General features: G+C 38.9%; 1 protein-coding gene, 1 long non-coding RNA gene and 3 pseudogenes across 4 annotated transcripts; 2 read left to right on the forward strand and 3 right to left on the reverse strand.

Annotated features, from left to right (window-relative positions):
* The first annotated feature begins 6,765 nt into the window (after positions 1-6,765).
* DOCK11 (dedicator of cytokinesis 11) lies at positions 6,766-196,581 on the forward strand. 3 transcript variants are annotated; one of them, XM_036016646.1, is made up of 55 exons: positions 6,766-6,987; positions 51,174-51,290; positions 51,376-51,465; positions 51,882-51,964; positions 53,257-53,326; positions 53,925-54,020; positions 68,908-69,042; positions 72,279-72,456; positions 72,846-72,925; positions 74,799-74,882; positions 78,359-78,499; positions 79,693-79,890; positions 87,938-88,060; positions 89,526-89,608; positions 92,375-92,497; positions 92,806-92,882; positions 95,474-95,658; positions 95,750-95,815; positions 97,723-97,815; positions 99,818-99,941; positions 103,740-103,861; positions 104,367-104,453; positions 108,733-108,822; positions 113,745-113,863; positions 115,617-115,686; positions 115,767-115,892; positions 116,831-116,902; positions 118,697-118,843; positions 122,329-122,412; positions 123,264-123,375; positions 123,879-123,917; positions 125,564-125,742; positions 130,664-130,780; positions 132,403-132,478; positions 132,923-133,032; positions 134,825-134,936; positions 140,680-140,746; positions 142,438-142,485; positions 143,953-144,095; positions 145,119-145,234; positions 147,458-147,595; positions 151,575-151,757; positions 154,427-154,540; positions 157,299-157,514; positions 157,604-157,661; positions 168,588-168,694; positions 180,636-180,758; positions 185,343-185,456; positions 186,199-186,345; positions 189,598-189,808; positions 190,178-190,368; positions 190,821-190,921; positions 192,433-192,571; positions 195,947-195,964; positions 196,112-196,199. In XM_036016646.1, the coding sequence occupies exons 1-54, from the start codon at positions 6,886-6,888 to the stop codon at positions 195,950-195,952; spliced, it is 6,132 nt and encodes a 2,043-aa protein (XP_035872539.1). In that variant the 5' UTR covers positions 6,766-6,885; the 3' UTR covers positions 195,953-195,964; positions 196,112-196,199. The 3 variants fall into 3 exon arrangements, with proteins under 3 accessions (XP_035872539.1, XP_035872538.1, XP_028378016.1); XM_036016645.1 differs by lacking the exon at positions 195,947-195,964 and having other exon boundaries at positions 196,112-196,581; XM_028522215.2 differs by lacking the exons at positions 123,879-123,917; positions 195,947-195,964 and having other exon boundaries at positions 6,770-6,987; positions 196,112-196,581.
* On the forward strand, positions 31,027-32,904 carry LOC118498520 (annotated as a pseudogene).
* LOC118498519 lies at positions 155,871-156,262 on the reverse strand (annotated as a pseudogene).
* On the reverse strand, positions 190,344-196,883 carry LOC118498521. Its single transcript, XR_004901001.1, has 3 exons — positions 196,804-196,883; positions 193,796-193,895; positions 190,344-190,422 (listed from the first exon to the last, which is right to left on the reverse strand). It is a non-coding gene; the product is annotated as an uncharacterized LOC118498521 (long non-coding RNA).
* Positions 196,884-203,278: 6,395 nt separating this feature from the next.
* On the reverse strand, positions 203,279-204,045 carry LOC114505525 (annotated as a pseudogene).
* Between the last annotated feature and the right edge of the window lie 29,290 nt (positions 204,046-233,335).

Consider the following 233,335-nt stretch of genomic DNA (forward strand, 5'->3'; position numbering starts at 1 on the left):
ATATACATATCCCTGTGTTTTCTTCCAATAATTTTATAGTTTTGTTTTATAGTTTTATAGTTTTGTATAGCTTTTATTTTTATTTTTTTTGCTTTTATAACTAGATCCTAGGTCCATTTTGGGTTAATTTTCATATGGAGTGTGAAGTAGGGGGTTCAAATTCATTCTTCTGAATGTGCAAATCTGGTTCCTCCAGTACTGTTTAGTGAAGAGACTATTTTCTCCCAATTGAATGGTCTTGGAACTTTCTGTAGTATTTTCAAGCAAACACTTGACATCATGTCATTTCATTTGTAAATAATTCAGTTTGCATGTCAACTCTAAACTTTTTAAACATAACTTTCATGCTACGATCAGATCTAGTAAAATTAGCAATTATTCATTCTTTAATATTTAATACCATTTATATTCAAATATTTCTTTTTATGACTTTATTTATTTTAAAGATACAAGATTATCAACATTTATTTTTTAAAATATTTTATTTATTTATTTTTAGACAGAGGGGAAGGGAGGGAGAAAGAGGGAGAAAATCATCCATGTGCAGTTGCTTCTCACATGCCCCATACCAGGAAACCTGGCCCACAACCCAGGCATGTGCCCCAACTGGGAATTGAACCAGCAACGCTTTGGTTCACAAGTCAGCACTCAATCCACTGAGCTTCACCAGCTGGGGCTTTATTAATTTTTAAAAAGATTTTATTTATTTACTTTTGGAGCGAGGGGAAGGGAGAGGGAAAGGGAGGGAGAGAAACATGAATGTGTGGCAGATACATCCATCAGTTGCCTCTCACATACCCCCAGTGTGGGACCTGGCCTGCAACCCAGGCACGTGCCCTGACTGGGAATCAAACGAACCTTTCGATTCATAGGCTGACACTTAATCCGCTGAGCCACACCAACCAGGACATATTTTATTTATTTATTTTTAGACAGAGGGGAAGGGTAGGACAAAGACAGAGAAACATCAATGTGTGGTTGCCTACTGGGGACCTGGCCCACAATACATGCATGTGCCCTGACTGGGAATTGAACCGTGACCACTTGGTTCACAGACTAGCACACAATCCACTGAGACACACCAGCCAGGGCTATATTAAAATATTTCTTATTGTTTCAAAATTTCTCATGTTAATTGTAACTTTCTCATAGGCCCTGACCATGTGGGTTGTTACGCTCCTGTTAGTTCTCCAGGCTGATCAGATAACAAGTTATCATAGTGTCTGGCACACAGTAGCTCAAAAAAAAAATTTGCTCCACTCTTTTCCCCTTAGTATACCCTCCAATCTTCATTGCATTTATTACCATTAGGCACTATTTTGGGCATCAGTAGAAGTAAGGTCCTCTTTATCCAGTAAAGATTGATTGAACACCTACTAGGTATCAGGCTAGGTGCTTCCTCTGACCTGTGACATACCACATGTCTTAAGTCACTTGCTTTCCTGTGTCTGAATTAAACCCAGTCTTCCCTATTGTACAATGAAGCAGTATGAACTAGAATCCAGTCACTAGGTGATTTGTTAAGCCTGCTCCAGCTCTAAGTGTCTGTCCTCCTTGTCTTTGTTCCTACTCTGATCCTAGTCCCTGAAATTTCCTGGACACAACCTATCTGCCCTTCAAGGCTCCTGAATGTCTGCCTTTGCTCTTTTCAACTCTGCTGCAGACATAGCTTCCACTCAACTTGCTTAGCACCAAGTCCTCACTTTCTTTCCCCAGCCTAGACCATTCAGTTTTTATGAGTTAACCATTCAGGAATATACAGTTAACAGTACAAATAACACCTAGTGCCTACATTTGAAATACTGAAGACCCTCCACATTTGCATTTTCAGAGACACATCACTAGCCTCCTGTAGAGGGAAGGGTCATCCTTAAATCCACAAACACTTTATGGGTACAACATTTTTATTACACTCCTGGAAGATGAATTTAGAAAAAGAGGGTGAATTTTTTTAAAAGTGTGGAGTTTGTGGCTTTCTCTGGAAAATAAAATTCTCAACCTTCCAAATGGTGTAATAGGCTGTTAACACATGGTCAGTAAGGTTTATATTTAAAATGTCTTACAGTTGCAATAGGTCATTTAACTTTTTGAAATACTTATATATTGTATCCAGTCTGACCCCATTACTATAAGTTTACGGATGATGGACCCATAATGAGATAAAGTGAGATGGAGTTTTTCTAAGGGCCATTTGTGTTATCTGACACTATGTGGTGTATTGGAAAGAGAAGTATTGCCAAGTATGGTGTGACTTATCTTTCTCAGTTTCTTCAACTGTAAAATGGGAAAAATAGTCTTGGCGCTCCCTATTTCTCAAGATTGTTTTGAAGATTGAAAGAGATCATGAATATCAATGTGTTTGGAGAATATACAGCTATCCACAGCTACAGTTTGCTTGTTGTAAGCTTATCTTATCCAAGTAACCACAAATATATTCTATTTGGAAAAGCCTCACACAATAAATTTGTATATTGTAACTAATCACTGAGTGGCCCTTAGGTGCTGGGTCTTATATTTTGGGCCCACCCTGTCCAATAGCCACTAGCCACAAATGGCTATTGAACATGTGAAATGTGGCTTAAGCAGCTGAAATTATAATTTTAGTTAATTTATATTTAAATATAAAAACTGATGTGATACAAGTAAACTTAAGTTGGATATGTAAATAATCTAATCTTTCAAACAATATAATGAAATCTAAATACAGATCATGGATTTCTGATGAAAATTTGGTATCTGAATAATTTTGAACACTTACTATAGAAAAGTTTTAAAATCTTCATTAATAATTTTTATATTGATTTTGTGTTGAAATGATAGTATTTTTGGTCTATTGGGTGAAACAAAATATACTATTAAAATTAATTTCACTGACTTCTTTTTTTTAAATGAAGATTTTATTTATTTATTTCTAGACAGAGGAGAAGGGAGAAAGAGAGGGAGAGAAACATCAATGTGTGGTTGCCTCTTGCACACCCCCCACCAGGGACCTGGCCCACAACCCAGGCACATGTCCTAGACTGGGCATAGAACCAGCGACCCTTTGTTTCATGGGCCAGTGCTCAATCCACTGAGCCACACCAGCCAGGGCCATGTATGAGAGTTTTTATTTGGCATTGATTCACAGAGGTGGAACTTCTAGGTGAAAGAGCTTGACAGAATTTCTAATACTTGAATCTCTGTTTCAATTAGGATAGTGTTAACATGACAGGTAAATCTCTGATAAGATCAGATATTTAACAAATATGGATAAGAAATCATCCAACAAAATGCCCTATTGGAAGCTGTACTATTGTGTGCTCCTACAATTTTCCTTTACTATATGTACATAGTCATGTCCAAATCCTATTCATCCTTAATGTCCAGCTCAAACACTCCCTCCCTTCAGGGAGCTTTCCATAGACACTAATTGGATATGATCTCACCTGCCTCTCTACCTTAAGTACAGTCCTTATTACAGACTATCTTGAATCAGAAATATATCCTTTAGTAGACATTCATTTTTCTTCCTGAAGGGGCTGGACAGTACCATTAATTCATCCTGCATCCTCCCTCAGTGCATAGCTCAATGTCTATATAATTAAACAGAAGCCCTAAAGTGAAAAAGTGAAACCTACAGTCTCAGGAATAAGCATGGAGCCTGCACAGTGATCAGATAGTGTTTGCACACCATCACTGTGACATATGCTTCCAATGGTTCGCAAGGCTCTGCAGAAATTGCCAACTTCTTCAACTCTATGAGCTCTTCATATTACTCCTTTTCCTTCAATACTCCATCCACACTGGCCTTTTTTTCTGGCATTGAACACATTAAGTCTGCTCCCATTCCCAGGCCTTTATTGTCTATCATTCCTTTTGCCTGGAGTGCTCCACTTCCTGATTTCTGCTGGCTTCTCCTTTCCTTTCAAGACAGCTCAATTTTCACCTCCCCGAAGAGGCCTTCCTTGACCCTCTATTTTAAATTAGGTCCCCAACTCCAGTTACTTGTTCTACCATATCACCTTAACTTAATTCTTTACATACCATTTATTTGTCTTAAACATGTTAATTTGGTTGCACTAGAATGTAAGATCCACCAGAAAAGGGACCTTGTTGGCCTTGCTCAACTCTGCATATTTTCAATGGCTGCAATAAAGTCTGTACAAGTAAGGATGATTTTGGCTGAAAGTAACAGAATATGCAACTAAAAGTTGCATATACCGAAAGGGTTTACTTGTACCCCATAAAAAGGAAGTGAGGTCCTGGCTGGTTTGGCTCAGGAGGTTGAGCACTGGTCTGCAAACCAAAAGGACTCTGGTTCAATTCCTGGTCAGGGCCCATGCCTAGGTTGTAAGCCAGGTTGGAAGTTTCTCTCCCTTTCTTTTTTCCTCCCTTCCCCTCTCTGTAAAAAAAAAAAAAAAAAAAAAAAAAAAAAAAAAAAAAAAAACATAAAACCTTTAAAAAATAAAAATAAAAAGGAACTCATCTGCAGGCAGGACTAGGGTAGGTTCAACAGTTCAATGCTGTAAAGATTATAGATTGGCTTCTTATCAATGATTTTGGCCTTCCCTTGTGTTTGCAAAATGGCTGCCAAGAGTAGATGCATTACAAGAAAATACCCCTTAGGACGAAAGGGGGAGCAGATGTTTCCCTGCCCATCCATTTTCATAAATGTGGAAAAACTTTGTCAAGAGCCCTCCTCCCACACTTCATCTTTCCATTTCATTGGCCCAAACTGAGTGGGAGTCAAGACCATCTCACAAGTAAACAGAGAAAGATTATCATGATTTAACCAGTCATAATTTATCACCTGGACCTGGGCCTACCTTCTTTAAGCCCTGTGGCTCTGTCCTATACCTGAAGCATATCTGGGCTCTGATAGCAAGGGAAAAGTGTGGCTGTTGTGGAACTAACCAACAGTATGACACATACAGACATTCAAGGTATAGAGGGCATGAATTCATGCTGATCCACCTTCATTCAACAATGAACAAATTAGCCCCAGTCAAGAATCTTGGTTGGTTAGAGCACTGTCTGGAAATGCAAAGGTTGTGGGATTTGATCCCCTGGCAGGGCACATACAAGAAGCACCCAATGGTCCTGGATGGGTACTCGATTGGTTGGAGCATTATCCCAATGTGCCAGGGTTGTGGGTTTGATCCCTAGTGGGGCAACCAGTGAATGTGTAGATAAATGGAACAACAAATCAATGTTTTTTTCTCTCTCTCTAAAATCAATAAAGAATCAACCAATGAATGCATAAATAAGTGGAAAAACAAATTGATGTTTCTGTCTCTCCCTCCCTCCAACATAAAAAAAAATCTCTCTCACACACACACACACACACACACACACACACAGTGTGCAAAGCAAAGACTGGTGATACAAGGCCTCTCTGCTTTTAGAGGACTTCCAGTTCCCAGGCCCTCCAGTATCCTCCATCTGTGTTTCATCCAGACTAATATGATGGCTGCTCAAATAGACTTGCTGCTAAGAGACTTGGCCTTTGCTGTGTTCCCAGAAACCATCAACCGTGCCCTTTTTTCCACAACGAAGTTCCTTATGTAGGTGTGAATGCTTGGTCTTTGAAGTTGGGAGAAGTACCCTCTGGCAGTGGTAAGAATTCTCAGAAGGGCTACATGGTTCCCCAGAAATTATGGGCCACTTTCAAACTCTGGACAAATGAAGTAACCAGACAGAAATTGCTACGACCAGTGGAGCCTCTCTACTTTGCACTTGGGGAGGTTTTGCAGGGGCACTAGTACTTCAAGATTCTTATTTCTGCCATAAGCATGTTTTGTTTTACATCTAGTTGGAAAACGTTGTTGGATTCTTGGAAAACAATGTTTGGAAGGTGAAGAGGATAATGAAAGTAGTAGGAAATGGAGAGGTGATGGCAGGGCACGTGGAAAAGCTTCTAGAAGGCTGATAAGTCCTCTGGAGATCAGGCCTTCCCAATGCCACCCCCACCACACCCCTGGTGCACAGTCACTGCGGAGCTAGACAACCTGCCACAGGCTCAGGCTCCACCACCAGGTCTCCCGGTCCGGTGGTGATGTTGGTGGGGTACGGCCATGGCAAGTTTCCACTTCTCACAGCCTGCTCCCTCCAGGGGTGGCCTCCGTGAAGGAGGACCTACTGGGTAAGAAAATAGCTGTGGGCAGGGAGAGGACCCAGGCTAGCTGCTAGCTCGTGCCAGAAAACCGCTCTCCCTCCTTCCAAAGGGGCGCGACCCCTCCCTGGCGGAGCAGACAATAGGCGGCCGCTCCACGCTGTTTCACATTTCCTAACAGCCTGCGACCCGGGCGCTCTCGGGGTGTGGGGGGGACACACAGGTCCCCAGCCCTTCGGTGGGCATAGCAGCCTCTAAGGCAGCAAAGAAGCACTGGGGTAGCGCACGCCCCACACTTGGAGACACTTGGTTACACCCCTCAACCTCCGTCTCCCTCCCCCGCACCATTACCACTACCACACGGGCGAAAAAAAGCAGCAGTCAGACGTCTCCTCCCGGGTACGCAGCACCAGCAACATCAGGAGCGGGCGGAGCCGGAGTGTTTGCCGCTCCCTCGCTCTTACCTCGTGACCTCGCCCCCCCCATCTACCCCCACCTCGCCTCCACACACCCTTTCTCCCAGACACGCCCTCCTCCTTGGCCGGTAGCGCGCGCAGGGCTTGATTTTTCTCGGGGAGGGAGCGGCTGCAGTCGCCGTGGGGCAAGACAGCGAGCTAGCAGGCGCGGGAGGGGGAGGAGGAGAAGAGGGAGGAGCCACGGGTGGGAGGGAGGGGCGGCGGGCGCCCGCTGCGATGTGGCCGGCCGGCAGGCGGGTAAACAGAGGGAGCAGCAGCGGCTGCGGCCGGCCGGGCCCCGGGCACTGAGCACGTCCGCCGAAACCTGCACCCGCGGCCATGGCCGAAGTGCGCAAATTCACCAAGCGGCTCAGCAAGCCCGGCACAGCCGCTGAGCTCCGGCAGAGCGTGTCGGAGGCCGTCCGGGGCTCGGTAGTGTTGGTGAGTGGCCGGGGTACGGGGCGTCTCGGGGGACGCGCTCCGGGTGAGAGCAATGGGGTAGCTTCCCGCGCGCCGAGGCCAAAACCGAGACGGCGCTCCGGGAGGCTCCCTGGTGCGCCCGCGCTCTCCGTCTCTGGTTCAGTAAGTTTGCGCACCATCCACCGCTGGCTGCGGTCCGAGTCCTGGGCTCCCACTGACAGCGCTGCGGCTGCCGAGCGCGGCGAGGGCATGAGCCTGGCTGGACGTTGCAGGGCCATTGGGGGCTCGGAACCCGGGCCCGGGCCCGGGCCCGGGCCCGAGGTGTGAGCTGCGGAGTGGACCCCTCGTGGTCCTAGACTCGCCACAAAGAACCAGGGACCAGGCGCGAATAGATCCCGATTCCCTCCTGCCCGCACCTGAGGCAGCCTAGGCGGAAGGATGCGTTGAGCGTTTTGCACTTACACCCTCGGGCGCGCACAGACACAGTGTATACAAGAAAGAACCCCACCCAAAAAGCACTGGTCGCCCAAGCTTCGGCGGGCGGTGAGAACAGAGGAAGCAGAGCGACTTCCTCCTGCTACTGAGGAGAAAGAGGGTGGTGATGGGTGTTGAAGGGGTGCTGCTGCCGCTGCCGCGGAGTGAGGGGATGGGAAACAACGGGGTTCCCGGCCGAGTGGGCGCGGGTTTGACCGACTCCGGGCGAGGGTATCTGCTGGGACGCCGGAGGGCTCCAGAGGCAAGAGGATAGGGGGCCGAGGGGATTTGGGAGAAGATGGGGTGTGCCAGTCCAAGGATGGAGAACCTGGGGTGAGAGCCCCATCGCTTAGGGGTGGGGGATGGGGATTTGAAAGCGTGCTGACCCCTTGGGAACCCTCCCATCACACCCTCCGCCTCATCCAGCTTATCTGACTCTGGAGAAAGGGGATGGATGCTAACGGACATTCGTCCCTTTTCCTGTTTGCTAGAAACTCGTTACTAATTTTCTGGACTAGCGAGCAAACCCTAAATAAGCAGCCAGTCTGGTTAACTAGTTTGTTTTGTTACTTTGGCTTTTTGTTTTGTTTTTGGTTGTTCGTTTTTTGTCTCTCCACTCAACCTTACAGCCCATCGTCTGCTGTGTTTAAATTTAATCATTTAAGAGTGTGCTCTTTTTGTTAAAACAACGTATCGGAAGGGAACTTCACAGATTTTCCTTTCAATTTTTCTGTTGATCTTGTAGAATCTGCGATAAAACTAACACTAAAGGGAGGCCAAGGGCCTGATCCCAACAGTGGAGAAAGTTGACATTAGTGGGAGTTCTGGAGGAGGATCAAAGGTAAAATATATATCTTTGAGATGAAGATCAGATCCCTAATAGCTGCAACTGTGCAAAGCCAAGTGACTTGAAAGAAGTCTCTCTCGTGGCTGAACCCTTGGAAGCTTAATCCTGCTGTTTAGCAGAGCAAAACCCAGACCTTTAATGTTTTAGATGGACTTGGCTTATTGTGCGTCTCACCAATTTTAGAATGAGGTCCTGTTGGATCAGATTAGAACCTTCATTGTCATCAGCCAGTTAAGAAAGGAAGGCAAGCTGTGTGCAGGGCATTTATTACCAGGGCTCTCTCTTCTGTAATTGTTAACAAGTGATTCAATCTGCCTAGCCCAGAAAATGCTTTCCTAAATTCAGGAAGAAAGAAAACCTTGCTCGAGCACGGGTGGCTGGCTTACCACATCGTGTGAAGGGAGCCTGTGAATTGGACAGATGGTCTCAAGAGAATAGATGTGACTCTGCAGATGGTCAGTGGGATTTGACCTGCCACCCTCAGTAGCAAAAAGTTAACCTTAGCATTTTTGCCCAGGTTTTGAAAAGAATTTTGTGTAGCACAGGTGCAGCTCTCCCTTCCTAACCATTGACTCTATGGCAAAGCTGGAAAAACTGTTAGTGGGAAGAAAATCTTTTAGGAGATGGTGCCAGCCTAGCTTACTTGAAACTGAGGGCACAGCTTTTTACCGTGCAAGGCACACTGGTATGTGATCCACATTGAGATTTGGGGGGTGGGGGAGAACAAATTCTAGGTATCTCAATCAACCAATATGTATTGAACCTCAATTGTACAAGATACAATGCTAGATGACCTATAGTTATAGGTGGATGTGGATGACTTTTTCTCCAATTTGTTTTTATGAGTTCCATCCTGAGTTGGGTCTGTCTGTGTGCATGTCAATAGAACACCCAGAATATATACACAAGTCAATTTTAGGTTATTCACAGCACCTAGTGAATTCTATTTTAAAGCAGTTCAGCCGGTTAAGAAATAAGCAAACAGTCTTAAATGTAGTGTGCTCTCCTAAATGGCTGTGTTTCTTGGCCCCTGCTTTTCTGACACAAAGAGCTGGTATGACCAAAGTTAGCAAAGCCACAGTGGCTAGAGAACCAGTGGACCTCATTGCAGCTGCTGCCATAACTTCTGATTTTTCTGATTTAAGCCCTAAAATGTTTGTTAGGGCTCTCTGAAGTTGGACTTACACACACTTGCTGCTGTAAACCCATGGCACTCACGTAATTAGGGCTTCAATAAGAAGCCACATATTCATTGGATTTAAGTGTGGAGTCATTCCCACAACAGTTCAAACTTTCCACTGGTGGTACCTCTCACTACACCTTTGAAAACCCACCAAGCTGAACAAATATACAGTACTTCCTGTTTGGGTGTTTTCTTTTTACAATTATATCCTTGTTGGTATGTCGTTAACATCATTCTGTTCTGCTCCGTTTGAAAAATTCAGAAGGTGCAGGCTATATATAGCATGTAGTTGTATATTCAAGACCTTTATTCAGTTATTAGTACTTTCACAAATCTGAATCTGTTAACTATATAATGAAGCACACAGAGACTGTTTGATTGTTGCATTTTCCTGTAAGTTTGGCATTTTTATGAAGGTCACTACTAACCCAGGGAAATGGGTAATTACAGAATTGAACTTTGGCAGAGATTTCTAAAAAGAGGCTTGGGGAGGAATATTATAACCTGAGAGTGTATGAGATTAACTGAGAAGTGTTTATATATACATATTTTAAATGCAGAGTTTTAACGCTGTTTTTGTTATAATTCAGGATATAGCTATTTGTGTCTGGGGGAACAAGGGCAGTTGGTAAACCTATTGTATTCTGGCTCTCCTTAAGAGGAGTCATTGTGCCTGGAAAAGTCACCTACTAGGTGTTCAAATACTGTTTGCTTGCTGCTGCTGAATTTACCCTCAATTCCTTGTGCACCAGAGGATCAGGAAAGAGTTGCTAGATATTACGGATTGTAGCCCCGTGAGGCAGTGTAATGTGTGCAGTGTCTCCTGGCTGGCACCCGCCATATTTCATACAACTCCAGTGGAGAAAAACCCTCCGAAGCTGAGAGGGGCTGTAAGGGATTCTGCAGTTGCTGACTCCCCCCACCTGACACACACTATCTTTGCATGAAATGTTTGTAAGGTTGGAATTTAGAGAAGGCCTGAAAAGGAATCAGGGAGCTCCCCTGCTCCCTCTTCCCCTGGGGAATTTGTGGAAAGTACTTAATATAGGACAAAACAACTGACACTGGAATAAAGCCAGTTTCAATGGGCTTGTTGACCAAATGTTTCCAATTCAGAGACTTAGCTTGCATCTGAATGAAAGGAGAGTCAGGAGGGTTACCCTGAGTGTTGGCTCCTAAAGATGCAATTGTCTCACTACCCTGTGGGCTTTTCCAGGGTACTAGGACCGGGGGCAAGCAGCTCCTGGAGGATCTTTCCAAAAAGCCCAGTGTAGAGTTGGCTGTGAAACCAGAGAGGCCTCCCCACTGAACCTTCTTTGAAGCACCAAATAGTAGAATTTGTTTTCCAAGACGAGCACGTTAAATTCTCTGGATTGATTCTTTTCCTAATCATCAGTAAACCATCTTTTTGGAATGTTTATTATTTTTTATTTTTATGTATTGATTTGAAAAGGAGGGAGGGGAGAGAGAGAGAGAGAGAGAAAGAAAGAAACACCAATTTGTTGCACTTATTTATGCATTCATTGGTTGATTCTTATACGTGCCCTGAGCACCTGGTGAACCTGCAACCTTGGTGAATCTGGATGATGCTCTTTAACCAACAGAGTTGCCTGGGCGAGATAATTGTTTTATTACATGATAAATTACATGTGTGTTGTAGAAGAGTTAAAAAATAAAAGAATCACCAGCATCTCATCACTCAGAGGGAACTCAGTATTCTGATGTATATATGTCAAAACTCTTTTCTCTGTCTCCTTTGTGTATTATATGTGTGTATATATGAAAACATGGATTGAGTAAATATACAACCTTTAAAATAGTTCTTTAACTTAGCAATATCTTCTAGATATTTCTTTCTTTTTTTAAGATTTTATTTATTTATTCTTAGAGAGGGAAGGGAGGGAGGGGGGAGAGAGAGATAGAGAGAGAGAGAAACATCAATGTGCGGTTGCTGGGGGTTATGGCCTGCAACCCAGGAATGTACCCTGGCTGGGAACCTGGGACACTTTGGTTCCCAGCCCGAGCTCAATCCACTGAGCTACGCCAGCAGGGCTAGATATTTCTTCACAGCAATCAATAATAAATCTACAAGGCCTGGCTGGCGCAGCTTAATGGATTGAGCATGGGCTGCGAACCAAAGCTTCGCAGGTTCGATTCCCAGTCAGGGCACATGCCTGGGTTGTGGGCCACTTCCCCAGTGGGGGCCACATTGATGTTTCTCTCTCTCTCTTTCTACCTCCCTATCCCTCTGTAAAAATAAATAAATAAATAAACAAGTAAACAAGTAAATAAATAAATAAAATCTTTTAAAAAAGTAAATCTACATAATCATGTTTAATGACTGCCAAAATTTCACTATAGGTGTACCATAGGTAATCATCCTTTATTGTTTGATATTTTTACTTTATTGATTTTAGAGAGGAAGGGAGGGAGAGAGGCATAGATTTTGTTGGTCCACTTACTGATGCATTCATTGGTTGTTTCTTGTGTGCGCCCTGACCAGGGATGGAACCTGAAACCTTGGTGTCGGGACAATCAAGGGCCTGGGTATTAATATTTTTTTAATTTGCACAATCTGATAGGAGATAAATGGTACATCAAGGTTCTAATTTGCATTTTTGAAACCTCTAGAAGTTAGTTTTTTTATATGTTGATCAGCCATTTATATTTCTTTTTAAAAAAGATTTTATTTTTAGAGAGGGGAAGGGAGGGAGAGGAACATGGATATGCGAGAGGCACACCTATCAGTTGCCTCTTACACGCCCCCAACTGGGGACCTGGCCCATATCCCAGGCATGTGCTGTGACGGGGAAGTAACCCAGGGTTGTGCCCTGGCTGGGAATCAAACCAGCAACCTTTCGCTTCGTAGGCCAGTGCTCAATCCAGAGCCACAGGAGCCAGTGTTGCCATTTGTATTTCTTATTTTTGAGGATTTGAGTGAACCTTCTTACAGACTATTTCCCTGTTTGTAATTCTCGCAACAACGGTCTCTACCCCCAAGATTCTGTTTCGATAAGTCTGGGGTGGGGCCAGGCATCTGTATTTTTAAAAACTGGTGAGCCGGATGCCCACTGAATCTAGATCACTTGCCCACTCGGGGCAGGAATGTCCCTTATACATACCCCTGAAGAAAATGATTGTCTTTAAACACTCCCTGCTTTTTATTTTATTTTTATTTATTGATTTTAGAAAGAGAAACATCAATTTTATGTTCCATTTATTGACACATTCATTAGTTGATTCTTCTAGTACCCTGACTGGGGAATTGAACCCACAACCTTGGCTTAGCAGATCAATGCTCTAACCAGCTCAGCTATTTGGCCAGGGAAACATTCTCTGCCTTTTAGAGGGCTATGTTAGAAAACGTTCTTCAGCTAAAATTTAGTCTGATGTTCCACCATGGGTTAGGCTCCTAGCTCTGCTGTTTGCAGCTACACGGAATATGTTTGCTTCCTCTTTTACATGACAACCCTTCAAATATTTGGAGTCAGCCACCATGTCATTTTAAAATTTACTCTTTACAAAGCCAAAAGAGCCCTTTCCTTTATTTTTCACATTACTTGGTTTCAAAATTCTTCACCATCATGGTCATCTTGTTTCCACTCTTTTTCCAAAGTCTCAATGTCCTACTTAAACTGTGGGACACAGAGCACAGGCTCAAGAGTCAGACATGGGGTTGAATCTGACCTGTTACCTGCTTGCATTGTGAAATGGGGATAAATAGTTGTAACCTACCTGTGGAGTTCTTAATGAGGATTAAAGAAGGTAGTGTATGGAAAGTGCCTAATGTATAAGTGAAGCATGAAGGTTAAAAAAAGCGGTCTGGTGGGGAAAAAGTTTTCTGGAAGGGTCTGTCAGAATATAATGGGGAGGGGGCAATATTTTTTACTCATTCTAGATATGAGTGAAAAAGTCAAGCTGTGTAACCATCTCTATTCCCAGTGTTTCACCAAGCACCTGGAATGGAATAAGTACTCAGGGGGAAATGCAGTGGCAACAATATGTGGGATGGAGCCAATGTTGGGTGACTGGAGACTGGGTAACTAGTTAAAGTACATAGTTCCAGAGAGAGAGATAACTGTAAGCTTTAACTTGAGGCACTGAGAATGGAGATAAGGGGGAAAGTGTGAGAGATATTTCAGTGATAAAATCAACAGGATTTGGTAAGTCTTGAAGGGGGAGGAAAAGGGGGGAAGGAAGAAGTGGGAGGAAGAGTGAGAAGAACAGAGGAGGTGGAGTCAAGATGACTTTGAGGTTTCTCGGCATTGGTGAACTGGAGGAAAAGCATGTTTGGTGCTAGGGGAAGGGAAAAGAAAGAGAGCCAACTCAACTTGAGAGGGCTGTCAGGGCAAAGCCAGGTTTCATTTAAGCAAGGTGGTGGAGAGAACATTCTAGGAAACGGCTCAGCAATGTAGCACTGTGTTTTGGCAAAAGACACAATGTTCTTGAAGGCAGAGAAGTTCCAAGTGGGATCAGGAGGGGGAGGAAGGGCTGGGGCTGAGAAGACAGAGAGATTATGAGATTAGCTGATTGAAGACGTTTTCACCATTGAGGGTGATTAGGGAAGTGGGAGGCAGGGTGTGGAGGAATGGTCTGGAGGCCTACCCCAAACTTCTAGTTCCGAACGGTGATGATAAATTAGGTCACCCCTGAGCAGCTCTACTGCCAGGGTTTGAGCAGTGGGAGAAAGGGGGCTAACTAGCCTCCTCCACCAGGTACCTGAAGAAGCTGAATAGGATGTTTCCTGTGTTTAAGGGACTCACAAGCTAAGGAGGGAGATTAGATACACATAAGCAGAGAACAGAAGATAAGAAGCACAGCAGGGGCTAGCAGTTCTGCCTTCTACTTTCAGTTAGTCACCACATCTCTGCCCCCCCAGCTCTTATTGTGAATTTTTCTGTGTTCAACAATGTTCACTGGGCAATTGCTAATGAACTGTGGTAAGCCAGTGCATTTCTCACATTTATTTGATTATAGTGGCCTTTTATAAAATAGGAATAGGGGAAGTAAATTGTAGGTCTAACCCTCTGAGAAATTCACATGTAGTGTACATGTGTAAGTTATCTTTACTTGACCTATGTGAACCGTTCAAAGTGCTTACTCCCTTGCTACGTCCCCAGGACCCCCTGTTGCTTGTTTGAATTCAGAGGAATCCACCTGCCTGGTTCAACTACCTGGTTTTGCTTTTTTCTGAGATAACAGAATTGTCAGTAAGGCATGTTGAAAAACTATTAGTTTTTTTAAAAAAAAAAACACAGAAAGGAAGGCCAGAAACCACAGGAGGGAAAAGTAGCTAGAGCTGTTTCCCTTTTTTCTGTAAATGGTAACGGTAATTTTATGATACATATCTTTTTGGGATTTAGATCTTGTTTTCCTTTAGCTTTCCTTTGTCAGGAGTGCAGAGGGGTTCATGGGTAACATTGGCCTTCAGCTTATGTCAACTTAGAGCCAGATGCCTTGTTGATTCTTGCAGGGCCCCACCCTGGAGACTCCCAGAGCAGTAAGCAGGGCAAAGAGACATTCTCATTTTGCTGGAATTTGCCTGGAAGTTTGTCCTTTTTAGAGTGGAGTGTGGAGTGCTTTGGGGTGGGCTTTGGGATCACAACAGCCCAAAGTTCAGCTTATCTACTTATTAGCTGGGTGACCTTGGGCCGGTTATATTTCTGTGCCTTGATAACCCTCTTGTGAGCTAAAGGAGTTGTTGCATGTGAAACTCTTAGAGGAGGGCTTGGCACATCGAAAGTACTGGATGGCCAATGGCTCTCATTATTGTTCCCAGGCTTTACGGTGGGCAAGAAACCCTTTCAGTTGTTACAAATCAACAGACAAAAGTAAATTGGCAGAAGGGAAGCAGGTACTGTTGCTTTTAAATTTTATTTCCTTGCTCCAATTCATGCCCCAAATGGTGAGCTACATGGCTGAGCCAGGAATCATACCCTTCCTGGAAAAAGGAAGCTAGCAGACCCCTCTCCACCTCCATCACGTTCTTGGTAATATGATTTCCATTCCGACTTGGTCATAATGAAGAACCCATGGGGATGTGAGTTGAGCTAGGGCCCTATGTCTTTGGCAATTCTCACCTTTAGGCTAGTCTGATGAGGGTAAGCTACTCCTTTAGTAGGGAGGACTACCCAGTCCCAAGCCCAGAGCGAAGGTTCTCCAATCTGGGGAGCTTGTGTGTGTGGCCTCTGGGAGAAGCAGTCACGTTTCTGGCAGTCTATACAGTGTGGTTTGTGCAAAGGGTGGATAAAGGAGAGTTGGGGTCTGTATGGAGAAGCAGAACTTTAACACTCTTTCCTTTCCCTCTCAAAACTTCGTCATCTCTTTCATTAATCCTCACTTTCAAAAGTCACATGAATATTAAAATTCAGTGCTCTTTTGTTTTTTTTAAAGACTTTATGTATTTAGCCCTGCCTGGCATAGCTCAGTGGATTGATCGCGAGCTGCGAACCAAAGCATCACAGGTTCGATTCCCAGTCAGGGCACATGCCTGGGTTGCAGGCCACGGCCCCCAGCAACTGCACATCAATGTTTTTCTCTTTCTCCCTCCCTCCCCTCTCTAAAAATAAATAAATAAATAAATAAATAAATAAATAAAATCTTTAAAAAATTACAGCATGCGCTTTTAAAAAAAGACTTTATGTATTTATTTTTAGAGAGGGGAAGGGAAGGAGAAAGAGAGGGAGAGAAGCATCAATGTGTGGTTGCCTCTTGCGCGCACCCCTACTGGGGACCTGGCCCACAACCCAGGCATGTGCCCTGACTGGGAATTGAACCAGTGACCCTTTGGTTCGCAGACCAGCACTCAATCCACTGAGCCACACCAGCCAGGGCCAAATGCCTTTTTACAGGTTTCTTTTGAAAATATGTATTTTAAAAAATTCTCACCTGAGGACATTTTTTCATTGCCTTTTAGAGAGGGGAAGGCAGGGGGTGGGGAGAAGAGCATGAGAAAAACATTGATGTGAGAGAGAAATGCTGATGGGTTGCCTCCCATATGTGCCCAGACTGGGGATTGAACCCAAAACCCAGATATGTGCCCCAACCAGGATCGAACCCACAACTTTTCAGTGTACAGGGTGACACTTCAACCAAGTGAGCCAAACAACTGAAAAACCAACTGAGCCTACCAACTGGAAAAATTTTAAAGCTTAAAGGTCTCCTAAGAAATTAATGTACTTTTATATTTTATATTTGGCTCTTCTGGTTTTGTGGCAGCAGGAAAAGTTCTATTAGGAATAGTGTATATGGGTTTCCAGCATAGTGAATACTGCAGAAATTATGCCAATTGTTCCAGTGACATGTGGTTTACCTATTGTTGTCTGTGCACAACCTTACAACGATTAGGCCTAAATTTGCTATTAGTGATTTTCTGCAGTTCTTCTGCACCTCATTTTTTATTGCCCATTGAGTTTATCATTCACAGGAAGCTGTATTTTTGCCTTTCCTGACAACTTATGTCGACTTGTGTATGTTTCAAGCTGCTGAGAACTGCTTGAAGATATTCTTGTACTGCAGCTTTCCTATCATGTTGCTTTTCCCTAATGACTGAAACATTTTACTGGGTGAGATTTAACTAAGAAGTCAAGTGTTCTTCCCAGCCTCTGGGACAGAACATCTTTATTTGAAGTGTTTCAGTGAAATGTGTCAGGAGGCCAGGGAATGCCTTTGTGGGAAATGTTTTTTAGACAATGACAGGAGCTTGTATTTTTATAGCCCCACACTTATGAAAAGTTAAAAATGCTGTTACACCTGTGGCCCTGCATGTTCTTACAGGTCATGATTAAACACAGACCACATTGTTGTCACCTCTGTTCTCTTAAGTGGGGAAACAGCCATGGTTTCAAGTGAGGTAGACTGTAGGTCATCCATATTTACTAAATGACAGAACAGGTAATGAACTGCAGGTGTCTCAGTTCCTTTGGAGTAATTAGGTAAAGAAGTAATAGCTCCTGGACCAGATTCCACAGTAAAGCAGGTGGAGGAAGCTCTTTTTGTATGTTTTTGGTGATGATCTCTTTCTATTGGGAAATAGTGTTTATTTCAGAACAAACTTAGGTCTTGTAGTGGGAAAGTAGGAGGTGGGGGCAAACAAATTTTTTTAAGGAGGGGTGGGGTTGTTAACTGAGAAATGTGGGCATGATCAGTATAGATTTTTCCTTGCCAAAGTAAGCCTAGGGATTTTGAGAACTGTTTGCAATTGGCCGTTCTTCCTTTCTTTGCTGTTTGAATAACTGTATGGAAAAAAAAAAAAAGCCCTGCAGAGGTCCCTGGGATCACGTTCATGGAATTGTTTTTATGACTTTTTTTAGTGGGTTCATGCTTTCCAAAAATAACAACATATACATTTCTCTCCATGCCTTTTATGTTAGTTGAGTTTCCCCACTTGAGAAACTGCCAGCTTTATGCCTTGCAGGACCCACAGTCAGTGTTCAGAGTGTGAGGGGATGAGTGTTGTTGGCATAACCAGTTTATTCTCATAGGTTAACAAGTTCCTAATGCTTCGCTGCATTAAATGGTTTCCCAGAGACCCGAAGGAGGGAATGCCACCTTCTAAGGTGACTGATTTACCACTGAGAAATAAGTTTACCAGTGCTCTGAATCAGCTCTTGCAAAAAAATGAACTAAATTGTTATTTAAAAGCTCACAGGGGCCAATAGTGCTCCTTCTGTCCAGCACAGTGTTTACATCATGCTCTATTGCTTATGGGGCATATAGAAGGCTCTCTTTGCTAACCTGTTCCCCAGGTGGCAGGGGAGAACTGCTCCCCCACTACTGGTGACCAACATGACTGCTTGCAGAGGAGCTTGGCCTCTGTTTGCCCCTTCCAGACGAAATGGTCTGGCAGAATTGTCCAGTTCTGTAACTGAAACCTGGCTCCCTGTCCCTGTCTCCTTCTCTCCTGTCTCTGAATGCAGTTGGGGCTACTCTGACGTCCAGAGCTAGCTCAGCATCGCATCAGGTCCAGAGATGAGCCTGGGTCTATACAGGGGACATCAAAAGACTGTCATTCATTCAGAGCTCAGGTTCTGGGCCTCAAGTCCTATAGAACATTGGTTCTGCTCTGTCTTTAAAATCCATTTCCAGTCACTGGGTTTTATCTTTTTCCTTGTCCCCTCGTGTCAGTATCCCAGTCCCTGTGTTCTTGTTTTGATCCCATCCTGTCTTAATCCCCTACCTTGTATCTAACCTTACGCCTTGGTTTTTTTGGCCAGCAGCCCAGTTCTTCCAGGAGTGAGGTCTCATCTTGTTGCTGGTCTTGAAGAGAGCTATTCTGTTCTAACCATGACCTTATATAATACCTTGAGCTCAGCATGGTGATATTGTGGACTGAAGAGGTATTGGCTTAGACAACTCAGAGGAAGCAAAGTGGCTAGGATGACGAGGTTTAGCCAGTAGCCCTGCTGAGAGTTGGACTAGATGCATAGCCTATTAGTATCCCATGGCTTTTGTAACAAATTGCCACAACCTTATTGCTTCAAAACAACACAAATGTATTACTGTATTTTTCAGACTATAAGATGCACCCCCCCAATTTGAGAGGAATAATGGTGGTTAATGCTGCTGTTGAGTTCTGTTTACATTTACATTGGTGAAATATTATGTTATTTATGTTATTAAGTACTTTACCACGTATTTTGCTTCAAAATATTTTTCCTATTTTCCTCTGAAACCTGGGTGCATCTTATGGTCCGAAAAATAAGGTATCTCATAGCTCTGGAGGTCAAAAGTCTGAAATGGGTTTCACTGGGTTAATGCCAAGGTGTCCACAAAGATTCAGTCCCTCCAGAAACTCTAGGGGAGAATGTGTTCCCTTGCCTTTTCCAGTTTCCAAAGGCCACCTACATTCCTTGGCTTATGGTCCATTCCATCTTGAAGTCACCAAAGGCTGGTCCAGGCTTTCTCACATTGCACATACCAACACTGCTGCTGCCATCACATCTCCTTCTCTAATATTGTTTCTTCTGCCTCTCTCCCTTACTTCATAGATTGACCCTTATAATTACATTGGGCCCACCTGGATTATTGCCCCATCTCAATTTTTTTTACCTCAGTCACATCTGCAAAGTCCCCCTTGCCATGTTATGTAACATAGTCACACGTTCCAGGAATTAAGCTGTGGACATCCTTGGTAAGCCATTTTTCTTCTCAGGCATTGTTGCAGGTTGAGGAATGGTGGAATCCTGGGGTCAGATGGGTTCCCAACATGGACATTGACATGGTGGAGGAAGGATAAGCAGCATCTGATAGACTGGCAAACTTAGCCAGGTGCAGAAGTCTTCACAGAATAATAAGAACATTGAGAATTTTGGCTGAAAGAAAGCAATAGAGGCTTACAATCTGCAGTTTCAATTTGGATGTTTTCTTAAACTCTTCATAATTAAAAATTTTTATCCCATACAAAACCCCCTCAGTCTGGAGTTCTTATAAGTGGGCACTGTTTTCAGACTTGAGGTGTTTCAGGATACAAGCTGGCCAGACACTTAGCAGGCACTTAGCCAGCTCAGGCCTATGGAATTTTCCCTTCATTAAAGAAAAGAGTAAAGAGGTAGCTATGTATATGTGCTTAAAAGAGAAAGGGATGGTTTCACATCACAGAGAATAACTCTTTGGCTGACAAGCCCCAAGACACCACTGATGTGTCCTGTGTGAGAGGCACTTCACCTATCCTGAAGGTCAAGTTAGACCTGGCATAGCTTTTCTGCATTTCCAAGGCAATTTCAAGACCCCTTTCCCAGAAATGGGTTTTTAAAACACATGATTGGAGAAGCAGAGGGAAGGACTGGAAAATCTATCAGATTCCTCCTGGCTTCACAATGATTTCAAATGAGAGATAAATTGAAACTTCCTCTCTGCACGAAATCCAGTCAGTGCCATTTTAGAGACATGCACCACAAAAGCTTCCTGGCTGATCACATTTGCACCAGTCCTCCTTACACTGGCCAGAAAAATATCTATGATGAGCTGATAGGCTGATGGCAGAAAGCTTTACTGCCTGGAAAAAGTACTCTATCATTGATGTGAACTGCATTTTCTGTTTTCACATCAGTTCTAATTGGCCATGACTATATTTCTCCAAGGCCTAGCCTATCTTTTTTTTTTTTTTAAGATAACTGACTTGGCTGTGGTGTACTGAAAATCATTATGTAAAAAGAAACCCCCAGATTTTGTTTCAAGATATGTACAGACAAAATATACATTAACTGCCTTCACTATCTCCTGTTCCATTTTTCCCTTTTTTTCCACCTGACTAGGAAATCAATTTGAATTTTCCTTATAAGCCATACAAAATTTAAAAATCTAGATGTTTTCAGCAATTATCTTAAAAATTTTTGTAATGTATTTATATACGACTAATCTCTAAAACATGAAAGAATATTTATTAACTGTAGTTCTATTTAAATCTTTAGAAGCTGGTGTTCATTTTCTTCAAATTATAGGTTCTTTCCCTTCAACCTGGCTTATTTTACTGGTTTACTACTTTTCTGTTGGGGATTTTTGCTTTTTAATTTTTTTTTATTGATGAGAGAGAGAGGGAGGGAGGGAAGGAGAGAGATTTGTTGGTCTGCTTACTGATGCATTCATTGGTTGGTTCTTATATATATCCTTACTGGGAATTGAACCCACAACCTTGGTATATGGAGATTATGCTCTGAGTTACCTGGCCAAAGCCAGGGCATTTTTTATTTTTTACTGGCCATCATCTGAACTTCATGGCTTATGGAGAGCTATATATGCATTTGACCAATGAGTTTTGTGACAGAGTTGATCCCATAGAGCGTGAACATCTGGGGCTGTGGTATATACCAGAAGGAACTAGAAAGCAAGTTAGTTCAAGAATGAGCTAAGGAGAGAAAGGCATGCTAAGCTATGGAAGAGAGCTGCCAAGCTGAAGGAAAAGATAGATACTTTCCTTAGTTCATGCTCAAATCCCAAGGGAAATGCTTTTAGAACTGTTGCTTGAATTGAAAAGAAACAACCTATTTCCACTGATTTCTTTTTAATGGATTAAATCCATTTAGGGCAAGGTTGCAGAGGGGGTTGGGGAAGGGAAAGCAAGACTTAATCTGAGGAAACAAATGGATAAAAGCAAAGTTAAGAGGGCCCTGGCTGGGTGGTTCAGTTGGTTGGAGTGTCATTTTGTACACTAATAAGGTTGTGGCTTCAATCCCTGGCATGTATGGGAGGCAACTGCCAGGCAACCGACTGATGTTTCTCTCTCATATGGATACATTTCTCTCCCTTTCCCCTCTCTTTAAAATCGATAAACATATCTTCAGGTGAGGATTTAAAAACAAGTTTATAAAAAAAAGTTAAGGCAGAAGGAAGGCTGTTTTGTGTTTCATTGTAATAGATCAAGAGACCAGAGATTAAAATATTAGCAATATTTAATGAGAGTAGCAGTGCATTTTTAGTTTCAGACAAGAAGAAATCAAACCCTTTAGAAATTGTACTAGGTAAATGGAACTGTTGGATAGGACAATGGTCTCAAGGTCTGGGCAGTTCTAAATGTTATTTCTTGCTAAATGTTAGAATGAAGTGTAGTATTTTGTAGATGCAGCTGGAAACAGGATGAGATGACAGAACTCAAAGGAATGAAAGCAGCCAAATGTGAACAGAAATCAACATCGAATCAACCAAATAGTGTATATAAACAATGGCTACACCTCCCTTTAGGGAGGCAGAACTTTTAGGTACGAACCTGGGCTTCTTGCTGCACCAAGCAGCACAGCCCTTGAACTCAGTAACAGAACAGTTTGGTTTGGGACCAAAAGGGTGACTACACACTTACTCGTGGGAAGGAGGCAGGGCCCACTGTCAACTTGCACAATTTAAGACTCCAAATCAATGAGTTAAGGAGCCTAGAGAGTACTTGTATGCAGTTTCCCACTGTATATGATAGTTGGAACCCAATTCTGCAATTTAGATGGAGGCCAGAGACTTGTGAGCACCAGAAACCAACGAAAGTCAGATTTCTTTTGAAGAGTCTAGGTAGAGGGACTCATGTGCCAGGTTGACCTACCCTCACTTCCTCTACCCTCAGATAGAAGCGGGCAACAGCTCGCACCTATTTCAGATCCTTATTTCTCAACGTAGCAAACCCTGCTGGATAGGAATGGGAACAAGGGAGGCTGCCCCTCTGAGCCCTTGAGACTTCCTCTGAGAGTGGCTCCCATTGGTCCTGGTTTCCTCTTACTATGTCCTCTCCCTACCAAGTTGCTTTCTTCCCTTTCTACTTTCTACTATCCCCTACAGCTATCCTGTCATTCTGATTTCCCTCAACTGTTGCTCCTGGTGTTTACTTCTCTACACTGTCTTCTTCCAGGATAATCTGTATAACTGGCTCTTGGTCCAACCCCACAGCCACAGTGCTCCCATAGCCAGCACGTTTGCTGTCCCTTCCACCATACTCATTCCACTGTGGGCACGTTCCCACTCTCCCCTTTTTCTCACCTTTTCCTTTCCTCTCTCCTCAGTGTTTGCTCAGAAAGTGTTTCTCCATGGGACAGGGCTATTACTGTGTTTATTTCTTTTAACCTTTTCTTTAGCCAAGGATGGAAAATTCCAAAGGCCTGAGCTAGTGATGGCTGGGTGCCTTTTCTGGAAATCCAATGGCCTGGATGCTAACGGAATGTCATGGAGCTACACATCTGGCAAGGTTGTTCCCTCAAATGTCCTGGCTTTGGATTTAGTTCCAACTAAAAGAAGTGGAGGTTCTGTTCTGTGGAACTGTGGCATAGGAATGAAGAGTTTGAGAAATGATATAATTACAACTACAAAGCCCAGTTTATGTCACTTTGTTCTCTTCTGCTTGGTTTAATTGGGAAAGAGTGGCTTTTGGCTTAGTAGACCTTTCAAAAGTAAAATCTTATGCATGAGAGACAAATGAAGTTCCCATGGCCCAATCGAATGTAGAATTTTGCTTTGTTGTAATTATTTGTCAGAGCAACCAGGATATTTCAAAGTTGGTCTTCTGGGCTGGGACAGGAGCATCCTTCCAGCTGACACCAGGTGGAATTGAGCAGGTGTATTCCAGTACCATATTTCTTGCCCCTTCCCTGGAGAAATAATTTAGGAAGGATTTTAAAAAAAGATTTTATTTACTTATTTTTAGAGAGAGGAGGATGGAGGGAGAGAAGCATTGATGTGAGAAACAGCCATCAGTTGCCTTTTGTATATGCCCTGACTGGGGACAGAACCTACACATCCCAGGCATGTGTCCTGACCAGGAATCAAACTGGTGACCTTTGGCCCTGCCGGGATGACTCCCAACCAACTGAGTCACACAACTCAGGGCTAGACAGGGTTTTGTTCACATATATCTGGGCTTTTGTGTTTGCTTTTTTTTTTTTTTTTTTTAAAGAAATCAGAGTGGACCATTTTGGCCATTTTTTTTTTTTTGGTCAAAATTTTGACCAATTCAGCAAAAATTTGATTGTCATTATAGCTAGAAGCTGACCATCATTCTGTTGTCTCTCAGGAAAGGATAAGAGAAAATGTCCAAACCCCCAAACCCATAAAGATACCAATTTATCAGCATTGGTTCTACATTACCTTGAATGAGCACCCAGATTTTATAGTAGCCCTTCCTGTCCACCAGGAAGGCCCATCCCACCTTTGAATGTTCTTCGAAGCCTGCCACATTCCTTCCTGTGGCCTGTACTCTACTCATGCCAACCCATTGATGCCTCCAAACACTGTACACTTTCTCACCTTCATGCTTTTGCACATGCTGACCCTTCTTCCGGAATGCCCTTCCAAACCCTTCCCTGCTAAAGGTAACTGGTCTGTCCCACGGGGTTTAGGTCATACCTCCATGCCCACCCCCTACCAATTTAGAGCACATTGCTTCTTCTACAGTACTACAGCTTTCTTCCATGGTCAGATTGGTTTTCTGTGGCTCCTGTAACAAATGACCACAAATTGGGTGGCTTAAAACAACAAATTTATTCTCTCGAGTTCTGGAGGCCGGAAATCTGAAATTGGTACCACTGGGTCACACTTCTCTTGAGAATTTAGGGAAGGATCCCTTCCTTGCCTCTCGCAGCTCCTCTAGCTGCCAGCATCCCTTGGCTGTGGCTGTATCACTCCAGCCTGCCTGTGTGTGCTCACGTTGTCTTCTCCTCAGTTGTGTGAAATCTCTCTGTGCCTCTTTCTTACAGAGACATGTGTGATTGCATTTAGGATTCACCCTGATCCTCTAGGATGTTCTTATCTGAAGACCCAGACACCTGTGTAAAAACTCTTTTGCCATAAGGGAGCAAGTTTGCAGGTTTCAGGGATTAGAATGGGGTGTGTCTTTGGTGGGGTGAGGACATTTTGCAGCCTGCATGTCTTTTGTGTGGACACTTTCCAGCCTAAAATGCTAGTTCTTCAAGTTTTAGATAGGATTGATTTAATTCTGCCTCATAACTATAGTTGTTGACAACTTCTCTAAGCCATTAGCTTGTGAATGCCTTAAGGAGCTGGCAGGAGAGTGGAAGTTGCTAATGCTTAGTCACAGTGCCAGAGGGGTCCAGCAGTTCTGACAATCTTTGTTACCTTGGGCAGGCTATTTAACTTAGTGGAACCTCCTTGTGCTCCTTTGTGAAATGGAAATATCGATAGTATCTACCTCAATGAGCCTTGCAGAGTTGTTTATAATAGTAAAACAAACACCATGCAATCATTTATTATTGAAATGGAAAAAAGTTTAGGTTATGAAACAGCATGCAAAGTATGATTGTATTTTGTTAAAATAATGCGTATGTGATATGTGAATTTTGTTACTTAATCACTGTGACTCACTTTCCTCTTCTGTAAAATGGAGATAATGATATGACCTCACAGGGTTGTTGTAAGGATTGAGTAAAATAGTAAAATAAGGCACATAGAATAATGCCTGGAACATAAGAAGCACTGAATAAATATTAGTTATTTTTACTGTCACAGTCAAAGAACACTCAAAAAGTGTGTGCATATGTGTCTACATTGTATATGTATGCATATAATATTAACTGTGTATCTCTGGATGGTGGGATTATGAGTACATTTTATTCTTTACATTTTTTGTTTTTAAAACGTTCATTTGTTTTACATCGAGCTTGCATTTTTATAATCAGAAAAGGTAGCAATTGAGTTTCATGCTTTTTAAGTTTGCTATGTTTGTGACATGTGACATATAGTATCTATGGGGTAAGCTATTATTATTAAGATAATTTTTCTATAGTCCTACAGCTCATTGCCCATTGCTTTGCACACCTCACATTATCTGTCTGCTGAACCAGTAAAATTAGAATTGTTTAGAAATTAGAGAGTTCAGTTTCCATTTGCTTTTCATTCCTATCTGGTTAAGTATTCCCCAAATTTTCATCAGGTGTGTTCTTTATAAACTGAAGTTTCAGAGATGTCAACATAAGAAATGTCCAAACCTGTAAGAATTTTTATGAATTCATTTGAGCCAAACTGATGACAATTGCTGGGAAGCCAGATCTCAGTGGATTGAGAAAATGCTCCAGGGAATGACAGTTATGCACCTGATAATAAGAACGATGGCAGGATTTGTGGTCTCTGTTCTGGTGGGTGGTTGTGCTTTGGGGGAGAGAAGATTACTTTGATATTCCAAAGGTATGTTATTGTAGATGGAAAAAAAAAAAGACAACAGGCTCAATTAAGGTAGATTGACCTTTGTTAGGGAAAAATACTGCCCTAGGATGTGAATTGACCTTTGTTAGGGAAAAATACGGCCCTAGGATGTGACTACCTGCCATGAACTGCTTTTAGTTAGGAAGATTTGATTTCAGACCATTCTGTGTGGTTACTTTAGGTCTCTTGACTTTATAAAGCTGTATGCCTCCCCTGATTTTCAGGTTTAGTATGGGACCACTTTTTTGGTCCACAGAGAGTGCATGTGTGTATATATATATTCACACTGTATTTGCCTGTATGTGTTTTGAGAAGCAGAAATGCCTACCCTGAATTTTCTGAAATGTACATTAAAATTGCTCTGGTCTTTCTTGTATGTGAAATGTGTCTCACTTTGTTGTTACTATAGTCATGCTCTGCTGCTGTTAATAATATTAATCACTAGAGGACCTTAAATTTCAAGTATAAAGCTAATAGATGCTATGCATTGATCTTGTAAGGTTTTCTGGTGTCAATTTTCCTAATTTTGAACATGCACTATCTTTCTTTCATTTAAAAATCATCTTAACACTTTTTGTGGATTCACCGTATCTTGCTGTGTATAACGTGCACTTTTTTACTCAAATTTTTGAGGGAAGAAGAAGATGCACATGGGCAGAACTAATTTCCATGGATAATTTGCATTATCCATGGGTGAGCATTATACACGGCAAAATATGGTAAAAACAAATGCGTGGGAGAATTAATAATGAATTAGGAGTTTTGAAATGGAAAGTCTTGCCTCTGATATTTAAGATAACTAGATTCTGGTGCACTTCTTGGTAAGCTGGTCTCTTCCCCTATCTACCATTTGCCTCCTCCCACCCCCATCAGCATTTCAAATCCCTGAGTTTGTGTTTTTATTGTTTCTAGTCTTCTGTATGTCTTCTCTCCAGCACATTTCTCACTCTTTTTCTATCCAACCCCACTCTGATCATAAAACTGATATATAAAGATGAATTTGTTGTATTTAAGGTTTGAGTTTTTCCTTTTGATCACTTAAAAAGTAGGGGAGGGAGGCATGAATAGGCAGAGCACAAGGGGATTTTTAAGGCAGTGAAACTACTCTGTATGACACTCTAATGGTAGATACAGGTTCTTATACATATTTCCAAATCCATTGAATGTATAACACCAAGAATGAACCCTAATTTGAAATACGGACTTAGGCGATTATGATGTGTCAATATAGGTTCATCGATTGTTACAAATGGACCGGTCTGATAATGTGACTGGCAGTGCTTCTGTGTGGGCTGGGGGTACATGGGAACTGAACTCTGTATTTTCTGCTCAGTTTTGCTGTGAACTGCTCGACAAAAATAAAGCCTATTTTTTAAAAAGTAAGATGCATGAAATCTTTTGTTTTCCTTTTTGTAAAAAAAAAAAGCTTAAATGTAGTTCTTTTGTACTTACGAGGACCTGTAATTTTTTTGCCTGTCCACGGTCCTAATTTTCCCGTCCATTCTGGATAGTTTGGAAGGTCGTATTCCCAGTTCTCTTGCCAACTTGTTTGGCATAGTTATGAAGACTAGCAAATGTGTATTGAATACTTGGAAGGCTTTAATGAAAAGTACTCGGTAAAAGCAAAGCAGTTTTATTGTTAGACTGGGGGAGTGAGTCAGAAATTTTCAGATGGGTTCCTCACTGATAAAATGGGTGAGAACCATTGAAAGCACAGTGAAGAGGTACCTGCTAATCAAATTCAGGCTTTGGTACAGCTGTGCTTGCTCAATGACACTCATGTGCAAATTTACCATACAATAAAAGAGTCTGGTTTTTGAATACACTTGATTGGGACCTTTAGCAAAGCAAAGAATCCTCTGTAATGCAAATGACCATCCTTTAATTGGTATCTTTTGTAAGGTAGATTTAATGCTTTAGGTTTTTCAACTCCTGTGTCATTTAAAATACATTTGGGATGGGGAGAGAAGAATCTCTGGGGAAGTGGCATTAAGTCTTTTAACCCTCAGGAAGCCATTTAGTCAATTATTGTTTCTGAGAACTAAACAATACCCTTTTCACCTGAAAGATTTAAAATAGCCTTTGCATTGATATGTGGCTCCTCAGTCTCTGAAAGAACATGACTTCATTCCTTCTTTGTAATCAGAAAGAAATACATGTGTCAGAAGACACTGGAAAATGGCCTTTAGTTATACATCTAAACACAAATACTATAGGTTTGAAGTATTAGGAAACCAGTATGATTTGGGCTGAAGTTGATGGGTGGAGTCTCACTATGTTAGTATGTGGCTGAAAGGGCAACGGGGGATCGATTGGCAATCCTTTCTAAAGTATTCCTTGGAGAAATTCTTGCTGGAAGATTTAAGGGTCTTGAACTCTGGCTGTAGTCTATTCCCCAGGTTGTCTTATTCTTTTGTTCAAGAGTCCTCCCCGTGCATGTATTTCTTTTCCACCCTGCACTTCTTACTGCCCCATGTTTACACATGGCCCCATAGTGTTTCTTCTGTCAGCTCTACTTAGGGTTGCTGACCCCCTCAAGCAGCTTTTAGATCCATCTTTTCTGCTCCTGACTAGTGAAAGGAAGTTAAGTGTATTAGAACATCTTGCATTAGTGCTGGGAGATAGACTACACTCCTGCACCTCTCAAAACTCATGTTCTTGACTATACAAAATGGGACTGGAGGGTGAAGTTGTCCAAGTCTGGGGCAGCTTTTGCCTTTCACTGACCTCAGTGGATGCCACTTAATGGAAAAATATGATCAGGGTTCACCCTATGGAATCATTGCTTAATATTGTAGATGACTCATTGGAGCCAGTGTGTTAGAAAATCACTTCCAGATGTGTAGCAGTAACTTTTCCAAAAGGAAGAAATAAACTCTGGAAAACTGGGTTAGTTTTTTGTTTCTGTGATCTTAGATCCAGGATCAAGTCTTCCTATATATTGTTAACTCAACATATATTTGGAGTTCTCAGTGTTGTGATCCCCCTTGTTCACTTCTGGACTGGTACCCACATAAGTTTGGGAGCTGCCTTCAGCCTGCCTCCTCCTTATCTCATACAAACTTTTTCCTTCTCTATGCTTCCAGTCTTCTCACAGTGATGTATGGTCTGGAAACTTGACCTACTATGCTTGGGCCCAGGTCTCATTCTTTATCATTATCAGCCAACATTTCTTGAGCATGCCTATGTAAAGGCACATTGCTAGGTACTGTGGAGGATGGCAGAGCTACCTCGTTGGAGAGCAGCAGAAGTAGGGTAATACAGCAAAGAGAGTGAGAATGGCAGCATCTGAGTTGAATGCCAACTTCTGGATGTGGAATACTGGGAAAGTTACTTAACCTTTTTAAGTCCCAGTGTCTTTGCCTATAAAATGGGTGTGATGGTGATAGTAATACCTAGGTAATAATAAGTAACAATAAGTAATTATTATTTAATAATAAGTAAGTGTGAGGCGTCGGTGAGATAATCTGTAGTAAACACATGGCATCAGCTCAGTCAACATTAGCTGTTATTATTCATCAAATTTGCTACCATGTGTAGTTTGTGTGTGTGATTGTGTTTGTGTGTGAAAGAAGACCATGAAACAGGAGTTTGTTGACAGATGCCCTCCAAGAAGCAACTGTGGGGTTTGATTTTGTGTGTGTGGGGGTTCTCTTTAAATTGATTTCACTCCAGCTGAGAATTCACTGGCTTCTCCCATTCACTGAATTGGGCCCTGTTAAAGAGGTAATGTGTTGTCATCTCCTTGGAGGCATCAGATGACAGATCTTGCAGATGACGCAATAGTCAAATATTGGAAACTAGCACAGCTTGAGCCCAGAGCCCTTATCAAAGCCACACCTTCTTTAACAAGGTGTTTTTGGTAAATAAAATCTTATGTTTTCCACTATACTGATTTTTTCTCCCAACTTCTTATCACATTGTAATGTGAAGTTGCAGTTTCTATCGACTCAATAAATGTTTCTGTACTAGATGTGATGAACACATTTCTAAAACTTAAAACTATGTCAGAAAGGGAAAAGATCAGAACCACTACTGTTCAATAGAAAATTTATGTCTTGTTCTTTTTGAATAGTTAAAAATGGTTAGGAATTTGTGAAACTGATACAGAAACTACTGAAGTGGTTGAGACCATGCACACCAGAGTTAAACAGGCCTAGTCTGAATCCTGACAGTATTAGTTTCCTGTTGCTGTGTAGCAAATTACCACAAACTTGGCAGCTTAAAATAACTTCTCATTTGACAGTTTCTCTGGGTCAAAAGTACAGGCAGGGCTCAGCTGTAGTCTACTCAGGGTTTCTTAGGTGTTGGCAGTACAGTGTTCACATGTGGAAGCTCACGGGCCTTTCCAAGGTCCTTCAGGTTGGCACAATTCAGATCCTTGTGGTTGTACGACTGAATGGTTTGTTTTCCTGCTGCCTCTCAACTGGGGATGGTTGTCAACTCCTAGAGGACACCCTTAGGTACTAGCCATGTAGGCCTCATAAAATGCCAGTCTGCTTCTTCAAAGCCAGCAGGAGAATCTCTCCAAGAAGCGCCCAGTTCCCCTTCTTAGGCATACCTGATGAGTCTAGGTCCATTTAGGATAATCTCTGTTTTGATGATCTCAGAGGCAGTTTGTTCACAGGTTCAAACTTACACTGAAGGGGAAGGGATTTTACAGGGCTAGTAGAGGTGGGGAGGGGCAGCCATCTTACAATACTGCATACCACACTGAGTATATCTCTTACTTGGGCAAGCTGTCAACCTCTTTGATAAAATCTGAGTAGTGATAGTATTTTCTACCATGTAAGATTATTGTGAGAATTAAATGAGATAACGTACTGCATTTAATGCTGCACCTGGTGCTTAGCAATAAATGTTTTCAATAAATGTTAGCTTTCAGTTAATGTTCTACTCATGGTAGAGAATAGCTACTTTCTCTTTTTTTCTTCCTCTCCTCTTACCTTTTCTTTTACCGGCCCCCATCCTGAAAATGAAATGGCTTTGAAAGTGGAGCATGTGAGTGTATGGTAAAGGACTTGAGGTCTTCCCCCAATTCAAGTGCAAAAAAAGTTTTCCTAAGAATAAAGCTTATTTAACATTGACATTTTTAAGCCAGTTGCTTTGTAATGTCTAGGTGAAGGCCTTCCTACAGATAACCTTCTAATTTGATTCTTTGCTAAATGTATACCTGTGCGGGAGTCAGTTCATGCTCCCCCCAAACCCGGGGTTTGAGGTATGCTTCCTAGGTAAGGGAAAAGTTTCAGGTATTAGTATACTTACAGAAAAACAGTTTGGTAGATCAGTGATACATAATTGAGAGTATCTCTGATAACAAATGCTTACTGTGTAAGCAGGAAATATCAATTTACAGAACCTGCATTGGGTTTCTTATCTTTAGTCTAAGGGCATTCAACAGTTCAGCCTCACAGTAGTCCTGAAATTTAGACTTATTTTATTCACATAAGCTCCTGGGACAGTCATTTCAGGGGATTTGACTATACCATGATAGTTCCAGGGACATACCTAGAATAAAATGAGTATGTATTTTCTTCCCGTTGCCTGTAGAAGTTGATTATACTTCAAAAGTACTTGGAAAGTAAATTCCCACATGACAAATAGTTGTTTAGAAGGCCCCATCTTGGTGGTGAGAGTAGGAGGGGAGGGGGGAAGGAGAGCAAAGTAACAAAGGGCAGAGAAACAAAAAAGGCAATGCCTCCAATTTACAAACGCAGGGAATCACTTTTGGAGAGTTTGATTCTTCAGCATGGAACTGAACTTGGGTGTCACCTTCTCACAATAATGACATAAATGTTCCATTCAGTGAAAACAAGTCTGCGTGTTTATCTTCCTTGTTAGTAGTTTGGAAGTTTGAATGTGTGTACTCAAGAAGCCAGAGAAAGGGTAGTTTATGAAACCTCTGCCTGGCCTCTCTCGCTCCCTGGCCATCTCGGAGACTGCTCCTGGTTGGGGGCCATCCCACATATAAAGCAGGAAGATGATGGCCGCAAAGAAGACAAAAAAGTCACTGGACTCGAACAACTCCAGGCTGGTTATAAAAAGTGGAAGGTGCATGCTGGGTACAAGCAGACTGTGAAGGTAATGAGACAAGGCAAAGCGAAACTACTCACCCTAACTAACAACTGTACAGTCTTTTTTTTTAAAAGATTTTATTTATTTTTAGAGAAGGGGAAGGAAGGGGGAAGTAGAGAGGAGAGAAACATTGATGTGTGAGAAAAACATTGATCCGTATAGATTGCCTCTTGCATACACCCCAATTGGGATGTGCGCCACAACCCAGGCACCTGCCCTGACCAGGATCGAACAGGCCACCCTTTGCTTTGTTGGATGACGCTCAACCATCTGAGCCATGCCGGGCGGGGTATCAACTGCCAGTCTTGTGAAAATAGATTACTACACTATATTGGCCAAGACCGGTGTCCATCACTACAGTGGCAATGATACTGAAGTGGCACAGAGTGCGGAAGGTACTACAGAGTGTGCACTCTGGCAGTCATTGATCCAGGTGATTTCTGATATCATTAGAAGCCTGCCAGAACAGACTGGAGAAAAATAAATCATACAAAACCTTTCTTTAGTAAAACTGGCCAATGCTTGTTTGAGGAAAAAAAAAAGAAACATTTGCTGGTGGAAGTGAGGAACCTTAAAATTGTCTGCAGGATCCCTGCCCCCACTGGGCTCACCTACCACACCCAACATGAGTTCCCTTTCTGTGATTCTCTGTAGCACATGAGTGTCTTACAGCATTGGATGCCTAGGGAGAAACCAAGTTGGGGGAGGAGTTATGAATTATTACCTCATTGAGAAGACCTCAGTTCTTCTTTCTTTTTTTTTTTTTAGATTTTATTTACTTATTTTTAGAGAGAGGGTAAGAGAGGGAGAGAAACATCAATGTGTGGTTGCTTCTCATGTGGCCCCCACTGGGGACCTGGCCGGCAACCTAGGCACCTGCCCTGACTGGGAATCAAACCGGCAACCCTTTGCTTCGCAGCCTGCTCTCAATCCACTGAGCTACACCAGCCAGTGCTCAGTTCTTCTTTCTTTACTCATCGAAGGGAAGTCTAAAAAGAGGTATCCTTATACCTCTTTTTCCCTTCCTCATCTATACTTTGGGCTGTCTGCCTGGTCCCTAAACATTTTACCTGTATCTTCTTTTAAAAAAAAGAATTGATTAAAACTTTTGTGTGTCAGAAGTCTCTATCAAGCCCTGGTTGGTATGTCTCAGTTGGTTGGGTGTTTTCCCACCTAGTGAAAGTTCACGGGTTGGATTCCCAGTCAGGATACATGCCTGAGTTGTGGATTCAGTCCTCGGTTGGGGCATGTGCAAGAGGCAACCAATCGATGTTTCTTGATTGATGTTTCTCTCTCTCTTCTTCCCTCCCTCCCCCCTCTCTGAAAATAAATGAATAAAATGTTTTTTAAAAAGTAGTCACTATCAAGAGAAAGAAAAGGCAAAATGGGAGAAAATATTTGCAAAATACCTGTTACAGGATTAATAATTCAGAATATATGAACTACAACTCAATTAAACAACTTCACTGAAAAATGGGCAAAGAACTTGAAGAGCTATTTCTCCAAAGAGGATATGCAAATGACCAATAAAACACTCAAAATTGCTAATCATTAGGTAAATGCAAATCAAAACCACAGTGAGATGCATCTTCACACCAGTTAGATTGCCTTTATTTTAAAAAATGGGAAAAATAGCCCTGGCTGGTGTAGCTCAGTGGATTGAGTGCTAGCCTGTGAACCAGAGGGTTACCAGTTTGATTCCTAGTCAAGGCACATGTCTGGATTGCTGGCCAGATCTCTAGTAGGAGGTGCTTGAGAGGCAACTACACATTGATGTTTCCCTCTCTTCCTCCCTTCCCCTTTCTCTAAAAACAAATAAATACAATTAAAAAAAAAAAAACAAAGCCGATCATGGTTTTTTGGATTATAACAGCAGTACTTCTGCTAGAAAAACTTAGGGAAAAACAGAAAAGAAAAAATCACCCATAATTGTATCACTTCAGATACATGTTTTAATTTGACCACATTTATTTTCAATTACTGTCACCTTGTCGGTAAAAATGATGGTCATTTTCTACTACTTCCTGAATAGCTGGTACAATAGCACCTACTCATTTCTCATTGAAATGTTGGTGCTCACAAACAAATGAAATAAAATTCACCAAGTAGTGAAAACTATTCCTACCTGGTAGGCCTCCTGTTGCAAAGCTTTTCCTCAGCAGCACAATACTTCTCAGGCGATGACCACATTGTGGGAGCAGCTGCTGGCAAGAGCACATGGAACCAGGTCAGCAGGCCTGGCTTTTAGCTAGAGTTTGATGGAAAGTATATAAAAAGGCTTTCAGGTCTGGTCATTCTCATGCTACACGCTGAGCCCTGGAGTACCCTCCCATTTAGCCACTGTTTAATCCCTCTTTATACTTGGTATAACTCATCTCTTGCCCCCACTTTCAGTCAATTCGGTCCACTGACTACCTCAGGGCCTTGCAAAAGGAGCTTTGGCCACAGGTCCTTGAGGGAGACAAAGATGCCCCCACAGCATCACTAGGAGTTGCCTCTGCATGTTTGCCTGAAGACCCACCTTGCTTACAGCCTGAAGGCAGCTGCCCTAAGTTTGTGGTGTTTACAAGAAAGTAGGGCAAGCCTTTGAAGTGGCCACAGGCTGCAGCTTCTAGAGAAGATGCTAGTACATTCCTGAATTCCAGGAAACTTGCTGGGCTAGGCCTGGATTGCCCCCTCAGAGAAACCTTCAATGATCATAGGGAAAGAAGAAAAGTCTCAATGGTTTGGCAAGGAATGGGGCAACCTGATAGAGAAAGCTCATAAGCATTTCATTGTGCTCTGCCGTGAATTCTGGAAAGAGATTTATTTGCTTTCCTGCTTGAAAATGGGATGTTATTTAAATGTGGCATGAAAATTGCATTGCAGAGAGTGGCTTTAGATGGCATGAGATCCTTCAGTTGACCCATCTTTTGCCTATATATATTTAAAGCTCAGAACCAGTAATCCTGTTTTGCCAGAATTATCTTGATTGTGAAATATGTAAGTGGTGAAGTAATTACACTGATCTTTCTCCTTAAACACAGTGGAATTTCACATGCAAACAAGTGCTGTCCTTTGAATGGTTACCACTATAGGAGGCCACAGTTCCTCCCTAATGTCATTGATCAAAACACAGGGAATTTCCCACAGAATGTGGTAATGGGTTGTGTAGATTACCACAGCCTTTACTATACAGTCCTGTCTCGTATGTGTGTATGTATGTACGTATGTATTTGTTTTCAATTTTATTTATTTGTAGAGAGGGGAAGGGAGGAAGAAAAAGAGGGAGAGAAACATCAATGTGTGGTTGCCTCTCGTGCGCCCCCAACTGGGGACCTGGCCAGCAACCCAAGCATGTGCCCTGAGTAGGAATCGAACCAGCAACCCTTTGGTTTACAGGCCAGCCCTCAATCTGCTCAGCCAAACCAGCCAGGGCTATGTTTATTTTTGTCATTAGATGAGTATCTGCATTCTGATAGTAAAGGAAAACTATCATTGTTTTTAAAATCCTGACTTCTAATGGTTTAACTGCATTTCTCTTTGGTCTACAATGACATCTTTGTTGCTATCTGCCTTTCCCCCAGTTCACTTGATAGAAAGGTCCAGTCATTTTAAGTTAAAAGCCTGTCTTTCTTAGGCTGGGGCTTCACATAGTCTATTGAAATCCTTGGAATTTTTAAACATCTTATGTAAAAACTTGGGAAAGGATTTCTCTTTTATTTTGGAGTAGTATGTCATGAACACAGGAGGTGCTCCATAAATATTTCTTGGTGAATGTGTCTTGGATTTTTGAACAGTAGTCCCAAGTTCTTTGTACTGTGAAGTTTATCTTATATTACTTGGAACACTGTTACTATCAGAAATCTACAGTATGAATCCCATGTGGAAGGAGAAAAAAATAGAAAAGAGATGGAGGAACATTAAAATCATAACAGTAGTCATCTTTGGATGATGGGATTCGAAGTGACTTTTATTTTCCTTTCTAAATTTCTAGATTAAAAGTCCTTTTTTTCCACATCTGAGTAGAAGTTTCAGTTTTCCAGTTCTTCCAGTTTTTTTTAATTTAGTAAGTTTGACCTGTAACATTTTGTATGTTTAAGGTGTATAAGGAGCTACTTTGATGCAATTACATATTGTAATATGATAGCCAATGTAGTAATATTTATCACATTACATAAGTATAGTACAGTGTTATTTTCTGTATTCATCATAGCGTGCATTAGATCTCTAAAGCTTATTTACTACTCATTACAAATTTGTACCCTTAAACACCATGACTGTTATCCCCATTCCCAGCCCTGAATTAAAATTTTTTCAGCGAACATGTGATGCTTTTATAATAACACAAAAACCATTATATCTTACATAAAAATAACGGAACTTGTTTATATGAAGTAAATAAGGCAGTAGGTCTTAAACTTTCTTGGGTCACACACTCCTTTGAAATTTTGGAATGCTCTGGCACCTTTTCCTACAAAGGCAAAATAATTAAATTTACATATAATTTCAGAATTTCACATGCCAGATACCTCATCCAAGGATCAGCTAAGACCCCAGATTAGGAGTCATTTTAAGAATGTAGAGAGTGGCACCCAAAAAGGGGTTGGCTGCCAAATGCAGACGGAAGTAGAGTTATGTGTGTGCTGTTAACATCAGTGTGGGGCATCTGTTTCCGTAGCACAGGCCTCATATCAGTCTATGCCAATCAATCAGGGCGCCTTTGTAAGAGACTGGATTTTCCATTTGTAAAAGCACTAGCTAGTGTCCCTTTCTTCTGCAGGTCACAGGGAGCTAACCAGGTACAAGTAACAGCCTTGGGGGTGGGTCTGAGAGCCCAGCTCAGCCTAGGATTAGTGTCTGTGTAAATGAAGGCCCTGACAGGATTTTCTCCAGCAGCTGCAAAGAAAAACAAGTGGAGTTGGGGTGGGATTTGATTCAGGGCTAGGGGGTGGCTGTAGATGTGGTTCAGAATGATAAGGGGTTAGAAAGAGAGGGCTAGTGGCCATGGTGTCCAGGTTGATTGAGAATGAAAGCATGACAGAAATGCACTGTCACACTGAAGGAATGGATTTATTTTAGTCTAGCTGGAGAATGTACCAGGGAAAAGGTGTAGAGATTGTTTTCTAGGAAAAGAATAGTTTTGTTCAGCCACATGTTCTAGGTAGAGGCCTGTGGAGGCTGGGTTCTAAGTATGTCTCACGGGGGCATTTGCAGTGGATAAGAGTTTGTTACCATTGCAAAATGCTTAGATCAGGGTTTGAGAGAGTACTTCTTGCTAGAGTATTTGCAAGGGATTAGGATCAGCATTGCAAAATACTTAGACACCGGTTGGGGGAGTGCTTCATGCTAGTGTTTTTAGGTGTATGTAACGGGAATACATTTTGGATTACTTTTAGGGGAAGAAGCAAGGAAATGTACTTTTGGGTATATTCAGTGCACAGAGTAAGTGTGAGCTGGAGGGAGGGAAGGATGGGGAGAGAGGGTGTTTAGGAGAAAGTTTAGCAATTGGGAGGGAAATGGTTACCAGCACAGACAGAGTTTTGCTTGAGTTACCGACTTTCTTCGTTGTTTAATTTCAGTGCCCAACGAACATGATTTTCTACTTACAGACACTTTACATTTTTTTCTTGTAGGTGTGCCTGGTTCTATGAAAGTTTCATATATGACATTGTAAATTTACCAAAAGAGAAACTAATGGGTGATGATATGTGTTTTGAGAGTGTTTAATAGCAGGGCTCCTTTGGACTGCTACCCAGATGTTTATATTTTAGTGAGTATTTTGTCGATTGTGGTCATGTTGAACAATTGGGAGAGGCAGAAAATCTTAATGCTGAAGGTTAGAAAGATACTGAGAGTGGACTTGTAGTTTGCTCATTCAGTCATTCAAAATAGAGTTTGGGAGAGGTGGAGACAGAGCAGTGAATAAGATAAAGGCTGCAATTATCGAACTTTCATTCTAGCTGTAGGGGTGGGGAGAGGTAGAAAAGGAAATGGACAGGTAGTACACCTCAGCATTTTGTGGTAGAGCTGGGTGTGGGGAAGGAAGTACAGGTACTAGCTCTGGGTTTGAGGATGCAAGTAGCAATGGGTAGGCAGGAGTGGCCATTTATACCTAGATAGATTAGCAGCTTATGGAGTCTTATAGTGGGGGTGGGGGGAGAACTAGGCAGAAGTGTCAAGATCAGCAAAGATGACATAACAGGGCCCATCAGGAGATCTCTCCACTGTGGTTGGGCTGGAGATGGAGGCCAGATCTTAGAAGCCTTGAACAGTGAGCTTTTTTTCTGCAGGCAATGGGAGCCATTAAAGGGGTTTAAAACAAAGGAATACTGTGGTCCAACTTATGTTTCATCAAAAATGTAACCGTGTTACAATGGAATACTATACAGCAGAAAGAAAGAAGGAACTTCCTATCCTTCATGACAGCATGGATGGAACTAGAGAGCATTATGCTAAGTGAAATAAGTAAGTCAGGTGGTGAAAGACAAATACCATATGATCTCACCTATAAGTGGAAACTAATAAACAAAACAAACAAGCAAGCAAAATAGAACCAGAGACATGGAAATTAGGAACTAACTGACAGTAACCAGAGGGGAGGGGGGAGGGGGAAGAGGATAACAGGAAAGAAGGGGAAGAGTGAAGTCAAGGAACATGTGTAAAGGACCCATGGGCAAAGGCAACAGGATGGGGGGGTGAGGATTGGATGTGGGAGGTAAGGGCCTGTAGGGCAGGGAGAGTAAGGGGGGGGGGAATGGGGACAACTAATTGAACAATAAAAATTTTTTTAAAAAAGTTTAACAGTGTTGGATCAAATTAACTATTGAAAAGGTGTTGGGAATAAATTTAGTGCAGAATGGGCAGCTAATCTTTTCACAATGAAATGTTCAAGCTAATTTAATCTCTGTCACACAAGGAAAATGCAAGTATTTCTTTCAAAGAAAGGCTCTTCATACACACATCTCTCACTTTATTTTCCTCAATAGTTTTGTATGCAGCTCTAATGTGTAGTTTTCCACAATTCAGAGTATTGCTCCTGGAAAATGTAGACAATGGGGCAAATTTTCAGCCTGTGCTGTCATTTTATGGAGCAATTTCCATTAGTGCTGACCTTTCTGGCTTTCTGTGCATAATAGATATGAATAAAACATCTGCTCATGTCAGTCCCATGCTTAAAAACCTCTGCCGGCCCCCCATTGCTTACACTAGGAAACAGTCCAAACTCATGGCCTCGGCATACTGGGGTCCTCCATAAACGTGCCTTTTCAGCATCTTGGTCATTTCTCCTTATTCTGTTCATCTTCAGAGTCCCTGAGCACATGCTGTTACTCTTCCATGCTGTTATGCTCTCCTCTTTGCCTGGAATGCCTTTATTCACTTTGCCTGCCATGAGCAATTTTTATTCAGTTCTTCAAGGCTCAGTGCACCTGCTGCTTACTCTTTGAGCCTCCTTCACCAGTGGGATTAATCTCTCCCTTACCTGCATCCCCACAGCACTCTCTGTCTTCTGTGCTAACCCTTATACCATCATATTTTTTAAAGATTTTATTTATTTGTTTTTAGAGAGAGGGGAAATCGAACCACCGACCTTTTGATTCTCAATCCACTGAGCCACACCAGCCCAGGCCACAGATTATTCTTTTAAATGGTAGCTCTGGTGATAGGACATTCGTCAATCAGGAGTGAATTGGCTTTGAAAAGGAAACAAAGGTTATAGACAGGACAGCCATTTTTGTTAAAGGGAGAAGACGTATAAAAAAGTTGAATAGCCAAGGGATGGTTACTCAAGAGATGTTAGTCTGATTTAATGCCCTTTCCTCTGAGGTGGAAGAGGCCAAGCTACATGAGCTATAATGCAGTGTGATCCTATAAAGCTGGATAATGTGGATAGGAAAGTGAGAGATGATTTCTGGATAAACAAGAGCTGGGGAAATAATTGAAATTTATTAAATAGGAGAGTAGATCTGAACTTGATTACATATGGCTAAAACATTTTCGTTTTTTTGCTGAAACATCTTGAGAGTGATTGTAGATCTGACACTGAGAGCAGGGGGCCGAGGGTACTTTAGGGCCAATAGGACAGTAAATATGTGCAGCATGGTCAGAACAGACTTTGACAGCCACCTGCTGTCTCACCTCACCAAAAGACAGCCTAGGAGAAGAAGGTGTGCCTGCTTAATCGTGAGTGGGTAGATAGGATAAACATGGATCAGGTCACCATATACGATACCAAGAACTGGGGCATCTCCTGTCGTTTTAAAGAGGTTTTTCAGAAAATCAAAGGAGCTATCCCTTGATTTTACTTTCAATAGCTTTTAGAATATATTATCTCATGAAGTAGTATAGGCTGAAAGTACTACCAGTTCAAAAAAGGCACAGAGAATTTCAATTAATGGCTAGATCCAATATGTCCAATCATGGAAAATGAGAATATTTATAGAAAGATACATTTTTGATCCTTTCAAGGTTGATTTCAAAACAGGGCCAATTAGTTTTCTTCACTCTATTATCAACAGCAAATTAAAGGGATGGGTAGACCAGTGGTTGGATCCAATGTAGAAAATGATATGTGGCTGCTTTATAGATTACTGAGATTTTGTAGCTGAGGAGGTGTGTATTGTTGTGTGTCTTCAAATGGACACAAATAGGACTTTCAGTTTTTATGTTTTCATTGGGTGCAAGGAATCTAGCTAGCTAAATCCACATACCTGTAGGGCGTCAGTGCACTTTACATTTTGTTTTGCTTAAGAATGCAAAGTATGTTATGGTTCTGTTTATAATATTCAGGAAAATGTCAATGAGATTTTTTTTTGTTGTTGTTTGTTTATAGTGGGCACCAAGATCTAAGGCAGTTATAAATTTGTTGACACGCATACAACAAGTACATTCTAATTTCTACTTGCATGAATGAATTATCTGCAGTAATTTTGTATGTCTCTGCGAACTTCTGAAATTCTTCGATTTGCTACAAAGAAAGTCATTATGTATAGCCAAGGCGCATTTTTTTCTATTTGCCAATAATGGTTTGCACGAGAATAGAAGCAGTGTGCTTTTGTTTCCCCTGTTGGCTTTTTAAAAATATTTTGTTTATTTATTTTTAGAGAGAGGGGAAGGATGGGAGAAAGAGAGGGAGGGAAACATCAGTGTGTGTTGCCTCTCACACACCCCCAACTGGGGACCTGGCCTGCAACCCAGGCATGTGCCCTGACTGGGAATCGAACTGGCAACCTCTCAGTTCACAGGCTGACATTCAATCCACTGAGCCACACCACCCAGGGCAGTGTTCTTCTATTCTTAAAAAGGTGCTTTGTCATTTTCTGAATATGTTCAAGACTTTCTTTTCCTTTTTGTGTTATCTTTGAGTCATTTAAATGCTTATTAGCCCAGAGTGAACACAAAAGGTATGGAAAGATTGAATTCAAATCAATTTTCCTACCTGTCAGCCAGCATTTGAGTAAAGTTACAAGTATTGCTTAAAATGAAGTTTTGGGGTATAGAGTTCATCACAATTTTATATTGTTTAGTAGATAATCTAGGTTATTTGCATAATATTTGAGTTCTCTGTGAAAAGTACTTGTTAACTGAGTTGGAACTAATATAGTATGTATCACAGACTTGTTTATTTCATAGCTTTTAAAAATTGAGTCCGTTGTAGGTTTTGAAAAATATTCTTTCAGTTTATAAAAATAGCTAAGTAGACTAGGAAAAGGTAAGTAATTTGGCATTTAAAAAGATTTGCTCCCTATGCAAAAACTCTGAAGAGGAAAAAAAAGGTTTCATTTTTTTCTCAGTGTTTCCATGTTAGATTTAAATCTCATTTTGGTGATTCTTACAACAGTAAGTTGTTCCTAAATTAAACCTGGGATCTGAAAATTAATTATGAAAGCCTTAACAATGACTTTTCCTTCTCCTTATGTGTTGCCATTGTTTGTATTACCCGACTGCTTATCCTCATGAGCCACAAAAACTTCTGGTTTTGTAGTTCTCACATCTCCCCTTCCAGGTTCTGTGGAGAGTACCGAGATGGATTAGACATAGTCGGCTGACAATATTTTACTGTTTTTTTTTTGTAATTAGATTCTTACCCACTAGAAGTTGAATCTGCCAGCTCCTTCCCCCCAAAGTAAAAGACCTAAAGTGCTAATCCCTAGTCATTGATAGCAAATGCTAAACTCTAAGTAACAGCTTAGAAATGCAAAACTCCTTATCCAGTGACATTAGAAGCTCTGTAAGCCAGCTTCACATCTTCCAGGCGATGAGAAAGCAAGATCTCAGTTAGGTTAAAATGATAGGCTAGTTTGAGGAAGCTTTAGCAGATCCTAAAATGCAAAGTCCATTCAAAGAAATGAAACACAGTAGGAGCAAAGGTGGGGAAATGTTTTATTTTTAAGTTCAGTGTACACAGGTTTATGTGTATCATGGTTAAGGGCACTGACTCTGGAGTCCATCAGATGGAGGTTTGAATCCCACCTCCACTAATGTGTAACATTAGATCTGCCTGAGCCTCAATTTCCTCATCTGCAAAATGGGCATAATAATCTCCCTTGCAGGGTTTTTGAAAGAATTAAGCGAGATAGTAAATAAGATAATAAATACAAAATGCTTAACTTGGTATAATGTAAAGGGCAGAGAAAGCACAAGGCACACTATTTCTCCCTCCACATGATGACAGTGCCCCTAAGGAGACTAATGAGCAAACTACCCACAAAGCAGTTCTGTGCTATATATGAGTAAGTGCCACAATAGTCAGTAAAGAAAATAAAGACTGTATGGGAGAGAGATTGGTGGTAGCTGGGCTGCCAGAGGAAGAATATAAACCAGAGTGTGCATTAGGAATAAGCATAACCCAATGGTCTTAAGAAGTATGAGTTTTCTCCTTAGTTAACTTTAAGAAAGGTCATCATCTTGAATGAAATTTTTATGTGGGTTTTCGTGCCAAGATTTGCCCTGATAAACAATCTTCATTAAAACCGATTCATGTTATTTTTGCTAAGTTGTGTTGTTCTAATTAAAAAGATGGCTTTTCCTCCACTAGCAGCATCATCAGGTTATATTAATTCAAGGCTTCTTCGGTACTTGGGGTTCCTACTGGGAAAGGGGAAAGAAACGAGCTGGTGAAGGTAATCGTATAATTTAGAAAAGAAAGGGTCATAACAAAGTCAAATACTGTTTGTTTGAACATTATGAAAAAAGTTCCATATAGTTACGGTTTATTGCCAAGCTGTGTGGGGTCCTTCTCAAGAAATGTCTAGTCTGCAGTTGTGACATTTCTCATTTATCTTAGAGCACAACTTCTGCTGCGCCTCACCCTCCTGCACCACTCTCCACAGCTATCTAGTCTCTGATCTCATGGAGTTTTTCAATAAAGGTAGAAGACAAAATGAAATGATCAGGGACCACATATACTCATACTGGGAAGTTCTTCTGATTGATATGGATGTGCATAGATGGGCCCGCACACTTTGGCATGCTAAAGCACTTGTGCATTCACTTTGTTGGAACAAGATGTCGCTGTGAGAGAGTATGACAGATCACGGAAGCAAAGTGAGGCTTTAAGTTATCATACCTTCAGTGAGCAACTTGACTGTCTTGAGTTTATTTTCCTCTTCACTAGACTGTGAACTTTTCAAGGATAGAGTCTGATTCTTTTTCATCTCTGCATTAACAGGCACCAACACAGGGCTTGGAGCTTAGTAGGAACTTGATAAATTTGCCTTACACCAAAGTTACTTTCTTTTGTGCTTTGCCGGAAATTACATGCCTCCGGTGGCCATTTTGAGTGTGAAGTGTTATTTTAAGATAACTCTGGTGGAGGAAGTGCTCCAAATTGTGCTACGCATGTCTGAAACAAAACAGGAGCTGAATCCCCAGAGGGTCTGGGGAAATCCCCAAGGAAGGGAGGTGGAAGAGTGATGGGAAGAAGAGACTCCCTGAGTAACCCCCTCTTTTTGAGCGTGTTACTTCTCTCCTAAGATTGTTATTTTCAGCAATGATAGGTTCAGGTGCCACTGAAACTGTAGTCTGACAGCAATACTGTGAAAATGAGCCCCTAACTTTTGGGCTAAATAATTCTCTTTCTTAAACCAGCTGTTGCTGTCCTCCTTCTTGCACTAGAATTTAATTTGGTAAATTGGGCAGTGATGGCGGTGGTCATGCAGAGAGATTTTTGAGTTGGCTTCTGCACCACCGCTAAATGTTCTGTGTGCTTGGTCTCCCTCCCAGTGTGCTACAGGAGGGGTTCTGTGAAGCCAGTGTTCACTTTAGACTTGCAGAAGATACATTGTAAGAATTCTTAACGAGAACTTGTTCCTAAAATAAAAGATCTACCAATAAACTAATGACCTTTGGTGAAATATCTAAGCAAAAGTAACCCAGACTTATTTTGCATTCTTGATAGAGAAATATCACACAATTATTGCTTTTTAAACGAAATTAAAAATATATGGCTAATTTTTTGATGATCCCATAAATAGGCTTGCTAGTCATGTGTATTTTTAAATAGATGGGTGGATAGCTACTTGGCACATACATACTTACCTATTTATTTTAAGACTACCGACTTGGTTTCATAGTTGTTCAGGATGCACAAGAACCACCACAAAATCATTAAATCTAAGTACTTGATGCTGCTAGTAACTCCTAGTTTTTAGATCCTTGTTTCCTCTCCTGGGGACCAAGGAACAGACTATAACGGAATCTGGACTGATAAGTTTCCTTTTTCAGTGTCTGCCCTTTCACTCTATGTTAGAAATCAGAAAGTTACTTCAATTTGTGGAATCGTGTTTTAGGGTTTACACATGGAGGAAGTCCACTGAGATTTGGCCTGAGCAAGCCTGGAAGAGTGCAGAGTGCACTATATTCCAAACTGTAGTACAGAGATGACGTTTTAAATTTCATTTTATTAGAGATTAGGAAAACTGAAGTATTTTCTTTTATGGGAATGATATAAGCTTACTGTTTTGATAAATGTATTTCAATGAGGAAGAGAGTTGCTTTGAAGAAAATATGAAATAGCATGACACTGCAGAAGATGTGCCAACACTTTTGAAGATTGTACATGAATAAGTTGGGTTTGGGAAATACTGCTAAGAAAAGAAAGAAAATCAGAAGTCGGAAGACCTGAATTTGAATCCTGGTTCTGCTACTAAATGTAGACATAGCTGATCTTAAACCTCTCAGCTAGTTTGTTCATGGATAGGTTGAAATGATAGTATTTTCCTTGTCTACTGGAATGTTTTTTTGTGTGAACAAGAAAGAAGAGCGTATATTGAAAGTTTTTTTGGTGATTCACTTTTTAAATTTCATTTTTCAATTACAGTTGACCTTTAGTATTATTTTATATTAGTTTCAGGTATACAGCATAGTGGTTAGACAGTTACATGAAAGTGTTTTAAACAATATTTTATTTATTTATTTTTAGAGAGAGGGGAAGGGAAGGAGAGAGGGAGAGAAACATCAATGTGTGGTGCCTCTTGCGTGCCCCCAACTGGGGACCTGGCCCTCAACCCAAGCAAGTGCCCTGACTGGGAATTGAACCAGTGACCTTTTGGTTCACAGGCCAGCACTGAGTCCACTGAGCTACATCAGTCATGGCCAAAAGGATTTTTTTAAGACTTGAAAGTGATCTTCTAGTTAACAACAACAATAAACCTGAATTTTAGAGATTAGGATATCAGTGAATGCAAACTTTCAAAGGCAAATTGTTCCCCCCACCCATGGTGCAAACTGAGTAGGTTCCAAATTTTGGTTGATGGCTTTCTTGTCACTATATAGGAAGAGAGAATTCTGAAATATGTACTTGCTTCTGCCCAGATTGCATAAATGCTTTTGCATTTTACTTAATGTTGCTACAGAACTGTATAGCAGTGCACACACAGGATGGACTTGCTATTATTTGAGGGTTTATAAAGTACCATTTATTACAAGATCATTTTCTTGAGTTGTGAAAAAGCACCTTTTAGGCTAGTCTGTGCACAGAGTGGCAGGAAGGGAAAACCTGAGAGAATGACCCTTTTTGTGTGTGGTAGAAGTTTTATTTACAGTAACCCTAATAATAAGTCTAACAATAAAATGATAAATAAGAAAGTGAGATAAGGGATATGTTCTAGACCGAAGGGCAGGTTCACCATTAAATCGTAATTCGAAAAGTCAGAGATTTTCCTTGCTTGGATACCAATAGAGTTATAAGAATCCTACTGCAAGGAAAATGTAGGGTTCAGTTCTTTGAGACTGACTCTTACTGTAGCCTCTCCCAATGCTAGTTTGAATTCTGCTTTTAATGCCTAGGAAAGGGGTGGAGTTAAAAATGGGGATTGGATGCAGGGGTAGGGTGAGGATGTTGGTGGCTCAGCCCCTCCTGTTTTTCATCTTTAAAGATGAAGTCGGATTCATAGGCCTACATCTTCTATTAGGGAAGTTTTGTTGGACCCAGAATAGCCACCTCAACCTTTTCGGCAGTTGAGCCCTGACAAAGGAAGTACAGATGAAGACCCAGAATGCTCAGTTTAATCAGTTTTAAATGAAACATGAAACCTTGTATTCTATAACATGAATATGTGGCTTTCAAAACATGGGGGAACTGTGAGTTTCATTTTTAGAAGGCATGTACTGTGCATTTAAAGAAGTGATTTCATTTTGACATAATGCTTTTCCATGTTGTTAGCTACATTACAAGTGGAAGGACTATTTTTTTTTTCTTTTTCAAAATTTCTTGGAGAAGGTACCTGTGAAATTATTGTATGGAGAGATTAACAGATGATGATTCAACAGATTAAACATTGAAATTTGAGGACTGTTTTTGCAATAGGTATTAGGAGGATGGTTGGCACCAAAGGCAAGACTTTGAAATTATTTCCAGTGCCTAAGGCTTGCTTTCTTAGATGGGGCTTTATTCATTTCACTTCTCTGAGAAATTGATCACAGACTTTGAGTGTTAGAGCTGGAAGCTGTAGTCGCAGTTTACTTTCACTTGGGTCCATGAAAATATGGTACATGTAGGACAATGTGGTCTAATTTTTCTATTAGAAAATCTCTGAGGTCCCCAAACAGGATTTTTTTTTCTATTTTGACTAATTTTTCATGAGTACTCACAAATATGATAGGGGTGATGTGCTTGATTTGACTCATGGTTCTACAAATCCAAATTTAGGACATGAAATAAAGTATATATTTGTTAGGATATTTTCCCCAGCTTTTTCAAGTATAACTGAAAAATAAAAAGTGTACATATTTAAAGTATACAGTGTGATTCAATATACATACACATTGTAAAATGATTACCACAATCAACACATACATCACGGCACATAGTTACCTTTGTTATGTGTATGGTGAAAACTTTTAAGATGTACTCTCTTGGCAACGTAAAAGTATACTGTTAGTCACTGTGCTGTACATTCGATCCTCAGAACTTATTCATCTTATAAGTGAAAGTATTTGACGAGCATCTCTTCATTTTCCATCGCTCTGCCCCTGTCAACTGCCATTCTACTTTTTTTAGATTCCATATATAAGTGATGTTACTAGACAGGGATCTGGCCCTGAGTGGGTCTGTCCATGGCCAGCAGGTGTAGTGTGTGGGTTCTTGACTTTGTGCAGGAAAGATTGCAAAACACCAGGCCAGGTGACTATAAGGGTATGTTTATTAGAGCTGGAGACAGTGAAACAAGGAAGGGCTCAGCATAGAAGCAACAGGAGAGCCCAGGTGTGGCTGGCTGCCTTAGCTCACTGGGAAGTCAGAGAAAAGGGGCCTTGGGGAGAGGTTCAGGGGATCAGCCTGGGATGAGCTTGTGCGGGGTTCCTTATAGTTAAGGAGATGCATGCTTGTTGGGGAAGAAGAAGGGGAAGGGAATGGTACTGGCTGCTCCCCAGAAGGAGAGCACTGGATCCTGTGTTTTGAACTTTTCTCTCTCTCTTGCAGGCAGGAACCTTAGGGGAGCTCTCAGGAGGGTCTCAGAAGAATATCCAGTAGCTCTACAGGTGTGCCCTTTCAGGGTCATGGTCTCCACTGATTGGTCAGTGCCAGGGCATGGGGTTATTAGTCAGTGCAGCTGGTTCTGGCATCACCCATCTGGTTTTGATGCTTTTCTGGGCCTGGAGCTGAAATACAACTGAGGCCTAGATGTTATCTCTAGGAGGTGACCTTCTGTATCTGCCTGTATATTGCTCTGTCAGTTTGTTCAGCCATCTGACTCAGTTTCCCTATTCCACTTGTTCTGGCTTACTGGCCTGTCTCAGTGGTAGCATATAGCATTTGTCTTTCTCTGTCTAGCTTATTTCCTTTAGCATAAAGCCTTCTGGATTTACCAGTGTTGTCACAAATGGCAGGACTTCTTCACTTCTTCATTCTCATGGCTGAATAATATTCCATTGTGTGTGTGTGTGAGACATTTTGTTTATTCATTCATCTGTAGATGGACACTTAAGTTGTTTCCATGTCTTGGCTATTGTGAATAGGGCTGTAATGATCATGGGAGTGCAGATAATATTTTTGAGATAGTGATTTTGTTTTCTTTGGATATAGGCCCACAAGTGGGATTGCTGGATCATACGGTAGTTCTATTTTTAGTTTCTGGAAGAACTTCCATATTGTTTTTGTTAGAGTCTTTTAGACTTGTTGAACACTGATTATCACTGGCTAGAGTGGTACACTCCAATCTTTCTATGTCAACTTAGAGAGAAAGTTCTGAGATGCCCTTCAGATATGCGATATAGCTATGACTTAACTGGGAATCAAGTTATAAAAACTGTTATGAAAGGATTATGTGGGTACATTGTACTGCAGACTGCCTCAGATACTGTGTACACAAATGTAAATATAACCCCTAATCCATAATGATAACTTTTATTTTTTGAATATATCTTTTTGAGTTTTATTTTTATTGTGTTTTTTCTATTACCATTTATTCCCCTTATTCTCCTTTTGCTCCCAGTATTAAATTTTAATATATGTTAAATTCACTCAGTATGATGTCTTAATATATCTTAAATTTAAGTTTTCTTTATATAGTTTGTATTATAAATGCTTTAAAAAAGATTTTATTTATTTTTACAGAGAGGGGAAGGGAGGGAGAGAGATATCAATGTGTGATTTCCTCTCATGTGCCCCCTACTGGGGGGACCTGGCCTGCAACCCAGACATGTGCCCTGGCTGGGAATTGAACTGGTGACCCTTTGGTTTGCAGGCCCGTGCTCAATCCACCGAGCTACACCAGTCAGGGCAGTATTATAAAATTTTTAAGGAAAGTAATTTCATTCAAGTACAATGTTACTGAAAATCACTAATATATCCACCTTGGTTTAGCTTACTGTATTTTTTTTATTTTATTTATTTATTTTTAGAGATGGAAGGGAGGGAGAAAGAGAGAGAGAGAGAAACATCAATGTGTGGTCACTGGGGGCCGTGGCCTGCAACCCAGGCATGTGCCCTGACTGGGAATCAAACCTGCAATGGTTTGGTTTGCAGCCTGCACTCAATCCACTGAGCTATGCCAGCCAGGGCTAGCTTACTTTATTGAGACATGGCTCTGATTGAATCTGAATATCTCAAAGTTCATTGAAAAATTAGTGAATGTTTGAGGTGCTGGGATTATGACAGTGAGCTAATAAAGGAGAATCCCTGTTCTTAGATAGGCAGAGAGATAAAATAGATGGTATATCACATCATGGTGTGTTCAGAGAAGGAAAAGATGATAGGAAAGGGAGGAAAAGTTGCCAGAAGTAGAAAGAACAGCACATCTACAAAGGTTTGAATTCTAGCTCTGAAGGTGGACAAGGTACTTTACTGGAATTGCTTTCAGGATTTCCTCATCTGTAAAATGAGGACAAAGATTAAACCTCTTTCATAGTGTTATTATGAGTATAACATGAGACAATATAGAGAAAGCACTTGGCATGGTGCCTGGCATATACAAAGGGCTCAGTAAATGCTGTTAGCAGTCTTACTAATAAATCAGATTCTAGATTTTTCAGAGTCACTGACCTGGCTCTTTGTAACATTACATTTAGGCTAGGGCCCCACTATCAGTGGTCAGGTTACTGGGAAGTTCAACAGGGATCCACCAACTTTGCCACCTGGAACTCACCCTTTTCTACCCGGACCACTGGATCAAGCATCTGTAGTACCTGTGCTTGCCCCAGCTATGCTGGAACTTTGATACACCCTTTTAGACAGTGTGCCTGTTACAGAGTAGGCACATGGATGCTGAAACTTCCTCCCCTTCAGTTACCCAATGAATAATGAATATTCAGTAAATATCAACTGCTAGGCTTCCAAATATACCACTTAAAAATTTATTTTATTTTATTTTATTTTATTTATTTATTTCTAGAGAGGGAAGAGAGGGAGGGAGAGAGAGAGAGAGAGAGAGAGAGAGAGAGAGAGAGAGAGAGAAACATCAATGTGTGGTTGCTGGGGGTTATGGTCTGCAACCCAGGAATGTACCCTGGCTGGGAATCGAACCTGGGACACTTTGGTTCCCAGCCCGCGCTCAATCTACTGAGCTACACCAGCCAGGGCTTTAAAATTTTTTTTAAAGATTTTATTTACTTATTTTCAGAGAGAGAGTAAGGGAGGGAGAAAGAGAGGGAGAGAAACATCAATGTATGGTTGCCTCTTGCACACCCCCTACTGGGGACCCGGCCCACAACCCAGGCATGTGCCCTGACTGGGAGTCCAGGTGACCTTTTGGGAGGCTGGTACTCAGTCCACTGAGCCACACCATCCAGGACGAAATATACCATTTTTTGTTTTACTTCAAATTTAGTAAATCTGTAGAAGACACATGGATAAGCAGAGTACAGTGCCATCTCTCCAGAATTCTTGTCTTTAGCAGAGAGGTCTGTGTGTGTGTGCTTGGTGTGTATTTAGTTATGGAGAATATTTCTCTTGAGAAGTGTCTCTTTAAGTGTTTACTACCATCTGTTATCCTTTCGTTTGTGAAACAGTGTGTCTTTAGCACATGGGGAGAAACTTACCTTTTATGAGTTTGATCGTATTAACTGTTTTTGTCTCTTATTAAGGAGAAGACTAAAGTTGTTGAGCCTTTGGACTATGAGAATGTTATCACCCAAAGAAAAACCCAGATTTACAGCGACCCTCTGAGAGACCTGCTTATGTTTCCAATGGAAGATATATCTGTGAGTTCATAAGCCTCTTTTTAAAGAAAAAACCCCTGCATTTGCCAAGCCAGTTCTTAAAGCAAGAATGTTCCTTGTCTTCTAGATCTCGGTGATAAGTCGTCAGCACAGAACAATGCAGTCCACTGTACCAGAAGATGCTGAAAAAAGGGCTCAGAGTTTGTTTGTCAAAGAAGTAAGATTCTCAAAGGCCACAGAAGAACATTCATCATATATTTAAAATATTCTTCCTTTAGTGTAAATGGAAAATAAAATTGGGGTCACTTTAACTGACCTACGGAAGAAGTGTGCATGGTGTGATACAGGGATTACAGCTTAAACACCGTCACAAGCAGCATGTGTTCTTAGTCTTTTTCTTTTGGATTTGAATATCGTCTACACTTGGATTCAGTGTTCAAGAGAGCATAAGAAATGGCATTTATTGCTGCCAATTCATTTAGGGAGACACAGTTAATCCCCAAAGGAAGATCCGAGTACCAACATTTCCCAAGTGATTTTTAGAAGTCCGTCAGCTTATTGCCAGACTTTTAAAAAGTGGCTATATGTCTACTTTCCTATATACAAAATTACAGATTTCCTCTTTTCTTTCAGTGTATTAAAACCTACAGCATGGATTGGCACATAGTAAACTACAAATATGAAGAATTCTCTGGGGACTTTCGAATGTTACCATGGTAAGTCCAGAATTCAAGGGAAGCCTTGAAAAGGAGAATTATTAAACATTTTATCTTTTTTTAACCACTTCTGAAACTTCTTAGTTATAATTTATGATACAGAAAAACCTCAAACAGTCAGCATATTTCATAAATGCAGTACTTTTGGTAACTGAATATGTTCTAACTTTGCTCACTGAAATTCTTTCCAAAATGTACAAGTTCACTTTTTGGCTTTGATGTATTTGTATTGACCATAAAGTCATCTTTATTTGACTCTGCATACTGTAGTTACTATTGTCCAATGGTGTCAATGAAAAAGCTCAAAGATACTTTGGCTCAATTTGATACCTTTTGACAAAAGTGCATCTCTTTCCGTTGACTTGAGAGACCGCTGTGAGCACACTGGTCCAGGAGCCAGACTGTCAGGGTTCCATCTTATTTCTACCACATACTAGCTAGAGATGACTTTGGGCCAGTCACTCACTCTGTTTGAGGTCTCACTTTTCTTCCTTTTCTTATCCATAGCACTACCAACCTCACAGGATAGCTTCAGATAAAGTTTAGGAGAAATATGACTTTGTGTGTGTAGCCTTTTTTACAAAACACATTTTTAAAAAGTCCTCATCTGAGGATACATTATATGGATTTTTAGAGAGAGAGGAAGTGGGGGAGGGAGGGGAAAGAAACAATGATACATGAATATGTGAGAAAAAATCATTTGGTTGCCTCCTGTATGTGCCTTGACCAGGAATTGAACCTGCAACCTATGTATCTACTCTGAACAAGGAGCAAACCTGCAACCTTTTGGTGTATGGGACAACACTCCAACCAACTGAGCAACCTGGCCAGGGCTGTGTAGCCTTTTATAGTTTTCAAAGCCCTTTCCCAGAAGAGAAAAATGAGTCCTAAAGATGCCCTGTAAAACTTGAGTCCTAAGATGACCAATCCAAGGTCATACATCAAACAGATGGAAGAGCTTGAATTACACTATGTTGCTTTTCCACCTAGAAAAAGATATGGTTCTGCCACCAGAAACAGCTCTGGCACACATTCCTTGGCAATGCCCTTCTGACAAAGTGTCTGGGCTTAGTTATATCTTTGCTGCTGGCTGCACACGTGGGAGTCCTTTATATAAAACAAGTATAAGTTTTAGTCAGAGGGCAGAGTCTGAGTTTGGAAGGGAGGGAAGAATCCCTCCTCCTCATGTCTTGGCATATTCCTGGTTGTGAAAGAAACAAGTTTGCTGGTCTTGTTTTGTTTTATTTTGTCTGTTTTGTTCAGTGCCTAAGACAATTCTCTTGCATTTTCAGCAAATCTCTGAGACCAGAAAAGATTCCCAATCATGTATTTGAAATTGATGAGGACTGTGAGAAAGATGAGGTAAAGATTGGGGCCACTGCATTGGTTTCTTCAAGGTCACTTCTACTGAGAGGGATTTCCTTAAGATGAGGAAAACAATTGTTTTTGAATGATCTGTGGCCAATTTTCAAACTAATAAGTGTTTGTTTTTTTTTAATTAAAAGTCATTGCATTTCCAAGTGGAGTTGAGCAAAAAAATCAATTGAAATCTGCTATGATTTGATATAGACACATTTTTCTACCTGTGGAACATGCTTGTAGAGTAGCTCTTACCGCACTGCGCATGTGGTTTGGTGATTCATCTGGACTCTCCTGCCTGATAGTTCCCTCATGGGACAGATGGCTTGGATGTTTGTGACATTTTTGAGGGGCAATTTGCCTGTTTACATAATGCAGAAGACTTTCCCAGATGACAGTTCATATGATTAAGTAAATATTGAGTGCCTACTATGTGCATAGCACATAGGCTTTCATTCAGCCATTGATAATTTCAAGGGAAATTAGGCATCTTTGTAGAGGGAGGGGAATGCTATGCTTTCATTGGAAACTGGGGAAGGGCCCCCCAGTATCTGATTAGATGCCTGGCTATTGTTTCACTGATGGTTTTTGCTCTTTTCAGGATTCATCATCTTTATGTTCTCAGAAAGGTGGCGTGATAAAACAAGGCTGGTTGCATAAAGCGAATGTAAATAGCACCATCACGGTTACCATGAAGGTAAGTAGTTATAGTATTTTGTATTTTAATGATATTCTCATGAGTGGCCTGTTTGGAAAGAATATTTCTTTTCAAAAAATTTGACAATGAACCCTAGCAAAAATATCTTTAATGAGAGGATTCTCACATATGTATGGAATTTTGAAAATCTGAAACCTCAGGATGAATTTAGAAGGTAACTTTTTAAAGGAACGTAATAATTATCTTCTGAATCAAGAAGTTGCAAAGGGTGCTAGTGGAACGAAGAATTGCTTTGAAAGAAAAGTACATTGAACATTTCTTTTATTTTTCAATTACACTTTACATTTAATATTATTTTGTATTTGTTTCAGGTGTACAGCATAGGGCAGGGGTGTCAAACTCATTTTCACCAGGGGCCATATCAGCCTCAAGGTTGCCTTCAAAGGGCTGAATGTAATTTTAACTCCTTAACAGTTAAGCAGTAGTTATATTTATACAGTCCTAAAATTATTTCAGCCATTTGAAGGCAACCATGAGGCCGATGTGGCCCCTAGTGAAAATGAGTTAGTAGTTAGACAATCATATACTTTACAAAGTGTTCCTCCTGATATTTCCAGTACCCACCTGGCACCATTCATAGTCATTACAGTATTATTCACTATATTCCCTGTGTTGTACTTTCCGCCACCATAACTACTTTATAACTATCAATTTGTACTCCTTAATCCCTTCATCTTTTTTTATCCAGCCCCTCAACACCTCCCCCCTCTGGCCAAGGTTTCTATGTGGAAATAAATGTAATGTGTCAAGGGAAAATATATGGTTGTGTAAGATGAGGTCTCTTGCTTCTGGTAACTTTTGGACTAGCTAGATAAGAAACATACCAAAGTAACTAATTGCTACATAGAGCAGTACATTAGTACTGTCAGAACTAGAGAGTTTTTCTAAGTTTGGTCAGAATATAGTGCATTTATGACAAAGATAGAAACAGAGAGGGTTTAAATAGTGCAGGGCTCTGAATGTCTTAGACATGAAGTTAGCTTTCTTTGGGAGACTTTGAAGAGCCATTAAATTCCAAAGGTAAGGGAGGGGATATTTCTGGTCAAGATGGAGGCGTGTAGGTAAATAAAGCTCACCTCTTTGAAGAACCACAGGAAAAACTGCAACTACACTACAAAATAAATATCATCCAGAATTGTCAGAAAATTGAACTGTATAGAAGTCTGAAAACCAAGGAATTAAAGAAGTCACAATTATCCAGATAGGTAAGGGGGCGGAGATGTGGAACAGGTGGTTCCACACTGACGTGTGGTGGATAAAAATCAAGAGTGATGCCTCGGGAGTGAGGGGGATCCCAGCCCCACACCAGATCTCCCAGCCCAGGGTTCTAGCACCAGGATAATAAGGCCGCATAACTTCTGGCTGTAAAAATCAATTGGGGTTGGGATGGTGGAAGAAACTGCAGGATTCTCAGGAGTCTCCTCTTAAAGGGCCCATAGCGGATTTAGGACTTAGGCACACTCACTCCCTCTGGGCTTTAGCACCAGAGCAGCAGCTGAAAAGGCACCAGTGGCACACGGGGAGAAAATGAAGTGTCTGGTGTCAGGGCGAGTGGCAGGAGACAAATTCCTGATGGACAAAACTCCAGAGGCCAGGCGGTGGCATTGTCCCCTCTCTAAGCCCTCCTATACACAGAAGCACAGACTGGCAATAAGGGTTAACCCACCCTGGTGATTACTTAAGTTTCTACCCCATACAACTTACACTTTTCTACAATAGGCCACACTACTAAGACAGGGAGTCAAAGCAGCTCTACTTAATACATAGAAACAAACACAGGGAGGCTGCCAAATTGCCGGAGATAAAGAAATACAGCCTGAAGGCAAGCACAGAACAAATCTATCAGATGCAGAGTTCAAAACATTGGTTATCAGGACTCTCAAGGAACTCATTAGGTACTGCAACAGCATAAAAAAGGCCCAGGCAGAAATGAAGTTTGCATTAAGTGAAATAAAAATTTATAGGGAACCAACATTGGAATGGATGAAGGTGAGAAGCAAATCAATGATTTGGAACATAAGGAAGAAAAAAACATTCAATGAGAACAGCAAGAAGAAAAAGGAATCCAAAAAAGGAGGATAGGCTGAGGAGCTTCTTGGACACCTTCAAATGTACCAACATCCAAATCATAGGGGTGTCAGAAGGGAACAGAAAGAGCTAGAAATAGAAAACTTATTTTAAAAAATAGTGAAACAAAACTTCTCCAATTTGGTGAGGGAAATAAATATACAAGTCCAGGAAGTGCCAAGAGTCTCAAACAAGATGGATGCAAAGAGGACCACATCAAGACACATCATAATTAAAATGCCAAAGGTTAAAGATAAAGAGAGAGTTGTAAAAGCAGCAGGAGAAAAGCAGTTACCTAAAGGGGAGTTTGGATAAAAGGCTGTCAGCTGATTTCTCAAATGAAACTTTACAGGCAAAAAAAGTTTGAAAAAAAAAAAAGAAACTTTGCAGGCAAGAAGTATTCAAAGTGATGAAAAGCAAGGGCCTACAACCTAGATTACTCCATCCAGCAAAAGCAGTCATTTGGAATGGAAGGACAGAGAAAGTGCTTCCCAGACAAGGTAAAGCCAAAGGAGTTCATCATTACCAAGCCATTATTACATGAAATGTTACAGGGACTTAATTTAAGAAAAAGAAGATCAAAACTATGAGAATTAAAATGGCAATAAATTCACAGCTATCAACAACTGAATCTAAAAAACAAACTAAGCAAACAAGCAGAACAGAAACAATCATTGGTATAGAGATCATGGAGAGTTGCCAGTGGGGAGGGGGAAAGGGGAGAATTGGGGGTAAGTGCAGGGTTAAGTACAAATTGGTAGGTACAAACTAGGCTGGGGGATGTTAAAAACAGTATAGGAAATGGAGAAGCCAAAGAGTTTATATGCACGACCCATGGACATGAACTTAAGGGGAGGGAATGCCAGAGAGAATGGAGGGTACTGAGTGGAGGGGGTGAAAGTGGGAAATATTGGGACAACTGCAATAGTATAATCAATAAAACATATTTAAAAAAAAACCCAAAGGTAAAACTAACAAGCTACTTGAAGATTCTTTGCAGGGAAACAAATTATTCTCTGGTAGAGAATATAACTGTACTCTCAGATATTCAATATAAGATCATGTGGTTTGCTGAGGATGATTCACACTTCCATTAAGTTTTCAAGGTCATTCTGTTTTTCACATTGCCTGCAAGCAGAAACCATGGGTGTCTACCAAGGGAAGACTCAAATTTTATCTTAATTTAATATTTTTCCTGCTGCGTTTAGTGGTCATGTCCTGTTCTCACTTTCATTTTCAAGCTCTGAAAATAATGAATACAAGTTGTAGGATGCTTCTTATGTGTCTCCTGCATCTAATCCCGAGCTTCTGCATGTGATGTTAAGAGAATCCATTTACTGAGGACTTAATATGTGCCAGGTACCATAGTGAGTGTTTTATATTCTGTACCTTATTGAGTCCTCATGGCCGCCCTCTGTTGTAGGTATTGATACTTAGATTACAGATGTGGAAAGTGAAGCACAAAGAAATTGAATGATTAATCCAAGGTCACATAGTTCCAACTTTTGAGAAGTGCAATATATACCTAAGCAGGCTGATGCCTGAGCCTTTGTTCTTGTCCAGCACACCATTGGTGCTCACTAGCTGAGTAGTAGGACTCAAAACTTTATTATAACTCCTATCCAAATTAATAGGTAAAGAAATGCATGTGTGAAGGCTGCAATTCTGTGCAGATTGTCAGAAAATGCTTCTATGGTTTTTGACTCTATTCCCTGACCTTAACATTCTCAAAATATTTAAATGTTTTATCCATACTTAAGCATAAGCTAAAACAGTAGGGAATTAGTAGCTTTAAAAAAGAATTCACAACAGGATTCCTTGCCATAGTGAGTTAATTTAATGCATGTAAATTATAATTTGCTTTACATATAATTTTTAAGGAGCCCATATATTATAAGTCAAAGTATAGTAACCTATGGAAAGTATGCGATTTAAATTTTTTCCCATAATTTGTGAATATAGATTGGCTGATGTGGTGGGCAAAATAATGCCCCCCCCCAAGATGTCCATGTTCTAATCCCTGGAATGCTCCTTATATGGCAAAGAGCAATTTAAATAGCTAATCAGTAGGCCAGGAGATAATATCCCAGATTATCTAGGTGGCCCCACTGTAATCACAACGGTCCTTATAAGTGGAAGAGGGAGGCTGAAGAGGAGAGTTAGGGAAAGAGAGGGGAGGACACAAGCAGGGGCGGAGAAAGGTTCTATGTTGCTGGCTTTGACAATGGAGGAAGGAGCCACTGGCTAAGAAATGTGGGTAGCCAGTGGACTCTGGAAAAGGCCAGGAAATGGATTCTCCTCTAGAACCTCCAAAATGGAAGGTTCTAGTGCTACAACTTTGATTTTAGCCCAGTGGGACCCATGTTGGACTTCTAACCTATAGTATAGAACTGGGAGGTAATACATTTGTGTTGTTTTAAGCCACTAAGTTTGTGGTAATTTGTTACAATGACCATAGAAGACAAATTCGGTCAGTTGGTCAGAAGTCGATTGTTCAGCTTTTGTATTAGCTATCCCTGAGGCTGCATACTCCACCACTTTAAGGAGCTAGCCAGGAACCAGAAATTCATGAATGGGTGGTGGGTCTGAGGAAACCTGGTTACTGCATGGTCTGGCTGAAGGGAACAGCTGCTGCTTGTCCCTAGCTAGCTGTTGCTCGGCTGTTGCTGAGCTAGGCTCTTTGCTTTTCCTCTTTTTATCTCCAGCTGTTCATATTTTGGCCTCTTATTTTTTTTTAGTGAGGTATAATTCACATACCATAAAAACATTTCTTTTTAAAACCATAAAAACATTTCTTTTTAAAACCTCTATCAAACAGTAGGCAAAGGAAGAAAAAGAATACACTGAATTGGTCATATGTGCTACACAGCTTTTTAAAAAGAATGAATAGGAAATAATTTGAAATAAAAAGGCCAGTATGAGATTTGGGAATTGTCTCCGGTTATGGATTCTACTTATCCCAGCTATTCTTCATTATGGATTATGGGTCTCCATTTTGGATTTTTGGGAAGTGAATGTATATTCTACATTCTTCTGGTTTCACCTCCTAAGCAATAGTAGTAGTGTTGTAGTTCAGGATTTATCACTGCTAGAACGAGTATGACTGGAAGGTTCAGCCACATTCAGTTAAGGTGTCAGAGGTTTGGCAAGATATTTTTTCCTATAATAATTGTGTTTTAACAGTTATTTAGTTCAGCGTCGCTGATATTAGTTGAAACTTGCAGTGTTTACTACACTCTCTCTGCATATAAATAGAGGGCATGTGAATGTATAGAGCCAGGTGGGGAGCAGATTGGGCATGGGTAGCAGTTTTGTAGTCGCCAGGCTGTAATTTGGAATGAGGGCCAAAGTGGAAGTCCAGGTCTATGGACCAAGGTGCTCCAAGAGACTTGGGCTGGTCTTGTTAGGTGTCCTGTTCTAGGGTGAAGGGTCATACATCCTCTTCCTGCTTCAGGCCTAGGAGAGGCTGAACCTAAAGGTAGGATGAGTGGCTGATCCAGCTTTTGGGAAGCTGAGAAAAGCAGAGACAGAAGAAAAGATGCAAAGGGCTGACAGAATTTATGAGACATTCTGAAATGACAGTTCTATGTATTTGTTTCTACTCTGATGTCTTTGAAGTGAAGACAAGCAAACAGGAAGATGACATGGCTATGTTATCACCTTGGCCATTTTCCTGATATTGGTGGCAATTTTACCCTTGGTGCATCTGAAGTCCCCCACCTTAGAACCTTCAGCCCACACTGGCGAGAAGCTTTGGTAGTTTTAGCAAGGAGCACCATAGGGCTAGAGCTCACAGAGTTGAGAGCAGAGAACCTTTTGTATTGGAGAGTTCAAGCCGTGATAGCTCTGTAAACTCACAGCAGACTAACCAGGAAGCTACAGCAGAAGGATCTGGGTATTCATCATGACTCATCGGCAAATAATAGCCTGCAGGAGCCATGCATCTTCCCTCCTATTTTATCTGTGCCTCCCTGATGCGCTGTGTCTTGACACTGGCCTGTAGATCACTCTGGGGCTGACAGGGATTAGAGCACAGCAGCTTGCTGCCTTAATTAGAGTGAAGTGTGCATTTAAGAGTCCTTATTCATCTAAAAATTTCTGGATTTAAAGAGTTATGTAGACTTCTTTACCAAGTTTGAAATAATGCGCAACTACTTTAAAGTGCTTTTATAAACAAGTCCAAGTCCTTTTCCTGGACATTTTGACTGTCAGAAATAAGGGAATGTAATAGCAAGGAAGGGAATAATAAAATGATGTGAGAAGGGGGGAAAGAAAAGAATGAAGGGAAGAGAGAAAAAAGTCAGCAAAATCCAGTAGATAAAAGGGAATTAAAAGATACCTACTGTAAGGTCTTTTGAGAAAGTAGCCATGTGACCTGTAATGCAATGTGAATAATGTAGCCAAAGTAATTCATGTATGGGTTGTGTTAGAAAGTTAGCCCTGCCTAGCTGCCAGAGAATTTCCAAGGACATTCAAGTCGACGGGAATAGGCTCTAGGGTAAAAGGGGCTGGTGAAGGAACTAAGCTGAGTTATTCATATTGGAAGATTATATGCCCCCATATTTATAGAATAAAAGGCTGCATTTTCCCCAGTGTATACCTTCCCCCCAATTCTAGCCTGTTGTTAAGATATAGTCTTCACCATTTTCTACAGTTGTCATTATTTTCCCACAAGTGCTTTCTGAGCATCCCCATTATCGGCTGAGAAAGGAGCCTGGAGGAATCCAGGCTACAAGAGAGAGGCTACTGATGTGTGTCCATCCAGAAGTCTCAGTCTCCGTGCCCAAGTACTTCCTTTCACTGAGGAGGATGCTGGCATCACACAGCTCTTGCAGAAGCTCTGTTGATTGGGTGCAATGATCACTTTACTCAGAGCTTGTAATTTGCTTTGTTCTTGGTGTTTGTGTTAATACAGGACAAACCTTGTCATATTTGATTAATTTCCTCAATTAGTACTTTCTAGTTAATGAGAACACACCCATTGCCTCTCTTCAATTCCTAGAAAAGTTTTGGAGAGAGGTTTAAGATATCATAGAAAGGAGAGACTTCCGGCAAGATGGAGGAATAGGTGGACGCACTGTGCCTCCTCGCACAACCAAGATTAGAAAACCAATAATTTACAACAATAATTTACTATCAGAATAACACCCAGATCCGGCAGAGGATTTATCTGAATGGAAGACGGGCAGCCAAGAAGTTGAAGTAGACGCGTTCATCCGGACTGGTAGGAGAAGACGAGCCGGTGGGCGCGGGGCTGGCTCGGGTCGGTGGCACGTGGAGGTCGGGGGAAGGTTTGGCGCGAAATCGGCGCAAAAGCCATCCGGCGCGCAAGAAGGCAGCGGTGATCCCTGAGTACTTAAGCTGCGGCTGGCAGACCCAGAGGGGTAGCGATTGTGGACCAGGGCAGAACTCGCGGCCCAGAAGCCCAGACAAGGGTCTGAGTCCAGGGGAACGGAACTACCGCCATTGTTTTCTCCCGCCCCGCTCCCCCGCCCGTCCCGCCCCCACATATAACGTCACAATCTAGCGACTGGGGTGCCCAGCCCCGGTGAGCACCTAAGGCTCTGCCCCCCACCGTAACAAGAGCAACCAGACCGGAAAAAAAAAAAAGGGAGAGACGGGGAAAAAACAAAAAACAAAAAACTATGTTTTCAACAGAGCAGATCAGTCCCCCAGGACTCATCCTTTTGAGCGACCAAGAACTAGCCAATCTATCAGATGCGCAGTTCAAAACACTGGTGATCAGAAAGCTCACGGAACTGGTTGATTTTGGACGAAATTTAGATGAAAGAATGCAGATTACCATAAAACAGATGCAGGAAGACACGCGGAGGAGAGCCAATAGTGAAAGGAAGGAATATGAGTCTCAAAACAATACAGTGGACCAGAAGGAAGATAGAATCAACCAAGCAGGAAAGCATGATGAAATAAGAATTCAAAAAATTGAGGAAAAGATTAAGAGCATCCAAGACACCTTTAAATGTTCCAATATCCGAATTATAGGGGTACCAGAACCGGAAGGGGAAAAGCAACAGATTGAGCACATATTTGAACAAATAATAAAGGAGAACTTCCCCAATCTGGCAAAGGGAACAGTCTTCCAAGAAATCCAAGAAGCTCAGAGAGCCCCAAAGAAGTTGGACCCAAGAAGAAACACACCAAGGCACATCATAATTACATTAGCCAAGGTAAAAACGAAGGAGAGAATCCTAGAAGCAGCAAGAGATAAGGGGACAGTCACCTACAAAGGAGTTCCCATCAGACTGTCAGCTGATTTCTCCAAAGAGACCTTACAGGCAAGAAGGGGCTGGAAAGAAATATTCCAAGTCATGAAAGACAAGGACCTACAACCCAGATTGCTTTATCCAGCAAAGCTTTCATTTAGAATGGAAGGGCAGATAAAGTGCTTCTCAGATAAGGTCAAGTTAAAGGAGTTCATCATCACCAAGCCCTTATTTTATGAAATACTAAAGGGACTTATCTAAGAAGAGAAGATAAAGAAAAAACATGTATAGTAAAAGGACAGCAAACTCACAAATATTAACAACCACACCTAAAGCAAAACCAAAAGAAACTAAGTAAACAATTAGAACAGGAACAGAACCACAGAAATGGAGGGCACATGGAGGGTTAGCAGCAGGGGGGTGGGAGGAGGAGAGAGGGGGAAAAGGTATAGAGAATAAGTAGCATAGAATGTAGGTTGAAAATAGATAGGGGGAGGGCAAGAATAGTATGGGAAATGTAGAAACTAAAGAACTCATAAGTATGACACATGGACATGAACTAAAGGGGGAAATGTGGGTGGGAGGGGGGTACAGGGTGGAGGGGAGTGAAGGGGGAAATGGGACAACTGTAATAGCATAATCAATAAAATATATTAAAAAAAAAAAAGAAAGGAAACAATCCCTTTGACAGACTCCAGTCCCCACAGAAACCTATTCATTTCCATTCTCTCTTTCTCAAGTAGCTTCTAGACACATCTGCTGTTTTAAAACTCTGTATCAGTGAAGGAATTTAATGTGGACTAGCTAGTTCTGAGATTGGACATGACCTTCCCTTGGTGTTTAGAACTGCTTTTCCTAAGGGATATAATGATATATGGAATAAGGAAGAAGCTGCTCTTCAGGGTGGTTTTTCATTTAAAAATATCTGTTGCAGATTCTTGGCCAACCCTCGGGACACCCACCTTTATGCATCTTCTTGGCTCATTTTGATCACATTCCTCTAGCTTCTTCCTCCCCATCCTTAGCAATTAAACGTTGAAGTGTTTTGGTATGTTATCAGGGTTGCAAGTTCAACTGCTTGATATATGACTCTATTTTGGTACCCTTTCCTTTTCTTGCATTTTTTTTTTTGCACAAAAGGGAGTTATTTGCTATATAGCTACAGTCTAAAAGTCCCTACTTACTCGATTGTTATAGGAGGGCTTTTTCTTCTTTTGCAATGGGAGAACAACAAATCAAAAGAGGATTTTACCTAAGAAAGCACATATGATATTAAAATATTTACTGGGAGGCCAAAGTTACTGTGTTTGTTGGAACAAAAAGAAGAGACAATCTTTTATGTTTGACATATTACTGTGTTGTATTCCCAAGTATACCACACTGTCTCTCACAGCTAACAAATAGATTGCACTCGTTTTATGAGTAAGGGTTTTCTCATTAGTTTTTTATATTTTACTTTCCGTCATTCATTGATGACTGCATAAAATTATTTATCAGGGGCTTCTCATATGCCAGATACTGTTAGGAATCAATGAATTCATCACCAAGTATATATTGTATACTAGTACAACATGTTAGCATTGTGGAGGGTAAAGAGAAGTGTAACATGTAGATGTTAAAACCTATTTGGGGTGGGGTGATGAGACAATACAAATAAGGGGTTGTTTAAAGCTGGTACAGAGATCAAGTGCTATGTGAGCCCAGATCACTGTGATCTGGGGTCAGAGAAGGCTTCTTGAAGGAGGTTGAGCCTCAAAGGAAGGGAATCAGGTGAGTGTGGCGGGCAGTATGTACAGGGCAGTTGTTTTGGGAGAAGTTGGATAGTCACGGTAGATAAAGTTGGTCTGGTCTTTTGGTATTTCTCTGTGCCTCAGTTTCTTCTCTGTAATATGCAGATGATAATAGTAATTATCACACAGCATCATTATGAACATTAGATGATATGAGGAAAACACTTAACCAAACAATGTAATGGAGTAAGCACTCCATAGATATCAGCAATCGGTATTATTTTATATTATTAGTAAGATTGTGAGAGCTGCTTGAGTCCCAGATCAGGCATGTGAGTCTTACCATGTGGGTAATTGAGGGCCGTTGAAAATTTGAGCACAGTCATGAGATGCTGAAATAAAACTGGTGAAACAACTTATTTGTAATGAGAAGGGTGCATTGTTAGACCCTACTACTAGATTTTGCCTCAAAACTAAATAGTTAGAAAGTCTCCAGTGCCCAGATATGGTGTAATTATTTAAGGAAAGCTATTTGATTTTTAACCAGTTTCCCAGAGGGTAGACCTGTGTGATCCAATAAACTTGGCAGGACTGTAAAATGATAGGGTGGAGAGAGATGAGTGACATTAGACTGTCAGCCTATTGGTAGGGGTTCTTTAGCAGGGTAGACTTCTTGACATTCTGCTATAATTAACTACAACTCAGTTTGCTGGTAAGTTGTGAGGTTTTCTTCCCCATTGTGTCTTTTATCTTTGCATAGAACAGGTAGCTCTGAGAGCCAGCACGTCTCTTGCTCTCTTGCTTTACCTGTTTCCTCGTCTTTTCTGTTATGTCTGAGACATAAGTCAGTTTCACTGGGCCCATTTCTACATTATTCCTGGCCCACCTACTTTGCCTAACTATTTTGCTAAGGCCTTAAGACCATCCTTTCTCAGGGCTCCTGGTTCATGTACTTTAGCAGAAAATAATTACTCTTTAGGTAACACATAGAGGTAAACAGTCTTGAGATATATTTATAAAATTATAAAGGGGTCTGCTGAATTAGAGGATACGAGGTGCTCAGACTTTCTTGCCTTCCACCTTTGATTCAGATGAATGATAAAAGGCCTGTCTTCCTGCTCCAGAAAGGGTCATGTTTAAAAGGTTGTCATCCAGACAGCTCAGGGCCTTCAGAATGATCTCTGGCTTCCTCTCTGTTTTATTGTTCTGGGTGGTCTGAGTGGGCTCCTTGCCAGGATTCATGCTTCTTGGTGAATAAAGTGGAAAGTTTGCAGCTGACTTTACCACCTAGGAAAAATAATAAAGGGGAGGAGGAGGAAGAACATGGGTATTAAGAAACACCATTCTACTGCATGAAACTGCTGGAAAATTTGCACTGGAGAATGAATTGTTCATTCATTCATTCTTGATTTTGCATAATTTATTGAGTCCAGGCATTGCTGTAGCTCCTGGGGGGTACAGTAGTGGATGAGACATAGATTAGCAATCTAAGAGATGGATAGCAAATAAATAAACAGATAGATAAATAAGATATATTTGGACAGTAACCATTCCATGAAAGAAATGAAATAGGGTGGTACAATGAGGGCATTTGGTCCTAGAAGGCCTCTCATAGGAGGCAAGATTCAAGTAAAGACCTGAAAAAAATGAGAGAAGAATGTGGATATATGGGTAAGAGGAATGCTCAGGATGTTTGAGGAACAGCAGGAAAGCCAGTGTAGCTGGAGCAGCGTACTTAGATATGAAGTCCAAGAGATAATCTGAGGCCAGCTCTTGTACAGCATCCCAGGCTATGGTGAGTATTTTGGATCTTACTCCAACCTTGATGGGAAGCCATTGGAAAGGTGTGGGCAAAATTCTCTTTGTCTCTATCACTTGATTCTCATTCTGGTTCCCAAACTGACATGCCTGTGTGAATTTGAGTGAGCTCTCGGTCTCTTAGTTTGCTGTTAGGTAAGATGTGGATAATGATTCTTATCCCAGATTGACATTAAAACAGTTAGTTATTGGTTACAAAGGACTTGAGGCCTTCAGAAGAAAGGTATTATATAGAATCATTACCTCTGTTTTGTCACAAAAATCATGTTTCTGATTTTCCTTTGAGTTCCACATGAGAGATTTAGGCTACCCCTTTCTTCTGTGAAGGGCACCTTAAAAGTATCCCAGAAGTTGAAACCTAACATATGTCATAGAATATTAGAATGAGAAGAGATCTTATAGATCTGTTGAAGTGGAGTCTGATTTATACAGAAATGACTTCTAAAAACTTCTTTAATGTTATGAACTGTGTGATTTTTTTTTTTAGCTTGTAGGAAATTGCTTGGGGGAGGGCAGCCCGTAGCCTAGGAAGGCTGCTGTGTTATTCATTCAGTTTTAATGAAATTATTTATAGATCATGAACAAATGATTCTATAGATTATCTAGTCTGATCTTGTCATTTGACCATTGAGGAGAAGGAGAGAAAAGCAGAGTCTTGAGGACAATTCTCACTGCTGCATGAGAATCAAGATCATATGGTTTGCGGGCATCTGCTCTCTCCCCAGATTCATGAGCTGCCTACCTCAGTGTCACATTTAGACATAATTACAATGTTACAGGAAGTGATTTACTGTGATTTCAAATCCCTTTCTGTCTCTCTTGTAATGATGTGCTTGGCTAATATTGGAAGTGGCGGCTGCCACAAAACGTCTTTGCTTGGTAAGGCAGCTATACATGAGAAAATCTTTTCAGACTATAATTTGACTTTGTGCCACAAATATTTGCTCTGCATTTTCCCTTCCCTGCCCCCCTCTTTGTTGCTGGCTATGGACTTTGCAGTTGGATTGCACAGACTATACCATCAAGTTTTAGATTTGATGTGTGTTCAGAGTTAATCTGGTTGAGACTTTTTCGTATTAATTTTTACTTCAAAAATGTACTTTAATTTTTGTTATAGTTATTACAACTTTTTAAAAAGTAGTATTTTGCTCATTTACAATAAGCTTAGTATGTGATTTTAGGTCTTCTGATTCCATCATTTTTTTAAAAGACTTTATTTATTTATTTTTAGAGAGAGGGGAAGGGAGAAAGAGAGAAACATCAATGTGTGGTTACCTCTCATGTGGCCCCCACTGGGGACCTGGCCCGCAACCCAGGCATGTGTCCTGACTGGGAATCGAACTGGTGACCCTTTGGTTTGCAGCCCGGTCTTAGTCTACTGAGTTACACCAGCCAGGACTGATTCCATCATTTTAATAACAGATGTGAATGAACCATTGTCATGAAAATAATCAAATATATATATACACACATATATGTATACTTACCATTATGATTAATATTTCCTTGTGTATCAATCTAGATTTCTTCAATTATAGCTCCAGTAAACCTAAATGTGGGTGAATCAAATATGAGAACATATGTATGTGCTATACACACACACACACATATACTCTGTCTGTAACTTTGTATCCTAACGCAGTAATATTTACTTCATTGGCATTGAAGAACAAAGTGATATATTTTTCCTAGGACTCTTTTCTGTTGATACGACATAGCCTACATGGCCACTCCCTGAAATAGAAGCTGTAGCATTTACCAGTCTAACCTGTTAGGGTGTTCTTTCCATTGGTATATTTCTGTCATTCATTGCAAAATCAATGATGTTAAAACAACTGCAAAGTAACTGCAATCTGATTACTTCTATTTTAATGGTTTTCCTAAAAAGAAGTGCCCCTTAGTGTGTTTCTATATTTTCTTTACTTGTGCCATGGAGAAATAAATTGTTGGTATTTCAGGTACTTTGCTGGAGGTGAAGTAGTTTTCAAGCATGATTTTGACAAATAATACTCTTAATAATTATACATCTTGAAATAGAGATTATAACTGGATAATTGGATGGATGATTGAAAATGGCAATCTTAAATCTGAAAGCGAACTTCTACAAATAAGACAGTATGCATTGGAATGCATTTCCTCACCAAAAGTGTATTTTCTAAGTCTTTCTTGCCATTCTTTGAAATGATTTTAGATCCATCATCCTGGGTAATTTTACTATAACACATGCTTGACATAGCTTGGAGTTTGTGGCTTATTGAAAGAAGCATAGATTCATCAGAGAGTTCAGAATCCCTTTCTAACACCTCCTTCATCAGGTCCAAGACTCTTTTGAGGGGAAGGTAGAGGACTAGCATGATTGAATCCAGGTTTTTGTCCTCCTTTTCCCTAATTCCTATAGCTTTTGCTGTGAGTTATAGTAACAGGCTATTTCTTAACTGTTGTTAATCCCCAGCTGCAAAGGGATGGCACAATCCCATTGGGCCTATTGACTCAAATCTCAGCATTCAGGGCATTCAACAATTGCTAGGTAACCAATAACTCTCAGTGAGTGCATTATAAGCTGGACTTTGTAGGGACACTGGAAAGGCATAGGTGAATGCAGTAAGATGTGCAGGTGAGATATGTGTTAGGACATGATAGAAGGGTGTGTTTGTGTATGTATATATTTATGTTTACACTTGGATTTGTGGTGATGTGATAGCAATGATAAGATACCAATCATGGTTTGCAATTAAATGAGAAAAGGATGCTATAGTGAAATGGATAGTGATTCAGATACAAAAATACTTGTTACAGTTTAACATGTTAAAACCTCTTCTCTGGATATTTGATTAACTGAGTAAATTATTTCAAACTCTCCATCCTAAAAAAATGAAGATAATTATAATTCCTGAAAAGTTCTCAAGAGTTGTCTGAAGATTGTCCAGATATAATGTCTGTGGCAAGCTTTTCAAGGTTTTTAGTTCAAAGAAACTGTTCAAATGTGATGTTCATGTAATAAATGTGTCATTGTTGTTTTTCTCATAGGTATTCAAGAGACGGTATTTTTACTTAACTCAGCTTCCTGATGGTTCATATATTCTCAATTCCTATAAAGATGAAAAAAATTCCAAGGAATCTAAAGGTTGCATCTACTTGGATGCCTGCATTGACGTTGTTCAGGTAGGGTTACTGATCAAATCTTAAGAACCTCAGCATTTTTCTGTCTTGGTTAATGGCATCTCATCCACCAAAATGTTCAGACTATACAACTTGATTCTTCTGCATTTAGCCCACCCTTTCTCTGTGCCACTATTCAGGTGTTTATTCAGACCCTTGAAGTCTGGCTCCCAAGGGCCTCTTGAATCTCTTACCATTTTTCTTTTAAAAAAGTTTTTATCCTCACCCAAGAACATGCGTATTGATTTTAGAGAGAGGGGAAGGGAAGGAGAGAGGGAAGAGAAACATTGATGTAAGAGAGAAACATCAATCTGTTACCTCTCATAAGCTCCCTGACCTGGGACCTGAACCCGCAACCTCAGTATGTGCCCTGATTGGGAATTGAACCCATGACCCTTTTATTTGTGAGACGATGCTCCAACCAACTGAGCCACAATAGCCAGGGTTCTCTTGCCATTTTTCCATTATCACTGCCATTTGTCTGATTGTCTGTTTCCTCCTCTCTTGCTTAAATGTGTTAAGAAGGCTTAAAGTCTTGCCTTCCTACCTTCTCATTTGTTGTCCTGATCCACTGTATCTTCCTAAGACATAGATAGGGTCCTTCACTTGTCTACCCCAAACCTTTGTCTCTCGATTTATTATTGTCTTTCAGAGTGAGATCTAAAGCTCTTGCTATGGCATTGCAAGCCCATAGTGATTGGGCCTTATCCTGCTTTCTAACTTCATCCCTCCTGCATCCCCTTGTACATCCTGTGGTCTAGTCGTACCAGTGATGCCCTCCACAGAGCATCACATGTATATGCCTTTCTTACATTTGTTTCTCTGCCTGACCTATAATTTCCCCTTCTGTTCCAGTTGGAATGTTATCTTTTAAGGCTCAGCTCAAATGGCACGTCTACTGTGAAACATTGTCTGTTTCTTCCTCACCCTCATGCCCACCAAGTGGAATTAAACTCCACCTCCCCTGTGAGACCACTTTGGTTTTTCCTCTATTATACTCTAATTTGTGAATCATATACTGTGGAGGATACCGGAGCAAGTATCCATCTCAGCTGTGGATGTTTGTCGAAACATGCTAAAAACATACACAGAGACAACCAGGTTCTGTGGGAGAATCGGGACAGAATGGCCACTCCTCACATGGGGAGCGCCCTGTGTCCATAACCAAGCAGCTTTTTATTGAGAAAACAGACTTAGTTTGTGGATTCACAGTCTGGCAGAAAAGATCAAAAGATGTAAACAACTTACAAAGGTGGGGACAGAACTCCCGCTGTGATTCCAGGCAAGGTTTGGGGTTTTTAACATATGAAAGAGGTACAGGTTCCAAAAGTTCCCTGCCTGTGTTTTTAAAATCCAAGATAATAACATCCTCCAGCAAACAGATCTCACAGGATCTTGCATATTCTTTATCCCAGGCCTGATTACCCTGGGGGTCCACTGTTTCTGGTCTGGGCTGTTTTCCCCCTGCAGGTCTCAGAAGACAAAGGCAGCTAGGAGACTTGGATTTCTCACATCCAGAGCAAAGACTCAGGCTTTGACATAGCCAAAGGGGCCAGGGGTTGATGTCTGATCACCCTTTCATTTCCACAGCCCCGTGAGTCTGTTTTCTGTCATTCCTTTGTGAATGAATCTGTCTTAGGTTCATTCTCTATCCAAGAGAATTGTTACCCGTCATTGACCGCCGTTCAAGCCAGGGGAAATAAGTTTTGTCTCCTTCAGTGGCTCCTGGTCCAGAGGTTTTTCACTCAGTCTAAGTCATGGGAGGTTACAGCTTCCTGAGACCAAGCAGGGTGGCCCCCAACAATATGCTAAGTTCTGGGTAGTTTGGCACATTCACTTTTAGACTGTAGGGACCATATATTAATCATGTTTGTGTCCTCTATAATAATTAGCAGTGTTTTGCACACAGCAGTGACTTAACTAATGTTTGCTGATTTAAATTACTGAGGGGGCATGGCTAAAAATGGGGTGGGACAGGGTAGAGAGACAATCTAAGTAGGAAGTCAATTGACCAAGACAAAGGAGCCATTACTACAGAGCCAGGGTGGCATCTTCAACTAGAAGGTGCCCTGGGCTGATTAGGAGGCACGAGATGTGGGTTCAGTGGCCTCAACCTATCTGAATCTTAATTTTCAAAATTGTAAAATGATATCTATTTACTTGATCAAATGAGATCATCATAGGACCAAACAAAACACAACTCATAAGAATATGAAAATCTGTGCTATTAGAAGGTGATTGATCTATAACTCCATATACATGCAGCTTTCTTATCTTACTGAAGGAAAGGGCACACACAAACAACAGAATTCCTCAGTGAGCTCTAGTCTGGACTGACTTTTTTTTATTGTGTTCCTGGGTTCTGCTTTCCTCATCTATTTATGATCCCCCCTCTCAAATATTTTCAAATATATAAATCTCTGTGACTTGCTACAGCAGTTTAATGACATCCTTTACTATACTTTGAAGATGATAAGGAGGAAGTTTCTTGGCTCTTTCTTGAATAATGACTATGTAGTGGAAAATTGTTTATTCGTGAACCTTTCTTAAAACTAATGCTGAGATGTTTTGGAGACAGAGTGTGTTATTTCTTCGGTCTTGACAGAGAAGGTGGTAACATAAAAGAATGTGTCATGTTTGAATAAAGAAAGAGGCTTTGCCTAGTATTCAGCATTGGTCATTTCCATATTTTTTACTGGGAGCCACAATATAATGTGAATCAACTACAGTTTTCTCTTACGCATATTATGCATGCTAAAGTGAATTAGGTATTGATATTGCATTTTATGGTATAATATAAAGCAAGGACCAGATGTATTTTGGGTCACATGTAAGCTTGTGTTTAAGGGCTGATTTTGATAATTTGTAAATATGCTAGGAAAACTTTAAGCAGCGTGGAAATGGTAAAACATTTGCTTACTTTTATGTAGCAGTTTGGTTATCTAAATGTGATGGATGGATGTCAAAAGGCCTTAAATGATAATACCCACTCAACAAGTAGTATTTTATGCCAACTTCATGCATATACCACTGTGCTTAGTACTGAGGGAACAGAAAAGATGTGTTTGGCATGGTCATTCATCGCCTTGGAGTTTGTATTTCTAGTTGAAAGAAGCAATTCTTTCATAAAAGTATTGATGCACCTATGTGCTATGCTGAGGTGGAAATAAACATATGAATAAAATCTAATATTAAAAGAGCAAAAACTAACTGAACACATGCTTTCTTTTTTCCTCTAGTGCCCCAAAATGCGCCGTTATGCTTTTGAACTCAAGATGTTAGATAAGTACAGCCATTATCTTGCTGCTGAAACAGAGCAGGAGATGGAGGAATGGCTGATAACTTTGAAAAAGATTATCCAGATCAATACCGACAGTTTAGTGCAAGAGAAAAAGGAGACAGCAGAAACAACCCAAGGTCAGCATTTTTAAACAATTCATTATTGTGGTAAAGCTCTTGTGTTTAATCCATGGACATGTTTGTTGTGTAGGGTGAATATACAACTCATAATCTTGAAGGTTGACCTGCTTCTTCAGTAAAAGTGACTATGGAGGTCGATAGATTTTTTTTTTTAAGAGTTGATACTGCATTGGCTATGACACATGAAATATATCCAGACTAAAATGGCTAGGGAATTCATGGCAGATTTTCAAAAGTCCATTAAGGTCCTACACTTTCATAATCAAAATTGTTTGCAATAAATCTAGTAGAAGAAGATGGGGTGGGAGAGATAGTTAGGATATTCCTCTCAGGTGGTTAGTAATGGTCTGTATGGTTTGGAATATCTGCTTTGAATGAATTTGCAGATGATGAAACTAGCAGCCAAGGAAAAGCCGAGAACATCATGGCCAGTTTGGAAAGGAGCATGCATCCGGAACTGATGAAGGTACATCTTTCTTATGGCAACTTGCCTTCAACTAAGACAGTTGCAGGATCATCTATTAATGTTTTAATGCTGGATTCCATTGGCAATGCCATTTCTTCTTTTTTTTTTCTCAGTTCTTTCACCCCGGCCAATGTTGTTTCTCAGTTAAAAACTATTAAATCAGTACAACAGGTAGAGATTTGAAAACAAAAGTTACACTGCTAAAGTTGGACTTGTACAGCACCAACTAAAAATTTGGAAATTCTTATTTTTCCCCTTAGATTCCAGGAAGTACTTTAATAATTATATTTGCTGCTACTTATTCAGTTTAATTACACTTACCCTTCAGTGTCCTCATGGGATAGGTTACAGGACCCCAGGGGATAACCAAAATCCAAGGATGTTCAAGTCCCTCATATAAACGTGATGTATTTGCATATAACCTACACACACCCTCTTGTATGCTTTAAATCATCTCTAGATTACTTATGATACCTAATACGATGTAAATACTATGTCAATATTTGCTATACTGTATTGTTTAGGGAATAATGACCAGAAAAAAAGTCTGTACATGTTTAGCACAGATGCAACCATTGCAGGACTGATTACATAGTACACTTCAGCAACGATATAACATTTAAAAATATTTTTTTTATAAATACAGATTTTTAAAGATTATTTATTTATTTATTTTTAGAGAGGGAAGGGAGGGAGGGAGAGAGAGAGAGAGAGAGAGAGAGAGAGAAAGAAACATCAATGTGCGGTTGCTGGGGGTTATGGCCTGCAACCCAGGAATGTACCCTGGCTGGGAATCGAACCTGGGACACTTTGGTTCCCAGCCCACGCTCAATCCACTGAGCTATGCCAGCCAGGGTTTTAAAAATATTTTTGATCTGTGGTAGGTTGACTCTGCAGCTGCAGAACCCATGGATATAGAAAGCTGACTGTACTGTATGTCACTCATAAAATAAATATTCTTCTTTCAAGGGGTTATTGATACAGATTGAACAGAATATTCAATCTAATGATTTGTATATGTTAATTTCACATGCAAATCATATTCTCTATACATAAATGCATATGTATATAAATCCATTAGATAAAGATTTTGAACATACGTAATTTGTGTTAATTGCTCTGCTCCTTGGAGTTTGAAATGAGCTAATTGTGAAAGAGTAGAGGTGATTATCACACCTATCTTAGTAAGGGTACATATTTTACTCTGTGGACTCTACTACTATAGATAAGAAGGTTTAATGACCCATTTTATATTTAAATCCATGTCAAACCTATGTAATTTTACTTTGTCCTGGACTATTAAGTTACACAATTTTAGAAGTTACTTCTAATATTTTAAAATTATTATTCTCTTAGGCTTCAAAAATATTTTCCAAAATTTAAGAACATACTCATGATCCCCTGATCTAGCCTTTGTATGATTTTATAGATTCTGACATATGCCGTCTAACTCTTTGTCATTCCAGACTGTGCAGCCCCTATGTCTTTGCTAAAGTGACAGTCAGAATTGTATACAAATTCTGTGGCTAGCACCATGGATATGTGTGTTTATTTCTCTTCTGCACCCAAAACCTCTTGGATCCTTTTTTTACCACTATGGGTTGAACAATATCCTCCATGTTATGAGAGGGACATAGAGTCCAAGAGCCTGATCTGTAGCTTGTTGTGCATCAGAGTGACAGTTACTCTCCGCCAGGCAAGCATTCTTTATCTGTCCTATGGACGTGGGAATGGTATATTTTCAAAGCTGTAGCAGATTTCTAGTGTCATAGAAACTATATATTTAAGTGGCATTTAATGCTGTTTTGAAGGAAATAAAGTAATGTTTGGTGTGTATGTGCATGTATATAAATATATTTTTAAAAATTTGTAGTATGGAAGAGAAACTGAACAGCTAAACAAACTCAGTAGAGGAGATGGAAGACAGAACCTCTTTTCTTTTGATTCGGAAGTTCAGGTATTGATAATATGTTTCTTTAAATAATCCTTGAATTGTTGCTTGTTTGGAAAAGTCAACACCTGTAAAATGTTGAAATCACTGATTTCTGTACCCCTGTGTGATACTGATTGTTGTATATTTGTCTTGTTCACTTTGAGCAGGTAGCTTAAGAACTAACTTCACTCAAGAGGACTGTCACATAATGCAGATAGTTTGGGACCAAATATATATGGTGTTCCTTCTCAGTTCTATAATATGCTTTTCACTTTTTCTCATGCCTCAAAATGGATAAGTTAAAACATTCTTTAAAGATGGTGTTGGTGCTCTTTTAACCTGTTAGGGATAATTGTGGTCTACTAACAGTGAGTATCTGCAGTATAAAGAACACCACCAGGTCATATGACACAGGTGATTTTTTTTCCACTTTTGATGTAGGCCTGTGAAACTGGGATAATTTTCATGTCTGGCTTAATTTCACTTTAAATGGAAAGTGGTGGAGAGAAATGGAAGTTTATGTGCGTATGTATTTTAACCTTCATGAGAGTTAGGTACTTTTTGAACTAACAGATATGTGGTCAATATTTCATTACATGATATTTTCTAATTAAACTTCTGATTTGTTTAAATGGAAAAAATTCTCCAGTATTTAAGCATTACATTCATTTTTCCTAATGGAACACATTTCATGACAAAATGAAATTATTTGAGGGGAGACAAATTTTTTTCCTTTTTACTTTGTCTACATGTGATTTGTAATTAAAATCTTTGGGTTTTTTGGAAATAGCAAAATATATATTATATAAATAAGAATTATAGTTCTCTCAGTGAAAATATAAAATGATTTGGGGAAGACTGATTTGGTGTTTTCTTTTTGCTTCATATAGTTTCCTAATTACAGTTTTTAAAACTTGAAATGGAAAAAGTATATAGCCCATAAATAATGCAGAAAATTTTCCCAAATAATTTTATTTTCTCATGTGTTTTTCTTATTTGGAGAAAATTTGTTTTAAATGTTTCATCTTTCCTTTTTTCCCACTATTACATTGTGCATGTAAGATATATGACTAAAAAAAGTATAAAGTATAACATAAGGAATGTTAGTTGTAAGATATTCATCCTGAAATTTCCTTGTTCCAAGCATGTCTGAGCCTTTGATTACCGGCCCCCCCCACCCCATGATTGGGCTTTAATCTGACATGTCAGCTCCTTTCATGGTATACAAAGAAGCCAATTGACTGTGGTGGAAATTCAGTTCAGCATCTTTAAAAAAAACTGTGGTGTGGTGTTTTTGTGGTCATGGAACTAAACTGATTTTATGTTTGAATTACTTATCAGTGAGCTACAACATGACAGAAAAATTCACAGTTGTGATAAAACTTTAAGGACAAAAAAATTGAATGTCAATTATGAAAGGCAGTCTAACTACAAAGAAATCCACGTTGTATGAGTTGAGTACTTTTACTAGGCATAGTGCCATTGTATAATAGCAGCCTTCTCTTTTGGCCACAGTTCAGTGTTTAGAGATATGCTTTCCATCACTGACCTAAGAGAATAAAGAAACACTGACTGACTGAAGGGAATAGCTCCAACTTTGAACTACTGGGGAAGGCCATATGTCCCAGTGTTTGCACTCACAGGCCGCAGAAGGGAGAGGACTTGGGGCTTGGGTGGTTTAGTCCAGTTTCTCTTCACATTCCAATGTCTGAGGAAGATAGCAGGGAGAGTTGATAAATGGGCGGAAATTAGAACTGATCTCCATGGCAATGACTTGCCTCCTCTGGCTCCACTGATAGATACGAGTTCAAGGGGGAGCTGTCTAGGCCCAGACATTTCTATTCCTATTGTAGATAAATAGACTTGGGGAGGGAGGTATTGTGCTTTCAGGTATGCATATAATATGTTAGGCTCTTTTAAGGAGGATTTTGTTAGTGATACAGGCTGGATCGGAATGGCTATAATTATCCAAGATTCTTCAGGCACATTACCTGTTTTGGCTTGAATTACTTAGGCAATTGAGAAAAATTCTTGTGTTTCTTGGCTTGAGTTTCTGACATTGGCAGTATTTTCTGCTCAGATCCAACCCAATCATTTTCTACCTAGCATGTCTCTGGTCTTATTGAAAGTTTTTAAGTTGACCCACAATCTATACTTTTCCTCCCACTTGCGAACAGAATGTAAGTCTGTTTGGACATTCAGAATGAACAGATAAACTTAGAATGCCTGTGCTCTGTGAGCTGAGGAGGAGGATCCTGTGAGTTTGTTTCAGGAGGGACAGATTCTTCCCCTGCTGAGAGGAATTCCTTGTCTCTAAATATCTTTGTTTATAGAAAGTTTATAAACTTCAAAAAAAGTTTGTATACCATCAACTTATACATATGTATGTGTGTATATATATATATATATATATATATATATATATATATAATCTGTGGCACCCAGAGTACATCCCCTAGCTGTTAGAAGCAGCTGAGCTCAGTGTTTATCACTTTCCTAAGTGGACACATCTCCCTCTGTTCATCATTTAAACATAGGTGCTCACCATGGTTTCGCCTTGTTTTCCTTCTCAAACTATTTTCCACTCACCCCCAAATCCAGATCTCCAACCCAGACCTCTCCTGTTTCTCCAACCCCTTACTCACAACACCTCCAATTCAACACATGCCAAACTGAACTCATCTGTACTCATTATTTCCCCATGTTTGCTATTCATCTTTATTTTGCAGTTAATTTCAAAACATCACAGTCTACTGAATCTTCCAGGTTAGAGGCCATTGTGTAATTCTTGATTCCTTCCATGTCTATTCATGTCAGTTTTGCCTTCTGTACAGCTTATAAAAGAAACAAAACGCCTTCTGTCCTCGAACATATATTTTGTGAGGAAGACAAACAATAAAGACCTAAGTAAATATTTTAAAAAGTATTGTTAGAATACTGAATGAAGGAAAGGGAGTATAGACTCTCAGAGTGGGTGCAGTTTGTTTTTAAATAGAGTAAAGTTCGTCTTTGTGGAAATGCCAATTGAATGAAATGAAGGGAGTAAACCATGTGTCTATCTGGGGGAACAGGCTTCCTCACAGACATCAAGTGCAAAGTCCCTGAGGTGGGAATGTACTTGGGATGCTAGAGAAATAAATGGAGATGCCAATGTGGCTGGAACACAGGGTGGTAGGGGAGAGGAGGCAAGAGTGGTAGGAGATCAGGTCAGGGGAGTGGGGGGAAGTAGGAAGTCATGACATATAAGGCTTTGTAGCTCATGGTACAGACTTGTGACTTTTCCTTTGCCTTAGATTGGCGTCTCAGAAATCTCCCTCCAGAATTTCTTTATCAGTGTTTGAACCTTAGTCTAAGAGCTCTACAAAGGCTTGTTGAATGAAAAAAAAAATGAGGATTCAAATGAAAAATGGACAGAGAAGTGTTAGATTCTGTAAATTTTACTATAGACCTATATTAATATGAATCATTTTTTCTTTTGCAAATGATTATCTATCTTGTAGAGATTGGACTTTTCAGGAATTGAACCTGATATAAAGCCATTTGAGGAAAAGTGCAATAAACGTTTCCTGGTAAATTGCCATGATTTAACTTTTAACATCTTGGGTCAAGTTGGAGACAATGCAAAAGGACCACCTACAAATGTATGTATGACTTTTCCTTGTACCTCCCTTAAACTGCTGCATTAAAGAAACACCTTTCTCTTTTTGTCTCTGAGAACTAATTTACTGGATGAGAATTCCATTGCTACAAGTTTTGATACATTTGAGATGGAAGACTTTCATATGTCTTTCTTTTGTCAAAATATGAATATGTGTTCATCTTAACATTTGTCAAAGTTTTATGTATTCAAAACAGCAGGTAGAGTAGGCCCTTGACATCCAAGAGGGACGTGTCATCAGAACCTAGAAAATCCTCAGATTTGTGAATTCTATTAGAGACTATGACTTCTGCAAAATTGGCTCAGAGCCGTGAGTAATGAACACCAGAGCTGTGCAGGGGCACAGATGCTATGCAGTCAGCTAGCCTTACTCACTGTTCTCAGAGTGAATTCATTGTGTTCTGCACAAAAATTCTAATTATTAGTTATCACTGATCATTGGAGTAGCTCAGAAATACTTGAAACTATAAATGTAAAATTGCCAGACAGACTGCATTTTAGATCCATCCTCATTTTTCGGTTCTGGTCTTATCTTGGAACATATCCACAGTGGTTTATTCTCTCACAGTGTAGCTGAAATTTACTAGTAGATTTTCTGTGTGTAAAGGGTTAATCTTTATGCCATCTGGCATGAAATTTCTCTTTGTGACCAGCTTTCACATGCCATCTGTAGAGAGGAATAGTGTCTTCCAAAGCTGCTGATGGGGCAACAGAGCTATTGTCAAGTAATTCGATGTTGACTGTTATTAGCTCTTAGGAAATGTATAATCCATTTGGAATGCTGTAACATTCCAAAAGGAAAGATTTATTTCTCATCCATAATATTGGCATTATTTGGGGGTAATGTTAATAAACCTGTAGAAAATTAAATTTTATTTATAAAACAATTGGTATTTTGTAAATCTGGCTTCTGATTTATACCTATCATTTACAAAATTTTATAAGTTGTGAAATTATTTGTACCTGACAAAAGTTAAAATTTGATAGCCTGTTATTTAGAATGTTCTTTCTTATGTGCAAATGAGGTATAATGGGATTTTAGCTAAATACTGAATTCAGGATGGAACTGTAATCACAGAAACTTGAAGAATAAAATAATTTTTATAATTTGTGTCCCTTCCCACATTCTATCTGAAAAAAGTCTTAATTTAAAAATGGAATTGTCTTTGTTCCCAGGTTGAACCCTTTTTTATCAATCTTGCCCTATTTGATGTAAAGAACAATTGTAAGATTTCAGCTGACTTCCACATAGACCTGAATCCCCCATCTGTTCGTGAAATGCTGTGGAGCAGTTCAGCCCAACCAGCCAGTGATGGAAATGCAGAGTCTTTCATTCACGGAATTGCTGAATCTCAGTTACGCTACATAAAGCAGGTAAAGAATGATCTTTTTGGAGTTGGTAGTGTCTTCAGAATAAGAAACAGAAACCCCCTTGGGTTATTTTATTGTTTCAGGCCAATGTTGCCATGGGTATTCATATCTCTTATAAGGTCTGTGTATAGGTGTTTTCCTAGCAACTGAAGTTGGATGGGAAACATGGAAATCAACAAATATATATGCTAGTAAACATTCGCAAAGTAACATTTCAGTTGGGATCATGATGTGAGTCTCAAAGGAAGTGTCTTATGAGATGGAGTGCAGGTAACACAGGAATACAGACAGAGACAGACACACACAAATACACAGATACAGCCACACATGCACACACACCCATACCCATGTGCATTCTGCTGAGCAAGGCAATAGGTACCTGAAAAGCTTGTTTCTTTGAAGAAAAAGTGACCCTACAATAACCTTCCATCCCTAATTCCCATTCCATTATGAGTAGATAATTTTAATCAAGCATAAAGACTCTTTATAGGAGTTCTGTTTGAAACGTAATGAGAGGGAACTGCTTGTGTCACAGCTGTAGGTCTGCTGTCTTCTTTCCTATCTGATGCAAAGAATCCTCTTTAGAAAGAGCTTGACAGTTCCCTGGCATTTTGACCTCTGACCAGACTGGCAGCTATAATAGGTTAGGCAGAGCAGAACTGATTGCCTTCTAGACATTTGGAGCTGAAAGGAAACTATAGATTGTGGCGAAGAATTAAAGTAGGAAGAACAGAGCCACTTACATTGTGAGGACATTTATTTTCCCAAAATAAAAATGTGCCTTTTTTCCTGATTACAAAGACAAATACATTATGTAGAAAATTCAAACAGTAAAAAAGGTATAACATGTTAATTATTAACATTTTGGTGAATGTTTTCTAGACAACTCTGTTGTGTGTATATATAAACACATACTGTTTGTATAAGACTATACATAATGTGTATGATTTATGCTATTTTATACCTACTGCATTCATTTAACATGCTTATTTTTTATATCAATATTTCTAGATAGTCACATTCTTAAAGGCTAATATGCTATATCAGTGATTAGCTAATGAGCATATTTCTAATTTTTGAATATCATAAATTATATGCCATTGAATGTCCTTGTATGTACATGTTAGCTCATTTGCTGAATTATCTCCTTAGAATAAATTCCATGTTTTGAGGGTTGCAGATCATACTCACTGATACAGACTGCCACGTGGCAGGGAAAGACTTGACATGTGCTGTCACTCAAAGACTCTCTGTGCTAGAGAGTTCTGACAGCTTTCCCCTTCATTATCTGTTTTCCCTTGTTATTTTATGGCCCCTTAGTGTTTTTTTTTTTAAGTTTTCATTATCCTTACCTGAGCACATTTTAAGAATTGCTTTTAGAGAGAGCAAGGGTGAGGGAAAGGGAAAATAATGATTGGCTGCCTTCTTATACATGCCCCAATTGGGGCTCGAACCTGAAACCTGGGTACATGCCCTAGACTGGAAGTGGAACCTGCAGCCTTTTAGCCCACAGGATGACCCCCCTTCCAACTGAGCCGCACTGGCCAAAGCACGGTCCCTTTGTTATGTGGAGTATAGTTGTCTCATATGTGTATATTCCATACAACAGCCTCAGCTTCTAAAAGAGAGCTTGAGCGAGGTCAGTGTTAGAAATATTTGAGAACTTGCTATTGAACTGTATGTTTAAAATTTCTTGTACAATATTAAGTAAGTCGTTTTAAGCCAACAATATATTTATTGAATTACTTCAATTTACTTAGATTCAATACAGGCAGTTTAAGTTATGCTTCCAGGTGTCATCCCACTTGTAATCTAAGTCAGGAAGAAAATCAGCATGTTCTCAATATCCCCTGTATGCCAGAATTTTCCACTGGTGTCTCGTGGAATTGTAATACCCTTGTGAAATAGTATAATTATTGCTGTTTTGCAGATGAAGAAAGTGAAGTTCTAGGAGATTAATAAGTAAACTGTCCACCATTTCAGAGCCAGTAGTGGTGCAGGCAGGATTTGAATCTAGGTCTGTTTGAAAGACCTCAAAGGCAGAACGCAATGAAGTGCTAAAGTATACAACATAATGATGGTAGTTAAATTTGGAATATGACGAGGGATCAGTGGTCAGGAGTTAACTTAGAAGACTCCACAGAAGGTGTGGGGCTTGAGAGAGGCCTCAAAGGAATAGACGAGAGCTGGACACGTGACAGCAATGGGCAGTGGCCTTAAATGGCTTTATCATTTGAACTCTTTTTTCATATCAAGTAACAATACCACCAAATGGTCATTTACTCCAAATAGTTGAACATTTTATTCGGAAGAAGTCTTTCTCTCAGCTTCTTCCCATTTAGGATGAGGAAGCAGTACTATGTGGAAGAAGGCTCAGTGTTAGCAGATCTCAGCTCAACTGTTTTACAGCAATAATAACAATTCAAGCACTTAACTATTGCTGATGTATTTCTCTAGGTATTTATCTGTATGGTCAGTTAAGTCTCCACAACAGTGCAGTAAAATAGGGAGGTGCTATTACTATCCCCATTTTACAGATGGGGAAGCTGAGGCACAGAGCAGTCAGGTGGCTTGCCCAAGGTAACAGAGCTAGTAAGATGGGGAACAGGACCTGAACCTAGGTCTAGCAGGCTCCCTAAAAAGTCCAGGTGTTTGCCACTATACTGTATTGCTTTCATGTCACCCCAGAGAGAGGAAAGCAGCCCAGTTCTTCAGCGTTCCCAGAGCAGGCTGTCTGGCAGCCCATTCCCTTCCAGCAAGGCTATTTAAATGGCGGCATTATCTAGAGGAACAGGCAGCTTCCAGGGTTTGGTGGATGGTGGGTATTTTGGGGTGGTTCTCAGCTCTCCCCATCTGTTCCTCAGAGTCTTTCTCTCTAGAGGCTTCCTGAGTGAGGAGCAACAGGGTGACCACAGAAATGGAGGAAGTTGAGTCCATCTAGTAGTTTTGCTTCCCTGATACCAAATAGTTACTATGATCACTTTACTCTCAGGATCTTGGCAGTTTCTTCCCAGACGCCCTGACAGACCTCAGTGCCCCATGTCTCCCAGGTTTGAGTTGTTGGGGCTGTGGGGTAGCTGCTCAGTCTTGGGAGTCTACTTCCCTGTTTCTCTGTGGGCTCCCTGCTTGGGGGCAGCAGATGTGGGGCTGGTAGAAGGGTGGAGGGCTCATGCCACCACATGCCTTGCCATGGTCTAGGCTAGGGGCTCTGTAAGTGCTGGGAACTGGGTGGGACTTGACCTCTTCTTTTGAAGTAGGGGGCACTGAAGTGGGTAAGAGTCAGCCTATGGCCGGGGGCAGCTATGAGGAAGAAGATAAGGTGTTGGTCTACATAATGATTTTCAAACTGCATAACAAAAACTAAATCATGCTACAGAAGGTGTTCCCTTCATAACAGGTAAAGAGCTGTAAAGGTAGAAAACAGAGGATCCAGACCTCCTCATTTTGCTCCTTTGCACTTTATTGCAGAGTACTAATGTAGATACAGCCAAGGTTACAGGGGTTTTCTATGAATGCATGTTGAACAGCCATGCCATCCCCTGTCCAGCTCAGTTCTTTCCAAATATAATATCCTCCAAACAGCCTGTTAGTTGATGGTGTCTGTTGTTTAAAGGAGCACCACACAAAGGAATTCAAGTGGAAAAATCCATTACTGGTACTCTACCAAGTTTTGTTTTCCTATTTGGTATATTACCAACTATGTTAAGGTGGTGCTTTCCAGTTTTCAAAACATTTCAGACACATTATCTCATTTGTTCTAGATAGAACCCTCAGAATAGATAAGGCAAAAGAGAAAAGTGAGTGCAAGATGCTAATTCTTTCCACAGTCCAACAGCTTATAAGGATCCTAGGTGGATGGCTGACCTGGGTTTGAATTCCCAAGCAGCAAGCGTGGAATGAAGTGGTTAAAGACTGCTCAGCAGCCCATTTCCTAAGTTCAATTTCTGGCTCCACCATTTATAGATTTAGGCAAGAAACATCCTCTCTACGTCTCAGGTTTCTCATCTATGAAATGGGAATGACAGTAGTTCTAGCTATTGGACAAACTTCTCATAAGGATTAAATGAAGTCATGCACATTAGGCACCTTGTTATTACTACAGTTGCCCAAAGCAACTGATGGTCACAGAACTGTGTTTTCAGTGCAGCCAGAAACATGCTGCTCAAGCTGGGAGATATGGCTGGCAAACTGACTCATATAATTTCATGCTTACCATTTGTCACATAACTGTGCTAGGTGATTTTCATGCATTATCTCAGTCTTTGTAAAAACCCTCAAAGCAGGTTCTGTGAAAAACATATTTTAAAGATTAAAAAATTGACACTTAGAGCCCTGTCTGGTGTGGCTCAGTTAAATCACCATGACATATACCAAAAGGTCACAGCTTCCATTCCTGGTCAGGGCAGATGCCTATGTGTGGGTTCAGCCCTTGGTCAGGATGCCTAAGAAAAGCAACTCATCAATATTTCTGTCACACATTGATTTTTCTCTCTCCCTCTCTCTCTCTCTCTCTCCCCCCCCCCCCCATCTAAAATTAATAACCATGCCCTTGGGGAAAGATTAAAAAACAAACAAAGAAATTGAGACTTAGAAAGGTTTTTTCAGAAAGAAAATGGATGAAGACAATTGCAGCTAGGGTTTCCAGGTTATATATCCCATGCTATGCTGCCTCTCAGCCTTGAGGCCTCTGCAGCCAACATCTCCTGCCATGAGTCTGAATGAGAATAGTAATACTGATTACTGCTGCAGCTAATGTCCACTGAGTCCCTATGGTTCCGCATCCCAGTACTCTCAGCCTTTCCCCACACTGGTGCCAGCAAGGGGTATTATAATCCGAAGTGATTTGACAATTGATAAGACCAAGTTGCTTTCACTTGTTTATCTGTGATCACTCTTACTGCTGCCCCCACTAGTGGCAACATGATACTGAGCAAACATGGTGGGGCCTAGTCCAGGACAGACCGCTTTCCAGGTTGGCACACCTTCTGTGGCCCTCCCCAGAGCCCTGGAACACAGATACTTACATTATTTCCAGTTCACAGTTGGATGCTGAGGCACAGAGATGTTCTTTAACTAACCAGGGATTCCCTTGTAGGGGGTCACTCTGGAGCTGTTCTGCCTGTTGTCCAATTAGTTTCTAGCCTTGCCCTGTCCCCAAAATGCAAACATAAGTGAATCCAGGAAGCCCACTGTGGGTTGGGAGTCTGCCTCTGTAGCACAGGGCCTCTGGCCTAGCCCCCCTTTCCCAGCAGGGTGCATTACTACCCTTCAATAAAGTGCAAAATAACAAAACAACAAGGTTTAGATCCTCTGTTTTCTACTTTTACATTGAAAGCCCCAGGCTTTCAATGAGGTCTTTACCTGTCACAAAGGAATGCTTTCCATAGGGTGATTTAGTTTTTGTTACGCAGTTTGAATACTGCTATACAAAACAACACCTTATCATCTTCCTCTTAGCTGCAATCAGTGTTTTTAAAAAATATATTTTATTGATTATGCTATTACAGTTGTCCCATTCCCCCCCCACTATTCCCCTCTGCCTTGCACCCCCCATCCCACCCGCATTCTCCTCCCTTAGTTCATGTCCATGGCACATACATATAAGTTCTTTGGCTTCTACACTTCCTATACTGTTTTTAACCTCTCCCTGTCTAGCTCCTACCGACCATTTATGCTTCTTATCCCTGTACCTTTTCCCCCATTCCCCCTGGTTCCCCTCCCCACTGATAACCTTCCATATGATCTCCATTTCTGTGATTCTGCTCCTGTTCTAGTTGCTTGCTTGGTTTTTTCTTTTTTTTTTTTTTTTTAGGATGAGTTATTGATAGTTGTGAGTTTGTTGTCATTTTGCTGTTCATAGTTTTTAATCTTCTTTTCCTTAGATAAGTCTCTTTAACTTTTCATATAATACGGGCTTGGTGATGATGAACTCCTTTAACTTGCCCTTATCTGGGAAGCGCTTGATCTGCTCTTCCATTTTAAATGATAGCTTTGCTGGATAGAGTCATCTTGGATGGAGGTCCTTGTCTTTTATGATTTGGAATACTTCCTTCTAGCCTCTTCTTGCCTTTAAGGTCTCTTTTGAGAAATCAGCTGACAGTCTGATGGGAACTCCTTTGTAGTAACTGTCTCCTTTTCTTTTGCTGCTTTTAAGATTCTCTCCTTAATTTTAATCTTGGGTAATGTAATTGTGATGTGCCTTGGTGTGTGCTTCCTTGGGTCCAACTTCTTGGGGACTCTCTGAGCTTCCTGGACTTCCTGGAAGTCTATTTCTTTTGCTGGATTGGGTAGGTTCTGCTTCATTATTTTTTCAAATAAGATTTCAATTTTTTGCTCTCCCTCTTTTCCTTCTGGCACCCCTGTGATTCAGATGTTGGAATGTTTAAAGTTGTCCTGGAAGTTCCTAAGCCTCTCCTCATTTTTTTGAATTCTTGTTTCTTTATTCTGTTCTGGTTGAATGTTTATTTCTTCTTTCTGGTCTAAACCATTGGTTTCAGTCCTGGTTTCCTTCCTGTCACTGTTGGTTACCTGTACCTTTCCCTTTATTTAACTTTTCATAGCCTTCACTCTTTCCTCTATTTTGTGACTGTACTCCACTAATTCTGTGAGCATCCTGATTACCAGTGTTTTGAACTGTGCATCTGGTAGGTTGGCTATCTCTTCGTTGGTCAGTTATACTTTTTTCTGGAGCTTTGATCTGTTCTGCATTTGGGCTATTTTTGTCTCCACGTGCCTGTTGTATTGTAAGGGGTGGAGCCTTATGTATTTGTCAGTGCAGAGCAACCCATGACGCTGATGCTGAATTGTGGTGCTGTATGTGGGTGAGGTGTCCAAAAGGGAACAATGCTGCTTTCTGGGCTCTTGGCTGGCTTTTAATCACTTCCTCCATTACCCACAAGCAAATTGGGTCCTTCTGGTGCTGATTCCTGGGTGGGTGGTTTTGTATGCGTTCTAGGATCTAGTGAGGCTGGGAGTTTCTCCCACTGCTGCCTCAACTGCCCCAGGTGTTTTCAGTCAGAGGTTTTGAGGCTTTATTTCCCCCCCACCCCCTCGCACTGGATCCTGCGTGGTGAGGTCTGTCTCGCTCCCCAGTTGTTTCTCCTGGTTTATCTGCATGAGAATGTGGGACTGCCTATTCCAGCAGCTGCCACCTCACCCAGTCCACCAGCCGCCGCCTTTCCGTGAGTCCTCTCTGCCTGTCTGCCTGTCTTCATCCCTCCTACCGGTCTGGATGAGTGTTTCTTCTTTGACTCCTTGGTTGTTGGACTTCCATACAGTTCAATTTTCTGGCAGTTGTGGTTGTTTTTTGTTTTTAAATTTGTTGCCGTCCTGCTTTTGGTTGTGGGAAGAGGCAAAGTGTATCTATGTACGCCTCCATCTTAGCCGGAAGTCCTGAAGCAGGGGGGTCAAACTCATTTTCACTGGGGGCCACATCAGCTTCTGGTTGCCTTCAAAGGGCCAAATGTAATTTTAGGACAGTATAAATGTAATTACTCCTTAACTAGGGGCAAGGAGTTCTACATTCTGCCCTTTCTAGACAACTATGGGGCTGATGTGGCCCCTGGTGAAAATGAGTTTGACACCTGTGTCCTAAAGTTTATTTTGCAATCAGTATTAATTGTGAGTGAATTGCTCTGGAGTTACATGCAGCTATACTTAAAAATGCTTATCCAGTGCTATTTGAGAAATGCACTATATTTTCGCCAATGCCAATTAAACTAGACAGTACACATTGTATTAATTAGGTCCAGCAACGCACCTTGCAAACACAGCTAAATACATGAAGCTACGCAGCAAGGATGACAACCTACCTGCACTTTGGAGACGAATAGATCTAAAGTTGGTGAGAAAATAGAAAATCCATTTTGGAAGGAACATTGGGAGCTTGGAAAACTGAAAGGCAATGCTATGTATTTCCAGGGTCCTAGAAATGATTCTGTGTTGACTACAAACATTCTATGCTAAACACACTGCTTGGAATCATTAATCAACAACTGTATATATGAGGTTACATAAAAAGTCTAATGGAAGTCATTTTTTTTTTCCCCAGGGAATTTTCTCAGTGACAAATCCACATCCTGAAATTCTTCTAGTTGCACGAATTGAGAAGGTGCTCCAGGGAAATATTACACACTGTGCAGAACCCTACATAAAAAATTCAGATCCAGCAAAGGTATTTATAAAGTCTGTCTGTGAACATTTCAGCTTAATGTAGAACTTGCCTTCTACTGATATTGTAAATCCAATAGTCAATGATCCCTCAAAAAAAATCTCAAAAAACTTTCCTTACTCAGCATGCTATATATTCTGAAAATATTGTATACTAGCTACGTATGCATGCTAAACCTTGAATGTGCCTTTTTTTCCCCTCTTCATTTATGTTCTGTTTACACGACAGTCTGATGTCTGCTGGCTTATCAAAATAAGAGCTAAAGGTTTTTCAGCAACATCTGTTCACTGACACTGTATCCTTGGCAATAACTGTCTTTTTTTCCCCTCCCAGTGCTATCAGCAACCTTAGAATGTCAGATCTGTGAGGGTAAAGATGATCCACTTCTGTAGTTCCCAATTGCCAGTGTATACTCAAATTTACACCTGTATGAAGATGAATTGAGGAAAGCCAAATAGCCATCTATTCATGAGAATGTAAATGTATTCAATTCAAAGGGCTTGCTATTTTATAAATGTTACACCTATGCTTCATAAAATGTTAGTATATTAAATGGTAGGCATATTTGTTGTTTCTTGTATTTAAATGGCAACATTAAAAGTCAGCAACCCATATAATCATCCAAATTTCTAGTCCCTGAAATCTAAACTTAGGGAAATTATCAGTTGAATCCTCTGCTCTCGTTTTATAAATGAGACAACTGGGGCCCAGAGTAGGAACATGTTCATGGCACAGGCCATTAGGAGCTCTCCAGCTACTGGGTATTCATGAAGAGCCCATCTGCTCTATGTGGCATTTAGCTGTGTATCCAAATACTGTTTATGAAGTGGAAGATGCTGAGGATACGTGTGACCAATTTGTGAAGGAAAAAAGGCCTCGATATAGATAAAAACTTCTAGCATGTGTATCCCTACGGATAAATGTGCAGCCAGCATTTCACAGCTGATTGAGATTCTATAGGCAGTTAATGTCCTTTGTCATCGCTCAGTGCCTGTGCATACAGTGGCTCCTGCGCACACTTAATTGTATTGACTCTTGGTCACTTGGCTTGTATCTTGGGAGTAAAAAGGTCAACTATACCCAGTACAAACTTCTTCCAAGAATGATGAGTGTCTGTCTGCTCACGTTTGAAAGGAGAAATACACATTTAAATTGCTGAAAAAATTTTCCCAATAGGAGCCTTTGGTCCAAAATGTGCCCTATATCCGTTTTGTCTATCTTCAGATATCTTGATGAAGGATATCCTGATGAAGTCTCTGTTAATGGAAAAACACAAAAGCTTTAAGAAATACTGCTTTGGTCTTGAAAAGTGGGTAGGCGATGTGTGTTGTATTTTATTTATAGGCATTTGTATATATGTTTTTCTAGATTTTGATGTTTTATATTGGTTAGGTTGGGAAAATTAGTTTTGGGAGACTCCCTGGTAGTTTGAAGTAATATGAGCCTATTTTCTTATTTCTGACCTTAGACGGCCCAGAAGGTGCATAGGACAGCCAAGCAGGTGTGCAGCCGCCTTGGACAATACAGAATGCCCTTTGCCTGGGCTGCCAGGTTTGTACATATGTAATCCTGATCCTCCTACTCATGCTCATATATGAAGTAGAGCGATGTTGTCTTTGCCAGTAGCATTCAGCAGTTTGTTTCTGACAAGCCAGTTATATTTTGGCAGTAATGTTTTGGGGCACCTGGGATGTGTCCTAGTACCTCTAGGCTGCTCTAACAAATTACTGACTTAAACAATGAGGGTTAAAGCCAAATGTTTGTGGCATAAACAAAAAAACATTTATTTCTCACAGTTCTGGAGGCTGGAAGTCCCAAGATCAGGATGCCAGCATTTGCTGGGTTCTGGTGAGGACTCTTTTCCAGGTTGGGGACTGCTGTTTTTTTTATGTCCTCACCCTGTGCAAAGAAAGTAGGCAAACTCTCTAGCCTCTTTTTATAAGGGTACCAATCCCATTCCTGAGGGCTTTACTCTCATGACCTAATCACCCCCAAATGTACCACCTCCTCATATAATCATCTTGGGGATTAGATTTTAACATATGGACTTCAGTGGGGGGTATAGAAACATTCAGTTCATAATAGGATATAAGAATTCTTTTTCTTAAAATTTGTTAGACCCATTCATTCCTTCATATGTCTTGCTTCAGGGAAATTTTCTTTGGCTTGGGTTACTGATCTTATTGATACTACTTAACTTTACTGCATTTTAAAGCAGAACTTATTTGTGGAAGTGATGGAAGTTTTTTCCCAGAAAACCAGAAATTATAGTAAATGTACAATATGCCCAATATTTCAGAGTTGTCTGGGCCTATGCTTTAAAAAGCTAGCATAGAATAATTCTAGAAAACATACAAAAATGAGAAGGCAAGAAATGCAGTTCTTAAATTTGCATATTTAATAGATTTTCTTGCTTTCTGATGACAATCTCAGCAAACCCTTCAGAAGTAGTATATTTATTTGGAAATGTGTTATCTATACCACATATCTTATGGTAGATTACCTGGTTTTTCCCAAATATTACAAGTCTACATACAGTGGTGACTTAAAATGTGTTTCTTGCTTATCCCACTTTTGAAGTACAGGTTAATTGGCTTGTTTTTGGTACAGCCGGTACACAGCTCACTAGAACTTCTGGGGAAAGGGCACCATGTTCTGAATAATTCAATCAATTATGTTCAGTGGGTGCTGGGGAATAGCATAAGGGTAGGAGACTGTAAGTTAATTTAGTTTTCTGTCACCATTTATAATCATTTCATTTTGGGGAAGATCTCAAAATGCATTATTGTATGTTGGTAGATGAAAAGTCACATTGTCCTTGTTTTTACATAATGGTAAAAAATGATAGCCAAGGATAGGAGAGGGTGATATAGTTAGGCATTGTATAAGGTGAAATATGGCTTGTAAATAAAAGCATACTTGGTGATGCTAAGTATGATTTTTAGCAGCCTGAAAAGTCAGGCAGTGCTGCTGCTATTATTATTATTTTGCTGCTATTATTATTATTTATAGATATTGAGTGCTAACTCTGTACAAGGCAGTGGTCTAAGTGATTAATGTACATTTTCTTAAGAGATGGATACTATTATTCCCATCGTGGAGATGAGGAAATTGAGGCACAGAAGTGAAAACAAAAACTTTCTGCCTACGTTTACAGAATGTGTGCAAGCAGGGATCAGAATTCATGGTTCCTGACTTCACACTGCGCCCCCTTCAGGCCATAGAGGTAGCTATTTGACGCTGTTTTGCCAATATAAAAATCAGTTTTAAAATTTTCCAAGTTAGAAGCTTTAATCCCCAGTTTTGATGAGGAATTATGCTATTTTTCCTTCCTGAATTATTTTGGTTGTCAGCAGTCGCAGGAACTTACTCTAGAGGCTTGGCTGGGTTATTTAAAAGATGTGTGATAAGCCTCCATTTACTGAAAATAAAGGATATAAGCTTAGAAGTAGGAACAGTGGTTAATGTCTATAACCACATCTTCAGAGTCTCTGCCAGGGGAATTATGTTTCTGGCTGTAGCTATCCCAGCATGTTGGACACTTGCACATTACTTCCCAGTTTTACAGTTAAATAGCTGCTTAAAAATGGAAGAAGGGGAGGGAGAGGGAATAATTCAAAATCGTGTCGGAAACTACATGTATATTATAAACTATATAAATTGATCTTAAAGATCTAATTTGTGTTTTGTACACTTTGATATATACTTTACCTTTAATGAAAATGTCCAATTTGACAAATTTTCACAAATGTAAGCAGTCATGTTACTGTCACATCAACCAAGATAGAGAACATGTCAATCACTTCAGAAAGTTTCCACATGTTTCTGTCCAGTTAGCCATCCCACCCCAACCCAGGCAACCACCAGTGTGGTTGTTATCACTATAGATAACATTTATGTATTCTAGACCTTCATATAAGTGTAACCATGCATTATGCACCCATGTATTTGGTTGCTTCTGTTCAGTCTGTGTTTGACATTCATCCATATTATTGTGTGTATCCACTTGTTCATTTTGAGTAGTAGTCCATTGTACGAATATACTACAGTTTGTCTATCCATTCACTTATTGATGAATATCTGGGTTGTTTCCAGTTTGGGGCTATAACAAATAAATCTGCTATGAACATTAATGTACCGTGTGGAAATATGCTTAGGGGTGGAATTGTAGAATCATGGCATAGGTGCATGCTTAACTTCCAGAGAAACTGCTATTTGCAAAGTTGTTTTACCAATTTATACTCCCACCAGCACTAATTTTATCATTATTTATCAATCCTGTAAAATATTTTAAGAACCCTTATGTTGCTGTTTTAGACCCATTTTCAAAGATACTCAGGGCTGTCTGGATCTGGATGGGAGGTTTTCTCCTTTGTATAAACAAGACAGTAGCAAGCTTTCAAATGAAGACATTCTCAAGTTACTCTCAGAATATAAGAAGTAAGTATGTGATGTTATTGCAGTAAGTCAATATAATACATAAATTATAATTTGTTAAAATGATGAATGTGGGTCATATACAGGGCAGGGCAAAAGTGGGTTTATAGTTTGTATGGAAAACAATATAATAATTAATAAATAATAAAAGAATAAGCTCTGTTTCACATACTCACAACTATAAACCTACTTTTGCTCCCACCCTGTATGGGAGAAATGGAATGCTTAAAATTTTAAGTTTGGATAAAGGGTAAGCAACACATTTAGTAATCATAATTTTTAACTATAAAATATTCTTATTTTACACCTAGGCCAGAGAAGACCAAATTGCAGATTATTCCTGGGCACCTAAACATCACAGTAGAATGTGTTCCTGTGGATTTATCAAGTAAGAACTCATGCATTGCAAGTAAACCTTAACAGCTGTGTGTGAATCTTAGCTTTTTACCCTTTCAATATTTTTCTTGAGATTATATGGTGTATGAGTTTTCCTGGGACTGCTGTAAGAAAGTATTATAAACTAGGTATCTTGGCATGACAGAAATGTATTCTCTCATGGTTCTGGAGGCTAGAAATAAAAATTAAGGTGTTACCAGGGCTATGCTCCTGCTGAATGCTCTAAGGAAAAATCATTACTTGTGTCTTCCTAGCTTCTGCTGGCTCCAGGCAGTCCTTGGCAGCCCTCAGCTTGTAGCTGCATCACTCCTTTTCTGCCTCTGCCATTATGTGGCCATCTTCCCTCTTCTAAGATTACCAATCATTAGATTTAGAGCCCACCTTAGTCTAGTATGACCTCATCTTAACTAATTACATTTTGTAAAGACCTTATTTCCAAATAAGGGCATATTCTGAGGTTCTCCTGGGCGAGAATTTTTTCTTGAGGAGGGAAGATGTTAAATCAACCCAGTATACATGTAAATCATGACAGAAAGTAGATTTTACAGCGTGCTTTCATATACAATATATGATGATGTGAGTGTGACCCAGTCACTGTCTGCTGCCTTTTGCCTTGGATAAGTTTCATCAACTAATCATACAGGAGATGTTCTTTTCTCATCCACAGACAGGAATCTAAAATCTCAGGAAAAAATGAACAGAAGATACAAAACATACTTTGCAGAAAGTGAAATTAGGTGGCTATTAAATATTTGAAAAATGTTCAATCTTAGTAATAATGCCATTAATGCAAATTAAAACAGCTTTTGCTCATCTATCAAATTTACAAACCTGTTTAAAGTGAAGCTAACACTGGCTAGGTTTTGGCCAGGCACCATCACATATCTTGAGTAGGAGTACAGTTTGGCAATAGATACCTACAGAAGTCCATAATGAAGGCATTGGAACTCGGAGATTCTGTCTATCCATTTATTTACTGAATAAGGATTTATTGAGTAAATATTTATTGAAACCTATGAGGCACTTTAAAAATATGGAGATTAAAGTCTAGAAGGAGAGACAGACAATGAACAAGGAAACGAATAAGTGACTAACTTTAGTCTGTGATTGGGTTGGGCTGTTTTCAAAAGGATGACCAAGGAAGGCCCACCATGGGGCCCAGCCAGCATGCAGTGGTTGGGACTGTACAGGCCCCACTGCGGGCTTTCCATGTGTTGTAAAGACCTTGAGGTGGGACAAAACTTGGTTTATATGAACAGAAAGGAAGCCAGTGTGGCTCCAGCGTGGCATGTGGTGGGAAGAGGGAGACAGAAGGTGAAATAGGAGAAGTGGAAAGTGTCACATCATACAGGGAATTATATAGAGAGACCATGGTAATTCCTTAAAAGATTGGATTTTATTCTAAATGCAATGAAAAGTCACTAAAAGATTGTAAGTAGGGGAGTAGTAATTTACATTTTAAAACATCTACGAGTACAATGGATTAATTTTCCTGAAGAAATAATATGAAATGTAGACAGCTTATCCATAAAGATGTTCTTTACAGCATTGTTAATATTGGGAGAAAGTTGGAAACAAGCAGAGTCTGACATTGTCAGATAGGTTAAGGCAGTTATGATGCAACGATGCCATGAAAATTAATGCAGCCATGCAAAATGATGTTCATAAAGAGGTTGTGGAATAAGACATCAGACACAATGCCCCAAAAAGGAGGGTAAAAATCTATAAATACAGTAGGATTTTTCTATTATATAAAACATGCCTAGAAAATACACTAGAAGAAAACATGCCAAAACAGTGACAATCATTATCTGTGGGTAGTGAAATGATCACCTGTGTCTGTGTACCCTTACTGCAGATATTTTATTATAAATATTGCTATAATAATAAGAGAAAACCAACCCTCACCTCTCCCTCCTCCCCGACAATACTGTGTCCTCAGGTCTGACTCTCACTGTACAAGCAGTCTTAGAGCCCTTAAGTGTATGAGTAACTTTCACTACAGTGGCTACTTCAGCAAAATATGCTGCTATACTTCTCAAAGGCTTTGTGTTTTTCACACATGGGAATATTGTACTTATTATTGGTAACACATCATAAGATTTGTGGTTTCAAAAGGCTTCCATTATTTCTTAGGTGAAAATTTGCACCTGCACCAAGTTAACTTTTTAAAAGTGCCCAGCCATGAGCTAATTGGAGGCATAAATTTACTATTATTTCCCCGATGCTAGTAAAAATTTGCAGTGAAAGTAAAATGCAGCCACAGGAGGAAAAATGTAATGGATTTCTTTGCAGAGTTTAAATTTGTCAAAGTTATGATGTGTTACATTTGGCAAATGACTCTACTCGAGCAGTCCGTGTCTGGTTTAAAGGGCTCTACTAAAACCAGCATCAGGCTACTCCATCTTTTCCTTTTGGGTTCTTGAAGTGGTTGCATGACTTTCTGTCAATCACTAAGAATTCTGTTTTTTTGAATCACTTTTTGAGAGCACAATCAATGTATATTTTATAGATGTAGGAATGTGTTGATGATTTTTAAATTGTATTGTCTTTGCCTGCTTTTTTTTTGTTTTTTGGCTGTAGATTGTATTACCTCTTCATATGTGCCTCTGAAGCCTTTTGAAAAGAATTGTCAAAATGTTGCTGTGGAGGTTGAAGAGTTTGTTCCAGAAGTGACAAAATATTGTTATCCATTTACCATTTACAAAAACCATCTGTATGTATATCCCTTGCAATTAAAATATGATAGCCAGAAAACATTTGCCAAGGTAAACAGTGAAAAGTATACATTTGGGGGTATAATATGTTATTTATAATCTTCTCATTCTGTGACTCATTTTGAATGATTGATCATTTTAGGCGAGGAACATTGCAGTCTGTGTGGAATTCCGGGACTCAGATGAAAGTGATGCCAGAGCTATAAAGGTTGGTTCATTATACTGATAAGCATGTTTGGTAGAAATAGAGATTTTGATACTTGGTGCTTCCATATGCTAAATTCAATTTGTTTAAATTTCAAAAACATAATGTAGTAAAGTGACAAATGTAATATTATCTTTTCTACTCTTACACATGAACCATAAGGATTACTTAAATATTAAGAAATGACAAAATGAGGTGAGAGCTTTAAAAAGGGTAAGCTTCATATACCAGATTTTTGCCTTTGTTCCACTTTGGTTTCTGCATTCTCTGATGTCCGAGCACAAGGTCATTTTCTCCTTTGACCTGACAGTTTATAATGGTACCATCAGGAGAGTATAAACTCCTTTTTGAAACCTGATCGGGCTTTGAGCTGACAGAAGCACAGCATGACTGCTTTGATCTGACATAGACATCTACTCTAGGACTGGCCAAATGGTGCCTCCAAACTTGGATCAGTGATGTAGGAAAAGCTGCATCTCAGTATTATCTGATACAGCAGTCCTTAAAATACCTGCAATTTCACAGTGTCTTTACATCTTCACTCTTTATAGCTGGTTTTTACTTTTTGATCTTTAGCCTGTTAATCAGAGGCCTGAAAGAGAAGTGAGACATTTAGTCACTATGAGTGTTTATCTGGCTCTCCATTTCTCTACCTTGAGCCTAAATCATACAAGTAGATGACTAGTCTTCTACTTAAACCACCTAGGGAAAGAGGCTGGAATACCCCCCTACTAAGCCATTTAAATGTGTTTAATAGCCCCCACCTTTGGAAAAAGGGTTTTTTTCATAGAGAAACCTAAGTTAAATTAAAACAAAGGCTGGCTCAAATCAAGCCTGTTTTCTCTGCTTCTCCTTTCCTCGGAGATTAAAATAACTATTCCTTTCCCCCATGCAATATCCTTGTGTACTTAAAATTTTGGGGTTGCCTCTCACCAGTTCCTGCAAATTGCCTTCACAACCATATTTAAGGAGAGCTGGCTCTGTACTCACGTGGAGTCTCAATTTTATTTCTTAGGTGACTGAGAGGCTGGCTGTGAAGTAACAGAGAGAGGCAATTAATACCTTGGCATGCTGACTTCATATTCATCCTTGAGCTCGTTAGGCCTATGCAAGTGAAAAACTAACACTAGAAATGAAATCAGATCTTTCCATGGAACCATAGAAAGACTTAAATTTATATTATTGGTATAACAGAAAGCCAGTGACTTTTAAAATGTGGCTCATAAAGTGAGAGAACACTAAGATGTCTGTAACTTAATTTTTAATTCCTTTAGGGTAGGGATATGTCTACTGTTTTGTTTTTAATCTTTATCCAAAGAAATATGTTTTAATTGATTTTGAGAGAGAGAGAGAGGCATCGATGTGAGAGAAAAACATCAACGTGTGGCCTCCCACACGTGCCCTGACCGGGAATGAAACCTGCAACCTTTTAGTGTGTGGGATGATGTTCCAACCAACTAAGCAACCCAGTCATGGCTTATTGTTTTTTTTTAATTCCTCACCTTGCTCACTGCACAACAGGCATTCAGCAAACATTGCTGACTGGCTGAGTGTCAGCTTCTCATATTAGCAAATGCAAATAGCAGAAGACAAGTAACCTTTCTAGGCCAGGTTTCAGAGTGTTTCCCTTCCAAATGATAGCCGTGTTTAACTTCTTACTGTCAACTAGTTTGGAGTTGCATTTCTTTGATGGCCGGAAATTCAGAAGTATTCATGCAGCCAAGTTAGGTGATGTCTGGGGTGATGTCTGGAGCGACTATAAATGATTTGGAATTTATAAGCTCATGGTGAGAGCCTGGTGGGCTTGGCTGTGGCCATGTGCTCACAGATGCTTCTAACTGTATGTGGTTCCATAGCATCATGTTTGGAGACCTGCATTGAGAGTGGTGGCTGTGTTTCTTCTCTTGCAGTGTATTTATGGAAAACCTGCAGGGTCTGTTTTTACCACGAATGCTTATGCTGTCGTTTCACATCACAACCAAAATCCAGAGTTCTATGATGAGGTAAAAATACATTATTCTGACTTTTATAAAACACAATGATTATGCTTCTTTCTGTCTTTGAGTCATTTTCATCATTTTATCTGCAGTTTTATTCCTTTGAGTGTTTTGTCCCTTGAAAATAGAAAATGTCACATCAAAGCAAAGGGCTACTGCCTGTGTGGTGTCTTGGTGACAGTAGAAGATTTGCCCACAAATTGAAGGGTTCTGGCATGATGTATCAATGTGGGAAACAAAGCCCTAGTTTTGACAACTGGCTTTGTGACTTGGAACAAGTCACTTCCCCTTTCTGAGTCTTCCTTTCTTCAGCTTTAAATAAGAAATTCAGAAGAGGTTTTTTTGATGGCCCTTCTAGCTCTTTCCTACTGTAGTTGTGCATGGGAGGGTGCAGCATCCCTGTAAGTGAAATGCTGCCAGAGACAGCAGTATGGCTGGGCCACCAGATCCCATTGACTGTGTTCAATACCTCTATGCAGTGTTGAGTGACTTTGTCTCCCTGTCACTGTGCTCCCTTCCTCAGACCCTGTCTCTGACTCTCTTTCCTTCTTCTCACTTCTGTCTCTACATCTGAGTACTTCCTAGTGTCTCTCTTGGTGTCTTTGTCACAGCCTCTTCTAGTCCGTATGTATCTGGCTTATCCAAATCTGCAGACTGCTTTTCATTCCCACTTGTCTTTCTCCATGGCACCTGGATGTAAATCACAGGCCAGAAGCGCTACCATTTCTGCCCCTCGGGCCACATATATCCATTCCTGGCTTTGTCTGAAACCATTCCCCTACCCTCTGCTGTCATGATGTTCCCCAAATTACTTGCTGTCCTATGGAGGCCTTCTACCCCAACTGTAGAACTCACTCATCCTTTTGTCAATCTAGTGCCTCTAGTCTCATGGGGGATGGGGAAGAGAATGGTGGCCTTGGGTTTTTGTAACCCAGGGGGAGGGAGTATGCTCACATTTATGTACAGCCGAGCATTAGATAACCAGATGATTTGGGTGCTGCAAATATGTACATTCTGTGCTGAAATATACCCGCAACAGAAATTAGTTGTAACACCAGAAACCATGCCTTATGTGAATGATAATTAGGCCAGATGTTCCTCACTGAGATGTTCAACATGTCCCCCTCTGTAGCCAATGCCAGTCACTACAGAAAACTTGATGATATAGTAAGTAATCTTTGTTATCTTTAGGATGTCAGAAATAAATTGGCTTTACAGCCATTCACTATATATTGACTAGGAGAGAGGTGTGGTGGGAGGAGGGGTGGGGACAGCAAGCGGGTGAGCATGCGTTTCTGTGTAGGTGCATGCATGTGTGTTAAATCAATTAAATTTCTAATTTGTCTCACATACTTCCGAGAAGCATTGCAAACATTCACATGAGTTCTGATTGGAAAGTTACTTGAGATGCTTGTATTAGATTATTCATTTTTAGGATTAAATTAATGTATGAGTCAGCATGATCATTTTTATGTCTTCATTCATGGGTAAAGTTATCATTTTCTTCTAAAGAAATTATGTGAACTGTAATTTGTGTATACCATAATACCATAGTGACTTTTTGCACATTTTTATTTGCAAAGCTTAATTTTTTTTTCATGCAAAGGAGGGTAACAGCTCAGAAAAATAGTCACCTTTCAAATTCAGTGCCTGCTTTAGATGGATTGTGTTCGCTGACTCAAAGTGAGTGACATAGCGTCTCTGGGCTGTGAGGGTGTGGTTTTGATCCAGGGTTTTAGAAAATTCTGTTGCAAAGTTGAATCTAGGAGAATCTACTGGACTTTTTCTCAAAAGAAATAATAAATCTGCCCCACCACCCAAGAGAATATTGTCAAACTGAAACTGACCAGAAAATTATTTGGAATGCATTTAAATGATATCTCATTGACCACTTGGTTTGTCATTTAGAAAAGTATGTCATTGGAAAAGTATGGTGAAACACAAGTACTGACAGTTCAGCTTGATAATTAAAACTAAACAAAATTCTACGTGTAATTTGTCATTTCAGGTTAAAATCGAGCTTCCCATTCACCTGCATCAAAAACATCATTTGCTTTTCACTTTTTGTCATGTAAGTTGTGAAATTAACACAAAGGGAACAACCAAAAAGCAGGACACAGTTGAAACTCCAGGTATGTATGTGCTTCCCATGTCTCTCTCAGGCTATTTGTGATGTAATTGCCCAGAAAAGAACCCTTTTTATCAAGCTACAGAGCACTTCTTTTCCTCATCAAAAAGTTCTGTTTCTGAGTTAAAAAGTTCATAAAATGTGAATCATATGTTGACTCTATATTCATTTCTACCAAACATACAAATGCTTACCAGTGTGCTTGGACTACCATAAGCAACATAAGTAATATTGCCTTTCTCAGAAAAAAAAAACACATATTGTGATGCAATATTTGTATTATTTCTTTTATGTAGAATAGCCCAGCAACCAGAATTTTCCAGTTCTGCTCACTGAGGAAGAGGGAAGTAAGCCTAGAGCTAGGGGTATTTTTGACCCTGAGGCAGATCGGGTGCTGCCTGGTTCTAATAAGAGAACAGAGTAAATGAATTTGAATACCCTTGAGTAGTGAAGCCTCTGTCCTAGTCCTATTCTGCAGGGCTTTAGATCAGGGGTGTCAAACTCATTTTTACCAGGGGCCATATCAGCCTTGTGGTTGCCTTCAAACAGCCTAATGTAATTTTAAAACTCTGTAAATATAACTACTCCTTAACAGTTAAGTGAGAGCTTAGTGGTGCCACTGCTGGCTAGAAACAAGGATTCAGCCCGAGGGCCTTGTGTTTGTCACCTGTGCTTTAGATAAACCAATGAGAAGCATCCTTGGGAGAACATAGAACTCCCTGTGAACATGGCCTGTGTCACACCCAGTATAGAAATGGCAGCATGTCCTAGGATTCGGATCCAAAATAGCCTGAATCAATCTTAAATTCATTTATTTAGTCATTCATTGAACAAATGTCTGAATATTTATTATGTGTAAGATATAGGTACTGTGGAGAATACAGCAGAGAGTCAAAGGTAGATCTCATCTTTAGCAAGCATATGATCAAGTAGGGGACTTGAGACCTATGCAGGCAACTGTGATACAAGACAGAAAATAGTAGGTACCAGGAAAGTGGTGCTGTGTGATCTCAGAGAAGAGAGAGTTATTACTTCAGCTGGTGGGAAGGAAAAGTGTGTGAGAATCAGGGAGGTTTCCAGGAGGAGATGGTGTTTGGGTGAGGCCTTAGGGTCAGGGTAGAATTTGAGAATGCAGTGATGGCAAGAAGGTAGAAGAATCCAGAATAAAGTCACAGCTTGTACAGAGAGAGGTACAGTATTCAGGGAAATGGACAGGGACTGATAAGTATATCAATACAACCAAAGCACAGGTTTCTGGGAAGGGAATCATAGATGTCAGACTGTGCATGTGATTTATTCTGTCACGAATATGGAAATATTAAAGCATTATGAATACCAGTAAGGGCTATTTTATAGGAAATCCCATCGGCAGCAATATGATACGTGAAGTGAGTTGGAGTATGAGTAAGGAAGGAAGGACCACCAGTTAGGGGACATTGCAAAAGCCGAAGGAAGAAAGGGGGCACACTGTGGCAGTAGCAGGGGAATGGAGAAAATGAGAATTGCAGAATAGGAATGTATCAGACCTAAGGAATGAGTGCCTACTAGAGTGATGACTCAGGATTTAGCACTGAAGTTTCAGAAGCTGGAAAGGAGATACAGTTGACCCTTGGACAACATGAGTTTGCATTGTGTGGGTCCACTTCAGGGGTTTTTCAGTTGACCCAGCATGGTTCAAAACTGCATTGTTCAAAGGTCAACTGGTGGGTAGGAATTGTATGTGAGGAGGACTAATTTAAGCTATATGCAGGTTTCAACTGTGTGGGGGTGGGCTACCCTAACCCCCATATTGTTCAATATTGTTCAATGGTCTATTGTGTTGCTGAGGAACGGAATTGTAGGTGGGAGTGATAAGTTTTGGACCAGTGCTGATTTTGACACCTGAGAGATGTCCGGCAGTCAGCAGGACTGAATAATAGGAAGTTTCCTTTGTGGATATATGGTCCTATTCTGTGTTCCCATAGAAATTTCAGTTTGTTCAGGGCAGAAACCTCTAGGGCTGAGAAGAAATCTGGCAGAACAGTGTGAACCCATGACATTGTACATCCTGAAAGACAAATGACTATTTCATTATTCAAATCCTGGACAGAAATGGGCAACGTGTTCAGTGGAGCATGAGAGTGTTATTTTATGTGCCACTCATTGTTTTTAACAGTCCATCCTTTTAAGTGGCTTCACACCTCAGAGCCAGATGGCGAGTGCTTGACATTGTACCTTCATAGCTTCCAAGTGCTCTGAATGAATTTTGACTGAGAGACACACTTGGCCACACTGTGATGAATTCACAGTGCAAAAATGTTGCCTAAGCAATTCCATTAAGACAAAAAGTAAATTAGTGCTTGTCGGGGGGTGGGGAAGGAAATAGGGAGTTACTTATAAGGGATATGGAATCTCTTTTCAGGTGATAAGTAAATTCTGGAATTAGTGGCAATGGATGCACAACTTTGTGAATAGCATAAAAACCATTGAATTGTATTTGGAATAGATGAATTGTAGGGTATCTGAATTGCAATAATAATTTCTATGAGAAAAAAATATTGCCTAAGAATAAAGTATATTTTGGTATTTTCCAGGCTAGAACCCTCTTGTCGTTTGTCTAATTTTCAATTTAATTACTTTGACAGAGTCCTTTTGAATGGTTTTTCTGTTCATGTTACTTTCCTGTGCCTCTCATGACAGAAGAGCTCTGGGTAGACCATTTCCGAAGTTGTACTAGTAAAGATGCCCTTCAGACATATCTCAGGCTCTGAGAAAACCATTTCATCTACTTAGAGAAAGCAACATGCTAGTCTTGTTTTAAGAATTAAAGCATTTGCCAAATTAAACACGTGAATGAAAACAGTCTAACCAGATTTGTGTTGACTTCTGTGTTCACAGTATAAACATACACACACACATGCAGAGAATTTTAAAGAATCAGAAAGCAGTGGCTTTAAAAAGTGCTCTCCAGGCAGCACCCTGTCTCATATGCCAAAACTCCGTCCAGAGCAAGCTATTTACGGCTGAGTTGTAAACACTTCAAGCTCAGAGTAATCTCTATAATGGAAATGCTAACACTGATGGTTCTGGGTTTTTAAAGCTAGAACATGATGAGTTTTCTGATATAAAGCCAGGAGACTCTTTTGGGTCGAACTATTAAGAAATGTAGAGACTAGGGGAAGTCTGTCAGTGCATTCAAGTTGTAAACACTACGCCTTGACTGCATTCTCCTACTATACCTCCTCCTTCTGTAATCAGGGAAGCTGCCCAACCAAATATTGTTTTGTATAAATGAGGAATGCATCCTTGACTTGTAACCTGCATCTTTCATAGTCCCTTACCCTAGGGTTGATATAAGAAATTTTAGACCCTGACGATTGCTGTCTGAGACAGGCTGAGATATGGGACTGCATTTTTACTAAGGATAGATGAGAAAGATCTGAACCTTTAAAAAAATAAGTCTACCTCAAATGATTCCCAAAGTGTAATGACAATGATATTGATGTACTTTTCATGTTTTAAAGGGTTTTCACACAATATCTCACTTTGATCTCTTCTCTATTAGATAGAAATACTGTGTTGTTGTTCCCATTTTTATAGCCAAGGAAATAAAGTAAATAACTTGTTAGTGGTCATGCTGGGGTTAGGAAGCAACCCTAACTCATTGTTCCTTCCTCAGTATTCAGCTGCCCAACACCTGGAATCACACATGCAGACCCCTGGAAACATCACCGTCCTGTCTTGCTCCCCAGCAGTCAGACATATTTGTAGAGCTAATAGCATTTGCGATTTCAGTTCTCATGGTTGATCATTGTCTTGGCAGTTGGCTTTGCCTGGGTACCTTTGCTGAAGGATGGTAGAATCATCACATTTGAGCAGCAGCTGCCAGTTTCAGCCAATCTTCCCCCAGGCTACTTGAACCTGAACGATGCAGATTCAAGAAGGGTAGGAAAATCTCTGCATTTTGTTGAAGTAATAATGATGAAATGTTGAAAAAGTAGAATTCTGTTGGCGTAGTTGGTAGTTTAGTCTAGTTGATAGCAACTCAAAGTGTGGTCAGAGGACTGCTGCTGGTTCACAACAAAGATATGTATGGAAAGTGAGTGATTAGAAACATTTATAATAGTCTGAGAAAGTAACCTCATGTCTATTGATTCTAATAACAATCTTAAAAACTGGGGTTTGGATTTTGTGCATCATTAAAAAAATTCATTTATTTTGTAATTCATCTCCATTATAATTTATAAAACTATCACATTGCAAAGGATTGGAAATTCCAAATGATCAAGGATCATTTATTCTAAAGATAGGTTATTTTCCCCAGTAATTCCCTTTCTGTGAAACTAACACATTTGTTTCTGAAAAAATGTTGAAATTCATAAAGGTGTGATACGTTGCTCATCTACCCATTGTCTTGTTATAGAAATTCATGTGTATTTTCTGTTTCCAGCAATCTAATGTGGATATTAAGTGGGTAGATGGTGCAAAGCCATTGTTGAAGATTAAAAGCCACTTAGAGTCTACCATTTACACTCAAGTAAGTTGCATTATCTGAATTTCATCAATTTTATTTTTTATTTCTTTTTTAAATTATATTTTATTGATGATTCTTTTATAGTTTTCCCATTCCCCTTCCTTTATTCCCCTCTACCTTGCACTGCCCCGTCCATCCTTAGCTCATGTCCATGGATCATACATATAAGTTCTTTGGCTTCTCCATTTCCCTTACTGTTCTTAACCTCCCCCAGTCTATTTTGTACCTACCATTTATACTTCTTATTCCCTGTGCCTTTTCCCCCATTCTCCCTCTTCCCCTCCCCACTGATAACCCTCCATATGATCTCCATTTCTGTGATTCTGTTCCTGTTCTAGTTGTTTGCTTAGTTTGTTTTGGTTTTTGGTTTTGGGTTCGGTTGTTGATAGTTATGAGTTTGTTGCCATTTTACTGTTCATAGTTTGTGATCATCTTCTTTTCCTTAGATAGGTCCCTTTAACATTTCATAGAATAAGGGCTTGGTGATGATGAACTCCTTCAACTTGACCTTATCTGGGAAACACTTTATCTGCCCTTCCATTCTAAATGAAAGCTTTGCTGGATAGAGTAATCTGGGATATAGGCCCTTGCCTTTCATGACTTGGAATATTCCTTTCCAGCCCCTTCTTGCCTGCAAGGTTTCTTTTGAGAAATCAGCTGACAGGCTGATGGGAACTCCTTTGTAAGTTATTGTCTCCTTATCTCTTGCTGCTTCTAGGATTCTCTCCTTCATTTTTACCTTGGGTAATGTAATGATGATGTGCCTTGGTGTATGCTTCCTTAGATCCAACTTCATTGGGATTCTGTGGGCTTCCTGGACTGTCTGGAAATCTATTTCATTTGCCAGATTGAGGAAGTTCTCCTTCATTATGTTTTCAAATAGGTATTTGATTTCTTGCTCTTCTTCTTCTCCTTCTGGCACCCCTATGATTTGGATGTTGGAAAGGTTAAAGTTGTCCCAGAGTTGCCTCTCCTCACATTTTTGAATTTTTATTTCATCCTTCTGTTTTGGTTGAATGTTTATTTCTTCCTTCTGGTCCATACCATAGATTTGAGTCCCAGTTTCCCTCCCATCACTGTTGGTTCCCTGTGCATTTTCCTTTATTTCACTTTTCATAGCCTTCACTCTTTCCTCTATTTTGTGACCATACTCATCCATTTCTGTGAGCATCCTGATCAACAGTGTTTGAACTTTACATCTGACTTGGCTATCTCTTCATTACTTAGTTATATTTTTTTCTGGAGCTTTGATGTGTTCTCTCATTTGGGCCATTTTTTTTTTGTCTTGGTGCACCTGTTATGTAGTAAGGGGTGGAGCCTTACGTATTCACTAGAGTGGGACAACCCACGTCACTCTGTTGTGGCACTGTACTTTGGGGAGGGGTCAGAGAGGGGAAAATGCAGCTTGCAGGGCTCTCAGCTGGCTTTCAATCACTTCCCCTGCTACCCACAAGCAAATTGGGCCCCTCTGGTGCTGATTCCAGTGTGTGTGGATTTGTGTACATCCTAGGACCCTTTGGGTCTCTCCAATGAACTCTCCTGTTAGGCTGGGAGTTTTCTCCCATCACCTGAACCCCCACAGTTTTTTTTTTTAATTCAGAAGTGTTGAGGCTTTATTACCCCATGCTGGAACCCTGGGTTGTATGGTCTGTCTTGTTTCCCAGTTGTTCCTCTTGTTCCCAGTTTATCTTCACTCAAATGTGGGGCTGCTCACTCAGCCAGCTGCCACCTCACCTGGTCTGAGAGCTACCACCTTACCCACCCCAGTCCTCCAGCCTCCTTGCTGCAAGTCATCTCCGCCTGTCTGCCTGTCTCTGCCTGCCTGCCTCCACCCCTCATACTGGTCTGGATGAATGCTTCTTCTTTAACTCCTTGGTTGTCAGGCTTCTATACAGTTTGATTTTCTGGAAGTTCAGGCTATTTTTTGTTTTTAAATTAGTTGTTATCCTTTTGGTTGTGCAAGGAGGCGAATTGTATCTACCTAAGCTTCCATCTTGGCCAGAAGTCCTTATTTTTTTAAATTTATTTTTAAAGTAACCATCTCAAACATGAAAGTGGCATTTTATTTATTTAATTTTTATTCTCCCCTGAGGACATGCTTATTGATTGTATTTTATTTTTTATTTTTAAAGATTTTATTTATTTATTTTTTGGGGGGGAGAGGAAAAGGGAAGGTGAAAGAGAGGGAGAGAAATATCAGTGTGTGGTTGCCTCTTATGTGTCCCCCATTTGGGATCTGGTCTGCAACCCAGGCACATGCCCTGACTGGGAATTGAACCAGCAATCCTTTGGTTTGTGGCCTGTGCTCAATCCACTGAGCTACACCAGCCAGGCTATTTTTTATTTTTAATATTTTATTTATTTAATTTTTTAGAGAGGGGAAGGGAGGGTGAAAGAGGGAGAGAAACATCAGTGTGTGGTTGCCTCTTGTGCGTCTGCTTCTTGGGACCTGGCCTGCAACCCAGGCATGTGCCCTGACTAGTATTCAAACAGGCTACCCTTTGATTCATAGGCTTGCTCTCAACCACTGAACCACACCTGAATTTTGTCAATTTTAATACTTGAGTATATTTCATAATTAAGATAAACTATATTTGATTTGTACATCCTTAGAGAAATTGTGGGCTGAAAGACTTTCTCATTAGTAATAACATCATTCTATTTTTAAGATTTTATTTATTTCTAGAGAGAAGGGAAGGGAGGGAGAAAGAGAGGGAAAGAAACATTGATGTGTGAGAGAAAGATTCACTGGTTGACTCTTATATTCACCCCAACCAGGAACCAAACCTACAACCCAGGCATGTACCCTTACTGGGAACTGAACCAGTGATCTTTCACTTTGTGGGATAATGCTCAACCCACTGAGCCACACCAATCAGGGTGCATCTTTCTTAATAATATTTGTGGCTCAAATTTTATCATTTTTCTCAAATTATAAAATCATTTTATTCCTATTAATGGATTCATGCCACATAAAACTCGAAAGGAATGTGAAGGCTATTACCATCACTTTTTAAGATTTTATTTTTTGAATTATTTTACATTTAGAGAAAATTTGTGAGGATGGTATAACTTTTCCATATACCCTGTACCTAGTTTCCCATATTATTAACATCTTGTATCAGTATGGCACATTTGTTACACATAAGGAACCAATATTGATATATAATTATTAACTAATACCTGTTCTTCATTCAGATTTTTTTAGGTTTTACCTATTAAGGCTCCTTTTTGTTGTTGTTGTTGTTGTTGTTGTTGTTGTTCCAGGATTCTATCCAAGATAGTGCATTCCATTTAGTTGTCCTATCGCCTTAGACTTCTCTTAGCTGTGATAGGTTCTCCGACTTTCCTTGTTTTTGATGACTTTATCAGTTTCCAGGAGTTACTGGTATCTTGTAGATATTTTGTAGAAGCTCTTTTATTGGAATTTATCTAATGTTCTTCTCCTGGTTGTACTAGAGTTGAACACAGAAATTTGAAGTCAGTAGATCTTAAGTGGCTAGCTACTCCAGTTGAGACTTGGTCTCAATATCCATGAAATCATAGTCAGATGTGTAGAATGCCTCAGGCAGTTTGAAAAAATCATGGCTGGAGAAGATGAAGTCCATGCTCCTTGATGAGGCCTCCAAGGTTTTTTCCACTTCTCCCTGCTCATGCCATCATTTTATACATGAAGAAACAGGCTCAGTCAGGTCAGCTGGTTTACCCAATATCTCACAAGTAATAATTGGAGGAAGCAGGTCAAAATCCAAATTTCATTCTTCCAATTTCTAATACAGTTTTTGCTGTCCACAAAATCAGTGTATATAAATTCCAGAGAGGGCAGCTGGAGTTGCTCGCTGGCCAGTGAAGTGCCATGGTGAATTGGGCACTAAATGCCTGTGACTACTGTTCTGGTAACGCCCTGCTGCTATCTTTGCTTCGCCTCTCAATTCAGACTTCTGTTTCTGCTCATTTCATTACAATAGAGAAGCAGCCCAACTTCAGAGACTATGCTACCAGTCAAAAAAATAATTAAATGAAGTTGACTAGTTGAGCATAAATGTGGCCTACCTGATGTGCTTGGGGACATGCTGAGTTTACCTGGTCTTGCTGATTTTTGTGATGAATGGTCAGGAGGCCCATGGGACATGGACACACATGTCGGTGGCTGTAGCTGCCGAGTCGGGGCATTAGAATACCCAGATAAATAAGTTGGCAAGAAGCAAGAGTAGGGAGGACAGAGCCTGCATTTGAGTGTAATGAATCAAATTTCATATGACTGTGTCCATCTGTTTTCCAGGATCTACATGTGCACAAATTCTTCCATCATTGCCAGCTGATTCAGTCAGGCTCAAAAGAAGTTCCAGGAGAGCTCATTAAATATTTAAAGGTAAATGAACAGCAGCTTTCTCCGAGACGTTTGCTTTAGATGTCTTTCTGCTGCCACATTTTGATGTTGAGGGGAAATCAAACTAACTTTTAAAAATATTTTTGGCAGTGTATCCTCAGGAGAACTTTTTCTGTTATGTGCTTTTCCATCAAGTGGCTGTTTAGAAGTAGAGTTGCTACATTAGGAAGAAAATGTTATAGCCAGAATTTGATGGCATATTTTGGAAAATCTCATGACAATGTTTATTTCAGATCCAGAAATTGATTTTTCAGGTCTTTTCTCTTCCTGCTGACTGCCCAGGAAAGGTGAATGATATGGGGGAAAGGGCCAGATGAAACAGAATCATTTTGCTTGGAATAAAATGTAAAATGGTTCCTGTTTCTATGCATGAGAGACTAGCATCAACTAAAGAAACCTAGTTTCTGTGTGTTGCATAGGAGAAAGTGAAGAAATACCATAGTCGTCAAATGTATTGAGAACCCAAGACTTCATTTAACATGTTGGGACTGTTTATGTCATAAGAACTAGCTGACAGTGACTTTCTTCTCTAGTTGCTCCTTTACTACTCCAGCCATAGATAGTCTGAGGCATTTTTCTTCTTAAATGAAGCCTCTACAGGATTTCTCTTTGGACCTATGTTATTGTTGAATGATATTCTCAGAAGACAAAATGTTCATTTTTTTAGAGAGAGGTAGTATGACATAAAGTGACATGGAAGGGTTCTGGAGTCACACACTGAGTTTGTGTCTCAGATCTGTGACTTACTAGCTCAGTGATTGACCCTGGCCAAGTTACTTCACTTCTCCAAGCCTTTGTTTCTTCATCCGTCACATGGATAACAGTAATGCCCAACTCATAGGGGTGGTTGGATGGCCAAAGTGAGATGGGGTATGTGCTGTACAGTAATCTTTCATTGCATACTTGCTTCTTCAGTGCTTCCTATGCGCTAGGCATGTTCTAACCATAGGGAATGTAAGTGAAGAAAACAATGTCCCTGTTGTCAAGGAGCTTGCTTTCTTGTGGAGGAAGATGGACAATAAATAAAAGAATGCATATATATGTCACATCTGCTAGTAATAATTGGTATAAAGAAAACCAAAACATAGTGAAAGGGAATAAAAGGTTGTAAGAGGTCCCTCTTTAAGATAAAGTGTTAGAGAAGATCTCTCTGGTACAGTGACATTTGACAGAGACCTAAAGGAAATGAGGTTACCAGCTATGTGGATTTCTGCGGGGAGAGCTGGGAACGGCATGTGCAAAGTCCCTGAGTACCTTCCTTGGTGCATTCAAGGGGTAGCAGGAATTCCATTGTGGCTGGCCCACAGAGTGATAGGATATCACATTGAAAAGGTAGCTGGCGAGCTGGTTGGATAAGGCCTCATAAACCATGATGAAGAGTTTGAATTGTACCCTGAATGAGATGGGAAGTCTTGCAGGGCTTTGAACAGAGGATTGGCATCCTGTGACTTTGCTGTTTAAATTATCATTCTGCCAGTCATATAGAAATAGACCATCAGAAAGGTAGAAGCAGGGAGATTTTTGACAAATGGTGGCTGTTATTCTTAATTATCATTAAGAAGGGTAGTCATCTAACTTTCAAATCCTTTGCTCAGGTAATATTTAGAACTCCTGCTCTATGTTTGAATGAATGCTTAGTCTGTTGTGGTCTTTGATTTTTTTTTATCTCCAGTGGGGAAGTTTTATAAAGGTTTTAACAGAATGGAATGGAACAGGACATCATTTTCATATACTGATGTGCTTAAAACTGAAAAAGAAGGTACTTATATTTGTAAGGGTGTGAAATTTTTGACATTTGTGACCTATGCTCTCCCTCTAGTGGCAATGAGTGGAAGGCCATGTGAATACAGAAATATCCCACTGTCTCCACGGAATGTTAGTGCTGAAGGAGATTTTAGAGGATTTTTTTTTTTTTTACAGATGAGGAAACTAAAGCCCTAATAGAGGTGACTTGCTGTGTTCATTCGGCTGGTTAGTAGTGGAGCTAAGCCTGTGACACGTGTCTCTTGACTCCTAGTTTGGGGTTCTTCCTACTAAACTGCTATCTGTTGTCCCTGTAAATGACATTATTTCATCAATTCAATTAACGACTACTTGTTGAGTTCTTATTATGGATTTCCTATTTCCCTAGATGCTATGGGGCTTGTGAAGAAGAATAGCTTAGGGTTGTCCATAGGGACCTTACTCCCTAACTGGAGAGACAGCACGTACATAAGTTGAATGACAATATATGCCAGCAGTACAAATGATAGTCCAGAGCAATATGTGATTAAATACCAAACACAGGATACAGGGTATAAGTACAAAGGGTTCAGTGAACTGAGGGGCTGCGGAGACTAGAGGCTCCCATTTTTATCTTACCGCTTGGTTCCTGATTCTATTCATTTATTTGGCCATTCACCAAATATTGAGCACCACTATGGGCCAGATAGTATACTGGGTGCTGGGACTATAATGGGGATCGGTTCTGACAATACACCTGTAGTAGTTGGGGTAGAGAGGTTATAACTGACTAAGTAATGTTAGATAGGGGTGAGCGCTATGAAGAAAAATAGAACAGATTAATGGGATCTCACATGGCCAGGAGTCCACTGTCAGGGAAGGCCTTCTGAGGGGATGACATGTTAAGCTGAAAAGAGACTGATGAGAGGAAGATAGACATAGGTGATAACACTGTGTAAAAGGATAACAGAATATTGCAGCAGGTGTAACTCCCTTGTGAAAGCACATTTGAAGGACAGGGGGGAAAAGGCGGTGTAGCTAGAGCACCAAGAGCAGCAAGGGGAGAGGATGGAATGAGATGAATTTACAAAGATAGGCAGGGTCCTGTAGGCATGGGAAGCCCTTGACAGATTTTTGTCCATGGTGGTTTTTTTTTTTTTCCACGAGGGGAAAATGGCATCGAATATGCCTTTCATAAAGAACACTCTGGCTGCTGGCTTGAGAATAAATGAGAGAGGAGCAACACAGGCGCAGAAGATCAATTCTGCATGCAATGCCCATCTCTCTTTTCTCTTGCACATTATCCTGCTTACCCCTTAAACTTCGTCCTTTCAGATGTTCCCTGCCAACTTGCAGACTCAGTTGCTTCTTCCTTTGTGCATTTTGTATATACCACTGTTGCACTGTTTATCATTAATATTGCAGTGATTTAGTTCATTGTCTTTCTCTCCCCATAGACTGGGAATGGCTTCATGGTAGTAACCATGTTTTTCAGGTGTGCTTGGCAATTTGGAAGCTCATTTAGTGTGTTTTTTGTTGAATAAGTGAACAAATGGCTTCACTGAAGTGTGAGGGTTTGGACTTAACTTGGGAGGGTGGCCAGAATTTGGCTAAAAACTGTGAACAAATGCGCAAAAGTAGGAATGCATATGATACATGTATTCAAGGAGCAGTGAAGACACCAGGTTGGTCTTGTGAAGAGTGATGATGAATATTAAGGCTAAAAATGTAGGTTGGGTCTTAAGTAGCTTGAACTTAATATCATAGGTCAGAGTTAGGTCAGAGTTTTTCAACCTTGATACTATTGACATTTTGGGCAGGATAATTCTTTGTTGTAATGGGTTGCCCTGTGCATTGCAGGAAGTTTAGCAGCATCCCTGGCCTCTAACCACTAGATGTCAGTAGCAGCCCCCAGTTGTGACAACCCAAAATGTCTCCAAACATTGCCAGATGTCCTGTGGTGGTGGGGTGGGGTGCAAAGTGGCCACCGATAGAGACCCACTGCCCTTGCTAATGGAAAGGTATCAAAAAACTCTTGAAAGGAGGCGATCTGAAGTAATCAGTATTTGAAGAAGATTAATTTGGAAATGAGAGTTAGGTGTATTGAGATTAAAGAGAAAATGTATAGAGACCTGCTAGAAAGTTATTAGACTATTTTGGTTATAGGTTAGAAGGTCATAAAAAGGAAATGATAGTAGCAAAGGTAGAAGAAAGGGATTGGAAAGAAGAAAAAACTTGAAGGATAGACCGCGAGTTCCTTGATCTCAACATCTTGCCATATGCATCTGAAGAGAAGTTGCACAAAGACCTAAGAGGGCACGGTTAAGGTGACTCAGACATAGATGATAGTGTCCTGAAAAGGGATGGTGAGAGTTAGGATGGGAAGATGGAGAAAAAGTCAGGGAGACTGAAAGAAAAATACTATATTGAGTTCTTCAGGCACAGAGGCTTGGCTCATCTGTCTCAGTATCTCCCATAGTACTGAACATGGAATAGCTGTAGTAGGAGGTGCTCAGCTGGTCATTTAAATGAGTGAGCGAATGAATGAATGTGGAGAGAAGGGAAGGAAGAAGAAATTTGACAAATTTTGCTGCATGTATCATTTCTGGGTATATATGAACACATTTCTTTTTGATGTTAATACGCCTGTCACTACAGACGGAGTGCTGGCACTTTGAAGAAGTGTATTATGAGGGTGTTAGAATGCAGAACTTTCTCAGTTTTGTACATGGTACTAATGTAAAGCCAATTATATATGGAAATATACTTTATTGACTGCCACTTAACTTCTCACCAGGTTAACTGATGGCCCACATTCTCTTGTAAAACACACTGAATGCTGGGGGCTGGTAGGCATCTGCAGCGCCTCCAAACACATCCTGCCTCCTCAGTTGAGTGTTGGTTTACCCCAAGTCTGTTGTCTTTATTCCCAAACCTGTTTATTTCCGTTATACTTGTTATCTTCAGTAAAGCATTTAATATTAGGTGTACAAACAAGATGTGAGTGCCAAAATAAAGATGTGGATAAAATAATGAACAAAAGTCCCCTATTCCATGAAGCTCACATTTAAATGAACTTATGTTCTAGTGAATATATTTCTCATCACTTAATTTTTCATTTCACATTTGCAAGTTATATCATATTTGTGTTTGTTCTTGTAACTAATAATGACTTATTTTAGTGTTTGCATGCCATGGAGATCCAAGTCATGATACAGTTTCTACCTGTAATTCTTATGCAACTCTTCCGAGTTCTCACAAATATGACCCATGAAGATGACGTTGCTATCAACTGCACCATGTGAGTTTCAGTGTTGTAATACCAAGAGGCCAATTTTGTTTCCTTTTGTGTTCATTGTAAATATAAATTGGTTATTCCAAATGAGAACCTGAAAATCAGAAATTTTATATCAGTTTTCTTTAGTTTCATTCAGACTGGGCGACTTGTATCCCAAGGGATAGATGTACCATAAGCCATAGGATAAACTTAACATGTTCTCCTTGACCAGAGGTTCTAACACTTTGCTGCATGTTAGAATCACCTGGGAAGCTTTTAAAACGTCCTCTGCCAGACCACACTTCATACCAATTAAGACAGAATCTCTGGTGGTAGAATTCAGCTTTAGTATTTTCAAGTTTCCCAGGTGATTCCATACTGCAACAGAGTTGAGAAACATTGCCCTTGACCAGTGTTGGCCAGCAGAACTTTCTCCAGTCATGGAAATGTACTGCTACACTTGTGGTATCCAGTGTGGTAGCCATTAGCCACATTTAGCTATGAGCACTTGAAACGTGGCTAATGTTACTGACAAACTGAATTTTCCATTGTATTCTACTTAAATTTATATAGCCACTTGTGGCTAGTGACTCTCATATACTGGACAGAGTTGCCCTAAGCCATCAGTTTTTTTCAAAGTATAAGGAGTGTTGTTTTTATTATGAAACAAATATGGATATATTGTAGAACAGAACACGAAATGCATCTGAATTTTGCAATTAAAACGAGGCTTAAAAAAATCATCGTGAGCTTAGTGCTGGTGTTTCTGGCCTTGCTGCTTCTGCTATTGCCACTGTCAGGACTCAAGCTACACACACCTGTATACTCTTTGCACTTTTGTACTTGCTGTTGGGAATAATCTGGTTGGAAATTTAAGAAACATTACTCTAGTTCAGGGGTTCTCCAAATGTGGCACCCAGACCAGCAGTGTCCGTATCACCTGGGACCTTATTTAAAATGCTAATCATTGAACTTCACTCCAGACCTAAAAAATCAGAAACTGAGACAAGGGCAGAGCGGCCTGCCCTCCAAGTGATTCTGGTGCATGCTAAAGTTTGAGAACCACACTGCTAATCTCTTAACTTTAACACTTTCTGACTTTTATATGTACGTCCAATTTTAGTTCATGTCATTGTTATGTCCTGTCTCTCCTTTCCCCCCATTTGTTGACATGCCTCATGGTTTTGTTTTTTTTTAAATATTTTATTTATTTATTTTTAGAGAGGGAAGGGAGGGAGGGAGAGAGAGAGAGAGGGAGAGAGAGAGAGAGAAACATCAATGTGCAGTTGCTGGGGGTTATGGCCTGCAACCCAGGAATGTACCCTGGCTGGGAATCGAACCTGGGACACTTTGGTTCCCAGCCCGTGCTCAATCCACTGAGCTACGCCAGCCAGGGCGACATGCCTCATGTTTTATTTTTGTATTTCCTTTCTTCTCACTAGAAGGCATTTCAATGTTTACTCAATGTCTTTTACTGCATAGTAGTTATGACTCAAATGTATACAGAGATTTCTAAAGGAGATGAACCTTCTGCGTTGCCAAAATATAATATCCTTCTTTTGTACCAGGAATTAAATTTTCCAAGGTCCTGAGCATAATAGATACAGGAATTTTTGTCAGACCCAAACTACCATGACATCTTATGCAATCATCTCAGCTTTAATTATTCAGGCAGTCATAGGTATTTCTAGGGTTAGATACAGTGGTCTTATCTAACAATCAAAAGTATGCTAACTAATTGTAGCCAGACATGCTGACTTTGTGAATGTTGTTTCAGGGTTCTTTTACATATTGTATCAAAATGTCATGAAGAAGGCTTGGATAATTATTTAAGATCCTTCATAAAGGTTTGTGGCGTAAGCTTGATTTCTGAACAGTTGATTTTGTGTGAGAATTTTGTCTTACAGTTCATTTTCTTTATTTGTAGTATAACTTCCGGCCTGAAAAACCAAGTACTCCTCAGGCCCACCTAATACATGAAACTCTGGCTACTACAATGATAGCAATATTGAAACAGTCTGCAGACTTTCTAGCAATAAACAAACTGCTAAAGGTAAGGAAATAGAACACGACAGAGGAAAAAAGCAGCCAGAGATGTACTTGTTTGCTCTCCTCCAGTTTTAGTTGTAGTCTTTCCTCATTTCCTCCTGAGACCCTCACTGTCCTTGTCACTTTGCCCACACATTCTTTTCCCTCTGGTTCTCCAGAAGGTCATTCTCTTCATCCTCCCCACCCACCCCCAACCTCAGCTGAATGTGTAATAGAAAGAATTTTGTACTGGGTAGACTTGAGTTAGAATCCTATTGTATATTCACCACTTAATAGTTCTGTGACCTAGGGCTGTTATTTAGCATCTCTCAGCCTCAGTCTTTCATTTCTAAAATATAAGTGAAACATTTAAGACATTGTTTCTGGCACATACTAGGCACTCAAATGGTGGCTGTTATTATCATCATTATCTTTACAATTTCTATTGGTAATGGTAGAATTTCAGTTTCAGGTATCTGAGGATATGTCTTCTTAGGGCTTCCCTGTACCTTTAAATTACAGTATGTAGGCCACCATCCATGCTACATGAGCAGCCCCAGTGTTGTACCAAGGGCAGGGTTGGGTCCCCCACTAAGTACAGGCAGTCATGACATTTATTGTCTATAGACAGTTTAAAAGCAATAATAAAATAAATTATAAGTTTGTTTGCTGTTATTACGATGTGTAGGAAATTCAAAACAATGTGAATGCTAAAACATCCCTTTCCACTAGGCAACCATTCTTACCAAAGGCCCTTTGTACATCACACCAGGCTCTGAGGTACAACCTTACCTTCCTACCAACACTACTTGAAGTTATTCTGTGCAATTTCAATTGTGAATTAGGATCACTTTGAAATGTTATTCAAGTTAGAGATAAGATACACATGAATTTGTTAAACTTTGCTAAGTTTCAAAGATTTGAATAACTATTAAAGATAGATTTTATTTATTTGTTTTTTAGTACTCATGGTTTTTCTTTGAAATTATTGCAAAGTCAATGGCCACATACTTGTTGGAAGAGAATAAAATTAAGGTAAGTAAGCTCAAGGGTAATACTTAACATAGGTGAAGAAGGCTATTTGTATTCATAGGTAGCCATGCCATGCAAACCCTCCTTTATGTTTAAGGGCTCTTAGCCCTTAATTTTTTCAATTTTGCTTTAAAGAATGTTTTGTGTAGCCACTAAGGAAAACAGTATGGAAATTTCTCAAAAAATTAAAAATGGAACTGCCTTATGATTTTGACCCAGTGATTCCACTTCCGGGGATGTATCTAAAGAAACCGAAAACACTAATTTGAAAGAATATACATGCCCCCATGTTCATTATAGTGTTATTTACAATTGCCAAGAGCTGGGAACAGTCCAAATGGCCATCAGTAGATGAGCGGGTAAACTAGCTATGATTCATTTACGCAATGGAATCCACAACCACAAACGGAAGGAAGTCTTACCCTTGGCAACAGTATGGATGGACCTGGGGAGTATTATGGTAAAGAGAAATAAGCTAGTCTGAGAGAGACAAATTGTGTATGATTTCACTTAATATGCAGAATATAAGTAACAATATAAATGAACAAATAAGACAGAAACAGACTTAGAGACACAGAGAACAGACAGATAGTTGCCACAGGGGAGTGGTAGTTAGGAGACTGGGTGGAAAAAGGTGAAGGGATTAAGAAGTATTAGTTGGTAGTTACAAAACAGTAACAAGGATATAGAGTGCAGCATAGGGAATACAGTCAATGATATAGTAATAACTCTGTATGGTGTCAGGTGGGTATTGGGAATACTTTATAAGTATATGATTATCTAAGTACTATACTGTACACATGAAACTGATACAAAAGAATATTGAATGTAAACTGTAATTGAAAAATAAAATAAATTTAAAATGTATTGCATAAATCTGAGCTCTGACATTGACATTTCATATTTTTTAAAGTCTAATCTTGACAGACTCTAACACCTAGATTCTTTCATATTAGGTATTTGCCATGTAAACGGCATTATCTTTGAAGCTTTCTATTTATTTGTCTTTGGTTTAAAAATGTCTATGTTGAAAATATTCATTTGGAAGAATCAGAAATACACTTTCTTTTAAAAAGGTCTAAGGCCATGTACAAGGTTGAAAATACTTTATGTAATAGACGTGTTTTTGGAATGTAGTATAGACATTTAGTTGTGTTTTCAAACTGTTTTTAAGGTACAAAGTAATTTTCTTAATGATAGATATTGTAAAGCCAAGACTTGTAAAATAAAAAATATTTTCATATGTATTTTTATAATTATGATTTTCATAGAAAGGTTTTGCTGAAATTGAGATGCATGGATGATGCATCTATGTTTTATGTGTCAGGGAAAATTGGAATTAAAAGCTGGAATGTGTCTGCGTCTGAGGAACATGATTCTAAAGTTGTGTCAGAATGAATGACTTGCTCTTTTTTTAATTCTTAACTGAGGATATATATGTTTATTGCCTTTAGACAAAAAGGGGGGGCGGGGTTAAGGGAGCACTCGGTTATATTCCGCATGTGCTCCAATGAAGGATCGAACCCACAACCTAAGTATGTGCTCAGCCCTGACCAGGGATCGAACCCACAACTTTTGGTGTATGGGATGACACTCCAACCAACTGAGCTACCCAGCCAGAGCAAATGACCTACTCTTGTTGATGATTGCAGCCAATTACCTGCTGTATATTATAAGATGTCCAGATAGTTCCCATAGTAATGTAAAATATATCACTTGTACGTTGTGAAAATAAAAATGGCAATTGATTTAGGCCTTTTTGAACTCTGACTTTTCCCCATGCCTATTTAATTTAAGCTTCCCAGAGGCCAGAGATTTCCTGAGACATATCACCATGTCTTACATTCTTTGCTTCTTGCAATAATTCCCCATGTGACTATTCGTTATGCGGAGATTCCTGATGAGTCCAGAAATGTCAATTATAGTTTGGCTAGCTTCCTGAAGGTGAGTTAAAGGTAACTAAAACATGGTAAGAAACTATTGTCCACCAATATCGTCTTTAAAGCCAAAGGAAAAAGTTTCCTAATTTCTAGAGATTCAGCTAGGTCTTTATAAGGCTGCTGGAGTAACTTATAAGTGAATTGATTTATCAATTTAGTTAAAGAACCAAAGTTTGATGTTTTTCCACTCCCATTAAAATGTCCAATTAGATAAATCAGAGGTACCACACAGGTGGCTTATTCAGAGGCATGTTTTGCTTGTTTCACATGGTGGTTTTTCAAATATATTAATTTGAGTGTCTTTAGGTTGGTTGCCAAAATCCTCACCACTCCTTAGTGTACCTTTACTCTCTGTATGCATTTGCATCATTTCTCTGACCCCTGTTGGCCTTTTGAAGTTGCATCTTTTGCATTAATGCAACTTGTGTGGTCATATAACCAGTCTACGTGTTGCTAAAACATGTAGGTGCAAATCGTTAATTTTGATCAGTGAGATTATTTTGTTTGAGAGGTATCAAACTTTTATAGTTATGGAAGACAGCACATTGATCATTATATTTTGTTGTTACCAGTATGTAAGAGGCAATGCTAGAATGTAGTGCTATAAGGTGGGTAACAACACCATTTGATTTGTTGCAGAGAAGGGGCATAGGTTTGTAATGCACTTAGCTTTACTTGCTTCTTTTCACTCCCCTTCTTGTCCCAGCTCTTCATGTGTCAACCTTACCTTAAGAAGTTGACTGTCAATAATCCATTAAAGCAATTTAGATGTCTAACATTACCCTCATTTTATTAAAAATTCACAGCCAGGTATCAGCTCTAGAGAGTGGTTTTCTGATATAAGATCTCTCTTTGCCAGAATTAAAATAAAGTTTTATCACTATTACATACCACTTGATGTGTATTAAAAACCAAATATCCACACATCTTTTTAAAGTGAACTAAGTATGAGACTACCTGAAAGGTAAAATCGCACTTTCTTCCATGGAGTTTAAACTTGAAGTTTACCATTGAAAGGAACTAAAACATAGTTGATCTAATAGCAGTATTTGCTTAAATTCAAGTTAACAGACATTTGTCCACCTCCAATGTGAGGGCTCAAAGATGTAAGAGGCAATCACATTGAAATGCTCATACAAGTTAAAGTGTGATGACTGTTATGCTGAAAGTATACACAATACAAAAGGAAAATGAGAAAGGGAAGGATTATAACCAGGGAGTATGGACAGAGACTAGAAGAGTAGTTCCCCAAGACAGAAGTTGTAGGTGTTGCAGGTAGAGGGGTCCATAAGCAAAGATGTGACGTCCACATTCTGAAACTGTTTAGGGACGAACAGGAAATCATTGTGCAGAGACATGTGGACTTAGAGCTGGGAGGTCCACCTAGTGCCTGATGATGGAAAGCCTTATTTAAATATCAGGCTAAGAAAATTAGATTTTTGAAAGATAAATACCATATGATCTCACCTTTATCAGGAACCTAAACAACAAAACAAAGAAACAAGCAAAATATAACCAAAGACACGGAAATAGAGAGCAGGGTGACAGTGACCAGAGAGGAGAGAAGAGGGAATTTTAGGGAAGAATGGGAAGGGTCTGTAGGAACAAGTATAAAGGACACATGGACAAAAACTAGGGGGAGGGTGGTAATGGGAGGGAGGTGGGAAGGGATGGGTGGGTGGGCTGGAATGGGAGTAAAAGGCAGAAAACTGTACTTGAACAATGATTAAAATAAAAAATAAAAAAATAGATTTGGTTTATATGCAATGGGGAACACCAAAGATTTTTTGAGGACAATTTTATTGCTGGTATGACAGAAGAAGTGAGGGAAAGACCAGAGTCAAGACTACTGATTAGAAGATTAACCCCTCTCCCTTGTCTGCCTGGCAGAGTCCATTCATCTTTTAGAAACTCAGCTCTTCCCTAACCTTCCCATGCAGTGTCTGTCACCGCTTCTGGTTTTACCCTTATTGTGCTGTATTTTAATTATTTTTCTTTATTATTGGACAAGGGTAAAGACCATGTCTTAATCACCTTTGTATTTCTCTAGAACGTAAGAACATTATCTCAAACACAGTAGATCCTCAGAATGTTCTGTTGGTTCAATGAGTAAATATAAGCCTACCTCACGAAGTTAAGAGGTGAGAGGGTGTGACCTAGGGTAGTGGCAGAAGTTGAAAGGATGGGTGAGAAGTGAGATGCAGACAGCTGGTTAATCAATATTGAGTTCCTTCTATTTCACAGGAATATTCCAGTTTAGGGGTGTCAAACTCATTTTCACCCGGGACCACTTCAGCCTCACAGTCGCCTTGAAAGGGCCAAATGTAATTTCAACTCCTTAACAGTTAAGGAGTAGTTACATTTATACAGTCCTAAAATTATTTTGGCTCTTTGAAGGCAACCACGAGGCTGATGTGGCCCCTGGTGAAAATGACTTTCACACCCCTGTTCTAGGTGCTATGGAGAACATAAAGAAAAAGAGAGTTCCTATTGTCCTGTCTAGGTGAAAACACAGGAAAACAGCAAGTAAATACAAGCTAGTAAGAATAAAGCATTCAAAAGGACCTGTAGACCCAGGTGGTTAAGGAAGATGGAACTTTACCAGAATATTGAAGAATGGGCAGGATTAGGTAGATGTTGGGTTAGAATTCCTAGGTACTCCCGGCATGAGCAAAGACCCAGAGGTGGGACTATACAGGGCACCTTGAGGGCATAACAAGTATATAAGCTGTATTGGGAAATAAAACTAGAAAAGTAGGTTGGAACATGATTGTGTGAGGGTCCTTGATTGCTAAGGTAAGGAGTCTGGAATTTTATTAGAGGCAATAGGGAACTCTTGAAAGCTTTTAGGGAGGTGACATGATGAGGGCTGAAGTTAGAGATTAATGTGGAAGCACTTGGATGGATAGAAAGATTAGAGTCATGAAAACTGCTTAGGAGGCTAACTACAATTGTTCAGTTGACAAGGTAATGAGAGCCTTAGCTATGAGTGACAGCAGGTACATATAAATAACTAGGAGGGCTGTCACAGAGGAAGAATGTTTTTACAACCAAGACTTCACAAGATACAAAGAAAAACTTAACCATTTCATCTGAAATGTTTACATAGGCAAGCTTCACTTTCAGTAGCTAAATGACCACTTTATGCTTTGAGAGTTGACCAAACTGAGGCTCTACAGCCAAATAGATTACATATATGTGTATATGTGTATATAAATTTATGCATGGATATATGTATACAGAGATATATGTGTATATATAGTTTTATTTCTATATTGTAGAGTTGGTGTTCCAGTTCCAATGATAAGTCACTTGCCCTTTGTCTCTCTCTTTAAGGTCATGTAAAGTTCTGAAAGCTGTTTTCTATTACCTGTAAAAGAGAAAATAGCATCTATACATGTGGAACTAATTAAAAAGATTTTAAAAACTTAACACTTGACAGACTTAGCCGTATACAGCTAACTGTTCATTTTGATTTGGTTTCTACAGCGCTGCTTGTCATTAATGGATAGAGGATTTGTTTTCAATTTGATAAATGACTATATATCTGGATTCAGCCCCAAAGATCCTAAGGTAAGGTACAAGGACCTAACTGTAGTTGATGTCAGACATTATAGAATGTGAGACAAAGGGTGACATTTATTGTCCACTGGAGGGTTTGGAACTGCTGTTTTCATTTAGGTACTTGGAGTATACTTTAAAGAAAGGAATATTGCTAGTATTCTGGGGGTCCCCCAAGACCACCCACGTGTTTGGGGGTTTGACAGAAAGACCCATAGGACTCAACACAGAGTTGTGCTCATGGCTAAGATTCATTACTGTGACACAGCAAGGATGGTCAGCTGGATCAGTAAGGGGAAGAAACATTGAGGGGAACCCTTGGCAGTCTGTGTGCAGGCTTCCTGAGCATACCCTTCCTCCCGTGAAGGGTCACACAGAACACCTTCTCTCCAGCAGAGCAAATGCAGCCACACATGTGCAATATTTCTTTTCAGTGAAGCCCATTTCTCTTTCAGTGAAACCAGGGGTTTAGGGTTGTTACTGGGGACAGTTCATGTATTGGAGGCTGGTCAAAATTCCAGAGCCTTGGAAAGGAAAGGAAAGGAAAGGAAACGAAAGCAGGTGTTCACCATAAATCACATTGTTTGTACCGACAGTTTGAACAGGCTGGCACTAAAGGTACACACTTATCATGTAGGGAATGTTTCTAAATCCAATTTCCCAAATGCTAGCCAACAACCAACCAGTCTTTAAGGACAGTAGTCTTGGACCTGTTATGTTAATTCTTTCCCACATAACTTACCTCCCCAAGTGTGCTTAAAATACTGAACACTTCTGTTCTGAAAATTAACATTCTATATGCAATTATTAAAACAGTAAATACCTACTGAATATGAATTCATGTATAATTTCCTTTTATTTAGGTTCTAGCTGAATACAAGTTTGAATTTCTGCAAACAGTTTGCAATCATGAACATTACATTCCTCTGAATTTGCCAATGGCATTTGCAAAGCCTAAACTTCAGCGAGTTCAAGGTAGGTATTTGTCTTTTCTATTATTTGGAGTTATGTTTTCCCTTTTTTGCTAGCCTTAGTGCAGTATAATATTGTATTTTCTAGTTAAACCAATCAATTTAAAGGTAACCTCAGAATCATTACTACCTGAAGGTAGATTTGTTAATGGTAGTCTTCATTTTCTTAATAGTGTTACTGTGGTAGCATTCATAGCATGAAAAAATCTGGTGTGCTACATAGATTGTTGCTTAAACACAGACATTAGATATTAGTAAAATTGCTCTCTGTGGTAGTGTTTGCACTCTTATGAGGCTGAATTAAGAAAACCATATAAATGTTCTTCTGCTGAAAGAAGCATCAAAAGAAATGTATAAAGACAGAATAAAGTAGTAATATGTATGTATTAAATTTGAAATAACTTCACTTATCTCCATTGCTAGTTTTATTGAATGCTTTGTTGTGTAGCACTATTCTTATGTTACTATGTTTTTTATTTGTCCCTTTTCTTTTCATATATTAATTAGATTTTTTTTCATTTGCGGTGGACCGTTTGACTTCAGTAGGTAGGTTTAACTCGGTTCACTCTAAAGTAGTTTGCTTTCTTTAAAACAGTTGATTTGGTGAATGTATAACATGGACGGGGACTTTGTTTGCTTTTCAAATCCTCCCTAGCCAAAAGGAGGCTTTAGTTAATGTACCCTGAAAATGAATGAGGTGGTGTGCTTCTTTGCTTTTAAAATAAGCTTGCGTGTTGATTGCTAAAGGAATCAACTTTAAAATACTATCATCAGAAAACAAGTTCCAGCTCAAGCCAGCATGGGGACTACTGGGGAGCTGTCCTTTAAGTATGTTTCATCTCCCATGCTTGCCTTGCTTCTCTCTGACCCTGTGTCATGACTGCTTGGGCACAGTTTTGAAGGTGTGGATGAGTTCATCTGATTAGATTTATTTAAATCACTGAAGTGAAAAACTTACTACCATTGCAAAATCTATCCAGATAAGGTTACCCAGGTAAGTCCGTGGTGCCTTTTGCCTAGAAAGGCACAGGCCCTTGTGCCTAGAAAGTGATGGGGATTCACAATGAGCTTGAGCAATGGCAGGAAGAAAATCAGCTGTTCTGGTTTCTAGGGGTAGCTGCTGAGCAGTGGTTTTAGTGATTGAATTACAGCCAGTGAAAATGGAGGGAAAATATTCAGCTACTCTCTTTCTAGATTTTGAGCATGTATAGCTCACATACCTCTCCCAATATTTATTAATAGCTATGAGAAACTTAGAGAAAAGAAGGGGTGGGCAGATCATTAGGATTTCAGATTAAATCGGACTACTCACAGCATTTATTAATTCCTAACTGAATGCATAACATTATATTAAGTGTTGAAGAGGCCGAGAAACAAAATAGAAGATGTATCCTTTGGCTTTATGGCCTAACTGAATTAAACCATAGGCTAGAGGAAATATGGTAGAAATCTACTGTAGAAATTAAGCTTGATCACAGTTCCTGCTGAGAAAGTTATAAGGCAAGTCCCAACTAGGATATTAGCAGCTAGGATTGAAAATGGATTAAGGATATAATAGGGAGTGGGAGACATAGTTTGGAGTGTAGATTTTGTGAAATAAAAGAATTGTATTTGCGTGATGATGAATTGGAATGAGATGAGGCTGCTTTTCTTACTGCTCTTTTATCCCATTGTATTCAGGTCAATATGTAACATTTACTAGAACATAGAACTGCCAACAGTTAGTGCTGTTAGAATGATTCAGTTGTCTAGTTTCTCTTCCTTTTCCTAATTTACAAATATAAACAGATAAGTAAATTAAGTATATCATATAAAATTATTTCAATTTGTACTTGTAACTAATCTTGTCAGATAATAAAGAAATATGTTTAGGTATTGCCATGGTATTCTTTCATTCTAGGCTCTACCCTAAGAGTTACAAAAAATCTAGAGGGAAAAAGAATCTAGGGATTATCCTACCCACTGAAATTATCTTTAAGGCTTTTATCTAGCCCTAATTATGAGTGCCCCTGTCTTGTAAAATTTTGCATGCTCATTCTGTATGATAAAATAATTGTTCAGGTTTATTAATAATAAAATAATAGCTCTTGCTAGCATGATCACATAATTACTAAATAATAAATATAGTATTTCAATATTAAATAATTTTTGAATATTTTTATGGATGGGTTTTAAATTTCATTGTACTGCAGATTCAAATCTTGAATACAGTTTATCAGATGAGTATTGCAAGCATCACTTCTTGGTTGGTCTACTTCTGAGAGAAACCTCCATTGCTCTGCAAGACAATTATGAGATCAGATATACAGCTATCTCTGTCATAAAGAATCTTTTGATAAAACATGCATTTGATACTAGATACCAGCACAAGGTAAGGATGTCTATATAATCATCAGTATCAGTAAATTTCTGCTAAGATTTTATATTGAAGATAAAGTTTTCAATAAGGACATAATATGAATATTGATGAACTTATTTTTACAAATAAGTTTTGATTCCGTTTCAAATGATTAGGTGTTTTTGTGTGTTTTTTTTTAAGATTTTATTTATTTATTTTTAGGGAGGGAAGGGAGGGAGATAGATAGATATATACATATATATATATATATAGAGAGAGAGAGAGAGAGAGAGAGAGAGAGAGAGAGAGAGAGAGAGGGAGGGAGAGAAACATCAATGTGTGGTTGCTGGGGGTTATGGCCTGCAACCCAGGGATGTACCCTGGCTGGAAATCGAACCTGGGACACTTTGGTTCCCAGCCCGTGCTCAATCCACTGAGCTATGCCAGCCAGGGCTGATTAGGTTTTTAAAATACTGTTTAGTTAACTGTTAAAGAAAAACGGTGATTTCTCCCTTTGGCCATGTTTTGCACTGCTTTCCCCCCAGGAGTAAGGATTCTGGGGAAATATTAAGAATGAGATTGCAATTGAAAATAGTTTCTTTGAGCAAGAGGCAAGCAATCTGTATGTTTCTCACATTGATACTTCTCTTCCGTCCCCTCTCTCTAAAAATAAATAAATAAAATCTTAAAAGAAATAGTCACTTTGAATCCTATTGATTATTCACAAATTCAAGCTGATTTGTGTTTTATCAGAAGTAGAATTTATTTTATGGTATAAAATTATTTCATTCTTCCTTTTGATAGTTTCTTTAGGCCTGTGAAATTTCTTCACTACATTTAATAGATATCCTATCCACACCCACCCCCCGATCATTTTTCTTTTGTCACTGGCACTGAGGAAATAAACATTACTGTCATAGATGGCAGCATCACTGTGGATTGTGCTCTCCAGGATATCAGTGCATGGCCTTGACCACCACTGTCATGTCTAAATATAAGTCACCCCAAAACATTTAATATTTATGAGTTAGCAATAACAAGGGATGTTGCATAAAAGTACTATTTGCTAGTATACGTGCTCCAAAAGTTATTACAAAGCAACCTTTATTAAACATATCCAGAAATATGTAGAAGTCCCTTTGTATAGTCAGAGTTATAAGACAAAAAAATATTAAACTTGCTATTCCCACACTGAAACCTGCTAATAGAATATCAGGCGGGAGTCTTGGCATGCTGATCCAACATGTTGGAATGGTCCGTGAAGTAATACTTTCTCAAGTAGTCCTTGGATCTGGAATCTCTCATTGATTCTACTTTGATGAAGGGCATGCCACCTCTAAATCATTTAATTTGCTAAAACATTTATTTGGGCTACTGGGTTGGCCATTTTGACTGAACAGGCTGGTGGATTTAGGCATTGTTTTGAGTGATTTTGTTTGTAACCAGTTGTTCATCTGCACTCTGTTCCTAGACCCACTGTTTGAGCATCATGTTATGTGATGTTAATGCTGGGTGCTGGACTTCCTGGGTGGCTTCCCAAAGCTTCTGTCCTCTTCATTGGCAGATGCCCTCCTTTTTCTTAACAGATAGTCTATATATTTACTAAGTTATTTGTACCCAGATGAATATTTTGATAGCTACTTAGGACAATTTCACATGTAAAAGATGGACACCTCAATGAAAAAAATCATTCTCTGGAAACTCAATTTTTTTTTATAGTATAAAAACAATGTATTTGCCTTCCTTAAATAAGCCAAAAGTGTTGTCTTAGTAAAAGAAACAAACAAAAAACACTGTTTTAGGTTTCAGCAGCATAACTATCTCATGATTTGTTACATAAACAGATTATGATTTTTCAAAGAAATCATATACTCTTGTAGCCATGTGTACTCTTTCAGATATACCTTAATATATGTTTATAAATAAGTATATTATTGATTTCTAAGTGATTAATATAAGTATATCAAGTATAAAATATGTAATAAGAACTTTTTCTTCCTACTGAATAAATGTGGGTGTAGCTATAAACCTTACATACATTACACATGGATCACTGTGTGAAGGCCACAGCTCCATTTGCTGTTTGCTACACCTTTAACATATGTATTCCAGTCTTATTAACATTAAATCCTATGGACTTGAAAAAGTATACTATATGGATTTACAATAACTTACCTGCTATCAAATGGCTCCAGGTGTAACATATTATTTCATAATTTTTCCCTTTGTTTTTACATTCAAATATAAATAAAATTATGTTAATTATTATTATGATCACCTTGGAAAGTAGACTTGGAGATGGATTTTATTCTTTTTCTCCAGTATTCCCATTTGTCTTTAATAAACAGAAAATGCCTGCTATCTATATCCAATTATATTTCTTTAATTACAATTAAAAATTTTTTTAGCCTCACCTGAAAACATGTTTTCATTGCTTTTGGAGTGAGGTAAGGGGAGAGAGAGAAACATCGATCGGTTGCCTCCCATGTGCACCGGGGATCGTTATGTGCCCTGACTGGGAATGGTACCTGCACCCTTTCAGTTATGGAACGATGCTCCAACAAACTGAGCCACACTGGCCAGGGCTAATTACAGTTTTTTTACTTACAAATTTTTCTCAGTTTTTGTGGTTCTATTATTGCATAAAGTAAGTTTAAACTGCTTAGGTTTGATATGTTACTTATTACTTACTGCAGGTTGCACTGTTTTTGTCACATTGTAACTATAATAACCTACTTCCCCTTAGTGTAGTTTGCTCTGTTATTTGCCACTTTTTAGGTGAATATTGATTATTGACAACACAAGTTAAGTGATATATCTAAATGAAAATATACTTTAAAAGTCATACATTCCAACTAAGCTTAGTCAAACCTTTTAAAATTCTAGTTACCATTGTGTTCTGGTTAACTGCTGCTTGTGCCTAGTACTTGGGGAAAGGTTCTTATACAATGTGGAGAATAATGTCTTTAGCTGTGATTTCAAAGGATTCACAGGAAAGCTACAAAATGATCTTCCCCTTCATGAAGGAAGAAGTTGTACTCCCTGTACCCTATCTCTTTAGATGAAAGTGAAGGAAAAGGGAATTCACTAGTGTCTTATCTAGAGGTGAAATTTTACATACAGATGCTCCCCGGCCTCTGATGGGGTTACATAATGATAAACCCATTGTATATTGAAAATAGTATAAGTTGAAAATACATTTAACACACACCTTAACTGAACATCCTGACCTAGCCTATCTTAAATGTGCTCAGAACACTTGTACTAACCCACAGTTGGGAAAAATCACGAAACACAAAGCCTATTTTATAACCAGGTGTTGAGTATCTCATGTAATTTATTTTTTGTGTCACTTTTGCACCATTTTAAAGTCAAAAAAACCATAAGTTGAACCATTGTAAGTTTGGGACAATCTGTATTTTACATTGCATATTTAGACATTACTTTTTTTAAATTCTGAGGGTAGTAAATACACACACACACACACACACACACACACACACACATACACACAACCATTGTTGTCTGTAAATAAGTTAAACATTATGCCATTTGAGTGTTTGCAGTTTTAGACTGTGGGACAGATTGAAATGCAAAGCTCTTTATCTTTTCAGTGACTTCTAATGCCCTTTCCTCTTTGTTCAAAAGCTTCAGACAGGTATTAATGAGTATAGGATTCTCTCCAGTAGAACTTTGCTTCATGGGCCTAGATAACCAAAGCTTCACTTCCTATTTCTGTTTGGTCCAAAGAATTCACAGATGGCCTGAGTAAGAGGCCATTTGTCAAATACAAATGATGATGCCAAAGTGAGGGTAGAGAGAGGAGCTTCAAGCACCCATACTTTTTATGATGTTGGGCCCTAGAGGTCTTCTTTAAATTTCCAGACAAGCCTCCTAAAGTTCCGAAATATGTAGAGGGAGTCTTGCTTGTACCATGAAAACCACTGTTTTTGCTGATGTGAGGGTATGTTTTTATCTGGAGAGGAATCTCTATGGCTCAGAAAATCCATAAATAATTTTTGTATAAGAGTTACCACGTTAGTTAAGACTGATATGGCCAGCTTTATTTACATTTTTATAAATATGTCAGTCTCCCAAGTGGTACAATTGACTTAGGGGGCCAGGATCACATTATTTTAATTGCAGCTTTAATCAAAGCAAAAACATGGTTTTTGAATGAATACAGTAATTTATTGTTTTACCTGTCCATCCATTCAGCTAACGAGTATATTGGCCATCCACTATGTGCCCAGGCACTGAGGATGAAGCAGTAATAAGACAAACAGGATCCCTGTTCTCATGAAATTCAGCCCTCACTGGAGTTAAAGAATAGGACTAATATGATCTGCTTTATAGGCTGTTACTAAAGCAATAAACTTTTGTCTTTTACATTATGTAGTTAGTTGCAATTGAGGCATATGATTTGACTCTGTATAAATCCAAATATCAAGTGTTCTATGATAATTAGTTTTGAGACTATAAGTGTAAATAGACTCATGATTCACTATCTTGTGGATATTAGCCTGCTTTTAGTTTTTAAATTGATAGATGGAGCCAACTTTATTTGTAATATACATATTACAAATAGATATCATATATATTTTATACCTATCAAGCTTCTTTAAAATATATTTTTAATCACATTTGATATACAGTATTTATTGTAGTAGTGTCAGGTGTATGGCATAGCAATTAGACATTTATATACCTTACGAAGTTATCACCCCAGTAAGTTTAGTACCCACCTAGCACCATACATAGTTATTACAATATTATTGACTGTATTTCCTATTTGTTCTTCTTAATCCCTTCCCCTTTTTCAGCCAGTCTCTCTCCCATCTGGCAATGGTCAGTTTTGTTCTGTTTTGTTTGTTCATTTGTTTTGTTTTCTAGATTCCACATGTAAGGGAAATCATTATACCTATAAGCTTGCCTCCTGATAATTATTTTTCAGAACCAACAAGCCAAAATAGCACAATTGTACCTCCCATTTGTTGGACTGCTTTTGGAAAATATACAGCGATTAGCAGGTCGAGATACCTTGTATTCTTGTGCAGCTGTGCCTAATTCTGTAAGTAGTAATGTGTTTCTATTGGTGTTTATCTTGTTTCGTTGATGATACTTGGAATTGGTATCATGTGCTCTATGGTCTCAATCTAAATTCAGGAGTGTCCAAGATTTTGGCATCTCTGGGCCATACCGGGAGAAGAAGAGTTGTCTTGGACCACACTTTAAATACACCATGACACATAATCACACACACAGAAAATCTCATAATGTTTTAGGTAAATTTGCAATTTTGTGTTGGGCCGCATTCACAGCCATCCTGACCTGCATATGGCCCACGGGCCACAGGTTGGACACCCTTGATCTAAATGGTTCACTTTTTATTCCTGGTTTACATTTCTTGAACTTTAATGTGCATACTAATCACCTGGGGAATTTGTTAAAACAAAATTTAATTCAGTAGGTCTGGGTAGAGCTTTTGATAATGCGTTTCTAATAAGCTTTTGGCTGCTTTTGGTCCAAGAACCACACTTTTAAGTAACGAGGTCCTAGAGAACACCAAAAATCCCTTGTACTCAGTGTTTTAAGATTTGCTGTTCTTGCTTTTATATATTTATTCAACTTGAAAAGTGAACAAAAGGTTTATTCACTGCCAAAATGTTAGGCACCAGGGATTAAACTGTATTCCTTTGCTTCTCTCCTCCCTTGATAGCCTCCTTTCAGCACTTCTTGATGAGTCACATTTAGCTCATCACAATTGGTATGTGCCTTTTTCTCCTCTCAGAATCTTAGGTTTAAAGGAACTTTGGAGGCTATAAGTTTCCTATTTGGCCAAACACCTTTTGCCATTATAATAGTCAAAACTTTCCTTCTCACATTAGAACTAAAGGGTTTTATCTCCACTTCATCATTTGTCATTCCATACCTTTTACATTCTTGGTTATGCTCTTCTGGATATGCTCCATTTTACCAATCATCCCATTAAAATATGGTGCTTAAAGTCTGCCCAGTGGGACTGTTAACTCCTACCCTACCCTACCCCCACTCCATGTTCTTTATGGCCCAAGATCACCTTTACACTTTCAGTAGCCATGTCACATTGTTGGGAGATAGGTTAAACTGTGTCTCTTACATCTTCCTTTGGAAATCCCCTTATCTTGATTTGTCAAGCCTGTCCTGGGTTCCCCAGAGAGCTGCTTCTAAGCCTCCCTGACAGCTTGATTACCTATAGCTCCTGATTTTATTACCACCTGGGTGTCAGGCCGGTGTTTTTTCACAAACACCATGGCTCATGCTTATATTTACTCCATAACATTTGACAGTGATATTTGGAAATATTTTATTTACCTGTTTTTTCTTTTGCAGCTCAAGTTCACCTAGGGCTTCTGGTCACACCCCTTCCTTCTAGCATTGCCCCTGATTGCAAGCAGGAGAATTGAACCAGACTGCACCAGTTGCAGCTTTTACCAGCCATCTAGAGCTGCCCCTTAGCCAGAGGTCATGGTTATTTCAGTGTGCTAGTACCCAATTGTTTAGAGATTCGTCACCTACATACCAATACTAATACCTGATTTAGACTTTCACAGTGAACTTGGTTTAAAATTAGGGTATCATTTTAAACTATTAATTTTATTTCTTACCCTAATGTACAAATTTAAGTGACAGAGGTATCACGTTGTGTTACAGGCATCCAGAGATGAATTTACATGTGGATTCACCTCACCTACAAGTAGAGGGAGTCTGAGCACTGACAAAGACACAGGTAACTAAGTCCTTTAAAGATTATACATTGAATGGCTATTTAGGAATGTACCTTGTCCTTCTGTGTTTTTTGAAATATTTTATAATAAAGACTACACAGCATGATCTCTACTGAAACTTAATTAAAATCTGACTCACACTTTCAGCCACATTTTTTTGCTTAGGTTCCTTGTCTAAGCATCTCCCAAATTGTGTGGCTTTATTTGATGACTTTCAAGGAACTTCTTGTAGTTTTATACATAGTAAAGTGTTTCAAGAGGCACAAAAAGTGCTTACACTTTATTTGGCTTATGTGTTTTGATATAATAATATATAAGCTTCACAATTTTAGATGACCAAGATTTAATCCCTAAAACATATCTTTACTTAAGTTAGCCCACTAATTTTAAAATATATTTTTGATAATTCATCCTGTTGCTAACAAGGACTTGGCTTTTATTTCCAGCTTATGGGTCTTTTCAAAATGGACATGGAATTAAGAGGGAAGACTCAAGAGGTTCCCTCATCCCAGAAGGAGCAACAGGATTTCCAGAACAGGGCAGCACTGGTGAAAATGTAAGAACCTAAATATACAGGATAACCCTGATGATGAAGTGTTAGGCTACAACAATCTTTCTTTTTGTGTAAATAAGAGGTTCTGTCCTGTAGTCCATCCTGAATTTGTAAAAAGCATCCCATAATTTTTGGATATTTTAGCAGTTGCTTCCTATCCTGGCAGGTGCTACTTTGACATCTTAAACTGTTCGTAGAGGGCAAGACATTCATCTTTTAAGAGTTTTAACTCACAGTACCTCCTTTAACTCCTGGTACAGTGTTCTAGAGCAGGAATGTTCAAGTTTAAAATACCTAATGTACCTTATCATTTAAAACAAATCACTTCCTGTTAGGATTATTTCAGCTTTTCATTCTTTTATAATACAGTAATTACATTAACTTGGGAGAAAAATATTAGGCCCCGAACTGAGGATCTCAGCATCCCAGTTGATGCTGAATAGTGCTTCATCAGAATGTACTCTCCAATTCTTTGTTTTTCAAGCCTAACATTAAATTTTAGGGGATATGTTTGCCTTGAGTAAATGAAACCTCATTTTAGACCAGTAAAACCTTGTTATGCTGCTATATAAAATCATAGAGTCATAAAGTTAGAAAGGTCAATAAAAATAGTAAGTTTCAACTTTCAGCTTACAAGTGAAAACTGAGATTGTGATTTAGGACAGTCACACAACTCTGGCAGGGCTAGACCTGGACCCAGATTTTTTAATTCCTGCACTTTTTCTCCTATATGATGGCACTTGTAGTATGTATCAGAATCTCCTGGGAGGCTTAATAAAATAGATGGCTGGGCCTCAGCCCTTGCATTTTTCTGATAGGGGCCTTTGGGTGGGGCCTGCTAATTTGTATTTCTAAGTTCCCAGGTGATGCTGATGCTTCTGGCTGGGAACCACCCCTTGAGAACCACTGGACTGTATTTCCTTGAGACTTTGGATAAATAGTAATTTATTCAAAAAGGTTTCTACTTCACACCATTTAGAATTATGACAACAGATACTGTCATAAGTAAGGCAAATAAAGGACAAAGAGGTTAAATGACTTGCTAGTGTCACACAGCTAAACAAGCATTCAGAACCTAGATGTTTTACTCCAACCGAAAGTTCTTAGTTAATCCTTTGTTAAATGTATATCCCCCAGCCCAGGTTAGCTCAACTGAAAGTATTGATTTATAACAAGGGCAAATTCTATAGGAGATTATACTCTATTCATATAAATCCCCAAATGGGTTAGATCTTGTCATGCTTAACAATATGTTAACAAAAATGATTAAATGATAGGAACATCACTATTTTATAGAAGCTCTAGTTTTGAAGTATTACTGAGTCCTCCTTAATGTATTTATCTTGTGATGTCATTAGCCTTTTTTAAGATAGATTTTGGACCTATAATTTGGAATTTGGATTTTAATAAACTCCAAGGAGAGGTTTTGAAAGTGTTTCATATACTACCATGTACCTTAGTTAGGTTCCTCCTTGATGAAAAAGGTATTTTTCCTAGAGTACCTACATATGATTATTTAAAATTTTTACTCTTAAAACAAAGGGCTTATGGGAATTAAACATTCATAGTATTCATGGCTATATCTTGATAAAGACCCAAGGTAATTTCCAGTGATATTGCTAGGGGTGGTAGTAACAAAGAGTCAGCCCATTTACCTTCCAAGTATAATATAAAATTTGGATTTATGCTTAGAATTTCCCCAAATAGGACTAATGATTAAAAAGTTGTTGAGTTAAAGGCTATGGAAAACTGTTGTACCAATATTGTTCACAAAATTCCTGTCTTTAAATTACAGATCCGGCAGAGTTCTACAAGGAACAGTGTATCCCAGTATAACAGATTGGATCAGTATGAAATCAGAAGCCTCTTGATGTGCTACTTGTATATAGTAAAAATGATTTCTGAAGGTGAGTTTCCAGCATATTAAGCCCGGACTTGACTCGACATCTATCCCACAGGCTCAGTTTTCATGCAACAAAGCTTTGACCACCATCTAGAACACATGCTCATTAGAAACAGATCTTTGAAAACTCTGACCTTAAAAATGTTCCTGTATTTTAACTGAAAATGTGTACATTTCAGTCATATACACTTTATTGTTTGAAATAACTTTTTAATTTAAAATTTAATTTCTAAAATGAGGCAATACTTTTAGAAGTGCTAAACATTTTTCATACCCAGTATATAATGCATTAAATGACCAATGTAAACAGAAAAATTTAACAGTAAACAATTCATATTTAATACTTTAGGTTTTATTTGACCCAGGATTTGGAAAAACATAAGCAAACAAAAAAACAGGAAGGGTTCTTTGAGGATAAGAAATGCCATTGTTGCTTTCATACTACCACTGTATGGTTTTATATTGTTTTCAAGTTCTTTTTCAGGTTCTTTTTTTCCCCTTTGATGTATAATTATGAGGGGGGGACCCCAAAAAACCCAGAATTATCTTCTGGAGGACAGGCTTCTTGTAGTATATATAGGCTTTCCCCCACTACATGAGTGAGTGTTCTAGGAATCCACCTGAATCGGTGTACCAGCTGGCATTGGAGTGAGAGGCTACATTCAGCTTCACTGAATTTTTTTGAAGACTCTTTAAATGTGTTTGCCCATTTCATGATGGGTGATTTATAAGCGCTCCTGCCTGTACTGTGCTGAGTGTTCAGCAGTTTTTGACCAAAAATGGCATAACCTCCATGCCCCACCCTCCCTATTCACCAGATCTTACACCAAGCAACTTTCAAGGAAAACGTTTTGCCAATGTAGAAGAGGGGAAACAAAAAATGGCAGAAGCACTAAAAGGCATCAAAATCAAGGAGTTCAAAAACTATTTTGAGCAGTGGAAATAACATCTTAATAGGTGTATTGCAACAAATGGAAAGTACTTTGAAGGGAACTGAAGTGTAAACACATAAGAATAAACATACAACTTTTTATAAATAAATTCTGAGCTTTTTGGAGTCCCCCTCATATATTATTTACTAGTATTATCAGTTCCTCTTTTATATTATATGATACAATATGATCAAAAGATTGTCATAAATTACATGTCTTCTGGATCTGTAAGTAAAATCAATTTATCTTTTCCCAAATAATACATTTATTCACACATTTCTCTCCCTTTCCAGTCCCTTCCTTTTCTGAGTATTTTTACTCAAAAAAAATGCAAGAATGAATACCATAAAGGCACCTGGGTTCTGAGCATCACAGTCATTATCTTTTACTTATTTTCTATTTACTTGCTTTAAATCTTGTTTGTAATACAGGATAAATAATATAATAATAAAACAAAGTAAGTTGATAGATATTAAAACAAATCAATATCTAGACATAAACAATAAATTCTAAGGTACATTAATAAAACAGTAGATAAGCCCTGACCGATGTGGTTCAGTTGGTTGGGCGTCATCCTGCAAGGCAAAGGGGTCGCTGGGTCGATTCCCCATCAAAGCACATGCCTGGGTCGCAGGTTTGGGCCTGGGTCGCAGGTTCGGGCCTGGGTCGGGGCGAGTCTGAGGCAGCTGATCGATGTTTTTCACCTCGATATTTCTTTCCCTCTTGTTCTCTTTCCCTCCTCCCCCTCTAAAACAAATAAAATCTTAAACAGTAGACAAAATAATTAGCATCTTTAAGTTCTAAGAATATATGACTTAAAGAAAAATATATTGAGGCTGTGTGATGGGCCTGCATATTTTGGGAAAGAAATGAGTAGAGAGAGACCATTTTCAACCTGATGGTATTTTGTACCAGGAGAGGATGGATCAGTTAACAGCCACAGCTCTAGCTCACTGTTTATGTCTTCCCACAAGGTGAAAAGTGGGGGAATGTATATAGGCAGTGACTGCTAACATGTATGGGGTTTCTTCATAGGGTGATGAAGATATTCTAAAACTGGTGATAGTTTTACAACTGTCTGAATATACTATAAACTGTTGTACTGTTTAATTAGGTGAATTTTATGGTACATCAGGTTTTCTCAATAAATTTGCTTAAAACAAAAGACTCAAAAGACATGAAAAAATAAAAAAAAATATATTACCCAGCTCAGGGTAAGTTAAGATTGGTTGGGAGTGGTGGAAAGAAGAAAGGAGGAGGGAGAGATGCATTGCAGACTAGTTCTCCCCTCTTCCACTCCAGTACATGTGCATACATGTGGCACATGCACACACACCATATACTGTGGCACACACACATGGCACGCACCACACACACACATGTATGCATACACACCATATACCAATGACAAGCTCCTGGATACGTTTTTAATGTCATGGGTAAAACCATAACTGCTTCATTTCTTGAAAACTTCATAGGTGTCTTTCTTTTGTAAATGTTGACCTTTACTTGCTAAATAGTTGGTCTTTGTTAATTAGGTTTCTCTTTCTTCTACTTTTGCTGTTTGATTTTTAAGAGCACATTTTTAATAAGTAGTACACACTCTTTGTCACATCTTTTTATCTTTTGTACATGTAAAGTCATATGCTGTGTGATATCTTTAAAGTCATATTCATTTTATTCCAAAAAGCATCAGTTTCTGGGTCTTCATATCAATGGCTGTATTGTAGTTACTTTGCTCAGTTAGGTTAATAATTTATTTTAGTCACTCCATATGCATTTAAATGTTGAATTCCCTTCAGGTCTTCTCTGGGCTTTTTTCTTTATTGGTTCATAAACAGTATCAGCTTAGTTTCAACAAAACAAATCCCTTCAGGTCTTCTCTTGGCTTTTTTTATTGGTTCATAAACAGTAGTAACTTAATTTCAACAAAAAGATACTTTCTTATGGAAGTAGAGGGAGCTTCCCTGTAAATATTTGGTCTTTGTAGTTTATTAACTGGCAATAATTCACTGTTTAAAGTCTTAGATATTTTCCAAACTATGTTTTAGTCCTATTGCCTTGTTTATTATTGTCCTGAGAAACAGAATCAGAGGTCATCAGTTACATAGTGAGAATTGACTGCAAAACTGTCCTTTTGTGAAAGAAAAGCAGTTTCTTTAAGAGAAGATTGGGATAGCTACTTCCTTTTTTCAGACTGCATCCTGAGTTTTCTTTTTATCTTAGACCCTGAAGTGGAACTCTGGTTACTACCTTGAGGCTTAGCAACACCTGCAGATTCATTAGTATTCTTTCGCTGAGTTGCTTCTTCACCAGAAGCTATCTGGCAACTGCCACCTCTCTCTGAACCCCCAATGTTGTAGCGAGGAATACCAATCGATCTTTTTCTGTTTGTGTAGTCTAAAGGAAATACATTTGTAGGGCATATTTCCCTTCTCAGTGTAAAAGGGCCAGATTTGGTTGGCTTTTCAGGCATATTTTCCTCTAAAGTTTCAGATACTACTTGAATTTCTGGGGTTTGTTCTTCAGCAATACTCGAAATGTTCCAAGGGAAGTGCACATGAACAGAGGTCTTTTGTATGGAGGTCTTATCTGTAAACACCTGTTTCTCTTTTGCCTGGCCAAGCTTGTCTTCAGAAAGGTTTGAGACTGTTTTAAATTCATGCCCCCTTTGAAAACTGTATGTAGATACAGAGGGAAAAACAGGTGATTTCTGGTAGTCACTACCTTCTGTGGTAGGCTTACTGGTGGTGTCAGAGGCAAGATTCTCGTAAGGCGCCTCCGCCATGTCAAAGAGGTCCCGACTATGAAATATAGGTGGAAGTGGCATATTTTCTTGCCCTTCATCTTCCTCTCCAGATTTTGTCTCTTCAGGACCTAGCAACTGCTCTAAAAATTTCATAGGCTGATACACGTCATTTCCTTCCTCAGGGTCCTTAACCATAAAAACTGAGGAAGTCCCTTGAGTACAAGGAATAAAGTCATCATCACTAGATGAAAAAGGACTTGACTTTTGCTGAGACAATTTTTCGGAAAGCATTTTATTTTCTTCTCTTAGTTTATCCCTTTCTGCAGTGAGCTCAGCAATAAACTTAAGGTTTTCTTGTTGCATAGCATTAAATTCTTGCTCTAGTGTACTCCTGTATGTTTCATTCACTGTACAGCGTTCACACGTTTTTGATTCTAACTGACATCGCAAGGCCTGAATGGTGTCATTGAGGACTTTTTGTTGCTCCGTCAACTCTTTAATTTTGGCTACGGAGCTTGTCCTCCTCCTATCTGCCAATCGCTCCTTCCTCAAACTGGCTAATTTTGCCTGTAAACGGTAGAGCTCTTTATCGTGGAGCTCTTTGAGTGTTAGCCAGGTTTTTTTAAAATCGTCACTGGACACGTCACATACACTTAACGCCAATTTATCAGTTTCTGGATATAGCTGATCATCTTTACTGTCTTCGCCACCCTCGTTCCCCGCCTGCATCATGTCTCCCTGGTTTCGGATCTGGAAACGGTTGAGACAGACAAATGGCCTGATGACGCTTCTGACAAGAAGACGGTTTAAGAGTTTCTGACTAGAGTTAGGCCGCGGCAGGGATAAACCCGTCACCCCTTTCACAGACCTTATGTGAAGCTTCTTCTGGGCACGGTGTGGGCACGGGTGGCTCAGGAACAGCTCAGGTATGGAAAGAGAGTGTCCCGGATTTCTGGTGGAAAGGTGGTTTCAGCCTTTTCACAAGCTAAGCCGACAAGCAGGAAAGAGAAGATGGCGCCTTCTTTCTGCCGTTATGAAGAGGCCGGAAACCCGGGGACTTCTGGGTGTCCAGCTTCTCTGAATGAGAAGCATCCAAATGCAGGAGATTGGGGGGGGGACCGGAAGTTACTCTTTGTTTAATATAAAAAACTAATTTGATTCAACTCTAGCATTTTTATTTTTGATTATCAGTATTTTATAATCACTGGAAACTGTCAGTACTCATGGTCTTTAAAAAAATTGGAAGTAAAATAAAAACCCCTCATACTTCGCTCCTTTTGACCTCCCCCATAATATGGCCAATATTGCTTAGTCCTCCATCGCTATCTTCATGGCGCTCTAGCTGGGCTTGCAATTTGGTCATATGCGTAGTTCCGTTATGTCTTCAACCTGTTTACATTTTTAGAAGAGGATCTGTTCACACCATTAGCTGTATCTAATAGGATGGAAAAAGATTGGAAAGTTAAGTGGTGGCAATTTCCTTTTAAAAAAATCTCCGAAAGTAGGTGTGTTCGCAGTGAAGAAATGGGTAAAAAGGTACGTATATATGGTAGATTTAAAGCACTTTTATATCTGAAATAGTTGGTATGCGTGCATTGCCAGGACTTTAGAGTTTATAATCCAAAGACAGAGAAGAGGAAAAAAATTATCCCTTCTAAAGTTTACAGTTCTCAAGACTTTTTGGTTTAGAAAGCCCTTTGAGTAGCAGGCAAGTGTACTTGACACCCCCACCCTTCAGCAAAATGCACATAAATACACCATCTTGCATAAAATTTGGGGAAGTTCATTGAAAGACCCGGTCTGCTTCCCTTCCTTTGTTTTTAGAGATGATGTGGAGATTGAAATAAGCTATCCAAAAAGGACACTTACAGAATAAAAATGTTGAAGTTAAAATAATTACAGATTAAAGGATATATTTGAAATTAATACAAAAGAATACAGTATGTATATTGGACAGAAATGGCCATGAATTGGTGATTGCTGAAGCTAAGTTATTAGTACTTTGGGGTTCACAATGTTACTTGCTTTAATTATTTCAAGAACTAACGCTTTATTTCATTTTTCAGATACTCTCTTAACTTACTGGAATAAAGTATCTCCTCAGGAGCTCATAAACATTCTTATACTTTTAGAGTAAGTTAACTTACTTTCATAAATTTTCCTCTTATTTGAGGGAGTTTAATTTTTATACATAATCAAATATTACCTTTTTCCTGGTTTCAACATCTTATTTGCTAATACTGTAGGAAATGTTCAACTCTTTTGATAATGTAATTGCTTACATACAGGTTTTTTACACATAGAAAAACATAGTGATGAAATGCCTGTGATATTATAGGAAACTCTAGCTAATGATAGACTATCTTTATAGTCTAGCAGGAGATTTTCTGTGATCTGGGAAACTAGAAGTGGCATTAGCTGTCCTAAATCATTCCAAGCAGATACTGGCTTAATAGAGCAGTTTAAATTATTGGAATTTAGAATTTGTACTGTAAGATAGAGCTGAGTAATTTTACCCACTTCAGAAATGCATAGATAAAAAGATTGATATAGGTATCTTCATTCCAAGGCACTTGAAAAAAATCTAGTCTCTTTTTTTTTTGTAGGTAGAAATGGGAAGATATTTTATACAGGTTGGGGCAAAAGTAGGTTTACAGTTGTGAGTATGCAAAACATTCTGGTATTATTATTTATTAATTATTATATTTTTCACATGAACAACTGTAAACCTACTTTTGTCCCACTCTGTATAGTATGCTGAGCTATTTTTACATTATTAATGAAAACAAAAAATTTATAATGTAGGAAAGTTTTAAATATTACACATATATGAATGTCGTATATGTCATATTTGTATGTGCATGTCTACCAAAACAGAGGATAATCAATGCATAAATATTTATCAAAATTTTGCAGAAAATGGTAACAGACAAAATAGTAGTTAAAATTAAAAAGAAAATAAACTACTCTAATTATTGAAATACTTACTAATGAAAATATATGGCCCCAGCTGGTGTGGCTCAGTGGATTGGGTGCCAGCCTGTAAACCAGAGGGTCGTCAGTTCGATTCCCAGTCAGGGCACATACCTGGGTTGCAGGCTGTGTCCCCAGTACAGGACATGTGAGAGGCAACCACACATTGATGTTTCTCTCCCTCTCTTCCCTTCTTTCTAAAAACAAATAAAATCTTTAATATATATATATATATATATATATATATATATATATATATATATATATGATGTTGGGGATTTACTTCAAAAATTCTGGGAGGTAGGGAGAATGGAGGGAGAGCAGAGGACCTATTCAGGGTAGAGGTTAAACAAAAATGGCTGAGTTCATAATTGTTGAGGCTGGTGGGTGCTTGGTGCGTGGGAGGTTAATATCCTGTCCTCTGTAATTTTGTATGTGTTTGACATTTTCAGTGATAGAAAGTGTTTTAATGTCATTATTTAAAAAGTACAACAATTACCCCAATTTTTAGGGCCTAGAAACCTTTTTTAGGTATTAATAACTACACTAGAGACCTTCGTTTTGATGTGTTATAGAGCACAAAGGATGATTTACATTGATAGGTTTTTATGTTGTTAAAACTGTGTATGAAGACATCAGCCTTTTTGATGCTGATGTAATTTTAACAAATGTAGAAAAGATATATGGCAGGTCCCTAAGTAGGTATGTGTATATTTATTTCTGTCTACCAAAATGTATATTGTAATATGACTTAAGTGGTCATTCTTTGAAACACATGGCTTTTCAAATATTACTTGTTAAATTGCAGAGAATGATACTACTTACTAACATGCTACTGTTTTTCTTTCTAGAGTGTGTTTGTTTCACTTTAGATACATGGGGAAAAGAAACATAGCAAGGTAATTCCTATAGCATGGCAATTTCCACTTTTTTCCTATTCTTCCAACAGAGGGCAACCTTTATTACACAATGTAAAAACTAGATTATTCATTTTGAATTCACTTGAAGCCTGTATAATTTTATTACCCAATGTCAACCCAGTGAATACAGTAGAATTAAAAAAAGACAACCCATGATTTATGTCACATATCTCAACTCAAAGTTTAAATTAAACTAATGCAAGCTGATATATTTAAGTTTTGCATAGGGTAATGGTAGCCCTATATGCAGAGTTTCTGTCCTAGTCCTGGAATAAATGCTGTCTTTTCTAAAGGATGTGTGAGAAAGGGCTAGATCCAGGAGAAGGCAGGAAACCATAAAGTGAGAATAATTGTAAGGTCTGTACTTTTATTTACAAACTATCAGTATTTACTTCAGTTGCTAAATAAACAGAAATTTGCAACAGTGAGTGGGATATACATTATCAATTTTCTATTTCTTCTTTTTGCTGTTTACACCATACTGAAATAAATATTTTAAAAATGTTTGAGGAACCCTAAGGAAAATATTACTTATTTTTCTTAATGTGTGTAGGGTATCCATTTGAAACAGACCCAGTAATACTATTTAACTATTTCAATGAGATATGTTTTAGAGGAAGAGTTAGTCATTAAAGTAACTTAGATAATCTTGAGTTCATTTTTTATGTTAAATTCCATTGCACTTCCCAAAATTGAAGAGGCTGTTTAGATGGAGTTTATAATTGCTGAGTGTCTGGAACATCCTAATAATAGGTAATTCGGGTGACAGTTTCTGCTGTCTTTCCTCATGACTTGAAGCTGGTATGATAACTACCACCATGACCCTTAACCTGTAACATTCTGCTGACTCTCTCCTTGTGTTTTCAAGAGAATAGACATACTCTTTTTTTTCTTCTGTTTTTATATGACCCAGTTGTAATATTTTAGTGGAACTCTTAATATTAAAGGAAAAAATTGCAAAGTGTTACAATAGAAATGTTTAAACAGTAAAAGCTTCTGCTCCAAGTTTAACTTAAGTTCACAAACATTAGACTGGCACTCATTCTTAAACATCCAAGAATTCTATCCCCCACCCCACATTTCAACTGTTGAGTAGCTCTCTCACTGTTTTCACTGACTCTTGTCCTTCCTGACTGCCTGAGAAAAGACTGCATCTTGAGTGTTGTCCACTTTACACTGATGTTTTTGATGAGGAGAAGGGGAATAAATAACCTTCTAAATTCTTTAATTATATTCTTATAGTATCAGCTCTTGAATATACATTAAAACTTCATTCAATTTTCAGTGATATCTTATTTAAGACAAGTAATAATTGGAAGAATATTGATCATACTATAGTGTTTCTGTAGAAACCTAATCATTTCTTTTACTTAAAGGAAAAAAAAAACACCTAACATTGAGACATGGTATTACAGTATTCCAGTTCATAACTAAATTTTTTTTTAGGGTGCATGATGCCTGGCTGTCAAAACACTTTGGAGTAGACCGAAAATCACAAACCATGCCAGCTCTTCGAAACAGATCAGGAGTAATGCAGGCCCGGCTTCAGCATCTTAGTAGCTTGGAAAGTTCATTTACACTTAATCATAGTAAGTGAAAATGTATGTAAGTTACCCATTTAAAACAGACCTATTAATACTATTTAACCTTAAAGAAGTCCAGGTTTAACATAACCAGTGTGATTGAAAATGATTTCCCATACATGGATTTATTTGCATATCTGTATATACCATTTTTTCATCATACAGGACTATAATAATATATGCATTTTTTTTCAGTAGTTTTAGGTAACAGTATTTTTTCCTTAGTTCAGTATTAAAGAAATTAATTTTTCCCACTGAATTGTTGTTCTTGCTTACTTACATTGGGTATCCTTCATTGCTACTCTTAAACTTTAATGTAAGTAGTAGTGTAATAGTATAACATAATAGTACCTATAATATTTATTTACAGTTTGTATTGTTCAGTAATTTTAAGGGATTACACGTATTGAGCTGGCTGCAAAAGTTAGAGAATCATAAACAAGATTTTGACAAAAGTATATTTCACACAGGTTAAAGTCTTGACAAAGCAAGTAGGACAATGGAAACTATCCTCTGAAAAGCAAATGTTCATAAAAAATCGAAAGAGTAGGAAAATGTTAATTTCCATACAGTTCTCTGGAGCTTGTAGACAAGGAAGCCAGCAAAAGTGGACTTTGATAAGGACTAATAATAAAAACAAATGTATTGAGCAGATGGGCCCTGGATTAACAGATTCAAGACCTTTAAAAAATGCATCTTACAGCCTGCACAGCCTAAAATTCCTCCCACATTATTTATTTCATAGTAACATCACCATAGTTCATTGAAATCTTGTCTTCAAAGAAGTGGGTATGTAATTATGTATGCAGAACTGTTGATACAAAGCTGAAGTAAAAGCTCATAGACTTGATTAACCAAGACCATATTTGACTCAGGAATAAATACTGTGAAACTCATTAGATCTGCAGGTATTGACAGCCTCCTCTCTTCTTGCCTGTCTGTCTGAGTTTTTTGGAGGGCAAAAATCATTCAGAACTGTTATGTGAATCTCTGTGTGTGGCAGTTATAATTTAGGTTTTTTTTTCCTAGGTTCTACAACAACTGAAGCAGACATTTTCCATCAGGCACTTCTTGAAGGCAATACTGCTACTGAAGTTTCTTTAACAGTACTAGATACCATATCATTTTTCACCCAGTGCTTCAAGGTAAGAATGAAGAGTTAGTATTCAGCAGGAATCACTGTAAAGAAAACATTATACAAAAAGTAAACCAGTCAGAGGAAGATTAGTGTACTGAGAAAGTACCAATGAACAATCAGGAAATTTGTATGGCAGACTGAGTTTGGCTACTGTGTGACCTTGGGAATTCAATGAGATTCACATCCATGAAGTGAGGGGTTTGGACTAATTTGCTCTCAAGCTCCCCTCTGCCTCTTAAATTCAACTGTTTTAGTTTTGTGTTTAAAAATTGTTCTATTTCATACTTTTTATTAAAATGGGCAGTAAGTTTTAGTCCAAATTATGATTGAATCAGTTTGCTCAAATGCCTCTTTCGATGAGCTGTCTTCTTAGGCTAGATGATGTCCAGACAGGCTGGCTAGCTTCCCTAGTCAGGTGCTTAGTGTTTTTTCTTAGATGTTTGCCTCACAGTATGAATCATCATTGCTATGATTAAAAAGAGTAAGGTAAAGGCAATGACCTTGCAGGGCTGTTAAAGGAGTAAACTGGGGTAATGGATATGAGAGTGCTTTGAAGAGTAAAAACTACATAGCTATAATGTAACATAATTATGAGAACTCAAAAGTGAAAAATCTTGCTTTCACCTGAGTTATACAGGTAATTTTTTCTTTGCTCCGCCTCCTGTACTTTTCAAAAAGGCTCATAAGGGAAAACTGAATTAGTTATTATACTAATAAGAAATAGCCTTCACATGGACAACACCAAGGGGGGAGGGAGGGGCGTTTAGCTGGGTCAGAGGGGGGAATGCAGACAACTGTAATTGAACAATAAAATAATTTTTAAAAAATATAGCCTTCAGAATCCCTTTATGAAATATTGTTTGTTTTCATTTGAAAAGCAAACCGAATTCATTTTTCATTGTGCCAATAAATAAGGATATTTGGCCTCAAGGCTTGTATTGTATTCCTTCCTCCTATTCAGATGCTTATTTAATTAACAAACATGCCTCTTGGTAGATGTCAGGCACTACCCTAACTGCTTTACAAATATTAACTCAGTTGTCTATTGTGGGACTCGGGAGGGAAAGGGGAGTGACTGCAAATGGGCACCAGGGATGTTTTTGCGGTGATGGAAATGCTCTAAAATTGGATTGTCATGGTTGCATAAGTCTGTAAATATACTAAAAATAATTGAACTGTATACTTAAAATAGGTAAATTTTATGGTATGTAAATTATACCTTAATAAACATAAAAATACAAATATGAATTCACTTTTAATCTTCATAATAGCTTTCTGATATAGATAATATTATTATCCCCATTTGAAAAATGGGCAAACTGAAGCTCACAGGGAGGTTAATGCCATAGAGCTGGTATGTGGCAGACTTAGGATTTGGATCTAAGCCTGTTACCACAAGTGTCCACACCATGCTTGGAAGTGGACTAAGGGAAAGAGCCAGAAAAGTCTAACACCATTCATGGATTCTGGCTGTCGATGCTACCATTAGATTTGTCACAACTTTGCATATTCTTTTGTTTTTTGGTGGTGGTTTTCAGCCAAGTTGTAACCTGCTAGTTTTTTGAGGGATAGGGGAGTAGGGCTGGAGAAGGTAACCAATGCTTTTTTTTTTTTAAGGTTCACAATCCAGTAGATATGTCTCTACAATTTGTTATTTCTTTTCTGTCTCTCTTTACAAGGAGCATTAAAACAGTTTACATGGTCTGTTTAATTGTGATACCTGTTACTTTCTCTACTCATAGAGGGGTTAATTTTTCACCAGTGGCTAAGCATATCTTACACTAAACATACTTTGAAAAGTAAATTAGATAATGGACTTTTAAAGTAAAACTGTGTTTTCCTTAATTCTAACATTATTCAGTTCCCCTCAGAGAAATACAAAGGCAACTTGCCTTGTGTCCATTTTAAATTTATTGATTTCTTCATTGAGAAGTAATATGTTTAGTTTAATAGAAATTCCTCTTCCCATACTAGTTTGTATTTGGTGTGTTACATTGGAAAACTAATTTTTTCATATATGCTTAAATGAAAGAATCAAGTATAGATGTGGTTTACATAGTATTTTGAGATTTCCAAGTTGAAGGATGACACAGATGTTTTAAAATTAAACCTTTTGTTTTTCTGAAACTTTCAGTGGATTGATAAATAGGTATTGTCAAGTCCTCTCATTCTGGGGGGGTCGATGGTATAAACTATTTCTACAAAATGTATTTTTTTTCATGTTTTGTAGAGTCAACTTTTAAATAATGATGGCCACAACCCATTAATGAAAAAAGTATTTGATATTCATCTTGCTTTTCTTAAAAATGGACAATCTGAAGTCTCGCTGAAACATGTATTTGCCTCATTGCGAGCTTTCATTAGTAAGGTAAGGAAAAAAGCTTTATAGCTGCTAGTGGGCTTGCTTCATGGCAGGAAGAAAAGAGGATCATTGAGATGACATCAACAGACCTCAGGTACTGAACACATTAAATCAGCACTGCCTGTGCAAATATAGATACTGAATGGCCAAGTACAGAGGGTCTGACCAAGAATCCTCTAAAAGCAGAACATGCTTTTTATTTCACCTTGTCATTGCTGGACCTTTTTCAGTAAGCTCCTTTCAAGAGTACCATTTTCATATTTCAGCCTTGCTACTTCTTCTGTTCTTCTCTTTAAAGAAGTATGCTGAAGCCCTGACTAGTGTGGCTCAGTGGGTTGGGTGCATATGGGAGGCAGCTGATCCATGTGGATGTTTCTCTCCCTCTCTCCCTGTCTCTCTAAAAGTAAATAAATAAAATCTTTTTAAAATAAAGTATTATGCTGAAAATATGTGAGCTATTAGTGCATTCATGTATAAGTACTTTGAAAGCAGCTACTGAGTTTTATAACCCCAGAGATCTTGCGTAATATCTTGCAAATGATAGACACTGAGTATGTGGTCAAATGAGTGAGCCCTTCTATTCAGTGCTAATTGTAACTGGGCTGTAAATTTTCAGGCAACTTACCTCATTTAAAAAAAAAACTCAGGCTAGACTTTCAGGGGTAACATGACTGAAACAGATAGCAAAGATTTATTTCTGGTCTGCTTTTGATAGCCTTTGAATGTAGTAAGAAGCATCATAAATCAAGATGGAGTTAAAATTGTGGAAAGGCACAGTTGAGGTCTTCCTCTCTGGTATATATAACTCCAAGAAGATGAAAAAATTCAATTAATTGGTGTATATAATAGGATAACTAAAACATTACTATATTACATATTCCATTTAATTGATATAGAATTTAGTTGGATTTTAAGGTTTTTAATTGCTAGTTTTAATAAAATTTGTGAATAAATAAATGGAAAACTGAGTCAACTACAACAATCTTATAAGACAGTAAGGGAAAGAGATTCAAAAATAATTCAGCAGTTACTGGGTAGGCTCTTACTGTTGTTAGATAGTGTGTCAAGGTTATAGCTGGAGGGCTTATTTTCCAGTACAAGGAGGTATGCACACACACACATCCACACCACACACATGTCCACATCCACAAACACCATTAGGATAAAAGAAGTCCACAGAGAACTGCGGGTGGGCAGAGGAGAGGAAACATGCTAATTTAGCAAGTTTCTCTATAGCTGTGGAGCTAGGAGTTAATGAAGAGGTAAATGGGGACCAGATGAATGTGTACACGTTTTAGAAGTTAGACTTCATCTGTCAGGCATCAGGAAGTATTGAAGTAATGCAATTAGATTTATATTAACAGAGAATTGTTGTGTACAGGGGGAAATACCTGTGAAAAGTAGTGTGGGAGATGGATGGGTGATAAGACTTATTGCAGCTTGTTGCATTGACATAAAAGATAAGGACCTACAGCAGGACAATGGAAATGGAGAGTCACAGGCAGATATAAGGCATGGCAAAGATATAGAACTTACAGAATTTGGTCATCAGTTTACTTATTGTTTAGTGGGTCATGGTGGCTGGTATAAAATACAGAGAAAAGACTACATTTGCGGTAAAAGGTAATGAGTTCTGTTTTGTGTACCTGTTGAATTTAGGGTACCTAAAGGATATCCAGTTATAGTTGCAGTACTGACAGCAGCTGTGCTCTGGAGAGAGATCTGGGTTAGCTAAATGTGGAGTCATTGTCCACATATTCATCCATGCTATATTTATTGAATACCCTCTGGCTGCCCAGTATTGTAGTAGGTACTAGAGAGATAATGGTAAAAGCTTTCAGTCCCCTGGGAGTGGGGAGAGAGACAGAAACTAAACAGATAAATACAATAGTATATACGGTAAGTTCAGGAAGGGACCAAGGTGCCATGATAGAGTATAATGATTTGTGAGAGGTTTTTTTTTTTGTTTTTTTTTTTTTTTACTTTAGATAGGTTTGTCATTTTTAAAATGAGACCTGAAATATGAAAAGGGGCCAGCCATTTGAAAAACTCAAGGAAGAACATTCTAGGGAAAAGGACATGCATATGTAAAGGCCCAGAGTTGGGTAAGAGGTTGAAAATCTGGGGAATTAAAGCCCAGTTTAGCTGGAGCATAGTGAACTAGGGAGATCAGCATATGAGTGTTAGTTAAAGCCATGGAAGTGATTTCATTTCTCCTGCAATGTGTATAGAGGAAGTACTAAAGAACAGGTCAACTGTAGAACATTGGAGAAAAAATAACATGGAAGGGGTTAGACATGAATTCTATAGAGGAGATGAAAGGGAGCAGTCACAGAAGTAGGAAGAGAAGTAAGAAAGAAGGATATCACGGAAGCCAAAAGGGAAAAGAACATCACCATTATTATGAGATAGAGTGGTCTAACAAGATATGGGGAAAAGGGGCTCCATTGGAATTGACAGTTTTAGGACATAACAGATGATTTTAGCCATTGCCCACTCATACAAATGATGTGGGTAGAAGACAGTATAGTGAATATAGTGAATTAACATTACAGCTATGCCCTCCCATAGGATTTTATTTCCATACTAGAATATCTTGTCCAGCAAGATTTGTTTTAATCTTATGAAACTGTTGATGAGATTTCCTGGTTGCCAATAAGAAAACATTTATTAAACATTCATTATTTGCACAGCATTGCAGTTGGTGTTAAAATGATAAAAAGAAGATAGATTCCTACACATGGGTTTAACTTCAAGATTCCCAAGAAGTAGTTTTAAAAAGGTTGACCCTCTTGCCCTGGCCAGTGCAGCTCAGTTGGTTGGGGTGTCATCCTGTGACTGAAAGGTTGTAGGTTTGATTCCTGGTCAGGACACATACCTAGGTTGTGGGTTTCATCCTCAACCCTGACCCCTAAGTTCAGGCACTTACGGGGGGCAGCTGATCAATGCTTCTCTCATGTGTTGATATTTTTCTTCCTCCCTCTCTCTCTCTCAAAGCAATGGAAAAAAATGTCCTTGGGTGAGAATAAAAAAAGGGGGGTTGGATCTCTAGCTTCACATTCCCTGAAAAACATCCATTGTGTACCCTGAAGCAGCTTCCTCCTTGCTTGCCTACACATGTAAGCACGGCAGATTTGTAACAAGCCTATGTTATATGTACAGTTTACCTTCCACAAGGCTGACTGAATATATTCTCATAGTAACAGCCACTTGGCCGTTTTGAGTATTAGTCACTTTTGTACTCACTTTCTATGCCAAAGTATGTCTTTTAAACTATAGTTGATATATAGTATTTTATGAATTTCAGGTGTGCAGCATAATAATTTGACACATTTCTCAGATGTGATCACCACAATAAGTCTTGTAACCATCTATCACCAAAGTTGTTAAGATAATAATTGACTACTCTCTCTGTGAAAAATGTATCTTAATTAACACTCTCTGGGTAGAGTATGCGTATGTGTGTATGTGTGTGTATGCTTCATCTATACCTCATTTTGTTAAAACATCCACTTCACTTGCTGAATAGATCCCCACTATAATTTGCTCAGCATTTGAAAGTTCATAATATAATGAACTGTTTAAATACAAAGCAGAAGAATAAGTATGCAGATTGTCCTTCCCATTTTTAAGGGCCAGATTAAGAACTGTCAGTCATGCATCATTTCAGTCATTCATTAATTTAACTTATTATCAAGAACTTTTTCTCCAGTCGGTGCTGAGCTCTTCTCAATCTATAGCATTGAGTCAGTACGTCACATTTTTGTAGCGACTTATACAGACTTTAAATGTTTTGTCATTGATACATATCGGCCTTGGTGTTTTTAATTAGTTTGGGTTCTCTAGAGCAGAGCCCTGGTCTTACATTCATTATGTATCCTCAGAGCACCTAACATGGTTTTAGGTGGAAATATAGTAGGCATTTGATAATTGATTGATTTGTTTGTTTGGGTTTTCAGATACTTACGTTTTTCCTGTTCTTTAGTTTCCCTCAGCCTTTTTCAAAGGAAGGGTAAACATGTGTGCTGCATTTTGCTATGAGGTCTTAAAGTGCTGCACCTCAAAGATCAGTTCGACCAGGAATGAAGCATCTGCACTTTTGTATCTTCTCATGAGAAACAACTTTGAATATACCAAAAGGAAAACCTTTTTGAGGACACATCTACAGGTCAGTGAAAATCAAAGCTCCTCTTTTTCTACTCAATCTTTAGCCTCTAGATGAAGATCTACAGCTGCCCAGTCCAGTACAATAGCTGTTAGCCACATATAGCCATTTAGCATTTGAAATATGGATAGTCTGAATTGAGATGTGCAATAAATATGGCTTTTGAAGACTAAGTACTAAAAAGTAAAATATCTCAATTATTTTATATTTACAATATGTCAAAATGGTATTTGGGGTATATTGGGTTAAGTAAAATATGTTAAATTCACCTGTGTCTTTTTACTTTTTAATGCAGCAATACTACGTAACATTTAAAATTTAATACATGAAATTAAGAACAATCTGACAGTAACCAGAGAGGAGGTGGGAGGGGATAATGGGGTTTTCAGGATCTACTATGAAGGACACATAGATAAAACCAAAAGGGAGGGAGGAAGCAAAGAAGGGAGGTGGGTTTGGCTGGGGTCAGGGGGAGTGGTGGGGGGAAAATGCAGACAACTGTACTTGAACAATAATAAAATAATTAAAATTACATATATGGTTCATTCACATCATATTTTTATTGGACAGTGCTACTCTAGAGCATAGGTGTTAAGAGTGTGGACCCTAGTTCAGGTTCTGGGACTAACACACACTGTATGACCTTGAGCAAGTTACTTCCTTTGTCTCTGCCTCAGCTTTTTATGTAAAATAGTGGTGAATATTTGTACCTACCTCATAAGATTGTTGTGAGGGTTAAATGAGATGATTAAATAACAAACCAAACACTTAATAAATATTCCATAGCAGGTAATACAGTTTGTGTTTTTCACATTCCAGCATGCCCAGTAAGTAAAAAAGGAGAGAAATCTCAAGGTGTAGTGACAGAAATGGACTTTGAAATCAGATCTACCTGGGTTTAATTGCAGCTCAGCTACTTACTCAATACTATGTAACCCAGGCAAGTTCCTCAATCTGTCTTAACTATTTGCCTCATTTGTAAAATGAGGCCAAATATATTTTACCTTGCAGGGCTATCATGAGGTATAAAAATAAAGTGTGTGTAGTGCCAGGCAAGATGATTAGCACCTTCTAGATGCTTAGTACATGGTGGTGGTTATTCAACATCTCTATATTTTACTGCTTATTTGATGAAACAGCTCTGAACTAAAACACAATTGGGACTCCTTAGCTTAGTAGACCTCCTTGTACAGTGGAATTCCTTGGTCATATTTATATCTTCACTGCCATAGTCCAGTCCCATTGGAATTTATTGGAGGTAGGTTATAAATGGAGAAATGGCTATACACAGGTTTTTATAAATGTCATTAATAATGTGGAAATCCAGTGGACGTATATTCTTTCCATAAAAATCTGCTATATGAAGGATGCGTGTGGAGGCATAGAGAAAAAGCCATGGACATGAACAATGGTGTGGGGATTGCTGGGGGGTGGAAGAGGGTATGGGGGGATAAATAATGATGGAAAGAGACTTGACTTGGAGTGGTGAACATACAATACAGTGTACAGATGATATATTATAGAGCTGTACTCTTGAAACATATATAATTTTGTTAACTGGTGTCACCCCAGTAGGTTTTTGAAAATCTTCTATATGGTTACTTTTGGATACTAGGGCTAGCATTATATTTTCGGGCTTTTATAATTCAGCTTTATATGAGGTGTCACCTGAATACCATCTTCCCCCAAAACACTTCTGCAATTATTGTGCCGATATGCCTAAAATTCCCCATCAGGGCGTCTTTGCTTCTGGATCAAAGCATTAGTTCTCTCAAGTCTATTATCCAAATATATATGAATTAATACATGTGAAGGCTTAGAACCATGTCTAGCACATAGTAAGTACTCAAAAAGGGTTAACTAGTATTATTATGATTATAATCTTTTTAATCCCCAGAGCAGTTCTATAAAGCAGGTATTATATTTCCCATATTGCAAATGAGGAAAGTGAAGCACAGAAGGGTTAAATAACTTTTCCAAAGCTCCATGGTGGATAATTGATAAAGACAATATTTGCATCTGAAGCAGTTTGATTCTAGAGTCTGCGTTCACAGTCCCTAGAGTATCCTGCTTCCCAAGACCCAGAGGTAAAGCATACAGCCATTAACATCTTAGCATGAATCATTTAGGCATTCCTCAAAGGTACCCTGAGAGATTAAAAAGCACCATCAAACCATTACATATACTGCAGTCTAAACCAGGTAGGTACTAGTCAGAAACAAAGAAGGGAGCTGAGGTGCTGGAGTTGGGAGTTTGGGACGATGGAATAGACTATTGAAAAGGAATGAGAAACCATCAAAGAAAATGTCATTTACTCCCAACTTTGCCATAGCTACTACCTGGCAAACATATTCAAAATGGAGAGCTGACCACCATTGTTTCAGTTCATTATTATCAAACAGTTCTGGATCTAGCCATGCTATGAGTTTTGAAAAAAAATCCACATGTAATCAAGAAAAGTCCCAATAAAATTTGAAATTGGGACCTTTGAATTTGCTGTTTTAGTAGACGAATTTACACCCCCTCGTGTTTGGAGAAAGTAGATTATGGTGGAACTGTGTAGAATCTTTAAAAGAAACACTTTATGTAAGTGCTCATGGGCTTATATAATGATGAAAAAATAGCATTTGTTCAAAAGATAATTGAAAAACAATGTTTGCTTCTTCCCACAGATAATAATTGCTGTAAGCCAGCTGATAGCTGATGTAGCACTAAGCGGAGGATCAAGATTTCAGGAGTCTTTATTCATTATTAATAATTTTGCTAATAGTGACAGACCTATGAAGGTATGTTCTCAATTCAAGTAATAAATTAGAACCACCTTTACTGTCAGGGAAGTTTATACTGCTAGAGTGAAACTGTTATTTGATTCATGACCTTTGATAGAATAGACTGTATAGAATGTAAGCCTCATGAATCAAGGCTTTGTCTTGAACACCTCTGTATGTTTAGCACCTAGAACACTGCTCAGCACATAGCAGATCATCCATATGAGTTGAATAGATGGGTGATTGACCATCCATCTAACAGTTGTTAGAGCTAGTAGGATTTGAACTTCCTCTGGGCTTGATTTCTAAACTTGCTCACAAAATAATTGGATCCTTTTTTCTAAAGAGTTGTTAATGATTTATAAAATTGGTTAGTTAAGCAGTGAGTTTGGAATTTCACAAAATCTCACTTCTCAGAGCAGTTAACAGCTGCCTGATCCATCGCCAACAGATAAGAAATGGCACAGAAGGGACTTATTATTTGATGAGTTTTAAGAATTGTGCTAGCTGATTGTGGCTTGCCCTAGATATTTATTGGCACACCCAAAGCCCCTGAACTCCATTCCTCTTTCTTACCTATATGCTTAAAACCCATTCATGTGTTGTTTTGTTGCACAGCAAGCATGTTCTGATCTTCAGTGATACATGTGTACAAAGGAAGAGTAGTCCTTTGCCAATAAAGGACTTTTCCTCCCAGAGGAATCATCTCCATTCTTGGGAAAGGTCATCTTCCAGCATAATTTGACAACATTGTTTAAAATCTGAAAAAAATAAAGCTCACAGTCATAGCATCCTTGATGTTTGGGACATGTCGAATCTATGTAGCAAAAAATATTCCCACAGGAACATTGCCTAGACTGAAAAACAAAAACAACAACAACAACAAAAAAAAAACAACCAAAACACTGAGTAGTGTCAGCAGTCCTTGGGCTGGGAAAGTTTCCTTTCCAGCCAGTTCTTCTGGTTTCCCAGGAGATAAATATTGAATATATGCCCCAACTACTCCCATGAGCACAGAAATAACTTCTGTCATTTAGGATCTCTTATTCATACTCCATGAGTTTATTTCACCAGTTGTTACCACCCTTAATGCCATGTTATGTAAAAGTTGGATTAGCAACTCTTTCACAGTAGATGGCATCTGTTTTGGTTCTTCCTAGTAGGAAATCTCGTGCATGACTCATTTCTGAAATGAACTAATTTGTTCTGGTAGGTCAGTCACTACCAGCAAACCCCATTACAACAAGGTATGCCTTTCTCCTAGTAAGTGGAGTGTCTTTCCCAATGTATAAGAAGGGACTTTATGTATATAAGTATTATTTTAAAGGGATAAAAGCACTTTTTTCAGTTTTTAAATGAAGCTCTTGCCAGTTTTACTAAAGAAAGGTTTTGTATGATTTACTTTTCTCCAGTCTGTTCTGGCAGGCTTCTAATGATATCAGAATCACCTGGATCAATGACTGCCAGAGTGCATACTCTGTAGTACTTTCTGCACTCTGTGCCACTTCAGTATCATTGCCACTGTAGTGATGGACACTGGTCTTGGCCAGCATAGCATAGTACTCTATTTCAGATTTCCTCAAGGCTGGGCAGTTGGTGAGGATGAACATTTCGCTTTTCCCCGTCTCATCATCTTCACAGTCTGCTTGTATCCAGCATGCACTTTCTACTTTTCATAACAAGTTGGAACCTAGATTTGATTGACTCTAGCAACTTTTTTGTCTTCTTTGGGGCCACCATCTCCTTGCTTTATGTGTGGGATGGCCCCCATCTAAGAGCAGTCTCCAAGATGTCCAGGGTGGGGGGCAAGAAAGGAAGGAGAAGAAATCACTTTTAAAAACAGTTTTTCCACATTTGGTTACATTCACATTGGAAAGCTCCCTAACTCCTATATTTGTCCCTTATTCATTTTCTTTAATCATATAGATAATTGTCATTACTCCAGTGGGGTTAAAAGAAAACGATAAGACTGTCTTAATGGCCATAATAAAGAGCACACTCTAACTTACCGGTTTTAGGGGTCAAAAATGACACTTTGACAGAGGTTAATAATCTCTTTAAACTCTTTAGAGTGTTCTCTGATTTCATAACCTCTAACTTGTGTAACCATACTACAAAACCATATTTTTGTAGTATGGTTTTCACCTTAGTGTATGTGGTAGTTGGTGGGTGGGATAGATAAGCTTGTCAGTGTGGAAGAGTGAGTGAGGTCACTAGATATGGAGCAAGACTACCTGGATATAAATCTTGTCTACCGCTTACCAACTGCAAGACTTAACTGCTGTGTCCCTCACTTTCCCATTGGTAAAATGAATTCTGGTAGTATTTAACTCACAGGTTGTTATAAAAATTTTATGTAGTATAAAAACATGTAAAAACATCTAGATCACTGCCTGATACCAAGTATAATGTCAGTTTTAGTTTTTGTTGTAACTAAAATTACATAGTAAGGTTAGTATAGATTACACTCATGGATGTAGAATTCCGTGGAGGAGCTGGGGTTCAAAGTCAGGTAGTGTGGCTCCAACGTCTATGTTTTTAGGTATTGCAAATATACTGCCATCAAGTTTAGTGCCTCTGAAGCCTGAGCCAGTTGGATATTTTAATAAGAATCAATTTAAAGTTCTTTAGACATGCCTCATGCCAAGAACCAAGAACTAAATTCCAAGAACTGTAACAAGGATTTAAAGAGCGGAAGTTATTCCTAGGATTCAATGCTGAGGCTTAGAGCACATTGGTAATATTGAGAAACATGTCTTTTTCGTTTTGAAATTAGGCAACTGCTTTTCCTACAGAAGTCAAAGATTTGACCAAAAGAATTCGTACTGTTCTAATGGCCACTGCTCAAATGAAGGAGCATGAGAAAGACCCTGAAATGCTCATTGATCTCCAGTACAGCTTAGCCAAGTCATATGCAAGCACCCCGGAGCTCAGGAAAACCTGGCTTGATAGCATGGCCAAGATTCATGTGAAAAATGGAGATTTTTCAGAGGTAACTACTTAAGGCTTTGTTCTAAACACAATCCTGCCAAACACCTGGAGTACATTCTAACTTTTTTTTCCTTTGACATCCTTTTTCAGGCAGCAATGTGTTATGTCCATGTAGCAGCCTTGGTTGCAGAGTTTCTTCATCGAAAAAGTAAGACATTTCTGTTATTAGTGGTGGGAAAATTTCAGTTAACACAATAGTTTTCATCTTTGTGGCTAGCAACTACTAATGTGATATAACTGAGCTCTGAAAAAATATGTTCACCTTTAGCCTCATTCAGTGTTTAACAAATTGTTAGTTTAAATAAAACTACATCATTAATTTTGCCTTCTGTTTTAAGAGTTAAATTTAACACAGGGCCAAGCCTGATATCCAGTGTTTATTTTCCAACACTGTCTCCCTGGAAGTCTGCCACAAATTAAATTCTCAGGGCTGATGAGCAGCTCTGGATAATACCAGTTACTTACTTTCTCCTAAACTGCCTTAAGTGCACCACCTACTGCCCCCAGATTTTATTTGCAGAGCCACTTTAGTGCAACAATACCTTAGTATTAAAGGGGATCAGCACATCAGCAAGATGGCCAAATAAGACACCCCTTGTTTATATCCACCTCCAACATCAATTTGGCATCCATTCACAGACAAAATTGCCTTTGTTGGAGCTGTGTTTCCATTGCCATATGCCAAGGGACTTGGGGGGAATATTACGTACCTCTGCATCAGGTAATAGGCAGGCAGATCTTTGTCCTGGCTGTGGATCCTGCCCCTCTTAGCTGCAGTCTAGGAGCCTTTGGACAACGCTGTCTTAGATAATCACCCATGGACAAAGAGAGCCTTGATAGAAGTCCAGGAGTCTAATGGAGAACCAGTGTGCCATTGGAGAAAATATGTGTATATATACAAGTTTAGATGCACTGGAGAGTGTAAGAGGAATAGTTTGACTTTGCTTGTGTCGCCCCTTCTCCAAGGCGGCATAGCTCAGTGCCAAGAAAGACCTCTTTCCTGTGATTTCTTCCATGGGGAAAAGAGAGAGCATGTGAGCAGGTAACTTTCTTCCCCAGCTGTACAGGATGCTGCCAAAGAGGTCCATTGTCCTCTTGTCCCATCCAAGTGCTACGTTGTGAGCATCACGACTGGAGGTTGGGGCAGGAAGAAGCTGGGAGAGTGGCAGATAGGATTCTCAGAGGACATTAAAGGGACACAGATCATGGACTCTTACCAAGAAGCACACCAATAAGCTGCTAGGAACATTTAGGCTGTGGATCCCTCCAACTGGCCCATAAGGACTCTCAATGTTCCATGTGCCTCCACCATACATCTCCCATCCTGTAGCTAGCTCTTTATGCATGCCCCTGATGGCAGCAGGAGTAAGCTTTAGCAGATGGCTAATGAGCATGGGCAAAAAGTCAGCCAGAATCTGTGGGCAGAGAAGAGACCACAAACTTGAACTTTAACATCACTCTTTGGAAAGCAGAAAGGGAGGAGGCTATTAGCACCTGGCCTTGGTGTGTAGCATGATAGAGAGATGGCATACAAGCTTAAGATTCTGCTATAAGAAGGAATAAGAAGTGTGGAGCTGGTGTATCCATAGAAGGTCTATGAAAGCCTCAGAATCCCAAGCAGAGCAGATGGAAGGCATTTCTCTAAGTCAGCCATTAAAGAAGGTTGGAAGTCACTGCTACTTCAGATGTAAAGACAGCAATGCAAGACTTCAAGGAACATGAAAAGTGAAGGAAACATAGCATCACCAAAGGATCACAATAACCTTCCACTAACCGAACTCAAAGACATGGAGCTCTATAATTTACCCAATAAAGAATTCAAAATAGCTGTTTTTAAGGAAGCTCATTGAGTTACAATAAAATAGGAAGACAATTCAATGAAATCAGGAAAACAATACATGAACATAATGAGGTTAAACAAAGAAATAGAAATCATTAAAAAAGAACCAAACAGAAACTCCTGAGCTGAAGAATTCAATGAAGTGAAAAATGAAATAGCAATACCAGCAGGATCAAGCAGAAGAAATAATCTGAATTAGAAGGGAAGACTTTTAAAATTATTCATTCAGAGGAAAACAGAGAGAAGAATGAAAAAGAGTGAAGAAAGCCTATGTGATCTGTGGGATACCATCAAAAGAAAAAAAATGTGAATTATTGGAGTCCCATGAGGAGAAGAGAGGGAGACAGAAAGCTTATTTAAAGAAATAGTTGCTGAAATCCTCCCAAATCTGGGGAGTGATTTGAACATCCAAATTCATGAAGCGCCTATAGATCCAGAAACAAATGCAACATAAAGAGATCATCTCTAAAACACATTATAATAAAACTGTCAAAAAACAAAGATAAAGAGAGAATCCTAAAGGCAGCAAGGGAAAAACAAGGTTGTAACTTACAAGGGAACCCCCATAAGATTGTCAAATTTCTCAGCAGAAACCTTAGCCAGGAGAGAGTGGGATGATATATTCAAAGTGCTAAAGAAGAAAAACTGCCAACCAAGAATATTCTATTCAGCAAAGCTGTCCATAAATGATAAAGATTTTCCAAGACAAACAAAAGCTGAAGGAATTCATCACCACTAGACCTGCCTTACAGGAAATGCTGAAACAAGTTCTTCAAATTGAAATAAAGGGATGTGAATTAGTAATACAAAAACACATGAAACGGACCCGTGTGAATGGATAAAGATGTGGCAAAAACATGTACACACACATGCATACACAAACAAAATATTATTCAACTGTGAAAAAGAAGGCAATCTTGCCATTTGTGATAGCATGGATGGATCCTGAGGGCATTATTCTAAGTTAGCAAAAGACTAAGACTGTGTGATCTCACTCATATGTGGAATCTAAAAAAGCCAAACTTGTAAAAGCAGTAGAATGATAGTTACCAGAGGCTGGGGGAAATGAGATGTTGTTCAAAGGGTACATACTCCCACTTATAAGATAAACAAGTTCTGAAGATCCTAATGTACAGCATAGTGATTATTGTTAACAGTAGTCCTACATACTTGCAAGTTGCTAAAAGAGTAGATGTTAAATGTTCTCCCCCCCAAATGGTAATTATGTGTGGTAATTAACACACTGTATTAAGTTTGCAATATATGTGTGTATCAAATCAATATACTTTAAATTTATGCAGTGTTACATATCAAAAAATTATTGGCAATGGACATTGCGAAGAAATCTATTACCTGTTGTAATAGCCAAGCTACTTCCTTTAAGGTTGTTAAATGAGTAACCTTAGATCAAAATGAAGCCATCTTGTGGGAGTCATATCACTCTGGTTTTGGCTATGAGAATGTAATCATGTTTTGTGGGGCTTTTTTAAAGACTTTATTTATTTATTTATTTGAGAAAGGGGAGGGGAGGGAGAAAGAGAGGGAGAGAAACATCAGTGTGTGGTTGCCTCTCACGTGCCCCCTACTGGGGACCTTGCTTGTAACCCAGGCATGTGCCCTGACTGGGAATTGAACTTTGGTTCGCAGGCCGGCATTGAATCCACTGAGCCACACAAGCCAGGGCTGCATTGGTTTTTAATTACAGAATTTCTACCTGTAACTATATATCTTTCATTTCACATCTAAGCTCAGTATCTGATTGCCTCATTTAATACTGAAAAGAGTCTTTTTGAATGTGGATGGTATCATGATTAAAATGTAGATTCACTTTACTTACTTACATTTTAAAAGAACACTTTCTTGTTGATACTGAAATTTTTTGAACAATGCATTTGTTTGAAGTCAGTATATTCTAGTTTTCTCCTTTTGGTACACATACAGTTTTAAAACAAAGAATATCAAAAGAAGGTCCTACATTACTGGTCTGCCTGTGAAATTGCAGTAAAACTAAATATTGAAATTGAATACCTGCAGTTCCAAATAGACTAACAGATACGAGAACCCCCAAAGACAGTACTAAATAAATTTTAGGTGTATCTTTCAGAGAAATTATGTCACTATTATCTAATTTTTTTAATTAGTAGACATTTGAAATAAGAGTTTTATGTCCACTAAGTATAAAACTATATCCTTTTGACATTGAAATAGTTAAATATATTCAAAGATTTCCCTGGAATTACTTTTTACAAATGCAAAGACCTTAAAACCAAGAAAAATTAAAAAAAAATTATCTCCATTATGCTTAAGCTTAAGGATATAGTTAGAAATATAACTGTAGGATTAGACAAAACAGCAACAAATATAGAATATACATATTGCTGTGGTTTTTTAAACTAATCATTAAAATTTTTATTTCATAATACCTTCAAGTTTTTTAGAATTTATAATTCATAGAAATCAAAGAGTCTTTACCTGGATAAGAAAAAGTTTGTTTTATATTTTAAATAAGAATATTAAATTTAAGAGAAGTTTACATATTTATGAGTGCCATCTGTTTTTAAAGCTGGAAAATTCTACTTGCTTAACGTAAAAAACCTGATTCTAAAATGGTGGCAGTAGGAAAATCCTCAGGCTTTTTTCCTCTTATGTTCAATCATTCAAATGATCCAAAATACCTTTAGTTAAGTATCTGATTAAACTATGATAGTTATGCTAAAGTAGGCTGCTAATTTAAAACAAGTTAAAAACTTAATCTGTTAACCTGTTATCCAGTCTGAGAACTCCATGATCTAGGTAAGACCTGGGTATTAGCAGAGTAAATAAAATTACATTTGAGTGCAGACCTGAAAAAAAGTTTTATTTACACTTTTAAGACAAACTTATTTAACAGAAATAATTGAGCAATTCTGGAATCCTTTGTTTTCTATCATTAAATGTCTATCCTTTGCTAATGAATACAAAAAGGAAGGAGGGTTAACAATATTATAAATCTTTGGCATTTCAGTTGCCAAAAATTTCGTGTTAAAGTTGTATCCATTTCTCTTCAAGTCATTCATTATAAAGCATTGTTCAAATCAAAGTGGAATCAAATATTGATGTGACACATTGGTGGACATGTTCTCCTATGTAGAGTTTATAAGAAAAAAAATAGTTTGTCTTATTGGGTGGTTGCCTAAACAAGCAAGGGCGTGGGCCCTTGGCTCCAGGGGTGACTGCAAATCCTTTTTGTCATGTTTCAGACACGGAACTGAAAGGGAAAGGGGAGGGAGGGGTACAGTTCTCCCTGCCCTGTCCCTAGCCTCAAACTTCTTTCGGAGACAGAGAGAACTCTTGTTCTTTGTACCAGAGAGATCTTAGGCTGATCATTCTCTTTCTTTTATCAAAGTTACCCTCAAGTGGTGATGCTGGGTGTTAGTTATTCCCACCCCCAAAAATATAAAATAAAAAACAGATCTATAGATATGACCATGTGATTTTTATACTTCATTTAGTTTATGTGATGTATTGCATTTATTGATTTGCTAATATTGTACCATCCTTGCATCCCTGAGATGAATCTCACTTGATCATGGTGTGTGATCTTTTTAATGTATTTCTGAATCTGGATTGCTAGTGTTTTGTTCAGGGCAAGAGGGGAAAATTGGGACAACTGTAATAGAATAACAATTAAAAATGATGAAAAAATTTTTTAATTCTTATTTTGTATTGATTTTAGAGAGAGGAGGGAGAGAGATTGATTAATTGATTTGTTGTTCCACTTTTTATGCAGTCACTGGTTGGTTCTTATATGTGTCCTGACCAAGGATCAAACCCACAACCTTGGTGTAGTGGAATGCTGCTCTAACCAACTGAGCTACCCAGTCTGGGCCAGTCTAAATTTTTTTATGTTTCTCTTGTGTTAGAGAACCTCAGAATGTTCCTAGATCTCATTCTCTGGAGGCTAGACTTGATGTACCTCTTCCTGAGAGAGGACAAGACTATTTTACCCCAGGGAAGACAAGAATGAAGTTTCTGCATTCTTCTACCACCACATAGCACCCAAGGTTCAGCAAAGCTTCAGGCCTGTAGGGTCCCCCCCATAAATCCTGAAAAAGAAGTTTTCTTTCCCAGAGAGTCCACTATTTTCATTCCTTATAGGGTAATGTTGATCCATTTCCCAAGTCTTTGCACTCAGAATCCGATAGCTGAAGTTCTGCAAAGCTTTTTATTCACAGTGCCTTCTCAAACACAGCTTTTTTCCTTTTGCTCTCCCCTCAGGACTCTTACCTCTTACTCTTTTTCTGACTAGTGGTCTTATTTTATCAAGGGTTGGACAGCTTCCCCAACCTCCAAACACCTTCCCACTTTTTTAATGGGAGAATTTGTGCTCAAGGTAATGGCCACTGCTTGGACAGTTTGCATCTTGCTTTCCCTTAAATAGCTGTTAGGAACACAGAAGCTACAGCTCTCTATGAAGGGTGAGGACATACATACCAGAAAGGCTGATAGACTCTCCAAGACCATCTTATATGATGCTATGTAATGTTATGTAAGATCCCTCAAACACATGCTTCCTTCTATTGGGATGTATACACAGGCCACTTCCACAGTCAGTACTTGTATCATCTAAAAATCTTTCCAGGGCTAAGGGGAATCAGAATTTTCCTCAAGTATTTTCAAGACCCTAACAAACAAACAAAAAGGTCCTCATTTCATTGGATAATTTGGTGTGTGTTGGTAACTTAAGCAAACAAGGAGATAATAGTCTCCTCTAGGTAGAGAAATGTCATGGGGCATAGGAAGCATGATAACACGCTTAAACAAAAATAGTGGACTCTGTAGAAGAAAATCCACAGTAGAACTATTTATACCAGGTGATGCGGATACAACCTCAAATGGTAGGTGTTGACCCTTTTCTAAGAAGAAACCTAATTACCCTCCTTCTACAAGGCTGTCTCCCAGGATGGTTTAGCTTCATCTGATCTTTTGTCCTCCCCTAAATCACAGCATTCTGTATATCATTGAAGAAGGAAATGATGAAAAATCCTAGATTTGGGAATCACTTAAAATAATAGTCTCCTCAGAGAAGACAGCCCCCTGCCCCCAAGTCATGGACTTAGCAGCCTGAGGCTTTCAGGGATTGACCCTTTTCCCTGTAAGGACTACATTCTTTATCTCTTTACTCAAGCCTTTTTTCTTTCATAATTGAGATTATATGCATTGATTTGAGGGTAAGTACACAGGCATTTCAGTTTGTACACAATTCTTTTTTAAAAAAGATTTTATTTTTATTTACTTTTTGGAGAGAGGGTGAAAAAGAGAGGGAGAGAAATATGGATGTGCAAGAGAAACATCAATTGATTGCCTCTCACAATGCCCCAAACTGGGGACCTGGCCTGCAACCCAGCCATGTGCCCTGACTGAGAATTGAACCAGTGACCTTTAAGTTCACAGACTGGCACTCAGTCCACTGAGCCACACCAGCCAGGGCTGTACACAGTTCTTAACATACATACCCAAAACCCAAGAAAGTCATATACTGATGATTATATTGTAAAGCTGTTCCAGTGACTTTCCAGCTTGAAATTTAGAAGCTAATGTTCCTTAATCAAGTACCAATATCTTCAAATGTTGACACCCTTTTCCATCAGAGTTCCACTAATTGACAATGTAATAATCATCTACACTACATGATCAAATTTTCAGTCTTTCACAGCACATTAACAAAGTTACTAGGAAAACTGAACTACCACACCAAAGATTAACTTAGAGTGCTCAAAGTTCTGACAAGGAGAGCCAAGAGAATAGAAGTAATTAAAAATGTTCACGGCATAATAAATGCACAACTGACTCCAATTTTCCATTTAGTATGCCTTGTCTTATAAATTATTAAAAGTATCCCCATCTTTGGAATGTTGAGCTGGCACCAAAACAATCAAAGCCTCCCATACTCAATATCCCACTATTTTTGGTTATACCAAAAAATAAACAGCATGTGATTTCACCTCTTAAAAAGAAGATAAATTTACACTTAAAAATAGGATGAGGTGGAATTCCTTCTTCTTAAAAATATTTTTAGAGCTACTACAAACTTTGCATTTACAAAATAGTTGATAAAAATATTCCTCTGGATTATACAAGAAGGGAGACAGGGGCCACTGATAAGACATGATACGTGATATTCATGAGATTTGGGTTCTTTCTCTCCTGCTTCATCCAAGGCTGGGCTCTTCTCACTTTCAGTTTTTCTGTTTTCTGCAGATCTCTAGGTTTCTGGTTAGCCACTTCAGCCTGTTTTCCCTTTGCTCCCCTGTTCCCTTTTGTTTGCACTTTTTTGACTGCAGATTTATCCTTTTCTGTCCTCCCAGTTTTGGCTTTATTTCCACTTTGGCTGGAGCAGGTTTAGCTGACAGCCTTGCTGATCTTCTGTTGGGCTCCTTCACTGCCCCCTTGGTGGAGCTGACCTTTCACTTCGGCATCATGACTATGGGGTGGGCACATGTGTCCTGGGAGCTGTCATAAACCTGGGCTTCATGAATGTAAATTGGCTGTGTCACTGAGCACACTGTTTAGTTCAGGGTTTTTTTTTTTCCTCGTGGAAATACTTTGTTGAAGAATGAACTGATGAGTTGATCTACATTCTGGTGCAGGTTTCTTATCTTGTCATGGTTCAGTACTTTGAATAGAAGTCTATAACAGACCATGTTAGTCATGTTTATCTTCAGAAGTGAAGTGTGTCGTGGTCTCAAAAGAAGTGTGTCATGCTCCATTGTCAGTGTTTTTCTTATTACCTAATGTTCTTGAATAAAAACAGTTCTAAAGTCCAATAAATCTCATTTTCATTTCTGCCTCCCCTGCCTTAACAGAAATCTGACCACTCCCTATGTGTTTCTTCATTCCTGATAAAGTACAGAGTCTGGCACAAATAATGCCCATCTTTTATTACAAAATCTTTTATTTCAAAATCATAACCATGTAATTCTGTAGCATAACAATATAACACTCAAGCATACTACCATATGCCATTTTAGGTGAAATGTTGAAATTAAAAGTATAAATTACTACACCCATTTTATTACCCTGCCAACCACACCCAAGCAGATCTTACTTCTGCTAGACCCTATAATTTAGAGTAACTCCATCTTAGCCCCAGCTGGGTAAGTTAGTTGGTTAGAGCATCATCCCAATATGCCAAGGTTGCAAGTTCTATACCCACCCAGGGCACATATAAAAATCAACAAATGAATGCATAAATAAATGGAACAACAAATTCATTCCCTCCCTCCCTCCCTCCCTTTCTCTTTCCCTCCTTCCCTCCTTCCCTCACCAAAATTTTATCTCCCACATAACTGTGTAGTGCTTACTTGATAACCCATGCATCTTATTAGATGCATGTATGTCTAGTTAGCTTCCATTTACACAAGAAGAGTTGGCAAAATCCAAGCCTTGTTTGTTACATGACCTTTTCCAACCAGAATTCTGAGAAATCTCCTTAATATATGGTTTGGCTTTCCTAAATCTTCCTTCTCCAACCTCTCCCAGAAAGTTTACCAGATATTTAGTTGTGAGTAGGTCATCATTTCTCCAAGCATCACTATTAGAGCCATTGTAGAGCAATAGTGTGAAATGTTTGTTCCCTTCTGACCTACTACTATAAGAATTTGTTCTCTTTGTGACCAACCTGCTTAGTAAAGATAGCCACAACAGGAGTGATTGGACATGTTCCTCTGTCTAGAATCAGTAGGGCAACCATGTAGTCTTTTATACCTAGACTGTTGCCTAATAGTAACAATCTTGTCCATGATCCTATAGCAGTGGTTCTCAGCTTGAGCTCACTTCCTACCTCTCAGGAGTCCAGCTGCAGAGTCACTATACCAGCTGACAGAAATTATTTAATCTTGGGAAAGCTAACATTAGTAGCTTTTCTCAGGAATAATAATTCATTAAATGCTTCTTATATGCTAGGTTCTGTTCTAACACTTTATATTTCATTTAATTCTCATACTGCAGTTACTATCTCTTTTATGACAATGAGAATTCTTACAGTCATATAGAGATAAATATATCTAAAGTCACACAATTCATGACAGAACTGGGTCTGACTCCAAAAGCTCTGGTTCTTTAGTGCCCTGTCCCCTGTCTCTAAGGATGCTTCATTCGTGACATGTGAAACAAGTCCTAAGTTAGGCCTCCCCCACATCCCATTCTTTTCCCCAATTTTTCAGTAAAATCAAGAGTTAGAGATGGTTACAAAAATGCATTCAATGGTTACCTGAAAAGTATGTGCCCTCCTTGTTTAGATGGAAGACCATAATTGAACACAAGATCAGAGTGTTTATAACAATTTTTAAATCACATAAGGGAAATATTGACTGTATTAGTCATTGAAGATGATACATAATCAGAGAATGAACATTATTTGTAAATAAGTTGAGTTCACTTTTTGGGAAAAATAACTCGTATAATGTGTAGTGGCTGGAAATTTGTAAAAAAAAATTATAATTGAAAATTGTACTTATGTCTTTGATCCTCACAAAAAAGTCTAATTTTAAGGGTAACCAATCCCTGTAAAACTATGTTATTTACAAAACACTTGTTTTCCTTTTTTTATTGTTGTTCAAGTACAGTTGTCTCCATTTTCCCCTGCCACACCCACCGCCACCTCCCACCCTCAGCCTACCCCCCTTTGGCTTTGTCCGTGGGTCCTTTATACATGTTCCTTGACAAGCCTTCCCCTTATTTCCCCCATTACCCGCCTTCTCCCCACCCCTCTGGTTACTGTCAGTTTGTTCTTTATATCAATGTCTCTGGTTATATTTTACTTGTTTGTTTGTTTTGTTGATTAGGATCCACATATAGGTGAGAGCATATGGTATTTCTCTTTCACTACCTGGCTTATTTCACTTAGCATAAATCTCTCCACTTCCATCCATGCTGTTGCAAATGGTAGGAGCTCCTTTATTTCAGCTGCATAGTATTCCATTGCATAAATATACCATAGTTCTTGGATCCACTCATTTACTGATGGGCACTTAGATTGCTTCCAGCAATTGACTATTGTAAATTGTACTGCTATGAACACTGGGGTGTGTAAGTTCCTTTGAGTTGGTGTTTTGGGATTCTTAGGGTATAATCCCAGCAATGGAATTGCTGGATCAAAAGGCAGTTCCATTTTTAGTTTGTTTGTTTTTATGAAATTGCATACTATATAACACTTTATATAAATTTACTTCACTGGTTTTTTTATTCACACAGAATTATTTCCAAGTGGATGTTCAGCCTTCAAGAAAATTACTCCTAATATAGATGAAGAAGGAGCAATGAAAGAAGATGCTGGAATGATGGATGTCCATTATAGTGAGGTAAGATTCCATGGCCTGCATTGCCAGTTATGTAAGTTTAACTTAATTTGGAGGGTGACTAATGGTTGATAAACTGTAAGCATTAAGACGGCCCAGAGCAAAGATGTTCCTGTTAGGAATGTGGAGCCCTGTCTCTGGAACTCTTCCTAATCTCTGGTTTTAGAAATGCAACATATATCATCCGGAAATCACCATCATAGTAACCAGATCAGGGTTAACATACTTTAGAGAAATCTGCATTGAGGTAACAGCTAAGCAGAGTATGCATACCAGTATTTTTGAAATGGAAAATTTCTACTCTAAACTTGATGTGGATAGCAAACAGCCTTGTTCATCCCACAGTCAACAAATATTTACTGAGCACTGACTTACAAACAAGGCTCTGGGCTTAATGATATAGGAGGTATCAAATAATTGGACATGGCTGATCTCAGACCTCTAACATCTACCTGACAAGACACCATCACAACATGGAAATAAGCAAGACAGTGCCATTTGAATAATATAAACAGTATGTTCCATGCAAAGTCAGAAGTGAGAGAGATACTTTTGAGCTGAGATAGAACAGACGAGGTATTAGATTAGAGAGGGATTTGAAGAATGAGATCATCCTGAAGGCATTCAAACAGGAGAATAGCAGGGACAAAAGTTAAGAGGTAGGAAAATATAAGGCATATTTGGGGTACAAGTAAGTGGATTCTGTTTGACTAAACATGAGAAGAGTAGTAACTCAGGTCTGATTTTGAGAAACTGAATGTTTGGATGTTATCCATTAGAATTTTTATAATATATTTTTTGATTATGCCGTTAACAGTTGTCCCATTTCCCCCCCTTTATTCCCCTCTGCCCTGCACCCCCCCACACGAGTTCATGTCCATGGGTCTTACATGTAAGTTCCTTGACTTCTCAATTTCATATACTATTCTTACCCTACCCCTGTCTATTTTGTGCCTACCATTTATGCTTCTTATTCCCTGACCTTTGCCCCCATTCTCGCCTCTCCCCACTGATAACCCTCCATGTTATCTCTGTTTCTGTGAATCAGTTCCTGTTCTAGTTGTTTGCTTAGTTCATTTTTGTTTTTGTTTTATTAGGTTCAGTTGTTGATAGTTGTTATTTTACTGTTCATATTTTTTTAAAGATTTTATTTATTTTTAGAGAGAGAGGAAGGAAAGGAGAAAGAGAGGGAGAGAAACACCAATGTGTGGTTGCCTCTCACATGGCCCCCACTGAGGATGTGACCCGCAACCCAGGCATGTGCCCTGACTGGGAATCAACTGGCAACCTTTGGTTTGCAGGCTGGCACTCAATCCACTGAGCCACACCAGCCAGGACAGAAATACATTTTTTGAAAAGTTGTAATAAGAAACACAAGAAGCAGGGATAGGTGGGTCAGGGGGACATGGTGGGGTGAAAATTAGACAATTGTACTTGAACAATAAATAAATAAAATAAATAAATGAAAAAAGAAACACAAGAAGCAGTCAGGTCAAAGTGACAGAGACACACTTTACAAATACTTCATGATTTTTTTTTTTTTAGAATACAAGCAAATCAGGGCAACTGTAATTAAACAATAATATAAATATAAATTTTTAATTAAAATCAAATAAAATTTAGAATTTTAAAAAAGAATGTAAGCAAATCATAAGTTAGCTGTGGTTTATTTAGCTAAAATAACAGACCCTGAAGCTTTACCTACTATTTCTGTATGGGTCTCTCTCCTCATCAGTAAAATAAAAGATAGTAATACTATCCTGGTCACTTCACAATAAATGTAAGGAGTCTTTTTAAGTCATTAAGTGGTACAGAAATGTCAGGTTTTATCACTGACTTACTTCACATTTAGAGTTCCATTTATCCCCAGAACCTAGAAGAATAGATATTTAAAATATGTTGGCTAAATTAATCATAACAGAGAATCAGGATACTTGAATTTTAATTCCACTTCACTATTTAGTTGTGAAGCCTTGTTCACTTTTTGAGTCTTAGATGATTTTCCATTGAAGTCCAGTTTTTATGGCGGGCAGTGGAAAGATTCTGGGGAGATGGTGGGAGATAAATGGATCAGCACAACTGAAGTGTTATTCTTGCCATCCATAAAGCAGCTTCAAGTTATTCATAGAAATATCCTTGAGCCTCACTCTTTTTTATACTGTCAAGGAAAGCAGTAATGTTTCCTATTATCCAAGAACTATAATCAGTGTTCTGTGTAAACACATTTGTTACAACTGTTTTGTATTCTATGGTAATGATTTCTATATATTTTTTATTTGATGTATACAGACAGAATCGTGTTCTGTGAAGTGCCATTTTATGTTTTAGTTTACATAAGTCTTCTTCCTTATGCCCTAGGCAATGGCAAAATAACTGACATTGATTTCCAAGATTTTTTTTATTGAAATGAAAAATACAAATGGTTGTCCATTTAGTGCCTGTATTTAAATAAATCAGTTAAACCAATAGTAAGGAAATTTAATTTGTTTTTAAAACTGCATTTTTGACTTTCACTAGCCAGAGTTTTTACACAATCATATACTTTACAAAGTATTCCCCCCCAGAAATATTTCCTGTACCCACCTGACACCATACATAGTTATTACACTGTTACTAACTATATTCCCTATGCTGTACCTTACATTCCCATGACTGTTTTGTGACTACCAATCTGTACTTCTCAATTCCTTCAACTTTTTTACCCAGTCCCCTACCCATCCCCCTCCAGCAACCATCAGACTGTTCTCTGCATCTATGACTCTGTTTCTGTTTTGTTTGTCTATGTTGTTCTTTAGATTCCACAAATAAGTGAAATATGGTATTTGTCTTTCTGTGACTGATTTGTTTCACTTAATGTAATATTACTCTCTAATTCCATCTGTGCTGTTGCAAATGGTAAGATTCATTCTTTTTTATGGCTGAGTAATATTCCATTGTATATATGTAACAACCTTTTGATTCACTTGTGTGTTGATGGGCACTTGCTGCTTCCACAGTTTGGGTATTGTAAATAACGCTACAGTGCATATAGAGGTGCATATATCTTTTCAAATTAGTGTTTGGGTTTCTTCAGATGTATACCCAGAATTGCTGGGTCATAAACTAGTTCCATTTTTAATTCTTCGAGTACCCTCCATACTGCTTTCCACAGTGGCTGCACCAGTCTGCATTTCCACCAACAGTGCACGAGGGAGGGATCCTCTTTCTCCACATCCCCACCACCACTTGTTTGTGGATTTGTTGATGATGGCCATTCTGACAAGTATGAGGTGATACCTCATTGTGGGTTTAATTTGCATCCTCTGATGATTAATGATGTTGAGCATCTTTTCATATCTATTGACCATCTTTCTGACTTTTTTGGAGAAATGTCTATTTAGGTCCTTTGTCCATTTTTTAATTGGATTGTTTGTTTTCCTAGTGTTGAGTTGTATGAGTTCTTAAAATTTTTTATATTAACCCCTTATCAGGCATATCTTTGGCAAATATTTTCTGCCATTTAGTAGTTTGTCTTTTCATTTTGGTGATAGTTTCCTTTGCTGTGCAAACGTTTTTAGTTTGATATAATCTCACGTATTCATTTTTTTCTTTTTTTCCCTTGCCCAAGGAGATATATCAGAAAAAAATATTACTAACAGAAGCGCCTGATATTTTACTTGCCTATGTTTTGTTCAGGAATTTCATAGTTTTGAGTCTTACATTTAAATTTTTAATCCATTTTGGGTTTATTCTTCTGTGTGGTATATGTGGTCTAGTTTCATTTTTTTCATGTATTTGCCCAATTTTCATCACACCATTTATTGAATAAACTATCTTTAGCCCATTGTATATTTTTTCTTCCTTTGTCAAATATTAATTGACTATAAAGCATGGGTTTATTTCTGGTTCCTCTATTCTGTTCTATTGATCTATATGTCTGTTTTTATGCCAGTACCAGGCTGTTTTGATTACTATAGTCTCACAATATAGTTTGATATCAGGTGGCATGATACCTACAACTTTGTTGTTCTTTCTCAAGATTGCTATGGCTATTCAGTGGTTGCATATAAATTTTTGAATTTTTTATTCTAGTTCTGTGAAATAGCTATTGGTATTTTGATAGCAATTGCATTGAACTATAGATTGCTTTGGGTGGTGTGGACAGTTTAATGATGTTAATTCTTCCTATCCATGAACACAGTATACGCTTCCATTTATTTTTTATCTTCTTCATTCTTTCTTTAGTGTCCTATAATTTTCCAACTACAGCTCTTTTACATCCTTAGTTAAATTTATTCCTGTGTATTTTTTGGATGCAGTTGTAAATGGGATTGCTTTTTTAGTTTTCGTTTCTGATAGTTCATCATTGGACTATGAAAATGCAGCTGGTTTCTGAATATTTTGTATCCTGCTACTTTACTGAGTTCATTTATTATTTCTGTATTAGTTTTTGGTGGAGTCTTTAGGGTTCTCTCTATAGTATCATCTGACAGGACAGTTTTAGTTCTTGCTTTCCAGTTTGGATGCCCCTTTGTTGAAGTTCTTGCTGATTTCATCTATTCTTGCATTAAGTTCCTTGAGCATCCTTATAATCATTGTTTTGAACTCTGTATCTGGTAGATTGCATGCCTCCATTTCACTTAATTCATTTTCTGGGGAATTCCTTCTGTTCTTTCATTTGGGAGCTGTTTCTTTGTCTCCTCATTTTGGTTACCTCTCTGTATTTGTTTCTGTATGTTTGGTAGGTCTGCTATGTCTCCCAGCCTGGGTAGGGTGGTCTTATATAGTAGATGTCCTATGAGTATCAGTGGTACAATCTCCCTGATCACCTGAGCTGGATGCTCCAGGAATGTCCCTTGTATGGGTTATGTTAGCCCTCATGTTGTGGTTGAGTCAGGATTGCTGATGGCACACCTGTGGGTTGGGTTGACCCTCAGGCTGGTTGGCTGTAAGAACTGACCCCAACTGCTATGTATGAGATGCTGTCAGGGGCTGTCTCCATAAGTTAGAATTTGCCCCAGCAGGGTTTGGATTATTGCCAAGACCTCCTTTTGGATGTGCTGCTTGTGAAACTAATTAGGTTGCGCTCTGTTGTGGTCTGAAGCCATCCACTAGGTGTATTGGTTCTTGGGTCTCTTGGGAGGTATTGTGGTGTAGGTCAATATCAGATGCTGTCTGTGACCATCCATGGACTACCTCTTGTGTGCTACAAAGTGATCCATGGTTGGTGGATACCTGTGCTGGGCCTTGGTTGTGTGGGAGGGGCCAAACTACACAAACTACACTGGTTGTCCCAAGTTCCAAGCCTGGAGCAGGACAGTAAAACACTTAGGGCACCCTGAGATCAACTGCTAGCTGCTGGTTAGGCTAGCTACTTGAAAGAGCCTTGGGGGGAGGGGTAGTATGTAAGGTACGTGAAGCAAGTTCTCAGGAAGTCACCAGGTGAATGAATGATGTTCACTAGGTTAATATTCTGGGTGGGGCAAAAGTAGGTTTGCAGTTGTTTGTATGGAAAATAATTCAATAATTAATAAATAATAATGCCAGAATAAATTCTATGTTTCATATACTGAAAACAGTAAACCTACTTTTGCCCCACTCTGTAGATTCAAATTCTCAAGATACCTCAAGGGTAGCTGCCACTCACCCAAAGCCTGCAGACATTAGGCAGGATTTCAGGGGGTAGTCAGAGTGTAGCCAATAGAGTTCATTAGGCTAAAGCAGATCAAAATTTGTCGATGTGAATGGAGGGCTCAGCATGTGAACAGTGGTGCCTGTCAGCTACTTGGGAAGACAGCCCTTGCTCTAAAGCCATACAGCTCGGTCTCTCTGTGTATGTTCCTGGCAACTGCCCCTCCCCACAGCTTGCCCAAAATCCCTTGACAGTTTTTCAAGAAAGACTGCTGGCTGCTACCCATAGAGCCCACAGTGGGATGTTGCAGTTGGCAGGACAAGACCTCAGGCAGTCATCAGGGTGGGGCTAGTACAGCTCCCTAAGCTAATGCTGTGTGGGGGGAGTGCTTAACCCGGGAAAGATGGCCACCGTGGGTAGTTTGGGATAAGGGACACAACACAGATCATTGGCACTGTCCCTTTAGCTCCTCTTCCTGAAACCACACAACAGTTTTTCCATGTGTGACTCCAGTCTTCTCCAAGTTGCTGTCACTCTACCAGAGCCCAGGTTGAGCGACTGCATATGAAATTTTGTGCGCTGTCCCTTTAAGAGAGTACCTGGGTTTCTAGCAGACTCCTGTCTCATCCAGATGGACAGAATTGGTGCTGATTTTCACAGCCAGATGTGTTATGTGGGCTCCTGTTCCCTACGCGGATGTTCTGTGCTGGGGAGCCCAGTGTGGGATTGAGACCCCTTGTTCCTCAAGGGAGACCTCTGCAGCTGAGATATCCCTCCAGAATGTCAGCTGGAGCAGGGTCAGCCCTTTTTGTGTCTCTTCCCTTCCTACCAATCTCAGTGTGACTTCTTCTGTATATCCTTACTTTTGAGACCTGTTCAGCTAGTCTTTGGGTGGTTATCCAGGTTAATTGATATGGTATGGAAGGGGGGAGTGTAACTTCTACCTCCTCTACCATCTGGGATCCACTTCAAAGCGCACACATCTGAAGTAAACAGTTTAATGATTTTTGACAATTGTATACACCCATGTAGCTTACCACCAGAAACAAGAAATAGAACATGTCCATTTCCCTAGAAAGTAGCTTTGTGCCCATTTCCAGTCAGTCTCCCCATCCACACCATGTGATTATGTATCACCATAGATAAATTTTGCCTGTGTTTTGGTATCATAAAAATGAAATTGTTCAGTACATACCCTTTTGCACTGGGTTTCTTTTGCTTAACCTCACATTTTTTGAGATAAATCGATGTTGTTGAATATATCTAAAGTTTTTTTTTTCATTGCTAAATAGTATTCCATTGTATCAATACATCATTTTTTAAATCCATTTTCCTGTTAACAGGTTTTGGATTTAACAATAGATAAACATTGTCACCTATTACCTCTTGTGGACCTATGCTTTTATTTTTCTTGGGTAAATACTTAGGAATGAAATTACTAGATCCTGGAGAAGTTATATATTTAATTTGATAAGAAATTACCACCCTAACTGGTGTGGCTCAGTGGCTTGAGTGCCAGCCTGTGAACCAAAAGGTCATCTGCATATGCCAGTTGGGGATGCGGGAGAGGCAACCAATTGATGTGTCTCTCATACATCAATGTTAAAAAAAAGAAAAAGAAATTACCAAAGAGTTAAAGTGTTTGGACCATTTTATGCTCCTATCAGCAATGAATGAGAGTTTCAGTTGCTGCACATCCTCACAAACATCTGATGTTGCTAGTCTTTTTAAATTTTTACCATCCTATAATATTAGGCATGAGTTGTTATCTCAGATTTTTTATTTGTATTTCTTTCACTAATAATATTGGGTACTTTTTTAAAAATTACTCTTACAGAAAGGGGGAGGGAGGGAGGGGGAGAGAGAGAGAGAGAGAGAGAAAGAGAAACATCAGTCGATGTGCAAGAATACATCAATTGGTTGCCTCTCACACACCCCTAACTGGAGACCTGACCCGCAACCCAGCCACATGCCCTGACTGTGACTCAGACCTTACAACCTTCCAGTTTGCAGGCTGGCGCTCAATCCACTGAGCCACACCAGCCAGGGCTTGATGTTGAGTACTTTTTTATGTGCCTATTTGCCTTTCATATATCTTTTTGTTTCTTTTAAAAATATGTATTTCTTATTGGTTGATTTTATTTTTATGTTTTTAAAAATTTTACTTATTTCCAGAGAGAGGAGAAGGAAGAGAGAAAGAAAGGGAGAAAAACATCATTTGGTTGCCTCTCACATGCTCCCAACCAGGGACCTGGCCTACAACCTAGGCATGTGCCCTGACTGGGAGTTGAACCAGTGACCTTTTGGTTGACAGGCTGGCACTCAAACCACTCAGCCACACCAGCTAGGGCAATTGTGTGATTTTAGAGAGAGAGGGGAAGGGAAAGAGAAAGAGAAACATTGATTTGTTTTTCCACTTATTTATGCATTCATTGGTTGATTCTTGTACATACCCTGACTGGGGATCAAACCTGCAACCTTGGTGTATTGGGATGATGCTCTAACCAACTGACCTACCTGGCCAGGGCTAATATATATCTTATGTGAAACGTTTTTTCAAGACTTTTGCCCATTTTAAAAAGTTACATGGTTCATTTTCTTGTTAGTTTGTGGAAGTTCTCTCTGTTTTATAGATGTAAATCCTTGGTCAGACATATGTGTTGCAAATTTACTTACCAGTCTTTGCCTTGTTTACTCATTTTCTTAATTGGGTTTTTTTTTAATCAGAAAGTTTTGGTTTTGATGAAGTTCAGTTTACCACTTAATGGTTTGTTCTTTTTGTGTCTGGAACTTTTTTTGCTTTCCTCAAAATTATGAAGATGTTGCCCTGATAGGTATGGCTCGGTTGGACATCATTCTGCAAAGCAAAAAAGCTTGCCAGTTTGATTCCTGGTCAGGGCACATGCCTGGATTGAAGGTTCCGTCATCCCCAGTAGGGTGTGTGTGATGTATCTCTCATATCAGTGTTTCTCTCCCTCTCTTTCCTCTCCTCCCCTCCCCTCTCTTTAAAAATAAATAAATAAATAAAATCTTTTTTAAAAATATTGTGAAGATGTCTTAATTTTCTTAATAAACCCAGTATCTGAGTTTTATGTCTATATTCAATCTCATTAATTTATGAGCATGAAATGAGATAGAACCCAAGTTTATTTTTAAGTCATAAAACCTGGTAGCCCTCCAACTTAATTTTTTCAAAGTCATTTTGGCTATTGTACATCCTTTGAATTTCCATATAAAATTTAGATTCGTCTTTCCTATTTCCTCAAAATAGCCTGCTGGAAGTTTTTTAGGGATTTTGTTCAATTTATATACCACTTGATGGAAAGGATGAGCTTAACAATGTTGAGTCTTTCAGTCAATGCACATTTATTTAGGTAGCCTTTAATTTCTTTCAACAATATTTTTTTTATTTTCAGGATAGATGCCTTTTGTTGAATGTATTCTTATATAATTGATGTCTTGGTGCTACTGTAAATAGTATTGCTTGATTTAAAAACAGAGATTTTATTTATTTATTTTTAGAGAAGGGGGAAGGGAGGGAGAAGAAAAGGGAAAGAAGCATCGATCAGCCCCCTCTTGCATGCCCCTAACTGGGGGCCTGGCCCGCAACCCCAGGCATGTGCTCTGACTGGGAATCTAACCAGGGACCCTTTGGTTCACAGACAAGTGCTCAATCCATGGAGTCACACCAGCCAGGGCTGCTTGATATTTTTGTTGTTGATATTATATACAAATCTAGTATATAAAAATATAACTAATGTTGGTTGTTGATCTTATAATCTACAATTTTGCTAAATCCCCTTATTTTAGTGTACAGTCACATCATCTGCACAGAAAGACAGTTGTACATTTGCCAATATGTATGCCTTTTCTGCCTTACTTGTCTTATTGCACTGTCTAGGACTTTCAGCCTAATGTTGCACAGAGCTGGTAAGGGCAGACATTCTTGACCTTTTCCCAGATTTGGAAGAGTGTTCAGCCTGTAAGTTTTTAGTGGATGCTCTTTATCAGATTGAGGAAGGTTTCTTCTATTCCTAATTTCCTGAGAATTCTTTTCGAATATCCTGAAGGGGTGTTGAGTTTTTTCCAATATTCTTTCTGCATCTATAGCTGGAAATACCAGTTTTCTTTTCTATTCTGTTTATGTGGTATATTGCATTGAATTTTTTCCTAACTGTAAACCAACTTTATATTCCTGATACAAACTTCACTAGTTTGTAACAGAGTTTTAATTCCTTGAAATTTCTTCCTTCCCACTGTGGCTGGAAATTTTAATTTACCTATTAAATGTTAACATAAGATCATTTGTTTAAGTACCAACATTTAACAAGCATCTATGCAAAGCCACTATCTGGATGACTTAAGAAACCAGTATAAATAAGATGTTGTCCCTACTTTTGAAGGGTCACAAACTATTTGGAATGTTGAGAAATATTCATTAGTGAGTTATCAGAGTAGGAAAAAAGATGTCTAGTGTCTTGTTGCTCTGTGTTGATCAGGAGAAGGATCCTGGAAGAGTTGAACCTAAGCTTTAAAGGAACCTAACCAAGTGAGAGAGAGTAAAGGACAAGAGGGCACAGCATGAACAAAGGCACAAAGTTAGGACAGCACTGTGGTGCTTCAGGGGAACTATTAGTAGTTCTGCTGTTGTTGGAGCATAATGTACAAGGCCGGGTGCAATGGGATTATAGAAATATTAGCTAAATCATTACATGCCTTGCATGCCAAATGAAAGAGCTTGCCTTTTATTCTGTGAATGAGGGGCAGCCATCATGAAATTTTAAGAAGGGGAGAGGGACATGGTTTGGTTTGTATTTTAATCAGAACTATGGCAGATTTGTGGATAGATTGGAAAGCACCAAGGGTGGAGGCAGGAAGACCAATTAGAAAAAAAGTGAGGTCTTGAACCTTAGCAATCAGAGCAGAGATGGAGGAGAAGGGCCAGTTTGAAAAATTTTAGGAAAACTGGTAAATCATTTGGTGATGAACTGATTAGAAGATGAATTTTAAAAAGAGTATATTAGTTTTCTAGACCTGCTATATCAAAGTACAAAACTGAGTGGCTTCAAACAACATAAATGTATTGTCTTACAGTTGTAGAGTCTAAAAGCCCCAAATCAAGGTGTCATCAGGACCAATGTCCCTTTGAGATTCTGAATAGAATCCTTTCTTGCCTCTTCCCAGCTTCTGATGGTGGCTGTTGATTTTTTTTGTGTTCCTTGCCTTGTATCTGCATTACTCCAATCTCTGCCTCTAATCACAAGGTCTTCTCCATATATGACTCTCTTCTAAGGATACCAGTCATATTGCATTAAGAACCCACCCTACTCCAATATGACTTCACCTTGACTAATTACATCTGCAGTGACCCTATTTCCAAATGATGTCACATTCCAAGGTACTGTGGGTTAGGACTTCAACTTTTTGAAGGACGACTCAACCCTAAAGGAGGGTAAAGTCAAAACTGCTTTTAGTTTTCTAGTTAAGAGTTTTTACAGTGTTGCCACTGTCTAGACAAGAAACACAAGTGAACGAGCTAGTTTAGAAAGAAGATGAGTTCAAAATTGTTTAAAGGACATACAGGAAAAGCCATTTTAGTAATCAGTTGTATAGGTTTAAAGTACATCTCTTTATGATAGAAATAAACTGTGAAGATGCATGGACAGCATCAGTGATTGGCATCAATTATTTTTGAGAACATGGGATGATGGTTCACAAAAGGTTGTTTTATAGCAGCTGTCACTGTTCTGGCAAGGTGGGAGATAGCTCTATCTTGAGCTATTATCCCATCATTCTCACTAATTTTAGAACCAACAGTCAGGAAGGAAGCATTCTTTACCAAACTCACATCATTTTAATAAATACCTAATCACTAATGCAACAGCTTAAGAGTTGTCAGATTTTCTCAAGACTATTATATTTTGTATATAATTTCTATGTGAAGGAAAAATAATGAACATTTGTAGGCTTAGTGAAATTTGCCCTGTTAGACATTAAGACATCCGCAGTTTGGAACAATTTATTCTCTTTATAAGATAATCTTTCTTAATGTATTACCATTTGTAAGTACTGTATAGTTAACATCATTCTATGAATAAGCAAAATGAATGGATGTAGTTTACTGTTGTCAACATTAATTTCATATTTTTAAGAACAGTTTCAGTTTCAAATATTTCAAGCATTTGATTTCAAAACTGTGGTTACTGAAATATAATCCTGTGCATTTCATTGAAATTAGTACATTCTTTATTACCTTGAAATGGTTCAAAATTTATTTGCTCAGAACTCTAAAACTATTTTTTAATTCCTGATTGCATCTTACTTTTAATGCAGGAAGTTTTGCTGGAGTTACTAGAACAGTGTGTGGATGGCTTATGGAAAGCAGAACGTTATGAAGTAATTTCTGAGATTTCCAAGTTAATCATTCCAATTTATGAGAAACGTCGTGAGTTTGAGGTAGGTAATTTAAACATTTGCATCACTGCCTATCACTCTACTATGTGACTGACCTCTAAAGAATAGAAGGTTAATTTTATTATGACATTTACAGTTTATAATAGAATATAAATACTTAATGTATCACTTTAACATGTTGGTACAGTTGGAAATTATACAATCCTTAAAAATACTTTTCAAGCCTTAGAATCCTACCTTATATTTATATCAATGCTCCAATTGAAATTAAGGGTAAGATATCCAAAATAGAAATAGAAATTTAGATTATACCAGTGGTTCTCTCCGGCCACCTCCCTACTTCTCCTCAGGGCATAAAAAATCAGTGTTGTCTTCATTAAACCTTAGCTTTAAAAAGTTATTGAAGTTTCATGTTGTTCCAGAAGAGACATAGACTTGATCCTATTTTTTTGCAATTTTATGGGGAAGACTAAAAGGTGCTCACAGATGGCAGTGGTAATAAGGCAAGTAGTAGTAGTTCTGTTGTGAGGAGTTTTTCCTGTCTAGTTTGTCAAATAGAGTTATTGATAGAGTAGTCAATGAAGCCCTGGCTGACACAGCTCAGTGGACTGAGCGCGGGCTGTGAACCAAAGCATCACAGGTTCAATTCCCAGTCAGGGCACATGCCTGGGTTGCAGGCCATGTCCCCAGTGGGGGCCACGTGAGAGGCTACCACACATTGATGTTTCTCTCTCTCTTTCTCACTCCCTTCACCTCTCTAAAAATAAATAAATAAAATCTTAATAAAAGAGAGTAGTTAATGAAGAATAGCAGTATAATGAACAGCTGTTGCCAGCAACAGTAAACAAGATTTTTTAAAAATATTTGAGTCTCTGAGTCCACATCATAATTTCTACCCCTACTGTGCCAGGAAGGGTTGTTCATGTGGGATTCAAGCCATTTCCTTTTATTTCCTTTTTTTAAAAAAGCAAAGCAGTTTATACTTAAGTATACCTAGTAGGTGTGTGTGTATGTGTGTGTGTGTGTGTGTGTGTCTGTATTGCTATATATAGCAAGTAGTCTTTCTGTGTTGAAGAAGTTTCCAAGAGTAAGAACACAGGTACTTAATATCATTATGTGCATAGTGTTGTAATTTCCGTTCCAAAGTGGATCTGATCAAACTCACATTTTATTCCCTGTTTCTGGGTCTTTCTGTCTTTTCTATCCTTTTGGTGTACGTGGGGCATGCCTGAACAATCATAGTAGAGTTCAAGTGATTATGTTAATAAGCAAGAGTTAAATAAATAAATAAATAAATAAATAAATCTAGGTCATATAAGTAGCAAAGAATAGCCTATGAGACAAAAATTGGCATTACCCCTGCTATGAAAAGATTACATCCTCAGAACCTTTGTTAAAGGCTTCAAAATACAGGCTTTCTTGCTGTTAAGTTAAAGATCAAGCTTTTCGAGCCCAGGGAGCATTTTTCTATTCAATCAACTAATGGCAAAGAAAGGAAAATATATCTTCCCTACACATTAAAGGAAATTAGATTTTTAAAATAGGGAACTAGCCCTGTTTCCTTGTAGGGATGTAAGGGCCTGTAGAGATCCCCAAGTATTCTGCATGTGATGGAGTAATTGTTTCCAGGATGCTGATGTATAATTTTTCAGTGTACCACTATGGGATAGGCTGAAAAATATCAAAGATAGCAGCCAGAGAGGTAAGGAAAATTTTCCACAAATTGAACTTAACTGAAGGAAATAATATGGAGAGAATTGTAGATAAAGAGCTGCTTCTGTACTCTCCTTTTTAAAAAAATTTCAGGTGAAATTCACATAACGTGTAATTAGCCATTTCAGAGTGCACAATTCAGTGGCATTTAGTATATTCTTGATAGTGTGTACTCAAAAACCTCTCTCTGGTTTTGAAATGTTCTCATCATTCTGGACAAACACCCATACTCATTAAATAACCACTGTCCACCCTACCTACCATCCCCTGTTATTCACTAATCTGCTCTCTATCTCTATGGATTCACCTCTTCTGGATATGCCATAAAAAAGAATTAATACAAGATGTAACCTTTTGTGTCTGGCATTATTTCACTTAGTATAATGTTTGTGGCATATATCAGAACTTCCCTCTTTTTATGGCTGAATGATATTCCACAGTTTGTTTATCCATTTATACACTGAAAGATATTTAGGTCTTTTCTACCTTTTGGCAATTACCGGTGCTGTTGTGAGCATTCATGTATAAGTTCCTGTATGGACATATTTTTTTTTCATTTATTTTGGGTATGTGTCTAGGAGTAGAATTGCTGGGCCACATAATTCTTTCCTTAACATTTTTAGTAATCACCAAACTGTTTTTCCTTTTACTTCCCACCAACAATGTACATATGCCACATCCAGACCAACACTTGTTTTTTTGGTTTATCTTCTTTGGAGAAATGTACATTCAAGTCCTTTGCCCATATTTTTTCTTTTATATATAATTTTTAATTTATTGATATATAATTGACATACCAGTTTCAGGGGTACAATATAATGATTCGATATTTGTTTTGCAAAATAACCACCACAATAAGGCCGGTTAACATCCATCACCATGTATAGTTACAATTTTTTTTCTTCTGTTGTGAACTTTCACGATCTACTCCCCTGACTACTTTCAAATATGCAATACATTATTATTATTCACTATAGTCACCATGTCACCATGCTGTACATTACATCTCCGTGACTAACTAATGTTGTAACTATAAATCTGTGTCTTTTGATACCCTTCACCCACCACCTACCCACTGCTTCAGGCAACCACCAATCTGTTTTCTATATCCATGAGCTCAGGTTTTTTGTTTTTTAGATTTCACATATAAGTGAAGTCATATGGTATTTATCTTTCTCTTATTTCACTTAGTATGCCTTTAAAGTCCATTCTTATTGTTGCATATGGCAAGATTTTGTTCTCTTTTTAATGGATATTTTAGAGGAGGGGAAGGAGATAGGACAGAGAGATCAGACAGAGTGATTTGTTGTTCCACATATTATACATTGTGCATTCATTGGTTGATTCTTGTATGAGTCTTGACCAGGGATCAAACCTGCAACCTTGGAGTGTCAGAATGATACTCCAACCAGCTGAGCTACCCAGCCAGGGCTGAGATTTCATTCTTTTTTATGGCTAAATAATATTCCATTGTGGATACCCACACATATACCACATCTTCTTTATCCATTCATCCATCAATTGACATTTAGATTGTTTTCATGTCTTGGCTATTATACATAATGCTGCAGTACATAGGGGTGCATATTTCTTTTCATATTCTTCAGATAAATACCCAGATATATCTGATAAGGGGTTAATATCCAAAATTGCAAGAATGCATACAACTGAATACCAGGAAAACAAACAATCCAATTTTAAAAAGTGGGCAGAGGAACTGAATAGACATTTCTCCAAAAAGGACATACAGATGGACAACAGATTTGAAAAGATGCTCAATGTCATTAAGCATCAGAGAAATGCAATTTAAAACCATCATGATATATTACCCCACACCTGTCAGAATGGCTATCATCAATAAATCAACAAACAACAAGTGTCGGTGAGGATGTGGAGAAAGGGAACCCTTGTGCTCTGTTGGTGGGAATGCAGATTGGTGCAGCCACTGTGGAAAGCAGTATGGAGATAAAAAAAATTAAAAATGGACCTGCCTTATGACTCAGTGATTCACTTCTGAGGATTTATCTGAAGAATCCTGAAACAGTGATTCAAAAGAATATATGCACCCCTATGTTCATTGCAACCATTATTTATAATAACTAAGATTTGGAAGCAGCCCAAGTGTCCATCAGTAGATGGGTGGGTAAAAAAACTGTGGTACATTTACACAATGGAATACTGCTCGACCATAAAAAAGAGAGAAATCTTACCTTTGTGACAATATGGATGGACCTGGAGAGCATTATGCTAAGTGAAATAACCCAGAGAAAGACAAATACCATATGATTTCACTCATATGTTGAATCTAATGAACAAACTGAACTAACAAGCAAAATAGAGAGACTCATAGATAGAGAGCAGGCTGGCAGCTGTCAGTGCGGGGGGCGGGGCGTAGGAATTGAGCAAAAATGTAAAAAGAGAGAAAGAACTCATGGACACAGACAACACTTTGGTGATTGCCAGGTCATGGGGTGGAGGGAGGGGGTGTGGAGGGTATAGGGGAGTAAATGGTGATGGATAAAGACTTGAGGCTCTGAACACACAATACAGCGTACAGATGATGTGTTACAGAATTGTGTACCTGAAACCTGTATAATTTTGTTAACGAGTGTCACCCCAAGAAATTCAATAAAGAATATTACAGAAAAGAGTACATATTATCATTGAAATATTAATGAAATAAAACATGATACTTAAAAATACAGTGGTGTTTGGTTTTAGTTCTACCCTTAAGACCTAAAGTTGTTTAAGAATTTTGTCTAATTGTGACAATATGGAAGGGGATTATGAGTCACCCTATTAAAACCACTTGGAAAAGGAAATATTGTTGTCTGTTTTTTCTGGGCATTTATCTTAAACATATTTAGTAATTAACCAATAGGCAAAGCTGACTTGTATTTTGTCATTTTTCAGAAACTTACTCAAGTTTACAGAACTCTTCATGGAGCTTACACAAAAATTCTGGAGGTTATGCAGACCAAAAAAAGACTTTTAGGCACTTTCTTCAGAGTTGCTTTTTATGGCCAAGTATGTATACTTTTTAGTTCATCAACTTTTTAAAAAATATTTACCTTTGAATTATCAGATAAGTATAGCAGCAGTTGATATAGAATTCTGGCTAGATAGAGTGCATATCAAAATAGCAGGAAAGCCTGTTCTGTAAGTATATATTTCACTTTGGCTTTCATATCTACTCATTAGGTCAGAGTACAACATATAACATCTGAATTTTTCCTCTCACTTTCATTTTCTGCTAGGCTTTTGAAAGTATATATTTAATATCCTTCAGTAATTCAAGCCTTCTTTTTTAAACTTTCTTTTATTATTTTAAAATTTTTAATATATTTTATTGATTATACTCTTACAGTTGTCCCAATTTTCCCCATTTGTCACCCTCTACCCAGCACCCCCCACTCACTCTGGCAGTCCTCCCTCCTTTGTTCATGTCCATGAGCATGCATATGAATTCTTTGTCAACTCCATTTCCTATGCTTTCTCCCCTCCCTATTCTGTTAATCCCTTCACTCCCCTCCACCATTTTCCCAGAACCCCCTCCCATTGGCCACACTTCCAATTTTCTCTGTGTCTGTGATTCTGTTTCTGTTCTTGTTTTCTTTGTTTTTTAGATTCAATTGTTGACAGGCATTTATTGCCATTTTAATGTTCATAGTTTTGATCTTCTTTTTCCTAAATAAGTCCCTTTAACATTTCTTTGAATGCTGTTTGTTCATAATATTTATAAATTATTGTATGTTTAACTTTACAATAGTCTTTTTTTGAAGAAGAGGATGGAAAGGAGTACATCTACAAAGAGCCAAAGCTCACTGGCCTGTCAGAGATTTCCCTGAGACTTGTTAAACTTTATGGTGAAAAATTTGGTACAGAGAATGTGAAAATAATTCAGGATTCAGACAAGGTAACTTTACCCTGAATTGTAAAATCATTATTTGTTAGTTCCAAGCATGGCTTATTGCTCCAAAAGTTTTCCTTTTATTAGCTGGTGGAGGAGGAGCATAGAAATAGAGCCTCTCAAGATAGTGAAAGAAAGAACAGGGGCTTTGGAGTCACAGAGGACAGGATTCAAATCTCCATTCTCTGTCACTTGCTAGCTGTGTGACCATGGGAAACTTACTTAACCTCATTTTTCTCCTTAGTAAAATGCAGATAATAACAGTGCCTTCCTCATGGAGTTGTTTTATGGATTAAATGAGTTAATATATGGAAAGTGATTAGAGTTCCTGGTACATAAGGTACATTCATTAATAATAATAGAAGCCAGCATGCTTAAGAAATACTAGGTATTATTATGATTGCTGTTGTTCATTCACCATGGTTCTCAATGTTATACTTGATGATTAAAATCATCTTGGGGCACACATTTTATTCTAAGATATCCTTAGTTCAGTTACATTTGTAATGAAGTGGGTTTGAGAGAGATACCTTGGGTCTTGCTGTAAAGGTTAGCCATTCCACCAGGCCCTACCGAGGCAGAGTGAGAAAGGTTCTATCAAGAGAGGCCCTTTCCTAGGTAATGCATAGTTCCCTATAGACAGAATTTCAGGAAAGCACAGTAGGAATGCCTGAGTGTCCTTAAGACACCATGGGAGTGCCCAGGAGGAGAGCTGATTTTTAAGGTAGAAAGGACCTATATGGTCAGGATCTGTAGGCCACAACAGTATTTACTGAGTAACTCTGATGTGCATGATGCTTTGCAAGTCACTTAACAGCTAGTAGGCAGCACTGCCAGAGTGAAAAACCCATGGCAGCGGTGAAGGCTTTTCACCGTGTACCATGCAAATGATCTCTTCCCTTTGTACACTTACCTGCATCTCTTGGAGATGGTTTTATCTTGAAAGTTAGACATATAAAATAGATTTACTGGTAGGTCCAAAATTCATTAATATTTGTCAAAACCTCCCTGCTTCTTTCCGTATCAGTTTTAACTATTTTGTATTTTATTGGATTAAGACAACAGATTTTATTTCCTTGTAGCCAGATGGTCTTGATAAGTCTTAGGCTTGCTGCCACACCACTATTACCATAAATGGAAAGTTAATGGAAAGTCAGGCTTGTTGAACAACATACAGTTTTCTATTATATTCTGCCTCTGAAAAACTGGCTGACACGTGCTGGTGACAAACCCACCATCAGGCGCCTGGACTTGTGACATTATTTGTATGCACAATATTTTTGTCATTCCCCATAGGCAACAGACATAATAAGCAATTGCTACTTTTAACATCCTTATTTATTTCTTAATGTGTGAAAGCAGAAATTAAAAATGGTCTTTTACCTTGCCAAAGAACAAAATCTGCTTAAGAGCACAGACAATGTAAAGAGCAGCTTGGTAATATATTCCAGTATTTTAAACTATGTGTCATTGTACCCAACAGTTTCACATTTAAGATTTTATCTTGTAGATGTACACATGCAAAGATGTATGTTTAAAGGTGTTCATTGCTGCCAAGTTTATGTAGCAAAAACCTGGAAGCAATCTAAATGTCCATTTGGCTAAAGAAATTGTGGTATTACCCATAGAAAGGATATAGTAATCTAGGTGTTAAGAGTTTCATATCAGCCCTGGCTGATATGGCTCAGTGGATTGAGTGCCAGCCTGCTAACCAAAGGGTTCCCAGTCAGGGTACATGCCTGGGTTGTGGGCCAGGACCCTGGTAGGGGGCTCGTGAGAGGCAACCACATATTGATGTTTCCCTCTCTGTCTCCCCGCTTCCTCTCTCTAAAAATAAAATAAACAAAATCTGTTTAAAAAAGAATTTCATATCAACACTTAAGAAACTACCAAGATATTACTTAGGGGGAAAAAAGATGAGGGTGCAAGACTGTATGAATAGTATGATCACATTTGTGTAAAAACATTCACATATGATGTCTGTACAGAAAAAGTCCAGCCATTGTTAACATAGTGAGACTGGTTTGTGCAAGGTTTGTGTGACATCAATGTAACCTGGCACCAAGGAAAGTGGACTGAAATGCACACATGGGAACAATGACAACTTTGCTGTACTAGTCATAAAATCCATACAGTCACAAGAAGTTATGTTGATGACTACAATACAGAAGTATAACTATAATATGTTTTTTTATTGTGGTAAACTGCATATAGCAAAATGTACTATATTAACCATTTTTTAAGTGTACAGTTCAGTGATACTGACTTCATTAACATTGTGGTGCAGCAATTGCCACTGTCCTTCTTCAGAACTCTTTTTATCTTGTAAAATTGAAGCCTTTAACCCATTAAACAGTAATTCATTCTCCTGTACCCTCAGCCCAGAGCAACCACCATTCTACTTTTTGTCTCTGTTATTTTGACTTCTCTAAACACCTCATATAAGTGGAATCATCTCTTTGTGACTGGCTTATTTCACTTAGCATATCTTCAAGGTTTATTCATGTTGTAGCATATTGTGGAATATCTTTCCTTTTTAAGGCTGAATGATCCATTGCATATACATACATATTCAGGAACATGTGCGAGGCTGCCTGACATGGTACTGAGGTGTAGTGTATGAGTAGCTACCACTGTGCCAAGAACTGAAACTGACCAAAGTCAAAACCAACTGCAATGTTCTGTTCAAGTCTTCCCCCAGAAGTTGCAAGCCTTCAACAGACTCTATGGTTACAGAACAGTTACATCAAACAGCTTCTGCTAGTGTACCTGTTGCCTAGGTAGGAAGATAGATTTCTGGGGCTCTGTCAAGTTCTCAGAATCCTCTGTGTAATAGATATTTATTGAGGTGGAATTCAAATATACAATTAACCATTTTCATATATTTTTAAGGATTCAGATTATAAAACAGTGATCTCAGTTTTATAAATAAATGTTCATAGAAACAAGATTGGAAGGAAATACATGAAAATATGAATAATGGTCACACCAAAGTGGGAGGATTACAGTGTTCATCTTCCTACAGTTTTGTAATCTCCAAGTAGGTTTCTATATCTTCTTTATAATTAGAAGGAAGTGATCCCTAAAAAAGAACAAAGACCTCTTCCACATGTCTATTCAGTTGAGAGCACGGTCATAGTTCAGTTGATCTCAAGAGTTAGTAGCTTACCTGTATTCCCTTTCCTTTTCAGTGGATAAAAAACAAAACTTCCTTATTTATAGGTCATTGCTTAAAAAACAAAACTTTCTTATCTATAGGTAAATGCCAAAGAGCTTGATCCAAAATTTGCTCATATCCAAGTCACTTATGTGAAGCCTTACTTTGATGAGAAAGAGCTCACAGAAAGAAAGACTGAGTTTGAAAGAAACCATAATATCAACAAATTTGTTTTTGAGGCTCCTTATACATTATCTGGCAAAAAGCAAGGCTGCATAGAAGAACAGTGCAAACGTCGTACAATCTTGACCAGTAAGTAGGACTTTGCATATAACTACTTGATTGACTTGATCCTTTGTGATAAGCACAAGTAGCAGCTGGCCAACCAGGAAATGTAACTGAAATTTTAATCATTCATTGTTCTGCTATTCAGTCACTAGCTTTCACAAACATGGGTATGTTATAAATCATAATTTTCATATATGTACTTTGTGATTGCTCCAAAACATCTCATAAAGAGAATTTCTCCCTCAACCCTGAAGTAATAAGGTGCTATATGGTACCCTAAGGTATTATCTAGAGAAGGCATGGGGAAAAGTAAACACAGTAGATTTTTAAGTTATTTGGGTGTTTGAACAAATGATTTTTTAAGATAGTAAATTAATCTTAACATTTTAATAGCTTCAAACTCATTTCCATATGTGAAGAAGAGGATCCCTATAAACTATGAACAGCAGATTAATTTAAAGCCAATTGATGTTGCTACTGATGAAATAAAAGATAAAACTGCAGAGCTGCAAAAACTTTGCTCTTCTGCTGATGTGGACATGATTCAGCTTCAACTGAAATTGCAGGGCTGTGTTTCAGTGCAGGTATGTTGGTTGCCAAACATGTATTAAATGTCTCTTGGTGATCCTCTTGCTTTCCTAAGGGCACAGAACAAGCATTAATTATTTTTGTGTGTTTTAGTGTTATTGACTACAGACACCTATCCATTATTTTTTATTAGCTTAATACAGAAATTATGTTCAATTTCTAAAAATGTTGTGATATGTCGGAGGACTTGAACGTAAATCCCCTGACTGTTGCCAAGCTCTATGTTTACACATTAGAAATCATTAACCAATTTATTAGAATATACTTTTTTCAGGTCATTTGCTTTAGGTAATCATTTTTCAAATAAACTTATAGTAAGAATAGTAAATATGTTTCTCAAATGCAGATTTTTAATGTACAGTATTTGGCTTTTTTTTTTTAAAGAAATGCAAAATTTATCTTTTGGTTACATTCTGATAACTCCCATTTTTCTTCTTTTGTAATTTAGGTAAATGCTGGTCCATTAGCTTATGCAAGGGCTTTCTTAAATGACAGTCAAGCTAGCAAGTATCCACCTAAGAAAGTCAATGAATTGAAAGACATGTTTAGGTAAGTGCTTTGTAGTTTTCAGATCAGACCTCTATTCTGTCACTCTGTTTCTTCTTAAAAGAAACCAGAACATTCACCAAATACTATCTGTACAAGAAAGGACATACTCTTTTCTCTTTTACAATATTTAAGAGACTTCCTAATGGTACTTCAGTGAGTAAATGCGGTATCCATCTTTCTTGCTGTGGGATATTAACAATTTCCTAGTGAACCAAGAGATTAAACATAACAACTCACTTTTGCATTTTGGGTGTTGTGACACAAACACGAGCCTAAATTCATTATGCAGTTTCCTTCTTTGCCCCACTGGCCTCATGTCACAGAATTTCTGAACTTTTAGGGCAGTAATCAAAGTGGAACTGGAAGGGTTGGACAGGCTTGCCTCCTGTTCTGTGTCCTTAGTTACACTTGTATTCTGCCAGTCTAGGGCATGTAATAGCTTGCCTTGAGCGAGAACCCCTGCAAGCTAAGGAATGTCTGAATGGTCTTGCATTAGAACAGAATCTGTTTAATATGTGAAAAGAGTTTATATTCAGAATAAAAGAAACAATTGAGTAAAATAAAGAGAAAAATGATAATTTATCCATTCATTTGCTTTCAACTCATTTCATTTACTTTTCCTGTCTGCATTATCAGCTGTTCCAGGTCGCAGAGTAAACAGTAGCCATTCATTCACCCATATTTATTAGTGCCTGGCATGTATAAGATTCTACTGGTTGTTGTGATGGAGATACAAAATAAATGGGCAGTGAGGTACTTTGTCTCTTCAGACATACACTCTAATTATGGATAGTAAACATAAACACTTAATAATGGAAAAGTACTTTTTGATAAGTCATTAACTCTGTTCCTACTCTTACCAGCCCAGGGCAGATACTTCGTACCTACATTATCCAACACTGTACTGGGCACATAGTAAGCCCCAAATAAATTATTTTTGAATGAATGGCTCATTATCTACAGATATTTTTTTTCTGAAAATCAGCCATTATTATATTTGAATCCAATGAGAAGGGAAAAAAAACAGAACATTTTTTCCCTTGAGATTTTGTTTATAAGAATAACTGGTCAGAGGTGTCTCTTCCATAGAAAACTGATACCTCCTCTGCCCTCAAGAGAATTTTTAAATGTGTAAAAGTGGAATTTCAATTCCTGTGCACCCCATGCATTTCCCTGCTCTACCATGCATATCCTCTAAAGGGACTCCTTTCCATAATTGGGGAACAGAATGTAAAAAATTTAAAAATCCATCTAAGTGGCCACAGATGCCAGAAATAACCAAAACAACCAGATAATCAGGTTTTAAAGGACATAAGAAACTGGAGAAAAGAGCACAAAGGAAAGGACATTTCAGACAGGATGGGGCATTAGGAGGGGTGCAGTGAGAAAATACCAGATTCTAATCATCTTCTAGGTAAGCAAGCCACCGTTAAAGTGAACATCAAAATGACTATCTGTAAGACTTTCTGGGAGTAAATAAAAAAATCTTTATCTTTGATCTTCATCCACAGGAAATTCATACAAGCATGCAGCATTGCACTCGAACTAAATGAGCGGCTAATTAAAGAGGATCAGATTGAGTACCATGAAGGGCTAAAGTCAAATTTTAGAGAAATGGTGAAAGAGTTGTCTGACATTATCCATGAGCAGGCAAGTATTAAAGTGGTTGAAAATGAGAACATGATCTTGGGTCCTTAAAGTGTTACTTAACAAAATCAATTTGAAGTATATTATGTTGAAATTACTCAGTCTATATTTTAAATTTTGCTCATATTATCATTAATCATTTAAATGACATTTCAAATCAAATTTGAAGCAATTACTAAAGTAATTATCAGATATAAACCAAATTGTTCTTTGCACTAAAATGCCATTAGAAGTGACTAGCCGAGCAAATCTGAATTGATCTACTGTGAACATGGATGAGTCTCAAGAAGACTCCTAAAGAAATGAAATTATTGTCTCAATAGCCAAATCCATATTATGGCTATATGAAAGTAGATAGTATCATTTAGGTGAGATTCTGAGTGATTTCCAAAATTTGAATATTGTCTTAACACCTATATAGTCTGCAAAACACCCTATTTTCTTAAAACTTCTTAGCATTTCAATCTGTGACTGAGTGTGAATGACAATTACAGCTAGCTTAGTAAAACCCAATCTGAAAAATACAGAAGTGAAGACCTGTTCCTCACTCAGAGCCAAATTATGTCATTATTAGGTAGTTACAACTTTTATATACCTAGTTACCTTAAAACTGGGGTGCTCTTGGATTTCTCTGGTAAGACCTCATTGCTATATCGGGATCCTGAAATTTGTATTTACAACCAGTCTATACACGGATTCTCACTTAAGTATTTTAACATCTTAAACACATTTGTAAAAGTTGCAGCATTATGGTCTGGTCCCTCATTGAGTTAGCCTATTAGGCTTATATAGTCTCCTTTGTTTCCTTACTCAGGAAAACACCCATTGAGATAAATAGTTGCTTCAGAAATACTTCAAACTCTCAATTTTTAAGAAATTAAGACTTAAGATAACTACAATCTTTTTAGAGAACATTCATTCACTCATCCATCCATCCATCCTCACCTAAGGACATGCTTATTGATCTTTGAGAGGAGAAGGGAGGGAGAGAGGCAAGGAGAGAAACATTGACCGGTTGCCTCCTGTATGCGCCCTGACAGAGACCAAACTTGCAACCCAGGCATGTACCCTGACTGGGAATCAAACCCATGGCCTTTTAGTTTATGGGATAACACTGCAACCAACTAAGCCACACCAGCCAGGGCTACAGAACACATTCTTAAAGCTGGTTCCAGAGGGGAGTCCAGTCATTGGTCTTTCTGTCTGTATTTCAGTGATTGCGCTCACCCCTGTAAGACTGCCACAGTAAGGGTATACCTTCAAACAGGCCAGCAGTGGTTAGCACCCAAAGAACAGCAGTGTGATGATGGAGAAGAGAAGAGTTTTTCTAGGAAAACAAACTAGTCGACTTTAAATCAAACTCTACCTCTCTGAATTTATTTTGTCTGATATTTCTAAGAAACAGCTGTGGGAAATTTAGTTACTGTTAACCCAAGGCTGCATTGAGTGACCAGGAGTCTAACTTTCCAACCATTGTCATCTCAGTATAGAGAATCCAGTGAGCCAGACTTCATCATCCCATTTATTCAGTGACTGGTTGTCCTAGTCTCCTTCTCACCCTTCTCTGTGGCTGGGAATCTTGTTGGCTTGAGGGGTCTGGAATCAGTGTTTTGTTTCTTCTTTTTCCACCTTTACCTCTATTAGCCCACTTAGGAGTAAGTGCATACTATTCCAAAGCATCCCTTGCTGCTCAGTTTTCAGAGGCCTTTTTGTGTCTGTTTCTCAAAGCAGCCAGGTCATTCAGACCAGGAAGGTGGGGAACCATTCCACTTCCCATATTGTCTCTATCTCCAACTCAGCCCACGAGTACAGTAGGGATATACCTTTCTTTACCATCACTTTTCTGAGGTGTACTTTTATCAAATAAATGACATAATTTATTCCTAGAAACTAGACAGTTTGTGGGTTTCTATTCTTCATAATCCATAGGGGGAAAACACAGCAAAAGCTCCTCCTTCACAAAAGATATAAAATAACACATGTCATTTTAAGCCAATGTGTACTATATTATAATTGTTTAATTTTCATTCAGCTGCATGAACTCTAAGTGACTCAGATTGAAAACAAATTATTCACCTTGGCTGGTGTGGCTCAGTGGATTGAGTGCTGCCCTGTGAACAAAAGGGTCGCTGGTTCAATTCCCAGTCAGGGCACATGCCTGGGTTGTGGGCCAGGTCCCCAGTAGGCAGTGAGTGAGAGGCAACCACACATTGATGCTTCTCTCTCTCTCTTCCTCCCTTCCCCTCTCTGTAAAAATAACTAAATAAAATCTTTAAAAAATGTATTAATTACAAACTTCTTTATTAGATAGAGTTTGTGGTAGCCATTGTAGTGTCTGTTTGGTATGTTTTATTTTCTTTACAATGAGTTGCCCCGTTCACTTGTCACATCTGCAACGTGTGGGTATTCAATTAGTCATTTTTTAAACCTCTACATACTTTCAGATTCATGTCATGAGTGATGATTTTTGTAAATAGAGACAAAGAAGAATTGTCTCTTTTATGGGGTTTATATAAAACATGACTTGTAGCAACATAAGTGGAATGATGAATTACTGCCACCATAGACAAATTTGCAGGTTTAATAGCTCTCAAGTGTCAGAGCTAACTTGAGAACCAAGTATTGAAAACTTGAAACCTATGTTGGGAGTGTATAGTGAAAAGGTTGGATGTGATATGTATGCTATTCTTTTCTTTCACCTAATCCAAACATAAGATCCCTGTCACTTTTGATCACACCAAATAGATAATTTAAAAATATGTATACTAGTATGGATATATGTGTTTATGTATTTATGGGATATAGTGTATATATATATATATATTTTATACCTCACCTGAGGATATATTTATTGATTTGAGAGAGAGAGAGACCGATGAGAAAAAGTGATCAGTTGCCTCCCATACGGGCCCTGACTGGGGATTGAACCCACAACCTTTTGGTGTATGGGCAACACTCCAACCAACTGAACCACATGACCAGGGCAAAAATAAAATTTTGTGAAGTTCTTGATTTTGGTAAAAAAATCTTCTGTATCAATTAGCTTATGTAATTATAGTGCATGTTCAGAAATATGCACTTAGGACTTTTCTCTTTATTTAGTATTATTTCCCAAGTCTCCAGGGAAGGCATGTAGGTATCTGCTTGTTTGTGAAGCTCCACAGGTGATCTTGAGAATCACTGTATTAGAATATCGTCCATAAACTCATATCAAAGAGTCCCCTTGAAAGCTTATGATATGACCATGTATTAAAAATATTTTAAAGATTGCATTACCTTTCACTTCTTACTGAATTTTGCATTTGGCAATCTTTTGTTTTTCTTAATGAGTAACCAGATCTTTTCTGCTTTTTTTGCTATGCTGCCTTTGTAATACAGCTTTGAGGACTTAAGTCGGTAATGTTATTTTTTTTTTGCTTTGTGTCATTTTAAATAGCTAAGTGTCATTGATATATTGCGATATGCCTGTAATTTCATATACACATTTTTTTTGGCAGTGGCTATTTTGCTTCATTATAAACATGCAGATTTCTTTTGTTTCAGATATTACAAGAAGACACAATGCATTCTCCGTGGATGAACAACACATTACATGTATTTTGTGCAATTAGTGGTACATCGGGTGACAGAGGTTACGGTTCCCCAAGATATGCTGCTGAAACATGAGGACCTGCAGGTGTAAAGTGAGAATGAGACTGACCTTTCTCAGGAATATTTGGAGCTGTGCAAATGTTAAAGTTTAAAGATTTGATATACATTAAGTGTTTCCTTCTGACACCAAAATTTTCATGCTTTCAAACAGGGTGCTTACATATTTGTAAATATTTAAGCAACTTGGAAGTGCCTGGAAAATTGCACCCCTGTGCTTAGTTTGTACTTTTTTAGGTAAATCTATATACTGAGAAATAGAGCTCAAAACATGAATCCAAATTGCTTAATTATTGCTTAAAATAATAATGGTACTATGTAAAATTGTATACTGGAACAAAATAAAAGGTAAAACTTATTTGTAACTAGAAGTGTAGGAAATACTACTTTGAACTTAGCATTTTTCTTGACAGGAAGCTCAATTCATTATACTAATCCTTGGAGAAAAAAATTACCAAATTTCTATAAAACATAGGGAGACAATTTGAAATCCTGTCTACTAGTAGTCACGGCTGGGCTAAAAGAAACAACAACATTGTTTAAAAAGGAAAGTTTCATAGGGCATATACATAAAATACTAAAATTACTGGTCCTTAAAGTTTTGATCTGATGATGCCAGGTAATCAAGTTGGGCTCCAACACACAAGATGAGGGATTCACATGTGGCATAGGTTTGCCTAGCAAGTGGCATTTGTTGCTGGAGCTTTATCATCAGAAGCTATCCATAAAGGTAAAACATTTCTGAAAATTTGCAGTCAGTACATACTATGCAACTTCAGAGCTTCAGCAGCAAAGTCTGAGGTAGGGATTTATGATGATTCTTCAGTTTACAAGGTTAAGAAACATTTTTATTGAATTTGATGGTTGCAGCATTTCTTGGGTCAATTATACATAACCAGCACAGACTTAAAGAACAGCTACCTAGGGACTACATTTCTAAAAATGAAGCAATGTGAGACTACATAAAAAATTCAGGAGAAACCAAGATATGAAGAACTTTTTAGCTTGAATTATCCATATAATTTTGGCTGCCTTTCATGTGAATTTTAAGTTTTGGACTTATTTTTTTTATACAGTTTAGCCTGTTTTACAGATGAAAATAAAAAACAGACACTGAAATATAAATGGTTTGTATGGAGCCTTGGCTTTTAAAATATTTTGTGATCCAGTAAATCTTAGCGATTATGTATCCAACATGGCCATTTTTCTTTTTTTACATAATTTTTTGTTTTCAATTACAGTTGACCTACAAATCAGATTAGTTTCAGGTGTACAACCCAGTGATTAGACATTTATATAACTTACAAGTGATCACCCCAATAGATCTGGCACCATACATAGTTACTATATATTATTGACTATATTCCTGGTGCTCTACATTACATTTACATGGTTATTTTGTAACTGCCAATTTGTATTTCTTAATCCTTTTCCTTTTTCACCCAACCCCTTCCTGTCTAGCAACCATCAAAATGTTCTCTGTATCTCTGAGTTGATTTCTGCTGTCCTTGTATGTTTAGTTTATTTTTTTAGATTCCATTGTTGATAAATATGTATTCATTGCCATTTTATTATTCATATTTTTATCTTTTTCTTAAAGAAGATCCTTGAACATTTCATATAAAATGGTTTGGTGATAATGAACTCCTTTAGCATTTACTTGTCTGTGAAGCTCTTTATCTTTCCTTTGATTCTAAGTGATAGGTTTGCTGGGTAGAATAACCTGGGTTGTACATCCCTGCTTTTCTTCACTTTGAATATTTTGTGTCAACCCCTTCTGGCCTGCAAAGTTTCTGTTGAGAAACCAGCTGACAGTGTTATGGCAGTTCCCTTGTAGGTAACTAACTGCTTTTCTCTTGCTGCTTTTAAGATTTTCTCTTTGTCTTTAACCTTTGGCATTTTACTTTATTTTTAGGGTTTTTTTTTTAAAAATTTTATTGTTGTTCAATTACAGTTGTCTGCATTTTCCCCACACCCCAGCCAAACCCCCCTCCCTCCCTTGCTTCCACCCTTCCCCTTGGTTTTGTCCATGAGTTTTTTATAGTAGTTCCTGAAAACCCTTCTCCCCACTGTTCCCTCCCTCTCCCCTCTGGCTGTTGTTAGATTGTTCTTAATTTCGGTGTCTCTGGTTATATTTTGTTTGCTTTTTTTCTTTTGTTGATTATGTTCCAGTTATAACCTTTGGCATTTTAATTATGATGTGTGTTGGAATGAGCCTCTTTGTTTTCATCTTGTTTCAGACTCTCTGTACTTCCTGGACTTGTATGTCTTTGTTTTCTAAACCAGGTTAGGGAAGTTTTCCATCATTATTTTTTTACATAGCATTTTCAATTCTTTGTTTTCTCTGTTCTCCTTTTGGTACCCGCATGATACAAATGTTGGTATACTTGAAGTTGTTCCAGAGGCTCCTTATATGGTCCTCATTTATTTTCTTTTTGCTGTTCTGATTGGGTGTTTTCTGCTTTTTATCTTCCTAGTCTCTTATTTGATCCTTTTCTTCATCTACTTCACAGTTGAGTCCCTGTAATGTGTTCTTCATTTTAGTTCATATATTCTTCATTTCTGACTGGTTCTTTTTATATTTTCTAGTTCCATTTTATGTTTCCTGTCTTTTTGTTGAAGTTCTCACTAAGTTCCTCTACTCTTCTCCTAAGTTCATTGAGCATCCTTATAACCAGTGTTTGAACTCTGCATTTGGTAGATATGCTTGTCTTCATTTTGTTTAGTTATTTTTATGGAGTTTTGTTCTGTTCTTTTATTTGGGCCATGTTTCTTCGTCTCCTCATTTTGGGAGCCTCCCTGTATTTGTTTCTATGTATTAGGTAGAGCTGCTATGTTTTCTGAGCTTGATACAGTGGCCTTATGTAGAGGTGCCCTGTAGGGTCCAGTGGCACAGCCTCCCCATTCATCTGAGCTGGGCACTCCAGGTCCACCCCATCTTGTGGGGTGTGTACACTCCTGTTATAGTTGAGTCCTAATTGCTGTTGTCACTCCAGTGGGAGGGATTTACCCCTGGGCCAATCAGCTGCAATGACTGTCCACCACCACTGGAGGATCAGCTTGCAGGGGCCCACCCCAAGGAGCACGACTTAGTCTGCCCTTCAAGTGGTTGGGTGGTTCTTTGACATGGTCTAAAGCTTTCCACTGGGTGTGGTGGCTCTAGGGCCTCCAAGGAGGTGCATACCAAGGAGAGCTGCCACCTGTGTTCTTCCTGGGGCCACCCAGCATGAGCTCCAAAGAGATCCGCAGATGGCTGCTACTTATGCTGGGCTTACAGTTGCCCCAACAAATCCTCACTGTGAACCAAGGCCAACTGCTCTTAGTGCCAGCTGTGGAGCCATTTAGTGACTGTTACAGGGCACACTGAGGTGAGATGCTGCTTGCTTTGAGAGATTTTAGGAAAGTCTGAAGCATGAGCCAAGATGGGCCCTTCCTATGGAAAAGCCACTGGAAACAGCTTGGGTGGGCCCACAAGTTGGGTTGGGTGAGGCCTCAGGGAATCAACAGAGCAGGGCAAACAATGTTAGCCACGGGTAGAAAGTCAAATACAGCACCTGCCTGCCAACTCTGAGTTGGGAGTGAACTCAGAAAAGGACCAATGACTGGCCTCTGCCAACACTTCTGTCTGGGAGAAAGCTGCCCCTACAGCTCTCTCCCTGATGCCAGTCATTTCAGTTCCTTCCCATATGCCTCTGGTGTCTTTCAGCCTGCTGCCTCAGCACTGGATATCAGAGGGAGTGAGTCCAAATAAGTTCATGCATGGGCCCTTTAAGAGGAACATCTGGGTCTCTGGAAGCCTCTGTCTCACTCAGCCATAATCCCTGCTGGTGTTTACAGCCAGAAATTATGGGGACTTATCTTCCTGGCACTGGAACCCTGGGCTGAGGGGCCTGGTGTGGGGCTGGGATCCTTCCTCCTCAGGGGAAACCTCCACGGGCAAGAGAAGCCTCCCAATTTTTAACTACTGGACCAGCCCATTTCACGTCTCTGTCACTCCTACCAGCCTCGATGTATCTTCTTTAAGTCCTTAGTTGTAGGACTTCTGTTCAGTTAGATTTCAGGTGGTTCTGAATGATAGTTCTGTAGTTTAGTTGTAATTTTGATGTGGTTGTAGGAGGTTCTGAGTACTACATTTATCTACACAACCATCTGGGCTGGGAGGCAGTAATCCCATGACAATCTTTTCTTTACATGTCATTTTTAAGCTTTCAGAGAGCATGAAATTATTTATTGAAGGCTGATTTTATATTTTAATAGGGGATTCAGAAATTTCAGAGGCAGTTTGTAATTCCTAGTATCTTAAAGGGATCTGCAGAGTTAGTTTCACCTTTAAAGTCATTATTTTTGCCATGATATGTAAGGAACTGGTACCTTGAGTGAGTGCTGCCATGTAAGAATGAGGCATCTTGCAGAAAGTCAGTACTTTTGACTCATGATAGACGCGTCATGTCACTGAGCACAGCCTTGTGCACTGTGAGTAATTTTATGAAGTATAATAAATGGCGCTGGCCCTCAAGGAACCTGTAGTCTACTTGAGGACACAAAATACATGCAATAGGAAATAATACAAGAATTAACAATATAAGATAAGGAAAATTGTATATGAGCACTGCCAAATATTCATTTGGCTGTCCTCAACTCTCATCACATTCAAGAAATGAGAGGTCGCTGTGAATTACAATGTTCAGGGATGGTTTCATGGATAAAAGTTAAGGCTTTAGAAGATGAGAGGCTGTTGCAGATAGGAGGAACATCATGAGAAAAGATATAAGAAGAATTAGCATGGGGGGAGGGGTGGGGAGAAAAATACAGGCAACTGTAATTGAACAACAATAAAATAATAAAAGAATTAGCAGAAGTTCAGGAGATGGTGAGGAGACCAGTTTTGTTCAAGAAAAGTGGTCGATGATAAATCTGGAAATAAAATTTGGTCCTAGATTTTAGAAAGTTTTCAGTGCCAGGCTAATAGTGTTTGGACTTTACTCAGTAAATATGGGGGAGCCAGTCAAGGTTTTGAAACAGATTACTTGATTAAATGTTATTTTGAGAGATTTAATCCTTTATATTGCTGCAAGATGTATTTCAGGCAGAGAGAGATGGACATATGAAAACCAATTATACAGTGAATGCAGTATTCTAATTCTGAGTCCATAAATCCTTAGATAGGAACAAGGAATAGAAAAGAAAGGACAAGCACAGAGATATTTGGAAAGACTGGACATGATTTACTGATGGGTAAGGAGAAAGAAGGAAAAGTTAAAGATAATTTTGGGTCCTGTGGCCAATAGTTCTCCAGGTCATGGCACAATTTCACTAGATTTAATTTGTCAACTTTCAGAGTAAGGGCAGAAAATTTCAGAGAACAACAAACAACCTTGGAACCTTGATCAACATACCATAGAACAAGAGATTGCTCACTGGTTAATTAATAAACAAAATAGGTCATCATAATAAAACCCAATCTTTTTATTGTAAATTCAACTTTTCTCTTGAGATGAAGAACCTAAGCAATGTATGGAAATAATGGGAATTTCCAAACTCTTCAAAAATATTCATAATCAGATATATATTTCAGCCTTCTGATCTACAAAATGTTGGGTTCTCTTCAGTCTCTTGTTTTAATAGTACATTACTTTAGCTATCAAGACACAAAGTGAAGGAATAGAATAGAAGTTGGTTGTGGATGGGGACTGAGTTTGTGTAACAAAGGTATTCTGTCCTGGGAGCGGGCCAATAAGAGTACTTTGTTTATCTGGTCCAGTTACAATAAATGGTTTTTTTCTAGTCTCTAACCACATAATGGTCACTGTCTTAAGAAAAGTGTATGTATATTTATCCAACTCCTGCTTGAAGTTATAACTAAATTCTTCAAAGATTTTTGCCTCTGCGTATGGCATTTTTAAACTTTTTCCAGCATTTTTTGTCTTCCAGTTTTCCATTTTCTTTGAAATATAATTCACATGCCATACAATTCATCCATTTAAAATGCACAATTCAGTGGTTTTTAGTGTTGGGTTAGCCAAAAAGTCCACGTTTTTTTTTTTTTTCTGTAAAATAAAAGACACTTTTTTTGTTGTTTTTACCAGTAACTTTATTCATTTGAATATTTTGAGTATGTCAGCTATCTCCCACATGGAATAACATTGATTGTTCTCGATTAATGTCCCAATTTAATTGCTATCAACTTCAACTAGTCTACCCAACTGTGCATCATCATCCAGTAAGAATTCGCCTGCATGCTGATATGACAGCTGTTACAATACAATCTAACAAAATTGTTTCAAATGAAGTTAAAGACAACTAAATTCTACCATCTTATGGAAAAAAAAAACAAATGAACTTTTTGGTCAACCCAATGTATTCATTGAGTTGTACAACCAGTATCACAATTAATTTTAGAATGTTTTTATCACTCCAAAAAGAAGCCCCAAACATATTAGCAATAACTACCTACTCTCCCCTTAGCCAGTGACAACCATTAATCTATTTTCTCTGTGGATTTGCCTATTCTGGACATTTCATGTAAATGGAGTCATACATACAATCTGTGGCCTTTGGGACTGGCTTTTTTCATACAGTGTGTTTTCAAGGTTCATCCATGTTATAGCATGAATTAGTACTTCAATCCTTTTTACAGCTAGACAATATTCCTTTGTATGAATGCACCACATTTTATCCACTCACCAGTTGATGCACATTTAGGTTATTCCCACCTTTGGCTATTATTAATAATGTTGCTGTGAACACTATTGAACAAGTTTGTGTAGATACGCTTTCCATTCTCTTGGCCATATACCTAGGAGTAGAATTACTGCATCATATGGTAACTATGCTTATTAACCTTTTGAAGAACTGCCAGACTGTTTTCCATAGCAACACCCACCACTAGACATTCCCAGAGGTAGTATATAGGGATTCAGATTTCTTAGTATTCTCCAAAACATTTACTATCTGCATCTTTGATTATTACCTTTCTAGTGAATGTGAAGTGGTATCTCATTGTGGTTTTGTTTTTTCTGTATCATCTTCAATTAAGTACGAAGACTCTCCCAATCCTTTTACCTAGAGCTCATTGCACCCACTGCTCTGTTTGGCTGCCAGTCTCTTGTCTCTCTGTTAGCAATGGTGAAGCAAATACTCTTTCCATAGGGAAGGGAAATCCATGGTTTGTTGCCTTTGCCAATTACAAAAATGTTGGAGAGCCAGGTGCCAAAGCTGTTGCCATTGGCATATTTTGCTTAAACCATGTCAAAAGAACCAGGTTGTGTGCCTATGTGCACCTCCCCTGACCCCTCTTTCTTGTTGATCACACCAATTCTTCCCAGGGCAGCCCCCTTGGGTCACCATACATAGGTTACCAGTGTCAAACTTGATGAAGTCAGTGATTTTGCCAGCTTCCAAATCAATCTGAATGGTGTCAGATTGATGAAGGGATCAGGGTAGCAGATAGTGTGAACATCATGGGTTACCAGATGAAGGATACCTTTTGTGCCTACAAAGATCATCCTGTCTTTGCACAGCTTGTACTTGGCCTCCTCAGCTGTGATACGATGAACAGTAAAACAACCCTTGGTATCAAGGACCAGATGGAAATCCTTCCCAGTCTTGTCAAGCTGATCACATCCATAAAACCATCAGGGTAGGTTATATCCAGTCAGACTTTGCCATCTATCTTAATAAACCGCTGCATGTGGATCTCCTTTACTTCATCTCCTGTTAGGGCATACATATCTGTTTCTTAGGGAAATGCTGAGAGGGAGACATTCTCTCAGCTTGTGGAGACCGGTAGATGAACAAGGAGCAAACACACTGGTCAGCTTATCCAGCATCCAATGGAAGGAAGTCAGATTTTCATGTGCGTCTACCTGGTGGCTAATGATGTTGAGCATTTTTTCTTGTGTTTATTGGTCATTTTACTTTTTAAAGGCTTTATTTTTACTTTATTTTTATTTTTATTTTTTAAGTAAAACCTTTTACTTAAAAAAGGTTTTATTTATTTTTAGAGAGAGGGGAAGGGAAGGAGAGAGAGGGAGAGAAACATCAATGTGTGGTTGCCTCTCGTGCGCCTCCTACTGGGGACCTGACCTGGCCCGCAACCCAGGCATATGCCCTGACTGGGAATCGAACTAATGACCCTTTAGTTCACAGCCTGTGCTCAGTCCACCAAGCTACACCAGCCAGGGCTATTGGCCATTTTATATCTTTGAAGCTATGCCTATTCAGATTCTTTACCATTTTTTTTCAAAATTGGGTTATCCTTTTATTTTTGAGTCGCAAGAGTTCTTTGTATGTTCTAAATGCAAGTCCCTTTATTAAATAAATGATTTCAGTGTATTTTTCCTGTTCTGTGGGTTGCCTTTTCACTTTGGTAATAATGCCCTTTGAAAGACAAAAGGTTTTAATTTTAATGAAGTCCAGTCTGTTTTCTTCTGTTGCTTGTGCTTTGATGGTGTATCTAAAAAGACCTTATCTAGCCCTGACTGGTGTGGCTCAGTTGGTTGAGCTGCAAAGCAAAAGGTCTCGGGTTTGATTTTGGTTCAGGGCACCTGCCTGGCTTGCCAGTTCTGTCCTGGTTGGGGCTTGTACAAGAGGCAACTGATCAATGTTTCTGTCTTTTTCTCCCTGCCCCCCTCTCTAAGAATAAATAAATAAAATGTTTAAAAATAATAAATAAAAAGACATTGCCTAATGCAAGGTCATGGAGATTTAAACCTATGTTTGAGTTCTATACTTTTAATTCTTACTTTAAGGTCTTTGATCCATTTCAAGCTAATTTTGTATATGGTGTGAGGTAAGGATTTGAAATCCATTCGTGTAGATATCCAGTTGTCTCTGTAGATATCCGTATGTTGAAAACACCATTTTATTCCATTGAATTCTCTTGACACTGTTAAAAAGAATTAGTTGACCATGAGTGCGGGTTTGTTCTGGTTTCAGTCTATTCTCATTGATCTATATGTCTCTCCTTATACCAGTACTATATAGTCTGGATTACTATAGCTTTGTACTAAGTTTTAAATTGGAAAGTGTCAGTCCTCCAACTTGGTTCTTTTTCAGCATTATTTTGGATATTCTGGGTCCTTTGCATTTCCCTCACTTGTCAATTTTTTTGCAGGAAAAAAAGATAACTGGGATTTTGGTAGGATTTGCTGTGAATAAGTAATTCAATTTCAGGAGTTTTGCCATTTTAACAAACTAAGAGATCCAATTCGTGAATGCAGGATTTTAAAAATTTATTTTAGGTCTTTAATTTCTTTTTTTTAAGATTTTTAAAAATTTATTTATTTTTAGAGAGGGAAGGGAGGGAGAAAGAGAGAGAGAGAAACATCAATGTGCAGTTGCTGGGGGCCATGGCCTGCAACCCAGGCATGTGCCCTGACTGGGAATCGAACCTGCTACACTTTGGTTCGCAGCCTGCGCTCAATCCACTGAGCTATGCCAGCCAGGGCTGGTCTTTAATTTCTTTCAACAGTGTTTTGTAGTTTTCAGTGTATAAGTCTTACACTTTGGTAAGTTTATTCCTTAGTAGTTTATCCATCTTAATACTATTATAAATGGAGTTTTTAATTTCATTTTCAGATTGTTCATTGCTAGTTTATAGAAATACAGCTTATTTTAATATATTGACCTTATCTAAAACCTACCTGAATTCTTTTATTAGCTCTAAGGGTTTTTTATGTGGATTGTTTTTTTTTAAGATTGTATTTATTTATATTTAGAGAGAGAGGAAGGCAGGGAGAAAGAGAGGGAGAGAAACATGGATTTGTTGCCTCTAGCATGCCCCCAACTGGGGACCTGGCCTGTAACCCAGGCATGTGCCCTGACTGGGAATCGAACCCATGGTCTTTCAGTTTTCAGAATGATGCCCAATCCACTGCCACACCATGCAGGGCTTGTTTGAATTCCTTAGAATTTTCTATGTAAGATCATGTCATCTGAAAAGTACAGATACTTCATTTCCAATCTTGATTCTTTTTATTTCATTGTCTTACTTAGAACCTTACTAGTGAAATATTGAATAGCAGTAGTGAGCTCAAACATCCTTGTCTTGTTACTGATCTTCGGGAAAAAGCTTTCAGTCTTTCGCCTTTAAGTATGGTGTTAGCTGTAGGGTTTTCATAGATATCTGTTATCTGTTGAGACACTTCCCTCCGGTATGATTTGCGTCTTTTTCTGATTTAGTTCTCCACATGATTCCTATATGGTATATAGGGAAATAAATGAAGAATGGTTAAGAAGTGTATTCAAGATACACAGCAAGATACATATCAAGTTAGAGATCAGGCCAGGGTATCCTGAATGTTAGTCCACAGTGTTTTCAACTATTTTATACTATTTCCTATGGTTTGCTGCAACTTTCAAGGGAGACCAAAAAGGTAAGCTCCATAAGGGTAGGGTCTGTGATTTTTCACCTCTTTTTCCCCCAGAACCTAGAAGTGCCTGGCAAAGAATAAGTGCTTGAGCAGTCTCAAGGAACTAGAGCCAGTTTAGACAAACAGATACTTCTGGAGCCATCGTATGTACAAAGCAATGTGGACAGTATCCCAGCCCTCAGAGATTGTGGTTGACAGAGATAAGAGATAGACATATAAAAGGTCATGTAAAGATCAATGCTAATAAGTGTCTGAATAGGCAGAACCTTTCTAAATGTAGAATAAAAAAAAAACCTTCATGGAAGAGAAGGGCATGAATAGAGCCTTGAAGGATGATGGGTAGGAACTTTGTGTGTGTTGAGGAAGTACCTTAGGCAGAGTTTTTAACAGGAAGTTAAAAATTAACTTCTTCATTTTCTTATATGAACTGACCACTAACACATGGGACACGCAAAGCAAAAATAATAGAATACATATAAAGTCAGGTAACATTCTCTGTCTTGGTTTTCTCAGACTTCCTTATCCTTTGGTCTTAGACTTAAACTGAGTAAATCAGCCTTTTCTTTTTGTCTAGAAAACTTATGCTCAATTTGCTTCATTTTCAGGCAACCTCAATTTCTGAGTTATAACTCTCGTTCTTTGTGCATTGTGCCATTTGTAGTAACTGCTTTAGTATATCTCTTAGATTAAGAGTGTTAAAGGCTCTGGACTCCACATACTGCATACTACCCACATGTTCCTTTGATAGAAAAATAATGGAAGCTGACCTGGCTGGTGTGGCTCAGTGGATTGAGCACCATCCTAAGAGCCAAAGGGCTGCTGGTTCAATTCCCAGTCAGGGCACGTGCCTGGGTTGCAGGTCAGGTCCCCAGTAGGGGGTGCTCAAGAGGCAACCACACACTGATGTTTCTCCCCTTCTCTCTCTCCCTTCCCCTCTCTAAAAAGAAATAAATAAAATCTTTTTAAAATACTTTTAAAAAGAAATAATGGAAGCTATTATATGAGCACATCACGGCTGCAGTCTGGCAACTGTAGACCATTCATCACACATTTATTGATTACCCACTCGGAGCCAGGTATATAAAAGATCAAGGCAGTATTCAGTGTGTAGATATGCACTAAACTGGTATAATCTCATAGGTAATCCAAGGGTAGTCTTTTTCTAGGACTGACTGGCCTGAGTCTTCAGAATGCAATATCCTTGAAGAGAAACATCCTATGTCTCTTTGAAGGAAATAAATAATAGTGCTTGACCCCTCAATATTAAATTAATTTGAACATTTAATATTGAGAAGCAAAAGTAGAGCCAATATAGTTATGGAATTGTGTTTAATGCAAATCTAACCAATTATTTCACATTTTTACCATGGCATAGTCAGGATTTGAGAGGCTTCCAGAGCTACTGGACAAGCATGATGAAAGGATTATGTCCTTTCTACTTATCCCAAACTAAACATATTGTACATACTAGACATATATCAAATAAAGGGATGAGGAGAAAAGGGACTAAGTTGACAAAATTACCTCTAATAGAATAAGTACAATGAAAATGAAAGACTTCCAGCCCTGGCTGGTGTGGCTCAGTGGATTGAGCGCCAGCCTGCAAACTGAAAGGTAACCAGTTTAATTCCCTGTCAGGGCCCTTGCCTGGGTTGCGGGTCAGGTCCCCAGTTCGGGGCATGCAAGAGGCAACCTATTGATGTATCTCTCACAAACATCAATGTTTCTCTTCCTCTCTTCCTCCCTCCCTTCCCCTCTCTCTAAAAGTAAATACTTTTTTTAAAAAATGAAAGACTTCCAGAAGGAGAGTTTGTTAGACTTTGTTCTACCCGTAACCCCAGGTAGTCACAGGGTCAGCTGTTAGAATTTATGTCACGTGTAAGAGAAATTATTTTCATGGAAGTAATTTTGGATATATACAAAAAATTTTGTTTTGAAAATAAGGTAACCCATCAACACCATCACTACTTCATTTGTTATGGAAACAAAACAAAGTTTTAGCCCTGGAAAGAGAATCCTCAGGAGGGAGAATTCCAGTGCTATCTCCATTGGTTTAACCATTTTGTGATTTTTGTCATTTCTCCTTGAATTGCCACCACCATCATGGCCCCCAGAGATGTTTCATGATAACTCTGTGGTTCTAGATGAGACTTTTTGGTGGGAATGAGCTAGTTAGGGGTCCCCATATTTCACCCCAGGCTTGGATGCCCTCTAGTGATGACTCATTTTGAGAGTGTTGGCATTACTTTGATAAAGCATATGATGCTTAAGTGCACAGACTCTGAAGCTTGACTGGCTGGGTTAGAATCCCAGGTCTGTAATTTACCAGGCTGTGGGCCCTTGGGCACATTATTTAACCTCTCTGGCTTCATTTTCTCACCTGGGATTAAGGGGGGGATGGAGACAACTGTACTTGAACAACAATAATAAAATTTTTAAAAGTGGAGGTATTAATTGTACCATTAATAATATTGTGAAAATTCAGTGAAGTATGCAACATAGAGGACACTACCTGGCATATCTATGTATTTGTTAACATCACTATACATATTACTCCAAAGCAGAGCAGAGTTTTGCTAGCCACCACATATTCTGTTTCTGGACCCATACCTCCATTCCAGGTGGAAGTGGAAAGGGAAAATGGACAGGTCAAAGTAAGGTCATTCTTACCATTTGATAATTTCACAGATCACCTCTGGCCTCACTAGATCTCACCATATGATGGACATGTTTGCCCTTTTCATAGGTTCTGTACACATCTGAGCATTGGCTAGGGGTCCCATTATGCCCCTCAACTGTAGGGTCTGTCTGCTCACTGGCACCTCTTTTTGCCTCCTTCCATTTGTCGGAATTACACAGTGTTTTTGATTTGAGATTGAACTGGTGGGACTTGCTCCCCCAGGATTCCCTTTTAGAGAGGCTTAAAACATGACCTTCAATTGAGTCGAATTTATACCTCATTTGGATTTCAGCTGTCAACGCTCACAAATAACTATTATACAACTCTCTTAAAATAGACCAGAAGCTTTTCAGAGTTTCCCCTTCCCCATCTTCTGCCCATTTCTCTGTAGCTGCAGAAATCCTTTAGGGGAAACATTGCCCAACTAACCCTGTTCACAGATGTTTCATTCTCACTTTAGGTGATGGTGTTTGGAGTTGAGGTTTACCGTCTCCCTGTAAAACGATGGCCCCTACCTCCCAGTGCCCTTCTCCACTCAGTCCTTTCATCTCTCCAGGAGCCCCTGCATACTCCCATGCTGGGCACTCTCCTCACACTAGGTTAACAATGCCCACTGTCTTCATAAATCAATTTCCACAAATATGACCAAAACTCCAGCCAATCCCACTGAAGGGCATTGCAGCAAGCCTCTACAGCTGCTGCAACTCAGGGAAACACATTTGGGATCTGACAAGCTTGCACTGAATAAATGTCTTCAAGTGGAGTTAACTATAATTTCCCTCTCTCTACCCAAAATCTGAAATTTTTCTGAGACCGATATGTCTCTGCCCCCAGTCTCCCTTGTTCAGGTGGCCATGAGCAAATGGGGCTCTGCTTTTTCATCTCCCGTGCTAATGCCGGAACAACCATGATGTGGCAGAGTAGAGGTAGGGTATGTTGTATTTCCCCCTCCAGGAGGCTGACTGGCCAAGACTGGATTGCCTACACCCCATCCTTCACCACTGGCACCCTATAAGCTGACCCTCACACATGCTCACTTTGGTTATTTGTTTGTTCCATGGTCCCTTAGATTTTTTTTAAGTATTTATTTTTAGAGAGGGGAAACAAGGGAGAAAGAATGAGAGAAACATCAATGTGCTGTTGCCTCTTGTGTGCACCCTACTGGGGACCTGGCCCGCAACCCAGGCATGTGCCCTAGCTGGGAATCAAACCAGTGACCCTTTGGTTCACAGGCTGGTGTTCCATCCATGGAACCACACCAGCCAGGGCAGTCCCTTAGATCTTAAAGCAGTGGTACTTGACCAGGAGTGGTTTTGCTCCCCAGGGGACATTTGGGAATGTCTGGGGACATTTTTTGTTCCCACAACTGGGAAGTGGGGAAGCTACTGGCATCTAGTGAGTAGAGACCAGATATGCCACTACACAGCCTACCATGCACAGGCAGTCCTCCAACAACAATTTACATGCCCTGTAATGTCAGTAGTGCAAAAGTTGGGACCTGCTGTCAAAGAAGAACTTCCTGCCTCACTGGACTCCTGGATGGCTACTCCACAAGATGGTGTCTCAAGGATCCTTTTGCTGGTCATCCCACCAATAAGTCCATTAGGGAGATCTGTCTTCCCTACTAATGGATGTTTTTACCCTCAGTTGGCAACTGTGCCCCTTGCACATTTGCATATCACAAGCAGCATTGGTCTGGCTGACCTTGGCTTCTAACTCAGCACTTAGTCTGCAGGTTTTCTATACTCAACGACCTGAGGGTGCTCAGGGTCTGCTTCATGATCACTACAGCTGTTCCTTCCACTTTCTGGTGAAGTCCTTCTCACTACTAGCAACCTTCCAACTTGCTATCCAGGTCAAAACAATTCCAATTATATTGCTGCTGCCACCTAATTCCTTTAACAAAACAAAACTCCAAACTTCTAAGCCTTGAAGGAAAAGCAGTAGGTTAAGAGGACCATTTACTGAAGGACATAAAAAAAAGTCCTGAATCAATGGGAAAACACACCTTGTTACAATTATAAAGATGACTTCTAAACAGCAATAAATTTAGTACCACCCTAATCAAAACCCAGAAAGGATTTTTGAACTTGATAAAATGATTCTAAAGTTCAGCAAAACATAAAAATGTAAAAATAACTAATATCCCAAAAAGAGGAATAAGAGACAAAGGTGGTGCCCTAGCAGACAGTAAAATGAATAATCTAGCTAGTTACGAGGGGGCATTTACAAAAAACAAAGTTGGTGGACTGACACTACCCAACTTCCAGGCTTACTATGAAGCTACAGGAATCAGGATAGTGTAGTATTGGTGAAAAAAGAGACAAATAGATCAGTGAACAGAATGGACAACCCAGAAATATATCCACATAAAATCAACTGATCTGTGACAATCAAAGGCAATACAAGGGAGTAAAGACAGTCTCTTCAACAAATGGTGTTGGAACAACTGGACATCTACATGCAAAAAAATAAATCCAGACATACCTTACATCCTTCACAAAAATTAGTTCACAGCACATCACAGATCTAAATGTAAGATGCAAAACTATAAAACTCTTAGAATATAACAGGAGAAACCCTACATGATCCTGGGTATAGTGATGCCTTTTTAGATACAACACCAAAAACAGATCCATGAATGAAGTAATAAGCTGACCTCCATTAAATTTTAAAACCCCTCCTCTGTGAAAGATAATGTCAAGAGAATGAGAAGGAAAGCCTCAGAGAAGATATTTGTAAAAAAGTATTTACAAAGGTAGGTGTTTCACATCATGTTACAGGAAAATGCAAATTAAAACGATGATAAACCACCACACACTATTAGAATGGCCAAAATCTGGAAAACAACACCAAATGCTAGGGAGCATGCTGAGCAGCAGAAACTCGCATTCATTGCTGGTGGGGATGCAAAATGATACAGTCTGGAAGACAGTTTGGCAGTTTCACAAAATAGGCCTACTCATACCATGTGATCCAGCAATTGTGTTCCTTGGTATTTAGCCAAAGGAACTGAAAACTTATCTCCACACAAAACCTGCACATGGATTTTTTTTTAATTTAAATCATTGTTCAAGTACAGTTTTCTGTCCTTTAACACATGGGTGTTTTTAACAGCTTTATTCATTATTGCCAAAACATGGCAGCAATCAAGATGTCCTTCAGTAGGTGAGTGGATGAACTGTGGTACATCCAGACAATGGAAGAGTATTTAGCCCTAAAAGTAAATGAGCTATCAAGCCATGAACAGACATGAAAGAACCTTAGATGCATATCCCTTACTAAGTGAAAAAGCCAGTCTGAAAAGGCTATGTACTGTGATTTTAACTATATGACATTCTGGAAAAGGCAAAACATTGGAGACAGTAAAAGATCAGTGGTTACCAAGGGGTGGGAGTGGGGACGAGTGATGAGGTGGAGCACAGAGCATTTTTAGGGCAGTGAAAATACTCTTTATGACACCATAATGGTGGGTATATGCCAATATAGATTTGCCCAAACTCATTGAATGTCCAATACCAAGAGTGAACCATAATATAAACTTTGGACTTCGGGTGATGTATCAATGTAGGTTCACCAAGTTTAACAAATGTACCACTGTGCTGGGGATTGGTGACAATGGTGGAGGCTATGCATGTTTGGGAGAGGGGCTGTATGGGACATCTCTGCACCTTTCACCCAATTTTGCTGTGAATCTTAAACTATTCTAAAAAAAGTAAGGTCAATATTTTTTTTTAAACTGAGGCATTTACTAATATAGAAAAACACAGGAAGAAGAATACGACAGAAGAGATCCATGTGTATATAAAAATCTATATGACAAACCTTGGATTTCAAGAAGATATCAACAGTGTTGGAATTATTCAATAAATAGTGTTGTAATAATCAGCAAGCATTTGCATACAATATAAGGTATCTCTACATTACTATTTACACGAAAATAAAATTTAAATTGATCGGAGATTTAAATATAAGCAGTAAAAGCCTTAAACAAACAAAATTGAATATGTATTACTATGTGCACCATCTTGAGGTTGGGAAGGTCATTCTAAGACTCAGAATTTGACCACACCTAAAACAAAAGCAAACTAAGCAAACAACTAGAACAGGAACAGAACCACAGAAATGGAGATCACATGGAGGGTTAGCAACAGGGGAGTGGGAGGTGGAGAGAGCAGGGAAAGGTACAGAGAATAAGTAGCATAGACAAAAGGTAGAAAATAGACAGGGGGAGGGCAAGAATAGTATGGGAAATGTAGAAGCTAAAGAACTTATGACCCATGGACATGAAGTAAAGGGGGGGAATGTGGGTGGGAGGGGGTGGGCAGGGTGGAGGGGAGTGAAGGGGGCAAATGGGACAACTGTAATAGCATAATCAATAAAATATATTTTAAAAAGACTCAGAATTTAGAAGTCAAAAATTAATAAATTTGATCACATAAAATTTAAATTAAAAACACTAAGTCAAAACAATAAATGAGTAAAATACAGGTGTGAGCAAAAGTAGGTTTACAGTTGTATGTGAAACACTTGATAAAGCTATTGCAATAAGCATAACCTGCATGTCTTTTTCCATATGAATAACTGTAAACCTACTTTTGTCCACCCTGTGTTTGTAGTACATATGATAGATTGAGGATAAGTATCTTTAGTATAAAAAGAGCTGTTACAAATCAATAAGATTAATTTCCCACTAGGAAAAGGGGTAAAGGACATGAATAGGCAATTTGCAGAAGTGAAAACGTAAATGGTTGATAAACATGAACAAATGTTCGGCTTTCTTTTTAAAGAAGTGTAAATTAAAACAATAGTAGCCAAAGGAGAAGGAAATGTCTTCCTTAAACTGTAAGAAGAAACAAAAGGAAAATAAACGTCCGACATATCTAGCCTTAATAAAGACTGGCACTACTTCAGAGACAACTAGGTGCCTTGCTTTTCTCCTTACTTCTGACCCCACATCTTTCTTCTCACCCCAGGAGGTCCCTCCCAGACATTTTCACATCTTGATGAACATGGACAGTCAGTGTGTCATTAGACATGCCAGTGAAGACTTTCCTTCACACAGGCCTTTTATTTAGCTGACTGGCACCTGGGCTTGATTTGTCCAGGTGAGGACTCACCCCTTGAGTCATAGAGATTCCACTTTTCTCTGGTTGGCCCAAAGACAGAACCATGTCTGAGCAAAGCACAACCACCCCAGCATTCATAAAACAAGACTCATGCTTACACAGTAATATAAGTAGGATAATTGCAGAACAGCAAATAATGAGGAAAAAAGAACAAAGGATATGGAAGGGAATGATGATGTTAATAGTAACTTATGTAGTACATAAATATGTGCCTAGGACTGTTATAAGTGCTTTGCATAAATTAACCCACTTAATGCTCACTACAAGTTTGCAAGGTAATTTCTAACACGATCCAGCATTTTATGAATGGGAAAAGTGAGGCACGGTGAAGCTGGATTAGCTTCCATTCACTCAGTAAGTGACAGAGCTGGAGTTTGAACCCAGAAAATGTGGTGTAGAAGTTCATGCTCTTAGCCCTGACTAGTGTGGCTCAGTGGGTTGGGTGTCATTCCACAAACCAAAAGGTCACTGGTCCAATTCCCATTCAGGGCACGTGTCCGGGTTGCAGGTCAGGCCCCAGTTGGGGGCTTGTGAGAGTCAACTGATTGGTGTTTCTCTTTCATATCCATATTTTCCTCCTCTCTTTCTCCTTGCTCTCTCTCTAAAAATAAATTAAAATCTTTTATAAAAATTCATGCTTTCCTGGCTGGTGTGGCTCAGTGGATTGAGTGCCAGCCTGCAAACCAAAGGATCATGAGTTTGATTCCCAGTCAGGGCACATGCCTGGGTTGCAGGCCAGGTCCCCAGTGGGGGGCATGCGAGAGGCAACCATACATTTATGTTTCTCTCCCTTTGTTTCTCCCTCCCTTCCCCTCTCTCTAGAAATAAATAAATAAAATCTTTTTAAAAATCTATGCTGTTAGCCACCACAGTGAGAGGAATCAAGGGAAAAAGAAGAGAGATTTAGAAAAATAAAAAGGAAGGAAGGGAAAACTCAGTTCACTGACAATGAAGGCAGTTGCTAGGTGGTACCCAGCTTCCTCCATTCACACTCAGGCCCTTGCAATCTCCACTTCAGTTTCTCTTATCAAAGCTTCTTGAGATTACTTGATTTTGGCAAGAGAGTCAAACCAATGAAATAAACAGTGTCCATGGGAATCAATGTTATCTTTATATTGTGAAAAATAATTGTTTTCAAGAGGACTCCATGTGTATTCAGGAATACAAAATGCTACATTTTTGGTTTTGTTTTTCTCCTCTTTAGGCACAACCTAGAACAACAAAATCAAAATATTCACTTACGTCCTTTCCCCCCACCATTTAGCTGTAATTTAAACAAGAAAAGACTTTATATCCTAGGAAGACTGGAGTATATAATTCCAGTTTGTCAAGTAAATTCTTACAAGCCCCCTCTGTAGTCTTCACTTTGTGCTATACCTTCAGGATTCTATAAGAAATTAAATCTTTAGCCCTGACCAGTGCAGCTTGGTTGGGCATGGTCCCACAAACTGAAAGGTCGCCAGTTCAATTCCTGGTCAGGGCTCATGCCTGGGTTCGAGTTCCTCTGTGGTCGGGGGTGTGCGAGAAGCAACTGATCAATGTATCTCTCGTACATCGATGTTTCTCTCCCTCTTTATCATCCTCCCTTCCATCTTTCTAAAAAAAAAATAAATCTTTGCAAATAAAAAGAAGTGAAATCTTTATGTTTAAAGCAAACACTGAAATTGAAGGTAAAATTAGAGCTCTAAGCCCCTACCAAAACAGTAGGAAGAGACTATGGAAATTGGAAATTCACTTCTGGAGAAGGGGATGAGTGCCAATATGCATGTCCACGTTCTTTAGCCTGGCCTCTCTCCTGAGTTCTAGAGACTTATACCCAGCTGCTTGCTGGGCTTCTCCCCTTGGGGATCCACAGGCACCTGACAACCACCATGTTCCCACCTCTTCCTTGATAACCTGCTCCTCCTCCTGTGTTCCCTATGTCATTGATGACACTACATCCCACCCAGTTACCCAGGCCAGAAACCTACAAGTTATCTACACTGGTGGTCTTTTTTCCATGAAGGGTCAAATATGAAAATTTGAAGTTTCACATGCCATACAGCCTCTGCTGCAACTACTCAACTCTGCCACCATAGGAAGAATGCAGCCATAAACAATATGCAGTAAATCAATGGGGCTGTGTTCCAATAAAAATTTAGTTATGCACACCGAAATTTCAGTTTCATATAACTTTCATGTGAAATATTCTTTTTTTTTTCAACTATTTAAAAATGGAGAATCCATTCTTAGATCATGGGCCCGTCCTATAGAGATAGATGGGCCAGATGTAGCAGCTCTGGGGTCTTCACTTTCCTTCCTTTGTACATATAATCAGACAAGTCCTCTGGATCTCACTTCTGAAACAGTTCTTGAATCTGTCCCACATTTTCTTCCAACTTACACTATTTTCATTCAGGTGCTTGTCCATATGCTTTCTGACATGGACAGCTAAACAAAAGTGAAGACTACAAGGAAAGATTCTCTACAACCCAGACACATGGAAGTACACATGCTTCTCATGTTTTTAAGTTCCTCATAGGGTGAAGCGTAAGCAACAGGAGAGTTTGCCTCTTCCTGGCACTGGAAAAACAATATGTTATTGTATGCCACTGTTTTGTGCAGTGGCCTGGGAGGAGAGTTAATGGTGCCCTCTAATCTAGTCCCAGTGAAAGGGACTACAAAGCAAGGAATGGAGAGAAAACTTGAGCACATGCTGGATCTGTCTAATCTCAGGGGCTGGCTGGACTAGGTCTGGCCCCTTTCCTCCAATGGTCTCCAGGCTGGACATTCAGACCTTCTTTAGCTTGGAGCCATACCATCTGCATGTAGCTAGGACCCAGCTACCTGGGACATCTGAGGCATTTGCTTCTCAATTCCTAGATCTCTGACCTGTTGTACTTTCAGTTTGACATTGGACAGCAGCACCATTCTTCTCTGGGAATATGACTAGTGGCAAAATATCATGGGAGTTCACCCTGTCTACATAATGATGGTCACCAAATCTTACTAGGAGCAAATCACTCTTTGATGTCACCCCATCTATGTAAATAAAGGGGAAAGCTGATCCAGTTCCCATTTTATTTATTTTCTGGAATTTAAGAAACATTTTAGATTTGTTATTGTTTTGTCTTTTTATCTTGTCTAACAAATCAGTTTCTGAATAAGGCATCTTTTGGATTATTTTGGACAGGATGATGGTAAATATCTACATGTCTTTTAATTGAAAATGCCCTCTTTTCCTCATAAAAATGAGCTATGACAGCAAACTGATCATTGGATAATGCAAAAATCCTTCCCACAACAAATACCTAGATATGTCTTATAAAATATAACATTTCAAATAGTTATTCCATACTGTCTCCCCTCTCCTCTAACCTCCAGTTTCCTCTCTACCACCTCACTGTCAGCAAATGATCTTCTTATTTCTCTGGAAAAAAACAGAAGGAATCAGAAGAGAATGCCCTTGTCCTCCTGGTTGCCAAATCTAGCAGCCTCCCTGCTGCCTTTCCTGGTGAACTCATCTAATCTCATGGCCATTAATATGTTAATGGTGCCCAAATTTGTATCCCCAATCCAGATTTTTCTAAACTCAAAAATCCTATACCAAATTATATAATGACTTCTACCCTTATGTAACTCAGAACTCTTGGTCTCCATCCCCCAGACTTTCTCTTCTCCCAGAGTTCCCCATCTCAGTAAATGGTGTCCCCACCTAATCAGTTGCCCAGGTCAGAAACCTAGGAGGCCAGTCCACCATCTCTCACACCTTGCATCTAATCATTCAGCAAATATTTTTGGCTGTACCTTTGAAATATACCTCTAATCTTACTCTTTCTCACCACTTCCATTACTGCCATCCAAGTCCAAATAACTTTGACCTCTTGCCTGGCCAACAATAGCTTCCTAACTTATCTCCTGAATCTACCATTTACTACTTGAAAGTCCATTCTCAACTCAGCAGCTGAACTGATCCTTTTAAAACATGAGGGAGATCATGGCATGCCTCTGTTCAGACCTCCCAATGGCTTCTCTTCTCACTCGAATAAAAGCAAAGGCCTATAATGCCCTGACTGATCTGGCACTTTGGTACCTCTGGAGCACTGCTGCCCTCCTTCTCTACTTCCCTACTCTGTTCCAGTCACATAGGCCTTCTAGCTGCTCCTTAAATATACTGCATCCCCTTCCACCTCAGGGCATTCGCATTTGCTCCTACCTCTGTCTGAATTGTTCTTGCCCCAAATAATGCCATAGCTTTCTTCCTCATTTCATTCACATTTCTATTTAAATGTCACCTTATCACAGAGGCGCTCCCTGAATAATAACTGCTTACCCTTCTCAGCACTCTCCAACCCCTCATAACCGGCTTCATTTTCCTCCATACCAACTCACACCCTGTGACATTATAGTTATTACATGTTCTTGTTTGTTTATGGTCTGTCTCTCTCAACTAGAATATGACCTTCATCAGGGCAAGGCTTTTGTCTTGTTCACTGCTATAGCCCCAGGTCTGAAAACAGTCCCTAGCCTATAGTACATGCTCAATGAATAGTTACTGAATGAATGGCTGAAAGACACAGTTGAGAATGCAAGAAAATAAGGTGCCAGAAAAGACAAGAAAATTAAAAACTAGAGTGGTGTACAGGCAACTTTTTATCTAGTGACTTGAGATTTGACCACATTGGCCACGACTGTTTGTTATCCCCCAATATCAATTCCCCTCCATATCCATAATAACAGAACACCTACTCTTTACTTGGACAGATGACCACCCAGAATAAAGACTACCATGACTAAGTTCTGACTAATAAGATACAAAAGCAAATGTCATACGGAAGCTACAGAGAATCTTCTGTACAAGACAGCTGTCATGTCCCATCTTCTTGATCTCTTACTCTTTCCTGCAGGCTAGAATGTAAAAGTGGAGGCTAGAGCTGGAGCAGCCATCTTGGACCATGGGAGTTCTGAAAAATAGGTTACACAAAGAGTAGAACAAGAAAATAGAGCCTGGGTGCCTGAGACCACAGTACTACACACCAGCCTAGACTACCTTTCTCTGGACTATTATGAGACAGATGTGTCTCTTGGTTAGGCCACTATTATTTTTGCTCTCAGGTGTCAGTATGGTGCACATACAGAGTGGAGACAAGAGGTCTTGAAATCAAGAGCATGATATCAGTCCTGGACCCTCAATTAGCTATTTCCTCAGTGAACTGGCCAAATAGAATAAAAGTCTGTCCATTGGCAGAAGAGACTACATGAAAGATTGGGTACCTAGAGTTCTGGGCAGAAAAACAGCTCCTTGAGAATTCGTAACCACTAAAAGGGAAGGATTTTATAAACAAGATATAAAAAGCAGAACCCAAAGGGGGAAGTGATAAATCTGAAAATATTAAAATAAAAAAATATAATTCTGAATGATAAATGACAAAAGACACCATAAATGATGTTAAAACATTTGCCACAGACTACATTATTAACAAAGGATTAGTTCATGAAAATTAACCTGGTAAATCAGTAAGAAAAAGACAGCCTGGTAAGAAAGTAACGGGGAAATGACATGAAGAGGTAACTGACAGAAGAGGAAAATTTAATGACCAGTAACCAAAGGAAAAGGTGCCTAACATCCATATTGATTATGGAAATGTTAATTAAAATAATAACTTACCCTTATTGAGACCCCGCTATGTACCAGGCACCATTCTAAATGTTTTACATAAGAGACCATTTCACACCTATCAAATTGCCAACACTTTTAAAAGCACAACAATAGCCAAGTTTTGGCAAACATATGGAGCAATGGAAACTTGTAGGTACTACTGGTAAGAGCACAGGACTTTGCATGGCCATTTGGCAGCATCGAGTACAGTTGAAGATACAAATGTGACTTCTAGACAGACACCTTGAGAGACTTTCATGGAAGCCAACAGTGTTCATAGTAGCCCTATTTGTAATAGTGAAAAACTGGAAACAACATAAATGTCCTCCCTCAGGAGAATGAATAAGTAGATATACACACTCTGGAATATTCTACAAAGAAAATGAATTAATTATAGCTATGTGTGTTAACGTTAATAAGTCTCAGACAAAATGCTGAATGAAGAAGGCAAGTTTCAGAATGACGTGTGTACAGACTACCATTTTTACATAGTCTAAATATATGCAAGATATCCCTATATTATTTATGAATACCATCATCATAGTAGTAGTATAGAAACCAAGATAATGAAACCTCTAAGGAGAGATGGTGTAGAAGAGACTGGAAACAGTGCATATGGGGTGTCAACTCTGTCTATACTGTCTTAATTCTTAAAAAGGAAGAAAGAAACTCGGGCAAATATGGTATAGGATTTCAGTTTAATAAAGATAACTTTATTAAAGTATAACCCAATTTAATGGTATATGTGTGTCCATCACCTTGGTCACTATACAATTCTGTAGGCTTGAAATATCAACAATATGACAGCTACAGGGGGTGGGGAGTTTAGGGAAGTAGAGCAAAAAGGAAAAAGGATTGATGGACATAGACAACAGGGTGGTGATTGCACAGGGAAGGTGGTATAAGGGGGTTAAATGGTAATGGAAAAATACAATAAAAATCTACAAAAATATATAAAACCAAATAAAAGTAATCCAATCATTCTGAAAAAAAATGAGAAAGAAGCCACCCCCAAAGTCACACAATCCTATCATCCAAAAATGTTAACATTTTATTCTACATTTTTTCCTTGAATTCTAGTACATATTGAACCCCTACTTTGTGCCCAGTCAGGATACTAGGCATTTTAAATACCTGAGCCAATAATAATGTGACACTTCTGAATGAAAATCTGGCATATGCATTGCAGAAATCTCTGACAAAAGGGCCACAGCTCTATTAAGAGGTATCTTTAAAATATATCTTTAGCCCTGGCTGGTGTGGCTCAGTGGATTGAGTGCCAGCCAGTTTGATTCCCAGTCAGGGCACATGCCTGGGTTGTGGGCCAGGTCCCCACTGGGGGTGGGAGGGTGAGAGGCAACTGATGTATGTATCTCTCGCACATTTATGTTTCTCTCCCTTGCTTTCTCCCTTCTTTCCCCTCTCTAAAAATAAATAAATAAAATCTTTTTTTAAAAGATTATATTAAAAATGTATGTTTAAGTAATCAATTTTCATCAAAGGGTTTACCCATCATTTCCTGGAAATAACAGCAACTAATACTTTCATTGAAAATTTGCTATGTGCCAGGACCTGTTCTAAGTACTTTACATGAATTAACACATCTAATCCTCATAATAACCCTCTGAAGCATGTTATTATCATAATAATCTCCATTTTCAAAAGATGGAAGCTGAGGCACAGAAAAGTTAGGTAACTTGAACAAGGTCACACAGCTGGTAAGTGATGCAGCTAAGATTCAAACCAGGCAGTCTGGCTTCAGAGCCATTGCTCTTAACCACTATGAAATCTTATTTTCAGTGTCACTAATTTTACAATAATAATAAGTGGTTGGTTGTGTGTGTTTGTGTCACAAGTAGCATCATTATAATGAGTTGATAATTGAACTCCAACATGGCATTGCCTTAATGAATCTCATTTCATGTGTGTATGGCTCATCTCCTTAATCAGAGCACAAGCTTCTGAAAGGCAGACACTGTGTTTTGGCGGGCATTAAAATTTTTTAACATCTCCACAATTAAAAAAAAAGAAGGAAAAGGATGTAAATTCCAGGGAAAGAAAATAGTTCAGTTAGTTAAAAGCAGATACTGTATTTTAAGAATATTTTTTGTAGATTGCTATGTACCTTCAATAGTGTTATTTACCCACAGAAAGTTTTCACTAAGCACTTATTGAATGATTGAAATACAAGAACACCCAGGAACCTTTCCACACTGAGGCCTAAAAGTTTAACTTCCTAGATGAATCAAGAAAGATATTCCTCAAGACAGTCTTTTCTATTATTTTGATTTTCATTAACCTATTTGTTAACAACAGTTCTATTGAGATATAACTCACCCACTTAAAAAAATTCAGTGATTTTCAGTTTTATTACTTGCCCCTCGCCTCAAAAATCCTATGTCATTAGCAGTCGTTCCTCTTTTTGTCCCCACTTCTCCTCCCAGCCCTAGGCAACTGTTAAACTCATTTCTGTCTCTATAGATTTGCCTCTTCTGGACTTCTCATATAAATGGAATCAGACAATATATGGTCTCTTGTGACTGGTTCCTTTCATTTAGCATAATATCTTCAAGGTGGCATAGTCATACAATGAACTATTATTTGACAATTAAAAGAAATAACTCATTAACTATTTTATGCAACCAATTTACTAATGTATTTCAAGATTTGAGTCATGTTTATAATTTTTAAAAAGTTTTACTTTTTTGTCATTTTTATTTCTTTAATTCTTAAATATTTTATTTATTTATTTATTTGTAGAGAGAGGGGAAGGGAGGGAGGAAGAGAAGGAAATATCAATGTGTGGTTGCCTCTCACGTGCCCCATCCTGGGGACCTGGCCTGCAACCCAGGCATGTGTCCTGACTGGGAATCAAACTGGCGACTCTTTGGTTCACAGCCCATGCTCAATCCACTGAGCCACACCAGCCAGGGCCAAAAATGTTTCACTTTTTTACTGTGGCAAAATATGCATAACATAAAAATGCCTATTTTAAGCATTAAGTGTACAGTTTAATGGCATTACATACATTCACATAGTTGTGCGACCATCACCACCATCCACCTCCAGAACTTCCTCATCATCACAGACTGAAACTCTGTATGCATTAAGCAATAACTCCCCAAGTCCCACTCCCCCCAGTCTCTGGTGACCACCATCGTATTTTCTGTCTCTACGAATCTGACTATTCTAGACACGTCATATAAAAGGAATAATACGGTATTTGTCCTCTTACTTTGCTTAGCATAATGTCATCAATGTCCATCACTGTTGTAGCATGTGCCAAAATTTCCTTCCTTTTTAAGACTGAATAATATTCCATTGTACATATATACTACCTTTTACTTACCTATTCATCTATCAGTGGACACAGATTGCTTTCATGTTTTAGTTATTGTGAATAATGCTGCTATGAAGTACATTTACAAATATCTGCTCAAGTCACTGCTTTCAGTTCTTTTGGATATACAAGTATGCCTAGAAGTGGAATCACTGGATAATATGATAATTTTATGTTTAAGTTTTTGAGGAACTGCCAAACTTTTTCCACAATGGCTGCACCATTTTCTCCACATCCTCACTGACACTTGTCATTTCCTGTGTTTTTTAAAATGATAGCCACATCTTAATGTCTGTGAAATGGTATCTCATTATGGTTTTGATCTGCATTTCCCTAATGATTATACCTTATTTTAAATAAACCCTATTATTTCCTAAATACCTAAGAGATTTAAAGAATATGTTTACAAAATCAATAATCCCCACGTGTCCAGAAGTTGTTAAATTTACTTTGTTTAAAGTCAAATCTGCCTGTAACTGAGGAAACTAACTGCTTCAATACTTTAGGCATAAACATGGTAGGCACTGTGCTAGATACTTGTCACAGGTTAGGTTCCCCAGGACGTAAACTCTCAGGCAAAGTTTATAATGCAGGCTGTTGAGCTGGGCATGTCCTTGGAATGAATACTTGGGATAGAGGGAAAGAAAGTAGGATTGGTGTTCTCAATACTTTTTAAGAATTTAAAGGGGTCCTGAGATTTTTTTTTTTAAATTGAGAGCATGATATGGGAGGTAAACTACTCTCAGCGCCACTTCAAATAAAATATTTACCTGACTACTAAATTTGGAAGACGCTCTCTCCCATTTTCACATCTCTCTCTCTCTCTCCCTCTCTCTCTCTCCCCCCTCTCTCTCCCCCATCTCTTTCTCTCCTCCATTCCCTTTCCCACCCTTTCCTAAAACTCTGTCCCCACTAGATGTGCTTCACTCTGCAGCCCTGTCTACAACATATGTTATTTCACCTTCTCCTCCATATCCTTTCTGTGGATTGCAAGGCATTAAATTGCTCCTGTTTCCACGCTGGCAGTAGCATTCTCTTTGATGAAGGTAGATTCAATACATCCTACACAGTTTGGTTTTTGTTTTTAGAAGCTTTTATTCATGGAGAGGTAATTTGTTATTATATATGGTCAGGAATGTATTATATTTCATCTACAATATAGATTCTACACTGTAAGTTGAAATTGTACTTTTGTAATAAATTTTAAAAATACCAATAATAGCTATTTAAAATTTAGTGTGAAGAATAAAAGTATCTTAATTGCCATCAAAAGATCAGTCTTTCACATTCAAGTGAAGCCTATTCAAAATATGAAAGTTCAATACCTCCTTTTTTCTTTTTTTAATTTTATTTTTCAATTACAGTTTACATTCAATATTATTTTGAATTACTTTCAGGTGTATAGTATAGTGGTTACACAATTATATGCTTTACAAAGTGTGCCTTTGATATTTCCAGTACCCAACTGGCACTGTACATAGTCATTACAATGCAATATTATTGTATTGTAATTATCTTTCCTGTTCTGTACTTTGATCCCCATGACTATTCTGTAACGATCAGTTTGTTTTTCTTAATCCTTTGACCTTTTCCACCCAGTCCCCCAGCTTGCCTCCCCTGTGGCAAATATCCATCTGTTCTGTGTCTGAGTCTGCTTCTATTTTGTTTGTTCCTTTATTTTGCTCTTTAGATTCCGTATGTAAGTGAAATCATATGATATTTGTCTTTCTCTGACTGACTTATTTCACATAGCATAATTCAAGCGTGGAAACCACCAGAGAACAGAAAAAAACACCCAAAACTCCACCAAGTAACCATGTTCCTCCAGTGACACAATCTACCTTGAAAGAATGTCATGCTACAGGGGACACAGCAAAAAACAAAGATCTGAACTAACTGGAGTAGGGAATCACCATGGCAATCAAATACCAAGTTAAAAGAGGGCTTCTTTTCTGGTCTGGGGAGTTTTTGCTGTTTGGAAACATGTGTTGCTTTCTCCAAGCATCACACACACACATGTACACACACACAATACACAGCTTGCTAAATTTGGTTGTAGGTCTGTCACAACAATGATGACAAAATTTTCCTCTGACCACAATGTTTTTGGGCACAACTGGTTCCTCTTTCCAGGCTCTGGTTTGTACATACAGAAATTTTTAGTAAAGTGACACTCAGTCTCCCACAGCAAGATCCCTTCTTGAGAGTGGACAGTGAGCTGTCCTTTACAGGCAAAGGTGCTAAGGAAGTAAATGGTATCCTAGCTAGTGAGTTCTCTGGCTTCATATCCATTTCAGAGAAAGTGATGATTCCACTGATCCAGTTTCACCATGGCCATCCTAGAGTGACATGCAAAGTTGGCTGTGTGTTGGGCAGTACCTTTGTCATCTCATGAAATGGGAATCAGTGGACAAGGCACCTCTGTCTCTCCTCCTGCCCCTCCTGTGCCACCAAACCCTTCCACCCTTACTCTCTTCCCCAAGAGACTTCACCAAGGCAGCTCACACATGTAGCTGGCTTGGGGAATGAAAGGGTAAGAGGAAACAGGAAATTGAATGGCAGCAAAGGAGAAATGAAAGAAAAAGGACTGAGAACAAATGGGACAATGTCAGCAGAAAGGAGAACAACAGAAGCGGAACCACAAGACATGAGAGAACCCTAAAGATGAAAGACTACTAGAACTTCTAATAATAGTTTGTTAGTGCTTACTGTGTGATAGGCACTGGATACACATTTTGTATGAGTTTCTTTATCTCATTTAATCCTTACAACACCATGGGAGACACTATTATGATGAGTATTTTACAAAATATAAGAATGCTGTTGTAATTAAAAAAAAAAAAAAAAAAACCCAGACACATCACAACATTTAAAAGAAGTCAAGAGGGGAGAGGATAAAAAAATCAGGAAAAACTGGGACAAATGTCACAAAATCAGATGGTAGAAATAAGTATAAATATATTAAAACTAAACTCTGCCCTGGCTGGCGTAGCTCAGTGGATTGAGCTTGGGTTGAGAACCAAAGTGTCGCAGGTTCAATTCCCAGCCAGGGTACATGCCTGGGTTGCAGGCCATAACCCCCAGGAACCTCACATTGATATTTCTCTCTCTCTCTCTCTCTCTCTCTTTCTCTCTCTCTCTCTCTCTCTATCTCCCCCCTCCCTTCCCTCTCTAAAAATAAATAAATAAAATCTTTAAAAAATAAAAAAAATCTTTAAAAAAAGATTTTTTAATCTTTTTTTAATCTTTGTGATCTTTAAAAAACAACTAAACTCTAAAGTTAAGAGACAATGATTACTCATTGTATAGAAAAAACAACAAATTTGCACTATATGTTGTTTTTGAAGAGCACATCTGAAACAGAATGATAGAGGCAGGAAAGTAAAGATGTGGGAGAACATACTAGACACACACTAATGACAAGAAAGTTTATCAAATTATAATAACATTTGTTACAGTAGACTGTTAGGCCAAAAGTATTATTAGATTAATGAAAATTGCTTCATAATGATAAATTACTTGGTTCACTATGAAGCTATAACAATTCTAGATTTGCATGCATCTGATGAAATAGTCTCATCAGATATCTATCTATTCATTGCAAAAGTCTACAGAATTATGAGGAGAACTTGACCAATCCTTCATCATAGTATCATACAGGAAGATTTTAACACCTCTCTCAGTGAGTGATAATAGGTCCAACAGACCAAAACATCCGCAACTATATTGATTTGACCAACATAATCCACATACATGATTTAATGGACACATGCAGGACATTAAATCCAATAATTGGGGAATATACCTTTTTCTCAAACACTCACGGCATATTTATAAAAATAAAATATGCATTGTGTCATAAAGCAGAGCTCATCAAATGTGCAAGGATTGGTACGATATTGGAAACTGAGGCTGCAGAGAAGTTAAATGACAAGCTTTCACATCTGTGGCTGTGAAGTGGTGAGGCTTTTCTTTGGTTCTCAGCCCAGAGTGCACACAGCCACCACACAGCAGTAGAGATGCTATCAGTGAGGTCAGGCTATAGTCCACTGGCTCTAAGCACAGAGCCAGAAAGGGCAATTCAGGTGAAGGGTTGTGGGAGTGATGGAGTAAATCCTAGACTAAATTGGGGTGGATTTTGCTACTCCCTTATCCCAAAGCTCGGTGCTTTCCAAGTGAAAGGTAAGGCCCCAATTCCTCCCTTGCATAGGGAACTGTTTGCCAGGCAGATAGGCAAAATGTCCTCTGGAGATGTGCAAATTAGAGCATTGATTCCTGGTGTGAAGTCACATTTATGCAAAGAGCCCTTTCCTCAGAGAGGCTTTGTGGACTGAGGAAACAACTATGAGGCAAGGAGTGGAGGTTTCTATGTTCAAATATAAATATTATGTAAATATTAATTACCCTACACATTCAAGATGAACAATGGAGACTTTTCAGGACAAGGAGGTGCAGGTGACTAACATGGAAATGATGCATTTGAATCTTTAACCTGAGGAGTCCTGAGGCTGAGAAGAGGATGGAGAGAGAGAGAGAGAGACACTGATGCTGTTAGGGAGCTGAGTGGTGAGGCACCCATGAAGCTGTTAAAGGTTGCCCTTCATGGGGTACAAAAATTAGACCTGTCCTGGCTGGGCAGCGGGAAGGGGATAGGGACTAAATAGGGTTGTAGATCCTGGGTGCAGAGTGTGCTGTGAAGAGGTGTCAGGGGACCCTGACTGAAATGCTGGGGTAGTGGCAGCAATGACAGCACCCCAACCAGAAACCAAAGGAGGCTGACGTGATGCACAGAGGCACTTCCTCTTTCAGAGACCAAAGTGTCAGAAAGCAGAATAGGGCCAATTTCAGAGAGGAAGGATTTAAACTTAAAGGGAATGAGGCCACAGAGGGACTGGAGGGGATACTGAGTGCTTTCAAAGACAACAAGAGAGTAGGGGTGCCAGGCCCCAGTGGCACACTTTCTTGGAGCAGCACCCCAAGTCATTGGGCCCAGGGGAGAATCCGCCTCACAGCTCATGGGTCTCATGACAGCAGCAGTTTGCCTGGAGGCTGACTAGGTCTCTGACTGTCAGCGCATCAAAGGGTCTTTTCCTAGCCTTCTTGCCACTGCACAAGCATTAAGGAAGTCTTCATAGTTCATCTTAGAAACCAAATCTTCAAACATCACTTTTATTGTTATCACCTCCCTTGTAAATGTCTCCAGTAAATGCTATGACTCCTTATTGCTTGAGAACCAGCCATAAACTGCTGCTTAGTTTCTCTCTCAATCTTTCTGTCTCCAGCTTTCTCTCTCTTTCAATGCTGGTCATTCTTCAAGGTCTAGTTCAACCCCATTCCTCTCCAAGAAGCCTTTAAAAGCAATTCCAACCACACTGGTCTGTCTTGCCTTTCTCTGAAAACTGTACCACAAATGAGCATTTTCACTGGTTCTATTTGGGACTTTATTTTCTTCATTTTCTCTAATTGCTTCATATACCTTTTCACATCTCAGACTGGAAGTTTCCCAAGGGTGACAATAAGAAACTCTGCTTTTTGTTGGTTGGTTGGTATTCCTCACAGCACCTGTCAAAGTGTAATTTCTTCATTCATTACTTATTAAGTATGTATCAAGGAGAGCTCTGAGTGCTAGGGATATAGCTGGGAGCAAATCAGAAGAACTTCCCTGCCCTCATGAAGCTCACATTCAAGTGTGGAGACACGGAATCACTTGGGAAGGAGGATAGGGGGTGAGAGTGGATGGGGCTTTCAACATTTTTTTTAATCCTCACCCAAGGATATTTTTTTATTATTGATTTGAGAGAGAGAGAGAGAGAGAGAGAGAGGAAGGGAGGGAGGGAGGGAGGAGAGAAATGTGAGAGAGAAACATTGATCAGTTGCCTCCTGTATACATCCTGACCGAGGATCAAACCTGCAACCTTTTGGTGTGTGGGATGACAGACCAACCTATTGAGCCCCACCAGCCAGGACAGGGCTTTCAATTTTGGATGTGGTAGCCCAGGTGGCCTCTGTGAGAGGTCTGATTGAGGGAAGGGAGTGAGACCTAGGCTCACTCTGAGGTAGGAGCTAATAGCAGAAGAAATAGGCAGGGCAGAGGCCCTGAAGAAGGAATGCACTTGGCTGGTGTAAGGAATGGCCAGGAGGCCAGCATGGCTGAAGGAAAGTATGCTGGAGGAGAGAAGGGGAGGACCTTAGGGAGGTGGAATGGATGGGGCCTTTGGGGCCATTGGAGAGTTCTGAGCAGAGGAGTGCCTTGTTGAATTCTAGAGTCAATTTCATAACAGCTGTAAAGCTGAGAGACCTAGAGATCAATGGGCCTCAGCAGATTGATTCAGACTGACTCAGCATCATGCTACTCTGCCTCAGGCTAAACCCAAAGGGTCCTGTCACAGGCCTCCTGTGCAAACAGCACTCCCTTGAGTGAGCCCCGCTGAACTTGTAGAAGGAACCGCTTGCTGAAGAACAGGAACCTTTAAGTCAATTAAACCTGCACATTGAAGGCATGGTATGTCACAAATGCTGTCTTCCCTCAAGCTGTCCCCAGTAAATTTAGAATCTAAGTAAGAAAAATGTTTGATGTGCACACATGGCTTCAAGACAAGCCCCCTGGTGTTGTCCCTTTCAATCAGATTACTGTCCTTAATCCCCTCTTATGGGCAAATCCTGGAGTCATCCTGGACAGAGTCTCTGGCCTCTAGGAGCTTGAGTCAAGTGGCAGAAATAGGCATGTGCACAAACATGTATTATTTGCTAAGGTAGAGGAACTTGTCAAGTACTATGAGCACATATATAGGACGAGTAAAGAATTTTGCATTTAGAAGTTAAAGAAATAAAAAAATATATATGACATTTGGGGAATGAATATGTTTTCTGTGCAAGGAGAACAGCAAGAGAAAAGATTTCCAATGAGAAAATATCGGAGGTTACAAATGGGCACCAGGCAAGTAGTTAGTGCCAGGCCAGGCCAGGGAGCATGTGCCTGGTTACTAAAGTGGTGACCCTGCTTAGCACCTGTTGACTGTTGGCACACTAATCCCATATTACCAGAACTTCAGATTTCTCTAGGGAAGCTGGAAATCTGGGATGTTATGCAAAGTCTCTTGATTTTCTTTTCAGTTTTGGCATCTAAATCTAAATAAATTTAAACATGACATGGGCCAAACAAAACTGCTTACAAGGCACATTCAGCCTAAAGGTGACCAGCTGACTTGGAGTGTGAGAGTGCCAAGTGACTACAGGAGCCTGGCTAGAGATGAAACAAAAAGAGTTAGGGAAATCGGCCCTGAAGAAACAAGTCTGTGGGCAAAGGAATTGTGAATTCCTTTTGTATCTTTGGAGGGAAGGAATGGTCACTTAAGAAACTTAAGCTGGGATTGAAATGATCAGATATGCACATTGGGAAAATCTATCTTGGGGAGGGTGAACTTGAAGACCATATTGATAGTATATGGGAAAGGCAATATTGACCTGAGTAGAACAGTGGAGGTGAGGAGAGTGGAGAAGAGATCTAAGGCATGCTTGGTCCTCTCCTTTCCTTCCCTTCCCTTCCCTTCCCTTCCCTTCCCTTCCCTTCCCTTCCCTTCCCTTCCCTTCCCTTCCCTTCCCTTCCCTTCCCTTCCCTTCCCTTCCCTTCCCTTCCCTTTCCTTTCCTTTCCTTTCCTGACACACTCACTGATTTTTAAAGAGAGGGGAAAGGAGGAAGAGAGAAGGAGAGAAACATTGATGTGAGAGACAAACATCAGTCTGCTGCCTGGAACCCACAATCTAGGTATGTGCCTTGACTGGGAGTCAAACCTGTGACCCTTCAGTTTATGGGATGATGCTCCAACTAACTGAACCACACTGGTCAGAGCAGGTAGATGTTTCTCGATATAAGTGACTGCATGGCTAGATGATGGGGTGGAGAAACTATGAACACTACATACAAAGAAAGAGGTGTCAAGGATAAGTACTTTCAGTATTAATCTCTCATGAATTTTGGTGGGCATGAGGACAATAGGTTGGTAAGAGTGCAGTACAAAAGAAAAAGAGGACATTAGCTCAGGATTTCTCAACTTTGGCACTGTTGCCATCATAAGGTGGATAAGTCTTTGTTAGGGACATGCCTGTGCATATTAGGATTTTTAGCAGCATCCCTGGCTTCTGTGCAGTAGATGCTGGTAGCACACCCACAAGCCTAACTTATGACTACCAAAAATATCTTTAGACATTGCCCTTGTCCCCTGGGGAGGTAAAATTGCCCCCATTGGGAACCATTGCTCTATAGTCAGAGGAGGGAAATTCCCTGTTTGCTACTTCTCTTTTTGCTTTGCAGTGGCAGTGGTGATCTGTTTGGTTTTTACTTAATACAAGGTAGAATACCCTTTGTGAGATTTTTGCCTAAGAAGTCAGAATTCTTAGCTGAACCCTTGGTTTATGCTGGTGTCTGTGTTCTCTATGAACACAGGAGGGTGTCTCTGGCTGGAAAAAGACCTGACATGGGAAATGGGGACATTATTTTTTCCTCCCAGATATTTTCTTGTTTGTGCCCTTTTCTAATTCCACTTACAGAAAAGGAGAAAGTCTTAGCAAGAAGAGGAAAGATCAAAAAAAGCCAACTAGAGGGGCTGAGGTAAATAGGTCAGTCCAGGACTCGTCTCAGACTGAAACACAAATAAAGGTGGATGGTAATCTCATACCATTTGTTAAGAAACTTAAGCTGGGACTGAAATGATCAGGGCTCAATGAATTAAGGGTTAAAGCAGCTAAACTGGATGTTGACTCATCATGACTTTGATTATACAAAGGCAAAATGAGTGTTCTATGTTTATTGCAGTTCCTGGAAAGCCTTCCATCCATTTTCATCTTCTGCAGATCAGGGCAGTAGCCTAATTCCACCCAAGATGCTCATTGAGTAAAAGTACATAGAAATTACAAATAAAAGTTTGATGTTGGAGAAACAGCATTCCTAACCCTTGCCACCTCCTTCAACATTTTTTTCCTTTGGTTTTAAATATTGTGTGATGTTTAGGGTCCAGAGGAAGTGGAACTAACTAGAACAGTCTTACTCATAGACAGCAGGCCAGAACTATTGCAGCCACTACACAGCCCATTGTCTATTTGCTCACACCGTTTACATTCTCAGGGTCTTTTTTGGAGGCTAATGATAAGCCCTGACACTTATTTTCCTAATCATTTGCTGCCATTACTGTTCTTTCATTAAGTGCTGGCTTAGTCTATGTAGACAATGTACCAATGGCACTTGGCCAGTCCCCAGGGGCTCCTGTTCTTACTGGAGACTGCTTAAGGGCAGATGACATAATCATCTTGGAAACATTATTATAAACTTATTGTATAACATTTATGACAAATGTCAACAAGTGTGCATGTGTGCAGTGATGAGGAGGGGAAATTACATTATAAGAAACAATAACTGAGAAATAATTTTGCAGTTCTACAGGGTTTGATAGTTTACAAAGTGTTTTCATAAACATTATTTTGTTCAGTAACACATGCAGGCAAGGATGTATTATGAACTTTGAACCTCAGGACACAATATTCCAAAAGTTACCACACATAGGCCTGCCTCATGGAAGCCTCCCTTGTCTCTTCCATCCCATAAGGTGCCCCTTCTCTGTGCCCAATTCCTTGTTCTTATGTTTACAATAGCCCCTGGCACTGGTTGCAGCTTTTTGTTGGCGCAACCTGCTTTTAATCATGGTCTGCCACAGTTACTGAAAGGACAATAAATATTCACTGAATTTGAGGGCCAAGAGTGAAGCCTTTGTTTTGGATAGTTTGAACATCCCCATGCCCTTTGGGGAGGGTCAGGACTAGATTTATTATCAGCATTTTTATTGCTATATTTATTTTTGCAACAGATTTCAGGTATATACATTGGCTTAATTCAGCCACACTATACCTCATCAGTGAGTGGGTCTTATCCATCCAGACATGACTCTTTTTGGGAGGTGGACCATGTC

This window comes from Phyllostomus discolor, chromosome X, assembly GCF_004126475.2.
Source record: "Phyllostomus discolor isolate MPI-MPIP mPhyDis1 chromosome X, mPhyDis1.pri.v3, whole genome shotgun sequence".
In the NCBI taxonomy this organism is placed as follows: domain Eukaryota; kingdom Metazoa; phylum Chordata; class Mammalia; order Chiroptera; family Phyllostomidae; genus Phyllostomus; species Phyllostomus discolor.

What these genes read in the sequence shown, in the direction of transcription:
- DOCK11 (XM_036016645.1), top strand. Translation starts at nt 6,886, where the DNA reads ATGGCCGAAGTGCGCAAATTCACCAAGCGGCTCAGCAAGCCCGGCACA. An exon ending in CCTGCATTGACGTTGTTCAG is followed by an intron (nt 69,043 to 72,278) that starts GTAGGGTTACTG and finishes TTTTTCCTCTAG; the next exon opens with TGCCCCAAAATGCGCCGTTA. An exon ending in GTGCAGCTGTGCCTAATTCT is followed by an intron (nt 130,781 to 132,402) that starts GTAAGTAGTAAT and finishes GTTGTGTTACAG; the next exon opens with GCATCCAGAGATGAATTTAC.